The 288358-nt window shown below is 45.5% G+C and overlaps 2 protein-coding genes, 4 long non-coding RNA genes and 1 pseudogene across 11 annotated transcripts; 2 read left to right on the top strand and 5 right to left on the bottom strand.

The window, feature by feature from the left end:
• Positions 1–39081: 39081 nt before the first annotated feature.
• LOC116537155 lies at positions 39082–40363 on the top strand (annotated as a pseudogene).
• A 36900-nt stretch (positions 40364–77263) lies between these two features.
• LOC116537199 lies at positions 77264–94708 on the bottom strand. The gene is made up of 3 exons (XR_004263017.1): positions 94697–94708; positions 77711–77717; positions 77264–77500 (listed from the first exon to the last, which is right to left on the bottom strand). It is a non-coding gene; the product is annotated as an uncharacterized LOC116537199 (long non-coding RNA).
• On the bottom strand, positions 81141–85110 carry LOC116537198. Its single transcript, XR_004263016.1, has 2 exons — positions 83082–85110; positions 81141–81885 (listed from the first exon to the last, which is right to left on the bottom strand). It is a non-coding gene; the product is annotated as an uncharacterized LOC116537198 (long non-coding RNA).
• An 11914-nt stretch (positions 94709–106622) lies between the features above and the next one.
• Positions 106623–208073, bottom strand: SH2D4B (SH2 domain containing 4B). Of its 4 annotated transcripts, XR_004263014.1 has the most exons (9): positions 205582–208073; positions 175372–175534; positions 173487–173634; positions 158557–158704; positions 143276–143492; positions 137757–137881; positions 112845–113065; positions 108087–109150; positions 106623–108056 (listed from the first exon to the last, which is right to left on the bottom strand). XR_004263014.1 is itself a non-coding variant. In XM_032259254.1 (8 exons), exons 1-8 carry the CDS (start codon positions 205763–205765, stop codon positions 109058–109060), a joined length of 1299 nt encoding a protein of 432 aa, XP_032115145.1. In that variant the 5' UTR covers positions 205766–208073; the 3' UTR covers positions 106623–109057. The 4 variants fall into 4 exon arrangements, 3 of the variants coding, with proteins under 3 accessions (XP_032115145.1, XP_032115146.1, XP_032115147.1); XM_032259254.1 differs by having other exon boundaries at positions 106623–109150; XM_032259255.1 differs by having other exon boundaries at positions 106623–109150; positions 175372–175531.
• Positions 177648–188330, top strand: LOC116537197. Its single transcript, XR_004263015.1, has 2 exons — positions 177648–177788; positions 188269–188330. It is a non-coding gene; the product is annotated as an uncharacterized LOC116537197 (long non-coding RNA).
• A 10593-nt stretch (positions 208074–218666) lies between the features above and the next one.
• TSPAN14 (tetraspanin 14) lies at positions 218667–285526 on the bottom strand. Of its 3 annotated transcripts, XM_032259252.1 has the most exons (10): positions 285399–285498; positions 281095–281234; positions 251387–251484; positions 235814–235864; positions 233264–233410; positions 231505–231675; positions 228974–229099; positions 227030–227074; positions 224838–224957; positions 218667–223268 (listed from the first exon to the last, which is right to left on the bottom strand). In XM_032259252.1, the coding sequence occupies exons 3-10, from the start codon at positions 251465–251467 to the stop codon at positions 223197–223199; spliced, it is 813 nt and encodes a 270-aa protein (XP_032115143.1). In that variant the 5' UTR covers positions 251468–251484; positions 281095–281234; positions 285399–285498; the 3' UTR covers positions 218667–223196. The 3 variants fall into 3 exon arrangements, with proteins under 3 accessions (XP_032115143.1, XP_032115142.1, XP_032115144.1); XM_032259251.1 differs by lacking the exon at positions 281095–281234 and having other exon boundaries at positions 285399–285526; XM_032259253.1 differs by lacking the exon at positions 285399–285498 and having other exon boundaries at positions 281095–282488.
• LOC116537195 lies at positions 247296–251380 on the bottom strand. Its single transcript, XR_004263013.1, has 2 exons — positions 250463–251380; positions 247296–250155 (listed from the first exon to the last, which is right to left on the bottom strand). It is a non-coding gene; the product is annotated as an uncharacterized LOC116537195 (long non-coding RNA).
• Positions 285527–288358: the final 2832 nt, after the last annotated feature.

Raw genomic sequence — 288358 nt, 5'->3', positions numbered from 1 at the left:
TTGACAACACAGAGGTAAATGTGGGCAAATCCTGTCGGCTCTCCTCTTCACTGTGTCTTGAACCTGACCCAAGTCACCAACTCTGCCCTTCCTCTCTTTGTGTCCCCTCCCCACCCAGTACTCATACTCAGCACCAATATTCAGGGCTTCCCTCTGGCAGTGGACAAACCTCCTTTAAATCTCTTTCTGCCTCAAATCTCCCCCCTCCCAGGCAATCCGTCTACATTTTCCTCCCAAAGTATAGGTTGCATCATATCAAAGTATAGGGTGCCCTCTTCAAAAACATCTGCGGTGTTGACAAGCTAATCAGTATTTAATACTCTGCACTGGCTTCTCTAACCCTCAGTTTCATTCACATCTCTGAGCTAATCTGCCAAGCAAAGGCAGGGACAGGAAGAAGCAAGTGTTCCACAAACTTCCAGGGGCTCACAGTGTGACAGCATGGGGGGTTGAGAAACACATGCGGCCCAGCCATTAGCAGAAAGCCTCAGCCCTGTCCCAGCCATTACCTGAAACTGTTACATGAAAAGGAGCCATTATGTCCTGAAACAATGCAGCAACTCAGCAAATCCTGCCTCATAGAGGTTAGAATTTGTCATTCTGCATCCTTTACTCATTGGGCTTGCACAAAACAAAAAAAAAACACCAAAATTAATGCCAGTGACAACCAGCATTTATGGGGTGCCTTCTCTGAACCAAGTGTCTTGCTAAATGCTTACCTGTATTATCCCATTTAATCTTCCTACCATAACCATGAGGTAGGCACTATTCTTATTCTCATTTAACAGATGAAGAAATTGAGGCTTAACATGGATCTGCATCTTGTCCTATGTATTTTCTCTTGTGTAAATCTGCTGCTGTTACTCATTTCTCCTAATGTTTTTAAGGAGCAGCAGATTTACAAAAGAGAAAGCACATACCCATAAGTGGTAAGGCTGGGACATGAATCCAGGTCCCTGTGCCCCCAGAGCTTCTCAACTACTGCACATGCTGACAAGCATCCTAAGGGCTTTAAACAGCCGTCGTTCCGACTTATGGTCTTCAAGCCATTTTTCATAACACATGGACTGCGTTCCTTTTTGTCATCCTAGGCATTTTCCTCCAAATGTAGGCTAGTAAATCGAGAACAAAATAAAACCAGCACTCTAAGGAAGATCTGGACAGGTCAGAGTGGAGTGAGGCTGACGCTTTTCTCATGCATTTAACCTCAACATCATGTTCTTATTAGGCTTTTCTTTTTTGTTTACTTAAAAGACCGGCCCACCACCCCCTCTCAATTCACCAAGGTAAATTTCAAATAGATTGAAGAGTTAAGTATTTTCTCAAAAAAAATCAATGAAAAACAAGAAAACAGAATGACATATTTTTCAAAGCCCTGAAAGATTATTTTCTAAACCTAGCAGTAATACAGTTCTTGTGTTTTCTGTGTTACAAAGGACAATATTGAAGGATTTGACTATAAAAAATGTAAAACCTCTGAACATAAAAAGTGATTAACAGGCCGGGCGCGGTGGCTCAAGCCTGTAATCCCAGCACTTTGGGAGGCCGAGGTGGGTGGATCACGAGGTCAAGAGATCGAGACCATCCTGGTCAACACGGTGAAACCCCGTCTCTACTAAAACTACAAAAAATTAGCTGGGCATGGTGGCGCGTGCCTGTGGTCCCAGCTACTCAGGAGGCTGAGGCAGGAGAATTGCCTGAACCCAGGAGGCGGAGGTTGCGGTGAGCCGAGATCGCGCCATTGCACTCCAGCCTGGGTAAAAAAAGCGAAACTCCGCCCCAAAAAAAAAAAAAAAAAAAGAAAGAAAAAAAAAAAAAAAAAATTCAAAAATTAGCCGGGTGTGGTGGTGGGCACCTGTAATCCCAGCTACCCGGGAGGCTGGGGGAGGAGAATTGCTTGAACTCAGGAGGTGGAGGTTGCAGTGAGCTGAGATCATGCCACTGTACTCCAGCCAGGGTGACAGAGCAAGACTCTAACTCAAAAAAATCAATAAAATACATTGTACTGAAATAAATTTAAAATATGCATATGCAAATTTGTGGTACATAGCTACAGCAATGCCAAGGGGAAAATTTTTAGCATTAAATACATACAGTTTTTAAAAAGAAAATCTCAAATTAACCATCCAAGTTCCCATCCCAAGAACCTATAAAAAGAAGAGCAAAACAAATTGCAACCAAGCAGAAAAAAATAAAATAATAACAGAAATCAATGACATGGAAAACAAAGAAAGTAGAGAAAAGGTGTAAAACAAAAGTGGGTTTTATAGTTTTCAGCATAGAAGTCTCATACGTGTTTTGATGGATTTATACTGAAGGATCAGATATGCACGAGACTGGGTCTCTGCCAGCAAGACCGTGAGTAAGCAAATAATCACAATACCATGCATGAGATGGATGAGACCAAAATAGGTGATGTGACTTAAAGTAATGGTGACAATCTAACTTCCTCTCCAACTCAAGATGAATGCTAGGACCAAACACACCAAGAAGTTAGAAGAATCTGTACCAGTTCTCAAAATTAGGAAAGGGCTCTGCCCACATGTCATACACCTTGAGATTTTCTGCTGAATATGTTGACCACCAGAGCAGTGTAAATGAACTCACAGGGGACAGCATCTAAGCACATTTGTGGAGGTGCAAAGACTCAGGAGCACCATGGGCCAAGAGATCAACTTCACTAGTGCAGTACATGGGGGTGCACCAGGGAGACACAGGAGGGGCAGGGCTGTGTGTGTGTGTCTGGATGGGGACCTCACATCTGAGGAGAACACAAGCAATGACAGACACACTGCTTTTGAGGTCACTTTGTCAATCAGGGGTTCAACACTGCGAATGGAAGTTATTTTTTGTTCCTTTTCTGGGTGTTTGTTCTACCCACATTTTAGTGGTAAGTTTGATGAATGTTTAGTAAACATTTTAGAAGTCTTTTTCTTAGTAAACAAATGAAAATGACACAAAAGCAGTAAACATTATTCAAATCTAAACAAAAACTTATTGCAACCAATGCTTTAAGAAAAGAAGTCGAGACATTCTGAAAATAAGCTTCTATTTTTGAAGCGCAAGATGGGGGAGAGAGTGAGAAATGCAGGCCCCCCTTGCCCTTCCCCTCCCTGCAGTCCCCTCCAGACCTCCTGCTACCTAGAAGGAAGAATAGAGGAGGCCTCTCCTCCTTACTGGGCAGTGCAGGTGGCCACTGAGGGCAGAAGCTACAGGCTACATGACCAGCGCCCAGTGATACACTTGTTCAACATCTCATACCACCCTAGACCCTCACTGTAGGAGATTTAGGCACAGAGTCCTTGTTGAGCCACCCAGAGCCACCACTTTGTCCTGGCACAGTTGACATTATCAGGTTTGCCAAATATATGAAAGCTTTCTATGTCTGTCATGAGTATATGAGCATACTGCCTGCCTTGAATGCAGTTCATATCCATTTTACAGCTTTACCACGTAGTCTATCCTTTGAAGAAGTGACATAGTGTCATCTCCATCCTATAAATATATATACTGAGACTATGATGAAAAACAGTTGATCCCATATTTTGGCCTCTATTAAGCCACTATTTAGATTTTCACTGTCAAAGCATAATTAGTCAGTTGATTATAAAACCAATGTAGGCACTAGTACATTGGGGTTTATTTAAGGAAAAGTCGAGGCAATGGCATATGTGTATGCACATTATTTCATTTCTTCTGAAGTTCAGGATATTTGCAAAATGAAAAGTGTCAACTTTGATATCCTTATGACAGTCATAATGCATTATCTCTTCCAAATAAGTAGCTCTATTTCAAAAGAAACTGAACATACTGTGATTCCTTCAAGGAATGGTGTAGCAAGGCATGACAAGTTACTGTAACACTGTGACATTCAGACTTCGGTGATACATTTTACAAAACCAGAAGAGGGAAGGCCAGCGTCTTCCTTCAGTCTTTTTCCTCCTACTCCTGTCAAAATATCACAAAACTCAATAGGACAAGGAAGAGAAAACTGGCCCATATCAACCTTTACCTGTCTTTTAAAAATCTTTACTTTTTCTACCTGAAAAAGGAATGTAATTTAAAACTTTCCTTCATCTGAATTAACCTGTAACCTGGTAGTCACAGAAATTATAACTATGCCTAAATCATACAGCCAAGAGACCCCTTCATAATCCCTACACTCTGTTGCCTCCAAAAAACTTAGGGGAAAAAACTAGGAAGTTAACTCAGACTGAAGAATTCATTAACTTTCTTTCTAATTCTTATAGCTTTAAATCCCTAGGACAATGAAGTTAGAGTGTTTAATTTTTTTTTTTTTTTTTTTGAGACGGAGTTTCGCTCTTGTTACCCAGGCTGGAGTGCAATGGCGCAATCTCGGCTCACCGCAACCTCCGCGTCCTGGGTTCAGGCAATTCTCCTGCCTCAGCCTCCTGAGTATCTGGGATTACAGGCATGTGCCACCATGCCCAGCTGATTTTTTGTTTTTTTAGTAGAGATGGGGTTTCACCATGTTGACCAGGATGGTCTCGATCTCTTGACCTCGTGATCCACCCACCTCGGCCTCCCAAAGTACTGGGATTACAGGCATGAGCCACCGCGCCCGGCCTGTGTTTAATATTTTTAATAAGTCTTAAAGAATCAATGTGATAAATGAAGATTGGAGCTGGGATCCCTGGATTTGATTTCCAGGTCAGTTATTGAAAAGCTAAGCTTAGGAATCATCTTTAACCCTGAGAAGCCACCCTGCCTGCCCCCCAAAAGCGTAACAACATGGAAAACGAGCAGATACTTGTGTTCATTTTTTGCAGGAAGTAAATATGGGCTTTATTTTAGATATTTATGATTTTATAGCAATGCCTCTTCCATGTGGAGTAGTTATATAAACCAATGAAGAAAAAATTAAGGGAAGGCAAAGTAGCAAGAAAACATAACACAGCAGAAGCAAGATGTGTGAGCTGTTGTCATCAGCATGGAAAGAAAGACTTTCAGATGAACAAAGACACACACACATACTCACAATTATGCACCTGTTGTTAGATAAATTCCTTCCAAAATATGAAGCATAAATATTTTGATTTTAATCATGACCCTTTTTCTAGCCCTGCACCCTAGCAGTTAATTGCTATCAAAAACCCAGACAACAGGACAAACAGGAAGTTCCATAAAACTGGGACTGCTTCCCTTAGATGAGCCTCTGGCCCCCGGGACTTTCTGACTACACTGCTCCAGTCCAACATCTGACCCTCTTCTATGAACATTCCAGAACTTCTCTACCCTCATCCAACCGGAACCATTGTGTTGGTTAATTGTATGTGCCAACTTGGCTAGACTATATTATCTACATATCTGGTCAAACACATCTGGACATTGCTGTGAAGATATTCTTTAGATGAGATTAACATTTGCAACAGGCTTTCAGTAAAGCAGATTGCATTATGTAATGTGGGTGGGTCTCATCCAACCAGTTGAAGGTCTTAGAGAAAAGACTGAGTCCCTAGAGAGAGGGAGAATCTTTCCAGAAGATTGCCTTCAGACTGAGCTTTTCCCTGGGTCTCCAGCCTGCCAATTGTGCCTATCCTGCAGATTTTGGACTTGCCACTCTCCAAAATCATGTCAGCCAATTCCATACCCACATCTGAACATCCACAACACCGCCATGATCCTGGTTTTCTGTCTTTCTCTCTAGATTTTCCAGAGAGAATGAAGGTGCTTTCTCAGGTGCTTTGAGATTTTATCCTTCTCAGTTCGGCTTCCAAGAAATCCTTTTCAATGCTGTAATCCTTTCCTCTTCAGAGCCTATTCTCTCCTCAAAAGACTTCAGGCAGATGCACGCTTTCAATCACCTCCCACATGCTGCTGGCCCCAGCCCACATTTCTCTGAGGTCCAACAGCTCCACCTAGACACTGTCACCTTCTGACAGCTCCACCTAGACACTCAAAAGTTGTGACTTTATTTTGCCAGATAAGAAGTCTAGTTTTCTATGGGAAAATGGAGCTAGCCTTGCTAAGAGATAGCTGGGTGATATTTCATTGCATGTTTTTGCACAAAGTTTACTTCCTATTTATAGTTGCAATCTGAAGGTCAGTAATATCATTCCCCAATTTGGACAATGACTCCTTAGCCATTTCTGTGGCTTCCAGCTCACAAAGAACCCCAGCTGAGTCAAGTACAACCTCAGAGTGACCACGAAGTCCAGCCATGCCATGGACCCCCACCAGCATATGTTAACCTTAGATATTATTAGGATGGAAAACTGCCTCCAACTGATAGCAACACATCCTATACTTTCCTCTAGCCCCTCTGCTTGGTATTAGAAAGTTTCAACTAGAAGTCCTATCCATTATCAGGCAGGCTTTATTTTTGTATGCAGCATCTCACAAGTTAGTCCACTCATTGTGGTCTTGGCTATACTTTATCATTCAAAAATTCATCAACATTCTGGTGACTGGACAGCATATTTTGATGGTTGACTGTATTCTATGTCATTTGAAGGGATTCAGGGAGAATGCTTTCATGGGATTCATATGCCATCCTGAACTAGAAGGTTAAGCTTGACTACTAAAGATTCTCCTCACTCTGACATTCTCTTAGGCAATAGTTCTTTAAAATTTTCCAACCTCAGTTTTCTTTTAAGAGTTCCCATTTTGTTTTGGCCAGGCATGATGGTGTATCCCTGTAATCCCAGCATTTTGGGAGACCAAGGCAGGTAGATCACTTGAACTGAGGAGTTTGAGACCAGTCTGGGCCACATGGCAAAACTGTGTCTCTGAAAATCGCACACCTGTAGTCCCCGCTACCTGGGAGGCTGAGGCAGGAGGATTGTTTGAGCCAGGAGGTCAAGGCTGCAGCGAGCCAAGATTGTGCCATCGCACTCCAGCCTGGGCAATAGAGTGAGACTCTGTCTGAAAAAGAAAAAGAAAAAAGAAAAGAATTCCCATTTTGCTTAACTCAGGTACATGTCTATAATCTGGAGCATTGGTACCTTCCAAAATACTAGCCACAAATCATGTCTAGCAAATGTCATTATGAAGGAAAAAAAAAGGAAACCAATGGTCTTTTGCTCTAAAATCTTTCTCTATTAGACAAAGTCCAATGGCCCTCACTTGGTGTTTTGCCTGCTACAATCCACCAGCCTAGGGCTGGAATATCTGCTGCTTTCATCTGCTTCCTGCCTTCTGCTCTTAACTTTCCAAAGCATCTCCATGTTTTAAGGAACAAATGCTGTATCAGATGGGAGCTCTTTAGTATATGAAGAGATATGAGATTATCTTGTCTGGGTAGATGAGGAATCCTGATTGTGAGAGATAGGAGCAGTGATAAATGTTGAGCTTCACATAAAAAGCCCCAGTAACTGATCAATTGCACAGTCATAAATAGCAAGCCTTTATCTTCATGCTTTGAGACAATCTTGTTTTCATAGGTAGCCCATGAAGATGATCAAAATTTCCCAAGAGTGATGTTAGTTTTCAGTTTCCACATGTAATATGAAAACAATTTTTACCCTTAACTATAGCTTTCAAGTTCCTTTTTTCTCTAAGGAAATATCTAGGCATATTATGAAAATTAATCACTGCACTATATTGACCAAAAATAACCTTTTCTGGAGATAGTCACAAGGGTCTTCTCATTCTTTCTATAGTCTTACTTTTAGATTAAAAACAGTAGCTTTGTGGTAAGTTTTGAAATCAGAAGTGTGAATCTGTCAACTTCTTTAGTCTATAGTATGCTGTATGCTTGGGATATTGCAGACCCAAAGAAAGTCTAACTCATCAAACTTCCTCATTAGGATTTCAAGTGAATTGTGTCTATGAAGACTGATTTTAGGCTCCTTAGCTTCTTCAGAGGGTGAGGTGGGCTGTTTATCTTATTTGTTTTTAACCTCTCACCTTCACAAAGACAAAAAGATTCTATTTAAAGCCTTGCTGTTCAAAGTATAATTTGCAGAACAACAGCATCAGCATCGCCTGGGAGTTTGTTACAAATGCTACTCTCAGGCCCACTCCAGACCTGCTGAATCAGAATTTCTCTTTGAATCAGAACCTCACGTGGTTCGCGCTCACGTTAAAGTTAGAGAAACACTGATTTAAAACACTGAATATCATCTGGGTTTCTATATTCTGTATCTGTAAAATGGGGGTAAAATCAATCATGTCTGTTATAGCATATTATGAAATTCAGCTAATACAGGGAATATGGAAGTGATATCCAGATGAAAAGAATTAAAATCAGTTAGTAGATTCAGCACTTGCAGAGTTATAGCGCAGATGAAGTGAAATGTGCACAGCACAGTGCTTGGCAAAATGTAAGATGCAATCACAGAATTAATCATTCATTATCAAATAAATGTTTATTAAGTTTTTATTAGGTGCTGGCCACTGATCCCACCCCTGCTCTCACAGATATGAGAGGTGACAATAAACAGGAGGTCCACAGCAAGAGGAATTCTTCAGGGTGGGTAGAGGCCAGATTCTGCGGTGCAAACCTTTTCCCACACTCTAATCTTACCAAGAGATTAGAAAGCTGTTTTTAGAGCCTAGTGTTTTTGAGCACAGCCGGAGTCAGAGATTTCTCTTCTCCCTTCTGCGTTGGTAAATCCCTTTTACATTGAACTCTGCTATGGTGATTCAGAAACAACCAAGTATCAACAATGCACACTAGCACATGATGCTGGGGAAATAAAATATCTATTATTCCTTGACACTTGCTCTACTCTTAGAATGCATGATGCAAGTAAAATCCATGGTGCATAGACACAGTCTCAGCTAAAGAATACTTTCAAAGAAGCAAGCGTATCAGGCTTGCAAGCAATGCAACAGTAAGAAACCGAGTAGACCCCATGGTTGGAAATAACTTTCAAAAGAAAAAAACAGCTCAATTATTGTGAAAGGGCTTTCTTGGATAGAGCCCTCTTCATTGAATCATAGTTTTCAAAAAGCTGAAGAAACCCAAGACAAGGCCCAGTCCAAGGGACATCAGCACAAAGGCAGGGAGAACAGTGAAAAAAGCAGGGGAAAGAGCATTGCCAATCATCACAGTTGAAGGCAGTAAAGAGGAACCCGTGGTCAGTTCAGACCAGTCAGTCCACACACTGGCACTTGGACTTGCTGATCTGTTTCAATCCCTTCATTTATAGACAAGGAAGCAAGCTCCAAGAGATTACACTTTTAGGTTTTCCAGATCACTGTGGAATTTAAAAATATCCTAACTCCACTGGAAAAACTTACCATCTACTTTGGAAATAATTCATGCTGATAAAAATACATGTCAGGTAGTAACTGTAGCCAGGGAAAGCTAAAGCACTGTGATCAGGGTGGCCAGGAGAATATCAAGAGCTGGTTTCTGCTGAAATTGACAAGCTGATCCTAAAATTCATATGGACCCAGAAGAACCAAAACAATCTTGAAAAAGAAGAATAAGGTTGGAGGAGTCACTCTTCCCAATTTAAAATCCTACTACAAAGGTATAGTAATCAAGGGTATGTGTTGCTGGCATAAGGATAGACATATGGATCCATAGAATAAAATTGGGAGTCTAGATATAAACCCTCACATTTCAGGGTAATCGATTTTTTACAAGGATACCAAGACATTTCAATGGGGAAAGAAAGTTCTTGAAAAATGATTCTGGGACAATTGAATATCCACATGCAAAAGAATAAAACTAGATACCTAACTCATACCAATTAACTCAAAATGGATCATAAACATAAAAGCTAAAACCATAAAACTCTTAGAAGAAAAATAGGAATAGATCTTTGTAATCTTGAGTTAGGAAAAGCTTTCTTACATAGTATACCAAAAGTATAAACAAAAAAAGAAAAAAGAAATTAGACATCAAAATTAAAATATATTTAATAGTGATCTCCAAACTCCAGATTAACTGCATTCAAATATTTTGGGAAAAAAAAAGGAGACTATATAAAAATATAGAATCCTAAGCCACACCCTCAGACAGTATGAAAAGCTATACTTTTACAAATCTCAGATTATACTGATGCTAACATACAACTGCAGGTGGAAATTCATATTCTAGAAATGTAAACAAAGCATGAAATAGAATGAGAAGAAAATATAGATGAATATCATGTCAGCAGGAGGGAACATTTTCAATATGTAAAAGCAAAGAAATAAGCTATTTATTCATTCATTCATTCATATATATTTGAGACAGTGGCTTGCTCTGTCATCCAGGCTGGAGTGCAGTGGCATAGTCACGGTACAGTGCAGCCTCGACTCCTGGGCTCAAAGGATCCTTCCACTATAGTCCCCTACAACTGTACCTGGGACCACAGGAAAGCACCACTATACCCAGCTAATTTTTTTCTTTGTTTGTAGAGACAGGGTCTTGAAATGTTGCTCAGACTGTTTTGAACTCCTGGGCTAAGCAATCCTCCTGACTCAGCCTCCCAAAGTGCTGGGATAATAGGCATGAGTCACCATGTCCAGCCCATTGATTTATTAAGCATATACTTATTGGGACTGTCAAGCCCATGCACTTTTTGGCTACATGAAATATTTAAACATCTGTGTATCAAATAGATGTTTACATTACAAACAAACTAGGAAAAACTATTTGTAATGTCTATAGGAAATTAGACATTAAACATGAAGATAATGTCTTTCATAAGTTTTTTTAAACACACTTATAATCTACTAAGAAAGCCAAGTAATGAAAGTAGGAAATTGACATAGTTCGCAAAAGAAAATGAATTCCCAAAATTAAAATGCAAATATGCGGAAAAGGGTTTGGCTTCTCTAATAATTGTAGAAATGGAGACTATATGGATAAAATACAAAATACATGTGTGCCTATGAAGATGTGAAATATAAAAGCAAATGGAATGAATACCAGGGTTGTCATGGGTGCAGTTAAAGGAGAGCTTTCTTATACAGTCTTAGCAGTTGAAATTGCCACATATGTGACTCTCACTCTTCTTGTATGTCAACTTTTATCCAGTTATGTTGTGGTAGCAAACAACCCCAAAGTCTCAGTGTCTTACAACAATAAAGTTTTATTTCTCATTCATGGCGTGTGTTGGCTATGGGCTGGGACAATGCTCCACATGTCCTCTTACCTCCGGGTTCCAGATTGCTAATAGGAATATGACACTATCTGGAATAGAGGAAAACACAGCATTGGAAACAGCAATGATTCTCAAAGCTTCTGCTGGGAAAAACTTCATGTCACTTCTATTCATGTTCCATAGACCATTGCAAGTCATAGGTTCAAAGAATAGGATAGAAGGGCCCAAGAATGGGTCTCTAAAAGAATGCAGCAAGCAGAGGGTAGCAAATCATTTGAAAAAATTATATAATCTTCCATAATCTGCCTTCCTGATCATAGATATTCACTTACTTCCCTTTGAATTAAAAATACACTCTCTCACACCCCAAGGAAAAATATTTCCCAAAGGCCTAGCTAATTATGGTTTCGGACCCAAAGCCCAAGATATTTGATAGTTTCTGAAGCTGGTCCACATGGCTCCTCTTGATATACAGATCTTGATATAGAGATCCATGCAGCTGAAGAAAAGTTATCTACACACACATAGGCACATCCCCCTACACACACACGTGAATACACACCCAGCATACAATGATGCAAGAGGGACAGTGTGATCAAAACAGGCACTTGCATGTGGAACGGGAAAGACTAGGAAGTCACATTTGAAACTGATACATAAAGTTCTGAAATTCTACTGGACAGATTTTTTGTTTAAAAAGCCCTTTAACCTGAAGTTGCAAATCCATTATTCTTCACAGCTGTCCCCTCTTGAAAATACTCCCTTCTTGTCTTTCTCTAAAAATGGCATTGGAGAATATGCCCACATTACAGCCTGGGTAGCTATTTCTTACAGAAGATTGGAGGGACCTAGGGCCATTTTAAGTACTCAGAAGTCTCAGTTTCTTTAGTACATGCTGGTGTCTCTTTTGGCTCTAAGACTCTCTCAAAAATGTAGGTTTTTATCATTTGATCCAATCAACAATTCATGTAAGTGGCACCCACAATTCTTGGGAACATACCAGTGCACTAAATTTTATATTATATGAGTTAGAAATGAAAATCAATTCAATAAGTGCCCACATGAGAAGGAAGGAGAGATCAAAAATTGACACCCTATCGTCAAAACTGAAAGAGCTAGAGGAGCAAGATCAAAAAAACTCAAAGTCTAGCAGAAGACAAGAAATAGCTAAGATCAGAGCAGAACTGAAGGAGATAGAGACACAAAAAAACCCTTCAAAAAAATCAATAAATCCAGGAGCTGGTTTTTTGAAAAGATCAACAAAATAGACAGACCACTAGCCAGATTAATAAAAAAGAAAAGAGAGAATAACCAAATTGATGCAATAAAAAACGATAAAGGGGATATCACCACAGATTCCACAGAAATTCAAACCATCATCAGAGATGATTACAAACAACTCTATGCACACAAACTAATAAATCTGGAAGAAATGGATAAATTCCTGGACACTTGCCTCCTGCCAAGCCTAAACCAGGAAGAAGCCGAAACCCTGAACAGACCCATAACAAGGTCTGAAGTTGAGGCAGCAATTAAGAGCTTACCACCCAAAAAAACTCCAGGTCCAGATGGGTTCACAGCTGAATTCTACCAGACATAAAAAGAGGAGCTGGTACCATTTCTTCTGAAACTATTCCAAACAATACAATAAGAGAGAATTCTTCCCAAATCATTTTATGACACCAACATCATCCTGATTCCAAAACCGGGCAGAGACTCAACAAGAAAAGAAAACTTCAGGCCAATATCCATGATGAACATAGATGCAAAAATCTTCAATAAAATACTGACAAGCCGATTGCAACAGCACATCAAAAAGCTTATCCACAAAGATCAAGTAGGCTTCATCCCGGGGATGCAAGGCTGGTTCAACATACGCAAGTCTATAAACGTAATTGACCACATAAACAGAACCAAAGACAAAAACCACATGATTATCTCAATTGATGCAGAGAAGGCCTTTGACAAAATTCAACAGCCCTTTATGCTAAAAACTCTCAATAAGCTAGGTATCGATGGAATGTATCTCAAAATAATAAAAGCTATTTATGACAAACCAACAGCCAATATCATACTGAATGGGCAAAAACTGGAAGCATTCCCCTTGAAATGTGGCACCAGACAAGGATGCCCACTCTCACCACTGCTATTCAATATAGTATTAGAAGTTCTAGCCAGAGCAATCAGGCAAGAAAAAGAAATAAAGGGCATTCAAATAGGAAAGGAGGAAGTCAAATTGTCTCTATTTGCAGACGACATGATTGTATATCTAGAAGACCCCATCGTCTCAGCCCCAAACCTCCTGAAACTGATAAGCAAGTTCAGCAAAGTCTCAGGATACAAAATCAATGTGCAAAAATCACATGCATTCCTATACACCAATAACAGACTTAAAGAGAGCCAAATCAAGAACAAACTTCCATTCACAATTGCCACAAAGAGAATAAAATACCTAGGAATACAACTAACAAGGAATGTAAAGGACCCCTTGAAGGAGAACTACAAGCCACTGCTCAACGAAATAAGAGAGGACACAAACAGATGGAGAAACATTCCATGTTCATGGTTAGGAAGAATCAATATCGTGAAAATGGCCATACTGCCCAAAGTAATCTACAGATTCAATGCTATCCCCATCAAGCTACCAATGACCTTCTTCACAGAACTGGAAAAAACCACCTTAAACTTCATATGGAACCAAAAGAGAGCCCTCATAGCCAAGTCAATTCTAAGCAAAAAGAACAAAGCGGGGGGCATCACACTACCAGACTTCAAACAATACTACAAGGCTACAGTAATCAAAACAGCATGGTACTGGTACCAAAACAGAGATATAGACCAATGGAACAGAACAGAGGTCTCGGAGGCAACACAACATATCTACAACCATCTGATTTTTGACAAACCAGACAAAAACAAGCAATGGGGAAAGGATTCCCTGTTCAATAAATGGTGTTGGGAAAGCTGGCTAGCCATGTGCAGAAAGCAGAAACTGGACCCCTTCCTGACACCTTACACTAAAATTAACTCCAGATGGATTAAAGACTTAAACATAAGACCTAACACCATAAAAACCCTAGAAGAAAATCTAGGCAAAACCATTCAGGACGTAGGTGTAGGCAAGGACTTCATGACCAAAACACCAAAAGCATTGACAACAAAAGCCAAAATAGACAAATGGGACTTAATCAAACTCCACAGCTTCTGCACAGCAAAAGAAACAATCATTAGAGTGAATCGGCAACCAACAGATTGGGAAAAAATTTTTGCAGCTTACCCATCTGACAAAGGGCTGATATCCAGAATTTACAAAGAACTAAAACAGATTTACAAGAAAAAAACAAACAAGCCCATTCAAAAGTGGGCAAAGGATATGAACAGACACTTTACAAAAGAAGACATACGTGAGGCCAACAAACATATGAAAAAATGCTCATCATCACTGGTCATCAGAGAAATGCAAATCAAAACTACATTGAGATACCATCTCACGCCAGTTAGAATGGCGATCATTAAAAAATCTGGAGACAACAGATGCTGGAGAGGATGTGGAGAAATAGGAACACTTTTACACTGTTGGTGGGAGTGTAAATTAGTTCAACCATTGTGGAAGACAGTGTGGCGATTCCTCAAGGACCTAGAAATAGAAATTCCATTTGACCCCGCAATCCCATTACTGGGTATATATCCAAAGGATTACAAATCGTTCTACTATAAGGACACGTGCACACGAATGTTCATTGCAGCACTGTTTACAATAGCAAAGACCTGGAACCAACCCAAATGCCCATCGACGATAGACTGGATAGGGAAAATGTGGCACATATACACCATGGAATATTATGCAGCCATCAAAAACGATGAGTTTGGGTCCTTTGCAGGGACATGGATGAACCTGGAAACCATCATTCTCAGCAAACTGCCAGAAGAGCAGAAGATCAAACACCGCATGTTCTCACTCATAGGCGGGTGTTGAACAATGAGAACACATGGACACAGGGAGGGGAGCACTACACACTGGGGTCAGTTGGGGGGAAATAGGGGAGGGACGGTGGGTGGTGGGAAGCTGGGGAGGGATAGCAGGGGGAGAAATGCCAGATGTAGGTGATGGGGAGGAAGGCAGCAGATCACACTGCCAGGTGTGTTCCTATGCAACAATTTTGCATGTTCTTCACATGTACCCCAAAACTTAAAATGCAATAAAATAAATGGGAGAAAAGAAAAAAAAAAAAAGAAAATCAATTGTAACTTCCAACCATGTAAACCCTGAAATTTCTAGATTCTCTATTCCCTTTCAGTTCTGCTTGAGTATTGGCCAATTATTTTCTGAGCTAACCTCAGTCTTTTAGAACATTTCCGATAACAATCAAGTCAGGGTACGACATGCTAATTTCAGGGTAGGACATGCTACCGTGACAAACCCCAAAGTCTCAGTGACTTACAACAAGAGTTTACTTCTCGCTCATATACACGCTGGCTGCAGATCAGCTGCGCCTGTGCTCCCTGTGTGTTCTTCATTCTGGGACCCAGGCTAAAGGAGCAGCTGCCCCTATCTGACACGTGCTGTTCTTATAGCAGATGGAGAAGAGTGATAGCAGAAGTGGCATGGCTTTTAAAGCTTTTGCTAAGAAAGGCCACACATCATTTATGCTTATGTTGCATTGGCCAAAGCAAATTACATGGCTGAGACTAATTCCAATGAGAGAACCTGTAAGATTTTCCCTTGAGAAAAGCACTGAGGAGCTCCTGTAGGGATGGGGCATGGGTGTAAGGAGGCAATCAATATTTAAAATAGGTAGTATCGGCCCGGCGTGGTGGCTCATGCCTGTAATCCCAGCACTTTGGGAGGCCAAAGTAGATGGATCACTTGAGGTCAGGAGTTCAACACCAGCCTGGCCAACATGGTGAAACTCTGTCTCTACTAAAAAATACAAAAATTAGCCAGGCATGGTGGCAGGTGCCTGTAATCTTAGCTACTCAGGAGGCTGAGGCAGGAGAAATGGTTGAACCTGGGAGGCAGAGGATGCAGTGAGCTAAGATCACACCACTGGACTCCAGCCTGAGCCACAGAGCAAGACTCTGTCTCTAAAATAAAATAAGTAGTACAGTGTTCCACACATCCATCACAAAACGGTGTGAGTATAAGCAAAAAGTTCCAGGAACATGGAAGTTAATAAATAACTTATTTCCCTTTTTATTTCTCTTTGTCTCTCTTTTCCTTCACAATTCTGAGAGTTTCGCATTCTATGATTTTGCTGATAGTATCTGCAACCAGTGAATGAGAATAATGGAATGAAAAAGAGTATAATCATCAGAGTGTTTCTTAATTTCCAATGTGGAGGACATGTAGGAAATCATCCTGATCACAACCTAATTTTCCTATCATTATCTTGTAGAATCATAGACTAACCTTCTCTTCTGTATCCTTTCAACAAATTCAATAAATATATGTCGTGTGTCTGTTTTAAAATCACCACAAAACTTTAGGAAAACAGATGTCATTAGGGTTTCTTTGCTTACTATTGCTAACAATCAAATACACTGTCCTCACCTAAAAGACCTTACCCTAAAATGATCTGTGCCAGCAAAGAATTAATTTCAAGACAAATATCCCAGTCATCCTTTGCTTTATTTCCTGAATTGCTTTATTTGAATCACTGACTATATATAAGCCACCATCATGCCATGACCAAAATAACTGGATTTCTGGGACTGATCTTCTCTGTAAACACATTGGTAGAGCTACCAATAAAAATAGAAAAGAAACTGCTGAAGTGAAACATTTTCCCAAGGCAACATTATTCACCTACTTATTCAAAATTTTTCTCTATTACTGAGTTTGGACAGTGTCTTTATGGAGTGAGAAGACACCGATCCATTTTCTCCCTCTTTCTTCTACCACGTTATGCAGCCAGAGGATGTAACCATGGGTAACCAAATTGGCAGACTTTATTTTATTTACTCTCTCCCTTTCCCAAAAAGCTATTTTTTAAAAAAAATAAGCCTTCTGTATTCGTCTGTTATCACACTGCTATGAAGAAATACCTGAAACTGGGTAATTTATGAAGAAAAAAGGTTTAATTGACTCACAGTTCCACATGGCTGGGGAGGCCTCAGGAAATTCACAATCATGGCAAGAGGGAAAGCAAACATGTCCTTCTTTACATGTCAGCAGGAGGGAAAAGTGTTGCGCAAAGGGGAAAAAGCCCCTTATAAAACCATTAGATCTCATGAGAACTCAATATCATGAGAATAGCATGGGGATAACCGCCCCCATGATTCAATTACCTCCCACTGGGTCCCTCCCGCAACACATGGGGATTATGGGAACTACAATTCAAGATGAGATTTGGCTGGGGACACAGCCAAACCATGTCAGCTTCCCTTCATAAAGAGTCACTTCCCTCACTCGAAATTGCAAACAAAAACTAACACAGAATTCAGTTGTGATAACTGTTTATCTAAACACCTGCCACCAAGGACCTTCCAACAAAGAACAGCAGAGGACAAAGGGTAAAGATGTTGAGGCCAACTGGGAATTCTAGAAAAGAATCTGCTAAAAGAGCTAGATGTTTATACATTGACCTGGAGCTCCACACAAAGCAAGAGCACTGAGAGCTTGGCCACGATGCCCTTCACCCACGTGTCTCTGAGCCAAAGGTGTGCCAGGGCCAGCTTGTACCAGCTTAAGAAAACCAGTGTCAAATTTTTGATAGCTTGAAATTGGCCATGCTGGGAGTGTTTATACCATGGAAATTGTAAATGCTACAAACAAAAGCTTTAGTTTCCAGAGGGCTGGTTGCTAATGTTTACCAGCCCCTCACTACGCCAGGCTATGATTGCTGCTCTCCAGCTGAAGCCCCATTGAAATGACAGCATCACATTCCCCTCTCCCTGGATACTTTGCTTCCAGATTCTGTTCAGAAAGCAACAGAGAACATTAAGACAATATGACCTTCATTACCCTGTCACTGAGCATTAACCACAAAGTCTATCCAGGTGTGCTCTGCATAGAAAACAGGGCTCAAATTCATCCTCTGCTGATGTACAGAGCCATGTCATCACCTGAGGTCAGGAACTGTTGGTTTTTATTCACTGTTGTTCCTGCTGTTCACACTGAGCAAGAGTCTTGAAGGACAGTGAGTAAAGTAGGGGCATGAAAAAGAGGACTGAAGCTTTGCCTGTGGCATTGCAAATCATGCAAGATCAGGGGAGATGGTCAAACCTCACTCTATAGGCTGTTTCCTTTCTCATTGGAGTGACACCACAGTAAGAGAAAAGGCTCCCATGTGGGAAGAAGACCAGGTCTGATTCCACCTCTGACACCGACTCACAGTGTGACCCGCAAACGTGTTCAACTGTCCTCCCAGGCCCTGTGATTCTAGTGATTTTCATAGAACCTACCACTTGTGGAAGTGCTAGGGGATAATCCAAAAACAAATAGAACCACATCTAAAAAACAAAAATGAAGAAAGGGAGAGAGGGAGAAAATGTAAAGAAAGAGAAACAGGTTTTAAAAAGGAAACAGAAAAAAGGAAATTGGAAGCTGAGGCTAAAATGGTTTTTCATCCATAGGAATTGAAAAAAAGTTCATTTTCCCCAAGTTCCCCTAAACTCAATAATTGGCTTTAAAATAAGTAAATGTCAGCCAGGCACGGCAGCTCATGCCTGTAATCCCAGCACTTTGGGAGGCTGAGGTGGGCAGATCACCCGAGGTCAGGAGTTAGAGACTAGCCTGGCCAACATGGTGAAACCCCATCTCTACTAAAAATACAAAAAATTAACTGGGCATGATGGCAGGTGCCTGTAGTACCAGCTACTCAGGCGGCTGAGGTAGGAGAATCACTTGAACCCGGGGAGATGGAGGTTGTAGTGAGCCAAGATTGCGCCACTGCACTCCAGCCTGGGAAATAAGAGCGAAACTCCATCTCTAAATAAATAAAATAAGTTAATGTCAAAACTATGAACTTAATACCTATATACAAATAAGATATCATTTTGTATTTTTTTTAATATATCGAGGACTTATACACAAAATTTTATTCAGGGAAAAAAGTTCTAGTGCTGAAAAATAAGTTTGAAAGCTACTCAGAGAAAGAGAAAAATGGAGGGTTACTAATCAATGGCATAACGTTTCAGTTCAACAAAATAAATAGGCTCTAGAGATCTACTGTACAAGATGGTGCTTATAATCAGCAATAATGTACTGAGAACTTAAAAATTTTTTCAAGTAGCCAGACATGGTGGCATGTATCTGTAGTCCCAGCTATGTGGGGAAGCTTACAGCAGGAGGATTGCTTGAGCCCAGGAGATCAAGGCCGCCCCGGACAACACAGCAAGATACCATCTCCAAAAAAAAATTAAGAGAGCAGATCTCATGTTATTACTGTTATTACCACAATTAAAGAAATAAAACTATTCAACAAAATGGATATTGAGCAAATATTTTATTGTGAGCTCATTACACGGCTAGATGTGTTTACAGATAAAAAGAGAATGCAAATGTTTTCCTCAAGAAACTCAAAGCTAGACTTCTAATCCAAGGTTTATGCTTTAAACTATGCCTAACACTCTCAACAGAGCAATTCTATTTAAATATTTTTATTGTCATTTCTAAAGTTAAGACAATACCACTTTTTGACAAAGGAAATTCCTCTGTAGTGGACCAAAAACAGAAAACCAACCCAATTAGATGCTAAGAAGACACTGAGCCCCTAACCTTGTTGATTCCAGGTCAAAGCTAGAAGTGGCTGAGTGTTCCACTACAGGGGTAATGGAGATCCCACCCACCTGCCTCCAGCAGTGATTGAGGGAAGGAACCATCTGTCACACAAAACAAATCATGGACTGGTGCCCTCAGATAAAAGAAGGCTGAAAATACTGCAACCATGCCTGGGTCTGCAACTTGAAGCACCAACAACAGCACTTCTGGGAGGGAGAAGAGAATGCTGTTTATGAAGGAGCAACTCCTGTGTGTGCAATAACTCTGATATCAACAAGGGGTGGGAGTCCTGCACCTGTGGTTCCATTTGGCCATAAAGCTGCTGGGCAGGGAGACGTAAATGTAGAGAGTGGGAAAACAAAAACCCTACTCAGTATGAGCCCAGAGGAAACTCAGACTCCAAAGGGTGGCCAAGAAAATTAACAATAAGGGGATGAGTTCACTACCAATACAATGCAAAACAATCTCACGAAGGCTATAAAGTAAGCGTATTTTAAGATCTTGGAAGAGTTCGTGCAAGAATGACATTTGCTTTTATATTTTTGGAATTTTTTTGGAGATGGAGTCTTGCTTTGTCACACAGGCTGGAGTACAGTGGTACAATCTAAGCTCACTGCAACCTCCACCTCCTCAGTTCATGCAATTCTCCTGCCTCAGCCTCCTAAGTAGCTGGAATCACAGGCATGCGCCACTACGCCCAGCTAATTTTTGTATTTTATTAGACACTGGGTTTCACCATATTGGCCAGGCTGGTTTCGAACTCCTGACCTCAAGTGATCCACCCACCTCAACCTCTCAAAGTGCTTACAGATATGAGCCACCACACCTGGCAACATTCATCTTTTAAAAGAACAACAAAAAAAATATATGAAACATAACAGGTCACTACCAACAAGGGACCAGCAAAAGTACCCAAGCAAAGGTCCCTTCATTTCTGACTCAAAGTCCCCATGGAAAACTCATCATCTCCCCAGCCCAGCAAATGGATGAAGCTGAGATTCTTCTAAGCCTGCTGGGTCTTCCAGCTCTCATTCTGTGCAGTGCTTGACCCCGTGCAGAATCACTTCATGGCATTCAAAAGATAACCTACCAAAACCATGGCCAAGTTTCACCTATTTTTTTCATGGATCATGAAATTTGAAAATCTCGCCCTTCTCCTTATAACACAGATATTCCAAATATGAAGGAAATGAACATCACCAGTTTCTACTCAGGATGGTCCCTGTCGTAGGTCTGGTTCTCCTGAAGCCAACTCTGAGCTAGGGATCGTAAACGAGTGATGTGTTAAGGAAGTAATCCTAGGAGAACAGTAAGGAGCAGAGAGCAGCACAGAAAAAAAGAAACCGCAAGGCAAGGATGCAATTTCAGGCAAAGTCAGTCAGTGTGATCTCATATAAACTGAACCTAAGAGATTTTCCTATGCTGAGGCAAGGGAGCTGGGCTTTCATACTTCTCCACCAGTCAGTCACTGGCATAAACTCCTAGGCACTTCCCTCTCTGTGCCTACTGTGAAAGCAGCTACCATAGCCGACAGGTAATCCTTCAAAGGATCACAAGCCTTGGCCATAGGAAGTAAAAGCACTCAGAGGCTGAGGAGGTGATGCAGGGCAAGATCTTGGCTTCATTGGGAAAGAATTCAAGAGTGAGCCAGCAATGGAAGAATGTAACTTTATCGAGTTTCCGGCAGTGTTACAGCTCTGTGACTGCTCCTGCAGAGCAGGGTCAGCTCGTAGGCAGCGTGCAGAGAGTAGCAGTGTATGGGTGGTTGGTGGTTGCATTTATGCTCATTTTAATAATATATAAATAAAGGGGTAGCTTATTCAGAAGTCGCTAGAAAATGGGTGGCAACTTCCCGGCCTTGCCATGACATTTGGAAACTGTTGTGGTATGGGTGGGAGTGTTTTACACTGATGGACAGCAAGGGCAACCAGAGGGGGCCTTCAGCATCACTTGACGGGTTTTGGGCTGTGGTATGGTTTGGCTCTGTGTCCCCATTCTAATCTCAAGTTGCACTCCCCATGTGTTGAGGGACGAACCTGGTGGAAGGTGACTGGTTCATGGAGGCAGTTTCTTCATTCTGTTCTTGTGGTAGTGAGGGAGTTCACAGGAGATCTGATGATTTAAAAAGTGGTAGTTTCCTCTGTGGCCTTTCTTTCTCTCCTGCCGCCTTGTGAAGAAGGTGCCTGCTTCCCCCTTGCCTTTCACCATGATTGTAATTTTCCTGAGGCCTCCCCAGCCATCCAGAACTTTGAGTTAATTAAATCTCCTTTTTTTATAAATGACCCAGTCTCAAGTAGTATCTTCATAGCACTGTGAAAACGGACTAATTCAAGCTGTCTTCACTCTGGTCTGGAGAACGAGTCCTGCCGACCTCCCACCTCAGAGAGATCAGAGAAAGAGTAATGGGCATCTCAGAGCTCAAACACTGCCTTCTACAGATACCTTTTCCTGCTGCGAGTAACTAGGGAGGTTTGTGATGATTATAGATTTCCAGAAGGTAAACAGGGCCAAGAAATAGAAGGAAAATACAATTCAGGATATATGTTTCATTCATGTGTGCAGCGTGTAAAGATTAGGCTGTGGCCAGAAAGGCCTGAATATAAATAGGAACTTCAGATAGGAACAAGGTGCTTAAGTCTAGCTGAACTACAGAACTTAAATTTGGCTCAAATTACTTCTGAAACTATGACCTTCACAAACAATCTCATATATTTGAATTATTTTTAAATAATGCAATATCAGCTTTGTAGGCAATTCATAGTTTTAACAGTCATGAAGATACATAATTCTTTATTAATTTTGTAGACATGTTTCCAATAACATTTTTATAATTAAGAAAACCTGACAAAAGAACTTCAGCAGATGTGTTTCATTTGCTTGGCAAATTATAATTTTTAGTTAAGTGACAGATAAACCAGGAATTTACACAAATTAATTTAACTTCTAGTAAGATTGTTACCTATAGATAAAATTAGTGCCACAGCAGTTGAAAATGGAATCACTTAGAATAAGTAGACTTATGAAGTGATGATTTGATAGTTCCGACCTGGGCAATTCAAGCACACTTTTTAATATAAAAAAGAATCCTGATGGGGAGGAAGGCAGCAAATCACACTGCCACGTGTGTACCTATGCAACAATCTTGCATGTTCTTCACATGTACCCCAAAGCCTAAAATGCAATAAAATAAATAAATGGGAAAAAAAAAAGAGAGAATCCAAAATTAGCCCATGTTATCAAAATGTGGAGTTGCCTTGGTGGCCTTGTGCAACTACTTGTATTACCTCTTCCAAAGTGTTGGCATAATTAATATAATCTTATATTCTAGTGCCCATACCCTGCCTATGGCTGATGGAAGGTCTGTGATAACATGGAGTGGGTGTTTCCAAGTCAGGCTGTAAATAGCACACAGGAACTATGATGAAGGTGATTGGTCAAGGTTTTCATTTGAGGCTTTTTGCAATCCAATTAAAAAAATAAAGCTCTTCCATTAAGACGAAGGTGAAGACAAAGACAAAGAAGAAGAAGAAGAAAGAAGAAAGAAGAAAGAAGAAGAAGAAGGAGGAGGAGGAGGAGGAGGAGGAGGAGGAGGAGAAGAAGAGAAAAGAGGAGGAAGAGGAGGAGGAGGAGGAAATGAATATTTTAAAAGTCCATTGAAATTCTGGATAATAAAAAGTTGGTCATTGATATTGGTTTTTAAATGATGGAGACAGATTAAACTCCGGATTGCCCAGAGTTCAATTGCACTAGTAAATTAAACTGGGCACTGGTGGATTAGAAGTTCTCTGAAGACTTTACTCAGAGAGAATAAAATTTAAAAGTCTGAAGAAGTAAGAGATATGGAGACTAGATCCAGAGGTTCTAACATATGTTTGCACCCCCGAAGATTAAAGTAGAGGGAATCAAGGAGAATCAATACACAAAGAAAAGAAATAATGGCCAAGAATTTTCTAGCATTAAAAAAGACAGGAGGTTTTTTTTGGTTGGTTGGTTTGCCTGAGTGGAAAGCCAAGCAAGAGGGATAGAAATAAATCCTCGACTAGATAAGCTGTGGCAATGATGATGCAAAAATCAAGAATACAAAGCATAAAAGCTATAAGGAAAGATAACAAAACTGCTCTCAAATTCTAATAAGCTCCAACAGATGCCAGGAGACAATGGGTCAAAATCTTCCCATGTTAAGGGGACATAACTGTCACCTGGAATTCCTATTTACAAAATTCTCTAACCAGTTATGGCAAAATGAGTATATTTTCAGACTTACAAAATTTACCACTCACATGCCCTCACTGAAAATTACTAAATATATTTCAACAACAAAAAGATGTGAACATAAGGAAGTTTGTAGCACAAAAAGCAACACTGACCAAAGAAAGAGCCCAAATATTGACTGTAAACATAATAATAAAACTAAGGTTTTCATACTAAAAATAAAGACCCAAAGTATTAGATAATAGAAACAAAAAAGGCAGAATTGAAGAACAGTGTGTAATAAAGTGTGCTGAAGTCTTTTTCTGGTTTTTTTGTGTGTGTGTGATAGCAAGAGGAGATAGTAAATTACATAAATATATAAGAAATATACAGTATATGTTAAAATTTTAAGAATAGCTATTGCAAGAAACATAGCCAATATTAACTAACCAAAGAGAAGAGAGACTAAATGGGATTTTCTAATTTTTTTCAGTTCAGATAAAGGAGAAAAGCAGATAAAAATAAATACAAAAAAGCATGGTAAGCGAAGAAACAAAATTAGATATAAAAATGAGTAAACAGTAATCATACAAAGTATACATTTATTAAATTTGCCAAGAAAAAAGACATATGATTTGGTTTTCAAATATACATTTAAACACACACACATATACACTGCTTATTAGAAGTATACATGCTATATTATAACACAAAAGCCCCAAACTTAGTAGAAAAGATTATCTGAAAACATAAACACTAGGCAAAATATGCCAATACCATTTGAGAAACACAGATCAGGCTCTGTAAACTTTCAAAAGAGAGCAAGCAAATAGACACAGAAGGTGAGAACCCATGAAACATGGAAGGAGATCAGGGAAGCCTTCATGGAAGAGGGGACAGTTGAGTTGATTCTGGAGGAATGGGTAGGATTGTGCCACTAGCAATAGACAAAAGCACCCAATGCTGAGAAACCTGGAAAACATGGGATTTATAAAATTAGAGAGGGTTTGAATATGGCCATACTGCTCAAAGTAATTTACAGATTCAATGCTATCCCCATCAAGCTACCAATGACTTTCTTCACAGAACTAGAAAAAACCACCTTAAACTTCATATGGAACCAAAAGAGAGCCTGCATAGCCAAGTCAATTCTAAGCAAAAAGAACAAAGCTGGAGGCTTCACACTACCTGACTTCAAACTATACTACAAGGCTATAGTAATCAAAGCAGCATGGTACTGGTACCAAAACAGACATATAGACCAATGGAATAGAACAGAGGCCTTGGAGGCAACACCACACATCCACAACCATCTGATCTTTGACAAATCTGACAAAAACAAGCAATGGGGAAAGGATTCCCTGTTTAATAAATGGTGTTGGGAAAACTGGCTAGCAGTGTGCAGAAAGCAGAAACTGGGCCCTTCCTGACACCTTACACTAAAATTAACTCCAGATGGATTAAAAACTTAAACATGAGACCTAACACCATAAAAACCATAGAAGAAAATCTAGGCAAAACCATTCAGGACATAGGCATAGGCAAGAACTTCATGACTAAAACACCAAAGCATTGGCAACAAAAGCCAAAATAGACAAATGGGACTTAAGCAAACTCCACAGCTTCTGCACAGCAAAAGAAACAGTCATGAGAGTGAATCGGCAACCAACAGAATGGGAGAAAATTTTTGCAATCTACCCATCTGACAAAGGGCTAATATCCTGAATCTACAAAGAACTAAAATAGATTTACAAGAAGAAAACAAACAAGCCCAATCAAAAGTGGGCAAAGGATATGAACAGATGCTTTACAAAAGAAGACATAAATGAGGCCAACAAATATATGAAAAAATGCTTATCATCACTGGTCATTAGAGAAATGCAAATCAAAACTACATTGAGATACCATCTCATGCCAGTTAGAATGATGATCATTAAAAAATCTGGAAACAACAGATGCTGGAAAGGATGTGGAGAAATAGGAACACTTTTACACTGTTGGTGGGAGTGTAAATTAGTTCAACCATTGTGGAAGACAGCGTGTCGATTCCTAAAGGTCCTAGAAATAGAAATTCCATTTGACCCAGTAATCCCATTACTGGGTATATATCCAAAGGATTGTAAATCATTCTATTAAGGACACATGCACACAAATGTTCATTGCAGCACTGTTTACAATGGCAAAGACTTGGAACCAACCCAAATGCCCATCAATGATAGACTGGACAGGGAAAATGTGGCACATATACACCATGGAATACTATGCAGCCATAAAAAACGATGAGTTTGTGTCCTTTGTAGGGACATGGATGAACCTGGAAACCATCATTCTCAGCAAACTGACACAAGAACAGAAAATCAAACACCACATGTTCTCACTCATAGGCGGGTGTTGGACAGTGAGAACACATGGACACAGAGGGGAGCATCACACACTGGGGTCTGTCAGGGGGAAATAGGGGAGGGACAGTAGGGATTGGGGAGTTGGGGAGAGATAGCATGGGGAGAAATGCCAGATATAGGTGATGGGGAGGAAGGCAGCAAATCACACTGCCATGTGTGTACCTATGCAACAATCTTGCATGTTCTTCACATGTACCCTAAAAAAAAAAATAAATTAAAAAAAAAAAAAAAAAAACAGCCATTTGTCATGTAGAGTTTCCTATACTCTGGATTTTGCTGATTGCATCCTTTTGTATCATTAACATGTTCCTTTGTCCCCTGCATTTCCTGAGAATTGGTGTTTATTTTAATCAGAACACACACATAAATGTCACATTATCTCTTTTTTGTGATATTATCACCATTTATAAGCACTTTCTCACTCTACCTGGAGAGTATCTTTAGAGCCTAAAAACAGTCTAATTCTATCATTCTTGGCTTATCAGCTGGAATTCTTCTACATAGAGAAGCTACCCCTACTCAACTCATTATTCAAAGAAAGAAATTGTATAAGGAAGCAGAATAGACCAGGCGCAATGGCTCCTGCCTGTAATCCCAGCACTTTGGGAGGCCGGCAGATCATTTCAAGTCAGGAGTTCAAGACCAGCCTGGCAAACAGGGAAAAACTCTGCCTCTACTAAAAATACAAAAATTAGCCAGGCATGGTGATGCACACTTATAATCCCAGCTACTTGGGAGGCTGAGGCAGGAGAATCGCTGGAACCCATGTGACAGAAGTTGCAGTGAGCCAGGTTCACACCACTGCACTCTGGACTGGGTGACAGAGCAAGACTCTAAAAACAAAACAACAACAAAAAAAGCAAAGCAGAATATGTAATATGTTCAACTTATTTTCTAATATTTCCTAGATTTTAAAATAATATGCTTCTCTAGCATCCTCCAAAAATAATTGATGAGGTTTTTTTATTATGTGTTATCATTATGAACACTTGCATTGAAACCTATTCAAAGTGTTTTAATTCGTTGCATTTATCATTCTGGAAGACCAATATGTCCCATCTTTGGCCTCTGGGAGGTTCTTTAGGCGGTCTCCTAAGTCCTTTAACCCATCTGTGGTAGTGTATAATCGCTTCTTTGCTATCTAGTATGACAAGTCATTTTAAGCTCTTCTTGAACATATACTTCCCCATAGAATCAAGCCAATGCTAGAAGACTTGGTTCATCTTAGTGGCAAATGGCATTAGAGAGCACAACCTTCATACCAGGGATGCTCACAGCTGCTAGGCTGGCCACTATCTCTCAGCCCCTTAATCCACTGCGAGGAAGATTGTTAAGGTAAAATATAGTTCACACTGACAATTCAAATTCAGTTATGGAGTTGTTTTTTTTTTAACCTCATCCATCTTACATCTCTTCCTCCTTTCAGCCATGCCGGAAACCTCAGCTCTCAATGTCAACAACATAATCACTCATTTGATTCATTTCCATGATACACACACAGTCTCAGAATATCAATGTCAACACTGCTCCACCAACAGGCATTCTGAAGAGAACTGAAGATATTTGGCAGTTCTTCTTCTCCTTTGGGAATAATCCACTGGAGATGTCAAAACACTCTTCTAGTGTCACTTGGAATATTTCCCTTCTGCATGGTTATGCCAACAATTTAGATACACAGGTTGATTTGTTTCATTTTTCTGAAAGTCTCTCTTGAGTTTAATTTTCTTACCATCTCATCTGTTGAATTTGCATCTAAATCCTTTTTCTCCTTGGCTTTGCCTACCTTTTTTTTTTATTTTATTTATTTATTTATTTATTTTTTGAGACAGTCTTGCTCTGTCACCCAGGCTGGGGTGCAGTCATGCAATCTCAGCTCATTGCAACCTCTGCCTCCCAGGTTCAAGCAATACTCCTGCCTCAGCCTCCCAAATAGATGGGATTACAGGTGCCTGCCACCACGCCTGGTTTTTTTGTTTGTTTGTTTGTTTGTTTGTTTAGTAGAGACGGGGTTTCACCATGTTGGCCAGGCTGGTTTCAAACTCCTGACCTCAAGTGATCCACCTGTCTTGGCCTCCCAAAGTGCTAAGATTACAGACATGAGCCACTGCATCCAGCTTCTTTGCCTACTCTTGACTCATGAAGGTCATGGTTTTTTAAAACACACATGCTAGGCAAATGCTCTTATGTGTTCCAATTAGAAATAATTTTTGTTTCAGGATTCTTTGGAAGGCCTCATTCTGTCTCTTGATTATTTTGTTTTTCTGCTATTTCATCCTTAAACGTGGCTCTTTCTAGCTAAGCCTGGTATTTGTTAATAGGGTGGATGGCTTACCTTACCAAAGCACTTATGAGATTAATCATTACAATTGATAATAATATATCCATTGAGGCCTAATTAGGTACTAAGAACCAAATACCCTGAATTGAGAACTATGTTAATCTCCCTAACAGGCTTAAAACATAGATGTTGCAATCTCTATTTTAAAAATGAAAACTCCAAGATGCAGAATATCTTACCCAAGAGAACACAGCCAGAAAGTGTCATAGCCAGGAAGAACCCCTTCTCAGAGTTAAAGCTAGAAGGAAGACTGACGTTCACCTCTGACTCCAAATTCCAGCATCTAATACAAGTTTATTTCTTACTGCTCTGATGAACTAAAATGACCTGACATCATTAAGGGTTGTGGGTGTCCGAGTTATCAGAAGCAAATCTGTACGGGTCTGCAGCAACCTCGGTTCTTGCCTCCTCGGAAGAAATAATTCAGCTTAGGGGCATAAGGCAGAAGAGGAGACTGAAGCAAGTTTTAGAGCAAGAAGTTTATTAAAAAGCTTTCTAGCAAGAATGAAGAGAAAGTACACTTGGAAGAGAGCCAAGTGGATGTCTTGGAGCACTAGTACCCTGTTTGACCTTGGACCTCAGGTTTTACATGCTGGCATATGCCCAGCTTCTTTCATCCCTTTTCCCTTGATTCTTCCCTTGAAGTGAGCTGCCCGCATACGTGGTGGCCTAGGAGGTGAGCATGTGCAGTGTGTTTATAGGAGCTGTATGTTTGCTTACCGGAGGCATTCTTCCCTTTTCCAGTGGAATGTACCTGGAAGGTCATACTCCACCATTTTGTCTCTTAATGCGCATGCTTGAGTCCATCCACGCAACTCCTGAGATCTTTTCAGCAAGCTGCTGATCACCAGTTTCAGGTGTTTCTTATCTACTGGGAAACTGACTTTCCCTGGCACTGGATGCAACCTATCTGTGAGGTCTTTTAGGCTGGCTGACTGGTGCCATGGACACCATGGTAACCTCTGTGACCTGCATGACACTCCAGATGAGTTCCTGGAACTAGAAAGTCTGAAGTAACTGAAAGACCATGAAAAGGGAAGAATGATCAACCCCTGTGGTGCCTAATTAACTTGAGACATTCTTCTGTTGTTCCTTATTCCCAGCTTAATTGATAAGGCAGTTGGATTTTGTAATCGACCTTGGTGAACCTCGTGACTGCAGACCCTACAACCCGCTTCCCAGCTTGCCAAAACCGACCTAAACTGTAACTTCTGTAACTTTTCCCTGCCTACCCCAAACCTATAAAACCAACTCCTATGCCACCACTGTCCGCTCACTCTCATTTCATGCTCAGCCCACTCTCACCCAGGTGAATAAAGAGCCATGTTGCTGACATTCAAAGCCTGTTTGGGGGTCTCTTCATTCAGAGCACACATTTTAACACCATTATTTTAGAGAGGAAGTGTGACAACTGCCTGACCATCACCTGATGGTTGCCTGACTTTCCTGGTGGGGTGTGGGGTCCGTCTCCTGCCCTGTTCATGTCTGACTAGCTACCCGCTATAACAACATTAAGGCAAAGGATGTAATGTCTAGTGAAGATGAGGATAAGTTAAAGATTCTCCCTTGACCAAATGCAATTTATAAAGGCCTTTAAACGACTATATTCCTTGTTCCCAGGGTTCAGCTTTTTCCATCATTTTCAAGAACAGTCCCTAAGATGCAGTCCACAATAGCCAGTCCTTCCCTGTGGTTGTATATAGGAGTCATGGACTCTAAATGAAACGGAAGTACCTGTTTCCTGGTTGGGACAGACTCTGTCTCTGATCTACGGGAAGATAGTGGGGAGAGGGGTAGTTGTTCTTCCTACCTATTCCCTAGCAACTGGCACCACTCCTTTCAGAGAGGACAGTGGACAGAAAAGAAGCTAAAAATTCTGGGGTAGTTTTGGTGTAGATTGATACTAGATTACCAAACAATGTTCTAAATCACCTGCATTGATAAGAAAAAGAGAGGTCTTTTAGCATAAACTTCTGTTGAATTTTGTCAAAGGCCTTCTCTGCATCTATTGAGATAATCATGTGGTTTTTGTCTTTGGTTCTGTTTATGTGGTGAATTGTTTATAGACTTGTGTATGTTGAACCAGCCTTGCATCCCCAGGATGAAGCCTGCTTGATCGTGACAGATAAGTTTTTGATGTGCTGTTGCAATCAGTTTGCCAGTATTTTACGTGAAAACCATTCTCAGCAAACTGACACAAGAACAGAAAATCAAACACCACGTGTTCTCACTCATAGGTGGGTGTTGAACAATGAGAACAAATGGACACAGGGAGGGGAGCATCACACACGGAGGTCTGTGGGGGGGGAACGAGAGGAGGGACATCAGGGGGGTGGGGAGTTGGGGAGGGATAACATGGAGAGAAATGCCAGATATAGGTGATGGGGAGGAAGACAGCAAACCACATTGCCATGTATGTACCTATGCAACAATCTTGCATATTCTTCACATGTACCCCAAAACCTAAAATGTAATTTTATATATATATAATATATATATAAAATATATATATTATATATATATGTGTGTGTGTATGTGTGTGTGTATATGTAGGTATGTGTATGTATGTGTGTGTGTGTGTATATATATATATATATATATATGAAAGAAAGGTCATGGCCAGGCCTGGTGGCTCACACCTATAGTCCCAGCACTTGGGGAGGCTAAAGTGGGTAGATCACCTGAGGTCAAGAGTTCGAGACCAGCCTGGCCACATAGTGAAAGCCCCTCTCCACTGAAAATATAAATATTAGCCAGGCATGGTGGCAGGCGCCTGTAATCCCAGCCACTCAGGTGGCTGAGGCAAGAGAATCACTTGAACCTGGGAGATGGAGGTTGCATTGAGCTGCCATTGCACTCCAGCCTGGGTCACAAGAGTGAAATTCCATCTCAAAAAAAAAACAAAAAAACAAAACCAGAAACAAAAAAGGAGAGGAGAGGTCATGAGAAAAGGAGTCAATCTTTCATCAGAACTATATTTAGAAAATTTCTCCCAAATATTGTTGTTTTCAGAAACAGGAATATAGTCAATTACATTTTTTTTTGGCGGGGGGGATTTCCTAACTACTGTTTTGGTGTAATTTCATTAATATTCACACAGCAATTGGGAGAAAACTCTTTCAAGTGCTGATTGCCTGAGGCCATCTTAAAGTGGAAGTCCTCTATACGTTAAATAAATTAATCTTTGCAACAAACCAATAAAGCAAAGGTCAATATCCCAAATTGTCAAGTAAGGAAACTTTGACTTAGAAAATTGGCCAAGGTCACATGGTAGAAGCTCTTTCTACTACTCCACCCTACCAAGAAGCAACCTTTTGTCTAGGAGGAAAGATCTCCATTAGGAATATATATATTTCCACACTCCAGAGAATATATTGATTCCTGATATTCAGAAGATGTCCCCGATATTAGGAGGTACATTGGATGCCTGTGGGAAGAGCCCTAAGTACTCAAAGAATGCAAATCCTCATTGCCTTCTATGGACAGCCCGAGGCCCAAGGTCCCCGTAGGCTGGTGATCATGTTAGGGCTCCAGCCAAGGACTCCTGACTCCTCTACCTCTTGTCCCCCTAGGGTTCACATTACCGCTCACCTGACTCATATTCTTAATTCCTCAGCAGAAACTTCTCATAGCTTTAACTTCTTTTTAATCAGGTCAAATAAAAATGTTTTTCATTAACTGCCTTGGTTTTTATCCTCACACCCAGCTGCTTTTTGCAATCTTGCAGGACCCATCTGTTGGGTTTTCAGCAGGCTGCTTCTGCATTCATTGCTTCTTCCCCATCATTTTACTGAGCAACCCCCAGACACCCAGAACGTTATCCTGGGTGCTGCGGCAACAAAACACATAAGGAGCTATGGTCCAGAAGTGGAGGCAACACCTCAGCAGAGCACTCAGCAGAGTCTGATAAGGATGACAGCTGTGATGTGTGAAAATACAGGAGGGGATAAGGACCATGCTGCAAGGAATCAAAAAAGGCTCCACAGAGGAGGTGGCTTTGAGCCTTAAAGGACAAACTGACCAAATGAAGAAGAGATTATTTTGTAAAAGGTGAAGAGCAAGAGAAAGCTTTCCAATGTTAACAAAAGAGAGGAAGAAATAAAATTCAATACCTGTGTAATGAATTTTAAAATTTGGAGTAAAACTTTCTCTTGGAGTCTGCAAACACCCTCTACCAGGCCTGAATAACTACATGTATACATTTAGTGCTAATTCCCAAAATCTGATCAGCACCAAATTAAGAGTCATCAGAGAAGGGAGCTTTAAAGATGTTGCGAGTGACAGAACCCACTTCATCATCAAGGCATTTTGTGGGAGGGAAATTTGGCAGAGCGATCAAGAGGTGGAGAGAGATGAAAAGTGAGTCCAGGACAAGCCAATTTCTGCTCAGGCCCCCGGAGGAGGCACGGGTGGTAAGAAGGTAGCCCAGGTGTCCTCCTGTGGAAGCCATTTCTCGAGTGTCTTCCACAGACTAGTTCAGCGGCCTGGAGCCCGGCATCAAGCCCAACTCCCTGAATCCCAGATGAATTGCCACCCGTTCGCTGCCTCGTCCAGACCAAGGCAATAATGACATGCCTGTTGGATTGGCCTCCCCATGGAAGACTGAGAACCCTGAGCTCAAGCTATTGAGAAGAAAGTGTGTCATCTCCGTTAAGTTCCTAATGCCACCCAAACAACGCATACATTGCATTTTTAAAAGTGAAACACATGCTTGTATTACCTCAAGGTTTCTGTAGCTCAGAGTCCAGCATACTATTGGCTAGATTCTTTCCTCAGGGTCTCACAAGGTCAAAATCAAGTCTTTGGCCAACTTAGGACCTTATCTAGAGGCTCTGAGGGATAATTCCCTTCCAGCCTTATTCAAGTTGTTGGCAGAATTCAGTTACTTGCGGTTGTGGGACTAAGGTTCCCATTTCCTCAACACCTAGTCCCTTCAGTCAAGCCAAGATGTTGTGTTGAGTGCTTCCTGAACATTGAATCTCTACCTCTTCTTCCTCTGCTTTTAAGGGCTTACATGATTATATGTCTACCTAGATGATCCACAATAATCTTCCCATCTTAAAGTTTCTAATTAGCCATCTTAACTCCACTTGGAAAGTCCCTTTTACCCTGTAAGGTAACCTATCTGTGGGTGTTGTATCTCATTGAATTTCCTGTCTCAGGAATTTGGTGGAATCCTCTTAGGGACAATGAGTCTTCCTACTTTGCCATCCTTCTCCCCTTGAGTGTCCATCACCTCACTACCTAATCTTATAAAAAGTCAGTGCCAAGAAACTTCTGAATAAGATATGCCTTGACATTCAAAGAACATTCACCTTCGTTGTAGAGTTCAAAACAAAACATAATGCATAATCACACCAATCATCCCAACCTACATATCTATGACCCTTTAGAGTTATGCTAATCTACAAGTATTCCCTAAATGCCATCTGCTATTCCCCTGCCCTGCTTTATGTTTTTCTAGAACCCCAGAAAAGCTAGACTCTCCAATCTTGTCCAGCTACCTCCTCCATAATGTGCTCCTGGCTCTGACCACTTGAAATGAATGTGGCTCTCCTGCAAGTTCTCCTGGCAGTGTGTTTGCCCAGTGTAAGCACTTCTTACACTCACTCTGGGCCATGGCATATTGTTGGCATGTCTGTCTCCCCCACAGTTGGTGTACAGAAAGTCTTCATGGCTCACCCACTCTCTGAACCTGGCAATTAATTATGCTACTGAAGCTAGCATGGTATGGAGACATAAATGTTTTGCAAATCACCCTCAAATATCTGAACCTTCTCAAGTCATAGCAGGAAGAATAGACTTCAGATCAGATCAAGACCTTCCTCAGTGTCTGCACTTTTCTCAATAGTATTAATGTAGGTGGAAAAAAATGTATAAGCAGAAGCAGGATCTACATGGTCCTTGGAAAAGGAAATGCCAAAGCCATAAGTCGGAGACTCGGAATTGAGCTACTTCTGTACTGGATTTCCATGGTGAATATTACTCAAGAATCCCTATGCCCTTGCCTGAGCCCTGGGCTGAAGTTCTCTGATGAAGAATTCAGCCTCTCGGGTGCTTTGTTGAAGAAAAAGTCATTGTGCCATTGTAAATAAACACATCAATAATCTAAGTTACACATCACTCTTTTGTGAGATTTGCTCAGGTAAATCAGTCCTTGAGAGCCTAAAAAAATAATAATAAAAATAAAAAAAACCTAGCTTCCCTGACCTGGCAAAGTCAAACTTGAAGGCCTATACAACAAAGTACTGGATCTGAGAAGAGGTCCTGTTGCATGGCTGACCCACCCACCTACCTGACAGCAACGGGTCTTCTTCCCTATATCCAAAATGCATATGGATGCTCATAACAGAAAATGGGACCTGCACATCTCCCAAACACCAAGAGGCTGCCTGGGAAGGGTTCTGTTAGCTGGGGCTTCAGGAGGCCTAAGATGACTCCCAAATGTATCTGCCTTCCTCTCAGGAGATGGAATCTGAGCTGAATCCCTTGCTAGGCCTGTGATTACTTTGACCAGTAGAATATGGAGAAGCACCATCCTGAGACTTGCAAGCCCAGGCACTGAGAAAGCCTGGCCACTTCTAATTCTTCCTCTTGGAGCCCCAGGCTGACTATGTGAAAAGTCTAAGGTAGAGAAAGAGGCCAATATGTAGAAGCCCCAGACGTCCAGATGCCACATGGATCAGCACAAGTATCCAGCGCCATCTTCAAGTGCAAAGGAACCAGCCTGCTGAGCCCCAGTCAACCCAAGAGTCGTGGTTGTTGTTTAAAACACTAAGTTTTGGGGGTGGTTCTTAAGGCAGACATAGTTCATCAAAAGACCATCCAAGACCATCCCCCCTGACCTTCTATGAAGGAGACTAACAAGTATTTACTGAGTTGGGTGAGTTCAAAGCCTTACTCTCGAGTTCTCATTGGATTCTACCAACAGTCTCCTGTATGCGGCCTGTTATAAAGGTGATATGGTTTGGCTCTGTGTCCCTACCCAAATCTCATCTTGAATTGCAATAATCTCCATGTGTCGCGGAAGGCTGATAGTTTTATAAAGGGGAGTGCCCCTGCACATACTCTCTTGCCTGCTGCCACGTAAGACATGACCCTCCTCCTTTCCCTTCTGACATGACTGTGAAGTTTCCCCAGGCATTGTGGAACTGTGAATTCATTAAGCCTCTTTTTCTTTATAAATTACCCAGTCTCATGTTTGTCTTTATTAACAGTATGAGAACTGACTAGTACAAAAGGTAAGAATCAAATTGGTATTGGTTAAACAACTTGCCCATATTGCACAGCCAGCTAGAAGGAAATAGAACTAAACATACCTCAAACACAGATGCCTGCGGTGTTTCTCCAGTGGCCTGGCCCAGCCTTGATGCTTCTCTCACGCTCACTGTCTGGTCTGGCACAAAATCCTTTTATGAATATTCAGTATTGTACACTAAAAGAGTTTCTGGGAACAGACACCAAAAAATATCATAAATACGAAGACAGCTTCTCCTAAGTCTGTAGACTACATAGCTTCTAACACAGCACTGAGCACACAGTGGGAATCTAATAAACACCTGCTGTTTTAAACACAGATCCATCGATTACCATAAAAATAGAGCAAATTGAAAATTTTCAGAAATGTGACTTGCACCAAGATTTGTCTCTTGTGAATTTGCTCTGGCCACTCTTTCTACAAAGGCCTGGTGTGGAAAGAACTATTTCCACGTATTTCATAGATTAATTTCATTGAGCCTCTGATGGATGAAGTGAGTTGTTGCAAAAATTTATTCAGCTTCCAAAATCTCCTGGAAGAGGAGCCTCCAGATCACAGGCCCGGATCACCCTTCCCATACTAGTTTTGCCCTGAAGCAAATAGCCTGAGGCTGGGGCTGCATATCCCTAGCTATTTAATTAAATTGACAGTCAGTTATTTTTTCTTAATCAATGCTGTGGTTATGTCATTTTCAAAAGCCTGCCATCCCTATTCCAGCTTGGCAGGGTAAGAAAAAGCACAGCACAGCCAATTCATATAAAAGGACTTCTGTGACATATGTCCCCAAGTGGGACAGGAGATAAAAGTTCCAATCTCCTTCTACCATGAACTTCATCTGGGGTCTGGAGTAAATCAAGACTAAAGTGTACATATTTATTAAGCACTTGCTGTGAGTGAAACACTCTGCTTGCTAAGTATTAGAGAAAATGGCAATAAAAACATCTAGTATATATTATGCTTATCAGACTGGAAAACACTTTCTCATATAAACTCATGCAATCTTCATAACTTTTCTGGGAAACAGATACACTGATAACTGTTTTGTGGAAATGGAGACTGCAGAAGGCTATGTGACATCCCCACGGTTACTGATCCAGTATTTCATGAGGCCAAGACTTTAGGAGAATGTTGTCATTCCAAGTTCATTATTCTTTCCAGGATGTGATAAACTGGCAGATGAACAATGCGTAATAGAATCAAGATAGTGTGAATGAACAGCATGTCGTCTGGGGGTCTTGGTTAGGCTTCCGGGATATGAGCAGGATTTGGAATGCTTAGCCCCCTGAGTGAGTCTCAGAGTAGTGGGGCACTGGGCTTCCTCGTAGACACAGAAACCTCCCTCCTCTCTGCAAAGCAGGCTAGAATGTCCTTGAGGCTTTCACCTCCCCTGGGCACTGCATCCTTACAGTAACAAAGGGATGCTGTGGTTATCCAGGAAGACCTGGAGCAGGAAAGCTACACAGGTCATCTGAATCTGCCCAGACTGCTGCCACTCCAGCAGCTGCCTCCCAAGCAATGTGGCTACATGCTGTGCTTTTCTTTGTAAAAGAGCCTCAGGGTCTCAGTGATGCAGCCATGCCAAAGACATGTTCTTCATTTCCCTGTGGACCTCTCCCCCACAGCATACTGCCTCTTACTATGTCCAGACAATCGTGTCTAACTGGAAGAGCAATAGCTGTAGGGTCAGGGAACCTGGATTCAATTCCTGAGTGGGCTTTTTAAAACACGGCCATAAATTCTTTGACACTCATCCTACTGAAAGATGGGATCTATGTGTCCCCTCTCTTTGAAATGGAACCAACTTGTGACTGCCTTAACCAACAGAGTAAGGAGGAAGGTGGTACTCGGTGGCTTGCTAGGTCAGGAGATGCCTTGCAGCTCCTGCCTTGGTCCTCGGGATGCTTGGTCTCTGATGGTCCCACCATGTAGGGATAAGCCCATGTCTGTATATACAGGCCACATGTAGGTACTCTGGGCAACAGTCCAAGCTGAACCCTACCTTCCAAACATTCCACTTCAGGGATCAGCCCCCACTCAGATCACCTACAGTCATGGGAGTCCTCACTGGCACAGACACAAGCCATCCTTGCTGTGCCTTCCCCAGACTCCTAACCCACAGAATTTGTAAGCATAATAAAACAGTGGTGTTTTTTATGAAACTAAGTTTAGAAATGGTTTGTCATACAGCAAAGAAAACTGGAACATCTTGCTTCCAGGTACCAATTGTGTTTTAAATTCAAGAGCCCCTTCTTTTTTAGCAAAAAAAAAAAAAAAAAAAAAAAAAAATCCTGCTTCACATGATGCTGTCAAGACGAAATGACACAGAGAATGTAGATCACTAGGCACAGTGCATGGCACAGGGCCAGCCCCTATGAGCGTGAGTTTCCCAGCAAGCTGAGAAAGGGATCTCAATTTGTCCTGAAAAGTATGGCACATTTTCCATCTTGTCAGGCAACCTCCCTCACAGTCTCCTGGGGCTCAGACTGCATGGGTTAGCCCTTCCTCGCCCACTTCCTCTCAGCTGATTGCCTGGTGGGATGAGAGACAGCCACGGCAGAGAGGGGTATTTTCATGTCTGACATCCACTGACCTCTGGACAGACTGATCTTGCCAACGGTGGGAGGCAGCTCCATGCAGCAGCCTTGGCCAAAGCCCACCGGGCTCCCACAGTGATTAAGGACAGAGTGGATGCCCACATTCATTAACATCACCAAGTAGGGAGGCTCTGGCACCTCCTCAGCCAGCATTTCTATCTACATTGAATTCTGCATGAGTCTCATGATCAAAGTTCAAGTGTGACAGGTACATGTGTACACTGAGAGGCTCGGAGCTAAGGAAATAATTGTCTGTGTGGGTCTCTTTCTTTCTGAGGACCAGCACAAGGATGGTCCTTTCAAGACGAGAGGAGATTCCAGGGATCCTAGGAGATGATAATTAACTTCGTGCCCCCACAGTTCTGGGCCTGTGAGAGGACAAGAGGGAAAGGACAGCCCCCTCTCCCTGCGTGACCAGATGGAACCCTGCCTCATACTCTTTAAGAAGCCCCGCTTGTAACTCATCAATGTACTAAACATGCTCCCCACACACGTCTCTTACTCTTACAAAAATGTGAATGTTTGCTTCCAGACTAAAAACTAAATCAGACTTAAAACTAAATCAGAGAAACTATTTCAATGAGAAAAAAAACAAATTAAGGCAAGATTAGGTAATACAATACAGCCATCTCATAAATACACATCTATAGAATGTCATAAGTCTCTGTGTGCAATTATTCCCATTTTAGAATCTGAGAAGACAGGGATCCCTGAAAGACAGAGGGTCACATATCAAAATCATCAAAATTCAGAGCAGAAGAGATCGTAAGAGCAAGTATGGTCCATTTCCAACTGTTCTTACTGCAGACGAGGAAATAGACTCCGGCCTGCAAGAGATAACAAAGCCTCCAAATATACGGAAATAATGTTTTTAGACAAGCTTCTTCCCATTGTCATATTCCTGGCCACGTGTGGCTTTGAAATGACTCTGGAAGTTTTGGCCAAACATTCACACATCTAGAGCTTTGTGGAGAGCTCTATTCAATGGTATATTTTCTTAAGTTGCTGCTGAGTTATGAGCATTGGACAATCTTCACCCAGACAGGTGAGATCCTTCCTTTATGGATCTGATGCTCTAATCAACAAAAACAACAAAGGTACTTTCAGAGAATCAGTGCTCTGATGAGCATATAAAGGGTGATGTTATAGAGGGTATCAGGGCAAGGTAAGGTTAGGGATGCTGAAAGGTAACAGTCAAGAAAGGTTTGTTTGATTTATGAGCTCTCGTGAGACTTGGGCCTCTTCTTAGGCTGGTGTTGGGAAGGAAAAGGCCATGTTCAATTCAAGCACCAAGATCGTGAAGCCCAATGGCGAGAAGCCAGACAAGTTCAAATCCAGCATCTCCGGGGTCTCTGGAGCTGAAGATGAACTTGGATCTCAAGGCTCAGCTCCGGGAGCTGAATATAACAGCAGCCAAGGAACCTGAAGTTGATGGCGGTCAGGAAGCTATTATAATCATTGTTCCCATTCCTCAACTGCAATCTTTCCAGAAAACCCAAGTCCAGATAGTATGTGAATTGGAGAAAACGTTTGGTGGGAAGGATGCTGTCTTTATTGCTCAGAGAATTCTGTTTATGCCAACTTGAAAAAATGACACAAAAAATAAGCAAAAGCATCCCAGGAGCAGCACCCTAACAGCCAGGCATCATGCAATCCTTGAGGGCTTGGTCTTCCCAAGTGAATTGGGGGCAAAAGAATCTGTGTGAAACCAGCTGGCATTCAGCTCAGGAAGATTCATTTGGACAAAGTACAGCAGAACCATGTGGAACACTAGGTTGAAACTTTTTCTGGTGTCTATGAGAAGCTCATGGGCAAGGGTATTAATTTTGAATTTCCAGAGCTTCCATTATAAACAAAAATGACTAAAGTATATTCACATTTAGAAAAAGAAAGGTTTATCTGAAGAAAGGATATTTGAGAAAATCTGCAAAATGAGACAGAGCTAAACATATGAAGAACACTCCACGCAGAAGAATCTGCCAGTGCTGAAGGCCTGAGGCAGGGAAGAGCCAGTGCTCATGAACAGGGGGAGGTGGTTTGAGATGAGGATGCGGGTAAGCTAGGCCAGATCTTGCAAATCCTCGTAGGCCACAATAAGATGCTTGGACCTCAATCCCAGTGCAGTGGGAAGCTGAAATCTAAGTGATGTAGTCTTATTCACAGAATGCCAGCTACAGAATGGAAAATGTACAGAAAGACACAAGGCCAGGTAGGTGCAGAGAAATCAGTTCAGACGGCCAACGCAGTAGTCCCAGAAACAGATGGAGCTTGGACCGGAGTAGTATCCATGGAAACGAAGAGGCAGCCGTGCTCTGCTGGATACTGACCACCATCAGCACCCACTGAGGAAAGACAAAGCCTGTCTACCCCATCTCCAGCAGGAAGGGAGCAAAGCCTGTCCCTTCCAGGGTCTCCAACAGGTATCATTCAGGTCAGTGTGCAGGAGGCCCACTCCCCACTGAGGCAGCCCATCTAGGGACAACCATGCGGCTTTCCCATTTAGCCAAAAGCAAATGCCAGCAAGTATTGACATTCTACTCATCTACCTTACTGATGTGCAACCCAATCAAGAGAGGCCAAGTAGTAGTAACCAATATACGACTGCCTTCAGCCAAGGAGCAGATGTAGTCATTCACTGACATTTCATGGAGCAGTGGTGCTTGGACTATCATGGCAGCCTGGGTTCTGCTCAGACAGGTCTGTTTTCAGTCCCATCTCAATCAGACAGCTGCCCTTGCGGAGACAGAATCTCCCCCATCACCCTGTGCAGTAAAGAAGGCACCACCTCCAGAATCTAGCAGCAGAATTGGCTGGTAGGTGGACACAGAGAGCATGAGTGTTCAGAGGCAGACCAAGGAGCAAGGCAGTGGTTATGAGGCTGGCTCATGACTGAGTGTGTGAGCAGAAAGGACCTCCCTCCAAAGCCGGAATGTGGGCAAGAACACAAACTCTGGGTGAAATGACACACACAGTCAGAGCATCTTCTGTAAATCATAGACCTACAGGCAGCAAAGGTCCAGCCAGGTATCAAAACCACAGGCCAAGAGCCACATGGATGTCACACTGCAACTTGGATAACCTGAAAAGAAGTCCTGCTGGACCCGAAGGAACACCTCTCCGTCAGCCACACCTATCTGATGGTTTCCCCCCTGCCTGCGTGAGCAGGAATTAGAGGCTGGCTTCAGGTCTCCTCCAGCCTTCCTTATTGATTGCCATAAAAATGTAAAGGAAATAGCAGCTGCTTTTCCTCTCAAGGTATGCAGAGTCCAAACACCAGCAGATAAAATAAATAATGTTGCCCTCTGGGGTGAAGCCACCACAAACACTATCATAGGCCATGTGGGAACAAACCAGGAGATTTTAATCAGAGAATATGCAAGCCTCCAAACTCTCCCCAAGGTGCTCTGGGTGTAGACTCAAGGAGAAGCAGCAGGGATTGTAGTTTCCTGAGCAGAAACCTAGTGGTTTGTGTTGTTCCCACTTTGGAGAAGTCCTACAAGCAGCAGGGGATGAAAACTCAGTGCATTCATGATAAAAGGCAGAAGTAGTGAGCACCCAGGCTAGTCCAGGGGAGGCTGTCCTGACCCACACTCACACCCTCCCTGGCGGAGTCACATCCCACTGGAGGTGGTGGTGAGAGCCTATGGCTCACTTAGTCAGATGCCACGTCCCACCTTGGGGTAATTCAAGACTTCCCAAGAAATGATGAAGGCAGTTTATTCACACAGGGTTCAAGTGTACCACCTAAAAGAACAGAAACATGCGTCATAAACAGTGGCGAAAAGAAACCTGTAAGCCTGCAGTGATTTAGAGACCCGCTGTCAGCATCTGCTAAGAAGGAGAATCAGTCTTCTATGAGAAGCTCCGTTGGTCCCTGGCATCTGTCAAGGGTCTGGGAATCACATCGGGAGAATCCTCGGTACCCAGGGCTCTGTTGTCCATCTCAGGTGTAATTTTGAGCAATGATTTTGCAGGGAGGAAATATGACAACGTTCCCAGAGCTCTGTTGTGGCTAATTTATCACGCAGCATGACCTACTGACGGCTTCAGCCATGTGAAATATATGACAAAACATAGCCAAAGCAGAAGTTTTTTAATGTAACATTAATCACGTGGAAAATTTCTGAAAAGAGCTAAAAGAAATGACTAGCACAGACAAGTCTTTTGAAGCTGATGGGTTAAAGGAGTGAGTAGAATGTCACTGCACTAAGATCTGTGGAAATTCAGAGCAAAGAAACTTTTCATCTGTAATGTGGAATGAGACACCTGTCATTCCAAAGCCACCTCCCAGCGCCAAGGACTTACAATACCCTCTCCTGTTTATTCCCTCTGGCCTCTCTCTCTCCAGGACCATAAGCTCTTTGAAGAAAGCTTCCTGTTTTATTCATTCTTTTCAGCTCCTAGAGAAAGGGCTTGATAAACACTTGCTAACTTGAAGCAGATTCTGGTAATAAAACTGCCCTAATTTCATCCACAGGAACTTCCAGGCCTCTTCTTGATAGCCCTTGATGGCTCCAGGAGGAGCTGCAACCTCTTTGAAGGTGTGAAGAGAGACCAGCTAAGAAACCCTGAACCTATCGTAGAGTCCGGAGTTGCTGGAGGAGCCCAGCTCTGAGCAAGGTGCCACACAGAGGGCAGCGGCATAGAGCAAGCCGACTAAGCACATAGCAAGTCGACTCTGATCCTGGTCAGGGACCTACCACTCACCACCCACACAGCTCAGCTATGTTGTTTCACGACATGACACCTCAACGTCTCTATCTCTCAAATGGGTAGATAAAAAGCTCATTCCTTCCAGAAAAACGTCGGCCAAAGACAGCAACATACAGGGTTCCAAGCACTACACAGAAGATAAAACATACGTTTTGCTCCTGGCCCTACCTTTTGGCAAGACAGTTGGTCTCGGGTACCCTATTTTCTCCTGAGAAAAGAGAGGGTCTTTTCCTCTTCCATTCCTCTATACATCTATAGATATGGAAAACATACCTATGTTTTAGGTGATATCTTGTGTATTTTCTAAGTTGTTTTTCACATATTATAGAACCCCTTCCCATTTAACACCTTAAAAAATAACTGGGTTTGCAAAATTTTCTGATGAAATGTGTATAATTAAATGCACTTGTGAACACTGTGATTATGGCACTGAGGTAAGATGACTTTCCCATAATTTCAATAACAGTTGGAAATAAGTACTTCCTACAACATTGAAATGTACAGTTTTATATCTCAAAATGCCAGTACTGTAACAGACTGAAACAGTCGTTGCCCCTTGGAGTTTACTACATATGTTCATTATTATTATTCTGATTATCATGCCATGATTATAATGTATTCCATTTAGCACTGTAGATTGTATTTGCTGAGCAGTTCTAGATAATTTTTTACTTATCCACTCAGTGGATAGCACCTAAGCAAAAAGTTAAGGACAAAATGTAAGCTTTTCATCTAAATAGACTTAATTTTCAATACTCAAAGCTAAGCCTTATTCTGCCTGAACAGAGCTGGCATGCTTTAATTCCTTTTGTCACAAGCTCCCTGGATAATAACTCCTTAATTGCTTCTTAGATGGAAATATTAATCATGGGGCGGCCTTTAATAAGACCAAAATTATGGTGTTTCTTATCTTCAAAGGTTAATGGGGGAAAAAAATGATTCTTCTCTTCCTTTCTTCTCTGTCCTGATACACAGATTGTGTGGCACTAATCAGTTTTCCCGTTTAAATTCTATTTAAGCTAATGTGTCATTTATCCTGAGAGATTCTGAGTTCCTTGAGGAAGGAAATTGTGTCTGATTTACCTGTGAATTTGCCACAGAATCTAGATCTAATAACTGGGACAACCCAATTGCATACAAACACGACTGATTGATGTAAACTTGGGAGACCACCTTGACAATTGTGTCACTGCACCTGCTTGATTGTGTGACGGTTGCTCAGTTGCTTGGCTATTCAATAGACTGGTTTGGAGGAGAGGGTGGGGCTTAAAAGTTAATTATTCTCTAATAGTAATTAAACCTCAATCTTGTGATTCATTCTGTGCTCAGCACTGAAGATTCAGAATAAAAGACATATTTCCTGCCCTCTCCCACAGAATGCTGGGAGAAGCTACATTATAAAAAAGATAAATTAACAAAACAAACTACAAAGCACTGTAACTGAAGTAGAAACAGTATGTTTGACCTACAGATCCTGCCCAATGTGGCCCTCTTAGTTTGACAAGTGTGTGGAGAGTTTACATCCTCTGTGCCAGTCTATGGTGTAAGAAACTGTTTTTTTTTATTATTATTATTTTGAGACAGTCTTGCCCCATCACCCAGGCTAGAATGCAATGACATGATCTCAGCTCACTGCAACCTCCACCTCCTGAGTTCAAACGATTCTCCTGCCTCAGCCTCCTGAATAGCTGGGATTACAGGTGCCTTCCACCAAGCCCAGCTAATTTTTTGTATTTTTAGTAGAGATAGGGTTTCACCATGTTGGCCAGGCTGGTCTTGAACTCCTGATCTCGTGATCTGCCCGCGTCAGCCTCCCAAAGTGCTGGGATTACAGGCATGAGCCACCCTGCCTGGCCAAGAAACCCTTTTATAGCACTTCAATCTGTAGATGCTTAAGACCTCTGGTGGAAGAAAGTGTTCTCAGAGGAGTAGAGAGAATCAATTTGCATAAATGAGGGGTCAACTGGTCTCCCACCCTTGGAGAGTGAGGCAGGTACCATACACACAGAGCTTTCAGACAGAACTACTTCTAGGGTTCTGGTGGTAAACATGGCAAGTAGAAGTTTAATTTGCTCTTAAGTTTGTTGAAGAGATAAGACGGCAGGATTTTTGCAGTATATGTTGCAGGGACTTCACTGAAACACAAGTAGCAGCTTGGGATAAGCTGATTTAGAGAACTGTCTAAATGAGATGATCAATGTGGGTTGCAGGGCAGGGAATAGGCCCTATATTACAAAAGCATAAGATCAAGATGCAAGAGTAAGCAGCTAAAAAGAAAACAAAAACCAGCTAAGAGACAGTGTGCATGTGTGGGTGGGTGGGTGTATGGGTGTTCAAATTTAAGATTCAACAAATATAGAAAGGAAAGAAATTGCCAAAATTGTATGTTGGTTATGAATTTGGAAAAAATAATAACTTTGAGTTTCCCCTTAAATCATATTCTAAATAAATTTCTAAATGTATTACAGAGCTACAAATTAAGATATTAAATTCCAATTATAGAAAATAAGACTGTAAAATTGAATATCAAGTATGTAAATTTAGAAGTAATAGAGAAATCACAAAGAATAGATCATCAGATTTAATTACATACAATTAAAGTTTTTGCATAGCTAAAGAAACCAAAATAAAAAAGGCAAATGAGAAAAGAAATGCTTCTGTAAATATACCTTCAGAGAAAAAGAGGAGGTAATGATTTTATTCTGTGAGGAGCAAAGGAGCATCAATTTTAAAAGAAAAACAAAGAGCAGATGAATAAGTAAAATATTCTCAAGAAATGAAAGATTATCATTATTATTCTAATTATTAAATAACATTTAACAATGATTACTGCCTGGAATTATGCTAAATATTGCATATACATCACTCTGAGTCTTTCTTGTAAAAACTGCCTAACAATGGATTCAATTTCCAACAAATGATCAAAATTAAAAATCAGATATGAAAAGCTGTGATAAAAGATTAGTAGTGATTAATCTATTTAAATATGGAACTAGAACTAAATAATTGTGGAATTTAAACTAGAATGTGCAGCCGGGCACTGTGGCTCACACCTGTAATCCTAGATGGGAAGATGAGTCAGGTGATCACTTGAGGTCAGGAGTTCGAGACCAGCCTAACCAACGTGGCAAAACCCCGTCTCAAATAAAATACAAAAATCAGCTGGACATATTGGCACAAGCCTGTAATCCCAGCACTTTGGGAGGCCAAATCAGGTGGAACACTTGAGACCAGGAGTTTGAGACCAGTCTGGCCAATATGGTGAAACCCAGTCTCTACTACAAATACAAAAATTAGCTGGGCATGTTAGCACAAGCTTGTAATCCCAGCACTTTGGGAGGCCAAGGCGGGCACATCACTTGAGGCCAGGAGTTTGAGACCAGACTGGCCAAAATGGTGAAACCCGATCTCTACTAAAAATACGGAAATTAGCTGGGCGTGGTGACACACGCCTGTAAATTCCAGCTACTCAGGAGGCTGAAGCAGAAGAATCATTTGAACCTGGGAGGTGGAGGTTGCAGTGAGTCAATGGCATGCCACTACACTCCAGCCTGGACAACAGAGCGAGACTCCGTCTCAAAAACAAAAAAGTAGCAATTTAAGGAAAGAGCTCCATTTCTCTCTATTTCTAAGAGTCACAGATAGGATATTCTCGCAGGCAGCAAGCTGTGAGGGCAGTTCCTTTCTGAGGAAAAGTCTTAAAACAAAGGATACATAGGGTATGGGGAAGTGTTATGTAAAACTGGAATTTTAAATTACCAAAGTGACTAAAATAAATCCAGTTGTTGGAGAAGAAAAGTGGAGCTCAAGGGGAGTAGTAGGAAAATAAAGCATTAGAGGGAAAGAAAATTAAATTTCTTTTAGAATATGTGACAGAAAAAGTAGTAGAGAACATAAAGGCATATCAGAACTTCCCAATTAAAACAGGCGAACAGGAAAATAAAAATAAATTTTATCAAGCCAGCAGATTTAAAGACCGGGAAAAAGAGGAAAGAGTAAAACAAAATAAATGGCAAACTTTAAATAAAATGAAATGAAATGGATAAAATCAAGGCTATCCCAAGTCATCCAGAATTTCTAGATTAATAGGTGGACGCTTAGACGGCATTAAATAACAGCACTATATTCTTCGTTGTTCACAAGAAATACCCCTAGTGCAGAGTGACAAGCATTAAAAATGGGGAGACAGAATGCCAGCAAATGAAAATAAGCAAGCAAATGGCAAGTAAACAATAGCGATAATCTCAATGTCAGCAAATCTCAACTTACGGTCCAAAGCATTTAGCAGGATAGATGGTATGCTGATACAAGATTCAATCCATGGTGACATGATAACAGCCATTTGTACTTTGTACCAAATAACATAGCAACCAAATCAAAACCTCCTGTAAATACAATGCAATTTGAACAAGTTGCAATTTGAATTTAAAATAACAAGATACTTCTTTAAAACTTTCATAGCTCAAGTTAACTAAAAGAATGAGGATTTGAATAAGGATATAAACATTTACTGCTTAAATGATTAATTGACTCTCTTCATATAGCCAAGAACCTTTACAACACTGATCATATATTCAGCCAAAAAAGTCTTTGTCAAATTCCAAAATTCAGATTTACAAGCAACAGTCTGATCATGATTCAATTATATTACAAATCAACAATTAAAGTATCATCATAAAAAACAGAATTCTTAAAAATTAAGAAAACTCTTGGGCTACATTTAAAAAGCAATCAAAATCAAAATTATAAATTATTTAGCAAATGATGCATGAAAGGACAGAACTCAATCTAACTGATGTGGGAATGCAGTATGTGGTAAACAGTATTGGCTGGTGGTGAACCAGGCTGCCTAGAGCTGTGTGATTCTGAGAAAGTGACTTAACCTCTCTGTGCCTCGGTGTTCTCAGCTACAAAATGGTGATAACAACACTTCTCCACAGGGTTGTGGAGAAGATTAAATGAGAATCCACAGGAAACATGAAGAAGTCAAACATGTAACTGTTCTTGAATGATTTGTGTTTGTTTCATTCCTCCCTTCTCCATTCTGCTTATCCCATTTCCCTTTCTCATTTTAAAAATTCTCTACAATGTGTTTCTATCACTTTTGTAATAAAAAATACATTAAAATGTCCAATGGAGCTATTTCATTGCTAATCCCATTATTAATAAAACTCAAATCCCAAAGGGAAAAGACTTCAACTGAATAAGAAATATAATCATTCCTTAGGTCAGCATAATCTGATATTCATCATCTTTTCTGCTGGTGGCAGGATGTCAGAGCTGGGGGAGCGTGCAAATCAACGCAGAGCTGTTGAATCTCTTGCCATTTCAAGTAAGAAAAAAGTGTCCTCACCAAGGACAGCTTCTGAGAAGGTGGCCTCCTGGGTGGGTCCTACCATAATTTCTGTGACTAGAGCTGCTATCTTCTTTGCCACAGGGTGAACTGTAGCAGGGTGGAAAGCAAACACAGCCTGCGAGACTTCCAAAACCCTGATCTCCAAAGAAGGAAGAGAAGATATTGGTGTAGACTTTTCCCCAAACCTCATTTGACCCCTCCCAGGCTAGAAACAGTCTGCAGAGGGTGGCCAGTGAGAGGAAAACTCATGTTCTAGGAGTCCCAATACAGAAAACACCCAGGCAGCATGCCCAGCACCTGAAAAGATGCCCAAACAGAACTGGCTGTGAGACTCACTGAGGCAGGGGCCAGAGGGGGCGGTCCCCAAGGGACACCTCGGTCAGGACTCTGGAGGCCATGCCAGATGAAAAGGTCAGGGGCCAGCAGAACCTGACTCTGAGGACAGACAGTACAAGGGCCAGATGGACACTCACTAGCAGACATTGGTCCTGTGGAAGCCCTGAGGTCTCCACACAATCCTAGGTGGCTGGAAAGCCCAGGAAACAGTGACAATGCTCTATTGCCCAACAGAACAAAAGCTCAAAGTGAAATATGATTTGGAAAATAAGTCTCTTCTTGTGCACCTGAGTCTGCTGAGTGAAGCTTAGACTTGCCACTGTGCTCTTCCCCACGCTCTAGGCAAACTCTGCCAAGTCCTATGTCGGGACTACCCATGGGGTGATACGGTGGCCCTGACATGAAACCTCCCCTGGAGTCTGTAACCAGGCCTTTCTCACCAGGGATCATGGCTAGGTGGGGATTCCTCTCTGCTCACAGATCTTTCCAGGAAACAGACCTTAGAGACTGAAGTTCAGCTTTGGGGCTCTGTGCTGTGCTCTCCTGTGAAGACCACTGCCGACATCCTTCCATTCATCTCCCACTTTACAGATGAGCAGATTGAGAAATGAGAGAAAACACGAGATCCTTAAGACCACGCATCAGTTAGAACGGAACTGTAGCTGCCCAGCGGAGATAATGAATGGAGAGGCTTCTCTCTTCTCAGGCACAGACAGGCGGCTCCTCCTCACAACCCAGGGCCACAGCCTCCCTCACCCTCCCCAGAGCCGCACATACCGCCCATGCCACTGCCTGGGCTGTAGCATGGGACACTGCCACAAAGACATGACCACAGGCCCTTCACATGGTCAGAGTTTTACTTCGGGTCCCCTAAGAGTAACCTGCTAGTTGAACAGCCACAGCTCATGAGATACAATCACAGATAAACTTTATCTTTGTCTCCAAACCCCTGTATTTTTTCATGTAATTGTAACACCGTATAAGTAGATGGGACGCATCTCGGACTCCACATCTTCCAAGCTCCTCCTAGGGCCCGCATGTGTGCATGCAGCATGCATGAATGAGCATTTGTTCCAACTGCTTCCATTGCTATATAACGGTTACATTTTTAATAGCATCTACAACTTGTTATACAAAGAATATTGTGTCATCTCTAACACAATGATAGAGGTTGTAGCTAGCAGAGAATAGTAGCAAGTTTTGAATCCACACTAAATCTAAACTATACTATGTAAAATAGTTATTGCTTTCCCGTAGCTTAAATTGCCTGATACCCTTTAAACTTGCCCAGTGGGATTAAGTTTTCATCGGTCCCTAAGATAAACCTCAGGATGTACCTGGTCATTTTTGGTTATTATAAAGTCATTTAAAATCATACAGCTCAGTCTTAAGAAACTAGAAGGTCTGGCTCTATATAACAATCAACACTACAATCTTAATTTGAAAATAAAACTTCACCTCTTCCTCTTCTAGGGTTTCCTGCTGGTACAAAGCTTCTCTCTTCTCACTCTCCTATTTTCTATCATCTGTCATCTTCTTTTTTTTTTTTGAATACAGATTTCCCAGCCTATACAAATGTAAAGAGAATAGTATAATAAACTCATCACTCACCTTCGACGAATTATCACCTCACCAACGTATGGCCTATCTTGCTTCAACTATTCCCCACCCAACATTATGTGGCTATTTCTTTATATATATCTGTAAATCTACATGTGTGTATATCATGTACACATTATTTAGCTGTAACATTTACACACTATAAGGGAGGACATTGGCATTTCGCTTTGAGTTGTTTCACTTAAGATAATGGCTCCCAGTTATATCCATGTTGCTGCAGAAAACATGATTTCATTCTTTTCGTGGCGTGTAGTATTACTTGGTGTATATGTACCACATTTGCCTTATCTAGTCATCCACTGATGGACACTTAGGTTGATCCCATATCTTTGCTATGAATAGCGCTGTTGTGAATAGAGCTTTGCTATTGTGAATAAACATATGAGTGCAGGTGTCTCTGTGATATAATTATTTATTTTCCTTTGGGTAAATACCTAGCAGTGAGATTTACGGATCAAATGGTCGTTCTGTTTCCAGTTCTTCGCGAAATCTCCGTGCTGTTTTCCAAAGAGGCTGTACTAATTTACAATTCCACCAACCATGTGTAAGTATTCCCTTTCCTCCTCATCCTCACTACCATCTAGTTTTTTTTACTTTGTAATAATGGCTACCATTTCTGATCCCTCCAGTATTGCACCAGGAAGAGTTAAGAGAGCAGTGAAACTTCTCTTATAACAGTGTTGTCAGCACGGTCCCCAAAGATGGTCAGACAGAGGCTGTGTTCACAAGCCCCGGTGCTCTAGTGGGGAGACTTCGAGAGCTACAGGCAAATGTGGCTTCAGGCTTCACATCAGACCATCACCTCTGCCACACGAGAAGATCCCCAAAAGTAAATTGGAAAGAGGTTAAGTCACCTTGGGGAAGCTCGTCTTTCTGAGCTTCAGCTGTCTCATATTGAAAGTTCAAATGACTACATAAGCTTTTTCTGGGTGCGGGTGGAGTTGAGGATTCAGTGAGCTGATACGCAAAAGAAAACATTTTGTAAAATGCAGAGTGTGAGGCCAGGCATGGTGGATCACACCTGTAATCCCAGCACTTTGGGAGGCTGAGGCAGGTGGATCACCAGAGGTCAGGAGTTAGAGACCAGCCAGGTCAACATGGCAAAACCCCTTCTCTACTAAAAATACAAAAATTAGCTGAGCGTGGTGGCAGACACCTGTAATCCCAGCTACTCAGGAGGCTGAGGCAGAAGAATCATTTGAACCTGGGAGGTGGAGGTTGCAGTGAGCTGAGATCCTGCCACTTCACTCCAGCCTGGGTGAAAGAGTAGGATTCTGTTTAAAAAGAGAAAAAAATGCAGAGTGTGATACAATGAGAGGGATTTGATAGTTGAATAAATTATAGATTCATACTATATAGTTATTATCATTTATATCTTAATGGTCATGCTAGTTATATCATTCTTCTAATATTATATATAAACCTCATCATAAACTATATCTAATCTCCCAGTAAATCCTGCCAGCAATGACTTCAGAATATTTCAAAGATTCCTCCACCTCTCTTGACTCCAGCTGCCCGCAGGTTCCAAGCCTCCATCCACGGCCTCCTCATGCCCTGCTATCTCCTCTGCTCAAGGTCAGCCTTTTTGCAAAAGGTTTTGTTTTTTTTTTTAATTGTCCTAAAATAGATGACCCTTTTTCACATTTTGTAGAGATTTTAGTGAGGTATAATTGGCAAATAAAAATTATATCCATTTAGATATACAACGATATTTTGATACACATCTGCATTGTGAAATGATTACCATAATCAAACTAATTAACTTGTCCAACACCTCATATAATTATACTGTGTGTGTGCACGTGTTTGCATGCGTGTGTGTGTTTGCACGCATGTGTGTGTGCACGCATGTGTGTGTGTATGAGAACACTTAAGATCTACACTCTTGGTAAATTTCAGGTATACAATACAGTACTGAGAACTACAGTCTCCATGCAGTACATAAAATATCCAGAATTTATTCATCTTGCAAAACAAAGTTCATACCTTTGACCAATATCTCCATTTTTCCACCTCCCAGCCACCATTCTTCTCCCTGACTCTGTAAGTTTGACTATTTCAAATTCTACATATAAATGAGACTATGCAGTGTTTGTCTTTCTGTGTCTGGCTTATCTCACTTAACATAATGCCCTCCAGGTTCATCCATGTTGTCACAAGCCGCAGTACTTTCTTCTTTTCAAAGGTTAATTCAGGATTTTAGTGCAGTAGCACTGGGATGAACCAGGAGCTCACGCAATGTGTCAGAAATAACTCCATCAAAGCTGGAACATTTTTTCTCTGCCTAGATGCAAAAGAAAACATTTTGTAAAATGCAGAGTGTGAGGCCAGGCACAGTGGCTTACACCTATAATCCCAGCACTTTGGGAGGCCGAGGCAGGTGGATCACCTGAGATCAAGAGTTACAGACCAGCCTGGTCAACATGGTGAAATCCCATCTCTACTAAAAATACAAAAATTAACTGAGCGTGGTGGCAGACACTTGTAATCCCAGCTACCCAGGAGGCTGAGGCAGGAGAATCACTTGAACCCAGGAAGTGGAGGTTGCAGTGAACTGAGATTCTACCATTTCACTCCAGCCTGAGTGAAAGAGCAAGACTTTGGTCTTCATCTTTTTTTTCCCCCAAACATCCTAAATGAACTGGTTCCAGTGTAAAGAATACTATTCTCTTTATATCTGTATATGCTAGGGAATTTGCATATTCAAAAATGAAAAGAAATGAAAGAAACAGCAGCTAACAATGTTAAAAGGCTACCTTGAAGGAGCCCCCTTCTGGTCCACAAGAACTCCACCACGGCAGAAATTCTGCGCCTCGCTGCTAACTCAATATTCCTCGATGTCTCTTTATGGAAGTTAAAGTGGTCAGAAGCTGAGCGTGTGTGGATAGCGCTATTGATTTTTCCTTCCTTGGAGGGACCAGGCTGTCAAATTACAAGGCTACAAAACAGGCTAACTGGCCTGGCAGGGGTGCCCCCACCAACTCCACATGGCTCTTTCCCTGCCTGTCTCCCACCACAGTGGCTCAAAAGACCCTCATTTCTCTGTCCTCTGTTATGGACCTTCCACACTCGGGAAGCCACAGCACCTGCACCAACCAGCCCAGGGATCAGTTTCCGCTGTTCTTAGTTTTAGGCCTGATGCTACTCCTGAAGAGAAAATAAAAGCAAATAAAATGTAGACCATTGCAACTGATCTTCAGTCATTTCCGAATGTTGCTACATCAACCAACAGGGGCTTGACAGCCAGCATCTTTGCTCCCCATACCTCCTCCAGCTCACTTCTGCGAATGAACAGGACCATTCCAATGGCATCTGCACCGTCTTCCACACGGGATTCTGTCCAAAGCCTTTGAGAATGGAGCTACCCAGGGCCCAGCACCAGGCAGGCAGCTCTGTGCACGTGGCCTGTTAACTGATGCACCAGCGCCCCCGCCTCCCCAACCAACCTTGGTCCTAAGATTGACAGATAAAGGAAGGCTGAGCAAGGAACTGATCACTATCATGCACATGAACACAAAGAGAGAAGGAAAGTGACCTACAAAATGTTTTGAAAGAAAGTTTTACAACTTGAATTTTTCCTGCTTCCGTGTGAAGCGTTGGGAGACTCCTCAGTAGCCTCTGCAGTGTTAGGAGAAATCTGATTTTGGTGGCCCTGCCCGCTTCCCCTCCAGGATCCTCAGGGACCTGGTGTACTCTCACCTCTCACTCCCTCCCAGCAGGGACCTGGATTCCTGTTCAGTCCAATGCTGTCATGTTCCTTCCCTCTTAAGGATTCCAAAATGAACTGGTTAGAATATGCATGCTGAGTTATGAGTGACAAACACAACGTATGGGCTCATGGGACGGAAGACTGAAGTTCTGTTGATGTCAGCTCTGGGTCCTGAGATGGCTGCACTGGGACCCTAGCCCATCACGCAGCCTCAAGTCTAGTGACAATACCAATAATGAGAACAGACCACGTAAGAGCCAGCACATGCAGGTACTAGCCAGAGGTCTCACGGAGGCACAGGCAAAACCCATGTTTATGTAGATGCAAGATGATTAAATATCAAAACCCTCGACAGGTACTGGTGTGCATGCTTGATGGTGCCACAAAGGGAATAACTTTACAGAAAATGACTTCTAGGTAATAGGTAGCAAGTTCAGAGCTGTTCTATTTCCACCTGAAGCAAGGCCATCTACAAAACCCTTCACACGCCAGCAGCTCAGAGAGAGAAAGGCATTTGTAACAGGCAGCTGCTGTGGCCATTAACTGCTGAGTGTGTACAGACAAAAAGCCTCCTCTGCGGCCTGAATCTCTGCTGCAAAGAATAACCAGAGAGAGCTGGGCCTGCAGAAACGCAGTTCATGACAGAACACAGGCACAGGGACCCAGCGCCAGCCGGTACTGCCCCCGAGCAAGTTCTACATAGCACTCTCGCTTTCCCCAGATCCCTCTGGTCTCGGGGAAATCCTTCCTGCATGTTTGCCCCAGTTGCTCATCTTGTCTGCCCCAAATCCTTTCTCTTCTTTGAGGCTAAGGCCTTGAGAAATAAATCCATAAAGGCCTGCTGGCTATTTCCACGGTCAGTTCTTCCTCATCCCTGAAGATCAGAATCCAAGCATCAGCTTAGATGGAGGAAGGGGAGAAAAAAGGAAGTAGTTTGTCCATATCAAAGCATTACACCCGTGAAGACTCTACCTGCATCAGGAGGCCTGGCTCCTCCCTAGTTCTGCCACCGATCATTTTTGTGGCCTGGGTGAACCCCTTCCCTCTCTGATCCCTGTGTTCACCTGTTTGTACCCCACAGAGGCAGAGTTCACAGTTCCCTCCCAAATACATGTGTATCCTTAAGGCCAGGAACGGTCTAGTTTGGAAGATGATGCAAAATTAATGTGTGCTTAATGAAAAAAGTTACTGCTTTTTGAATAGTTCTAATTATAACTGTTCCAAATGTATTCCACACATTGCTCAGTTAATCCTTATAGCACCTTGTGAGAAAGACACTATTTTGGTTTTTGGTTTAGAAAACAGGAAGCAGGAATTTGAGACACAGAGAAGGCAAGTCACTTGCCCAAGGTCACACAGCTTGGAGTGGTGGAATTATGACCCAAATTCAGGCAGTCTAGCGCAGGGCTCCTCACTCTTCACTGCCGGGTGCCGGAGACACACTCTAACACAGTGGGAATGCAGTAATATGCAGATGTCATTCAATGCCAGCCTCCCCAGCTGCCCACCTCTTGGCTCCCTGGGGCCAATGCAAATCAGGCAACCACATGATGGAGAAGAGGACTAGGGCTGGGGCCCAGCCAGGCCCACGGACACAGACATGCTGGTTGTGAAATTGACAAAATATTTCCAAGCTGGCTGACAAAAAGTCACTGCCCCAATCCACCTACCTCCTGGCCTGGCCACCAAACCCCTCCCTACTCCACACTCAGGATCCAGCCATTAATGGGGTGACCCCTGGCCTTAGACGGGGCCTCCAAGAGGCACCTACCAATGTGGCAGCTGCAGCCCAGAAAGGTTGCTATAGTGTGCTCTGTCAGCACTGCCCCAGCCCAGGGTTCTTCCCAAAGTCCTTCAGGTGTTCGCAGGTGAACAAGGGGACTGAAGCCCTCAGTGTCCAGCTGAGGCTCTTTCCTGCCCTCTCTGTGTAGGGACTGACTCCTGGCCACCTCTGGCCTTCGGTACCTGGTTTTCTGCCCAGGCTGGTGGTTGGCTGTGCTCCTGGGTGGCACGGTTCCCACTCATCCTTCCTTGGAGCTGGACTCTACTATTTCCCATATATGGGTACCCCAGTCTGCCACTGGCTCCCCAGCTGGAGGCCACAGCTCCCTTTCTTCTCCCACTCACATCAGCCCTTCCAAATTGCCTGGAGTTTCAGGACTGGTGCCTTAGAGAGCAGATCTCTCTCTGCAAAGAGGACAGGTATCCCTGTGGCCCTTGATTGGTGCCTCACACCCACCAGTGTAGGCTGCCCCACTCCTCACTCCCTGCTAGAAGCTGTTTTCCCCCACTTAAATCCCATTTGGCATTATTGGAAAACATGTCCAGCATTAGTGTGATGTGCTGTATGCTCAGCTGATGGTAATAACAACCACTTAGGTCTAATAACTGCGTGTTAGACGCTGTCCCTAGGTGCTTTATATTTATTAAGTTAATCCTCACGCTAAACCCATGAGATAAGAATTGTTACCATCTCCATCTTACTGAAGAGGACTCTGAAGCAGAGAGAGGCTACGGAACTCACCATATCACACAAGTCATAGAAGTGTCTGGAGTCAGATCCAGTCCCTGTACCTGCAACCGCCACACTACGGCTGACGTACTACAGTACAAAGGGATGAGTTCCAGGGCAGGAAAGACCTTAGACATACCATTTCAAGTCCAAACAGGGATATTTAGGAAAATGTTAATAATTAGTTTATCCCGAGACTTTTACATCTCAGAGGCAGCTTTGGAACAAATGAAACTGACCAGCTGGGAAACAGGCCCAGGTTTCCAGGGAGAATCTTCCTTTCTTGGCTACTGGGAGACCCTTCGCCCTGTTCCAGGAGAATTCCAGGCTGCCTGGAAGCAGAGCATTTCAGCTGGCCCCAGCCTTGCCCACTGGCCACCCCTGCCTGCCAGCAAGCCAACAGCCACACAGAAGCTTTATTCTCTCCAGCAGATGTGCGTGTAGAAGCCAGTTTCTAGATGAGAACAAACGCCCTCTTAATCCTCCGGAGAGAAGATGCCGTGAGGGACAGGAGCCCTAGCAGTGCAGGCAGAGTCCCCTACTGGGGACTTGCAATTTGGGAGGAAGCCTCGCACAGACGGGTTTTCCAGCCCGAGCCTGCTCTCCTCGGATATTCGGCTGCGCGGCGCCACCTGCTGGACAGACCAAAAGTCTCCTCTTCGGCGGCGGCATCAGAGACCCTGGGCTTCCCTGAGGCCACCTTCCCTGGTGCCCCTCCAGCTTCTCCAACCCTAACTCTGGCCAACCGGAAGGGGTAGATCTTCATCTTTCACAGAAAGCTTGTGCCGTGGGCACTGGTCTCCGCATCTGGACATTTCACATGATCAATCAGTTGCAGGATTGTTCATTTATTTATCTGTCTTGTCTTTTTCTGATTCTCAGGGCTCTGACTTCTCCCAGGTCACCCTCATGTCACTCCTTGGTTAGGGATGCCAATCCTTTAAACTATTTGAGCCTCAGTTTCCCCATTTATCAGGATGGCACAGGGATATTATGAACTAGAGAAAACTCCATCCTAGGTTATTGCATACCTGCCTAGATGGAGCCAGGTGCTGGGCTCACCGCCCGGTGGCCCCTGAGGTCTGCAGATGTTCTCAAGCTCTCGGATATTACTAGAACATGCCATTTCCTCTGGGCAGGGAGTACAGAAGCACTGAGCTCTTTTGAGCTGAGGGCTCTCGGCAGTTCCTGAACCCTCCTACCCATGGGATTTAAAGAGTGCAAGACGAAAATCAAAGCCCCAGAAAAACAAATTCCTACATAACATTAACTCTCTGAGGAGTAAAATCAATAATAATCACAAATTTAACACATTTCATATTTCTTCGTGGATGTTATACCTGAAATGCCTAGGTCTATTCTATTTCACTTAAATGTTTTTTTTCCTTTTTGCTCCTTGTTCCAAGCCCATTCTTATCTGTTATAAGCTGAATTCCTGTTTCATGTTTTAATACATGGATATGTGGAGATAAGGCATTTAAAGAGCTGATTAAATTAAAAGGAGGCCATTAGGATGCGCCCTAATCCAATCTGACTAGTGTCTTAAAAGAGGAGGAAATGTGAGCACACAGAGGACACCAGGGGTGTGTGCGCAGAGGGAAGACCATGTGAGGACGCGGGGCGACAGCAGCCTTCTGCAGGGCAAGAGAGGCCTCAGGAGAAACCAACCCTCCTGACATCTTGATCACAGACTTCCAGCCTCCAGAACCATGAGGAAATACATTTCTGTTGTTTAAGCTACCCCAGTCTGTGGCATTTTGTTATGGCAGCCCTGGCAAACTAATCTATCATCTTATTACAGTAAAGTCAATTGCTGCTCAATGAAACAGGACTTCAGCCCACATGGAGGTCAGACAGGAGGCATGATTTTATAATTAATAAAATCTTGGGCCTGGATGTGGACTCACACTCGCAGAGGGAGGAGCCTGGCAGGAATCCACACATCTGGCTTCTCACCACAGTTCCAGGCACAGTGCTGGTTGCTGGACCAAGTGGAATCGAATCGTCTACATTGTACAGTCTGACGGGACCTGTCTGGGGCCACTGCAAGGTCCTTGCTAGAGAGTCACCAATTCCCCCTTGCAGAGAAAATGACTCGTAAACTACAGTGCAGGGGTCAGGAAAGGGCAGGGTCATGTCTCTGTAGGGCTCTAAAGAGAGGCTGAAGTTTATGACCGTGTGAGATGTTTACAACAGAAACATTTGTTTCTGAAACTGCTCTGGGGTTGCTGAAGTGAGTTTCCTCTAAAGCTAGAAAGTGCCCATCCATCTACTTGATGCAACTTCTCTGGAGACAAAGAGAGCAGAGACTTCACAGCTGCAGTGGATTCCTGGCTGGGGAGGGAGGGCTGATCAAACAAGCCACAACTGGGATGAGTGCTGCAGGTGTCCCTCTATAGGTGAAGTGGTCGTATCTCTGAACCAAACTGCTGTTAATTTTTTTTAAGAAGATAAAAAAAGGGAGGAAGGAAGGAAGGGAGGGAGGGAGGGATTCTGAAATGTGAACTTATTTATATAGTTTACCAAAGATTTATAAAATCAATCATATTTACAGTTTTAATACATTTTGTATTGAAAATAGTATCATTTCATTAAAACGTACCAAAATCATTCAAAATCATATTTCATTTAAATCAAGAGTGCCAGGTCTGAGTATATTACTCCATCCTCACGCTGCTATGAAGAAATACCTGAGACTGGGTAATTTATAAAGGAAAGAGATTTAATTGACTCACAGTTCCGCATTGCTGCAGAGGCCTCAGAAAACTTACAATCATGGCGGAAGGCAAAGGAGAAGCAGACACCTTCCTCAGAGGGCAAGCAGGACAGAAGAGGGCAAGCAGGGAAAACGCCAGATGCTTATAAAACCATCAGATCTCGTGAGACTCTCGTGAGATGAGAACAGCATGGGAGAGACCACCCCCGTGATTCAATTACCTCCACCTGGTCCCACCCTTGACACTTGATGAGATTCTGGGTGGGGACACAGCCAAACCATATCACTCAGCTTGAGCCTAAGCTGCATCCAGCTCTTTTCTGAAAAGACAGTGAACAGAGGAACAGGGATTCCTGCTGGGCAGAGAGGGAATCGGGCAGAACAAGATTAACCCAGGACCAGAGACAGTGCCCAGGGACCCAAGAGGTGCGATCACGAAGACACTGAGGAATCTGCCCTCAGGCCAGCCCCAGGAACCTGCCAATTCCTAAAGGGAACAAAATTAAATCAGGTAGTAGCAGCTTTTCCCTTAAAAACGCAAAGACCCAGGCATGGGCAGTACCTATGTTTGTTCTGAAGAGGCAGGTTCGACTCAAACTATAAATGGATTTGTTTTCTGTGTACTTCCTCTCCCTTCCCACGGGTGCCCTGGGCCACCCCAAGCTGAAACAAGACTCCAAGAGACAGATACTGACCTAGGTAAAACGTGACTGCAATGTGTTTTTACCAGGGCAGGTGCTTTTATTTTGCTCCCCAAATTAAGACTATGGCTACAGGGAGGGAAGGGAGTGGTAGATTGATGACAGGGACAGAAGAGGAAAGTGAGAAAGGAGAAGAGTCCTTGCAGCGGGGAGTGGAAGAAAGAGCAGGAAGCAAAAGGATCAGGGCGCCCGGTGAAAGGCGGGCGAAAGGGCCCAAGCCCAAGATGTGTCGGAGGGTAACCCTCACCAACCCACCCGGCAGCCAACAGCCTCAGACTAACGTAAACTCCTGTGAACAAACAGTGGGTACTTGGACACCACTGGTGAGGACGGGAGCACAGAGAGAAAGCTTCATCCCTGACCAACCAACGTGGAATGTCCCTACGATCCAGGGCAATGGTGGGCCCAGTCCCAGTGTCAGTGTCACGTAGCCCTGGGAGCCAGCAGCAGAGGCGGGCATCCATCCCATCGTGCTGCAGTGCACTGCAGTGCCGGCCAACATCAGGAGGCCCTCAGAGCACGAAGCAGGGTACCTGGCAGAGATCTACAGCCCCTGGTAGGAGAGGCTATTACGGTGAGAGCTGGAAGGGGCAGAGAAGCAGGAGGCGCTCTGGCAGAGGCAGCCACACAGCAGAAAATGGCCAGAAGCAGAGTTGCTTGTGAGCACGTGGGAGAGACACCCTGGAACTCCCAGGAGTGCCTGGACTAAGGAGAGAGGTCCAGGCCTGTGTAAGTCACGCAGACTGCTCCTGGCAATGTAACCTCGTTTGTGCCTCCAACCAGACTGGTGGGGACCAAACACCCTGGGAATAGAACTGGTCTAAGACATACTTGCAAACGCAGCTCCCCATTTGAAAAAACCCATCTGCCAAGGTTATGACAGATCTGATGGCAGGGAAACACGGTAACACGTACATCAGAAACTATGCAAATGAAAAAGCCATGTGCAGTTTTTAGTTCCAAGAAAATGAAAAGATGTACAAGAAAGAAAATGCAATTACAGCACTAACTTGACCTGCAGTGAACAAGGTTTTGAATTAAATTGAGAGGACCTGGGTGGATCAGGAGGCTGAAATGAGATGCGGGCAGGAAATAGGTGAGCTGGGTCCACATGGACCTGATGAAAAGTCAGCAGACAATTGCCAAAAACTGGTAAGTTAAGAGGCAGTAGTCAAAAGTTGTAATTCAGGAAAACAAAAAATGAATAGTAGACGAAATAGCTACAGAATTGAGAGAGGCTGTGTCCAGGGAGAAGCACTGAGTAAGATGGGAAGGGGGGCAGCAGGGAGCTGTGAGGCCTTCAGCTCTTGGGGTGATCTTGGACTTGTTGGGTCTCAGTTTCCCCATTTGTATCATGATGGTGCCGTCAAAGTGACCACTAGTGGCTCACCAGCTCTGCTGTTGTGGGGCCCTGAGCAGGTGGTGATGTGGATGTATGCACAGTGGGTACTGTGTGTGGGAATAAATACATTTTTCATGATCACAGCATTTGCTTGTCACAGAGCCTGGCCAGACCAGCCCCAGCACACATCTCAGAATGGCCTTCACACTCGGACACGCACATGGTTTCCCAAAGCAGCCTGGGCCCTTCCTCAACTCGGCTGAAGAAAACTGTCCTGTCTCCAAGGCCAGCCTCAACCCATCTGCTCTGAGGTTGAGGGCGGGGGGCCGCCTCTGAAAGGGCATCTTGTTCCTGCTGGAGTCAGGGGGCCGCACTTGGCACGGGTTGCTCTTTATTGCAGGTGCAGACAATCATCCCAGCACCCTGAGGCCTCCCCCACCCCATCCTCCCTATCCCTTCCCTGCAAACATGCCATGTTAGTCTCTGTCTGGTGAATAAGACATGGATATACAAAAATGAAGAATGAATGAATGAATGCATACTCTGGTTAACTGTGCATTGAATGTCTTTCCTGTACACCAGAATTGAAGAACTTAAGGCAATGAAGAGATACAAAGCAAGCAGAAACCAACGTGCACATTCCACTCAGAGAGAACAAAAAGGTCATAGTAAGAGCGGCCTTGAGTTCCCTGTAAAGGCTTCTTCTCAAAGTAAATCTGTTGTGAGGAAATGAGGAATGTGTTCCCAAAGAAAGCAGCTTGAGCTACTTCGGGAAATCTTCCAGGGCCAGGTACCCAGCAAGGCCACAAGTCACCATGTGGCCAAATGGTCCTCTCCATTGTGCACTTGTACGGCAAGTCAGATGGGAAATGCTCCTGGAGATGCCAGTCATCTTAACACTGAAGCTCTAAGCAGGGAAGAGAAATACCAGTGTCTAGCACCTGCTCTACATCACCAACTTTTTATACATTATCTTATTTAACCCTGGCAATGACCTCGTAAAGTAGGAATTATTGCCCTGATTACAAATGAGGAAACTGAACCTCTGAAACTAGTCTATCTTCCCCTGGTTTCCATTTCTTGTGAATTTCAAAGCTGAGAACAACGCCACGGCCAGATCATGGCAAGACACTCTCCTTCCTTATCCACTGACTTGCAAAAGACTTATTTCACACAGTTCCAGGTTGCTGGCCCTCATGTCCCACTGGGGAGAGACACTCAGTGTCAGAGACCAAGAGGGAAGGAATGTACCTTGCCTGTTTTCTCTCTGCCTAACTCCAGGAAAGTCTCAACACATTTTCCAGGCTGGGGAGTGAATGGACGGTCACAATAATTTGTTGTTCAAGGAGGGTTGAGAGTAGAACCTGAAAAGGGAACCTAGACAACTATATTCCTTTTAGAAACAGGGTGCTCCATATACACCATGGAATATATGCAGCCATCAAAAACGATGAGTTCGTGTCCTTTGCAGGGACATGGATGAACCTGGAAACCATCATTCTCAGCAAACTGACACAAGAACAGAAAGTCAAACACTGCATGTTCTCACTCATAGGCGGGTGTTGAACAATGAGAACACATGGACACAGGGAGGGGAGCATCACACACTGGGGTCTGTAAGGAGGAAATAGGGGAGGGACAGCAGGAGGTGGAAGTTGGGGAGGGATAACATGGGGAGAAATGCCAGATATAGGTGATGGGGAGGAAGGCAGCACATCACACTGCCATCTGTGTACCTATGCAACAATCTTGCATGTTCTTCACATGCACCCCAAAACCTAAAATGCAATTAAAAAAAAAAAAGAAAGAAACAGAGTGCTCATCACATTGTGGTAATTCTGTCTTCCCTACCAAATGGTTCTGTCTCTTTTTTCCATTTCCATGTATTTTAAATGCATTTAAACCAAGTGATAATTTAACAATTTCTGTGGGCTTCCCGGTATCTGTTTGGGGTGATTTTTTTTATTTTGTTTTTGTTTGACAGTGTTGAATCATCAAAATATTGCAAAGCATTTTTCTGGCTCACTAATTGATAGACTCCTGCCTAATTGCCTGCTGTTTCATTTCTTCTTTGTTAAAATGACACAAGGTTTTCAGTTCTGCTGCTTCCAAAAAATAAATAGTGCTGCTTCACTAACCTTCCATCTGTGCCTCCACCAGGGTGACAGCACGTGCCACAAACCCCACAGATCACTAGCCCTGGGCAGAGGCTTGGGGTGGAGGCTAGGAAGGATGGCAGGTAGAGAACAATGTCCTTCCAAGAGAGCTCCCTGCATTCCAGAAGCTCCTTCCCCAGGGCCTCTCCCTAAAGTTACCCCATGGATCTACTGCCAGCCTCAGCAAGTCACAGGTGCCTATGCTGAATTGCCAAAGCATGTCTGAAGCTGGTGGAAATTAGGAGCCCCTACATTTAACCATGAGACTTTACAAGTGCCCAATTTACCCAGCCAGAAACTACAGCCTTATACCTACTGGCCTCACCCATGCCACAGAACTGGGCTGCTGCAGTAATGGGGACAGGTGAGGGCCCTGCCCAGCGCTCAGCTTGTGGTCCTTTCCCAGCATCCTACATCTCTACCTACAGCTTCAACCATCTCTGGTCCCATGGGTTCACCTTGGATTTTAGGACTAGCATTGTCCTTCCAGGCTCACAGGGCGTGCTGTGCATCCTAGCCTTTGCCCCAGGCCAAGCTCATCTGGCCCCTAACCCTGGGCTTGTTCAGGAGGTCCAGGTTCACCCGGGTCCCAGGATAGGAAATCAAATCCCCTTTGGCAACATTAGAACTTCAAAAAGGAGGAAACCAGACTGGGTCAAAACATGATCTGCCTGACTCTCTCCCCTCCACCTTTCTCCCTCAGCTGCTGGGACTAAAGGCTCTACTTCCAATTTCAGGAATCTTCTCCTCTGACATTATGTTCCTTTGGGAGCCAACGGATGAAGGATTTCTTCAACTGCCTGGCCAGATAACCAGTCCCAAGCATCTGCCTAATGGTGAGGAAAGGGGATACCTGTTTGGTGTCTGGGATTCAGGCCATTCCACTCTGCCTCATCCCTCTCTCCCTAAACATTCCTTTCCCTACCTCTCCCCATTAGCAATGGGAATTAGGGGCATGAATACATTTTTCTGAGCACACCTCTGCCTTCCTCATAGACCCTTACCCAAACCAGAGGTTGGCCCAGAGCCAACATTACAGTCCTGGCCTCTTGTGTGATAGAGGAGGAAGCACTGAGGCCCAGTGAGAGGAAAGTAGAGACAAGGCCACAGTGTGAGCCAATGGCAGAGATGAGGCCAGAACCCAGGAGCCAGAGTTCTAACCCGAGATTGTCCTAATTCCAGACTTAGCGGTCTCCCAAAAGAAAACTCGGCACCCTGAAGTCCCTCTAAAGAGCTAGTTCTGTCTGTAGACACGGAGCACATTTGCTGGCAGACCTGGCTTGTCAGCAGCACCTGTGAAAAGGGTCAAAGGTTTTGACCGACTGAAAGGGCACTGTGATATGCCTGCTACAAAGTCTCCATTCACAAGTATGAAATCAAAGGATTCACTGACTACTGTCACACAGATCTATCACGTGCGCGCGTGCACACACACACACACACACACACACATACACACACTTAGTTTAACAAACTTTCAATGCCAAAGTAAGAGAGATGCTTCTCTTTCTTAGAAAACTAAGACTTTATGTGGAGGACTACATTTCCTTTAAGAGAAAAGCTTACAAATTAGAGCATTCCCAAAGAAAAGCAACCTAGAAGTCGAGCTAACTCAAAATAATGTGAGGCATTGTGTTTAAATATCCAGAAGTTTACAGAAGAGAAGACTAAACACAAACTTTTTTTTTTTTTTTGAGACAGCCTCACTCTGTTGCCCAGCCTGGAATGTAGTGGTGTGATCTGGGCTCACTGCAACATCTGCCTCCTGGGTTCAAGCAATTCTCATGCCTCAGCCTCCCAAGTAGCTGGGATTACAGGCACGCACCACCACACCTGGTTAATTTTTTATATTTTTAGTAGAGATGGGGTTTCACCATATTGGCCAGGCTGGTGAACTCCTGACCTTGTGATCCACCCACCTCGGCCTCCCAAAGTCCTGGGATTACAGGCATGAACCACTGCTCCTGGCCCAAGACTAAACACACATATCTGAACTCAGGTTGCTGAAAAATAATGTGAAAAAGACAATGGATTTATAGTGGGTCATTTTAGATTTATAATGGGTTCAATGGAAAGGCATAAAAGAATAGTGTTTTAACCACTGGAACTCTTTAAAATTGGAAGCAGTGAGTTCCCCTTCATTTCTAGAATCCAAACAGAGATGGAGACACCCAAGGACTTGGGATTCAGGCAAAAAACATGCGTTTGAACTAGATCAAGTTGATTCCGCAGTCAGACAAATTCTGAATTCCTTATGCTGAAGTTCAGAGTGAAGAGGGAAAAGGGAAGAAAGAGGAGGGGGTGTTGGGTGTCAGAACCAAACTACCCTCCAGGAGACAGGGTAACAGGAGGTGACAGTGTCCTCACCAGTCTACGTGCCTGTCACACTAGAATCATGATGTCTTGCAATCCTTCCGGTATTTGTCATGAGTCCTTCGTTGCACATTGTAGAAGATCACGTCTTTTCTGGCAAAATAAAGAATGTTTATTATAAGAACACAGGGTGTCTAGTGAAAAGTGGAAAACTGGTGGTACTTTCCCCTCTCTTGCATTTTTGCCTCTCCCTAAATATAAATGCATTCTTCTTTACCTGCAGACCACTTTACTGGATTCTTCAGTCTTAAATTCAAGATTTTAGAATTTATTCTGCTAGATAATTGGTTTTTCTAATATGCTTGAGGCTAGTTATCGCCTGGAGTGCTTGTCAAGGAAATCAGTCTCTATGCCCCCAACTAGATGCACTGGTTTGAAATTTCTGGGAAGGGTCCTGATATTCTAGAAATTCTTGTCATCAGGAGTGCTTTTAAAACTTTGCAGAGTCAACTGGGAATCACTGAAGGTTTTGGAGCAGGGTCCTAACATAAATAGAGTCACGCTTCTGGGAGATTAATTAGGTGGCTCTGCGGAAGCCAGATCGTCCGCTTCTAGGTGTAAGGAGCCTGTTAGAATAGCCCTAGTTGTCTCCCCATCCTATAGCAGGAATGTACACGTCTCCTTCTCCATGAGACTGTAACTGTGTTAGGAATTGAGATAACTCATCCTTTACCTTTGTTTCTTTCCAGCACGCCTTGGACACGTGTTATAACATATCAGCCTGGGCATCTAGAAAGTACTTCTCTAACTACAGCTTCACTCCTTCTATGGAAACTTTGATCCCTCTAAAGTTCCTTCCAGTCAATGCTTTTCCCACCTGAGCTTTGAGAACAAGCTCTCCCAGCTAAGACTTCTGCGATTTGCTTCCTTTCCTCCAAGAATTATCATGTTGATATCTACTAACTTTACCTATTCATAAAGTGGGAGCCATGACCCAATGCCCAGCAAGCTCCAGTTGCTGCTCATTAGACACCGAAGCCTAATGCCAAGGGCATTGCAGGTCAACTGCCGCCACCTCCAATCCCAAACCTGTATCAGTGCCTGGTCTTCTGTGTCCCACAGAGACACCCTCAACACATCCATGCATTCAGAAGAATTACTGAGGGTCTGGTTACTAAGAGTGTCAGATTTGCTGCTGCAGGAGACCATAAATATATACCTCAGTTAGACCCACTTACTTTAGGGCTCAGGCTTTTGTCAAAAGGGTCTAGTGGCCGGGCGTGGTGGCTCAAGCCTGTAATCCCAGCACTTTGGGAGGCCGAGGCGGGTGGATCACGAGGTCAAGAGATCAAGACCATCCTGGTCAACAAGGTGAAACCCCGTCTCTACTAAAAGTACCAAAAATTAGCTGGGCATGGTGGCGCGTGCCTGTAATCCCAGCTACTCAGGAGGCTGAGGCAGGAGAATTGCCTGAACCCAGGAGGCGGAGGTTGCGGTGAGCCGAGATGGCGCCATTGCACTCCAGCCTGGGTAACAAGAGCGAAACTCCGTCTCAAAAAAAAAAAAAAAAAAGGGTCTAGAGTGCAGGACAGTCCTCCTGGGAGTCCCACCTCACTTCTCCCACAATGGTGCTTTCACTTGAAGTCAGGGATATGCTCCATAATGTCGTCTCCCTTCTTGATGAGTTCATGTTCAGAGGGATCCCAATGTTCCCCACTGAATCAACTCCAGGGTCAAGTTCCACCTCCACGCGGTCCTGACTCCCACAGTGGACACAGCTAAAGCCTACACTAACAAATATCGTTGAATATTGAATGAATGTCTTCCCCACACAAGCCCTCTATAGACAAACACACCTTCCGTTCTCCTTTTTCCCCATTCATGAACATCCTTCTATCAGGATAACTAAGAGGGCTTTGTGTCTCTTAGAGGACTTTCAACAATGTTGTGAGCTGGGGGCCTTACAGCATCTGCAAGAGGTAATTAGAGAGTACAATTATATTAGCTCTCTTTCATAGACAAGGCAAGTGAGACTCAGAAGAGTTCAGAGCTTCTCAGAGCTGGGAGGATTGGACATGGCACTTGAGTCCAGGTCCTCTGCTCCCAGTCACTGTACTTTTTCTAAAATAGCCTCTCTTGGAAGGTGACATCACCTTGATTGAGCACCTACGATGTATTTTACATGCTTTGTCTCATCTAATCCTTGAGGCAGTCCCACGAGAAAGATGCTACCCCTCCTTTGTAAGCAAGGTGACCGAGATACTGGAAGGTCAAGTAACTTGCCAAAGTCACTCAGCAAATAAGTGACCAAGGCAGGATTCCAGTTCAGGTCTGTCTGACCCATGCTCTGCCCCTCACCATATCTCCCTGCCATGTAGAAAACATCCCATTCCGTGACTGTCTCATTAGAAAACTGGCCCTCAAGTTACTGGAGCTAAAGCAGTCCTCATAAATAAATTACCTTCCTAATTAAATAGTGAGCAGTAATAAGTAAATTACCTTCCTAATTAAATAGTGAGCAGTAAGCTGACTTCCGGCCAGTCGAACAGAGCACTATGTGTAGTTGTTCTGTGCTGTCCCTGTGTAATGTCACATAAATTCCCAGCAGAATTATTTTAATTTTTAGAAAAAAAAAAGTTTTCGCCAGGCATGGTGACTCACGCTTGTAACCCCAGCACTTTGGGAGGCCAAAGCAGGCCGATTGCTTAAGCACAGGAGTGTGAGACAAGCCTGGGCAATATGGTGAAACCTCGTCTCTACCAAAAAAAAAAAAAAAAAAATACAAAAATTAGCTGGGCATGGTGGCACACATCTGTGGTCCCAGCTATTCAGTGAGACTGAGGTGGGAGGATCACCTGAGCCGAGGAAGTTGAGGCTGCAGTCAGCAGAGATGGTGCCACTACACTCCAGCCTGGGCGACAGAGCAAGACTCTATCTCAAAAAATAAAATCAAATAATAATAATAATAAAGACATTTTTAAGTGGACAAATATATTAGCCCAAACACAAACATCTTGATTCTGCACGCCTGCCCCTCCACATCGTAAATGCACCTAACATCGCCAAAATTCCAGGAATTTGGCTGGAAATTGAAAGGGCTACTGATTAATCACATATGTAAAATATTAATTAAAACACAATGGCACCAACGACAAACTAGGACTTTAGCTAATTTTTCCAACAGGTAGTGAAACAAACTTTCTTGATTTTCCTTCCTGAAGTCTTACTTTCCTGCTAAAGTAGTGCTTTCTCATGGGAAATGTCCATTGAAAACTCATGCAATTTCTATATTTAGAAAGGATGACTTTCTTATAAAGAGTTATAGCTTGCAGGGTGGCCATCCCAACCAGCTGGGAAGTGTAGCCGACAGCAGAGCCCAGAAGCAGGTACTTCAAGGGAGGGAAGAGTGCAATAGGAATTTATGCCAGACCCGTTGGCCAAGCATACATATTTAACAGGTTATAGCAGGAGCTATGAATATTCACAAAGAGGGTCCTGATACATGTGTACTGAAAAGCATGCAGGTTATATGCAGCACATGATCACTTTGGGGTGGAGGCTTAACATTTAAATGTGTTACAATTAGGCCATGCACATCAAAAGGTGAAGAAGGGACACGAAGGCACTCAAGTGTGCAGTCTCTGTAAACTAGACAGAACCAATGGTCTCATATCAGGAGAAAGGTACTAAAATCAGTCTCTTCTGCAGTCAAAGCTGTAGCTACAGCTTGTGGAATGGGGGTCAGTTAGTATCTGTCAGTGGCTGAGCTACAATTATTTTAACATTGCTTATCTCAAGACTAGTACTTGTTCAGTTGCTAGAGAAAAAGAAAACCCTCGTGGCAGTCACAACATAGTTATTCTTTAAATGCAGGGGTGGGTGACTTAATCCTTGCCTGGCATGGCTCTAGGTCCTGTTTATAATTTGCTATCTTATTGCCACAATGAGTCTGTTGTGTCAGCCTTATGATCTCTATTTTGACATTCATGCTGTTGTTTTGGGAGGGGGTATAATGAGGCACTTCTGACCTCCTTTCCCATCATGGCTAGAAACTCAGTTTTTAAGATTTTCCTGGGAGCCCTCTGGCCAAGAGGGGAATCTGTTCAGTTGGTTGCGGGGCCTTTGGGGTTTTGGTCCGGGGTTGGACACAGGCTGTGCTCCCAGCATCTCTCAGTTCTCTCCTGCGTGAGCTGTGGCCATGGCCTCTTCCTTCTATCTGTCCCTATATGCTTTCCCTAACACAGGGATTCCTCGGATTCTGTCCACTGAGACTCATTTACTCTTGCTGTGCGAATTTCCTAGGATCTGAGCAGACAGGATGTGCAATGCACCACATATGTCTTCTTAAAATCTCTGCCATATCTTCTATGCTGCTCTGCTCTGGGTTTTCTTCTGAGACTTAAAATACTTCTCCTGAATCACCTAATGTTTGAAACTGAGCTGCTGTGACGCCCCCACAACAGTGGCAGGTAATAGGTGGCTTCATGAAGCACCCTATAAAAAATCAAGACAAGATCTGAGTAGTGAGGAAAAGGGTCTGAAAAGGCAGCATCCTCTTAACATGTCCAAAACGGAACTTGTTGCCTTCCCTCCCTGTCTCCTTCCTCCCAGATTCTGTGTCCTGGTTGATGGCTTCATCTTTCATCAAGTCACCTACTCCAGAAAGTGGGAGGCAGCCCTGAAATCCCATATCCAATCAGTAGCCAAGTGCTGTCAATTCTGTCTCTTTAAGGTCTCAAACATGCACTCTTCCCTGTATCCCTGGATGGCATCACCTGACTCCAGCCCTTGTCATCTGTCACGTGAATGACTGTAGCAGCGTCTAGCTGGTTTGCCTGTCTGTGGTTTCCCCCTGCACAATCCAATTCTCATTCAACACTGCTGCCTTGGTAGTCGTTAGATAATTTAGACTCTCATCCCTGAAAACTCCTTACCTACTATCTGTGTCCGTCACTTTCAGTCAATCCTCCCTAGAACTGCACACACACTGTGGGCATCGTGCTGCCTGTACCAGACAATACAGAGCCACGCCTGGGTACCCAAGCAGGCCCTAGTGTTTCACACCTGTATTCCTCAGTGTCTGCTGTCCTCCTATCTCAATGTCCCCTCCCAGGCTTACCTAGGACATTTTCAGTCACCTACCTAGAAAATCTCTACTCCTCTTCAAACTCTTCATCAGATACAGTCTGATGCTTACACGAACACCTCCATTCTCCCTATAGCACTCAGCCTTCCTCTGTATGTTTTATAGCCTTCAGCAAACTTATTTACTTAACATATGATGTCTCACAGAACTACTTGAGAGCAAAGGCCTTGCTTTCCTCAACACATAGCCAGAGGGTGGGTCACACCAAATGAGCTGAACTAAATTCAACCAAACTATTGAAACCAACCATTGAAAGTAATGGCAAAAACACAATTACTTTTGTAGCAACCTAATAATTCACTGCTGAACACTTCTGAAATTCATTCTTTTCCCCCATTAAAAATGTTGAGCATGTATTTTTTTTATCTTCCTTGAAAATGATATTTAATGGCAATAGATCATGAGCTACAATAACTCACTCTTACCCTTGGCGTTAGCAAATGAGACATGGTACCCTGAGGCTCACAGGAAAACAAAAGAAAAGCTATAGAAAAGAGGAAAAATCATGGTATAAGTCACTCAGTGCCAAAACAGGAGCATTTTATGGGAAATATTTTGGAATATTATTCTGTAGGGTTAGGATACGATTCCTCAACATGGAGAGTATATAAGGAAGGGAATGGCAAAAAAGAAAAACAATGCCTCAAGTTGCTATTATATGACAGGCATCTTGCTATAAACATTTAATCTCAAAACAATCATGCTATTAACCATTTATAAATAAAGAAATTAAGGCAAAAGATAGAAAATATTCCTAGTTTTGTGCTTGTAACTGACAAAAGTAGAATTCAACCTCAAATCTGACTAGTCCAAAGACTAGCTTCTCAGACCAAAGTTAAATCAAAATAAAAACATAAAAAGTCATAGTATAAAATGATGACCAGTAAGAAATGAACACCCAAAAATCCTAACTACATTGGTTAGGATTAAGTTCAGCTGCAACTAACATGATACAAAATAACAGTGGCTTAAATCAGATGGATGTTTATGTTTCTCTTGTTTCGATGCTGGAATAGCATCTGCAGAATCATCTGTCACCATTTGTAGGGGACAGCCCTCCTGCTCATGATACAACATGAATTTCCAGCTGTCACATTCATGGAAAGGAGGGAAGGAAGAAAGGGCAAAGCATCTGTAATATATTATATAACAATGCCACTTAATCCTGTTGGCTGGATCTAATCATGTGGCCTCACCCAACTGCAAGGGAAGATGGGAAATGTAGTCTTTATTTTATGCAGCCATGTGTACTTTGGTGAAAATCAAAGTTTTTATGAAATGGAAATGAATGTTAGGGTAAACAACTCTCTCTGCCACAAATGTTTAATATTAATAAAATGTCAATTTTATTTAATGTTATTATGTGATAAACCACTGTTTCTACAAAAGGAAATGTATACATTTATATATTGATGGTGTGCTCATTCAGAAGGCCTGGCAAGTAAGAAAGTATGCAAGTAAAGACTATTAAATTCCTCATGCACTGCAGTCATATGAGGAGGGGGGTAAACAAGTTTCACCCTTAATTCTAATAATATAAAGAGCGCATTGTCCACAGTATACATCATATTTAACAGGGAAAGGCTGGAGGCATTCACACTGCACTCAGGTACAATACAAGGATGTCCACTATCATTAACACACACCCTGGAGATGAGAGCCAATTCAATCAGACAAGAGAAAGAAATCACAAGAAGAGCAAAATAGAATATATGGCTTTTGTGTCAGCACAATAAAACTCAACCTACCCAATGAAAAACAGTACAAGAAAAAACGCCACAACAAATGGAAAATATGACATAAGATGGCAGAAATAAATAAACTCTAATCTAATGGTAATAATTTTAAAAATCCCAATGGGTTGTCAATCTAAAACAATCAAAAGGCTCAGGATCTGGTTAAAAGATTTTATTCAAGCAAAAATGTGAGGGCGGCTTTCTGGGGACACACCTACACCAAAGAATGCCGATCAGTGCTCCCAGTGGGGAAAAATGAAGATCATTTACACAGGCAAAAACAAAGGCATTGAGAAGAATTAAAACACTTTCCATACAAAAGCTAACATACAGATAGAAGATTTCGTTAGCTACTACTGATTACTCTCAGAATGTAAGTGTTGCTTACATTCTGTTATAAAGAGGTAACAATCACAACCTTCTCTATCCCCAATGTCCTGTAGTCTAGGTTTGAATAAAGAAGAGAAAATCTCATTAATGGATAACATTTTGACAAGAGGCCAGAAAGCAATGGTCATGCACCAGAGAAGAAAAATAGCCATATTACATGACTTAGTTTTCAAGGCTTAACTTTTCCCTTTTGTGTAATAAATTTGGAAGGTCTTGACTCCCACACTAGATTAAAGAAAACAATATTCACCAATACAGTAGTTGTCTTAGACAAATTTGCAACCAAAGAATAGATAACCTTAAAAAAAAGAAAAAAAGACTGTGAAAAGATACCCCAGGCAAATGTGGAGCAAAAGAAAGTTGAGGGAACAATCTTAATATCTGACAAAACTAAATTCAAAACACAGAGAAATGTTATCTATTGATCAAAAGAAATAGCAGATTAAGAAAATATAGCCATGAATATTTATATACCTTCCAACATAATTTCAAAATATGTAAAGAAACAACAGACTATAGAAAGAAACATATAAATCAACAATTATATGAAGAATGTAATACTCCCCCTCAGAAATGGATAAAGCAGGAGAAAAGTAAGTGAAAATATAGAATATCTGAATAATGGAATAACTGAATACAGAGAATTCTATACCCAGTAAATTTAGAATATGCATTTTTAATTAAATGTTATAGATACACCAAAAATGACCATATATTTGCCCACAAAGGAATTGTCAATAATTATAAGGACTTATTATCACAGAGAGTATGTTCTCTGTTCATAATACGACATTAGAAATTACCAACAATGGGTCAGATGCAGTGGCTCATGCCTGTAATCCCAGCACTTTGGGAGGCCAAGGCAGGCAGATCACTTGAGGTCAGGAGTTCGAGACCAGCAAGGCCAACATGGTGAAACTCCATCTCTACTAAAAATACAAAAAAATTAGCCAGGCGTGGTGGTGCGTCCTTGTAGTCCCAGCTACATGGGAGCCTGAGGCACAAAAATCACTTGAACCTCAGTGGCAGAGGTTGCTGTGAGCCAGGATTATGCCATTGCACTCCAGCCTGAGTGACAGAGTGAGATTCCATCTCAATTTTTAAAAAAAAAAGAAAAGAAAAGAAATAACCAACAAAATGTTAGATGTAAAAATCCTATGACCAGGAAACAGGATTACATATTACAAATAACTTTTGGGCTAAGAAAACCAAAAATGAAATTAACAAGTACTTAAAATGCAGTAACAAACACTCCATTTCTAAATCCATGAGAACAGTTAAAGCAGAACTTTTCAGGTATTCAGAAATTTATCAAGCAAAAAAAAAAAAGACACTGAAAACATTTCATGTAAGAAGTTGCAAAAGGCATAACAGAAAAAAATAAAAGAGTAAAGAAGAAATGATATACATACAGGCAAAAACAAATGAAACCAATAACTAAAAAAAATAGACATTTCATAAAACCAAAAGCTAATTTTTTGAGGACATTAACAACATAGAACTCTGACAAGACTAATCAAGAAAAAAAGAGAAGATTAAAATAAAGAGTAAAATAGGAAATATCTACAGACACAAAATGGATTAAATGACCACAAATAAAACAGCTACATATGTTACAGCCCAACAGGTCCTTCTGCCTGCTGTCCAGGAAATCCAATGCACTAAGAACAGCAGGTTTTGCAGCAAAGATAGAGTATGCTTATCACAGGACTAGCCAAGTGGAAGGATGAGAGACAAATCTCAAATCTACCTCCCTAAGAATTCTGAAGTTGTCAAAGCTATCTTCTTGAGAATTGAAGCTGTCTTCTTGCACTGAATCAGTTCCTGGATGGGAGTCACAAGACCCCTTAGGGGGTTACTAGTCCAAGTAGCACCAGCTGATCCATCAAAATGCAAGGTCTGAAAGATACCTCAAATACCAGTTTTAGGTTTTATAATACTGAAGTTACCTATAGGAGCAATTGAGGAGGTTACAAATCCTGAACCATAATTCTAAACTTGTGGCCAATTTGTTAGTTTTACAAAGGTGGTTTCAGTCCCTTACTATTTTTATTTTTTTGAGACAGAGTCTCACTCTGTTGCACCCAGGCTAAAGTGCAGTAATGTGATCTCAGCTCACTACAACCTCTGCTTCCCAGGTTCAAGCAATTCTACCACCTCTGTCTCCTAAGTAGCTGGGATTACAGGCACCCACCAGTAGGCCCAGCAAATTTTTTTGTATTTTTAGTAGAGATGGGGTTTCACCATATTAGCCATGGTATTCTTGAACTCCCAACCTTAGGTCATCTGCCTGCCTTGGCCTCCCAAAGTGCTGGGATTATAGGCATGAGCCTCCACACCCAGCCTATTTTTATACCATACTGTAGTCTATAAAGTATTCAATAGCATTATATCTAAAAAAGTCAATCAATGTGCATACTGTGAAGGAAAAACAAAATCTTCGGATCCCAAACTCACCATGCCAAAGGGCAAAGTTCAGCTTGGGAGCCGAGTCATGCAAAAACCACCTTCCTTTTGTTGCATTAAAAAAAAAGCCCATCTATCTCCGCAAGTGGCCTCCCTCACAAACTGCTCACAAGGAGATTCTTTTGTGGACCCCAAAATCTGGACCCTAAAACAGAATTCTGTCAAATCTTGAGCCCTGACAATGTAAATTAACAGCTTATCTTCACAAATATAGAAAAAGACAGACTAGAAATCATCCCTCCCCCCATCCTGAGACAAATGCCTATCTGACTTCTCCCTCTACTCTACATTTACTTTATCGTATATAAAAACTCAGTAGATATACTGAGTTTGAGACAAATGTAAAATTGACTGGTCCTCCACCCCTCCTTTCACATGTAACGTGGATTCAGTGAGCGCTAATCAAAGCCGCACAAAAACGTGGCCACTTATCTCACTACCTAACCTCTCCGGTTTTTTCTTCCCCCCTTTCCTTCCTGCCACTCTTTCCCCTTTAGATATTGAAGTCCTCAACACCTTCTTAAGGAAAAGCACAGGCCACAGATCCTATCGTCACTTGTGTCTCTTTTTCCCAGGCACGCCTTCAAACTTCACTAAATAAACCTCTAATTTGAGTGATATCTGTCTCCGACACCTTTTTGGTTTATAATACCTTAATTTAAAAATACTTTATTGATAAAAAATGCTAATGAGCCTTCAGCAAGTCATAATCTTTTGGTTGGTAGAGGGTCTTAACTCCATGCTGACGGCTGCTGACTCGTTAGTGAGGTGGCCGCAGAGAGCTGGGGTTACTGCGGCAATTTCTTAAAATAAAAGAGCAATTTTTTAAAATAAAACAGCAAAGTTTGCAACATCAAGTGATTCTTCCCTTCATTAAAAGTTTCTCTACAGCATGTGATGCTGTCTAGCTGCAATTTTTTTAACTTTTATTTTAAGAGGTACATGTGCAGGTTTGTTAGATAAGTAAACTTGCGTCATGGTGGTTTGTTGTACAAATTATTTTGCCACACAGGTTTGTTTTTGTTTTGTTTTGTTTTGTTTTTGTCAGATGGAGTTTCGCTTTTGTTGCCCGGGCTGGAGTGCAAAGGAGCGATCTCGGCCCACTGCAACCTCCACCTCCCAGGTTCAAGTGATTCTCCTGCCTCAGCCTCCCAAGTAGCTGAGATTACAGGCATGCACCACCACATCTGGCTAATTTTGTATTTTTAGTAGAGATGGGGTTTCTCCATGTGGGTCAGGTTGGTCTTGAACTCCCAACTTCAGGTGATCTGCCCACCTTGGTCTCCCAAAGTGCTGGGATTACAGGCATGAGCCACTGTGCCTGGCTTTGTCACACAGGTATTAAGACTAGTACCTATTAGTTCGTTTTCCTGATCCTCTCCATCCCCCCACTCTCCACCCTTTGAGAAGCCCCAGTGTATGTTGTTCCCCTCTACGTGCCAATGTGTTTAACAGCATTTTACCCAGAGTAGAACTGCTTTCAAAATTGGAGTGAGTTCTCTCAAACCCTGCTGCCGCTTTATCAACCACGTTATGTTATATTCTAAATCTTTTGTTATCATTTCAACAATATTCACAGCACCTTCAACAGGAGGAGATTCCGTCTCAGGAAACCACTTTCTTTGCCCATCCAAAACAAGCAGCTCCTCAACTGTTCAAGTTTTGCAACAGTTCAGTCACATCTCCAGACTCCACTTTAATTCTAGTTCTCATGCTGTTTCCACCACAACTGCAGTGACTTCCTCCACTGAAGGCTTGAACCCCTCCAAGTCACCTGTGACAGCTGGAAGTAATTTCTTCCAAACGATATTTTAACCTCCTCCCACAAATCACAAATATTCTAGAGTGGTGAATTCTTTCTAGATGTTTTTCAGTGTACTTTGCCCAAATCCATCAGAAGAATCCCCATCTGTGGCAATGATGATAGCCTTATGAAATGCATTTCTTAAATAATAAGACTTGAAAGTCAAAATTTCAACTTGACCCATGGGCTGCAGAATGCGTGTTATGCTAGCAGGCATCAACACCAACATTCACCTCCTTGTATATCCCCATCAGAGCTCCTGGGTGACTACTTGCATTGTCAGTAAGCTGTCATATTTTGAAATGAATCTTTTCTTTTTGAGCAGCAGGTCTCCATAGTGGGCTTGAAGTACTTGGTAAACCACACTATATAAACGGATGTGCCGTCATCCAGGCTTTGTTGCACCATCAATACAGCACACACAGAGTAGATCTAGCATAATTCTTAAGGCCCCTAGGATTTTCAGAATGATAAATGAGCATGGGCTTCAACTTAAGGTCACAGCTGCACTGGGCCCTAACAAGAACCAGCCTGTCCTTTGAAGCTCTGAAGCCAGGCATTTACTTGTTTCTAGTTATAAAAGTCCTCTATGGCATCTTCTTCCAACAGAAGGCTGTTTCATGGACATTGGAATCTGTTTAGGGTAGCTGCTTTCATCAACGATCTCAGCTAGACCTTCTGGATAACTTGAGGCAGTTTCTACATCAGCACTTGCTTCACCTTGTGTTTTATGTTATGGAGATGGCTTCTTTCCTTAAACCTCATGAATCAACTTCTGCTCACTTTGAATCTTTTTTCTGCAGCTTCTTCACCTCTCTCAGCCTTTATAGAATTGAAGAGGGTCGGAGCCTTGTTCTGGATTAGGCTTTGCCTTAAGAGAATGTTGTGGCTGGTATGATCTTCTATTCAGATCATAAAACTTTCTCCGTATCACCAATCAGCCTATTCCACTTTCTTATTATTTGTGTGTTTACAGGAGTAGCACTTCTAATTCCCGTCAAGAACTTTTCCTTTGCATTCACAACTTGGCTGTTTGGAGCAAGAGGCCTGGCTTTCATCCTGTCTTGGCTTTCGACATGCCCTCCTTACTAAGCTTAATCAATTTTAGCTTTGATTTAAAGTGAGAGATGTCCAACTCCTCATTTCACTTGAACACTTAAAGGCCATTGTGGGATTATTAATTGGCCTCTCAGAGAAATGGGAGGTCTAAAGAGAGGGAGAGAGATGGGGGAATGGCTGATGAGTGAAAGTCAGAACACATAACATTTATGGAGTAAGTTCACCATCTTACATGGGCATGGCTTATGGCATCCCAAAACAATTACAATCATGACATTAAAGATCACCAGGCACAGGTCACCATAACAGGTATAATAATAATGAAAAGGTCTGAAATATTGCGAGAATTACCAAAGGTGACACAGAGACACAAAGTGAGCACGTGCTGCTGACAAATGGCACCAAGACACTTGTTTGGCACAGGGTTGCCGCAAACCTTCGATTTGTAAAAAACCCAATATTTGCAGAGCACAATAAAGTGAAATGCAACAAACCAAGGTATGCCTATACATATTTCCAACCAGATCACAGTACCACAGTGGAAATGGAGATTTTCTGTTCTATCTTGGCAATTTTTCTGTAAATCTAAAAACCACTCCTTAATAAAAAGGTATTGGCATGTAGAATGAACAAGGGTAGAGATCTAACATGCAACGTGACAACTAGAGTTAATAATGTGTTCAGGATTTTGACTTAAAGAATAGATTTTAGGTGCTGTTGCCATACACCAAACAAAAGGTGGGGTAATTACGTGAGATGATGAATACAATGATTTGTTTGACTATAGCAACCATTTTACTGTGTGGAAACAATATGTTGTACACCTAAAACATATATATAATAAAAAATAAAGTTATTACATTTTTTAAATCTAGTAAGGAAAAAGAACGTCTTCAGTGGTTCCTGTACTTTTAAATCCAAGTCCTTTGTCAAGAAGCGCAGTCTTTGTGAGCTGGTCCTACCAACCACTGTAGACTCATCTACTTGACAGCACCCTTCGTGTTCTACACACCAGCCACTTCTCCAAATACATCCTGCTCTTCCCTGCTTCTGCCATTCTCTGTGCCTGGAATGCCCCTTCTCTCCACCCAGTACCTGCACCCATGGATTCACACCAATGGGTAAAAACCTTTGGCCTCCCTCAGGGTTGTCTTGGGGTAGCCAGAAGCTTCATGCCCAGAGAGCCCTGTAGTTCAGAATGTTCTCCTTGAGTTGATATTCTTTCTCCTAACTTCTGAGGCCCTGGAATGGAAAAGGCAAGGCTAATGCCCCTTCACATTTCTCTAGATGGCTGAAGCCCAGCCTCACCAAGTTGGTAACCTTTCTGCTGTGCTGCAGATATGCACTGTGTTCCCACCAGAGTTCTCCTCTCCTGCACAGTACTAGCTGCTCACACAGGGACACTCAAGTGCTCCAGGGACCTGTGGCTCTGGCAATCATGAAATGGGGAGATGGCAGCGAAGGATTAGAAGAAATGTTTAGAGAAGATCATTCCTAAGGGGGGACAAGACCAGGGACGAGGGCAGCAAGAATGGAGAGACGTGGGAAGCCTGCTTCATATCTGTCTTGGTCCATTTGCACTACTATAAAGGCATACTTGAGGCTGGGTAATTTATAAAGAAAAGAGATTTATTTGGTTCATGGTTCTGCAAGCTGTATAAGAAGCATGGTGCTGGCACCTGCTTCAGGAAACTTCTACATGGTGGAAGGGAAAGGGTGAGAACCACTTGGAGAGAGGCGGAAAAAGAGAGAAAGAAGTGCCACACTCTTTTTAATCAGATCTCATGAGAACTAACAGAGAACTCATTCATTATCCCTAGGATGGCATCAAGCCATTTATGGGGGATCCACTCCCATGATCCAAACACCTCTTGCCAGGTCCACCCCAACACTGTGGATCAAATCTCAATATGAGATTTGGAGATGACAAATATCCAAACTATATCAGTACCGCTCACCCAGGCTATAGAACAGAATGGCTGGTGGGAACACTGAAAAGGGCTCAGCAAAAGAAGAAATGAGAATTCTGCAAAATGGCTTGGGCCTGGGGATGGCCCCTGGTTTTGATCTGCAATGCATTCTCTGTGGTGCCCCGAAAGGGACTTTGGCATGCCTTGGGGACATGTAGTCACAGCTGGAGGAACCCTTGCTGCTCCACTCCCTAAGCCTGAAGACTAAGAAGGTACAGCAGCCCAGGGTGGACCCCAACGTTGACCCAGTACGGGTCCCTCTACCAGCCAAAGTATCTAGATACAGTTAGTCATGGTTTACTTCAGATCTAAATGACCTTCCTGGATTGGAGGCTGTTCTCCGTCCTTATAACCACAGATCATTTTCAGATGTCGCCCCCAATCCTTAGACCTTATCAAGCACTGGACAATAATCGCTCCATGGGTCCTTATCTAAGCTCACCTCTTACGGGTCAATTTCCTGGGTCACAGTCCAAACTGACTCAGAGATTGCCACACCTTACAAGGGAGGGCTAGAATCCACAGGATAGATGACTTCTGAGAACATTTCCAGCTCCAAAAAATGCTCTGAATTTCTCCACCAAATCTGCACAGTCAGCCTCTTAAATCCTGTTATCCTTCCTTCTCTGAATTCCTTATTTTCAATTCCTCTGCAGTTCTGCTGGAATCGAATGAAACCCTCTTTCTTTGTGCCCAGGCCCCATGAGAAGAAAATATCTATGCTGGAAAGTGCAGGGTGGGCCATGGAGTAAATGCCAGGCAGCCACACATAGAAGCTACTTTGCAAGTAACAGATTACATTTCCATCCACATCCCCCTCACTCACGTTCTGGCATAAAGCAGAGAGGGGATTAAAAATGAGGAGGCTTCCATAAAGTCAGGCAAAATTAATTAGCTGCAATATCCCTGCTGGGCTGCCAGGTAAATTTCATAGTGCAATCACTGTGAGCTCCTGCATTAATGCAGCAATAAGGCCTTAAATGTCTTCAATATCCCATTTTCCTCCATGCATGGGCAAGCTTAAGAATTAGGTACTAGCCCAGCTGCCATGCTTGGCTTCAAATCTAGAGATAATCAAATTTTGTACAGCACTTCCTATAGAAAAACACAATAGTTGTTGTCTCTACATTTTTTTCTCCTCCAATACTTAGCTCTTCAACACTGGAAAGAGGTTGGACTCCTCTCCCCGGGCCCACAGTCAAGGTGCTGTAGGCAGATGTAGGTCATTGGAAAGGCAGCAGAAAGCAAATGGGAGTCCCTGTTCTGCCTTAATTGACTGCAATTTTGGGCATTTTGCTTAGCCTCCCTGGATCTTAGTCTCCTCACCTATAAAACAGTAACAACAGCACCCACCTTGTCTGTTTCCAGGTATCCAGGTATAAGATCATATAAGATTATGGAGGATGCACTTTGCAAACTCTGCAGTGATTTAGTGACAAAGTGTCATTAGCAGGAAAAAAAAAAAACCCAGCATGCAGAAATTAGTGCCTGCTCCCACCACCACATGCACCCACATCCCAGGGTGAGCCCTGCCTGAGTGTTGGGTCGGTATCAATACCGGCAGCTATGGACGTGGTTGGGTATCCAGCCCCTATTGCCCACGGCTGATATTCAAGGAAGAACCACATTATTCCTCAGCTAAGCTTTCTGAGGTTGAGTCTTCACCAAAGCTTCAATACTTACTCATTTACTGCTAACAGCTTATGGTGAGAAACACAGCAATCCTCTAACCCGTAAGGTTCACAAGGCAGCTTGCACATTCGCCTGGACAACTTTGAGAAGTGTAACGCCATGGTCAAGTCAGGGTTATGATATACAGGGGTTGAGTAGCCAAGCTTTGGAGCCAGGCTGACTGAAGTTTGAATCCTGACTCTGCAACTTTGCCTTTCTGAAGTTTCCCCAGCTAAATGGGAGTCGTAATCCTTGCCTCATTGGGTTGTTGGAACGTGTATAACACAGTACCTGGCACACATTTAGTGCCCAGTACAGTCCTATATAGCACCAGCCACATGACGTGCACTGAATTGCAGCTTATTGATTGGCTGATTTTCATCTAAGAAAACTGAAGGTATGGGAAATAAACCTTGGGGAAAAGGTGTGAAAAAATTCAGTGGATTGTGGTATTTGAATTACACTTAATGGCCCAGAAAGCAGAAAAAAAGAGAAAGCTCAGAAAAAGAGCTTGGCTCCCAGCAGCAGCCTGTCACACACAAGGAGCAGCAGGGTGAACTGGAAAGAAGATACCATCTACGCCTCCCTGAACACTTCTGCTGATGAGGAATCCTACTACCTTCGTGTGGCTCAGAGAGCCATAGGCATCAGAAAGCCTTCCATGTGCCAAATGAAATCATCTCAGTAGCTCCAGCATGGCCCTGGGGCTGCCTTCTGCTGCCGCAGAGGGCAATTCTACCTCTGCTTCCAAAAGGTAGCCCTACAGAAAGCACCTTTTGTCTCCTCTGAGGGCCTCTCATTTCCTCCTCAGTCCCCAGTGCCCCAGAGAGGCAGTGTTGCCTAGTCCTTACCCAAAGGGATTTGGAGTCAGATGGACATGCAGTAAATCTCATCTGGCCTCGGTCCAGTTACTTTACCCTCTTAAGACTTAATGCCTCTTCTGTAATATGGAGAATTTAGTAGAAAAGTTACCTCATAAAGTCTTGTGCATAATGTGAACGCCAGTCCTAACTCACATCAAGCACTCACTAAATGCTAGTAATTTTTATAAGATGCAGAATTTAAAGTAGATAGCTGTTGAAGTTTTGTGCACAATGCGAGCATGGGTCTTAATGCATATTAAGTGCTCCATTAAACACTAGTAATATTTCTTCCTTTCAAACTCTCTGGTACTTATGATTCTGACACCTTTAACCATTCTCGTATTGTACCTTAATGATTTACCTCTATATATATCAAAGACATGAAGGGGGCTAGTTTCCTCCTAACTCGCTGGCTGCTACCACTCAGTGTGCTTTGCTGACTCAGGCTGTCTGTGCTTCCTCTAAATGGTACAATGTCCAGGCTTTGTCTTCAAGCCTCCTCTACCCACCCCTGGATTTCAATAATACCCTCATGTCTAAGACTCCCAACCATTTTAGTTCTAGCTCAGACATTTCCATAAAACTCCAGACTCATACACCCAACAGTCTACTTGACATCTCAATGTGGATGTTGTGTAGTAAATAATTTAACCTTACCCTACCAGAGGTCTGGTCTTTGCTGTTGGTTTCTGGGAGGTCATCTATAAGTATTTGGAATGTCATGCCTGACAGAAGCAGGACTCCCCCAGGAAGGTTCACATCCTCAGAATAAGATGCCCCTTGCTGGTTCACCAGGTCCTTTCTGGTTCTAGCTGCAACAGTGTCTGTGTTGAGGAAAGAGCTACGTCAGCTGAACAGCAACTCGTAGGCAGGCTGGTTACTGAACACACTTCAGCCTTCATCTCGTGCACTTACTGCAATGGAGCGGGGGCAGAGCACTGACTCCCCTCCAGGAGATGGGTTTACCATTCATGGCAAAGTCTAAAAACAGGATTGGGTGGGTTCAGTTCCTGCCCAGGCAAAGGTCAGAGGTGAGAGCTGATCGGGGTAGTGGAACAGACTGCTGACTCAGGAGCTCTTACTAAACAAATAGAGAGCAAAATTAAGGCCAGGGCCTGCCTTCCTCTTCACTTCTCTGTCCTCAAGGCCTGACCCACATCAAGATCCGAAAGCTTCCATAAGGTGAGCCAAGAGCCTGCAGCCACTCAAGACAGGGTCCTGCAGACAGGCCTGGATCCAATGTCCCCGGAAGATGGGACACCGCATACTTCAGGGCCATGGCCTGCTTTCCACTCACTCACTAGGAAGAGACAGATGAGGGAAGCCAGCAGGCTCTGCCTGCCAATTAAGAGCAGCTGGAATGAAACCAGGTCAGGACAGGAATTGACAAGAGCCACCTCGAATCCTCCCATCACCCCCCCTCCACCTGCTCAGAAATATCTCAGCCCTGAGGGATTCCCTTCCATACAGGTAGCAGAGAGAAGGCCTATACAATGATGGAATAAAAGGTGACTCAAAAGACATTCCCTTTAGGAATAAAGGGAGCTGGAAAAGAATGAAAGAAAGCGATCTTTTTATTGCAGCGTTTTTTTCTTCTCTTACAAATCATTGTATCTGAAAGGTCACCCTGTGAGGTTGACGCCTTTCCTAAGAATGTGCCTTCTTTCTATTCCCAATCATGGGGTCTGTGTGTCACAAGACAGAAAGGCCAATGTGGTGGCTTCTTACAAAATCTTAAATGGTGACCACGTGACTAGCTAAAAGGAAACTTTCCTAGGCTCTATTTAAACATTGAATTGATGTGTTGCTCTGCTTTCAGGAGTCCCTCGCCAATTCTGCCTGAAAAGAACTCCCATATGGTTTGGCTCTGTGTCCCCACCCCAATCTCACGCTCAGTTGTAATCTCCAGTGCTGCGGGACGGAGCCGGTAGGAGGTGATTGGAGGGTGGGGGTGCTTTCTCAGGGTTTAGCGTCGTCCCCCTAGTGCTGTCTCATGACAGAGTTCTCACAAGATCTGGCTTTTTAAAGGTGTTTAGCACCTTCTCTCTCCCTGTTTCTTCTGTCTCTCTCTCTCCTGCTCCACCATGGTAAGACAGGCTTCTTCCCCTTTGCCTTCTGCCATGATTATAAGTTTCCTGAGGCCTCTCAGCTGTGCAGAACTGTGAGTCAATTAAATCTCTTTTCTTTATAAATTACTCAGTCTCAGGTGGTTCTTTACAGCAGTGTGAGAACGGACTAATACAAATCCTGAGTGAGAGGCTGGTTTTCCAGAGCATCTCAGGAGGCGGTGATTCTGGTTCATCTAATCTGTATGCCATCCTGTATCTACCCAACCATCTATCCATTCATTCTTCCATCCACTTACCCACCCCACCTCCCATTCATTCATCTATCTACCCTTCCACCCACCCAAGTATTCATCTGTTCTTATGACAAAGATTGGCTTGGTGCCAGGCTCTGTCCTGTAAAGTAGGAATATAGCAGAAAACTCACAGACATAATCCCTAGCATTACGGAACTGGCACTCAAAGTGGGCACAGAGAAGTAAGCTAGTGTAGCAGAATGATTTGTTAGAAATGTACTATAACCTGGGTGTAAAACAGCTGTGTTTTATTCCTCCTCAAATACAGCCAGGACTTTTGGTCCCAAAGGCATGGACTTCCCTTACCTGCTAGGTGAGTTTGTGAGTAAGCTCTTGTTTTCAAAAACCCAGGTGAGTGACCATGCTGGTCACTAAGAGCCACTCTTTAGACACAGTTTTCAGCCTGCGCAGGGTTTTAAAGACACTGGATCTCAGCAGGTGGAAGACCTGGCATCTTGTGCTGATGTTAACCACTCGCTTTCTGCAGACAGCTGGGTTCAGGAAACTTCTCTATGCCTAATGACGAGGAATTGGGCTGGCAGCAGCTCACAACCTTGGCTGCAGATTAGAATCACCTGGAACTTCAAGTCTCTATCCCCAGCCTGCACCCAGACCAATTAAATCAGGTAACCTGGAAGTAAGAGCCAGTCAGCAGTTCTTAAAGTACCCAGGTGAATCCAATGGGAACAGCTGGTCAGAGATGAGGAGTTTGCAGCTTTGAATGCTGGAGATTGAAGAAAGTGTTGTGTCAGTCCCTTCAAATCAGCTGCAGGAGGGGAAGTGTTTGGGTTTCTGCTTCTAGTTGTAACCAGAAACCCTCTCAGGCCCAACACTCCAAGGATAGCTAGGTCTCAGATGGGAATGGCAGTCTGGCACACAGAAGAACCAAACTTTTTTAGCCCGAGCTGCAGGCAGGGGAAAGGGCTACTGCCGGAGGCATGAGGGCAGCCTTCTCGAGGAGGCCATGCCGTTAACAGGCAGAGCAAGGAAAGGAAACAGGCAGCCAACGTGGGTCCTGGGAGCCTCACGGCTCTTGTTTAGGGAGATCCCAGAAGCAACCAGACCTGGCTTCCTCATAAGCTGAATCTCAGGGCTGGATTGTGTATCATTTAGAAAGAATAAAAAATGTGTTACTTTTCTTGCCTTAAGCATCATGGAAGTACTTCATACATTTTCCCCACTCAGTGGTCACACAGGGGCGGTGCTGTGAGGAGGAGACGCCAAGCTGGCTAGTACTTCTCTGTACCGACCACTGCCCCTCTGCCACCTATACCTGCCCTGCTCAGCTCCCAGCCACACCCCTACCCACCCCACCCCACCCCACCCCACAGGACACAGCCTCTGGGCAAGGGCTGGCAATGATACAGAGACCTCCATCAGGACCCCCAGGGGCAGGGACACTCTCACCCTCCATGGGAAGTGATAGGTTGGGACCTTGGGCTCCAGGCAGCCCAGTCCTCTCAGGGCCATAAGAGCTCTTCCTTGCACTACGACTCCCAGGGGTAGTGCTGCTTCCTCAATCCCTCCGACCTTCTTGCTCCCTACCCATCCATCCCAGACCAAGGAATGTGAATGCTTCTGAAGTACCTGTCCAGCCCCTCTTTCTTCTGCAGACAGGCCTCTCTCCCATCCCTCTAACTTCACCTCACAGCAACTCTACACCCCAGTTTTCTCCTGAAGCATATGGCTTTAAGAACCTTCCCTTGCTTTCTGTTGGGACTATGGACTGTATTATGCAGAAATAAAATACTGTGAGGTTGTTCTCCCTGTTGGCACAGCCAACAAGGACCAGCCAGCAGCTTTGTAAATGGCTCCCTTAAATCCCAGCTCTGTAGTGGGGCAAAGACTCCCACAGCCCAGAGCTTCTCAGCCTCAGCTACAATGATTATCACCTCAACAGGTTTGAAAATATGAGATGCCTGGAACCCCACTTCCCGGAGATTGTTTTAATTAGCCTTCAGTCTGGAGGAGGTGCGGAGAGCTCACCGTCAGGCTTAAGTTTTAAGCCCTCCCAAATGATGCTAACGTGTGGCTAGGGTTAACAGCCACTGCAGTGGAGCACACCGGGTCTAATTTGCCAAAAGTCCTGCCTCGTTCTTCAAGGCAGCTTATCTGAAGAGTCACAGTCAGGGATGGGACAAGATGAAATAAAGCCTTGTCACTCATTACCCTCCAGGGGGTCTGCAGGCTGCTGCCTGGTGCTCCCACTGCCTCCAAATTCCCCTCCAGGTGGCACCGGCACTTCTGGGGCCACCCTCTCTCTATGAAAAGACATATTCTGGGATAACTTGTGTTTGCCTGGTGAACTTGGTGGACTTCCCAATCAGGGAACTTTTTCTGAGCACACAGGCTGTGAGGGGTGAAGCAGACACATCAGACCCAGCTCTGGCCCTGCCTCAAAGAGTCCCTTGTCCAGCTGTAGAGATGAGCACATGACCCAGGGCCGACCTGTGCACAATGGCCTGGGAATACAGTGCGCGTTCAGGGAAGGGAATGGACAGGGTACTTGGCAGTGGAGACGGCAAGATCAAAGTCCTGCCTGGCTTTGGGGAAGATGGAAGAGGAAGGAGTGAGGGAGGGCTTCCTGAGAAGAGGCAATAGATTATGGAAAGCCCCAGGGTAAGAAAGTGTGTAACTGCGGGTGTTGAACAATGAGAGCACATGGACACAGGGAGGGGAGCATCACACACTGAGGTCTGTGGAGGTGAACCAGGGGAGGGAGAGCAGGGGGTGGGGTGTTGGGGAGGGATAACATGGGGAGAAATGCCAGATACAGGTGATGGGGAGGAAGACAGCAAACCACATTGCCATGTATGTACCTATGCAACAATCCTGCATGTTCTTCACATGCACCCCAAAACCTAAAACGCAACAAAATATATATAAAAAAAGATGCATCATAAAAAATAAATTTCCTTAAAAAAAAGTGTTTAAGTGTGTAAGTGTATGAGGAAGAGAAGACGGGAAAGATGGAAAGAGAAAAAGGTGGTCCCCTTCCCACCCACCCTACTGCCACCCCCTTGACTAAGGTCCCTGTCACCTAATCCCTGGAGTTTTGCATCTGCTGCCTCCTTCTTTTCTAACCCCTACAGCTAAAAAGGGGGAGTAGAGGGTGATACCCATGCACTGGAGCATAATCCAAGCTATCACCTATCACATGATCACATTCAACCATGCAACAATTCCTCAGTATTGTGTAATTTCTAGACCATGCACACATCTCCCTACGTGGTTCACAGGTGGTCTTTTTATAGTTGGTTTGTTCAAATCAGGATCTGTCCACACATTGCACTCAGTGATCTGTCTCTTAAGTTTCTTTTCATCTAAAAGTTACTTCCCCATCTCACCTCCTTTTTTCCACACCATTTCTTTTACGAAGACGTGGAGTCACTTGTCCTATAAAATTGCTCAATTAAATTAAAATGGGGGCCAGGCCTGACGAATTCCTGCACAGACAAAGCCAGTTAGGCCTTCTAAGTGAGTCTAACCTGGCGTGATTTGCAAATACAAGCAAAATTTAACTTGAGCTATTTCTTGTAAATGCCTACATTAAAGAAAAACAGAACTGAAGCTCAATGAATCAGAAGCAGCCTAAAAAGTTAATAATTGTATAATGAGGGGCTTTCCAACGGGATAGGCAAAATAAGACAGCTATCTAACCCGACAAATATTTTCTTGGCTTTACCTCCAAGTGCCTGTGAAAGCCTCTCCCTCTGTGGAGCTCCAGAACCACTTCTGGTTTGAAGCTGCCTAATTCACGAATCATTGTTTGTTCAAATAAACTCTGAACATTTTATTGTGCCTCAGTTTATCTTTTTAACAGACTTTTCCTCATTCTGATTATGGCTCACTACATCCTATTATGAGGTTTAATTTTTAAAAAATAAATAAAAACTGAGATAATTGGCCAGGCATGTTGGCTCATGCCTGTAATCCCAGTATTTAGGGAGGCCAAAGCGGGCAGATTGCTTGAGCCCAAGAGTTTGAGACCAGCCTGGGCCGTCTCTACCAAAATTAATATAAAAATTAGCAGGGCATGCTGGCACGTACTCGTAGTCCAAGCTACTCAGTGGGGCTGAGGTGGGAGGATCACCTGAGCTCGGTAAGTCGAGGCTGTAGTGAGCCGAGATCACACCAATGCACTCCAGCCTGAACGACAGTGAGACCCTGTCTCAAAAAAAAAACCACTGGAGACGTACCTGAGAAATATCCTCCAGAGAAACAGAATAAACAAAACATTAAACTTCGTTTTCTTGTGCTGATCCTCAACTTGTGGTTTGAAGGGAGAGGATGCAGCTAGGTCTATTCCAAGCAGACTCTGGGAATTACAGACTTTCAGATTGTGACAGGAAAAGTAGTGAATGGGAACAAAGAGAGGAGGAAAATGACACTGAGGTTTGAACCAGCTCAGGAGAGGTGAAGAAAACTTACGTGTGAAAGAGGATTTTCCAGTCACTCATCCCTCTGCAGCCTTTCCCAGGGAAAGAAAAGCCTGGCACAGCCGCAGCCAGTGGCCTGCACTGCCCCCTGCAGGCAGAAATCGTTCAGCAGGGATGATGCTCTGGTTCCCCGCACGGCTTTGGAGGAAGCAAGCCTGTCATGGGAAAGGTTTCCAGGACTCCTCCCCAGGCGACTCACCTGACACCCTCACCTGCAGGTACAGGACCACCAGTACTGTCACCCTAGGAACATGTCCCACTGCACCTGGAACCAGAAGTAATTGGGAATGGAGGGGAAAGAAGGCTTAGAATATGCAGAGCCAGAAGTTAAATCTGTGAAAAAGTCTCCAAGTCATCAAATATATACAATTAATTCCACAATCTGGCATTCTCACTGGCATTTAGTCAAAATGGAAGTTCTCTACTCTCAAGAATATACTCAAGAACACAGAGTATTCAGTTGTAAATGCACCATTTTTTTCTGTGTTGATGGGAATTTGGTGGAATACACTTTTTCAGATTTCCCATTTGAAAAGCAGTCCTGTAGAATACTACAGTGAGTAGTCAGTATCTGAAGTTGTGTGGCTTCAGAATCCCATACAACGATCAATAATAAAACAAAAGTTTATCAACTCTTAAATAAAAGGCTAGCTTATCTTTATAATTTTTTGTATGAAAAATATTATAAAATTGCAATTATTTGGAGAGGTGACCACAGCATATGAAGCAAAAAAAAAAAAAAAAAAAAAAAACCTGTAGGAAGAGGTAAATCCTTATAGAGATGTGTTGGGAAGTTATTTCGTGAAAAATAGTATGTCATAGTTCAGGGTTTGGGAGGTTTGTGGTATTTGGCACTTGCTCAATTTGTGTTTTGTGTCTTCATATTTTAAATAAATATGCACTTTTACACACAAAAAAAAGAAAACAAGTAGAAAAAAATTGAAGTTATAAAATAGACGAATTAAGGAATGATAATTAGCTTTGCACAGTTTGATTTAACAAGAAAAAATTCTTTTAAGTAGATAGTGCTCTCCTAGGGCATTTTAATTACGACTTCATAGACACTGCTTGAAAAGGACCTTCGAGGTGATCTTATGCACTTTATTTCTCAGACAGCCCAGGGAACCAGGGCCAAGAAAAAGAAGCAAGTCCAGAAGTCCCGCTGTGAGTCAGTGACAAAACTAAAGTTAGAAGCCAGGCCCCTGCCTCCCGACCACAAGCGCCTGCCTCCCAGGGCTGGTTTGCAGCCCGCCGAGAGGAACGGGGGCTGTTCCTAGGCACTAGATCCATCACTTACTCTCAAACACACACATTGACAAAAGCTCCTCTCCACCTCTGCGCCACAGCTCTGCAAAGCCGGGTGCTCCAGACGCCGCAAACCGAGAGCCAGGCTTTTCCTTCACAGCGTTGTTCTTAATCCGTCCACCGCACCCTCCTAACAGGCAGGGTCTGAACTTCCCAGCTTTCAAGGCTGCCGCGGCACATGCCGCGGGTGCCCCTGCTGGCCAAATGGAATATCACGTTATCACAGACCTGGCCGTTCCTCCTTTTTCAAAAACATATGGATAGATGATAGATGAGATGATAGATGATAGATAGATATAGATATAGATAGATGATAGATGATTGATTGATTGATTGATAGATAATAGATGATAGATAGATTGATTGATTTTGGGCCAGTCCCCAGCGGTTGAAGGATTCTCAGGTAAGATAAGGGACCAAAATAAGTGACAACTCTCCACATTAGAGGACAAAGGAAATGTTCTATGACAGTCGTTGTGTTCATGCTCAATCGAGACTATGGCAATCAAAATTCCATCCACAAGATCCTGAAAGGACAAAGCTGAGGTCGTGCAACCCAGAACTGTGCCTTGAAATTTAACGTGCATAGACATCACCTGGGAATCTGATAAAAACGCAGATTCTGGTGAACTAGGCCTAGGGTAAAGCCTAAGATCCTGCATTTCTCATAAGCCCCCAGGTGATGCTGCTGGTCCAAGCATGAGATTTATAGTAGCAAGATTCTAGATGGAAGGGCATGGACTTTGTAGTCAGATGAAATTGTGTGAGCCTCAATTTTTCCACTTACAAGCTGTGTGGTCCCAAGCAAGGGACTTAAATATACTGAACCTTGAATTTCACATATGTAAAATGGGCATGACCCACCTCCCTCACTGTACTTTTGTGTGGACTGTATAGATAGCATATAAAGCTGCCTTGTGTGGATGTAGTAGACATTCAGTAAGCGGTGACTGTCACCATCAAGGGGATTTTTCCCAATAGGTTCACAGCTACACCAACTCACCGCCCGTGGATACCGGATATGGATACTGATTTACACAAGCATGTAAATCACAGCATCTCAAACTTATGGGTGTCATAGTTTCGTTTATTAATCCCTGGCGGCCAAGATTAGACCCACCTATATCTGCAAACCCAGAGGCTTACGGTCAGTTTAGAGCTGAACCCTTAGCAGTGGTCTCAGTCAGCCCTGATGAATGCACATCTTCTCTCACATCCAACCTGGAAAGACACAGAAGAAATAAGATTGATGTCTTGTCACCACACTGGAGGTGAGCTGTATTTCACATGTGTGCTGGGCAGACAATGAAATGTGACCGGCAGATAAATAGTCTAAGAGAACATAGGGAAAGACTCTATGCTGTGGAGCTGGAGGGCATGGGTTCATGTACTAGCATCAATATTCTGTAACTGAGCAATATCAACAAGCTTAGTAAGCTATTTGAGCCTCAGTTTTCTCATCTGTAAAACGAGATGATGATGATGATGATGATGATATATCCAGATTAGACACAGAATGTGAAGTGATTTGAAAATGATCATCCCCCTTGCCTTGGCGCCTCTTGTGTGAGAGAGCTTGGAATTTCAGATAAATGGAGACCCTTTCTCCACTATTAGCTCTGTATCCATGGACCCAGGAAGTTAGAGGCAGAAGATGTTACAGAAATGTCCATTTGTAAATAAAGCAGAGTGCAATGTATTAGACAGTCAAAGAGTTTAGGTCCCTAAGTGTTGAAGGCCTATGTCCACATCTGAATGACATTTTGAAGCAAAGAGTGACTGAAACAACCTAGGTCCCATCTCCATAGCAGAGTGCACGTGACCCTTCTGCATTGGCTGCCAGCCCTCTCCATCCCTGATGAAGATGTGCATTCATCAGGGCTGACTGAAACCACTGCTAAGGATTTAGCTCTAAACTGACCATAAGCCTCTGGGTTTACAGATATAAGTGGATCTAACCTTGGCAGCCAGGGACTAATAAATGAAACTATGACATCCGTAAGTTTCAGATGCTGTGATTTACACCTCTGTGTAAATCAGTATCCATATCCAGTATCCACGGATACTGACAATAGTACATGAACCCAGACCCTCCAGCTCACCCCAACTCCATCCCCATAAATGCCAAACTCCTGCAGCTCCCCAGGAGGGTGCCCTTTTCACACCTGTGCCTGTTCACATGCCACTCACTTTCCCCTCCCTCCATCCTCCCCAAACTTGTGACTCAAGGACTAGGGAGGGCTCTTTGTTGCAACAGAAAGAGGATGTCAGAGAGCTCACAGAATTACTGGAAAGGCTACCGAAAGCAGCTAGATAGGTGGACAGGATGAAGAAAACACAATCAGAACCACAAGCAAGACTATAGCGCACAACTATCCAGGGATGAGCCCTCTGCCACCACCTCCAAGCACCTGAAGCCATCAGTGCATGCGCGGACAATGCCACGGCTCTGCAGGCTGAGCCTGCCCCTGCACTGCCACCATCAGCAACACTCCACGAGCATCACAGTAGAACCAAACCTTCCCTGGCACACCTTCCTCTGCATGTCACACACACACACACACACGTCCTTGAACTGTGCTCCCAGAACCCCTTAAACTTAGTCATATGGTTTTGTACTTTTCTAAGTTTCTATGACTGTCTCAGGACAAGCTTCCCCAAAGCCAACCTTGAGAGGAGGAGTCATGTTATGCACATCTGATTTATGAAGGATGTTCTCCCAGGGAAGATGGTAAGAAACCCAGGGGGCGGGGAAGTGCGTAGGACCAGTAGAGGAGAAAGCCAAGCCAGGGAGTGATCTCAGGCAAAACTGAAGCAGAGGGTGGCTTCGGGCTGACCCCTAGGGGAACTCAAGAGGGTAAGCTACGTCTCAGCATTGTGCCAACCCAAAGCACGTGGCTGTGCTTCCAGACCCCATACCTGAATGGCCTGCCCTCATGGCAGCCAGGCCTGGAGAAGGAGGGTAGAAACGTAAACTCTGAGACATCTCCTTGCAAAGTGACTCCAGTTGCCCTAGAACAGTTCTCTGAGGAGGAGCAGCCACTGTGGGTTATTGAAAGTGCCATGTCAACAGCAGCGATGGCAAAACAGGCTCCTGTGGATGGGGCAGAGCCATGGGGCTCTCTGCTCCCATGAGCTCACTAGACCCCACCAGCGCAGCCTGTGTGTCTAATTCAGCTGAATGTTCCCAGCACCCGGCACTGGGCAGGAGCTTAACAGGCCACCAGAAAGTGTCCCAAAAGTGAATAAAAGCTGTCTAGGTAGGGCATGTGGTTTTCAGGGTGTAAAATGAAGTAACAGGAACAACGACAGACCGAAACAGCGGGAAAGCAGGCAAGGGTGAGTGCATTCCAATCTGGATTTACATTCTCTTCGTTATTGACAAGTCGTGGCCAGCATGTCTGAGGTCAGAAGCTCCCTGTGATTAGCAAGGATCTGGTGGAGTCTCCTGTCCCTCCCTGCTCAATGAACTCTGATCTCCAGAGCAGTGAACACACTTTTGGATTTCTCAGACACAGCAGCGCTACAACTTCCCATCCCTCTGGGAAGAAGATTGAAGCTGGAACTAATGCGAGTGGCTTTCAGAAGTCACAGAAAATACCCAAAGGACACGGGCGAGGGGCTGCAGTGGCTCACTTCTCCGTGCCTGCCAGCAAGTGGAAGGCAGGGCTAGACCAACTCATAAGCTGCTGACAGACGTGCCTTCAGGGACAGAGCCAGAGGAATTCATCCAGGCAGCCTCTGGAGGAAGGGCTAATTTTAGTCCCGTGCCTTGGAATTGACCAAACCCAGATAACGTGCAGAGCCTACAGGCTATTTCCTGCTCCCATTGTAGAGTGGAGAAGCAGCAGAGTGGAGTGATTTGGCAAAGACCTGTTTGTGGATGCTAAAATGTTCTGAGACCTTTCAGTCTGGGTCATAGGGGATGGCCCCAGGAGTGCGGCAGACCACCAAGAGAGGGGACCACCAAGCGAGGCCCTCCTGTAAGTCACCATGACCAGTCATGCCCTCTGTGGTTTCGTGCTTACCACCAGCACTGGCCTCTGGAGTTGAGGGCTGCTCTAGTGGTGAATTGTAAGTGTCAACTCAGCTGGGCCCTGGTACTGAGAAATGTGGTAAAAATTGATTCTGGATGTTTCTGTGCAGGTGTTTCTGGATGAGAATACCATTTAAATAGATGGACTGTGAGTAAAACAGATCACCCTGCACTCAGTTGAAGGCCTGGATAGAACAAGAGACTAACTTTCCTGGAGCAAAGGAGAATTCTGCAGCGAGGCCTTCGGAGCTGACTGCAACATCAGCATCCCCCTACGTCTCCAGCCTGACGCCCCCCCTTCCCCCCTGGGTTAGCTTCCAGAGGCACGTGAGTCAAGTCCATAAGTAAACCTCTTGTATATGTGTATGTGTACGTGCATATGTGTGCATGTGTATACACACCCCCCCATTGGTTCTGGTTTTCTGGAGAACCCAAATACACTACCATCAACAAAATCTTTAGCCCCTGCTGCTGGAGACCACAAGACTGGGCCTTAAGAAGCAGCCAGCAATGTCAGAGAGGCAGATGCAGGTTGGCGGGTCAGTTTAGAGCACGTGATAGAGCATCCAGCAGGAGGTGTTAGAGGTTTCCAATGTGGCTTGCCTGGCAGAGGACCACACCAAGGACTCTTGGGGAGGCCCCAGCAAGTGAAGACCTGACAGACAGACCAGGTACAGCACATTTCCAGAGCCTATGGCCAGGATGAGACTGACGTCTGAGAGCCAGAGGATACACACCTGGCGGATGGTGTCAGGAGAGGCAGGCACAGAAGTAGTCTAGGTGACGTCTAGCTGGAGTCTAGTCTTGAAGGAGCCTGGTAGGAACCTGTCCAGTAGCAACCTCCTGCTGATGCCACTAGCAGGTCCTCCCATCCTGGCACTGTGGGTAACCAGCAAGGTGTCCTACTCACTTTGGGTGCAAGCTGTCTCTCAGAGGAAGGCTCAATGCCAGCAGGGCCATGGCCAGGGGACGAGGCCTTCTATCCCTCAGCTTTCTCTTTCCCAGGGCTCTCATTACTTTCAATGCATTAACACATGACGGTTTCACGTAGTACAGCGATGGCTGCAAAGGACACTCAGAGAAACTGAGAGCTCAAATCCCAGAGGCTCGTGGAGTGCAGGCCTGGTGAGGGGGCAGCGCCATGCTCTGAATGTTTCAGGTTTTTGACCGGCAATCAAGCTAAGGGGCAAAGATGCTTCCCAAAGGGTCCTGGTCCTCCAGAAGAGAGATAGCCCACAGTCACTGTGGGAGAGGGGACAGTGCTACAAGGACATAGAGAGGGTGAGAGGTGACAGCAGGCAGGACTCCAAGAGGGGCCTGGGAGGAGGGAATGAGAAATGTGGAAGCCCAGTGCACTGCTGGGGCAGCCCTGCAGGCCAAGGACTAAATCAGGGACTTGAGGGACTCAGAACAATTCCCCAGGACCCTGAGCAGTCAGCAAGGGCGAGACAGCGCTGGGTGGTGACTGGAGGAGGAGGGGCCTTGTTTGGTGCTCCACTGGGCCTGTTCTGGCACCCATATACACACACACACACACACACACACAAACACACACATGGAGACACTCACACAGACACACACACAGAGACACTCAGACACACACACAGACACATACAGAAAGACACACACAAAGATACACACAGAGTTACAGACACACACAGAGAACACAGATACACACACAGACACAGACAAATATACAGAGGGACACACACACACAGAGATGTATACAGGCACAGATACACAAACACATAGAGACACAGACATACAGGCACAGACACACAGACATACACACAGATACACGCATAAACATACAGACACACAACACATACAGATACATACACACAGGCAGATACACAAACATACACAAACATACACAGATACACATACAAATACACACAGATACACACAGAGAACACACACTAACACACAGATATACACAAAGAACACACACAGAAAGACACACACAGGCAGAGATACACAGACATACACGCAGATACACACACAGACACACAGAGAAACACAGAGACAAATACACAGACACGCAGATACACAAACACACACAGATACAAAAACATACAGAGATACACATGCAGACACACAGATATACAGACACAGGTACATACACAGACACACACAGATAAACAGACACACAGACAGGCACACAGATACACACAGACATATACACATACACGGCCACAGATATGCACACATACAGACACACAGTACACAGATATATACACACAGGTAGACACGCACACAGACACAGATAAACACAGAGACAGACACACGCAGAGACACACAGACATAGAGACAGAGACACACACAAACACAAACACAGACGCACACATACTTTCTAATTTTTGCCCTAGACCTCCCTCATTCAGAAATCTAGACATGAAGCACACATCAGGAATGTTTTCACAAGGAAACTGGAGAAACTGTAGATCAAATTCTTACCTTTCTGAAATTTTTCTCAAATTTTTTTAACCATAGAAAATTTCTAACATATACACAAGTAGAAGGAATAGTGTCATGAACCCTCAAGTACCCATCACCCAGCTTCACAATTACCAATGCACAGTTGGGCTTTACATTCAAAGGCTGTAGTCCAAGCGTAAGTGACCTGTTTAGAAGACCACAAGTTAGATGAAACCAGTTCACCCTTGCCCACTGCAACCCCTGGGCTTGATAGAGACCCTCCAAGTTGGCAAATGAAAAAGAACTGGAGAAGAGAACAAGATAGTCATATCCTGCTGGGCAGCACCAAAAGGAACCTGCACCCGGAGCCCTGCAGGCTGAGCCCTGGGAAGGGCATGCACACCCAGCTTGGCTGGGGTCTGAGGGTAGACAGCAAGCCTTCCCACATCTCCCACAACAACGCAGAGGAAGAAAATCCACGTGGAGGTATCCAAGGTACCTGTTCTCCCAAGGTATTTCCCATACATCTGGATGGAGGCAGTCCAGAAAGAAGACAAGCCCTTTCCTGGATGTCTTTGAAAGAGAGCAAAGCTGGAGTGTTTTGAAGCTGGGATGAGACTATGGGCTGCTACTGTGTGAATCCTATGGCTGAGAGCTATGGAGGGAAACCTCAGCCAGGGTCCAACAGGGAAGCAGGACAGAACCCAAGAATCAGTGGATGTTGAGAAGGCTAGAACATCTCCTGTAAGGCAACACCTAGCCAGCCCCATCACATGCCAGGATAAGTCATGAATCCCCCAATGCAGTAAATCCACCTTATGAAGAAGACAGGGTAACGAATTGGCTGAGGTTAACCTGAAATAACCAAATTTTATTCTCAGCAAAATGGGAAATTGATATAAATCGTGTTCAAAAATCAAAGTTGCATTTCTTGCACAGCTTCCATAGTTATGATGATTAAATGCCATAATCCTCACAAAGATATCATCCGATTCTCACTATCCAGTGCCCCACAGAGGAGGGCACTTAACCTTGGAAACACAGACACCCTATTTCTTTAAAATACACCAGTGCAGAGGCCCACCCCACATCAATGGTATCAGCATCTCTTCAGTCGGAACATTGTTGTTTGTTTGTTTGGATTATTCTAATGTGAGAACAACTGGAAACTGCTTTAGATCTTCCTGTTCACGCCTGGCATGTAATCCTGCAATGTACCGGCAGGACAGACATAAGCCCACCACTGAAGATCTTTTACCTCTTTGTGAGATTGTTTTCTATCCTTCTGTTCTTGCAGAGTTTCAAATGCAGCCATATCAGACTCAGCCTGAAACCCCAACTACAGTTAAACTTCACCTCTCCCTTCTAATTTGCCAGAAATCACCTTAGTAGTTTCATCTCATGCTCCAACTAGCCAGTGAGGAAATGACAGTAATCATTTTGAATGGCTATCCCCTACTTCTGCAGAAACCGTAAAACAACTACATGGAGAAACTGGACAGAGCTTTCTGGTAAGTGGAACTGAAAGTCTACATGTTCTATCAGCAGCAGAGCCCCAACTTCCAGCCTGAAAGGACTCATGCAGGGATCCTGGACTACAGGTTCAGTTAAAGAACTGCAAGGGAGCCCAAGACAAGAGAGCTCAGAGTGTGCTGACTACAGTTGTGTCCTTCTCTGAGGAATCCCAGAAGTCTGTTGTTTACTTGGTCTTTGGAGACACCAAAAAGGAAAGAATCTACAGTACTCACTCCATAGGGAGAGTGGAGGAAGCTGGAAGAAGTGGAATTGACCTTTAATTACAGACTATTCAAATGATCACAAGAAATGTACCAAGAATGAGTTTATTGCTAAAAATGAAACCAAGTGGGACACAAAGAAATGGATCTAAGGCAACATATCAAAGGGTGTCATAAAGGAGGAGGTACCGTGCCATCCCATGGTTCAGTGACTACTGCCATGTCTGTCTCTCCGGGTATGGAGGGAAAGGTAAGAGTCACCTCATGGTGAGGTCACATAGACTCCACAGCAAAGTTTCAGTGCTGGAGGTTGCTGTGAGTTATGGCTTCTGCCTTCAAAGCAAGAGAAAGAGGCACATTAACTGATGTTCTGAGGGGACCTGGAAAGGTGACTGTGGTAGATGAAACAGGAGAATAGGCAGAAACACAACCTCTGAGAATCTGAGAGGGCTCAAGATTGGCAAGACAAGTTGGGATGCTGTGATATTATGATTTAATAAGAAATATATATTTGGTCTCTGCCCCAGGTTCCTGAGACAGTGCTCCTAAACCTTTGTAGACAGCAATGCTAGGAGAATCTTTTTTCTAATATTTGATCTTTGATAAGGGTTCCTGACACAGAGCTTTGAAGACCTTTGTTAATTGCCTGGATGATAGGAATACCTTTTGTTCTAACTCTCGGTGGGTTCCTGGATCCAGCCTAAGCAGGGGGGTTGGTTGCCAGTTGAACCCACCATGGATTAGAGGGTTGGAAATTTCAGTCCCACCCTCAACCTCTGGGGAGGGAGAGGGGTTAAATATTGAGTTCATCATCAATGGCCAATGATGTAATCAATCATGCCTATGTAATGAAGCCTACATAGGACAAGGTTCAAAGAGCTCCTGGAGTGATGAACACACAGAGATACCTAAAGGGCGGGGCCCCAGAGAGGGTAGGGAATCTCCACGCCCCTTCCCACACATCTTACTCTCTGCATCTCTTCCATCTGGCTGTTCCTCAAGTACTTTATGATAAACTAGTAAGAGTAAGGAAGTGTTTCCCTAAGTTCCATGAGCTCAGCCCAAGGAGAGTGTCATGGAAACCCTGATTTATAGCCGGTTGGTCTGAAGTACAGGCAACCACCTGGGGGCTTGTGACCGGCATGAGGCAGTCTTCTGGGCCTGAGCCCTTGACCTGCAGGGTCTGACTGTAATTCCAGGTGGTGTCAGAATTGAATCAAACTATAGGATATCCAGCTGGTGTCTGCTGGAGAATTGGTTGTTGGTGGGGAAAAATATCCCACACATTTTGGTGATCAGGGGTCAAGTGTTCAGTGCTATGTGTTGTATTGTGAATAGGAACAACTGGGGTTTTTTCTATCTCTTACAGAATCACCATAGGACTAAGTTCCCCTCCACCCCGCCACCCGCCACCAACAAGTTGTATTGTTTGTCCTTCTCTGCTGACCAGGATAGATTACCCAAGAGTTCTAACCTTAGAGCCTTAGGCTGCTTCAGCCAATGGGAGCCCAGCAGAGATTAGAAGGAGGGAAGAGGGTGAGGTTTGGATACTTATTGATTGCCCCGGCCACCTCCCTGCAAGGTTGCCTCAGTCTGGCTTTGGCCCTGGACACAGTCCCGCCCTGCCCTTCCAAAACAGCCAACTCTGTGTGTGTTTCTCTTCTGATCCTGAGCTGTTCCCTCCTTTGTTGTATCCCAGGCAGGTAAAGGCTGGGGTGCTAAGCCCTGGGTCACTAGGTTTCCCACTATGACTCTCCTGCACCCGTACCTTTCTAGATGAACCCTCCTTAAGTGACCCTTTTTCAAGGCTCCCCTCTCTGTCCTTTAAGAGCTGTAACTAGTACAGACACCAGCACCTCCTGGATCTTCTTTTCCCAGCCATCCTCAGGGGTCTCTGGAAAACGACAAATTACTGTTCAATAGAACCGAAGAATGATACCACTGGAAGAAAAGAAAGAGTGACAAGAAAAGAAGCTTGCAAGGTCCATGAAATGTGTCTCTAACTTCTCCTCTTCAAGTCACCATTGTACTTTTGAGTACAATTGGTTAAAAATTAATGTTCACGGGCTTTTTAAATTGTTTGGAGTAATGGTATCTCCCTTAGACCAATAATGGAATTGCTTAATTGAGAACATAAATCTCCATTGTGAATAGTAACATTTTCTCTTTAACAGCTATGTGAGTTCCAACCGCTAGCCTGGGCTTCATTGTTTCTATGTATGTGTCAGGTAAATGCTTTTAACACACAGCATTCCTCCCTTGGTAGGTACTAAATAATAAAGGTTAAGTTGTTCTGAAAATGATTTTACATTTCCGTTTCAGCTATAAGTTAGTATCTGCTTATAAAATTAAGAATTATTCTAACACACAACATCATCAATTAGTTTTCCAACAGCCCATTTGCTCAGGGATTCCATGCCTCTTGAACAAATTGCTCAGCTGTTCACAGAAAATGGTATTTTGTTAGGCAGGCTCAGGGAGGTGTCTGGTTTGTTCCTAAAATGGTGTGCTAGAGTCACACTCTGCGCTATTAGCTCACAGATTTTTTTAAAAATAAATTGAGTTATATATTAGAATACTAATTTTTTAAATTGTGGTATAATATGTTGGTTGTTCTGATTATTTTCTTTGCCGTAAGTTTTTCCAGCATTTCATAAATTAGAAGCTAGAAATAAAGGAAGAGGCATAATTATCCCAAAGAACTTTCTGTGGCTCTGTTCAACAACCAGCTACCAGTTAAAACATGAAGCTGGGTCAGGCTCAGTGGCTCACACCTGTAATCCTAGCACTTTAAGACGCCGAGGCAAACACACTGCTTGAGCTCCTTCAGGAGTTCAAGCCCAGCCTGGGAAACATGGTGAAACCTGTCTCTACAAAAAATACAAAAATTAGCTGGTCGTGGTGGTGCACACCTGTAGTCCAAACTACTCAGGAGGCTGAGGTGGGAGGGTCACTTAGGCCCAGAAGGTCGAGGCTGCAGTGAGCTGAGATCATGCCACTGCACTGAGCCTGGGTGACAGAACTAGACCCTGTCTCAAAAACATAAAAAATATATATATACGTACTTTTTTTAAATAAAAAATTTTAAAAAGAAAAAATGAAATACGAGGCTGAAAAGCACACATGGGCCCATCATAAGGGGTTGGGTTCCCCCGCCTTATCAAATTGCCCAGCAGCTGCCCAAGAAAAAAAGAATTGTTAATGACAGAATGAAAAGAAATAATTGCAACCAATCTGAAAAAGCCAAATATAAAAACCCATGAAGATGTAGGAAGCGAGAAATCAACCAGAGGCTTGTGAACATAAGGACATAAAAGGTAGTTAACAACAAACAATATTGATTAAAAGAGTCGGGGAAAGACAAATGAAGAACCAACCAAGTTATAGAAGGTCTAGGCTAAATTTTTGGCCAATAACCAAGTTATTAGTACAAATTGCTGTTGTCCCATAGGGCGCAGAAGTGTCCAAAACGCTTGGCTCATGGCTGAGAATCTGGACAGAATGTCTCCCTTATGAAGAATTTGGTTGTGCAAATGTTTAAATCCTGCCTTAAGGGAGGGGTAGAGTATAGTGTATAAAAATCCCATTTCAGCCCGGGCATGGTGGCTCACACCTGTAATACCAACACTTTAGGAGGCCAAGGCGGGTAGATAACTTCAGGTCAGGAGTTTGAGATCAGCCTGGCCACCATGATGAAACCCCATCTTTACTAAAAATACAAAAAATTAGCTGGGTGTGGTGTCATGTGCCTGTAATCCCAGCTACTCAGGAGGCTGAAGCAGAATTGCTTAAACCCAGGAGGGGGAGGTTGCAGTGAACCAAGGTCATCACACCACTGCACTCCAGAGCCCGGGCAGCAGAGCAACCCTCCATCTCAAAAGAGAAAGAAAAAGCCCATTTCAGGCCTACATTCATACACACATATAAACGCACACAGACACACACTTTCATGACTCCAGATCTTTGCTGACGCCAATTGTTCATTCTTCCTGGAAACCTCATCTCTTCTTCCTCTGCCATTTAAGTTCAGATTTATATTGATGACCCCCAAGAATCACTATTCCTTCTATATTCTGTTGCTTCCTTCTACCTGGGGGTGGGGAAACAGGAGGAGATGAATAATCTCTGCTAGCCTCATTCTACAGAGGATGAGGGCTCCCTCAGCCTCTTCCTCCTCAGCTTCTCTCTTGGGGGTCCCGATGACTGAGGGACCTCTGACACTCGATGCCTCCAGGGGAAGAAAGTTCGCTTCAGAAGAGCAGCTGGCACAGCCAATTTTGGGTCTGGCTCTGCCTCTACTACTTCATGCCCCTTCACACGGTCTCCTGGTATGAGCTCATAAACCCAGCAAGGCCGTGAGCTCATCTTGAGATCAAGATATTAATAGAAGACTCCACTCATGGGAGGGCTTTCACAGCTGCTACTCAGCATGGTCAGCCAAGAGAAGACATGGAGCCTTACTGAGTGTCTATTATGGACAGCATGCTTCACAGATAATGTCTTCTTAAAGCCTATCAGCTTAAGCCTACCAACAATACACACGCAGCCAAAGTTAGGGTTATTAGCTTGTTGGAGCAAGAGAGCAGGTATGGAGAGAAATCATGGAACACGAAAAGGTAAAAGTTAGGAAAGCATATTTACTAAGACTGGGGAGCTGGAGTTAAATGTTCTTGGCAGAGATTGGTCAGACTCTGGAAACTAGGGAGTTGCCGAAACAGTCAGTGATTTTATCTACAGAATGCAAAAGTCACAAGACGTACACCTATGTTCATAGCCACATTATTCTTAATAGCCAAAAGGTAGAACCAATCCAAGTGTCCATTGACAAATGGATAAATAAAATGTGATGTATACATACTATGGAATATTATTCAGCCTTAAAAAGGAAATTCTCACACATGCTACGCATGGATGAACCTTGAAGACAGTATACTAAGTGAAATAAACCAGACACAAGAAGACAAACTTTGTATGATTCCACTTACGTGAGGTACCTAGAGTAGTCAAACTCATAGAGACAGGAAGTAGAATGGTGGTTGCTGGGGACTTGGAGGAGGGGAGAATGGGGAGTTATGTTTAACGGGTACAGAGTTTCATTTCTGCAAGATGGAGAGGGTTCTGTGGATGGATGATGGTGGCGGTTGCATAACAATGTGAATGGACTCAGTGCCACCAAACCGTATGCTTAAAAATGGTTAAAATGGTAAATTTTATGTTATGTATACTTTACTACATTTTTTTTAAAGTCACGTGGAATGACTGTGAGATCAGTTTGTCTGATGTCCTGTCTAAAAAACACGGGTCTGCATGTGCTGCTGAGAAGAGTTTGAGTTTAAACACCTTCTCCTGCATGCTGAGGCTTGGCTCAGTTTAACTGTTCTGCCAAGTCACAGAGCCGATTTGCAAGACGTGATTTCTGTTTTAATTCTCAGTTCCCCCATCTCAGACTAGCTGTCAGCAGAGCCATTTTTTACTTTCTCAATCTCATTTTTTTGCTCGTTTGTTTATTCCTCTTAACAACTGAAGGTAGTACTAGATTCGAGATTCTAACACAAACCTGCCAGAATTCTCAGCAGGGACTTCTCTATCATAGGGGTCCCCAAAAGGTTAAAGCAGGTCCTTAAAATATGCAGTCTGTCTGTTCCTAATACATCACAGATGTAATTTCATATTGACTATTCCAGGAACCCTAAAATACTCAGATAAATATGGCATTGCCTGATTTCCAGGACCTCACAGACTGAAGGGCAAAACATATAAATACACAGCTATGTGTAGGAAACATAATAAATCTAGAAGGTAAATGATCATATGCCCACGTTAAATATCTACATAATTGTGATGCTACTCACCTACATCTGGTTAGAAGCCTTTCACAAGGAAGAGATCTCCTTTTCCTAGAGATGAGATTCAAAATTAAAATGGAACACTACTAAAAATTTAATACATTCACTTAGATTTCTCTGAAGTATAAACGATGGTGCTAAAAGAGTAGATTTAGATAAAGCAGAGAAAGAAAGCAAACTAATTTCTAACAGATGTATCATAATTTAAAGCAGGAATCGGCAAACTTTTTCTGTAAAGGCCCAGAGAGTAAATATTTAAGGCCTTACAGGCCATATGCAGCCAAAGACAATATGTAAACAAATGAGTATGGCTGAATTCCAATAAAACTTTATTTAGGAAGCTGAAATTTGAATTTAATTTAATTTTCACAGGTCATAAAATATTATTCTTCTTCTTAATTTTTTCCAAACATTTAAAAATGTCAAAAACCATTTTTATCTCTCAGGCTGTAGAAACACGAGCAGCAGGCCAAATTTGGCCTGCGGCTATAATTTGCCAAGCCCTGCTTTCAAGGCTGGCTTCTCCAAGTGTAACCCATAGTCTGGCAGCATCAGCAACACCCAGGAGCTTGTCAGAAATACAGAACCTCATGCCCAACACCAGATCTGCGGAAGAAGAACTTACATTTTTAACAACCATCATGTGTTTGTTTACGCAGCTTAAGGTCTACTCAGACTCTGATATGAGACTGTGGTCAATCCCTGTGATTCCCAAGGAAATGACCTTGGGACTATTCTGAACCTCTGTGCCTCAGTTTCCCCATGTACAAGATAAAGATGATAGCAGTCTCCCTTAAGCATGGCTGTGAGAGTTCTCTCTCTCTCTCTCTCTCTCTCTCTCACACACACACACACACACACACACACATGGCTTAAAACAATATCTGTCATTACTATTACAAAATGTTATTTTCACAACCATTCTCTGAAATAGGCAATGTTTACCTAATTTGACAGAAGAAACTGTAGTCCAAAGAATACAGAAATCCATCTAGGATTGCAATTTAGTCCTGAGGATAATGATCAAATGGACAAAAGGGGGACAAACACCCCAGGCTTCCAGATCTTCAAGCCCATGTTCCTCTCCCAGGGGAACACTCTCCACAGCCTCTCAGCTCACACCCCTCAGATGGTCCCTAAAATTAAAATTACTTCTGCCACACAAAGATCTCCCCAGATCTGTACCCCAAGTTACCCTTTCATTCCTTGAAATTTATTTTCCATTAAGTTGCATGGTGTTTTGTGTTTTTCTTTTTTTTTTTTTTTTTTTTACAACTTCTCTTTCTAGTTATAGATTGTAAACTTTTCCTTTACTGAGTCTTGGAGCTGACCGACTGTTTTTTATTATATTTGTAGGGCTCAGGGAAAAAAAAGAAAAGGCAATTCCTTTATTTGAGAATCCTGACATTTATTAGCATAATAAAACTCTCAAGATGAAACTGCAGTTTTCTAGACAGTAATTTCATTTGCAGGACAACTTACAAGGGATTTATTTTAAAGCCAGGTAAAAAGGTAAAACCTAAAATATATGAGACATGCACAAAGTGCAGGCCCCAAATAAAATGAAAGAAATGTGTTAGGGATGGAAAACTCAGCTGTTGTCTCTCACATGTGAATTAGGGGTGACAAGAACAACAGTACAGGGATTCCGGGTCTCAACCCATCTTGGTCTGCTTTCAAAGCTGCTGGTAGTTCTTGGAACAGAAGTTTCTTCCAACACCTTGAAAATCATCACATCGTTTCCCTGACACATCACGGCTAAGTACTAAGTTGTTGTTTTTATTGTGGTTGTTGTTAGAAATACCTTTTTCATTTGGACAGAGCTTTCATGTTTATTATTTAACTGACCTGCAAAAAAACCTAGTGATGGCCATACGGAAAATTCCCTTTTCAGTCATACTGAGGTTTACTGGAGTTAAATGACTTGAACAAAGTCACATAGTTGGTAAATCAGAGAGCCAAAACTAAAACATGGTTCCTCTGAGTCCATAAAATAAGGCAATTTTAGTGATAATCAATTATGGTTTTAAGGCATGTTAGAGTTCAAAAAGCAGGTTCCTTCCATCATTTCACTTTACGCATTTAGTGAGACAGGCAGACTGGAAGAAGCCATGGAGCTGAGTTGCAAAACTGGTATTATTGAACACTTATGATAGGTTCTTATCCTGGATTCCCCAAAAGGCAGAGCCTGTGGCAAAAACTTATAAGCTGCTACTTCATTCAGAAGTGCAATCCCAAAGCAGCAGAAGAGGCAAGGCAGAAAAGGAGGAACAAACAGGGGCAGGGCAGTGTCATTCTGATCCGGCCACCACTTGGTTTCAACATGACTGGTTGCTCCATTTTACAGGACTGTCTTCTAAAAGAACATACAAATAGATATCTCTCAGAATGGTTCCTCCAGGAAGAAGGAAGAAGCAGCGATCTACCAGCCTGTGATTCCCATTCATCCAAGATTCATCACATGGGGCATTCATTTCCTGTCTCTTCTCTTTTATTCGTCTGCAGCAACAGGAGATGAAACATGTAGCAAGGTACCATTGGCTTATGCTCATGTGATGCTGACCAACACAGGGAGGAAGAGCAGAGCTCATGTACAACTGGTTACAGTGGTGGTGGCTGGTGGGAGACAAGTGACCAAGGATGTAAGGAACAGGTGAGGCAAGAGAGGAAGTGGGGCACAGGAGATGTTTGATACAGCCATCAAGTAAAGTAAATCGTTCCCTAACATCCCTAGAGTCCATTCATCCTTTTCCTCTCACCAAACACAATGCTGCATTATAATACTAGTAAGTTCCAGGATGAGGATCTGAACCCAAGTCTTCTTGACTGTAAAGACTGTAATCTTCATCACATACTATCTCTGTGTATATAGCCATAACTGTGGGACATAAGTATGCACCAACAGACACCAACACCCATTGAGGAGTTACTGGGTAAGTCTTCTTGTTAATGTAAGAAACATACTGAGACTAAGTTGACAAGAGAATTAAAAGGACAATGAGGACAGAGCTAATAATTGGAGTAACCTGCATAGATAGGGCAGCATTCCAGAGAGCATAGGCCTTATCAGATGTCTAAAAACCATTCTTGCATTTGTAACTCACCCCAGGTCTTGATGATGTCTGCAGGATTACATAAAACCACTGCAAAACCGGAAACAAGATATGATTCAAAGATACAGGAAAGCAGCAAAAGAAGAGGTTAAATAAGGAAGGAAGAACAGTGTCAACCAGCTGCCCTGCAAACTGGGGCCCACCTTAGACAATAATTCCAATGATAACATCAATAAGAGTAATAATGGAGATTATGAACGATGCAGCATTTATGTCCCCCATAGAAATCCTGTACAATCTTCTATTATCACCATGATTTTATAGAGTGACAAGTAGGAACTAATTTAAAATAAACCACTGCTTATTTGTTGGAAAACTTTTAGAAGTGCATTCATTCAACAAACATTTACTGAATGTCTACCATATGTTAAATTCAGGGTTCGGCACTGGAATTATTTTGGATTATTAAAACATGGTCCATGCACTCTAAGAGCTCAGTTTACAGAAGCCATGACAAACAAGCTTTTGTTTCTTGCTAAGCTCTTTATCAAAGAGTTGCATGAGCTATTAGCAATTTCTGTCCCGATCACTGGGAATAAGACCAGCAGCCCTATGCCACAAATGTCATATCCCTTAAGACATATTAATCTACTTTTTCCTCTGGATAGTTGTGGATCTTCCAGGAGGCCATAGGATTTGAGTTGAGAAGTTCTTAAGCTGAGTTCAGAAACAGGATGCCCAAAGAATCCAACTGATAAGGAAAAAAAAATTATTCAAACAACAGATGGTAGTCTGGTGGGCTGTCCCTCTGTCCACAGGGTTCTTGAAGCAACTCTCCTCCCGAAACAGTGATAATTTCCTCCTAAAAGAGAAAAAAAGGAAAATCCACTTTTAATCAAGATAGGGAAATAAACACCTATGAGAGACAGACTGGTTCAAGACAGAGAAACTAAGAATATGCATCTGTCTCCCCTCATTCAGATTTCTAGAAAGGACAGAAAAAAAAATCTGCCTTTAAAAAGAAATAAATTCACAAAAAGTACTGGAAAACAAAAGGAATGCCATCAACAAAGTGAAACATATTGAAGAATCCTTGAAAAACAAAAGACATGCAGGAGGGGCTTGTCAGAGGAGTCAGTGTGGGACACCAGTTACAGCAAGCTGAGGAAGGGTTGAGGAACTCCAGTAGGTGTTCACCTCCAGCAGGTCAGGGAATGAGGAGATGCACACAGTTCCTTGGAAGCCCCAAGAGACCCAAAAAGTTCAGACAGTCCCTATGCCCAAAAGATGAGCCACTCAGAGTCACCTCCAACCCCTACAGCATGAAGACACTGGATTTGGGAAACAAAACTGTATCCACTCATGATAGACAGAAAATTTAAAGTTGGAAGGCCACTCCATAGCCTAAAATTTATAGGCATTTAAGGAAAAATATAACCATAAAAGAAAAATACTGAACTCAACAACAGAAATGATTTCCAGGAAAATATCAAGTCTATAAAGCAAACAGAAGAGGCTTTAAGAGATGTGCATTAATCTCTCCTCAGCGGAATAAGAAATAAGTCATCTATGAAATGAGAATGGGCATTATTTAAAAAAGAAAAAAAGAACCAATCAAAGAACCTGGAAACCAAAAGCATGACCATTTAAATTAAAAGGAAAAAATTTAAGTAGAAGAACTGAAGAGCAGAATGCTCATAACTAAAGAGCAATTCAGCAGCTGAAAGAAACGTCACATCAATAAGAAAGAGACTGCCTAATAGAAAAATGGACAAAGGATATAAAAGGACGACTCACAGAAGAAATCCAAGTGGCCATGAAATGTGTGAAAAGATCCTCAGCATCAGTGGTAATCAGACAAATGCAAACCAAACCACAGTAGATTCAATGTCTGACCATCTGATGAAGAAAAATGAAATGATTGATAGGCCCCAGTGTTGGCAGCAGTGTGGGGAAACAGCCTCATATAGTTTTGGCAGGAGACTGAATTGGCGCCACATTTTTGGAGGGCAATCTGGCAGATCTTTTCTAATTAAAATGTGCATACTTTTCTCTCCAGCAATTCCAGTTCCAACACCATCCTACTGCACATGTATCCATAGTGACACACACAGGGAAGTCTCTGCCGCACTATTCAACATCATGAAAAATCGGAAGCCAGACAAGTGGCCCTCAAAAGGAGAATGGGTAATTATACTGTAATATGCATCCATACCATGCAATACCACATGGCATTTACAAGGTTTGGTATACGAATTGACATAGGAAGAGCTCATAGCTACATTTTAATGACAGCCAGCATGTCCTGAAATTACAAGTATCAGGTATATTGTTTCAACACTTTACACAGTAATGTTTCATTAAAACCTTACAGTGACCCGAAGAGTTGAGTGCTACTGTTAAATATTAAACCCACTTTACTAACACGGAAACTAAGGCACAAAAGTTGAGCAATCGTCCCAAGTCAAACACAGTAAGTTAGGGTTTAAAACTCAGCAGCCTCATTCTAGGGACCATGCTTTTTAAAATTGCATTCAATGATTTAGTAAGCATGTTAAAAACTCAAGTCACTCATTTATACGTAAAGAACTATGCAACTTGGGCTGGGTGTGGTGGTGCACACCTGTGGCCCCAGCTACTAGGGAAGCTGAGATGGGAGGGTCACTTGAGCCCAGGATCTTGAGGTTACGGTAAGCTATGATCGCACCACTGCACTCCAGCCTAGGCAACAGAGTAAGACCTTGTCTCAACAAAAACTATGCAACTAATATGAAAAACAACAAAACCATATATTTCCTTATGTACATAAGTTTTTATATTACTAATCAGGAGATACTTAGGTAGATACATGATAAATTGATAAAGTGGAGGATGGAAATGGAGATTTGACAAAATCAAACTGTATTTGATTTTTCTTAGAATGTAATCATGAATTGTATAATTAAAATTTTAATTTATAGAAGTTGGCCACCAGATCTCCACATGGGCATAAATGATCTCTCTCCTTAGTGTTAGAAATGAAATTGTCTCAAATGTTTCAATTTGGAAGAGAACAAAGACCTTCAGAGATCTCTGGTCCAGCCTTTCTCCAGAACCTGTCCTGAGGGAGGGGCATTTATCCTTTGCCTGAAACACTTTCAGGGACAAGGAGCTCATCACTGCTAAAACAGCTGCTATTATAGAGGAAAAGCAAATAATGTGGCTTAGTGGGAAAAGTACATTATCTAGAGGCAAACAGCCTGAGGCTTACCTCCTGGTCCTAACTAGAAAACTTAGCCCTGGTTTCTAATCAGTGGAATGGGGCTAAGATGCCTCCCTCACAGATCTATTGGGAAGATTAAATAAGAGCATGGATATAGAACAGTAGGTTCAGTGCCTGACAGAGAACATGCCAATATCCTCACATTCCCTCCCTTTCTCTTTCCTCTGTTAGAAGGCTCTTCCCAACACGTGGCAATTGACCTTGATCCTCGTTAGTCCAGTTTCCAGGCAGTACACCACACTCAGTGCCGGGGTATCTGTGAATGGGTGATTCTCCATGTGTATTACTCGTAAGCTCAAGGGCTGTCCCCGAAGTTCTAGGGACCTCCATGAAGAGACTGAGAGAAAGCAATACAAACCTACGAGTCCCTATTATAGCAAAAGCCCAGTGAGGCCGTCAGGTCATTCTGTGAAACTAACTACACATGCAAAGCTTTTGGTTAGATGCTGGACGCCTGAGCTACTACCACTCTGCCTCTTGAAATCCTTTGTCCTGCCCTTTTGGGTCACTTAGTTCTACCTCTGGCTTGATGCCAATTGCCACACGAACATAAACGTTGCTTCTTACTATATACACTATTTGGAAGACAACATCTTTCCCAATATAGGGTCCCTGGTAGGAGGACAAATAACAAAAAGAATGCCGAGAAACAAGATCTTCCATAAGCATTTCACAGCCAAAGAGCACTGCTGTGTACTTGGCTTCATTTAATGCTCACAGGGTCCGAGCTAAGTATTATTTACCTCCATTTGCCTGGCTTGGATGCTGATGCTTGGTGAGACTAAGGTGCTGGCTCAAGGTTACATACATACCAAGTGGTAAAGCTGGAGTTCAAATAAGAGACATGGTAACTCCGCCACTAGAAAAGCTTCTCTAATCACAGGGTTGCCTGCTGCACTTCCACTAACTATCAGAAGCTGCCAGGGGCCTCAGAGGTCCTCATGAAAGATGTTCTTGGGAATGAGTTGGAGATGAGACCCAGGCTTGGGGAAAGGGATGATCATCCAGTTCTGTGTTAACAGGAGGGAGCACTCAGGTACCCAAGGTGAGAAGAGCCTTGAGGACCAGGATGAGAGGTACCCACGTGCCCCAGATAGTGAAGCAGAGAACAGAACAGTGGGCCCCAGGGCCCAGTGTGGACAACTTCTGGTCCCTTCTGCCCTGATGCTCTACATCTCCGAGACCCTCCAGCCGCACTGCCCAGAGCCAGCAGGTTGCTTCCCTTGCTCTAGCTCTCTCTTCAGCTCAAGTTTCCACCAGTTTTACCCCCTGATTAGAATCCTATGAGGGATACCTTATGGAAATCAACGAGATCCGTGAGCGTTGCATGGCGATTGGGGTCCACTCCCAGGAAGCTGTAAAAATCCCCAGAGGCATCCACAAGAAAGTGCTTGAACCCTTTCTGCAGGCGGTAGGAGAGGGTGTAACCCCAGATTTTCTCACTGACCCGGACCAGGAATGCTCCCTCAGTCATGTTCTCCAGAAGATCTTCCGCATCTTCTCGGCTAATGATTCCTGATTTTAAAAATTAAAAATAAAAAAGCAAGTTCTGCAACAGCCTCCCCACAATCCTCCACTCTTCCTTGCCCCTTACCCTGTGGCTCAGTGCACATGCCATCCACATGGCATCCAGGATGCCAGGAAGGAAAAAGCCCCAGGGGCTGGCCAAGCATATGCCTCCTGCCACAGAGACGGCATCTTGGCCCAGCGCCACCACCATGAGCGTGGGAGCAGAGTTTCTACTGGGACCTGGGTTGAGCATGCTTTCCTCCACATTGAGCCTCGCTGATTTGGATTAATTGGCTAAGCAAGCAATTAGTAATGAGCTGTGATTATAGCATCTATTGATTACAAATACAAGTCAACAGGCTTGTGAAAAGCCTTAAGAGGCCTGCTTGAAAGACTACTCCAGAATGGCTGCTGATGATTGCCTCACTTACCTCTCTGGGGTGATAAATGAGCACCTAAAGTGAGGGTTTTCCCTTAAAAACTAAAAAGACTTCTTCCAAATTCCTGTGGACACCAGGCAAAAAGTTCCTTAATAGGGACATAGAATTCAGCTTCAGCTCAAAGATCAAAACTTTTTCAGGACTTGCAGTCCTGTACAATACGGTTTCATCACAATTTGGAAGTCAGGTCTGGCCCTGGAGTTTTTGATATGCTCGTAGCAATCCCCTGAAATGCTCTCAGGGAACTGCTCTCATCTGGGTGATACAGGAAAGGTGATGTGTTTGGTAAAGCAGGTTCCAGAGGCAGGGAGGTGGGAAGAGGAGGGGAAGCCAGAAGACCTGGATTACCCCCACCTCCGACCTCTGCCGACCTGACTACAGAATTTTCAGCCAAGCCCTCAATGTCTCCAATGTCCTTTGACACTTAGACGATCATAACCCAAATACTTTAAAGGTTTTCAAGTTGAATAAAGGATTCAAACTCATTTCATACACAGAGAAGAGCTGTGGAGATGCTGGATCCTGTTATCATCTGTTATTTTGGAGGAGAGGTGAATTGCAACACATTGTCCCTTTGCTCACCCACAGACTTACCCTTTCCACACTATCTGTGATGGGCAGAGGGACAGAGGGGCCGGGCTGCCCATCTCCACGACCCTGAGAGGCTCTGCACACCTGTGACTTCTCCCCAGTCCCCGATGCCACTCCCGAGTGAGTTGCAGTCAGCCTCCTCTCCCATCACTCTCCTGCCTCACAGGGCACACTCGAGACTTCCCTTGTGCCCAAGGCAGAGGACACAAAGGCAACCACACTGCCAAATGCTCCACATTTTAAAGACAGTTGGCACAATCAGGGGCCACCTATTTCCTCCTTGCCCAGGACTTAACAGCAAGAGGCATCCAAGCCAGCTACCCCTCCCCAGTCAAACTCTAGAAGCAGAAAAGGAGGAAAAGTAAGACAAGGAAGGAAGTGAGGAGCCCTTTCGCCACAGGGCACCTGAAAAATAACACTGCCCCATGCAAGAGGGAGGATGCACCCAGGTGCTGCCCCACAGAAAGCCTTGGGGGCTTCATGCAGAAAAGCAGGGACAGCCAAAAGGGGACCAAAAGAGAAAGTCCAGGATACCTCAAAACTCAGCACTGTCCCTCACCTGCCTCCCTTCCCCAACACCAGAACACATGGGCCGTAAAGGAGGCTGCAGCACGGAGATAAGTAAGGGGAACCAGAGACAGGGCCATGGCCTGGGAGGAAGAAGGACCAGATGATGTTACCCTCATCCCCACTCCAAGTACCACGAGCTGAAGCACAGGCAGGTCTAGGGTTGGAGAGGAGGGGAGTGTTACTAGGGTGGGAGACTAACAGTCAAATCAAATAAGATTCAATTTTTTTTCTTAGACAAGTATCTTTATTATAACATTTATTACTTTTTCATTGATAAATAAAAATTGTATATATTTATGGTATACATGACATTTTGATATATGTATGCATTGTGGGATGGCTAAATCAATCCACTTAAGATTAACATATGCATTGTCTCACATACTTATTTTTTAGTGGTGAGAACACTTAAAGTCTACCCTCTTGACTGGGTACAGTAGCTCACGCCTGTAAGCCCAGCACTTTGGGAAACCGAGGTGGGAGGATCACTTGAGCCCAGTAGTTCAAGACCAGCCTAGGCAACACAGCAAGGCCCCCATCTCAGCAAAAAAAAAAAAAAAAAATTAAAAAATAACTTGGGCATGATGATATACACCTACTTGGGAGGCTGAGGCAGGAGGACCATTTGCACCCAGGAGTCGAGGCTGCAGTGATCTGTGATCATACCACTGCACTCCAGCCTGGGTGACAGAGCAAGATCCTTTCTCAAACAATCAAACAAAAACTCTCTTGGCAACTTGCAAGTATACAATATATCGTTAATTATAGTTACCATGCTGTGCACTAGATCTCTTGAACTTATTCCTCCTGTCTAAACAAAATTTTATGTCCTTTGACCAACATCTCCCCAGTGCCTGCCTCTCCCAGCCCCTGGTAACCACCATTCCACTTTCTGCTTCTGTTAGTTCAATGTTTTTAGATTCCACATATAAGTGAGCTCATGAGGTATTTGTCTTCCTGTACCTGACTTATTTCACTTAGCATAATGTCCTCTATGTTCATCCACGTTGTCACAAATGACAGGATTTCATTCTTTTAAAGGCCAAATAGTATTCCATTGCGTACATATACCACATTTCTCTATTGATTCAACTGTTTAAATAGACACTTAGATTGGGCCTGGGTGTGAGGCTTCATGCCTATAATACCAGCATGCCAGGACGCTGAGGTGGGAGGATCACTTGAGCCCAGGAGTTCAAGACCAGCCTGGGCAACATAGCAAGACCCTGTCTCTACGAAAATTTAAAATATTAGCTGGACATGGTGGCACATGCCTGTGGTCCCAGCTACTCAGGAGGCTGAGGTGGGAGAATCACCTGAGCCCAGGAATTCAAGGCTGCAGTGAGCTATGATCATGCCACTACACTCTAGCCTGGACAACAGAGCAAGGCCCTATTTCAAAAATAAATAAATAAATATATAAACAAACACACACTTAGGTTGATTCCCTATCTTTGCTATTGTGAATAATGCTACAATCAACATGGAAGTATAGATATCTCTTTGACATACTGATTTCGTACCCTTTGGATAAATACCCAGTAATAGGGTTGCTGGGATTATGGGGTACTTCTATTTTAAAGTACTTTATGCTTTAAGAGAATGTGCAAGGGGTCTCTTTCCTGCAGCACTTGCTAACACATTTTGGGGGCTTGACTTTTTAATGTGCCAAAATGACCAGTAACACCAAAGTGACGATACGTCATGTGTCTCACCCACTTGAAACCCTTGAGCAGCTTCCCCTGACTTCCAACAGAGCCCAGGCTCAGGCACAGCAGGCAGCAGCCACCATGCCCTGTACCGACCGACCCCTCTAGGCTCATCACACTGTTCAGTACCGGCTGTTCCCCCACAAGCTGACCTTGGACTGAAGCCACATCCCAGCCCCCTTCACTCCTGCTGACCCTGACTCCTCCTTGAAAGCCCATTCTCTTCTCTCTCCAGAATCATGGGCTATGGGCAGCCTACACATTCTACCTTTGTGCAAATTAGGAAAGGATGACCTTCTGAGTAGCTGAATTAGAAAAATATGCCCCTCTGGGCCAAAACCACAAAGCCTACAGCTTGACTGGGGAAGGTGATGGCTGCACATCAATCCTCAAACACTCCCTCCTGCATGGGGCAGTGCTTATTTTTCAGGCACTCTGTAGTGAAAGGACTAGTTCTCTCCAACTAGCCCCACCCCTCAGGTCCCCTGTTCAGTGTGCAACCTGCTCAGCTGATCAGGAAACCCTTTATCTCCCAGGAGACTGTGTTGGATATTCCACATTTGGGTTTTCATGACTTCCTGCCAAAACCCTACAGTAGATTAGTAAATAGGCTATGAGCCGGTCAAGGCCGGCACCTGTGGCTGCCATGACAGTGAGCTGCCCAGGGCTCCCTCCAAGACAGAAACCTGTTGCTGGGAGCAGCAGCATCTTGCCCTTCGGGTCCTCCATAGGGTCATACTGTCCCCAGGCTGCTTCCAGCCAAGGGCAGGGCATAGGGGTGCTAGAGCCACCACTCCTACCCAAGGCAGGACTCTTCTGGCAGGCAGTCTTTGCTCTGGGGCCCTCGATCAGTCTGACCAAGATTTTCTCTCTGAAACCCATTTTGGTGTCCTCATCTATTAAGTGGTATAGATATTAATAGATTCATCTTAAACCTGTTTGAGAATTAAGTTAATGCATGAATATGTTTAGCAAAGTGCTCAAAAAACCACAATAAATATCTAATATGATATAACTAGCTGCATTGGATGCACTACAGATTCTACACACGTGTTAGTGTTGCAGGCTGCCTGCTGCTGGTAGCTACAATGGTGATAGGACTGTCAGGCTGTGTGCCCCCCACAACCACAGATAAACACACATTCAAGTCTCTCAAACATGAGCTATTGAAGGTGACTTCCTCCTAAGAGGCCCCAGCCTGCACCATAAACTTAGCTGGGCCATTTCTAGGAGACTGTGCAGGTCTCTGTGAATTCTGCCCCTTCTTTGATATTGCTGATATAGTTTGGATGTATGTCCTCTCTAAATCTCATGTTGAATTGTAATCCCCAGTATTGGAGGTGGGGCCTCGTCGGGGGTGATTGGATCATGGGGGTGGATTTCTCATGAATGGTTTAGCACCATCCCCTTGGTGCTGTCCTCAAGATAGTGAGTGAGATCTGGTTGTTTAAAAGTGTGTAGCATCAGGTCGGGCATGGTGGCTCAAGCCTATAATCCCAGCACTTTGGGAGGCTGAGGCGGGTGGATCACGAGGTCAAGAGATCGAGACCATCCTGCTCAACATGGTGAAACCCTGTCTCTGGTAAAAATACAAAAATTAGCCAGGCGTAGTGGCGCGTGCCTGTAGTCCCAGCTACTCGGGAGGCTGAGGCAGGAGAATCGCTTGAACCCAGGAGGCAGAGGTTGCGGTGAGCAGAGATGGCGCCATCGCACTCCAGCCTGGGTAACAAGGGTGAAATTCTGTCTCAAAAAAAAAAAAGTGTGTAGCATTTTCCCCTCACTCTCTCTCTTGCTCCCTCTCTCGCCATGTGATATGCCTTCCACCATGGATTGGAAGCTTCCCAAGGCCTCACTGGAAGCCAAGCAGATGCTAGAACCAACTTTCTGTACAGCCTATAGAACTGTGAGCCAGTTAAACCTCTTTTCTATATATTAATAAATTACCCAGTCTTGGGTATTTCTTCATAGCAATACGAGAATGGCCTAATACACTTGCCTAGAAACCAAAATTGCAATTTGGCACAAAACCAAAGGTAATATAACCTCATCATTCAGGATAGCAAACAGCACTCCATAGAAAACCGAACCCCTCAAGAGCATTAGTGTAGGATACTTGCAAGGAGAAGCTGTTTTCCTTCCCCATTCACTTTGGCCTCTGTATTAGTCCGTTTTCATGGTCCTGATAAACACATACCTAAGACTGGGTAATTTACAAAAGTTTATTGAACTTACAGTTCCACATGGCTGGGGAGGCCTCACAATCATGACAGAAGGCGAGGAGGAGCAAATCACATCTTACGTGGATGGCAGCAGCCAAAGAGAGGAGCTTGTGTAGGAAACCTCCCCCTTATAATGCCATCAGATTTCATGAGGCTTATTTGCTATCACAGGAATAGCATGGGAAAGACCTGCTTCCATTATTCAATTACCTCCCACTGGGCCCCTCCCACAACTCGTGGGAATTCAAGAGGAGATTTGGGTGGGGACACAGCCAAACCATATCACCCTGTCATCTCTCTCTCCCCCTGGCCTGCCTCTCAGTCAACTGCAGGGTGTCTGGGAAATAAGCATGAATCATCACTCATCTCTGCTGCTTCTGAGCACTCTACAACCTCCTGGCTGAGGAAACAGGGGAAGGCCCCACCTCACCCCTTCCAGCTGGGGAGTGGGCACCCTGTCAGTCCTTGAAACTTTCTCACTCTGCTAATGACTGGGCCCTGGCTAAGGGATACAGCCTGGCCAGCCAACACTCCAGGGTGACAGTTTTAGAACGAATATTGGAGAATGCAGCTGAAGATTGACTCTGAGCCAGTTCTCATATCCAGAAAATGGTAAACACTGTTTTTCCTATAGTTTCCAGGAACATTTGCTCTCCCCGCTTCTTTCCTTCCTCCCTTTAATGTATGAAGCCTAGAAGCCGGGACCCAAGCTGGGCACCTGGGAGTCAGCAGTAAATGAGACATAGTCCCTGCCTTCCAGAAGCTCTGACTCTGGACAGAAATGAAGAGTGATGGTAATTTTTTTATATAAAAAATAAAAGGCTAACTGTGAGCAATGGTCATAAAGGCCACATAAGCTGTGGGCTCAGGCACTGCGGCTGTGCCTAGAGGAGGGACCCCACCCAGCTCTGGAGCCCAGGGGCAGAAGTGATAGACTGAGCTCAGAAAGGGACAAGAGGGGTCATTAGCATGTCTATTTGTGGCTGGAGGGTGGGCTAAGGTGGGAGATGGTTGCGGCAAGACGTGTACAATAGGCAGCAGTCAAGCTCCAAAGGGCTCTCCATAACATCAGAAGATTAATTCTGAGGGCAGTGGGCAGCCACTGATATTTCTTACACAGAAGAAAGATACAAGAATGTTCAAGTGTGGAAAATGGATTGAAGGATTATGGTTTGAAGCCAAGGATTTCAGCTCAGTGAGGGCTTCCTCACTTAACAATTGCTTCATAGCTACATTTCACAGTATACCATTGATATCTGGCTCCCTGACCCCTATCTTCCCAGAAATGGCTTCCATTTTTAGGCACAGAGCTAAGGACACACTGAGGCTCCCCGTAAGATGCTTATGTCACCATCTTATTACACAGCCCTGGGCACTATCTGGGGCCTCTGTGACCCTTCTCCTTTGATCTTCCTACGAACCCAGTCATCACCAGTTCACATGAGGACACTGAATGTCAGGAAGAGAAGGGATTCACCCAAAGTCACAGAGCTTAATAGTCACAGAGAATCTACCTATTAAGTGGTGGAGTCAAATCTGAACTCGGATTCCAAGTCCAGTGCTATCTCTGTTCTATACCATGTTATCTCATGCAAAGTATGGTAAGTGCTATGAAATAAACAAGAAGGAAGAGGTTGAGAAATCATGGAAGGCTCTGTGGAGGCACTGAACGGGAAGGTGAGGCAGCCCTTGAAGGCCAGATAGAATCTGTGTAAGCAGTGAGGAGTGGTAATGAGGTGTAAGGGAGAAGAAGGGACAAGATGAGTGAAAAGGCAGAGTGAAGACTAGGAGTGACACATCCATGGGGCATTTATATAAGTCTAACATGAGAGAAGGTTAATCTAAATCTCAGGAGGTTAAGACACACGGCAGGCAGATGGAATGGAAAGTCTAACATATATAGAATCTGAGTCCCACAGGAGAGGAGAGGGAGCAATATTTTAAGAGTGAATAATTAATGATTATCACAGACACATAATATAAAACCATGCAAAGATATTTAATTCTTCTTTTGTCAATCAGAGAGAAAATGCAAATTACTACAAAGAATAAACCATTAGCCTTACAGCAGACTTCTCAGTTGCAACAATAAAAGCCACAAAAAAATGGAATAAAAGTTTCAGTATGATGAGAGAAAAATAACTGTGTGGAAAAAACTGTCTTTCAAAGAAAAGGACAAAATTTTAAAACTTCAGAAAATAATTTGAGCTGGTTGATGTCTAAAGGAAATTCTAAAGGATGTACTTCAGGAAAGAAAAAAAAAATTCATCCTGGATAGAAAATCTGAGATACTAGAAGAAATGATTAGCGCAGATACTATAGGCCAGTCTAAAAAAGTTGACCTACGAGACAATAATAATAATGGATAATTTGAGGTTTTGAAAAAGATGGAACTATAATACTAGACAGTATCTTACAGAAGGGAGGAGGAGTTTCAAAATTCTATTTAGGGAGAGGGTAAAGATATATGGAGCCGGCCCTCCATTTCTGTTCTGTCTACATCTGTAGATTCAACCAACTGCAAATCAAAGACATTCAAAAACAGGCTGGGCGTGGTGGCTCACGCCTGTAATCCCAACACTTTGGGAGGCTGAGGTGGGCAGATCATTTGAGGTCAGGAGTTTGAGTCCAGCCTGGACAACATGGTGAAACCCTGTCTCTACAAAAAAAAGATACTAAAATTAGCTAGGCTTGGTGGTGTAGGCCTGTAGTCCCCACTACTCGGGAGGCTGAGGCAGGGGAATCGCTTGAACCCGGGAGGTAGAGGTTGCAATGAGCCCAGATTGTACCACTGCACTCCAGCCTGGATGACAGAGTGAGACACTGTCTCAAAAAAAAAAAAAAAAACTTCAAAACTAAAAATGAATAAAAAAACAATAAAACAATTTTGAAAATACAAACACAAATAATACATTACAAAACTATGTTCATAGCATTTACATCATATTAGGTATTAGAAGTCATCTAGAAATAATTTATAGTATACAGGAGAATCGACATATATTATATGCAAATGTTATGCCATTTTACATAAAGGACTTACGCATCGGCATATCTTGGTATCCGCAGGGGTTCCTGGAATCAGTTCCCCAAAGAAACCAAGGGACAGCCACATTAACTTCAGAATCTGCTAAGTGTACACAGTAAATCGTCTAAATTAACCACTAGATGATAGACGTTGAAAGTGGTAAAATCTCCAGATAATAGAGGTGGAAAAATGGAATGAGAAAAAAAATGTTTTCAGTGAAGCATGAGAAAAGCAAATAACTGAAAAATAAATACACTGTGATTCCATTTATATTAGATTGAAAAGCTCACGATGTTAAACATTTGGAGATTAATATATAGCAATAAATGAAGCAAAGAAATGATGCACAAAATATTCAGGATAGGGGTCATATCTGTTAGAAAAGAGAAGGTTACAATGAAGAGAAGCACACAGGTGAGGTTTTTAGGATTTGGTGCTATTCCCACTAAGCTTTCTTTATGCCCTTCACATACATATATACATATATGGTAAATATTCAATATTTAATATTAAAAATATTTTAATATCTTTGGTCTGCAGCTTCTCACTCATTACTGCTATGGCATTCATTCAAAATTGGTCAACGTGCTTTGGGGGCAGGGCAGATTACCACCTAGAACAACAACAGGGTTATTAATAAGTTTGAAATTTCCATGCTGGCTATCTTGTGACCCTGAAGTATGTCTCTCACCTTGGCTGATGCCCAGGTCCCACTTCAAGGGAGTTTTCTTCATTCATTTGGGTTACACCAAGCAGTGGTATAGTTTAAAATCTTCTCACTTGATTCTAATACATAGCCAGGGTTGAGACTCTGAGCTAGAAAGTCCATAGTCTAATAAGCCAGGAAGAGTAGAGATATAAAAAGTGACTCTCACATTCTAGAAACTCCCTCTATATTCAGAGCAATACTTGGAGATCTGAACATAGTGTTTTACAGAGCTATTCTAGAGGGGATATGGGATAGGTCCTAGGAAAGTCCCTGCCAGAGAGGAAAGAGAAGGAAAGAGCTTTTTCTAGGCAGGAGTTTGAGAAACACCTGGTTAACATGGGAAAAGCCCATCTCCACTAAAAATACAAAAAGTAGGTGTCATGGCACACACCCGTAATCCCAGCTACTCGGGGGGCTGAGGCAGGAGAAACGCTTGAATCCGGGAGACAGAGGTTGCAGTGAGCTGAGATCATGCCACTGCACTCCAATCTGGGTGACAGAGCAAGACTCCATCTCAAAAAATTAAAATAAAATAAAATAAATCATCCAGTCTCAGAGATTTTGCTATAACAGTAGAGAAAACCTCAAATACAAATGGTGGTGGGAATAAACCACTAACACAAGACCTTCATGATACCGGTGTCTACACAGGAGAAAGAAGAAATAAACAACAAGGGTGGCTAATGGATCCAAGAGCTGTCAACAGGAGTTCACCGGAAAGCAGGAGACCAACTGAAAACAGCAGCTAAAAATAGGGAGCGTTCTGCCCTCCCCAACCCTGGGTGAGTGCGAGGGGCCTATTTGTGAGAGCCTCCAGGGCCACCTTCCACCACTGGGAGTGAAATCAAAATTGAGCAAAATAGGGGCAAATAGAGGAAAGAAAAAGTATAGACCCATGGGGAAGGGGCAGAACCTAGAGACTCCAGAAAGCAAGCTGCCCTGTTTGTGAACACCACACAAAAACAACAGAAGCAGCAGCTCCATGGAGTTAGAAATACTTCCCTGGCTTTTGTTTCACTGGAAAAATTCAGGAAAATTAATTTCACGTAAAAGCCACAGAAAAGCATCAAGGTCAAATCACATACAACATCATCATGTGAAAAAGAAAGTAAGGAGCAGAACAACTTCCCTATGGATGATATATACACAGTGTATATATAAGTGCCCTTTCAATGAATACACGTGAAGCCCATCAGAATGGCTGCTTATTGGAGAGGAAGGAGAACAAAGATGAAGGAGAATAAGTAAATTAATAAGGAACAGCCTATGTCTCCTGATGATAATAAGCCATAAGGTGGGGCAGGGGAGGGATGGCTGATGAACTCAACTCTCAACATTTAGGACTTCTTAAAAGGTAGAAATAATTAAAAACGGCCAGGCGCAGTGGCTTATGCCTATAATCCCAGCACTTTGGAAGGTCAAGGCAGGTGGATCACAAGGTCAGGAGATCAAGACCATCCTGGCCAACATGGTGAAACCCCATCTCTACTAAAAATGCAAAAATTAGCTGGGCATGGTGGCAGACGCCTGTAATCCCAGCTATTCGGGAGGCTGAGGCAGGAGAATTGCTTGAACCCAGGAGGCGGAGATTGCAGTGAGCTGAGATTGCGCCACTGCACTCCAGCCTAGAGAGAGACTCTGTCTAAAAAAAAAAAAAGAAATAATTAAAAACAGTCTAGCTTCCCAAGGGGCCACCAAGAAAAGAGGCAAGATGACCGCAGAACCTAGGCTTTAGGGTGAATGGTCTCAGCCAACAGCTAGCTGATGGGAGTTACTCAACAGCTGGTTTGCTAGAAGAATGTGCAGCAGATGAAACTTCCCCCCACAATCTTCTCATCCGCCCCTGTACTTACATTTACATGAATTGTGAGGTGCTTTAAATATCATTCATATTTCCTTATCTCACTGAGCACCGTATCATTAGTGCTGTGCTCCCCTGTTCTATTGTTTCTAACTGCTGCATAGCAAAGAGACCCCAGAAGGAGTCAAGGTAGGGCCAGGTCATGTTTGGGAAATGATCAGTGCAGAGGAGGGGACTCTCGAACTCCCACTGTCTCGGAGATCAGACCATCTTTCCACCAGCTGTGGACCATCAGCAGATGTGCTAAAATAAAACAGGACAAGGCCCAGAGATCAGCCACTGGCCAGGGCCTTTCTTTGGCATCCTCCCAAGGCTGTGAGCTTCCCCTGTACCCAGACAACATTTGATGAAGGGAAATGACATTGGAGAGACTCATCAAGCAAGGTGAAGCAGGACTCTGAGCTTAAAATGATTGAATATTTGCTAGAAACTCACAGTTAAAGGGAGACTCTTAGACCAGAGATAGGATTATCTTTAATCAGAAATTTTAAGTTATTTATTTTTAGTCATCAACAGGAAACGTAGGCCCAAAGTAAGATGAGATCACTTACAAAAAACAAGTAAATAAGAAGCTCCATCTGTTGCACTTCCTCCTAGCAAAAATTGAAGTCTGAAGGAGATATAGATACAAATATAGACACAGTTTCTCAACGCTGCTGATATTTTGCCTGTCCCAGGGGCTGCCTTGTGCACTGCAGGATGTTTAGCAGCATCTCTGGCCTCTACCCACTAGATGCCAAAAGCCCCTCCCAGTTATGCTAATTAAATGTGTCTCAAATATTGTCAAATGTCCCCTGGGGGCATAGTCACCCTGTTAAGAACCACTTACATGGGCACAGACCAGAAATCTCCTAAAAATGTTAGTAACTGAATAAAAAGAAAAGTTGTAGAACAAGAAAACTGTAGTGTATGATATAATTTGTCCAAGAAAAATGGCTTCCACAACAGTTTATTTAAAAATCATCAAAATTTTACGAACATAAGCTCTATGAGAATAAGAATTTTGTGGGTTTTTCCCCTACTATATTTTCATGCCTCGAACAGTGTCTGAAATTTAGGCCCTCAATAAAGAGTGTTGAATAAATCACCAATTAATTAAAATTACAATCCTATAACTAGCATTTATGGAATCCTGGCATTATGTTAACCACTGTGCTGAGAGTCTGATAAGCACTAGCTCATTCAATCCTCATAACAATCCTCTGAGGTAGGACTTTCATTCTCCCCATTTTTATAGAGTGGAAAATCAGGCTAAGAGAGATTGAGTTACATGCCAAGGTCTCACAGCTAATTGGCAGAGCTGGGATAGGGGTGCAGCATTCTTTTAAGTCCGTCATACTCACAAGGCTTGCACTCTTATTAGACTGTAAGCAACCTGTCCTCCCCAGGTACAACCCACATCTAGATTCCACCTTCCGAGCCATTATATTGATCTGTTCTCGCACTGCTATAAAGAATTACCTGAGCATGGGTAACTTATGAAGAAAAGAAGTTTCATTGACTCGCAATTCCACAAGCTGTACAGGAAGCATGGCCATTTCCCATGACCTTCATGGCAGGGAAGCCTCAGGAAACTTACAATCATGGCAGAAAGGTGAAGAGGAAGCAAGTACATCTTCACATGGTGGCAGGAGAGAGAGAATGAAAGGGAAGGTGCCACATGCTTTTAAACAGCCAGATCTTGTAAGAACTCACCTGTTATCATGAGAACAGCAAGGGAGAACCGTCCCCATGATCCAATCACCTTCCACCAGTTGCCTCTCCCAACATTGGGAATTACAATTCAACATGAGATTTGGGTGGGAGCACAGAGCCAAACCATATCAGCCTTCCATGCAGGATGTCCTGGAGAACGTGTGGGCAAGCTGTGGATTTGTATAACCAGCTCCTGCCACAAAGCCTACTGAAGTTTCTCAGCAGAATGCTGTTTTAAATGAGCCAAGATAGCATTTCCAGGCCCTGACCGATTTGAAGACTGACCACAGTCCAAGAAGCAATGCCCAAAGAGGCCTGATGTCGGGGGTAAGGAGTGGCTGCAAACATCTGCAAAACAGAAGTGTGCCCAGACTCCAGACAGGGTCTTTTCAGTGTGGGTATACACATCCCCAAGGACTAGGAGATTAAGTATGTTACCCTGTTGAAAGCTGGTGCTAAAGCCAAACAAAGCAGTTTCCAATCATGTCTCTGCCACTATGGCCTAATCTTGAACAAGTCAATCTCTCTTAAGTGGTCAAACACAATCACATTAGTATCACCACAGTTATTGGCCATATTAAGTGAAACAATCCCAGGAGGATAATGGATGATACAACCACAGTGACTGCTGCAGCCAGGTCTTGGCCTAAGTCACCAAGTCCAACAGTGAGTGGCAGAAGTGAACAGTTACAATCAAGAAACTGAGGCAGAACCCCAGCATTTAGATTGGGGGCCTTGATGGAGACTTGAGGAGATGCATTTGAGCCCATCTGCAGGTGCCCAGAGCTCCTCTGGGTCCAAGCACCTGTGACTGCCATACTGACCACAGCACTCCCTGTTGGGCCTCTTGAGAACATGACGCAGCTGTGACATGGGGACAGAGCTCCTTCCGAGTAGCTACTCTCTCTCCCATGGTTACAGGCTGCAGTGAGTAAAGATGAGAAGACAGAGAATGCAGAAGAGCAAAGGAACACCGGCCTGGCAAACAAGTCCAGGCTTGCTTTCCCCCTTCCTGCACCAGCACTGACTACCACAGGTAGGCAACTGCAGCACCCAACTCCTCTGTTACAATACCCTGAGCACAAATCCCGGTGCGTCCTTCCTGACACCTCCCCGGATTCCATACAGATGTTCTCAGACACTGCCAACAACTTCACATTCACTATTACAGTATTTACTCTATAGGTGCTAATCAGCAGCAGCCCCGGGAAAGGAAAGTAAGCATAATTTCAGAAGACACTCTGCAATAACAGAGCCATCAGTCTACATGTTAGCAAATCCTCAAAGCAGACCCGGAATTCCGTTCCCAGCCCCTCCACCTTCTTTCTGTTCCCTGAAATTATTAGCTCGGAATTGAACCTGAGTAACCAAATGAGCTCTTTTTATTTCTCTGTTAGGACTTCACCCTCAAAAGAAAGAAACACAGGTAGGCCAGCCATGACATTTCATTTTTTATGGATCTCAATTTATCTGGCGTGCATATTTCTCAAAGCTTTCACTGCAGCTACGCCTCACTGGCTGACAACGCCTCCATTACCACTTAGCTATTTCTCATTCATTTTTGTGACTTTCCTTTCTTACTGCCATACTTTCCAGACGATACCATTAAGGAGGCTGGAATTATTAAGCTCTTCATTCTCAACAGTATCTCAAAGCATCCTAAAGCCACAGAGATTGTGATGAATGAGCTCAAATGCCTTCATTTTTTTTTTATAACGCCAAATGAAATTTAACCATGGCTAACTGCTGAGGCAAGGGTTTCACTGTATGAGCTTCTTGGTCCCAGATATATTTATGCACAAGAGGCAGTATCCATGCCTAGGAATGTCTGCTCCAAGCTGACCTGCAGGTTCTAATCACCAATGCTGCTGTTCATGAGAGAGTGGTACCACCCAGTAAAATGACTTCTGAAACTGGCCACAGCAGGATCCTGTATAACACTGACCTCCGCTGGATGTATAAATTTATGGCATGATTGTTTAATGTCAGTCTCACTGACTAGACTGGAGAGCTTCACTAGAGCAGAAGCCAGGTTATTTTTCCCTCGGTGGTGGACAGAGATTGGTCTTGCCTGCCCAGTATCACTGAGTGACTGTCTTCTGGCAAGGGAACTGTGACCTTTCTGGAAGCCATGCACTCTCAGTCTATGCAGTCTCCATGGGGTATTCTCTACCTACCTACTCTAGGCATGATCATAAGACCCAGGGCTCGCTAATCAAGGCAAGTCACCTGCCTGACCACAGTGACTGGTTCAGGAGTGAACATAAGGCTAGCCCAGACCCAACAAGGCAGACTACTGGGACTAATACTGGGGCTGTTGAGATAAAAGCAGGCCCTTTCTTCTACTGGATTTGAGCCTGGGAGAAGGCAGGCATGCAACCTCAGGCTGATGGATGCATTGCTTGGTAATGAAAACAACATAGAAAGCAACAGAGCTGAGAGATAGAGAGGCTGGTTGCTGAAAAGCTTAAGCTCCCTGGATCAAGCAAAGCCTGAAGCTGGATCTACATGTGGGTTTTTCAGTCTTTGGGGCTAAAAAATTCCCTTTAGGTTCCATCAGTTTGAATTTTTATTGTCGTTGTTTCTTAGAAGTGAATGTAAGTTCCAGGAGGGTAGGGAAAGCATCAGCCTTGTTTATCACTGCACACCTTGTACTTAGCACTCAACACAAGCTTGGCAGTAATAATAAACAAGTTAGCTATTTAAATGCCTACTCCAGAGGAGTGTGAGGAGGCAAGTGAAAAACCCAAAAAGAAGAAAAAAAGCAAAAGCCCCAGGAAGTTCCTCAGGAGAATGGAATGGAAGACCCGTCTACCTCCTTCTCCAAACCCAAGAAAAATCTTTTTCCAAGGAGGAGTTGATGAGTAGTGATCCTGAAGAGACCACTGGCAGCCCCAGTCTTCCCAAGAGGAAGAAATCATCACCCAAGGAGGAAACAGTTAATGACCCCAAAGAGGCAGGCAACAGAAGTGTCTCCAAGAAAAAGAGGAAATTCTCCAAAGAGGAGCCGGTCAGCAGTGGACCTGATGAGGCCACTAGCAGCAAGAGCAGCTCCAAGAAGAAGAAAAAGTTCTATAAGGAAGCCCAGGAAGATTAGAATGCAAATGGACATTCTCTGGGAGGCAGAGCGTACCATAGCCCAAGGTGACATTTCCCACCCCGTGTCCTGTTCCCCAATAAAAATGAACTCAAAAGTTAAAATAAATAAATAAATAAAAACAAATGCCTTTACTCAGAGAATCTGCCTCCTCTTGCTCCTGTCTAGGTAACTCAACAACCTGAAACACACAATTCCCTGTTTTACCCTAATTATTGCATAAGGATTTTGTAGACTGTAAGGCGACTCAGACGGCATCCTTCAGGAATTCTATAGGAGTGCTTCAGGAGGAGCAGACACTTCCCTAGTCAGCAGTAAGGAAAGGCAGTATTGGTCCCACAGCCCAGAGATGGCTGGACACCTCCTAAAGAAAACGGCCACCTCACATATACACCATGGAATATTATGCAGCCATCAAAAATGATGAGTTTGTGTCCTTTGTAGGGACATGGATGAATCTGGAAACCATCATTCTCAGCAAACTGACACAAGAGCAGAAGATCAAACACCGCATGTTCTCACTCATAGGCGGGTGTTGAACAACAAGAACACATGGACACAGGGAGGGGAGCATCACACACTGGGGTCTGTTGCGGGGAAATAGGGGAGGGTCAGTGGGGGATGGGGAATTGGGGAGAGATAGCATGGGGAGAAATGCCAGATATAGGTGAAGGGGAGGAAGGCAGCAAATCACACTGCCACATGTGTACCTATGCAACAATCTTGCATGTTCTTCACATGTACCCCAAAAGCTAAAATGCAATAAAATAATTTTTTTAAAAAAGTATCAAAACTAACATATTATCAGTAAAACTGGATTTGGATGGCATAACTTATGCACAGTATCCTCTAAAACATGGTTGTTCCCCACGTACATCAGCTGAGTGAACTATAAGTATCAAAGAAAACTACATGAAAAATGTATGTTTATCTAAAAGTTATATGATGTTTCATGTGATTAAATTCTAAGAAAATGTTAAAAAAAAAAAAAAGGGAGGTTAGACATTGTAAGTATTCTGTGTGGGTGACGTATAAGCCAATAAACACTATGTAGGTTTTTTATGTAAAAAAAAAAAAAAAAAAAAGAAGAAGAAAAGACAAGAAAACGGCCACCTGTCCATCCTCAAGGAGAAAGCCTAGACTAAAAAAGAACTGATTTCCCAGAGCACTGCGTGCCCTAGAACAGCTCCTGAACCTTCCCCTCAGCAGTGAGAGGGCAGCAAGACTGCACTGCCTCACAGGTGAAAGCATGGATTCTGAAGCCAGATCACCTGGGTTTGAATCCTACCTCCCCCACTTAATAAAAACATAACCATGGGCAACTGACTTCACCTTTCTGTGCCTCAGCTTCCTCATTTGTGAAATGGGGCTAATGCTACTTGCAAGCGCATGGTGATGTTACATAGGATTAAATGAATATATGAGAAGTGTTTAGAAGAGTGCCCAGCATACTGTAAGCATCGTGTACATAATGGCCACTATTATTACCCAGTCGTGGGAAGTAAGTGAAATACTGAATGTTCAAGGTTTACTTGATACAATGCCAGTGCAAAGTAAGCATTTTCAAATTACTAGTTAAAACACAAAATGCCAGTGTGATCCCACAGGTGAGGCCAACCACCACATCCCACAGATACCAGCCAATATACACCTGACGACAGGTAAAAAGTCAGGTGTCTTCTGCCTAGGGATGCCACTGATCCAAAAGGTGCCTTCGTGCATCTCCAGACAGACACAGCCCCATACAGGATGCAGGGCTTGGGAGCAGAGTGGACACCAAACTATAGACAGCTGATAGGAAAGGGTTAAAATCTCAGAAACACCATTATAACCTACTCTTTCCTAAAGCAAAAACAGTTTCATTCTTCTATGCAGTCTCTTTTTGAGACTAGATAACCAGTGTACCCTTGAAAAAAAAAAAAAGAAAGAAAAATATTCCTTTATTTTTTAGTTGGAACCGCTAAAGCAAGAACTTAAGAGGAAAGTGGGCCAAGTGACCTACTTTTTTCTCCTTTAGAAAGTTTTGCATTTGGGATCAGAGTTGGTAGAAAATTTCCATTCCAAATTCTGCCCAAGAGAGGAAAATTAGCAATCTCGCTTGCCATGATGGATAGTGACATGCTAACCAACCTTCCAAATGGCCCCTGTGTTACACCTAATGACTTTTAAAAAATATTTCAAGATGGGTATCATACTCATAATAGAAGAAAATTCAGACTTGCACTTTTTTTTGGAAGGCTAAATCAGTGTCACCTTTCTTTGGTGCACGGGTCTTTTTCTTTATTTCTGAGTGACAATGACATAACTTAGTATGCCATGAAGAGATGAACCACCTTGCACGTGCCTCGGTTCCCGATGTGCATCACCAAAGGCCACGTTTGTCTATTCCATATAACAAACCAAAGCATTTATTGCATGACAGCCATGCTCTAAACACTTCAAAAAATGCTGATACGTTTAATCCTCACAACACCACTATGCAGTGGGTGGTATTATTGTCTCCACTCCTTGTTTCTTCAGCAATTCCTTGCTAAACGTGGATTTTAGTGCCTGGGTCTACACTGCCAAGATTCCCAGAACCCCATTCTGACTGCCACCTCTCAGCAGATTCCAAATCTTCACAGTGTTTCCTGTCTTCCCACTATCCTAGAAGCCAAGAACGGAAGTTTGGACTGACACACTCTCTCCCTCTCAGCCCCAGAAACTCTCGTTCCTGGGAGTAATCCCAAACACCAAACAGGGCATTCCCAGATTCTCCCTCAAGCTGGGTCAGGAAACCGGTGCCATCTCTGCTTGCCAAGGTCGGGAATGAGGAGAGGTGAGATGTCAAATAAAGAACCCAGGCTGAGCCTAAATGAATTTCACTGAATACACAGTAAGGGATCTTAAATCCAGAGAGGGCACTTTTCTGTCCCAGTTTCCATCCCTGGATGGCAGTATATGCAAAGAGACAGCCAGAATGGCATAGGTAAAACTAAAACCCAGAAACCCAGTTTCTCATCCCAGCTTCCACGCTGACTGCTGGACAAATGTGGGTTAGTTTCTCAAGCTCACTGGTCCTCAGTGGGGTCACCTATAAAGGGCTAACGTGACCAGCTCATGCAGCATTTGGCAGTACCATGGGATGCAGGACTGCATGGCAGCATCATGCCTGAGGATGGCAAAGGTCAGCAGCAGCCAACCTGTCCAACCCCTTCCTGCTTCGTGCAGCAGCCAACCTATCCAACCCCTTCCTGCTTCATGCAGCTCAGAGAGGTGACCACCCTCCCAGTGTATCCAGTCAGAGGGGCGAAGCCCCAGCTCCATTCCCACTCAGCTGCTGCCTCCCAGGGCAAGTCCTTTCCACCTCTCTGGGGGCTGCCTCAATGCAGGACAGCCATTGGGTTTCCCCTCATCCACAGGGCTCCAGGGAGGGTTATCCAGGAGAGGATCACCATTGCTTACACCTCAGTTTCTGCACCATGAACACAACATCAACAAAGAAATGAGCAAGGTAAAGCCCGACAGTCACAGGGTGGAGAATATCCTCAGTCCTCAGTCCACAGATGCCCAGGTACCCACCCAGTGGCCAGCCCCAGGCCCTGGCCAACCTTTCTAACCTTCATGACAACCTGAGCAAACTTGAGTGGCTTGGCAGGGGCAGGGACAGCAGCCTTGGAGTAATGTCAGCAGCACTTGCCCTCAGAACCACACTGCATGGCAGAGGTCAGGAGCAGAGAGTGTAAAGGCCCTCCACTCCCCACTCTGGGGAATTCACTCACCATCAAGACTGCCCAAAAGCAAGCTGCAGTCATCAAAAATACTTTCTTCTACTAAAGTGAAATGTGTCTCTTCAGAACTCCCATCCATCCCCAGTGATAAGGTTTGGATATTTGTCCCACCCAAATCTCGTGTTGAAATGTGAGCCCCAGTGTTGGAGGTAGGGCCTGGTGGGAGGTGTTTGGGTCATGGGGGCAGATTCCTCATGGCTTGGAGCTGTCCTTACCAGAGTGAGTGAGTTCTCATGAGATCTGGTTGTTTAAAAGTGTGTGGCACCTGCCACTCCACAGCTTGCTCCACTCTCACCACGTGGCGTGCCTGCTCCAGCTTCGCCTTCAGCCACAGGTAAAAGCTCCCTGAGGCCTTCCCCAGAAGCCTCAGGTGCTACTTCTTGTGCAGCCTGCAGAACTGTGAGTCCATTAAACCACTTTTCTTTATAAATTACCCAGCCTCAGGTATTTGTTTATAACATCACAAAAACAGCCTCACACACCTGCAGCCCATCTCTGATCTCTTTAGCAATCCCCTTTCTCAAGACAGAGCTCTAGAGACTAAGGAGGTGGTTCTGTTCCTCTACCCATTCCTCCCACGACTTCTCCTTTCCAAGACAAACATTCCCCAGGTAATCATTAAAATGACTTCTGTGATTTATATTTCCTTCTCTTTCCTCAAACACAGCAATGTTTTGTTTGTGTGCTGTCATCCAAACAGCAATGTGGAGGAGGCTGAAGACGTGGGGCCCATTGTAGATCCTAGCAGCTCTATGACCTTCAGCGTTCTTCTCCAGGTGTTTTCTGAGGTCGCAGTGGAAGCAGGTGGGAAGAAGTGCCCATCCTACTTTGGAGCTCTCACATCTCACAGGAAAGCTGCCCCTCACTGCTGGGCTCCCTGCACTGCCTAAGTGCCTCCTCCCAGGCGAGGCCCCCCTTTGTGCTTGCTGGTAAAGAGGCATGTCAATAACACCCCACAGAGGACAGCCAGCCCCACCCAAGCCCAGGTGAGGCCACGCCTGAGATCCATTCCCAGCACCTGAGCAGGGTCACATGGAGGTAATTTACCAATGCCAAAGATGTCACCCACCAGGTAGTTCCATTCTGTGCCAAACCCTAAGGCCAAGCAGCAAGGCAGTCAATGGGTTGTCCCCCAGACAATAAATCATGGCCCACATTGTGACTATTTTTGTAGAAGTAAAGCTCAGGAAGAGAAATGGGTTCTGACTGAGCCAATATTCAGACAGAGAACATTCTTAATAATTTTAGATACATGTCCAATTTTGAAAATAGATTTTTTTCCCAAAGCCAAGCTTATATGTACTAGCATTTCTCATGAGCAATTTGGTATAACTACAAATCTCTCTCACAATTCCTGGAACATAACAGTGAACAAAGGAGAAACAAGGAATTACTATCAATCTTTGTAACCCAGGAGACTACCTAGAACCCCCCTATGGTCCCGGAGAGAAGCCTGTTCCCACACTCCTCCCACTCTGTACTCTGAGCCTATTTCCCCAAACCCTATTTGCCAAAGGAGGCAGAGCCTCTGGTGGTTGACCCCAGATCCCAGGAAACATCAGCGAACACACTGGCATGGCTTTTTATGGTGGACCAAGCACTCCTATTGGGTCAATCTTTGTAAGTGTCCCATGAAACACCAGTTTCACAGATGGGAAATTTAAAGGACACACCCAAGGTCACAGAGCTGCTAAGTTCTAGAACGGACCCCGTATCTTCAGATTCTTTGTCTACCTGCTGCTTGGATCCACATGTGTTTGAGGAAAGGGAGGGAAACCATCATAGTAGTCACGTTTAACCTGCGTCTGAAACCTAACTGCTTTAACTAAGACTCTTTTACCCAAGAAAGAAAAGATTTATACTGGGATTGTGACACATTACATTATTGACTCAAATTCTTCGTCCCTCCCTGTTGCCATGCCCTTTGACCTAGGACTTCGCAGTTCCTCGTAAGAAAAAGACAGAATGTATTTTCCTGTTCCTCAGCTCTGTGAGGTAAAGGCAAAATGACAAAGTGCTGACCCTAAGACAAGGCTCAGGAGCCTGGCATGCTTCCAGTTGCTCTCTGATGTCTGTCCTATCCCCATGAGAAGAGCACCCCTGGGCTGGCCTGCTGGCCCCAGGAACAGCCTAAGAGATCCAAGGTGCAGAGATGCCCCAACTGAAACACCCAACCAAACCCAGCGAGAGCAGAGCCCTCTGCCAACCTGCAGCAAAAACTCCTTAACAATTAGACTGGTACAGGCCGCCTGCCCCTGTAGGAATTGGTACAGAGGAAGTCCTAACCCCTCCATCAGCGAATTCCTATATTGAAAGAGCAGCTGGAATACACTGTTCCAGACTTTGGGATTTTAGGAATGAGTAAAGTTGAGAGAAAAAAAAAAAAAAAAAAAAAAGCAGGGGCAGGGGAGGTCCTAGGCTACTAATTTTTTGCTTTTCCAAGCAAAGGCAATACATAAAAATAACCATGACTTACTATCACCATCAATTCATAAAAGATAGGACATTTTAACACTAAAACTGAGGACAGGATATAATCTTAGAATATGAAACAGTCCTTTCTAAGCAAAGACACTTGGCCACTCTCCATATGTGAGCCTTTTTCCTTCCTTCTGTCACAGATCAATGAAAATTCTGTCACAAAATAGCTCCGGCCTGTGTAACAGCAACTTTTCTGCACGCTTTATGGTGGAACTGTCAGAAGAACATGAAATTAGCTACATAAATTGTGAGACTTAAATCTTGGTTCTGTTTGCTCTGCGACAATATAAAAGTTACCTTTTTAAAAAAAAAAAAAAAGTCAAAGAAGAAAACAAAGCTAAAGATAAATTTGAGCACCTGGGTCGCACCCTCTCCACTGGCTACCAAAGGCAGAGCACCCAGCACAGCTGCCAACCCTCACCTCTGTGCCACTCCCGAGTAGCACTCGGCAGTTCCCTAAGTCGCCAGTGCTGTACTTTCGTGAATAACGTCTGAATAAAAAGCACAGTGGTGACTTAAGTGAAAGCTCTACTGGAGCTACTGGGACACATAACTGGGACAAAAGGGGGAGGCAGAGAATCCCCAGCACCAGCTCCAGGGACACACGGCTCAGACAGCCGAGTGCTGTCTTCTCTCTGAGCCCTAGAGAGCCAGTCCAACCTTCTGCCAGATGTGTGGTGACCTGGGAGAAGAAAGAGGTCTCAAAGTGGATGGCGGTTCTAACAGACTAGATTATCCTTTGAAACTACGCTCTGTGCAGTGGATGCCACACTGGATCTGGCTAACAAAATGTGAGCCACAACTTCAGGTGTCAATTCCCTGCAAAAGCTTTAGGAGCCAATGTGTGGTTCTCGAAGTCTCTCATCTCTCTCTGTCATGAGACCATGAGCATTTTCTTTTCAAGACTGAGTTTTGCTCTTGTTGCTCAGGCTGGAGTACAATGTCATGATCTCAGCTCACTGCAACCTCTGCCTCCGGGTTCAAGCAATTCTCCTTTCTCAGCCTCCCCAAGTAGCTGTGATTACAGGGGCCCATCACCACGCCTGGCTAATTTTTTAAATATTTTAGTAGGGTTTCACCATGCTGGCCAGGCTGGTTTTGAACTCCTGACCTCAAGTGACCCACCTGCTTCGGCCTCCAAAAGTGCTAGGATTACAGGCGTGAGCCATGGCACCAGATCGACCATTGGTGTTTTCAATAGAGGCAGCTCCTGCAGTCTGAGGCCCAGACTAAAGCCTGTAACCAATTCCCAAAGGGCACATAACGTGGGTAAGAAATAAATCTTGATTAGTGGGGATCACTGAGACTTCAGAAGCATTTGTGACCTACAAATGGACCTACAAATATCCAAGCTGACCTACACGATAGGGATGCTATTCATTGGGTTGGAGAGCTCAACAGCAGTGACAATGGAGGAAGACGGCGAGCTCGTCTTGGAGGTATTTCTGTATTTGGTCCCTGGGTGACAGGCAGGGGTGACTGTTGAATAGAGAGATGCCTAAGACACAGGGCCCTGACCCCACTGAGCACATGATCAGCTGGGAAGGCTCTGGATTTTCAATGCAGAGAAGCAAGGGCTGTTCTTTGGAAGTGGAAAGCCTGGGATCTAATCCCAACCTGGACATTTCCTTCCCACCTTCATTCATTCCTCCCAGGGATACTTACTGAGCCAGGCACGGGAGAAACAAACAAGGTCCTTAACCTCACGGGCTCACATTCAGGTGGAAGAAGAGACTAATTCAGGAGGAGAGATTTACTAATAAGTAAATCTAATCAATACCAGCTGGGTGCACTCTCTTCAGGAAATGAGCAGGTGAGCTGAGGGACACTGGGGAAGGCGACTGTAGGTAAGAAGCCCAGGAAAGGCCTTTCTAAGGAGGGGAGGTTTGAGATGGAAAATGAGAATGTGTCAACCATGCTGACAGCCACAGAAAGACAGAACACACGAGCAGAGCCATGGCAAGCACAGAGGGCCTGAGATGGGAAAGAGGATGGCTCGTTTGAGGAACAGGGAAAAGGCCAGAGCTTTGGAAACCAGGTGGGCAAAGAAGGGCTTTCAAGGAGCCACACTGCCCTAATAGTCTATGTTTGGGTGACGCTGACCTCTTCATTCAGCCATCTGTCATCTAATCAACAAGTCTATACCCAGAGCCCACAGTGTGCCAGGCTGTGGCCAGGATCCAGGGATGTGGGTCCTGTCCACCAGGTGCTCCTGCAACTCCCAGAGCTCACTGTCTTCTGACCACAGAGAAGATGCCTCTGAGGAGCCCTTGGTGGCTACAGACGCTGTGAGGTGACAGCAGTGAGCGAGAGCCATGTTCATCCCTTCCCAGAAGAGTGGGGGGTTCCCATTCAGCATCCCTGGGGCCTGCAGCCTCCTGGACTCTTGCTGGGAGATACTAGGGGCAGAATGGAGATTGCATAAAGTCCTCTTCCCCCTAACAGTCCCTCAGCACCCCTCCCCAACCCCAGAGAGAGGCAAAGCTGTGGAAATCATCTGGCACAGGGCCCAGAAAAGCGGTCCTACCGTGGAACCAGGGGGCGATGAATTTGGTGTTCCTCTCGAAGCCAGCTCGGCGAGGCAGCTGCTCCTCCTTAAACCAGCGGACGATGACGTCTCTGGAGACCGGGCGCAGCGGGCGCTCCCAAGTCCTGCTGAAGAGAAAGAAAGGGAGGCCAGAGAGTCAGGGAGGAAGAAAGGATGGAGGGAGAGGAAGGGGAGGGGAAGGAAGGAAAGAGGAAAGGGAGAGGAAGGTAACGGAAGAAGGAGGAAGGGGGGTGAAAGAAGGTGCAGGGGAGGGCCATGAGACTATGAGTAAGCACAGTGCCCACATCCATGCCTACAAAGAGGATTAGAGCAGCCCAGGTACTTGAAGGCACTTTGCAGATTATAGTGTACCAGCTGTCACTATTTATTTAAAAGAAAACTGTGATCAATTGCATCAAAAAAGCCACACAGGTGGGAATGAAGAGGCTAGGAGCAGGTGTCTGAGGGAAGGAAAAGGCACATGTTCCCTGGAGCATGGCCAGGGTATAAATACCAGCATGGATGAAGGAGGCTCCTGACGGGACAAGAGCTCGTGTGCTAGGAACTGAGTGTGTCCCATCCCCTTCTCTCCCTCAGAAAAATTCGGAATCTTGTCCCCTCCTTACCTCTCCCTCCCTGCTCTCTGAGGGGATGCCAGCCTTTGCCACAACTCCTGCACTTTTGGGAGGGAGAATCAGGACAATGAACAGAGAGAGAAACCAGAGAACCTCAATTTGCTCTGGAAATGGCTGTTTCCCTGCCCAGAAAATAAAAAGTATGACAGAGGAAACGGAGGCAGAAGGAAACAAAGCCACACATTGGTAACTACAGATGGAATGGGTGAGGGACTACAGGCACGAAGGGCAGAAGGAGGAGGGGCACAGAAGAGTTTACAGGAGGGAGTAGATACGTTTTAAAGTTTCCTCACAGGTGAGCCAAGATGGTCATTACTTTCATGTCTGAACTGCAATTCCAGGATGTGTATGTAGACTGGGCCACATGAGACCCTGCTGCACTTGGGGTACACTGAAAGCACATAAGAGCTGGCAGCACTTTACACATGACAGACATCCACAACTATGTGGTGAAGTACGATGTGGTGACGCCACGTGCATGAATTCAGGGCACAAAAATACAGCATCTGGGCTGGGTGCGGTGGCTCATGCCTGTAACCCCAGCACTTTGGGAGGCCGAGGCAGGTGGATCACTTGAGGTCAGGAGTTCGAGACCAGCCTGGCCAACACGATGAAACCTGTCTCTACTAAAAATACAAAATTATCCAGGCATGGTGGCAGGCACCTGTAATCCCAGCTACTCAAGAGGCTGAGGCAGGAAAATTGCTTGAACCCAAGAGGCAGAGGTTGCAGTGAGCTGAGATCGCGCCACTGCACTCCAGCCTGGGCGACAGCATGAGACTCTGTCTCAAAACAGAGTGAACAAGGCCACAGCCCACCTTCAACAACCACAGCCTCTTTGCCATTTCCAACAGACAGGAGCCTGGTAAATTCCTATTTTGTCATTGCTATCCACCTAATAGTACTGGCATTTAGAATTCATGGTTATCCTTGTTTTTTATAAAATCAATGCCAGCTGTCCCCTCATGTGGTCTCTGTATTTGCCCTGTGCTCACACTTTGACACTGTGCTCAGCACACCTCCTTACAAGCCCAGAAGAAATCCACGGGGCATTTCTTTACTTGCCCTAAACGGAACACACTCGCACATGCACACGCATGCACATACACAGTAGCGAACGCTGTATATTTGAGAAAAGATGTCAGAAAAAGGACAGGGGGTGAGGTTACATTGCATGGCTGACAGCCGTCATCTGCGGAGCTGGCCTCCACACCCTGTCTTCCCACTCGCTGCCTCTCTGGACCTTCCTTTAACCCCTACAGCCCAACAGCCGGCCGCCTGTCTTCCCAATCACTCTTCCTTCTCAGTAACCTCAGATGTCTTTGCTCTTCATCAAGCGACGCAGGGCAGCCCACTTCACCCAGCCTCTTCCTCCACATTTGCATTCTCCAAAAAATAGCTGTGCTCAGAGGGAAAAACTCCTCTAGTTTCTAGGACTCGCTTTCCTTAGAAGGCAATAGGAAGTTATATATAACAGCAAAAAATAAATTCACTCACTCTCGTCCCTCTGTTTCTAAGCAGTTGATGTGAATTTGTTTCTAAGCAGAGAATTTCTAAGCAGGGAATCTGACTCCCCCAGAATATAAATGCTACATTTATATGCCTTAAAATGTTGATCATTCTATATAAATTAGATAGTTTGCCCTTCTTTTTTCTTTTTCAGCTAATCGATGGCATTTTCTCTTGTTATTAAACCTTCAAAGAAGTCACTTTTAATTCCAGAAAGCATTGCAATGAATCAATTTAACCAAAATTCACTAAACAATTACATTGCTTCTGACTTTTTGCCATTATTAATAACACTATGATAATCATCTTTGCACTTTTTCAATTTAAAGCTAATTTCCTTAGCATAGATTCTAGCAGGGAAATTACTAGCCAAAGTCATACCAGCAGTAAAGAGTAGGGCCTGGGTAAAAAGACATGTGAGCAGCTTGTGTACTGGTCCACAAGAGCTGATTGTTACATTTTCAGGAATTTTATAAGCCATTTGTTAAACACAACCATCATTAAAACTTAAATGTCATAGGCTGGGCACAGTGGCTCACGCCTGTAATCCCAGTACCTAGGGAGGCCGAGGTGGACAGATCACCTGAGGTCAGGAGTTCAAGACCAGCCTGGTCAACATGATGAAACTTCGTCTCTACTAAAACTACAAAAATTAGCTGGATGGGGTGGTTACATGCCTATAATCCCAGCTACTTGGGAGGCTGAGGCAGGAGAATCGCTTGAACCTGGGAGGTGGAGGCCGAAGTGAGCCAGGATCGCACAACCACTGCACTACAGCCTGTGCCACAAAGCAAGACTCAGTCTCAAAAAAATAAAAAGTTAAATCTAATAATTGTACAATTAAATAAATGTTATTAAAACAAGGATAATAAATACTCATAACTCAGAAAAAAAGAAAGAGCATAAATACTAAATCTGATTCCAAGAGGCCACTGGCCCAAAGCCTCACTCCCAAATCTGAACCTTTCCTCCCATAAGTGACACACATCCCTCAGCACAGACAGTTGAGGTGTCCTGGCAGGCGCCACATAGGTTAGAGCAGTGAGGCCATGGGGACCCGTCCCATGGGGCAGCCACAGGAGAGAGGCTGATGAGGGGGCCTCTCACTGCCCCGGCCTGCTGATCTCTGTGCACAGCTGCTTGGGGCTCACTCCAGAGTGAGACCACTGGTCCCCTATTGGCTGCACACAGACAGCCCGAAGCCAGGCTGCACCATGGTCCATGTGGCTCTGTCAAATGGGCCTGAGGGATAAATTCTAGGTTTCTTTTAAAAAGCATAAATGGTGAGAAGGCTTTTCTATGCCCCCAAATTTAGAAAATATAAAAGAGGCTGGGTGCGGTGGCTCACACCTATAATCCCAGCACTTTGGGAGGCTGAGGCGGGCGGATTACCTAAGGTCAGGAGTTCAAGACCAGCCTGACCAATATGGTGAACCCCTGTCTCTACTAAAAATACAATTAGCCGAGCATGGTGGCATGTGCCCATAATCCCAGCTAATCGGGAGCTGGGGCAGGAGAATCACTTGAATCCGGGAGGTGGAGGTTGCAGTCAGCCAAGATAGTGCCACTGCACTCCACTCTGGGAGACAGAGTGAGACTTCAGCTGGAAGGAAGAGGGAGGGGAAGGAGGAAAGGAAAGAAAGAGTGAGTATAAAAGAAAATTTGACTTTATAATAAGAATTTCTGCATGACAAAAAATTTCATCATGAAAATCAAAAAATAAGTGCCAAATGGAGAAAGAATGCTTATCACAGACAAAAGAATCCTTTTCCCTAATATTTAAGGAGTTCTTAGAAATCAATAAGGAAAAGATAAAACAATAAAAAGAATTTACAGCACATTGTGCAGTAGAATACTATGCACCTATAAAAAAAAACCCTAACTATATAATATAAGAATTGATATGAAAAGCCTTCTAAAAACTAGTTAAATGAGGGAAAGCAGTCAAAGTGCAGAACCCCATACATGATATGCAAACTTTTATACAAAAAAAAAAAAAAGAGGAGGAATAAGGCCTTTCATGTTGGTAATTGCAAAAACAAAGTGGGCAGATACATAAAAACTAAGAATCAGTAGTTACCACTGGAAGAAGAGGGAACAGAGTAGATGAGAGAGTCAGTCAGCCGTTTCTCAGTATACCTTTTTAAACCTTCTGGTTTGAGAATCTTATACTTGACAAGAAAGGAACGGGTGGGAAGGAGGGAGGGAAGAAATGAAAACATCATCAACCATCTCTAGACTGCAGGCAAAGGGAGAAGAAAGTTATGAGTAACCCCAAACCCCAACTGAAGCAAAATTCAGACACCCCTTCATTATCTGGGGGTGACCAGACTCTTCCGCAGATTACTTGAGGAGCCGGCAGGTGTTCACCACTCAGCCTCTGCCCTTCTGGGGACAGTGGTTGTTCAGCAGTGGTAGGGGGAGGGGGGCACCCAAGAGGAGAGAGGCCAAACCTTGCAGCTGGTCTAAGGTGGGGACCCACAGGTAGAAGGAAGAGAGGTACCCTGCCACATCCTAACCCTTGGTCCTGGCACTTTTGGTCACCTAAGTGCCCTTGCCAAACTAACCATCAGGGAACACAAATGTGTGTGAGAACCCTCCTGCATCCATCCGTGCTAAACTGCAAACCTACCACTCCAATTGGAGATAAACCGGCGCTGCCTGGGGTTCCGAGAGGCAGCAAGCCGAGATGTCCAGGCTGCCGCCATGCTGCACCCACATGAGGTCTCATTACAAGTTCTTAACCTGGGGCCCTTAGTCTTAAATTGTATGCAAACATTCTAGGTCTTTATATATGCACATTTCAGGGGAAAGATGGTACACAGCTTTCTTCGGATTCTCAAAGGAATCCTTGGCCGGGCGCGGTGGCTCACGCCTGTAATCCCAGCACTTTGGAAGGCCAAGGCGGGCAGATCGCGAGGTTAAGAGATTGAGACCATCCTGGCCAACATGGTGAAACCCTGTCTCTACTAAAAAATACAAAAATTAGCTGGGCGTGGTGGTGCGCGCCTGTAGTCCCGGCTACTAGGGAGGCTGATCTCCTTGAACCCACGAGGCGGAGACTGCAGTGAGCCGAGATTGTGCCACTGTACTCCAGCCCGGTGCCTGGTGACACGGCAAAACTCTGTCTCAAAATAAAAAAGGAATCCTCGACCTTAAAAAGGTCAAGGCCGCCGGAAGTCCAAAGTTACAAATCTCCAACCTCCACACCGCTCCTCCCTCTCCTATCCCAGACTGGGGCTGAGGTCCAGAGGGGAAATGCTGGCCCCAAATTGCACAACAAATCTGGGGCAGAACCTGGACTGAGACCCCGGTGTCCCATGCCCTAACCCAAGGCCCTTGCCCCAACCACGCCAATGCGGAGCCCCGACCCACCTGACCGGCAGGGCGAGGGGTGCCGGCGGACCCGGGCCCGGGAGGTGATGGTAGAGTCTTGCTTCCTGCTCGTGGCTCTGGCCGAGCTCCTGGAACATGGAGCTGAGGCCGGCGACCGTGCCCTTCTGGATAGCACGGAGCGAGTGGCGTCGGTACTCGTCCCGGGCGCGCTGGGCTTCGCGGCTCCTCTCCTCATCAGCTGCCTTGGACCTGCGCACTGGAAAGAGGGAGAGCGTTAGCCCAGATCCGCAGCCCAGGCGGTGCACTGCGCCAGCTGAGACAGAATGTATGCGGTTGGTGAAAAAATAATTGCCGTGTAATGGCAAAAATCGCGATTACTTTTGCACCAATCTAATAGTTCAGGAACCGCAGGATTCACCTGGCTGCAAGGAAGTTCATAACACAGAACAAGAGGGCAGGCCCTGCCCAGCCGTAGCAGCAGCCCTAAGGCAAGCCTGTCCCTACAGAGGTAAAGACAAGTCTGTCCCTGCAGAGGTGAAGATACCTTGACAGTTTAGGACTGTCTGATTGTTCCTGTGACAACATTCCACAATGACCAAACCGCCCTGGGATAGAAATTTCCATCTCCCTATGTATTTCTTCCTGGGAGTGCTCTCAAATCCTCTGCCTACTCATCTCCCCTGTCAAGGTGGCCAGCACCTCCAGACACCACCACCGTCACCCACATTGATGGTGCCAAGGCTTGGTGCCTTCCCTGTATTATCTCACTAGGAGACTTCCCCAACCACATCACCGTTTCTGCTTTATGGGTGAGGAAAGCAGCCTCTGGGAGGTTAAGTAACTGGCCCAAAGTAAATTGTTAATAAGGGCAGAGCCCAGATGGGAACCTGGTGTGCCTGGCTCTAAATCCCACACAGCTCTTTCCACCCCATGGCTCCACCATTCAAGCTACCTTCGATTTAAAACACTGTGTATCTGACACCAAAGCTCTTTCCTATTAAAAAACAAGCATTTAAAGACCATCTGTCCCAACCTCCTCATGTTATTCATGTGGAAACTGAGGCCCACGGAAGGATAGAAACTTGCCCAACTGGGTGAGTGGACCAGGCCAGGACCCATCCTTCCTGCTACCACAGATGAGGTGTTGGAAACACTAGTGTCCCAGTTCTGGAGCCCTTTTTTGGTTTCCCATGACCTTGGGAGCTGGTAGGTGAGTGTATGGGGGGAAGGGTAACAGGATCTTTTGAAACTCCAACAGGTTACAAGACTCCAAGGCATCCCTATCTCTAGCATATGAATATATATGTATATGTGTACACTTTTTTGAGATAAGGTCTCACTCTGTCACCCAGGCTGGAGTGCAGTGGTGCAATCACAGCTCCCTGCAACCTCGACCTCCCAGGCTCAAGCAATCCTCCCACCTCAGCCTCCTGAGCAGCTGGGACTACAAGTGTGCACCACCATGCCCACATAATTGTTTTAATTTTTGTAGAGACAGGGTTTCACTGTGTTGCCCAGCCTGGTCTTGAACTCTTGTGCTAAAGTGATCCTCCCACCTCAGGCTCCCCAAAATACTGGGGTTATAAGTATGAACCACCATGCATGACCTCTTCCATCTTTTTGTGCTCCTCAAGGAAGGGGCCTGTCTCAGCCAAGTGGCCATGAAAAGACATCTGTGTGTCGCTGTTTCTCAAAGGGAGGCCTGAGACTGGGAAAATGCAAGAAAGGGAACAAAACCCATTAGAGGCAAATTCTGGAATGAAAACCAATTATTTCCTAGTCTCATTGCATCTTGGCTGGCCCCTATCTGCCTCTAAAATCCAATTATTTTGCAATATGAAACTCTTGCTGGCCTTGTTCTTCTAATTGTACCAGGCTAATGACTGCCCCAACCCCAATGGGTCACCTTCTCTTCTTGGAGTAAAATCTTAGTCTGTGTCTACTCCAATGACACTCAACACATGCACAGCAGGCACCTACCAAGAACTGTGCTCTCTGTTAGTATTTGCAGGATAAAGGTCAGTTGCCCTGTTCTGAAAGAAAACATTTCTACTTCACAAGTTGTCAAAGAACCCTTTCTGAGAACAGAACATCTCCCAGATCTGAGGAAGGCAATATGAAGTCTGTCCCTCAGAAGGTATTTATGGAAGTGCCCCATGGGTGTCCCATGCAGAATATCGGCTAGGCTGTGAACTCCACGAGGGCAGGTGGGGAGCTTGCTTTGGTCTATTCATTGCTGTATTCTAGTGCCAAGAATGCGGTCTACAGGTGATACACATTTTTGTATGACTGATTGAACTCAATTAAGTATTTGGCGCTGCCCTAGGCCCTGAGCTGAAAACAAAGATAATAGTGAAACAAATCCTTCTTTCAAGGCACTCAGAGGTAAGCTGGGAAAATAAGACAAACAAGTACCTCTAGCATAATGAAGAAAGTAGTGAGCACCATTTTAAAGAGACGAGTAAAGTACTGTCAGAGTTTAGGAGCAACAGCCTCACATTCTGCCAGGGAGCCAGCAGCCATCACAGGAGAGAATTTGACTGGATTTTGGAAGATCAATAAGTGTTTTCCAGAGACAAACGGAAGAAGCCATTCCAGAGAGAATACTGAGGTTTCGGTGGTTTGTCACTCCTTATGTCACAAGACTTCAAGACACCCCTCTCTCTGGCCTCCTATCTTTGTGCTCCTTAAGGAAGGGTTTGTGTCTGCCAAGTGGTCCTGCAAGGACATCTGTATGTTGCAGCTTCTAAAACTCAAAGGGGAGTTCTGTAAGTTCCAGACCCTAAGAACATCATGATACCTGCCTTGCATTGTGACAAAAGGCTCCAACAAAGTCAGGATGTCCCGGGATGGGCTTTGCAGTCATTAGACCGCAAATTAAAAATTAGAAGCTTATGCCCCACAAGGACCAGTGACTTTGGGAAGATTATAGCCCCCTGAGAGACAGTGACATTCAGTGACAGACAGACAGGCAGGTTGCAGAAGGAAACTGTATGCAGACTAGGAAGCCTCATTTTTGGAATCCAAACAGGTGGGGTCCCGAACCATTTGTCACACAAAGACTAAACCCATTTTCCTAAAGCCCAGCTCTAATCTTACCACTCTCTTCCTCAAAAGCCTTCAGGGGCTCTCACTACATACAAAATAAAATACAAACACCTTGGCCTGCCAGGTAAGGCCCTGAGAAATGCCTTGCCTGCTTTCCTTACCTTCTCAGCTCAGTGGGCTCCTTCCCCAGCACACACACACACACACACACACACACACACACACACACACACACTCTGCACTGTGGCTCCACCACACTCCCACTAAGCTACAAACCTGCCTCTGTGCAGCTGTGTTCACCAATGCAGACCAACCCCGGTCAGCTCAGAAATCTCAGGCTCACCCTACTCCCCCTGCCCAGACAGAAAAGGCTCAATGTTCTACAGAATTCAGATGATCTGGTTACATCCTGCAGAGAAACTCAATGCTTCAAAGCAACATCAATTCGTAGTAATCCCTTGGGTGAATAGAACAATGTCCCTGAAAAGTAATGAATAATCCTACAATATGGGGAAAGACATCAGCAAAGATTTGAATTGTATGTGAATGTGGATGTGTTTAAATTCTGCTCTGTGTGATCTTGGGCAACTTGAATTACCTTATCTACACCTTCTTTCCTTGTCTATAAAGTGGGGACCTCTCTGGGCCGCTTTGAGACATAAATAGGACACTACACAGCTGGCTTGGAAAGCCCTCGCATGGGCTAGGTTTATCAAGTATTAGCTATTATTATTGTGTTTGCTGTGAGATAAAGAGGCTGGAATGGCATCTTTAGAAGGATCCATCCCTGGGTGGAGGTGGGAAGTGATGCAGGAGTGGAGGGGATGTGTGGAGTCAGGGGCTCCCGTCAGAGAATGGGAAAAACAAGAGTGAGTAGGAAAAGCCTCAGACCCCTGGGGAGAGAAAACAGGCAGCTGAGAAGCTGAAGGGATCACATAGGCCTATTGTGACTCAGCCTGCAGGAGTTATGGTCCCCAGGTGGAAGGAAGGGTTTGGCACTCAAGATGAGGTAAGCAAAGTTCACCCACAGCTAAACTTGGGTCAAAGGAAAGAGCTCTTTCAACCCCTGTCTGAGGCTTCTGAGGTCTGCAGCCAACCACCCTGTGGTCCTGAATCCTGCGGGCAAGGCCGGATGGCTGCCGACAGTGACCCCCTGTGGCCTCCAGAAGCCACTGCAGGAGTTCCTTAAGACCAGAGCACTTCACACACCCAAGTGAAAGTTGGAATGACTCAGCTTCCAGGAGACATAAAGCCCCCAGGGATTCCTGAGCCATTCAGGAGGAGAGAGAATCCTGAGCAGGGCACAGATCGGCCACAGGGGACTCAGGCTGGCATTATTCCGGGTACAATACCAAATATATGTGGCATCTCGAGTGTAAGGAGCGCTTCAAGCCAGTTATGTCCAAAGAGAAACTGCACGATGTTCCATTCCCATTAAGAAATAGAAAAAGCCCTTCTGTCTAATTCAGCTGTCCTCCCAGCCCAGAATTCGGCTGTGCCCACTCCACTCCCAGGCCAGACTCTACCCCCTGGCCCTACCTGTCTCAAGCCTATAGTATTTTAGTATCACTGACCCTGACTCTAAGGCACACTCCTTTTTCTAAGAGGAAAGGAAATGGAACGCATATCACTGGAGCCCGACCTGGGCCTAAGCCCACATTTCCCACTCTGCTCTGTCAACAACCTGGCAACCAGTGTGCAGATTGTTGGTTAAAGGCTGCAACCAGAATGACACAGGTCAAGGAGCCAGAGGCGAACACAAGTCCCTCTGATGACTCCAAACTCCTGCTTATATTTCTAACCAAATAACACTAGCAATGATAAATGCCCAATTTTTACAAATAATATCATTTGTCAAATCAGGCTAGCTCATCTCTAAATCTCGAGGCAACTAGATGTAATCTAACTCCACACTCCTACAAGTTCACAGCTGAAAAACTATGAAATGAATTTCTGTGCCTGATGTATTCAGAGCGTCTCAGAAGCCAGAACTCTGCTGAATAACTGAATTCTCTGTTGAACTGAATAAGTAACGGTATTCAAGTGATACTAAATGGGATAATTTCCCTTTTTTCTAACTTGGAGAATTTAATTTGGGTGTTTTATCAAAAACCGCTGCTCCCCCATAGATTAATGGCCCACTATATCTTTCATATTAAATTAATTGAGTGCAGAATGGTTTTGTTGGATTTGAATGACAGACTCTGGAGTTTAACTCATCATTCTTTAAGAAAGGTGAAGATAAGGAACCAAAGGCACAGGGCCTGAATTATCACATCTTTTCTGTTTTTCAGAGGCTTTCTCATTTTCAGTTGCCACACAGTACATTAATGAGCAATCAGGCAGCTCCTGGACCAGACGATTTCCATTCTCCATCCCTAATGAGACACTAGCCCGGCTCTTAACTTTCCAGCCCATCGTGTAGCTAAAAAAGAAGAGCACTTCATGAACACAGACCTTTACAATTTAGAAAGCACTATTACTTTCTTCGCTCATTTCACCCTCCCAACAGGCCTCAGCTCAATATGATTAACGCCGTTTGACAAATGAGGAAACTGAGCAACTGAACAAGAACTTGCTCAAGGTTATGCTAGTAATGGTTATGCTAGCCTCATTTTTCATCACTGGAACCCCAGGCTGCCACCACACTGCCCTGACCTATGCACTCAACGCCATTCTCTCTGCTGTGACACCATGTCCCACTTTCTTCACCCACCCATTTTCCCTGAACCAAATGCCATTTCCTCTGCAGGGCCTTGCCAAGTGCTCTCTCTTCTCAAAGGGATTCACTCTCTCCCCATGGATTTTATTTTATGGATTGACTGATTGATTTTTGAGGTGGAGTCTTGCTCTGTTGCCCAGGTTGGAGTGCAATGGCACAATCCCGGCTCACTGCAACCTCCACCTCCTGGGTTCAAGCGATTCTTCTGCTTCAGCCTCCCAAATAGCTGGGGTTACAGGTGTACACTGCCACACCTGGCTAATTTATGTATTTTCAGTAGAGATGGAGTTTCACCATGTTGGCCAGGCTGTTCTTGAACTCCTGAACTCAGGTGATCTGCCCACCTCGGCCTCCCAAAGTCCTGGCATGACAGGCATGAGCCGCTGTGCCCGCTGTTTATTTTATACAAACTTATGTTTGTATAAAGTAAAATAAAAACCTCCCCATTTATTTTATTCAAACCTATGTTGGAACCCCTACTTATTGAACTGTAACTTGTGCATGTAAACCTCTTCTTCCAGGCTGTGAGATTTTGGAGGGGAGGAAATATGTCTAACACAATGGTTGGCATACAGTAGGTATGGCATACAGTAAAACTCAATTGATATACAGTTGTCCCTTGGCATCCTCAGGGGATTGGTTTAAGGAAACCCCTCTTCCATTCCCCATCTCTCATGAATACCAAAATCTATGAATGCTCAAGCCCCTTATATAAAATGGTGTAGTGTTTGCACATAAGCCTATTCACACCCTCCCATATACTTTAAATCATCTCTAGATTACTTATATTTAATACAATATGAATGCTATGTAAATAGTTGCTATACTGTGTTTTTGTTTTTATTATCATTTTATTTTTATTGTTTTTTCCAAATATTTTCTATTAGAGGTTGAGCGAATCTGCAGATGCAGAACCCAAAGTTACAGAAGACCAAGCGTATACTTTGCTCCTCAGTCTTACTGGGTGCAGATGATAAGTATCTCCCCCAAGCAGCAGGAGGAAACATTGCAGGGAAACGTTCTGTGAGTAAGCTCAAGGTTGAGCTGCCACCAGCACTGAGCTTCAGTAAAGATAGAGCCTCCGTCTGCCTTTATTCTGTTATTTCAAACAAATTTGTTATGGAATATAATGTCTGCTTCCTGTTCCTGCAACCTCAGCCACTTCTCAGCAGTCCTGGGAACGCCCGGCAGTGTGTTTACGAGACTCACAGGATGGAATCCATGAGGAACTTCCTGTGCATGGACTCCTGAAGGCCTGTGAGGCCGAGGACCAAAGACATCCCTCCTACAGGCTGCTTTTGGAGATACCTAACCTGCAGGTCAGAACACTAGGCCAAGAGAAAGGAAAAAGAAAACCCTTCATTTGAGTCTAATGCCCCAACCTCGCTACTGAGTCTGAGCCTCAGTTTCCTTATCAGTTAAATAGAAATGCCAATGCTCTGCTGTGAGGCTATTCTTAGTTTATGAGTAATGAATGTCCTAAGGCTTTATGAACTCTCAGGGTTTGGGAAATTCAGATGAATTTAGTGATGGCGCAGTTTTTAGCAAGATTTGGCAGTTCTTAAAACAACTCCAACCCATGCGTGAATGGGCATGAAACAGTTAAAGAGCAGCTGCGTAGTGGTTATCGATGAGCATGGGGAACATTCTCTCCTGACCATATGCCACTGAGGCATCACCTGAGCCTCCCCTGGATAAATAATGAGCTTTGACCACAATGTTGCATTTGTATAATTTTAACTCTGAAAGGACGAAGTAACTGGTAACAGTGACACCCAGGTCCCAACAGAGAAAAGGAGGCATAGTCCTGAATACAGACAGACCCCACCCACATTTCCCTCCTCAGCCCAAGGGCACACCAATATCCAAGTAACTGGGATGGAGACTTAAAAGCAAATCCCACTGTAATTTCAACTGCATACACATGCATTCCACAATGTGATTCCATTCTTTTTCCAAATAGAGGTAACCAATCATTGTCTACCTCCCATAAACCAGTGACAGGCTCCTACAAACCAATGACAGGACTACTCCCCAAACATGCTATTAAGGAGGAGTTGGAAGAGCTAGGTGGACTCACCACTCTGGTGCTCCAAGAGGAGAGGACAGAGGAGCCTGTCCCGTTTACACTGCTGGGGTGGGCCTGAGATCCGGCTGTATCTGGATAGCACAATCTCAGGCTTTCATTGATTCAGAACCTCTGAGTGCAGAGGTCACTCAGGTAGGAAGGGAATTTTCCTTAAGAGAATAAAAATCTCAAGCTAAAGGCAGCCACTAGGGCAGGGCAATAGTGTTGAAAATATACTACACACAGCCCAAAGGGTTTCACAGAGGGGTCCCTAAAGCCGCAGAATGCAGGGAGGATTCAGGGGCCAGGGACCATGCCCCCATCACTCTCCACCCAAGCCAGCTGCTCACACCTTCCTTATCCAGTGGGCTTCAGCATAAACATATGTGAAAACAACAGCCATAAGGGAACTTAGCAAAGACTGCCCAGTTTTCAAGCTCTTTTGTAAGTATAACATTAAGTCCCTAGGAGAGAGAAACAGAAGACCTGATTGAGAGACAAGGTTTGCACTGCACTGTGCTGGCATTGGTACTCTGAGACGTCTGCATTCAGGATAACCCTTGCTCTGGGCCTAGGCACACAGCCTTCTGTCTGCCAGGGCCCAAGAGACTTAGGAAAATCTGATTGAGGACATCAATGCTGAGAAGCAGAAGGAGCACTGATGTCTTAAAAATTGCAACTGCCACATGGGGCAAAAAATGTACAAAATAAAAATTAAATTTAAAATTTTTAATTTTTAAATTAGTTTGTTTATTTCTTTTTCAGCATTTGATTACATGCTAGGTCACTTGGAACAAAAAAAGAGTCAACTCAAAATTAAATACTTCCCACCTATCCACCTTCCCAACTGCCCAGTTAAGGCTCCAAATTTGTCCCAGAAGTTCTGGGTGTTTTAGGACTGACACCAAATTAATTATATGTCAGTTTTAAAAGATATCAGTGGAAAAGATGAATTAAGGACCTCTGAAAATCCTCTCCTCCATAAAACAATGAGAACACTGGAAAACCCTTGTTAGAGATGTTGGTTCTCTAACAATCTGAGAACCAACTTTCTCAGATTGTTAGAAATTCACCAAAGGCTTATAGGAATTCAGGGAGCATTTATTCAAGAGAAAAAGGCTCGTAACAAATGAAGAGATTAAATTCATAATCAAAAAAATTTCAAACAAAGAAACCTGAGGACTAGATGTCTTCACTAGCGAATTCTACTAAATATTTCAAGAATAATTAATCCCTCTTTACAAATTCATCATGAGAAATAAAAGAGGAATGAACACTTCCCAACTTGTGCTTTGAAGCTAGTATTATTACCCTGATACCACAACCAGACGAAAACATCAAAAGAAAATAAAACTGCAGACCAATATCCCTTATGAATACAGATGCAAAACTTCCTCAACAAAATAGCAGCAAATGGAATCTAGCAACATATAAACAGGATTATATGCTATAAAGAAGTGGGATTTATCCCAGGAATGTGAAACTAGTTCAGTATATGAAACTCAACAATGGAATGCACCATGTTAATAGAATAAAGAACAAAAAACACATGATCATCTCAACAGATGCAGAACAAGCATTTGATAAAATCTAACACCCTTTCATCATGAAAACACCCAACAATCTAATAAAGCATGGAACTTCCTCAACCCAAGGTTATGTATGACAACCCACAGCTAACATCATATTAAATGGTGGCTAATGTCTGTAATCCCAGTACTTTGGAAGGTTGAGGTGGACAGACTTCTTGAGCTCAGGAGTTTGAGACCAGCATGGGCAACACGGCAAAACCCCATCACTAAAAAAAAATACAAAAATTAGCCAGATGTGGTGGTATGCATCTGTAGTCCCACCTGCTCAGGAGGCTGAGGTAGGAGGATCACTTGAGCCCATGCAGTTGAGGCTGCAGTGAGCTGAGATAATGCCACTGCACTCCAGCCTGAGTGACAAAGTAAGACCTTGTCTCAAAAAAAGCAAAACAAAACAAAATGGTGAAAGACTGAAAATTTACCTCTAAGATCAGAAACAAGATAGGGATGCCTTTTGCCACTTCTGTTCACGATAGCATTGGAAGTTCTAGCCAGAGCAATTAGGTAAGAAGATAAAATAAAAGGCATCCAGGGCCGGGCAAGGTGGCTCAGGCCTGTAATCCCAGCAGTTTGGGAGGCTGAGGCAGGCGGATCACAAGGTCAAGAGATCAAGATCATCCTGGCCAACATGGTGAAACCCCGTCTCTACCAAAAATACAAAAATTAGCTGGGCATGGTGGTGCGCACCTGTAGTCCCAGCTACTTGGGGGGCTGAGGCAGGAGTATCGCTTGAATCCAAGAGGCAGAAGTTGCAGTGAGCAGAGATTGTGCCACTGCACTCCAGCCTGGCGGAGCGAGACTCTGTCTCAAAAAAAAAAAGGGCATCCAGACTGGAAAGGAAGAAGTAAAATTATCTCTATCTGTACATGAAATTATCTTGTATGTAGAAAATCATAAGGAATACACAAAAAGATGCATTCCAGCTAATAAACAAGTTTAGTAAGGTTACAGGAGAGAAAATAAATACACAAAAGTCAATTGCATTTCTATGCACTAGCAATAAACACTCCAAAAATGAATTTAAGAAAACAAATGAATTTACAACAGCATCAGAAAGAGTATACAATTAGGAATAAACAGTAAAACAAGGGCAAGCCTTCTACACTGAAAACCATAAAATATTATTGAAAGAGATTTTTAAAGACTTAGATAAATACACATTCTGTGATTATGAATTGGAAGACTAAATATTGTTAAGATCACAATACTCTCCAAATTGATCTACAGATTTAATATAATCACTATCAAAATTCCAGCTACCTTTATTGTAGCAATTGACAAACTGATTCTAAAATGTATATGGAAATACAAAGGACTCAGAAAAACCAAATAATCCCGAAAAAGAAGAACAAACATGGAGGTCTTATACATACAACAAAGCTACAGCAATCAAGACTATGTGGTACTGGCATAAGAAACAGAAATATATTGGCCAGGCGAGGTGGCTCACGCCTATAATCCCAGCACTTTGGAAGGCTGAGGTGGGCAGATCATGAAGTCAAGAGATCGAGACTGACCATCCTGGCCAACATGGTGAAACTCTATCTCTACTAAAAATACAAAAATAAAAAAATTAGGGGGCATGGTGGCACACGCCTGTAGTCCCAGCTACTCAGGAGGCTGAGGCAGGAGAATTGCATAAACCCAGGAGACGAAGGTTGCAGTGAGCCGAGATCATGACTGTACTCTAGCCTGGGCAGCAGAGTGAGACTTCATCTCAAAAAAAAAAAAAGAAACAAACAAACATATATATCAATGGAACAGGGTTCAGAGTACAGAAACAGGCCATGAGTGGTGGCTGACACCTGTAATCCCAACACTTAGGGAAGCCAAGGCAGGCAGATCGCTTGAGCTCAGAAGTTTGAGTCCAGCCTGGGCAACATGGCGAGACTCTGTCTCTAATAAAATACAAAAAAATAACCAGGCATAGTGGTGCACATCTAGCTACTCAGGAGGCTGAAGTGGGAGGATAGACATTTGAGCCCATGGGGCAAATGTTGCAGTGAGCTGACATCATACCACTGTACTCCAGCTGGGTGACAGAGTGAGACCCCGCCTCAAAAACAAAAAGAGAGAGAGAGAGAAAGAGACAGAGTACAGACACATTTTTGGTGAACTGATTTTCAACAAGAGCTCCAATACCATCCAATGGAGAAAGAACAGTCTTTTCAACAAATGGTCCTTGAACAATTTGTATGGCCATATGAAGAAGAAGTAGGAACCCTACCTCATGCAAAAATTAAATCAAAATGGACCAAAGACCTAAATGTAAGAGCTAAAACTATAAATCTCTTAGAAAAAAGATAAGTATAAGTCAGTGTGACCTTCTTTGGATTAGGCAATGGCTTCTTAGATATGACACAAATCATAAACAACCAAAAAATAGATAAATTGAACTTCATCAAAATTAAAATTTTTGTGCTTCAAAGGACTATCAAGAAAGTGATCAGGACTATCAAGAAAGATAACCCGAAGAATGGGTGAAAACATTTGCAAACCATATTTCTGTTACGAGATTAATATCCACAGTATATAAAGAACTCTTGCCACTCAACAACAATAAAAATTCAAAAATGGGTAAAGAATTTAAATAGACATTTCTCCAAAGATGATATATAAACAGTCATAAAGCACATTTTTTAAATGCTCAACATCATTAGTCATTAGGGAAATGCAAATCAAAACCATGATGAGATGTTACTTTGCACACACTAGAAAGGTTATAATAAAAAAAAAAACACACACACACAAATTACAAGGGTTGGCAAGAATGTCAAAAAATTAAATCCCTCGTACATTGCTGGTAGGGGTATAAAATGGTGCAGTCACTTTGGAAAACGGTCTGGCAGTTAAGAGGTGACTGGATCATGAGGGCTCTGCCTTCAAGAATGGATTAATCCTTTCACGTATTAATGTATTAATGGGTTCATGGGTTATCATGGAAGTCGGTTAGCTATCAGATCTGTATAAAAGGAGTGCAGATCTGTATAAAAGCCGGTTTGGGCCAGGCATGGTGGCTCATGCCTGTGATCCCAGCACTTTGGGAGGCCAAGGCAGGTAGATCACCTGAGGTCAGGAGTTCAAGACCACCAACATGATGAAACCCTGTCTCTACTAAAATTACAGAAATTAACTAGGTGTTGTGGCACACACCTGTAATCTAGGGAGGCTGAGGCAGAAGAATCACTTGAGCCCAGGAGGAGGAGGTTGCAGTGAGCCAAGATCATGCCACTGTACTCCAGCCTGGCGACAGAGCAAGACTCCCAAAGAAAAAAAAGCTGGTTTGGTTCTCAGTGCCCCTTCCAACTCCATGTGATGCCCTGCACTGCCTCAGAACTCTGAAGAGTCCCCACCAGCAAGGAGGCCCTTACCAGATGCAGCCCCTCAACCTCGGACTTCCCAGCCTCCAGAACCATAAGAAATAAATTTCTTTTCTTTATAAGTCACTCAGCCTCAGATATTCAGTTACAGACATATAAGATGGACTATGATACTATATGACCCAGAAATTCCACTCCTAGGCATATAGGTAATACTCAAGAAAACTTGAAATACACATTCACATAAAAACTTGTATGCAAATGTTCATAGCAACATTATTCAAAATAACCAAAAAGTGAAAACAGCCCAAATGTTCATCAACTGTTAATGGACGAACGACAATGTGGTATATGCATACGTTAGAATATTATTCAGCCATAAAATGGAAGGAAGGAATGACAGCTGCTACATGAATGGACCTTGAAAACGTTGTGCTAAGTGAAGTCAGACACCAAAAGCTGCATAATGTATGATGCTATTTATATGAAATGTCCAACATAGGCAAATCTAGAGACAGAAATTGATGAGTAATTTCCAGGGATATGGTGAGGGGAGGTGTATCTGCTAATCAATACATTGTTTCTTTTGGAAGTGACAGAAATATTCTGGAATTAGATGGTGATGATCGCACAACTTTTTGAATATACTAAAAACCATTAAATTTTATGGTATGTAAATTGTATCTCAATTTTCAAGTCTATTTAATGAATCTGGCATAAGATTAAGACATGCTGGCTGGGTGCGGTGACTCACATCTGTAATCCCAGCACTTTGGGAGGCTAAGGCAGACAGATCACAAGGTCAAGAGATGGAAACCATCTTGGCCAACATGGCGAAACCCCATCTCTACTAAAAATACAAAAATTAGCTGGGTGCGGTGGCACGCGCCTGTAGTCTCAGCTAGTCAGGAAGCTGAGGCAGGAGAATCACTTGAACTCAGGAGGCAGAGACTGCAGTGAGCTGAGAACACACCACTGCACTCCAGCCAGGCAACAGAGTGAGACTCCATCTCAAAAAAAAAAAAAAGACATGCTGAGGAGCAGAAGGCTGGCCAGTAGAAGACACCTCACATCTCTGCTCTCCCCATGTGACCCCAGTTGCAATCATCACTCAAGTGTACCATCACAACAGCCTCCTCCTTGCTCTCTTCCCAAAACCCTGCCAGAATCCCGTCACTCGCCTTTGGAAGTTTCCCATTGTCCTCATGTATTATTCATGCCTCTTCATTTTTTTCTATCTTCTGATTTTTTGACATCTGAGGCCTTCCTGATTCTGGAGAGATTGCCCCTTTCAGGGACAGCCAATTCCTAGGGAGAGTAAAGGGCTTGCCTGCAAGAGTACCTTCATATGCAAACCCATCAATCCAAAGCCCATCCCCACAATTACCTCCCTTGTTGGGTTTTCACACTCTGAGCCACTGTCTCCCTGCCTTAATCACCCCACAGCCAGATGATGCAAAACTAGAGACAGCCCCTACACCCAAGAGCTCACCGAAGTTATTCACACTGGCCAATCCTAAGCTGCCTAGCCTGCCTCTCCTTACCTTTCCCAAGGAAATCACAATAAACACTCTTGCCCGTGTTTTACCCCAATCCCTCTGCCTCCTGACCCACCCTGGGGCTTCCTCATGTGGTTCTGCATGGCCTGCCACGCCTCCTGTCTCTAGGGACCTGTGAGTAAAAACATCTTCCTTCACAAGCATCATTTCTGGGCCTGTATATCTTACCATACCCAAATAAAACAAATCCCAGCATAGAGGGGAGCACTGCCCTCCAAACTTAGTTCCACCTTCCCTTCCCCACCTAGCTTCTCACCAACCTGACACTCCCCAAACTCTCACCACCACACTTCCCAGGCATGCTGTGTTCCTACAGTGCCCTCCCCAGCCTCTTTGACTTGCTTATTCCTGTGTCACCAGCAAGCCTCACTTCATGACACCTCTTCTGGAGCCCCACCAGGACAGCCACGTTGTATACATTTTCCCTCCAAGCCCTTAGTCTGTGTGTGTGTCTATCTGCTGCTCCTGTTGATGAGTTTCTACAAATAAGGACCATGATTCCTCATCCCTGGATCCCCAAGGCTTAGCACAGAGCCAGGAAATTATTGGCAACTCAGTAAACACAGAATTTACAAGACAAGGTCTCACTTTTACCCATGCTGCAGTGCTGTGACATGATCAGGGCTCACTGCAGACTGGACCTCCTGGGCTCAAGCAATCCTCCCAACTCAGCCTCCTGAGCAGCTGGGACTACAGGTGCATGCCACCACCATGCCCAGCTAATTAAAAATACTCTTTATTTTTTTTTGCATAGACAGGTCTCACTATATTGTCCAGGCTAGGATTTTATTTTTTTAATACAAGAAATATCCCCAACAGGCAGGTAATCTCTTCAAGAGTGAAACCTAACTTACCCTCTAAATTCTTAGCAGGACTGAGCACACAGCCAGGCCTGGGTAAAGGCTGATGGGGTGAGTGAGTGAACGGAAATGATAACTAAGCAAATCAGCAGTGGGAGGAGGTGGGTGGGAAGGCAGGACTAGGTCTCCTGCCCAAGGCACATGCTCTACTCACGCTGTTCTTCCCACTCTCGCTCCTCTTTCTCACTGGCTTGGCAATGCAGCTGGGCCTGCTTCAGGGTCCAGAAGAGCTCCTTCGCCCTCTGCTCTTCCTGGAGGCGAATCTGCTCTTCTCCTCTCTTCCTCTCCTCTTCCTCTTTCCTCTAAAATATCACCGGGACAGAACAACACAAGACGACAACCACACTTTATCGAGAGGAGAAAGAAATACCTCTGGGGCCAAGAGTGCCTCAGCGGCCTCTCCAGCCTCAGTCCCTACAGGTGTGAAACTGAAATTACCCAGGAGTCCCATAGCCAGCTGTTTTTGGATAAACACAGAAATTGACCCTTCTGGTCTTAAAGCTTGAAACTTAGATTTGTTTGATCTGAATTCCTTCCTCAGGAAAGGATCCCTCAGGCCTCTCAAAAAGTATGGATTCACCAAAACTCACCAGATCACCACAACCAGACAATGAGATGCCTGACCCCAGCGAGATGATTGCTTCTTAGCTCCTCTCTAGTTCTTGTTTTTTTAAACATTGTTACATTTCTTTCCTGCTATATGCAACCCTAGTTTTAGTCAGTTAGGGAGATGGAGATGGATTTGAGACTGAGCGCCCCCCTCCTCTGCAGCACCTGATTAAAGCCTTCTTCCTCAGCAATACCTGTCATCTAGGTGATTGGCTTTCTGTGCAGCAAGCAGCAGGACCTGTATAGAACCCCTGGTGTTTTCATATTAAAGTGGTGGTGATTGTACCATCTAAATGACAAGGTGCTGGTAAGGAGAAAATGGGTTGAAATATGTGGAATGCCACAGACTACTACACACCCATAAAACAGAAATGTCCTTTGCAGTAACATAGATGCATCTGGAGGCCATTATTTTAAGTGAGTTAACACAGAAACAAAAAACCAAATACGTGTTTTCACTTACAAGTGGAAGTTAAACACTGGGTACTCATGGACATAAAGATGGGAATGACAGACACTGGGGACTACTGCAAGTGGGAGACAGGAAGAAGGGCAATGACTGAAAAAGTGCCTATTGGGTAATGTGCTTACTACCTGGGTGATGGGTTCAATCGTAACCCAAACTTCAGCATCACACAATATACCCTTGCAACAAACCTGCACATGCACCCCTGGAATCTAATATAAAAGTCTAAAAAGAAAAAAAAACAGCTACTCAGGAGGCATGACAATGGCTTGAACCCAGGAGGCAGAGATTGCAGTATTGTGCCACTACACTCCAGCCTGGGTGTCTCAAAAAAAACAAACAAAAAAGAAATACATGGAACAATGTGTAAACTCCACACCTTACTGCAGAGGTAAGAGGATTCTGTGCCATCCTGGCCGGGCACTAGGGTGCCGGGTTCACATCTGTAATCCCAGCACTTTGGGAGGCCAAGGTGAGCAGATCACCTGAGGTCAGGAGTTTGAGACCAGCCTGGCCAACATGGTGAAACCCCATCTCTACTAAAAAAAATACAAAAATTAGCCGGGCGTGGTGGTGTGCACCTGTAATCCCAGCTACTCAGGAGGCTGAGGCAGAAGAATCGCTTGAACTCAAGAGGTGGAGGTTGCAGTGAGCCAAGATCGCCACTGCACTCCAGCCTGGGCGACAGAGCAAGACTCCATCTCAAAAAATAAAAAGAAAAAGAGGACTCTGTGCCATCCTCAGGTGTACTTTCATTTTGGAGGAAGAGGGAAGGAAGACACAGGGAAGGGTGCCTGGTGTCTTCCTGAAAGCCAGAAGCAGGGTATGATTATATCTTAATCTTAAGTCTGGATAAAGTAACTTAAAAAGAGAGTAGATTTGGGGGCCCTAAATCTCCCATTTCTGTCCCACTCCTAAGTGCTAAAAAGGCTGTGTCTGTGTGGATTTTCTTCTACCTTTGTTTACATCAAAGTAACATACATGTGTTAATCATGCATTATGGGCCACAGGCTCCCAATGAAAACTAGCAGTCTCTAAATCACTTCACCAGAACCCAATCCAACCAACCTTAGACCAGTGCCTGGAGGCCACCATTTTCAACTATGTTAGCTGTTCCTTTGTTTGGCTATGTTCATATGTCTGATTAATGCTGCTAATCCTTGATGTATCAATTTATCAATCTAGATGTTAAATCTTGCCTTTCTTTTTTGGCACATGCCTATCTAGCACTTATATTTTCCCACAGGTGAACACCCATACTCCATACTTTTTCTCTCCTCAGCCTCACAATAAATTTGCGTCATAATTTGTGGTTAAATCAATAATCTGTATCAAAATAGTTTGCCACAAAGCCAAATAAGGCGCTATTTTCATCAATTCCAAAAAGCACATTTTTTTAACTTTGTAAGATCTCTGAAATTTGGATGTGTTTTACAACTTACAGCTTGCCTTTTTAACAAGCAACACTTTTTTCCTCTTAAAATAATGATATGTTTTGCTATTAATAGTAACTTAAATTCAGTAAAATATGATAGTATGACAGCCTTTTCTTTCTAATCATTTTTTCTGCTTTTCCCTAAGTTAATACATCGCAAAGCTGAATATTGAATTTTCCCCATTTTCTCCCAGATGGAGTAAATCATTCTCTGTGTTTAACCATGTGCTTTTTCTTACAACAGACAATACAAAAGTTACCTTTTCCCAAGGGACGCGCCACCCCAGTGCCATCCTTCCTTCTCCAATCTGCACTCGTTACTACCTCAGCCTCACCCCCACCCACCAACAACAGACCTCTCAGCCTCCCTTGACTTGGAGCCCCGCTTTCTTTCTTGACCCCTCCCTCGTTTTACAGCAACATATAATACTTCCCAGGTAAGAATGCATAGAGACTCTTTCTGAGCCTCGTATGCAAATGTCTATATGTCACATTTACATGTAACAGCCAATTTAGCTGAGCACAGAATTTGATTAAAAATCATTTTCCTTTAGCTGGGCATGGTGGTGCGTGCCTGTAATCCCAGCTACTCAGGAGGCTGAGGCAGGAGAAATGCCTGAACCCAGGAGGCGGAGGTTGCGGTGAGCCGAGATCGCGCCATTGCACTCCAGCCTGGGTAACAAGAGCGAAACTCAGTCTCAAAAAAAAATAAAAAAAAATAAGCTTTACGAAAAAAATAATCGTTTTCCTGCAGAATTTTTAAGACTTCGTCTTCTAGCATCCAGAACTACCAGTCTGATTCTCATTCTTCTGCACAAGGCATTTATTTTTCTCTCTGGAAGCCCCTGGGGTCTCTTTAACACTATGTGCCTTGCTGTGGATTTTCTTGCATTGATTGTGTGGGGCGCTTGGGGGTACTTTCAGTCTGGACTCTCTTATCTTTCCAGTCTAATACATCTTTGCTTAGGATTTCTTTGCTAATTTCTTCTCTTCTCATTTCTTTTTTTTTCCTGTTTGTCAAATAATGGCCTTCTCGATTTGATCTTGTAACTGCCTTATCGTTTTTCTCTCTTGCTTTCCGTTGTCTTTTTTTTTTTTTTTTTTTTCTTTTTTGAGACAGCCTCTCACTGTCACCCAGGCTGCAGTACAGTGGTACCTCCCAGGTTCAAGCAATTCTCCTGCCTCAGCCTCCTGAGTAGCTGGAATTACAGGCGCATGCCACCAATCCTGGATAATTTTTGTATTTTTAGTGGAGATGGGGTTTCATCACATTGGCCAGGCTGGTTTCAAACTCCTGACCTCAAGTGATCCACCTACCTCAGCCTCCAGAAGTGTTGGGATTACAGGCGTAAACCACCATGCCCAGCTCTGCTGTCTTTTTTTTCTATTTCCTAGTTGATTTCATCAACTTTATCTTCCAAACCTTCTACTGAGTTTTTTATTTCACCTATCAAATGTGTAATTTCCAAGCTCTCGCTCTTATTCTTTGGTTGTTCTTTTCTCTTCATTGCATCTTGCACTTGTTTTATGAATATAATAACTCATTCTTCTGAGTATTTTAGACCTTTTTCTTCCCACCTATTCTGATTTAGGTCTGTTTCCTCTGTGCGTGTGTGTGTGTTTTTTTTTTTAAGTTTGTTTGATTTGATGCCTGTCATGCATGTGAAATATTTTCCTCGGCTGTCTGATGCTCCCTGACTATTCATATTTAAGAGAGAAGTAGGCCGGGCGTGGTGGCTCAAGCCTGTAATCCCAGCACTTTGGGAGGCCGAGGCGGGTGGATCACGAGGTCAAGAGATCAAGACCATCCTGGTCAACATGGTGAAACCCCGTCTCTACTAAAACTACAAAAATTAATTAGCTGGGCATGGTGGCGCGTGCCTGTAGTCCCAGCTACTCAGGAGGCTGAGGCAGGAGAATTGCCTGAACCCAGGAGGTGGAGGTTGCGGTGAGCCGAGGTCACGCCATTGCACTCCAGCCTGGGTAACATGAGTGAAACTCCATCTCAAAAAAAAAAAAAAAAAAAAAGAGAGAGAAGTAAGTATCTCAAGAGGAAACTCAGAGAGCATGCTCTTAGCTTCATTGAGAGGAGGGCTTTTCTCTAGGGAAATCATAGGAGGAACCAGCCATATTGCAGGACCCTCAAATCTAGAGGCCCTTTCTCTGAGATTATTCAGTGCCTTCTCCTCTGTCCTTCCTGAGTGGTGTCATGCCCAGCATTCCAGGAGTTGGAGAGGAGGAGGCTGCTGGCAGGACTGCCCGCACAAGCAGGGCCCCTAGCCTGAACCGACTGCTTCACGGAACCCATGCTCTAAAGCACCTTCTTTGTGAATTTCCTCCTCATGCCCCTTCTGAGGACCGGCCAGAAATAGTCCCCCCAGGAATGGTAAGGGCAGGTGGTGTTGTCCAGGTAAGGTGCCCCAGGCCCAGAATAGGTTCTGAATGAGCCCGACTCCCTGTTTCTTTCCTTCAGAGTGCTCTCTGACCATCTCCCTCATCAAGGGGTTGAGCAGATGTCCCAAGGAACTCCAGGATTCATATTTATGGAATCATCGTGGGGCCCAGTGCAGGGGTCCTGGTTCCACAAGGATAGCCTAGCAAGCAGATGAATCCTGCTGACCAGCACAGGATTTTTAGCACAGGGTCACATGAGATTGGGTCACCAGAATAGTGCAAAAAGGCTGATTTTACGTGACTCAAATTTTTAATATAAACAAAGACCACACAACAAAATATCTGTCAGCTCTGTATATTCTAGGGGCAACCCTGGCTCCAGGTCCCATTATTCAGAGTTCAGAGCTTTCCTTAATCCCCTAGTTTCCCACCTTCTCCTCTCCTGCTCCCTTCACTCTGCCTGACACCCCAACACCCCAACCTTTCCCTTCCAACTTTCCCTCTTCTGGCCAGAGGGAGGGAGGTGGTAGCCTGAAAAAAAAGATAAAAAAGTATTTGGTAAACAATTAGAAGAAGCCACTTACCTTCTTTAGCCCTTAATTCCCAACCCTTAGAGAGCAGGTCATAAGGAAGTTAGAATTTTGTCTACTTTTAGCATTAAAAATTTAATCATTAAATTGGAGAAAAGTTCTCCATCTATGCCAGGTCAGAAGGAACAAAAGTCTTATCATTTTTAAAATGAGGGAGTAAAAATGTACAGTTATCTCCTTTTATCCACTGGTTGATCTATTGAAATAGTACCAAAGGACCCACCCCTGGCCCACTGGGGTCTCCCAGGCAAGAGCAGGTCTCAGGGAAAATACACTCAAGGCCTGTCAGAGCCAGAAGAACATCAACTGCATGTTGCTACTTCCTTGTGTGGATAAGGAGTGTATCCATTTGCTCAGGCCACCATAATGAAGCACCACAGATTGAGGGGCCTTAAACGACAGAACTCTGTTTCCTTAATTCTGGAGGCTGCAATCCAAAGTCAAGGTGTGGCAGGGTGAGCTTCATGCTAAGCCTCTCTCCTTGGCTGGCTGCCTTTTCACAGTGTCACTCACAGCCTTCCCTCTGAGTGTATGCCTGTCTGTGTCCAAATCTCCCTTTTTATAAGGACAGCAGTCATATTACAATAAGGTCTAACCCACTCGATCTCGTTTTAACTTAATTACCTGTGTAAAGACCTTATCTCCAAATATAGTCACATTCTGAGGTCCCAGGGATTAGGACTTCAACATATGGATTTTAGGGGGGACATAATTCGGCCCATAACAAAGAGATTGGAGCCTAGGAATGACTGGCATACAGTGGATAAGTGTATGTCTGGCATATGGTGAATCCGTGGCCCTTAACCACCTCAGATTACAATGCAGTGTTCCTACTTCAACTGGCTATTACTAACAGGAAGCAGCAAGTTAAATGATAGGGCCACATTCAATCAATTCTCCTTCACCTAGAGAATAGGACACCACCCAGGGAACCAGAGGCCTACAGCAACCACCAATCTCAAAGGAAGATGACTGGCCCTTTACTGTGATAAAGGCAAGCTCTTTACAAGGATGGGGACGACAAAAGAAAACATTTTGCAACTACAAATAAACAGCATTAAATGTGGTTTTGCTAAAATAACTCGATCCTCAAGGCTATAACTGCCTAAAAATTCTCATTGTTGTCGCAACTATCAGAATTCTCTGACCAATCTGATCCCACTGGAAAAAACAAACCAACAAAAACATTTTTTGAGGTTTAGCAGCCAAAAGGCCAGATATGCAAACACTCCCCTTCTACCTAGGAATTAATCACCTTGTTCTGCCTGTCCAAGGGCCTCTAAGCTGTCCAGCTTATTCAATCTCCCTTCTCCTGATAACGCATCAGTAACAGGAGCCCACAGAGGCCAGGGTCTGCCTCAGTCCAGTGGAAAATGTCATCAAGACAAACGCCTTTTCTAGAAGATGAAATTTTTTTTTTAATCCAAAGACCCCCACGCAACTGAACAGGCCTTTTCTTGGCCAAGGGGACCCCCAAGAAACTTTAAAAACTGAGTTCCAAGCCATGATAGGAGCAGAGGTCAGACTTGCCTGAGTAACCACCATTAGGCTTTCTTCCCTAAGGATAAACAGAAACCAGCCCTTCTGAAAGACTGATTTCAACCAACAGCCTGATGCCGTCCCTCCCTTTTTGTGGTTTTGACACAACAATCAACTAACATTCCTTCCTAATAAGAGACCACCAACCACAGAGTGGTTCCAGCCAGTCTACAGAGGATGCACCTTGAGGGCCTTCATGTCCTCTGCTTTGCCTTTTGATGTGTAGGGCCAAACTGTAATAAGCAGACTCTTAACCTGGTCAGCATAAACTCCTTTCTCATTCTTCCCTGCCTCAAAATGCCTGCTTCCAGCTTCTGACCAGAGGCTACACTTCCCAGCTTGTCAGAATAGCCACCTGCAGGCTGCAACCTTTATGAGAAATAAAGCTCCCCTTTCCAAATTTATGAACTTCATCATTTTCAGGTGACAAAGTCATCCTCATTTTTGTTGTTAGTCTGGCCCCAGTAACACCACAGGGAGATGAAGCACTCCAAAAAGGCAAACCCAAGCCTATGCTGTTCATTCCTACATTGCCAGCTCACACACAGGGCATAGCAGGTATCAGGGATTCCATAAAAGCTGATCAGAGATATGCAATGTCAACCATGTCTGTTCCTTAAGAGTAAAACTGGGAAGACGTGGGGGTGAGAGAAGGGAGGGAGATTGCAAGTAGAGAAGGAAGGTCACAGGACCCAGGGTGGAAGGAGAGCACAGGATGTTTATTGAGCCATGTTCTGTGGTGTTGAGCAGGAGAAATGTCCAGAAGCAATTTTAGAAGTTAAGAAAGCATGAGGGAAATAAACACAAATTTTATCTGGCCTCATTATCTTCTTTTTTCTAAAGGAACACTTTTATATGCATGTAAATTATATTCCAATGGCACCAGCCACAGCAGAATGGTTTTTAAAAACCTGTTTCCAGCTGTCTGCATCTTCAGAGATCCCTCCGCAACCCCATACAAAGATTCTGGGATTTTTTTTCCATTTTCAGAAAGCAGTTGTCATTACTACCTTTTCCCATGACCTGAAGAATTAGCAGAACCTGCCTACATCCTCAACACACGCTGCCAAAAGTAAGCCCAGCCCATCTCTCTCCATCAGCAGGCTTCTCATCCAAGCTCTCTCCTCTCCTCCAGCCTCCACCCATCTTCCTTCTCTGCCAGGTAAAAATCCTCAGTGCAGCCAATTAAGCACTTTCTCCTCCCTGCAAGCCTGTACACCCTCCACAGCTCCCCACAGTGGGAAGGTGCTGCCATCTTGCCATCTTGCCATCTCCCCATCTCCGGCCTTGGAGCTGGATGCCTTTGCTCTTTGCTTTCCCTCATCCCTGTTGATTTCACCACCACCATTTTGCTACATCCATCCCTTTCTCTCCTTCCTCATTGTCACAGACTCTGTCCAGACCCTCATCATTGACCTTGACCATTGCAAAAATCTCCTAACTAGTCTCCTTGCCTGAAAACTCATCACTTGAATCACACCATTGCCATCAGTTGTGCTCCTAAAACTTGATCTGACCACACCCTTCTTTGTATAAGATCCCGTTTTGCCCATAGAGGAAAGTCCACCCCCTTAATATGGCATTTAAGAGCTTCACACCCTACCTTTCCAGGCTTATGCCTGGCTCCATTCATCACGAACTCTTTATCTCTCCCTCCAGCAAACCATTCCTCATTCTTCATCTCGCCTTTCCGTCTCCTGTGTTTACTCATGCTGAGACCTCTAAAGTTACTCTTTTGTCCTCCATTTTAGTCCCCAGGGTGTGGTTGGGACTAAGGGTTGCTCATGGAGTTGTCTCTCTCTCCCCTGGCACCCTGTAAGCTTTTGAGAGCCTGTAGTTTATTTCTCCTCTCCTCCCCCACAGCAACCAACCTCCCCCTAGGTTTTCAGGAATAAAAGAAAGTATTAAATGAAGGTTGTTGGTACATTCCTACAAGCAAGATTCAGAATGTTAGAACCTCACTGTTGAAAGACACAATAAAAATTATCTCACTTTGGGAAGCTGAGGTGAGTGGACTGCTTGAGCTCAGGAGTTCCAGATGAGCCTGGGCAACATGGCAAAACCCATCTCTACAAAAACATAGAGAACTTAGCCAAGCATGGTGGTGCATACCTATAGTCCCAGCTACTTGGGAGGCTGAGGTGGGAGGATGGCTTGAGTCTGAGAGATGGGGAGGTTGTAGTGAGCTGAGATTGTGCCACTGTACTCTAGCCTGGGTGACACAGCCAGACCCTGTCTCGAAAAAAAGAAAAGAAAAAAAATTATCTAAGCCAATCCCTAACCCAATGCATAAATCCCTTGGTGAAGCTGTTTTAGATTGTCTACTGCTGAGTAACAAATTACCAGAAAATCCAGCGGTCTAAAACATCTACCATTTTATTTGTGCATGATTCTGCAGGTTAGTAATTCAGGAAGGGCTTGGCTAAGTGGCTCTTCTGCACCATGTGGTATCATTTGAGGTCAGTTACTTGGTTGGGGTCATTCAGTGGGATGGGCTGGCACAACCAAGGCTTCACTCATGTGTCTGGTGCATCAGTGCCCCTCCATGTAGCCTCCTCTTCTCTGCATGGCTAGCTTGAGTTTCCTTACGGTATGTGGTCTAGGGTAGCAGGGATTCTTATGGGACAGCTTCCAAAAGTGAACATTGCAAGAGAGGGAAAAGTAGAAGCTGTAGCTCTCTTATAGTCTTCCCTCAAAAGTTATATCAGGCCAGGTGTGGTGGCTCACACCTGTAATCTCAACTCTTTGGAAGGCCCAGGCAGGTGAATCGCTTGAGGTTAGGAGTTCAAGACCAGACTGGCCAACATGGTGAAACCCCATCTCTACTAAAAATACAAAAATTAGCTGGGTGTGGTGGCATGGACCTGTAATCCCAGCTACCTAGGAGGCTGAAACAGCAGAATCACTTGAACCCAGGAGGCAGAGGTTGCAGTGAGCCAAGATCACGCCACTGCACTCCAGTCTGTGCAACAGAGTGAGACTCCATCTCAGATTAAAAAAAAAAAAAGTTATATCAGTCATTACTACTGCATTCTATATATCACAGCTAGTCACAACGCTGGCGCAGCCCAAAGGAGAGGGGGAATAGATCACACCTCTCAAAGGGAGGAGGGGCAAACAATTTGCTGCAAATCACATTCAACCTGTCACAGAAACCTTTCAGATCATGTTTCAGCCTAGGCTTAACTATTTCCTGTGATGAAGGATTCACACAGCAAAAAGGCAGTGCACTTGCACTTACAGGCAGAGCAAACAGAAAAGACCTCAGCTCATGAACCTGGACCATTCAATTCCACAGTCCTTGTTCTACTGTTGCTGACAGATACTGCCCTAATGAGCCTCTCCTAGGCATTTCTGAGACTCTTCAAAATGAAGACATACCAAATCAAAATTACTATTTCCAATAAAGTTTAAACATTTACATTTTGCAAATTAATTTTTGAATGAAAACAAACACATAATAATCATAACCTGCCATGGCAATAACATCCTTGATAATTTTCTATCAAGGACATCCAACAATTTCTCACCCACTCTGTCACTGAGGTTCTCAAGGAGACCATTGACCAGAAAATCTCCACTGGCACCTTAATCCCTTCATGATCTCCTTGTGAGCTCAGCCCAAGCACTCCAGCTCTACAGAGCCACTCTTCCAGTATCTGGGGCTCAGCCCCTATCTGGGAAAGAGGAAGGCCAGAATATTAGAACAGGTGCTCTCTTGGTTAGAAAGAGATAAAAACAATTGGTTTTCTCCCCCAGCAGACTTAAATAATCATATGCAAAGTCCAGCAACATGCACTAAGTATCTCTCCACTGTGGGTTGGATTTGAAATACTATTATGGAATTAGTGTTCATTTCAATAGATATCACAGTGACTTTTGTGGCTGTGAAGGGAAATACCTTTCTTCATAAAAGATGCATGCTGAATTTCTTAGGTTTTGATCAGGAAGCTGCAAACCAAGGCTTCCAGGAGTGCAATGGCTCAATCTCCACTCGCTGCAACCTCCAACTCTTGGGTTCAAGTCATTCTCCTGCCTCAGCCTCCTGAGTAGCTGGGATTACAGGCATGTACCACCACACCCAGCTAATTTTTGTATTTTTTAAGTAGAGATGGCATTTCCCCATTTTGGCCATGCTGGTGTCAAACTCCTGACCTCAGGTGATCCACCTGCCTTGCCCTCCCAAATGGCTGAGATTACAGGCATGAGCCACCACCCCAGACCTATTTTTTAAAACTTTAATGTCTTGCTGGAACACAGCCATATCCATTTGTTGCCTTTTTTTTTTTTTTTTTTTTTTTTTTTTTTTTTGAGGCAGTCTTGCTCTGTTGCCCAGGCTGGAGTGCAGTAGCATGATCTTGGCTCACTGCAACCTCCGCCTCCTGGATTCAAGCCATTCTCCTGCCTCAGCCTCCTAAGTAGCTGGGATTACAGGTGTGCACAAGCACGCCCAGCTAATTTTTCTATTTTTAGTAGTGACGGGGTTTCACCATGTTGGCCAGGCTGGTCTTGAACTCCTGACCTCACGTGATCCACCCGCCTCAGCCTCCCAAAGTGCTGGGCTCACAGGGATGAGCCACGATGCCCAGCCCACATCCATTTGTTTCTATATTGTCGGTAGCTGCTATTGTGCTTCAATAGCAGAGTTGAGTAGTTGTGTGACAGAGACAGTTGGCTCCCAAAGCCTAAAGTATTTACTATCTGGCCCTTTACAGAAAATAGTTTGCCAACCCCTGGGTTACAGTATAGTCATCCATGACTTCCTTTAAAATTGTTTAGTAAAACAATAGCAACAACGAAGTGTATACAAGTGTGAGTGAGCATATAAATATTATCCATTTAAATTCTCCAGTGGTTAACATTTTACCACATTTGCCAGAGAGAGAAGACAAATGTGGTAAAATATTAATAACCGGTGAATTTAGATGGAGAATATACGAATATTCATTTTATTTTTTCAACTTTTCTTCATGTTTGAAATTTTAAAAAAATAAAATGTGTGGAGGGTAAATACTGCTTCATTTAAAATCTCAGGAGAGGCCAGGCGCAGTGGCTCATGCCTGTAATCCCAGCACTTTGGGAGGCCAAGGCAGATGGATTACCTGAGATCAGGAGTTCAAGACTAGCCCGACCAACATGGTGAAATCCCATCTCTACTAAAGATACAAAACTTAGCTGGGCGTGGTGGCAGGCGCCTGTAATCCCAGCTACTTGGGAGGCTGAGGCAGGAGAATCACTTGAACCTAGGAGGTAGAGGTTGCAGTGAGCCAAGATTGTGACACTGCACTCCAGTCTGGGCGACAAGAGAGAAATTCTGTCTCAAATAAATAAATAAATAAATAAAACTTAGGAGAATCTGCTAAAAAAATTTACAACTCATGGGAAAATTAAGTAACGAGATCAATAACAAGCCAAAAACTAACTAGCAAATGCAATAGGTTTAAAAATAATGGGTACAATCTTATTTGCAATAGCAACACAAATATTAAACCTAAGGTTTAACTGAAAAAAAAGATGTGTGGCCAGGCGTGGTGGCTCACACCTGTAATCCCAGCACTTTGGGAGGCCAAGGCCGGTGGTTGGCTTGAGCTCAGGAGTTCAAGACTAGCTGGGCAACATGGTGAAATCCTGTCTCCACAAAAAATACAAAAATTAGCTGGGTGTGGTGACGCATGCCTGCAGTCCCAGCTGCTTGGGAGGCTGAGGTGGGAGGATCATTTGAGCCCAGGAGACGGGAGTTGCAGTGAGCCAAGGTTGTGCCACTGTACTCCGGCCTAGGCAACAGAACAAGATCCTGTCTCAAAGAAAAAGAAAAAAGAAAATGTGGAGCATTTAAAGAAAACAAATTTTACCACGGTCCAAAAAATTAGAAGCATATAGGCATATAAATAATAGTTTTTGAGAAAGTTTGGGATTAGGTGGTCAGCACCTTTAAAGATGCTTTAAAAAATTAGTAAAGACAAAAAAAAGCTTTGAACAACATACCAGATTTCTGAACAAGAAGACTCAATGATTCGACATTGTAAAAATGTCCATTTTTCACAAAGACAGCTATAAACTGATACAATTCTAATGAAAATCACTGAGGTCTTTGTTGTTAAGAGAGAGGAGATAATGACAGAATAATTCAAGTTTCCCTGGCAGAAAAAAAAAATGGGTGAGATTAGCCAAGGACGTTTTGGAAATGAAGAGTAATGATAGGGTTCTTACCTTAACAGACGTTAAAATTTATTTTAAAGCTACAATAATTAAACAATTAAGTCTGGCTCAGGAATAATAAATCAGAAAAGAAAAATCCACAAAAAGCCCACAAGTAAGTAAAAAGTAAGAATCCAATCAAGGCAGCAAGTCAAATGAGAAGGGAAAAGACAGATTACATAATAAATAATATGGGGACTACTGGCTTACCATTTGGAAGAAAATAAAGTAAGAGCCCTATATTACACCATCCTCCAAAGTGAGGGAAAACTAGTTGAAGAGAAATAAAATCAGGAAAGACTGTAAACAATGCAGATTCTTTTTTTAAATATCAACTCTTATATATTTTTAAAAATGCAGATTCTTATAAACTTGTGATATTACAGATCCTTCTAAGCATGAAGCAAATAAAAAAAAGGACTGATAGATTTTGCCAATTGAAAGTTTAATCCTATGTACATCTGAAAATACTGAAACCAAAATTAAGAAAAATCAACAACACTGATAAAAATATTTACAACATACATGATTTGAAAAGGCCAGTGTCCTCACTATCTAATTAGTATGGGGCAAAACAAAGTTTTAAAATTTTTTTGTTTTTTTTTTTGTTTGTTTTTTATACAGAGTCTCACTCCGTCACCAAGCGCCAGGCTGGAGTGCAGTGAAGCGACCTCGGCTCACTGCAACCTCCACCTCCCTGGTTCAAGCAATTCTCCTGCCTCAGCCTCCCAAGTAGCTGGGACTACAGGCGCGTGCCACCAGGCCCAGCTAACTTTTTTGTATTTTTAGTAGAGACGGGGTTTCACCGTGTTGGCCAGGATGGTCTCAATCTCTTGACCTCGTGATCTGCCCGCCTCAGCCTTCCAAAGTGCTGGGATTACAGGCGTGAGCCACCGCGCCTGGCCTAAAAATTTTTTAATGGGAAATGCCATGAGTATACTGACAACTGCAAGACTCTGCACATACGTAACAACTCTGCCAAGCTCTGGCCGTGGCTTCTAGCAGCATAAGGTCACGTCCCTAGGATGACTCTAGACTTCCATTAAAAAGCCCAATGTAGGCCTGGTGTGGTGGCTCATGCCTGTAATCCCAGCACTTTGGAAGGCCGAGATGGGCGAATCACCAGGTCAAGAGATCGAGACTATCCTGGCCAACATGGTAAAGCCTCGTCTCTACTAAAAATACAAAAAAAAAAAAAAAAAAATTAGCTGGGCGTGGTAGTCCCAGATACTTGGAAGGGTGAGGCAGAAGAATCGCTTGAACCTGAGAGGCAGAGGTTGCAGTAAGCTAAGATCGTGCCATTGCACTCCAGCCTGGCAACAGAGCGAGACCCTGTCTCAAAAAACAAACAAACAAACAAACAAACAAAAACTCAGTATTACCAGAAAAACCTATTTGCTCTAACCAGCACCTGTCAACAGACCAATAACTCTTTATCCTACACCAGAAAATGTGAATATGTCATCTCTTTGAATCCTCATAAAAATTTCCAGTAAAGTGTTATTATTACCTGAATATTACAAACAAGGAATATTCTAGGCCTCATTTCTGTACTAGTGGATTGGGATGCAAAAGACCCGGGTTCTGATCCTGACTCTATCCCCAACCTCTACTACATGTGACCTTGGCCAAGTTTCTTCTGTCTGACCCTGTTTCCTCATCTGTAAAATCAGAAGTGGATTGGCCCAAATAGTGTGTCAAGGTCCTTCCTGCTCAGACATGGCCGATTTCTGTTCTCATAAAGCACCCAGTACTAATCAATGGCCAAGGATTGATCCAAACCAGAGGCCAACCCCAGGGGCCTCAAGGGCCAGGCAGGTAGCTGCACACAAGGGCCCTATGCGCCGGCCCACCTTGAATTCCTCATGGATGCGTTCCTCCAGGACTTTGGCAGCCTTGCGGTCTTCCATCTCCACTTTCCATTTCTCCGCCAGGATCCGGGCTTTCTCATTGGCCAGAGCATCCCGGAACTTCTTGGTGATCTCTGCCTCCTTCTGTCTCCTACCAAGAGAGCACGACAAGTATAAGCTTGTGTGAAAAACTGAAGGACCACATAGCAACAGAACTTGAAATAAAAACAATGAGCATTTTTTCCTTGTCCTATCAGAATTCAGTGTTGGCAAAGACAGAAAGAAACAGGCATTCTCATGCATGGGAGTGTAAATTTGTATAATTCTTCTGGAAGCCAGGAAAATGAGGCTAGGAAATCCTATTTCCTAGATTTTGTACACTCACTCAAGTGTACAAGGATGCATGTAGGTCAGGCATGGTGGTGCATGCCTATAATCCCAGCATTTTGGGAGGCAGTAGCAGGAGGATTGCTTGAGGCCAGGAGTTCAAGACCAGCCTAGGCAACATAGTGAGACATCATCGCTACTAAAATTTTTTTTTTAAATAGCCATGTCTGGTGGCATGCATCTGTAGTCCCAGATACTCAGGAGGCTGAGGCGGGAGGATCACTTGAGCCCAGGAGATCAAGGCTGCAGAGAGCCTTGATCATGACACTGCACTTTAGCCTGGGAAACAGAGTGAGGCCCTGTCTCAAAACAAAACAAAACAAAGCAAAGATGAGTAAATAATAAATTCGTAAGTAAATAAAACAAAAATGCATGTAAAAGATGCTTGTCAGAGGATTTTTTATAATATAAAAAAAAGATAACCCAAATGTCCATCAATAAGACGAATAAGTTTGGGTTTCCCATATCATATAATAAATACCTGTACCATATAGTAATCTTAAGTAGCATTTTGGATCTATATTAGTCAATTTGTCAAGGTGTGAATAAAACAATTTACAAAGCGTGTATTAAGTAAGCATTCACTACGGTTATCTTAGGTGGTGGGTATGAGTTGTTCTTTATTTTATTTTCAGTGTTGTTTACACAATTTGAGAATTTCTCAATTAAAATGCCATCATTAAGGCCAGCATGGTGGCTCACGTCTGTAATCCCAACACTTTGGGAGGCCGAGGCGGGTGGATCACCTGAGGTCACGAGTTTGAGACCAGCCTGGCCAACATGATGAAACACCATCTCTACTAAAAACACAAAAATTAGCCATGCATGGTAGTGGCAGCCCTGCAATCCCAGCTACTCGGGAGGCTGAGGCAGGAGAATTGCTTGAACACAGGAGGTCGAGGTTGCAGTGAGCTGAGATCGCACTACTACACTCCAGCCTGGGCAACAAGATCAAAACTCCATCTTCAAAAAAAAAATGTTGAAGTCAATTTCACATGGATTTTCAAATTGACTGACAAAATCTTAAAGTTGTTTATGAAAGGGGTCTGACTCCAAACCTCACTGGGGTTCAATTGCTCCTCCTGTGTGAGAAAGATGGGTAATACAAAGAGGAACAAGTAGATAACAAACATGAATGTAAACTGCGGTGCCATTCCCATGAGAACTCAGTGAGAGAACAAACAAAAGCTTGTGGCATGTGTTGTCTCAGCTAATCCAAACTCTGTCCATATGGGAAGCATGGTGTTACGCCCACACCACAGATATGTTAACTGAGGCCCTGGATCAGCCAACTACTAATTGGTGGAGCCAGGATTTAAGCCCATGAGGTTTTCTGATACAAGACTCTGATGCTTTGGTCACCTGATCTTAGCAGAGCTCAAAACAGCCAGGTAGCCTGACTGGGCCTCCTTTCTCCCACCCACACTGTACTGTCCTTAGCTTGGCCCCACTCCAGGCCTCCATGCCCAGACCCCACCCAACACCCCATAGCACCCCTCACCAGAGCTCCTCAGCCTCCTTCTGTGCCTGCAGCCGTGCCCTCTCTGCAATCAGCTCCTCAGAGATCTCTTCATAGGGCTTGTCACCAGGGCCTTCTCCCATGATCCAGACCCAGACCTCGCCATCTGCCCCTAGGAGCCACTGGATGTGCTTGTTACCCGCTGCTTCACAATAGAAGGAGAAACAAAGAAGGAAGAAGAAACAGGTTTGATTTCCAATCAGTAAGGAATGACCTAAGCTGCCCAGTGGTATACAACCATCACATCACTCTACAGAAACTTGTCATCTACAAAAAGAATTCCAGAGAGATCCTGGCCTGGGTGCAGGTTCACAACCATCTCCCACTCCTTATTTCTCTAGGGAGAAACACAACAGCCACACCAGCCTGCAGGGGCAGGTGTCCAAGGCCAAGCTCTCCTTCAAACTCCAGCAGAGAGAATGCAACGGTGAAAAGGAAGCCGACCATGACTAGCTCCGATTTACTCCTAAATCGCCCCACCGCCCCCATGGTGATATTTTTTAGGTTAACTGCTTTTGCTTACCTCTGCATACAGGCCAAGCTAACAATGGGAGGAATTTGGTTTATAGTTTAACTTTAAAACAAGGCTAATAGGCCCCCCCAAAACTAACCCCCCAGGAGACAAAAAGGGTGTACACACAATAACAATGTTATGTTAAAAATGTATAAAAGCATTGTGACCTGACCAAGGACAAAGAAGTTTACCTTCACTGCTGCCCAGATGCCCATAGTCATTAGTCACCCTTTAACCTCAACCCCTCCCTCATCCTCCTTCCCTTAACATAAAAGAAACCCAAAATTCATATTAGCTTAGGAGTTTCTTTAGAACACTAGTTGCCATCTTCTCAGTTTGCTGGGTCTTGGAAATGAAGTCGCTTTCCTTGCCCCAACACCTTTCTCTCAACTTATTGGCTGTTGTGTGGTAAGCAGTACAAGCTTTGGACTTGGCTATAAGAACATCAAGGGCCACTGCAGCACTCTCTGAAGGAAAAGACTTGTATCACTCCTGGGCCAAAGCAGTTAGGAGATGGTGGCCCTTCTCTGCACTCTCTCCCTCATGTCCACTGGCTAGAAACAAGGAATCAAGTGGTGGAGTAAGATGAAGTAGCCTGGGGCCCTGAGTCTCCCTGGCCCACATCAGACTGTAACATTAGCAAGAAATAAACTTGTGCTATATTCAGCCACTGAGATTTCTCAGTTTGCCTATTACAACAGATTCCACTGATTACATGACTAAAATGAAAATGTATCCCAAAAGCGGAGTGCTGCTGAAACAGAAGTATAAACTCTGTGTCACTGCTTTAGCAGTTGGGTGGTGAGTTATGTTGAACAGGCTGGAGATCCATATTATGCAGCCACTAAATATTTGGTTAAAAAGCTAGACACTGTAACTTCAAAGGCAGACCCCATGCTTTCTGAACTCTTCATTCTAAGGGAGGAGGTTGAAAAACAGAACATTAGGAATAAGTGTTGGTTGCTAGGGACTGTGTTTGGCAAGGTGTTAAAAGAAAGAAATGAATTCAAGAAAGAACTGAGTGCTTTGCAAGCTGAAATGAAAGGGAAGAGAGCAAATACAGAAATTTGGGATGTTACAGGATTGGAAAAAGCATCTCATCATATACTACATTGCAAGAGATAGAATTTTTAAAGGTTTTGCATGACAGAGTGTAGGAAAACTTCTAAGCTTAATAAAGTGACAAAGGGCACATAGCACCTGCAGGTCAGGCTCTGTGAAGTTCTTGTGGTGGCCATGAGGATGTGCTCTGTCCACCTTCAACAACAGGGAGCAACACTGACCGAGCCCCGCGGTTCCTGTACCCTTGTTTGCTTAAGGACCTGCTTCCCAGAGGCTGCTGTTAGCCTTTTATTGAGGATACCAGGCTCATTCCCAGGAGACACCCACCTTCTTGCCAAAGGATTGTTCCCTGGACTGCACAGCTGCCTAGAACACCTCCGCCCACTGTCCCTTGCCCTCTCCTTCACTCAAGGTCAGCTTGCAATGACTCTCTCAGCCTCCTCCAGCTCTCTACCTTTCTTCGCTCCTAGGCATTTCTCTTAACAAAACCCTTGCATGATTAATCCCATCCTGTCTCTGCTCCTTAGAGAAACCAGACTAACCCTGGCACATTAAGAGTGTGATTTCTCTCTGGGTGCGGTGGTGCATGCCTGTAGTCCCAGCTACCCAGGAGGCTGAGGTGGGAGGATCCCTTGAGCCCAGAAGTACTGGACTGTAGTGCACTATGCCGATCAGGTGTCCGCACTAAGTTCGGCAACAATATGATGACCTCCTGGGAGCGGGGGACCATCGGGTTGTCTAAAGAGGAGTGAACCGGCCCAGGTCGGAAACGGAGAAGGTCAAAACTTCCGTGCTGATCAGTAGCGGGATCGCGCCTGTGAATGTCCACTGTGCTCCAGCCTGAGCAACATAGCGAGACCCCGTCTCTAAAAAAAAATTTTTAATTGTTTAAAAAGAGTGTGATCTCTCACACTTACTTTTACAAAATGCATCAAGGAAGATGCCCTTCAGGTGAAACGGAGAGGCACAGGGGTGAAGGGGCAAAGGAAGAATGTCAAAATGAGAAATATGTCTAGAAAAGAATTTTAGATGTTGTTGGCCGGGCACAGCGGCACACGCCTGTAATCACAGCACTTTGGGAGGCCAAGGCAGATGGATCACCTGAGGTTAGGAGTTTGACACCAGCCTGACCAACATGGTGAAACCCTGTCCCTACTAAAAAATACAAAAATTAGCTGGGCACAGTGGTAGGCACCTGTAATCCCAGCTACTCAGGAGGCTGTGGCAGGAGAATCACTTGAACCCAGGAGGTGGAGGTTGCAGTGAGCCGAGATCATCCCATTGCACTCCAGTCTGGGTAACAGAGCAAGACTCCGTGTCAAAATATAAAAAAAGCAAAAGAAAAAAAAGAATTTTAGATATTGTTACTGGGACACAAAAGCAAACTGAAGCCACTTAAGTTTTTGAGCCTGGATTTAAAAGTCTTTGGTTGTTCATGACTTAAACGGCCCTTGAGCATCCAAGTCTGATGACCAGGAGACAGGTTTCAAAGGCTACACTGGTCTACAGGGTGAGAGTCTCAACGTTCACTTCAGAGGAGGCCAATGGGAATCGAAGACAAAAAGCCTCATCCAGGCTGGAGTCAGTGTCCACTCAAGGAATTCTCTTCACTGCAAGGCAGGGAAACTTCATGGAGCCTGACCTGTAGGACTTCAGAAATGCTATAGATTGGAGACTGTGGCTCTCATGTTCTCCACTTTTCCAGGTGGCATTTCCTTAGTGGGTATTCTGACCCTGCTCCAGCACTGTATATAGTGCCTTAGGGGTGACAGATGTTTAAATGCTATGTCTTCTCAGCACATTCAGACCTGATAGAGATGAGTGCAGAACCCCGGAGACAGTGGACTTTGAGCTGGATGCAGTGACTGGCTGGGACCTGAAGGTGTCCTCGTAAGAGGTAGTGAGTGTATTTTAGATGGAGGAAAAGAATGAAATGTGTGGATGGCCAGAATGACAATTTAGGACAGTAACAATGCAATGTTCACCACCCCATGTCTCTTCCTGAGCCCACAGATGACTGCATTCCTCAGCTTCTCTTCAGTTCTGTGGGGCCATGTGACTGAATTCTAAACCACGGAATGTCAGGGAAGGGATTTGTGCCACTTTTAGGCTAAGGCCATTAGCAGCTGGTGTGCCTTTTCCCATTTTCACTCTTGTCCACCCAGCTGGAAATAAATGGTGGAATTTCAAGAAAAACAGCATCCTGATCCATCAGCCAATATTTGAAAGCAAGCCACACGGAAGAACTACCCAACCCACATCAAACTGTGAAATAGTTAAGTAATAAACCTTCATCATATTGATCTACTGAAATTTCAGGTTTTTCTATATGTGCAAGGCAGCAGTAATTCTCCAAATGTATATAGGAGGGCATTGTTATTTTTAAGTATGTTACAAGCAATATAGTAGTAAAGAAACAACAATTTAATGATTTAATTGTGACTGATAGAAACAAAGAGGCAACCATTCCTTAGAATTATAAAACTTTCAAATTAATAGTGGGTAGAAATAAATGATAAGAGGATTACCCATCCTGCTAAGCAAGGAGAAAAGACAAAGCAACACAAAAAATGGGTAGCTATTACAGCAGGCACTACCAACTAACTACCCACCCTCCATGCCTGCCTCACCACAGAACCCCAAGTTGTTCAGGGTGCAGCAGAGATCTCCGTCTTTTAGGAAAGGAGAATTTCTACCGCCACGCCAAAGGAAAAAAAGCAATTGATCTGGCAGGGCATGGTGGCTCATGCCTGTAATCCCAGCACTTTGGGAGGCCAAGGTGGGCAGATCACCTGAGGTCAGGAGTTCAAGACCAGCTTGGCCAACATGGTGAAAACCCGTCTCTACTAAAACTACAAAAATGAGCCGGGCATGGTGATGCACACCTGTAATCCCAGCTACTCGGGAGGCTGAGGTGGGAGAACCACTTCAACCTAGGAGGCAGAGATTGCAGTGAGCCAAGATCATGCCACTGCACTCCAGCCTGGGCAATAAGTAAGACTCCGTCTCAAAAAAGAAAAAAAAAAATTGGTCTAATCCCATCAGGTAATATTATTCTCATTGGCAAGTGATTCATCTATAAGTGATCAGATGTCCCCATTTCTGACAAAGAAGATATAAGCAGATGTTCCAGTGAAGGGTTCTTCTCCAAACAAATGGATCAGTGTTTTCAGGAGAAACACCTTCATGCTTCACTCTTTTACCCCACTTTCTACTTCCTGCTAGGAATGAAGCAGTGACATCTGGAGCAGCTGGAAAACTTTTGCAACCGTGAGGATAAAAACCACATGCTAAGGATGGGGAAGCGAAAGAAAGAAGGGAAGGGGTCCTTGGCGATCTTGTTGAGCAGCTAAACTAACATTACCCAATGCAGCACATCTCCAGATTTCTTGTCATCTGAGAAAAACAAGGAACCTTAAGAAATAAAGTCCTTTAGTTGGGTGTGGTGGTGCATGCCTCTAGTCTCAGCTACTAGGGAGGCTGAGGCAGGAAGATCCCTTGAGCCCAGGAGTTGGAGACTGCAGTGAGCTATGATTGCACCGCTGCACTCACTCCAGCCTAGGTGAGAAAGCAAGAACATGTCTCTTTTTAAAAAAGAATAAAAAAAGGAAAAGAAATAAAGTTCTTTATAGAGATAGAGGGTAGAATGATGGTTACCAGAAGCTGGGAAGGGTAGTAGGGCTGGGGGTAGGGAGTAGTAGGAATGGTTAATGGGTACAAAAATATAGTTAGATAGTGTAAAAGTGAATGAAATATGGCCTGAGAAGGACTCCATTGTTCTCTATTTGAGTCCTCTCAAATAGAGAGGACAAACCTTAACCAAACTCAATAGGTAGACAAGATTGAAACCCTACCTTAGGATGACGATCCTGTAACAATACCATACTTCAACCACTCATAGACTGCTGAGTGTTTAAACTATGTTCAAATAAGGCAAACGTCAACCTATGACCAATTCAGCTGTTTCTGTACCTTACTTCCAATTTCCCTTTTTTTGTCTATAAATTTGTTCTGACCACAAGGTATCCCTGAAGTCTCTCTGTATCTGCAGTGATTCTGAGGGCTGCCCGATTGGCAAATCATTCAGTGCTCAATTAACTTCCTTTAATTCAGCTGAAGTTTTCCTTTCAACAACAGAATGAACGTGTGGCTTAGGCCACAAAATTAATGGCATATTACTGAAATGGGGAACATGGAAGAAAGAGGCTGGAGATATCAATATTCTGTTTTGGCCAAATTAAGTTTGAGATGCTTTTATTCAACTCAACAGGCAGTTGAATAAAATAGAATTCAGGGGAAAGGATGAGGCTAAGAAATAGGTGTTTTGAGTCGTCAGTGTATAGATGATATTTAAAGCCAAGGAAATGGATGGGATCAGCTAGAGAGTGAGAACTGGCAAAAAATGGAAGACATCCAAGGACATTGTCCCAGGAGAGACACCCTAATACTTCAAGAAGAGGAGGACCCAAAGCAGACCTGGAGAGAGAGGGTTGTGAGGCAGAAGAGGAACCTGTGAGTGTAGTATCCCAAGGCAAGTGGAGAAAGAATTTCAGGAAGCAAGGAGAAAGGAACCTTGCAATTGCTGCTACTGGGTAGATGAGATGAGGGCTGAGAATTGGACGCTGGATTCAGTAACATGGAGATCACTGGTGATCTTGACATAAGTGGTTTCCTGTGTCTGTGAAAAGGAAGACTTGGAAACTTGAAAACATTTAGAGGAAGATATAAAAGTGTATCATTATAACTTTGGAGAAGGGAAGAATTTGTTCTACAAGATGTAAAAAGAATAAACTGCAAGACACAATGTTGATAAGTTTGAGTACAGATTAAAGTTTAAAATTTCTACACACAAAAAGCACATCATAAAGACAATTAAAAATCAAAACTTCAAATGAGAGAAAACATTTGAATACCTGTAACCATCAAATGATCACAACTATTAATAAAAGTAGTAATAATAGCTAACATCTATAGAGGGCTTATCTACTAATTACAGTTCAACATATTTTATATGAACCAACATACAGAAATCCAGAACAATTTTTCTCAACTGGAATTCCGTAAGAGAAATAAGCCCCATGAAACATAATTTGAATGACTTTTCTCACTTTTCCTAAGGATGACATATAGGTAGTACCAACCTACACGCCTTGTGGGAGAGTTCACTCAGCACATGCAATGCATTCTTTAGGACAAAAGTTACCAAATCACTGGTTCTCAGAGCCCCTTGCATTCTTCAAAAATACTGGGTATTTCAAAGAACATCTGTTATTGTAGGTTATATCTACCAATATTTCCCCTAGTTAAAACTGAGAACTTTTAAAATACTTATTTATTTAAAATAATGCTAAATCATCATATATTAACATATACTGTATAATATTTAATGAAAAAGAATGATGTATTCTAAAACAAATATGTAATTGAAAAACACGGTGAAAACACCATGGCATTGATCTGGGCAATTATTTTTTGGATATAAACCCAAAAGCACATGCAACAACAGCAAAAATAAACAAATGGGATAATGGCAAACTACAAAGCTTCTGCAAGCCAAGGAAACAATTAACAGAGCAAAGAGATAATCTACAGAATGGAAGAAAATATCTTCAAACCATATATCTGGTAAGGAGTTAATATCCAAAATATATAAGGACTCAAACAACTCAACAGAAGAAAACAAATAACCCAATTAAAAAATGGGCAAAGGAGCAGAATAGATATTTCTCAAAGGAAGGCATACAAATAGCCAACAGGTATATGCAAAAATGTTCTGCACCACAGGTCACACAGGTCATCAGAGAAATGCAAATTAAAACCACACTGAGATGTCGCCTCACACCTGTAAGAATGACTATTGTCAAAAAGATGAAAGATAACAAATGTGAAAGAGGATGTTGAAAAAATGGAGGCTTTTACACTGTTGGTGGGAATATAAATTAATGCAGCTATTGTGAAAAACAGTATGAAGGTTCCTGAAAAAAATTACAGGTAGTACCCTATGATCCAGTGATCCCACTGCTGGATAAATATCCAGAGGTAATGAAATTAGTATGCTGAAGAATTATCTGAACTCCCACGTTCACTGCAGTGTTATGCACAACAGCCAAAATATGGAATCAGCCTAAGTGATTATAAACTGATATGATGGACAGGTAAAATATGGTACGTATTCAGTAAGTCCTCACATAATGTCACTGATAGTTTCTTGGAAACTGTAACTTTAAGCAAAATCACATACAGCCAGTTTTCAAATAATGTCATTTCGTTCAATGTCATTTTGTTAAAACATTTATGAGAAAAAGATTGGTTTTGTTATTTGTCATTTCACTTAAAGTCACAGTTTCCAAGAACCTATCAGTGACATTAAGTGAGGACTTACCTGTACACAGTGGAGTATTTATTATTCAGCCTTAAAGAGAAGGTAATTCGGCTGGGTGAGGTGGCTCACGCCTGTAATCCCAGCACTTTGGGAGACTGAGGTGGGAGAATCACAAGGTCAAGAGAGCAAGACCATCCTGGCCAACATGGTGAAACTCTGTCTCTACTAAAATACAAAAATTAGCTGGGCGTGGTGGTGCATGCCTGTAGTCCCAGCTACTTGGGAGGCTGAGTCAGGAGAAATGCTTGAATCCGGGAGGCGGAGGTTGCAGTGAGCTGGGATTGTGCCACTCCACTCCAGCCTGGCACCTGGCAAAAGGGCAAGACTCTGTCTCAAAAAAAAAAAAAAAAAAAAAAGAGAGAGAGAGAGAGAGAAGGTAGTTCTCTCATTTGTGACAACATGGAGGACATTATGTTAAGCGAAATGAGGCAGGCACAGAAAGACAAATACCACATTATCTCACTTATATGTGGAATTTTTTAAAGTTGTTACTAGGGTACGGGGGCTGTGGGCAGGGAGGGGGATTAGAAGATTTCTGAATTAAATATATATATATATATATAATTGGAAGAGTGGCCTTGCTTTACATTTTTGCAAATCTGTTCAATGCCCAGCTTAATAGAAAGCAGCTGGATTACTCATATCTGCTCCTGTAATTTTGTTTGAGGTATATTTTGAAAAATTGGACTTCACCCAGTTATATAGCTAGAAAAAAGAAAACAGAATCACTTTTTCAGATAATCTCTGATACTACATCAAAACTCAAACAAGTAGTAGTTTCTTAAATGTTAGTTGCAATGTGGTATCTGAAACCATATCAATGAATTTACTGTACTTTGTTGTATTAAAAGTCATTAGCTATGTTAATTTCTCAGTTTTGACCAGGGAACCTTAGTGACATAAAGTATTACCATAAAAGGAATCTAGGTACTGTATATAGGTATGCTCTGAGCTACTTTGCAATTAACTTTAGACTTCTGCAAGTCTAAAGTTAATTCAAAATAAAAAGTTTAAAATTTAAAAAGCAAAATAAGTTGAAAATCCATTGGTTTGTTTTTCACTTTGAATGAATCTTTTACCTATGCATAATTTTGCAACATTACTCATTGGTCCTTTGGAGAATATTGGTTCATTGAATCAAACAGATCCTCCAAACACTGACTTATTTTATTTTGCAATATCTGAATAGTCATATTTGTAAATATCACCAAGAATCTTATAAGAAAAGTCATTATGTAGTTGTAAACTAATAAGCCCATTGTGGCAGACACAAATTTTCAGAAAATTTTAATTTTTCCTTTAAAGCTGAATTTTTATCATTGGCATGAATTCTATCAGTTGCTTTTCTTTAAGTGACAGATTCATTTTATTTTCAAATACCCAAGTCTGAAAAAAACATATATAGCTTGTCTGTCAGTGTTCCTTCAAGTAAAAATGGCGTCCCATGAATAAAGAGGCTAGTTCAGCAAGTAACTTGAACAATCACACATGCTTTTCTCAAGACACTCATCATACATCAGTTTGCAAAAGAAACACTTGATGCATACTTCCCATTTTGACACACAATATGAAGTTTACTGTTTCACCAATGAGTGAAACCATTATTGATTTTATTGTGAGTGTGTGATGGTGAAAAATACAATGACTACTACCAATAAGGTTCACCCACTATTAATTTTGCATTATTAGTATAAATGCAAAAAAAAAAAAAGTAAATAACCTCTTAGTGTTGTTGTGAAAATAGTGTTGACCTTGTAGGCCTCCAAGAAAAGCCTCACAGAACCCAGGAATTCATGAACCACACTTTGAGAATCACTGCCAGCATAACAGAGCTTAATTTTCTTACAAGATTCTAATAAAATAAAAAAACAAGCAAAAGAAAAAAAAAAAAAAAAAAAAACCCTGACCAGGCACAGTGGTTCAGGCCTATCTATAATTCCAGCACTTTGAGAGGCTAAGGCAAGAGAATTGCCCAAAGCCAGGAGTTTAAGACCAGCCTGGGTCACAAAGCAAGACCCCCTGGCTAAAGTAAAAAAAAGTAGCCAGGTATGGTGGTATGCACCTAAAGTCCCAACTACTAGGAAGGCTGAGGCTAGAGGACTGCTTGAGCCCAGGAATTCAAGGTTGTAGTGAGCTATAACCATGCCATTATACCCCAGCCTGGGTGATGAAACAAGACTCTATCTCCAAAAGACAAGAAAAACCTTATCTAAGAATATATAAATAATTCCTATACATGAATTGAAAAATAATGAATAGCCTTATTTAAAAAAAAATGGGGGGGATGCAACAGATATCGTGGCAAATGCTGTTAGTTACCTACCTGTTAACCCTCCCTCCACTGCCTCCTGGCTACTGGTACTCTGAGTTTAATCAAGACAGCAATATGCTTGCTTAAAATTCTCATTTTCTCAGTCTCCCAGAAAAGGGTGGTCAAGTCACAAGGTTCTGACCAATGAACGTAAATAGAAGGTTACCGGGGAGTTGCGGGAAACATTTTGCTGCCCTGATATCGACACCACCCGGGCTTTCTTTCTCCTCTTCTTTATACCGAAGAGCAGATGTGATGTCAGGAAGCACAATAGCCACTGTAGACCCAAACGCTAGGCCACCGTCTGAGGATCACTAAAGAAGAGCCAGAGGTGTCAGCCCGGCACTGTGGCCCATGCCTGTAATCAAAGCAGTTTGGGAGGCGGAGGTGGGTGGATCATCTGAGGTCAGGAGTTTGAGAACAGCCTGGCCAACCTAGTGAAATCCCGTCTCTTCTAAAAATACAAAAAATTAGCTGGGCGTGGTGACAGGCACCTGTAATCCCAGCTACTTGGGGAGGCTGAGGCAGGAGAATCTCTTGAACCCGGGAGGCGGAGGTTGCAGTGAGCCAAGATTGTACCACTGCACTTCAGCCTGGCAACAAGAGCGAAACTCCCTCTCAAAAAAAAAAAAAAAATACAGATCCACAAAATTAAATTCAGGTTATCACAGTATAATCATATAATGCCACTTACATAACGATTAAGCAACATATTGCTAATGAGCACAAAATGTATATTCCAGTAAGAAACAGATATAAGCATGATAAACATTGAATTTGCAATAAGGGTTGCATAAGAGATGGGGAGTGAGATTGTAGAAAGGCACCAAAGTAGGTCTCGACTGAATCTGAATTGTTTAAGTAAAAACAAATAAGGCACTAATGTTAACATTCGATAAATATACCATGGGCCCATGGGTATTTATAATATTATTTTCTATTGTACCTGTTCATTCGAATGTTTTATACTGAGAAATGTTAAAAGCATTATAAAATATATAAAAACTAATTTTCAATCTAATATATTAGAAAAAGAATGATAAAATAAGATAAAAGAGAGTAGGAAGAAAGAACAAATGAAGACAAAAGCTAAGATTAGTAAAATACAAAGCATGTATATTATAAATAAAACTAAATATTTGTTCTTTGGAAAATATAATAAAATAGAAACTGCCTGGCATACCCAATTAAGTAAAAATTAAATAAAACAAAAATATATACCATTAGGAATGAAAAGACAATATAAAACAAGAATCGATTATAAAGAATATGTGCTACTCTATCTTAATAACTTTGAAAATATATCGATATAAGCATAAATCTTCATGAACTCAGGTTAGACTTTCATGACTTAAGAAACAAGGGTTTCTTAAATATGACAGCAAAAGTATAGGCAAGGAATGGTTGCACACATCTGTGAACATACTAAAAACTAGTAAATTACATACTTTAAATGCATGACTTAAGGTTGGGTGCAGCAGCTCACACCTGTAATCCTAGCACTTTGGGAAGCTGAGGTGGACAGACTGCTTGAGCCCAAGAGTTCAAGACAAGCCTTGACCACATGGCAAATCCCTGTCTCTACCCCCACCCCAAAAAATAGCTGGTTGTGTAGTGGTATGCACCTGTAGTCCCAACTACTGGAGAGGCTGAGGTGGGAGGATCACTTGAGCCCAGAAGATGGAGGTTGCAGTAAGCCAAGATTGAGCCACTGCACTCCAGCCTGGGTGACAAAGTGAGACTCTGTCTCAATAAGTAAATAAATAAATAAATAAATGATGATTATACGGCATAATAATTACCTCTCAATAAAGCTGATTTTAAAAAAAAGTTTTTTCTGGTGATTAATAGGGTAAGTAGGAAAAATTAAAATCTATAGAAAATCTGAACAGTGTTATCAACTAACTTAATTGGTATTTATGGAACACTTCACATGACAGCTGAATACTTTCTCTTTCAAGTACCTACAGAACACTCACCAAGATAGATAGGATTCTCAGTTATTGAAAAAAAATCAACAAGCATAAAATATTTGAAATCATGTGTGCTATGTTCTCTGACCATAGTGGAATGTATCTAGAAATCAATGACAAAAAAATACTTGAAAAAATCCTTTCAAATATTCAGAAACTAAACAACACAATTCTAAGTAGCCCTTGGATTGAAAAAAAATCACAAGGTGAATTAGAAAATATTTTAATTGAAGAAATGTTTTTAAATAACTTGTAAAAATGCATGTAATGTAGTTAAAGCAGGGCACTGAAAGACATTTATAGCATCAAATGCCTATATTCAAAAAGAAATGTTTCAAATCAATGGTCTAGGCTTCCACACTAAGAAACTTGAAAATAAGAACAAATTAAATCCAAAAGTAAAAGTGAAAAAGAGCCTGTAATCCCAGCACTTTGGGAGGCCAAGGAAGGCAGATCACGAGGTCAGGAGTTCAAGACCAGACTGGCCAACATGGTGAAACCCCATCTCTACTAAAAAATACAAAAATTAGCTGGGCATGGTGGCTCATGCCTGTGATCTCAGCTACTCGGGAGGTTGAGGTAGGAGAATTGCTTGAACCAGGACCTGGGAAGTGAAGGTTGCAGTGAGCCGAGATAGCACCACTGCACTCCAGCCTGGGCTACAGAGCGAGGCTCCATTTCAAAAAAAAAAAAAAAAAAGCCAAAAAGAAATAATAAAGATAATAATAGAAATTGATAAAGCAGAAACAGAAAAACAAAAAGAAACCACAATAAAACAAACAAAAATTAGTTTTTGAAGCCATTAGTGAAATTGATAAATTTCTCAGCAAACCAATCAACATAGCAAGAGAAAAGACACAACTTGCCTATATCAGGCATAAAAGAGAGGTCATTACTATAAAGACAAGGGAATTTTATGAGCAACTTTATGTCAATAAGTTGATTAATTCGATTAAATAAACAAATTATTTGAAAGATGCAAAATATGCCGCAGTTCACTAAAGAAGAAATATACCCCGCGAATAGCTCTATGTCCACTAAAGAACTTGAATTTATATATTAAAATCTGCCCACAATGAAAGCCTGGCCCCAGGAGACACTACTGGTAAATTCTATCAAACATTTAAGGAAGAAATCAAATGTATACAAACACTTCTAGAAAACAGAAGAGAGGAGAATATATTCCAACACATTTTTTTGAGGCTGCCACTACCCTGATATTAAACTAAAGGCATTTCAAGAAAAGTACAGAACAATATTCCTCACACTGATTTTTTAAAATCTTAATAAAGTATTAGCAAATTAAATTCAAAAATATATAAAAAGGATAATGTATCATGACCATATATAATTTTATCACAAGAATTCAAGGTGGTTCAACATTCAAAAATCAATCAAAATAATCATATCAGCAGACTACAAAAGAAAAAATTATAATCACCTCAATAGTTGCAGTAAAACATTTGACAAATCCAACATCCATTCTAGTAAGGATTCTTAGCAAACTAGAAATAAAGGGTAGTTCCTCACTCTGATAAATGCATCTATGAAAACCTACAGTTAACATCACACTTAATAACCAAAGATTGAATACTTCCCTCTAAGATTGGGAACAAGGCAAGGTTGTTTGCTCTCACCATATCTATTTACATTAGACTGAAGACATTAAACAGTACAATAAGGCAAGAAAATGAATTAAAAGTTGTGAATATTGAAAAGAAAACTTAATTTGTTTCCATTTGCATATGATGTAATCATTTACCTATAAAATCTCAAATAATCTACCAAAAAATATTCAAATTAATCAGTGATTTTTAGCAAGGTCACAAGCTATAAGGTTAATACACAAAAATCCATTATATTTCTGTATTTTAGCAACAAACAATTAATAATTAAAAGTTAAATGTTAAAGTGTCATTTACAATAGCATCAGAAAACATGGAACACTAAGAGATATTTACAAAATGTGTAATCTACAAAACATTGCTAAAAGAAATTGATGACCTAAATAAATTGAGCAATACACCTTCTTCCTGGATTGAAAAACTCAATAGTGTTAACATGCCAACTCATCCTAAGTTGATCTATAGATTCCCAGCAAGCTTCTTATAGAAATTGACAAGCTAATAATAAAACTTATGGGTAAAAGCAAAGGACCTAGAATAGCCAAAACAATGTTGCAAAGAACAAAGTTGAATGACTCATGCAATTTGTTTTAAGATTTACTACCAAGTTAGCATTTGAAGATTTATCATAAATCAACAGCCAATGTGGTATTTTTGTAAGATTGGACATACATAATCAATGAAACAGTATGGAGAGTCCAGAAATAGTGCCACACATACATGGTCAATTGGTTTTCAACAATGTCAAGGCAATGTAATGGAGAAAGGATGTTTTTTCAACAAATAGTACTAGAAAAATTAGACATTCATGTGCAAAGAAAAAAAAGAACTTTACTCTTACTTTGCACCACATATATGTCCACATTGTAGCTGTCAAGGAGTGAGAAAGGTCATATATGTATATGTACTCAGATTTCCCTGCAAATAGGCACTTTCTACGTAACAATGCTGGAAAGCCCAAGCCATAAATGCTTATCTGATTTTCCTTCCTAACCCAGATGCAAGGTCACTGCATCCAGAAATAACCCAGGGAGATTTTCCTTCTCTTACCTTCTTCCTCTGCACAAATATGGCACCAACATGCCTGTTCTTAAACCCATTTTTTCTTCCGTAGCTTTCACATGGGTGTGTTTAACACAGCAGAAGTAGTGTGACCAATAGTCCCAGTTTGCCTAGAACTGAGGGCCTTCCCCAGATGCAGGACCTTCAGTTTTAAAATTACAAACGCTTCAGACCGACTAGGACAAAAATGTTTCCCCCTCAGCAGAAATATAAGCAATTTACCCACTACATTCAACTGAGAAGCAGCAGCAACCCCTCCTTCTCCATGACCCCCGCTTCTTTACTCACAGGTATATACCAGAGCTGGGCCAATCAGACTCCCACTGAATGGAATTTAAACTGAGAGGCAGAAAGCCTCTCAGTTTAAAGACAATAATGGATCTTGGAGATGGAGGCCCACATGGATTCAGACCCTTGATAGAATTAGGGGGTTGTGTTGGCAGACAAACAGCATTGGAACCTGGTATGCAGAAGCAAGTACACAGAGAGAAACATGAACGAGGGGGAGAGAAACAACGCTGGCTGCAGACAGTTTTCTGGCTCTAGACCTTACTTGCTATTCTTGTTTTCTTGGAAATTACTTGGAAGAATCCTCCTAAAGGATGTCCTTACTGAAGAGCCTGTCCACCAGCTAGATTGTAGGAGTCCGATGAGCAAAACCGTGGCATCTCTCATAGCAGGAGCACACTGCACACAGTAGGTGCTTGCTACATGTGAGTGGAATTGATTACATGCTGTGATGGTGAATTTTATGTCAACATGAGTAAGCTATAGTGCCCAGTTGTTTCGGTTTTATTATAAAGTTATTTTATGGCTATGATTAGCATTTACAATCAGTTGACTTTAAATAAAGCAGATTATCTTCCACAATGTGGGTGGGCCTCACCCAATCAGTTAAAAGCCTTAAGCACCCAAAAAAAAAATGGAGATTTCCCCAAGACGATGAAATTCTGTCTCCAGACTGTAACACAGAAATCCTGCTTGAGTTTCCAGTCTGCTGGGTTGTCCTACAATTTCAGACTTGAATCACATGAGCCACAATCACATGAGCCAGTTCCTTAAAACGAACTAAAATAATTATGTAAGCATACACACGTACATCCCAATTGGTTCCGTTTCTCTGGAGAACCTGAACTGACATATCTGCTAATGCTAGCTGGTTATAAAGTGATTGAATCAGAACTTCAGAACAGTAAGAAACCAGGAGACACTATGGACCACAAGATACAGTGCAGATGTCCCCCTCCGTGCCCACAGCACCAGCTCCTAAGGGCAGTACCCATGCTGAGGATATGGCCCCTCTCAGAGAATCCTGCTAGGAAGTAGCTGCCCCAACAGCTATACATTCTCTTAACACAGATGCCTTTTGTTCTAAGCTGTAAACTGTAATCTTCTGGAACTTCGGTCTTCTGGAAAAGTTCTAGAACTCCACCAGGCACAGGAGGAATGTGCTCTGCTAATGTTTATCAAGTACTGACAACATACCCAGCTTCACTGGGACCATCATTTCGTCTTCCTCACAAATCTGGAATGCATAATTTATTATCGTCATCTCCAGTTTATGCAAGAGGAAACTGAGGCTCAAGGAGTCATGAGTATCTTACCAAAGTCAAATTAATAAGTGAGAAACAGCCACAGTTAGAAAGTGGGCAGCGAAAATTGAACCCAGACACTCTTACCATCACACATGCCTCTGTCATAGAGAAGGCAAAAGCCTAGCACTGTGTGGGCACAGGGGCTGCTGCCAATAGTGCCAGGCTGTCTGATGTTGCATTCAGCACTGCTCTTGGGGTGTATGAGCAACACAGACATGGGGCTGGTCACACTAAGCCACCAGCATCACTCCTTCCAACCTTGTAACTGTGAAATGCTGCCCTCCTATCCCAGCTCAAGGCCACACTTTCTATGAAGCCTGGATCCTCTCTTGCTAAAACAAAGACAAACCCAAGGAGAGCTCCCACGAGAGCCATGATGCCCCAAATCTGGTAGGACTTGGTGTAACTATCACTGGGAAATCCACAACGCCCCACCTCCAACCCCTACTCCCTGTCTGTAATTCCTTCAATATAGAGACACAGCAGAATCAATGCGCCAGTGAGGACGCAGACCCTGCTTTCAGTCCTGTTCCTTAAAAGCTCTGGGATCCAAATCACTTAATCTGTAAAATAAGGGAGCTGCACATGTCCTAGGGACAGGGACAGGACATTGTAAATCTTTAGCATCTTATAGTTTGAGGGTGAGAACCCCACCATGGTGCCTAGAAAAAAAAAAGCACACCATTGAAATAATAGGATAGAAATAAGCGATGCCGGCTGGGCATGGTGGCTCACACCTGTAATCCCAGCACTTTGGGAGGCCGAGGCGGATGGACCACCTGAGGTCAGGAGTTCAAGGCCAGCCTGGCCAACTGGTCTTGAACTTCACCTCAGGCGATCCACCTGCCTCAGCCTCCCAAAGTGCTGAGCTTACAGGTGCCCACTACCATGCCTGGCTAATTTTTCGTATTTTTAATAGGATGGTGAAACCCCGTCCTATTAAAAATACAAAAAATTAGCCAGGCATGGTAGTGGGCACCTGTAAGCTCAGCTACTCAGGAGGCTGAGACAGGAGAATCGCTTGAATTCAGGAGGTGGAGGTTGCAGTGAGCCAAGATTGTGCCATTGCACTCCAGCAACAAGAGTGAAACTTCATATCAAAAAAAAAAAAAAAAAGGGAAAGGAAAGGAAAGGAAGGGAGGGGAGGCGAGGGGAGGGAAGGAAAGCAAGCAAGCCTAGGATTATGTAATTCTAACAGGACATGGGATAAACACACATGAAAGTGAACCCAAAGAATTTAGACCTCAACATCTAAGGCAAAATCTGTTTCCAAATGGGAAAACCGTAGGAAGCTTTGCTGATTCTTAGGTGAGAAAACCCTGGAAAGCAGTAATGCTAGCCACTCTGAGAGATAGCAGAGGGACAGGTAGACGTCTACAACCTGCTACTTCCACCCATCTCCTCTGAGTTGCAGTGAGAGCTGGGATCGAGTTACAGGGAGTGCCCAGATAAGCCGCTGGTGGCCTTTGTCTGGAGCTTCCCCTGCTGTCCTCCAGGCTGGAGGTGGAAGCAGGGAGGTACAGAGATGGGGAAGCAGAGACGGGCCAGCATCAGCATCCTGCAATGAGGGGAGAGAAAAGAATCCCAGGGGAGAGAAAGGAAGCATGGCAGCTCAGGTCAGCATCCCCCAGCTGGAGCCTTGCAACAGCCCAGGAGAGGCACCTCCCTCCATGCAGTCAGTCCTATTCCAGCAGTCCCTGGTCTTTTGGCAGCAGCCAGGAGAAGGGAAGGAAAGGGAAACTGCACTGAAACTCAGGCTCCCTGCTGGTCCACTGAACACTGACCAGCTGGGTGACCCTGGGCATGAACCTTTGTTCTCTAACAATGGCCTAAAAGTCTGAATGTTTGTGTACTCCTGTAATTCATACGTGGAAACCCTAGTCCCAATGTAATGGTATTAGGAGGTATGCCCTTTGGAAGGTAATTAGGGCAAGAGGTAATTAGGTCAACAGAATGGAACCTTCATAAATGGGATTAGTGCCTTTATAAGAAGAGACCATCCCTTACTCTTTCTTTCCACCATGTAAGGATACAGGAGAAGTCAGCCCTCGGCATCCAGGAAGAGGGGTCTCACCAGACCCCTGATCCTGCTGCTGGCTCCCTGACCTCAGACATCCAGAGTCCAGGGATGTGAGAAATGTTTGTTGTTTGAACTACTCAGTGTGTGATAACTTCTTATAGCAGCCTGGACTAAGACACCACCACCCCACGTCCATGTGCCCAAGCTCTTTGGGAACCCGCAGAAACACCGGAAAGGGACAGGCACTCAGTCCCTCTGTGTGTCTCACCCCTCGCAGTGTGGGAGAGAATCTCCTTGCCTGGGTCCTCATTAACATGGCTACTCTTAGACTCTTCTAACTCTTGCTAACCTGATTGCTTTAGTTTGCGTGGAGGTGGTTTATCAGTGAAGTTGAATGCCTTTTTGCATCTTCATTGTGATTTGAATTTCTCTCCTGTGAATTGCTTGTTCATTTTTTTCTCCATTTTCTATTGGTTGTTTGTCGTTTGCTAATTGATTTGGGGCACTTATGTTTTCTAGATACTAATCCTTTGCCTGTTATAAATGTTGCAAATATTTTTCTCGTATTTAAATGCAGCTTCATTCATTTTTTAAGTTTGGCATCTTTTATTAAGATTTTTAAAAGTCAAGTCATGTTTCTTTTTCTTTTTCTTTTTTTTTCCTTGTTGAATTTTATTCTAAGAAAGACTTCACTCTCCCCCAATAGACTCACATATTTTCTTTTGTTACTTTGGTAATTTTAAGTTTTTCCTTTTTTGTGTGTCAATCTTTAACCACCTGCAATATATCTTTTTCATCATGGCAGAAGCAGTGCAGAGGAAGCTTCCCTATGTTGTGGCAGTGAAGAAGGAGACCCCGGAATCTGAGATCAACTTTCCCTTTGACTATCACACTGCATTTCAATCGAAGAAAAGGCTGACCAACTGGCGCCTCCTGTTTCACCTTCCTGTAGGTGACAGGCTTGGTCTTGGGGAAACTCTCCAGAAGACACTGTTTTTACTTAAAACAAGATCAAACCCGAAACCTTTTCACATGTGAGTCCTAAAACTGTAAACCAGAACCCTTTCATATGTGATTCCTGAAACTGTAAACTGTAACCCTTTCATACGTGAGTCCTAAGACTGTAAACCCAAGATTCTTCCACGTGTAATATCTAAAGTATAAGCCTATATAAAGGCAGAACCTTCCTTGGTTACATGAGCTGAGCTTTGGACCAATTATCCCTCAGGCTCCCCGGCCAAACAAACTTCTTCCTTCTCCATTCGGTGTTCCAGAGCTCTGTTTCCCAAAGCAGCTCCTGCTACAGTGGCAGGAAGAACAGGCCTGAGATCAGGTTATAATTACAACTCCTACTTGTTTTTAGAGCAGGTTGCTAAACCTCCCTGAGATTGCACTTGCTCAACTAAAATGGATGTAATACCTTATTTCATTGATTCAAAGACATCTATTTTAACATTTCTGAAATCAGGATGTATCTCACAACCACTGGTATATCATAATTTAATTTACAGCTTTCTTAGCAGAACATAAAATAATGGTGTGTCTTTCAATCGAGCACTCTTAGATTTTCTGAAATGCATAGGAGTGCATCTGCCAGGTCACTGAGGGGTCAGATAAGCGGAGGCCCAGACAGAGCCTAGCACAGGCCTGATAGGCCCACCATCTGGGGGAGTTCTCCTTCACGTCAAAGAATGCAGCTGCCTTTACGTCTTGCTCTGTCACCCGACCCATCTTCCTTAGATTCCAGGGACCCCTTTACCCCTCCTCCCCACCAAAAGCCCTTAGCTGACTAAGACTGCAAGTTCTTTTTATGTGAACACAGATTACTCAAAGCTGACAGCTAAGGGTTCCATATATTAATCTTTCTCCATAGCCACAAAAAACACCCTCAGCCCTGGGGATGCCCATGCCTGCCAGGTACCAAGTGCCACCGCCACTGGTGACTATAGGTGACCCCCCCCCCCGGCGCCTGCTCACAGTAGCCTCTGCTCTGGCTCCTGTCATTGCCCACCTAGTAAGCACTGGTGCTAAAGATGGGGAGCGGTGAGCCCTGGTGGCCTTTGCAGATGGAGCTGCATAAGAACCTCATGGCTAGGCCTGGGGAAGGCAGGAAGGAAGCAAGAGCAACATGGCAGGCTGCAAAGAAACCAGAAGCCCTTGGCAGCTGCTGTGCCTGCCGGGTGGACTTCAGCCACTTTGCACAGTGGCTCACTCAATCCCCACAACTGCCACTGGAGGGAGGTGGCTTCAGTAAAGCCCATGCCCATTACAGATGAAGGATCTGAACTCCAGGGGGGGATGCTGAGACTACACCTCTGAGGAGTTCACTCATCTGTGCAGCTGTCTCGCCTTTTTGGCTGCCATATGAAGGTAGAACAGGAGGCTAGGGGCCAGAAAGCCCCATCAATGTCAAGGCCACAAACCTGGGTGGAGCACCTAGTACACAGCAGGGCCATACCAGGTCTCACTGCCTAGGCAGATGGAACAGAAAGGTCTGGCCCCCAGCTCCTCTCTCCATGCCCCAAACACCAGCAGAACACATGTCAAACACACACACACACACACACACACACACACACACACACACACACACCCCAAGTCCCCATCACAGCTCTCGGAGATCCCTAGCCTTTGTTCCACTGCCTGGCTCAGGGGGGAGCCCTACGCTTAGCCACACAATCACAATCAGAGAATCCTAGGCCACAGGCTGGATGGCGAGTTACCAGCAGATCACAGCAATTCCCCGTGGGCTCTTCCCACACTCACCATGATGCTTCATCTTTACATCATCCATCTGAAAAGCTTATCAGCATCCTAAGAATCAAGAGTGACCTTGACTATAAAAACTGAATTTCCCCCAATATATCGTAAAAAGTAAATTTGTAAACTACACAAGAGTTGATGATCTATCTGAGACACACAGGAAAGCCCTCACTCCCTAAGTCACCCCCATTGCTGAGACTCCAGAAAAAACTGATGTTGGCTAGGCAATGATGTGGCTGGTCCCATAGACCAGGGCTAGCCATGGAGCACTCAGGAAGAGGCCCAGACTAATTCCAAGGGGATCTGCCAGCAGAACCAGGAAAGGAAGGAAACAAGCATGGCCTGGCTCTTAAGTGCTGCATGGTAGCGGAAGCTGTCCGCCTTGTTGAAGAAGCATTTTGAATTCTCCCAAAACACTGTTGGGAAAGAGGTGTTATTTTCATTGCACCAGTGACTTTCCAAGGCCACCCCAGTGGAATTAGGATGAAAACTGAGTTGGCCTGGATCCATCCACCATGCTATAGGCATTTTGAAAATAGCATCAAGCCAGCCCAAGGGAGGAAAAATGAGACCAGGCACGGTGGCTCACACCTGTAATCCCAGTGCTTTGGGAGGCTAAGGCAGGCAGATTACCTGAGGTCAGGAGTTCAAGACCAGCCTGGGCAACATGGCAAAACCCTGCCTCTACTAAAAATACAAAAATTAGCTGGGTGTGGTGGCATGCACCTGAATCCCAGCTACTCGGGAGGCTGAGGCAGGAGAATCGCTTGAACTCGGGAGGCGGAGGTTTCAGTGACCTGATATCACACCAGTGCATTCCAGCCTGGGTAACAGAGCAAGACTCTGTCTAAAAAAACTGGAAAAGAATCTAGGACACTATTTCCCACCTTAGAATCCTCAGAAAATGAGCTAAGGGAGCATCCCTTGGCTGGGAAGTCTGGAAGAGGGGCAGGATCTGCTTGGCCTCCAAACACCCCCCAGAGCTACCTACCTATAGGTGGCAGGTGATAGGGCATCTCTCTAGGGTCAGGTGGACAGCCCTGTGTCACCCTAAATCCACTTCTAATGATTTTCTTCTTGCTTGATTTTGGGGCTCCCCTCCAGAAGCTGGCAATATCTCCTTCATCACCTGCTGCCTTAACTAGTCCCTCAGACCCACACTCACCCCCAACTTCCCAATTCTCATGGCACAAGAGACTTCTTACTTCTTGTCTTCCTGGAAAAATTAGTGTAGACACTTCATTTTCTGTCCTTACACACACAGGATCAAGTATTTCCTCCAGAGAATTGTTCCTTGAATATTTGCATGGTGACAAGAAAGGCTTTCTTAACAAAAGAAATGGGGCACTAATGGTAAATAAACATCACTAAGAAATACCAGGGAGGAGATTCTGTCAGTCACCTCCCTAACCCCTCCCTCCCCCTCCCAGCACTGTTCTAGAATCACTGTCCCCAGTGTCCAGGAAACGGGTCATGAACAACAGCTACAAAGAGCTACGTTGCAGATAACCAGGGTATCCGCTCCCTCAACTTCCCAGTGTTCCTGTGCAGCATTGCTCCCTAGATGATCCAACCAAAAAGCTGTTGGAACTAACAACAACAACAACAAAAACTGAAGGAGGCTGAGGAAAATCAGCATGCCAAAATCTAGTGTCCCGAGAACATATTATGACAGCAAGAATAAGGATGGGGCGCAAGGCAGCTTTAAGCAAGAATTTCCCTTGGTGCTTAGTTTCTTCAGTGTAATGTGCTGAGAATCCCAGCAGGGAAGGGTGTGCTGCTTGACTGGACAAATCACTTGTACAGTGGGGCAAAGGGAAATAAAGCATTTATCACTGCCCCTCAGAGGGAAAACATGTAGGGAGCAATGAAACCAGCACAAAGTGGAGTTAACATCCAAATAACTATTGTTATTGCGATTTGATTATAAAACCTCTACCATAAGCAAAAAACTAAATCTCGAGAGATGAAATACATAATGTAAACAAAATCAGCTGAAATCTGATGTTACCATCCTTGATTGCACCAACAAAATCACAGGGAAGAATATAAAAACAGCCTATGCTTCTCATCTTCAGTAGATTATGTTTCATTCCTGATAAAGAGAATGGGCTAGAATATATTTACAAAAATAAGTTTTAAAATACTGTATGCAAGTTAATATACATTTTCCAAAAGAGCCTCCTAAAACAAAATGGCATCAAAAGGCTGGGGGTGGGGGAGGGGGGGAAGATACAGGCAAATATACCCCAAGTAAATGCAAAGAAAAAAAGCAGCATTGGTCAGGCTAAAACTCAAGTTCAAATCCTAAAACAAGAAATGGAAATTGAATGAGAGGCCAGGCGTGGAATCTCACACCTATAATCCCAGCACTTTAGGAGGCTGGTAGATTGCTTGAGCCCAGAAGCTTGAGAGCAGCCTCAGCAACCTACTGAGACCCTACCTCTACAAAAAACACAAAAATTAGCTGTGCATGGTGGCAGACACCTGTAATCCCAGCTACTTTGGAGGCTGAGGTGGGAGGATCACTTGAACCTGGGAGGCGGAGGTTGCAGTGAGCTGAGATTGTGCCACTGCACTCCAGCCTAGAAGACAGAGCAAGACCTTATTTCAAAAAAAAAAAAAAAAAAAAGAAAGAAAGAAAAGAAAAAAGAAAGAGAGAAAAAAGGAAAAGAAAATGGAATGAGTTATGAGTAAGAGTGACAGGTGACAGATGTGTCATTAGTTACACATATATTATTATATATCAGCCTCTACAGCAAATCCCAAAGCACACATATATTCTGATTTTTACACTTTTAGAAAAGATTTTCAATGTGTAGTGGGGCGGAGGGGGTCACATTGTGCAGCACACAGCCTTTCACTCAAAAAAGCAGTCCTTTAGCATCTGTCTCCCCAGTCAAACCCTCTGTCACAGCAGGCATGTAAGCACCTTAGCCGCTACTCACCCATGTACACCCCAACTCTGCCCCAGGCCTTGTTCTCGATGCTGGGATAGAAACTTGAACAATACAAGCAACATCCATGGTCTAGTGGTACTTTCAGGCTAATGAAGGAGATGGACCATAGAAAGGAAACAGATACGTGGAGCAAAGAGGAGAGGAAGAAGAAGAAAGGGGAGAAGAGGAGGAGAAAAGAAAGGAGGAGAGGAAGAAGAAGAAAGGGAAGAGGAGAGGGAGGAGAAATAGAAGGAGAAGAAGAAAGAGGCAAATTCACAGAGACGGAAAGCAGATCTGTGGCTGCCAGTGTCTGAGCGGAGGAGGGGATGGGGGTGAGCATTCATGGCTTCGGGTTTGTTTTTAAAGTGAGAAAAATGTTCTGGAACTAGACAGTGGTGATAGTAGGACAACATTTTGAATGTACTAAATGTCGCCGAATTACACACTTTAAAATGGCTAAAATGGTAAATTTCATGTTATGTGTATTTTACCATCATTTTTAAAGACACTTGCAGACATGGTAAGCGCTAGGAAGAAAAGTAGGCAGCTGTTGAAAGAGAGAGACTGGGATGGGGCTCGCTGCAAGTGGGTGGCCAGTGAAGAACTCAGCATTCCACTGAGAGATGTATGATGACATGGAAGAGCCTCATGAGGATCTGGGGAAACAGCATTCCATGCAAAGGGACGCACAGGTTGGAAATTAGGTTGAAGGGGTGGGCAGGTGCCAGCAAAGGCCTGTGAGTGCCATGAAAGCCACTGAAGCAGGGGAATGCATGAGCTAATTCATGTGTCCAAAAGTCTGCAGCTCCTGTGGGAAAAAACTGTAGGCATGAGCTTGAGGCAGGGTGGGCAGGGGCTGCACTGAGATCAGGGCCACCATGGGAATATCTGCAGGCAGGTGCAGGGCTCCGTGCAGGGTTCCAGCCAGGGCTGGTGTGCAAGGTCGAGACTTCCATGCCTGGAAATAGGACATGTTGAGGTCGGGAGGACCCAGGCCCAGCAGGCAAGGTTGCTGTGGTGACTGGATGGGCGCCAGGAAACAGGAAAGCCAGATGCCTAGTGAGAAGGATGGTGTCATACAGCTTCCATGAGGGCAGTAAAAGTGACTTGATGCTGAGAAATAGAGTGCTAAAGAGGGTGACCCCCTCAGGCCCCAGGTCAGAGCTGCATCTGGGAGCACATCTTGAGCCCAGCTATGGAGAATGGAGGCAGTGGAGGCTGGAACCCCACTAGGCTCAGAGCACTCCACTGGCTGGAATGAGGGCAGGCCAGTGAGCAGGCACAGGAGAGCTGGCTGCCTGGTAGGAAACCCAAAGGAAAGAAGCAGCTTCCTGAGTGGTCAGGCTGGATTCACAAACAGGAGAGTGGGAAGAGCGGGAGAGAAAGACGTCTGGCTCTCAGGCAAAAGCATCCAGACAGATGAAGACATGGTCACAGAGGAACCAATTTAACAGTGGCAGAAACTGTCAATCAAGATAAAACTGACAGGGCCAGGCACAGTGGCTCATGCCTGTAATCCCAGCACTTTGGGAGGCTGAGGTGGACAGATCACCTGAGGTCAAGAGTTCAAAACCAGCCTGGCCAACATGATGAAACTATGTCTCTATTAAATACAAAAATTAGCTGGGCATGGTGTGGATGTCTGTAATCTCAGCTACTTGGGAGACTGAGACAGGAGTATCGCTTGAACCCAGGAGGCAGTGGTAGCAATGAGCTGAGATCACACCACTGCACTCCAATCTGGGCAACAGAGTGAGACTCCATCTCAAATAAAATAAAATAAAATAAAAATAGAACTGAAGAACTAACAGGTCCAGACAGGGAAGTTTCCTGGGTCAGCAGTGTGGGCATATGTCCTGAGTCCTGTGTCCCTGTGTCCCACACCCAGCTCTGGCCCTGAGAACCTGGGATAACTGAGTAAGCACAGAGGAGCCCACAGGTTTGTGAAGTTTGTAATTCCTAACACAGGGTGTGCATTCCTGTGGTGGCCAAGGAGAGTGAAGAGGGGATGAGATTGCCCAGGCCGTGGCCATGCTACAGGGATTTGACGTAAGTCTTGCTGGGACATAGCGTGATAACACGCCTTCTCTGAGTCTCCATATACTCAATATACTGGACAACAAACTTTGTCAGAAAGGTGATAGAACAGTAAACATGATGTTAGATGAGAAAACTACCAAGCGGAGGGCTCCACACCATCCACAACGGCATAGAACATCAGAAGGTTCTTGCCAAAGCATAAAGTGAAAACAAAAAAAGAAATGCCCAGGGCCGGGCTCGGCGGCTCACGCCTGTAATCCCAGCACTTCGGGAGGCCGAGGAGGGCGGATCACCTGAGGTCAGGAGATCGAGACAATCCTAGCCAACATGGTGAAACCCCATCTCTACTAAAAATACAAAAATTAGCTGGGTGTGGTGGTGCACGCCTATAGTCCCAGCTACTCAGAAGGCTGAGGCAGGAGAATTGCTTGAACCCAGGAGGCAGAGGTTGCAGTGAGCCAAGATGGCACCATTGCACTCCAGCCTGGCAACAGAACGAGACTCAGACTCAAAAAAAAAAAAAAAAGAAAAGAAATGAAATGCCACATGCTCAGAGGAGTGATGTGTCCAGCGTGCCCCCACCTCCTCTCCTTCCTACCTTTCACAGTCTACCTCTAAGCTTTCACCCCAGCTTACTTCTGTGGGTTCCAAATGTGGGTCCCAGAGTCAAGAAAACCTCCGAGGTTCTGTAAGCGAGAATGATCCACATCACCAGTGCTTACTTGCACTCTCTCCAGGCACACCTTGTCCTGCCTGCCTGTCTATAGGGCCACAGAGAGTGTAACTTGAGTCCAAGGGATGGCAAAGCCAGGCTTGCCAGGAGCGAGGAATGTTCCCAGGAAAGAAGGGAGAGGGGAGGCTTTAGAGCACAGGCAGGACTGGGGACGAGGGCCCGGAGGAGACCCAGTGTCACTCTAGGCTGACCAGGACTGAGTCAAGTCGTGCTCAGGGATCCCAAGGGGACAGACAGCACACAGTTCAGCAGAGGCACAGCAGGTGCTTCCTTCAGAACAAATGCGTGGGGAGGGGACCAGGAAAGAGGATGCCTGTCAGTGAGACAGGAATAGCACTAGGTGGTCACAGGAGCATGGAAAACCCCAAACAATAGCTAAAACAAGAACAAGGCAAAGAAACAACAACATAACAGAAAACTCAAAGGAAGAGAGCAAAAACAGCCAAAATCCCATTCAGGGTGTCTTGTCCATGGCTCTTCTTGGCAAACCCAAAGAAGAAAGAAAGGGGACAGTAACCCAGGGGGCTCCCTGAAATCTCCTCTTCTTCCAGAATGCCTAATAATTATTCCATCCCCTAATTAAAGAAACACCCATAAAATTAGAAACCCAGACTCTGCGGGGAATGACACGTTCCGATGAGCACGCCCGCACTTCTCTCTCAAGTGTGTACTTTCACGTCTCACTAACAGTTCCTTGCCTTTCGTATCATCCTGATCCATTTCCGAGTTCTTTCTCAAGACAGTGTCAAGAGCCTGGACGCCAGCTGGGGCTGGGGTCTCACCAGCATCTGGAGGACCTCCTGAGTCCTCTGGCAACATCAAGGGAAGGAAAAGAAGATCCCTCCGTGGGGGGATCCCTACACACTCCCCGCCCTGGGACACGGCACGGCTGCTTTGCACAAAGCCTCACCCTTGGCACTCAAGTCGGCTGTGCTCCCTATGATCCGTCTACCCACTGTCTCCAGGACAAGCACTGTCCCAATCACCAAAGCTGGCACATAGTAATGCTGGAAAGTGAACGGATTAGTGAATGAGGGAAGAAATGAATGTGTGCACAGATCACTTGTTTAATTGGAGTCCCGAGTTTGGAAGTGAATGAATGGAAAAAAAAAAAAAAATTCAGTCACCAGACCCCAGATCCAAGTCATGGGATGTAGCAGCTGGGTGACCTTGGATGTAGCATGTCACTTCTCTGAGCCTCACCTTCCTTATCTGAAGGTGGCCCTGCCACCCTGCAGAGATATGGGAGCAGCAAGGGCTGGGTAGGCACCCAGTCGACATAAAGCTCATGGGCTGTTGCCTTCCTTCATCACGACCCCAGGACATGAAGCAGATCCTGTACCTCCTGGACCCTCCAGCTGAAAGCTCTGCAGGCTTCTGGGCAGGGCTGGCCCCCAGGCTCCCCAGTAGCCTGCCCAGAGAGTTCCAAAACCCAGGACCAAAGCAAAGAGCCGAGATCCAAGCAAGATCCTGACCTGGGATACACACATTCCTGGGTGCGCTTCCCCGCTTTTCCATTCTTTATAAATCAGAAAATTACTTATTAGAGAAAGGGTCTTCTGCACCAGAAGCTGAATGAGTTTAATGTATAATTTATACATGATAATGTAGATGTCAATGTGTGACAAATCTCTGTATAAATATTTTTCCAGTTAAATTTTTAGGCATCTGTCTCCCTCCCAGAAGAATTATCACGCAGGCAATGCGAGTTCCCAGGGCTCAGGCCGGGTGGGGCTGGCAAGACGGCTTGCCACTTCACCAGTTAGTGATGCAGCTGCCAGTGCAGCCCAGCCCAGAGGGCCCCAACCTTGGCACCAGCCACCTACAGCCACATCACAGCTCTGCCCCAACCTCCCCGAAGAGTCCTGCTGTGTCTTGTTCAAAACAAGGATTTAACACTGTGTGCCAGCACTGTGCTGGGCCCAGGAGAGGAAGGCAGAGTGGAGTAAGGCCTCATGTGCCCATGCCTTTGAGTCCATCGGAGAGCCAGGAAAGCAGATGAGGAATGATAATGACAGGGTGGCAAGTGCCAGGGCAGGGGCGGGTCCTATATGCCAGGCAGCCACAAAGGAGCAAGCACTGCCCTATGCAAGGGCATCCCTGAACATTCCAGGGCAGGGGGCCAGTCTGATGGAATCTGTCAGGTAGATGAAGTTGGAAGGACATTTCCAACAGCAAGAGCCACTCATGTGAAGACCAGAGGCAAGAGCAAGCATGTCCAGGTGGTGCAAGTGTGGCCTGTGGCACCTGGTGGGGACTGGCCAGCAGTGAGCCTGGCATGGAGAAGGGCCACATCACCAAGGGGCCTGTGTGCTCAGCTCTGAAACAGGGCTTTGTCCTGGATTGAAAACTTCAAAGGGCAAAGGCACATAAGCCTTGCAAACTGCAAAGTGCATGCAGCATTCACAGAAACTACCATCCCCAGCAGGATTGAGTTCTGTGCCAACCCAAGCCTCAGCAGCCAGCCAGCTTCTGGCCCAGGGGTCCAGAACGAACTCCTTCACCCACAGGTATACCAGTCCACAGGACTGACTGGCACATGACTTTTCATACAAAACACCTGAAATGTAGGCTCTCAACTACAGTTGCTACAACCACTTGGGGCTGGTCATTCATTGTATGGGACATTCCCTGATGCCCTCTCTCCGGATGCCCAGTGGAACTCCAGGCATAACCCACAGCATCCTCCTGCTGGAGGATCTGGAGGAAGAGGCGCAATCCACAGAAAGGGGCCCTAGCAGAGAACTGCTGTGCCACGCATGCCAGGGAGAGAGGAACTGCATGTCAATACCACACCCTGGCCCAGACCCAATGGCAAGGGTCACACATATGCCCTTGTTCACCCTGCCATTGCCACCCACGTCAGAGCGCAATCCGAAGTCTCTGGTGTCTTCCCAGAACTCGGGCTTTCCACAACAAGACAAAGCAAGTCCCAACTCCCCCACCCCAATAGGGCCCCTGGACACCTCTGCAGCAGCCTCGAAGCCCAAAGTCCTGGTCAAAAGACAAAAGCCCAGGCTCATGGGACCTGATGCCCACCGGACAAGGGTCTCAAGCCCCCAGCCCTCATCACCCCAGTGCCCATCTTGAAGAAGAGCACAGCCTGGCCCTGCTGATTTTTCTACCTCCTGGGGGACTGGCGGGCTGCCCCTCCATGACTCCCAGCCACGTACCTCGCTTGGTCTTTGGAGGCCTGAGACCCTCGTCCTGGGCCAGGGCCTCCCAAGTCTCCCGCTCCCTCCAGCGCCTCAGCTGCTCCTCCCGCATCTTGTAGAAGAGGATGTGCTTCTGCACATCACTGAGCTCGGTGAGGAGCTCGGGGTCGATGTACATGTCGTGCAGGATCTGCTGCAGCATGATACCGCCTGGGATGCACGCACCGGAAGGGCAGCCAGCCAAAGAAGCAAGGCCAGGCAGAACGACTGAAGGGCGGCTCTCCACTCGTCAATCCAGGACCACTCTTGGTGCCCCTTCTCTATGCAGCATCTTCAGTTGGCCTCAGCTCGCAGCCAGCGACAGACCCATCTCCTCTACCCAGGACAGCTAAAGAGGCCAGACAACAGGAACCAAAGGGGCAGCTGGGACTCTGCAAGGTAGAGCAGCCACCAGGAGCAATCTAGTCCTTTTGCTGGGTCACTAAGCGCAGCATCACAGCAGAGCTCATGTCTTGGCCTCACCTGGGGTTCTGGGACAATGAGGAGAGCCCAAGCCTCCAGCTCAGCCAGGCAATACCCAGTCCTAGCCCTGCCTGGGCCAGTAGGTGTCGAGTGATCTGTTAGTGGAAGGTAACAATGACACCAGCTGTATCGATGACACTGCCCCAACCAGCTGGGAACCGATCTCTCCTCTGCAGATAAGAGGAGGAGAAGGAGGCAGCTTTGCCTGCTAAATTCCATGTCTTTTCAGCCAATTTCAAACAGAGACCAGAGGAGCCTGCCAGGAGCTGCTGAGCCCCTCAGCCCCCTCAGCCCCAGTCTCTCTGCCGGCTCCTTCATTGCCAATTTTCTTCTTTTCTCTCTTCTTTTCCAGAACATTTGGCATTCTGAGGTGATGTGTTTAAAACTTCGCCTTGGGAGAAGAAAGATTTTTCCTCCTATCTGTATTATGGCCAAGAAAGAAAACAAAATGGAATCAGTAGAGACAACTAGAGGGGATTTTATCGTGGAATTGCAGGACAGAAAGGAAGCAGACATCCTTTCCATTTGGCCTATAATGAGATCCTACAGCCATGCATGTCCTGACAGATAAACCCTCCAGGGGCCAATTGTAATGGTTGTTGTTAATCTTGTTGTTTGTTGCAGATGTCTGGAGTTGACCAAAAAGAAAGAAGATGAACCTGGCTCTTCTCTGTGCCCTGATCAGAAGCACGCTGGAAGGGCAGGATGTTGCCTTCTGCCAGGAGGAAACCCACCTGCTCATATTTAGGGCAAAAGCTCACCCTAAATATGTGCTCAGAGCTAATCACAGATGCTTTTTATTGGGACAAGGATATTGAAGCTCAGAGAAAGTAAATGGCTCACCTATGGCTACCTAATGGACAAGTCACCCTATTAGGACTACCTCATTTTGAAATTTGGCATTCACTAGCAACTATGAATCTGTTCATGGTTTGAAAACATAACCCGACTGGGGAAAACAAATGAACCAAGAGAATTTGGCACTGTGGCTTGGTTGGATTGGTGACCTTCCTGTCTCCTTCCCTGCCCATGAAGGTGGAAGGTGGGTCAGGTACCCAAGAGTGATGGAAGTGGGGTGGAGAGTCGGGCTCTTGGCCCTCGGCAAGGTTAACACGACAGGAAGACGGACTAAGCAGGTTCAGGTGAGCTGTAAGCCCACAGGGTTGAAGCTCCTGCTTAGCTGGGCAGTGTCCAGGACACAGCAGGGTAGTCAGGTGACGCGCCCAGATCCAGCTGTCTGGTCCCAGTGTGACCCAGACCTTCCTGGAGCCTGCACAGGACTCTCCTGTCCCCTGCAGAGATGTGGTCCTGGACTCCCATCTGCCCGCCACTCTTCTCCCACCTCAGGCCTTGCACCAACTCCCCTGCGGGAGTCCTGGCTCCCCTCACTTTCTGAGACCTGGGGTCCTCCCCAGTCTCCATTCAGCTATTCTCTTTCTCGCCCTCACCGTGGCTGGTGGGGGACGCCCGAATCCAGAGAGGAGATAAGGGGAGGAAGGTCCCCGGCGTGTCTGGGTTCCTGTGGCAGCTTCTTTCTGTCTTTCCCGGGCCACCGGATGCCTACGACCACAAGAGGGCATGGGGCAGAGACAATGCTGTAGAAAGCAGCAGGAATGGGCCGGCTGGTGGCAGGCGCGAATGGCGATGGCGCCACCCTGGCGGATCCTGGGGAGGGTGGGAGGCGGCCGGACCACAATGACGCCCGCTAGCGCCCACTTTGTGCGACCGAGGGGATCGCGCTGGAGGCGGGGTGCTCCCTGGCACGGCACTCCCAGGTAAGTGGGGCGGGAGGCCAAGACACACCGAATCGCGGGGACGTGGGCGTGACCCAGCCGCGGATGGCAGCCTGGGAGCGAGCAGGCTCCGGTTTCTGGAAAGGCGCGTTTCGGCGCCCTCGCGCCAGTCAATTCTCTTGGGCGGCGGCGGCGCTCGGCCCGCTTGGGGCGCCCCCTGGCGGCCGCACGGGGAGGCACTCGTCTTGGCAACCCGGGTGAGCGGGGTCCCTGTGGACCCCAGGAGCAGGTGTCCACCGAAGAGCAGAGTCCGCGGCTGGAAACCAGGCAGGAGAGCCACGGAGTATTCACACAGGTTTTCTGCCGCCTTTCAACTGGTTTTTATTTTGCTTTCATTTTTCACCGGCCCATGTGCCATGTTTAATGCTGCACGCTAACGCAGTTTCTTTCGGGCCCGGGAGGCACACGCACGCAACGCTGTTGTGCAAGTGACTGGAAATCACCTGAATGTCCCTCCGTGGGAGTGGGTTGCCCAGCGTGGAGCTCTACATCTGTCACAGTGAGGTCGACTGTCTGTTTGTCGAGGGAAGGGGCCACCGCTGATACATGAAAAGACACCGTGCGGAATACTATGCACAGGGTAATCCATTTTTCAAAATTCTGTATGTTCAATTACTTCTGTGGAGACAAAGGGAAAAATAGGGAAGATCACACATCTAATTGTTTAGCATTGCTTCTTAGCTTCTTGGAATGGGGGGAAATAAGACTGGACAACTCTGTTGTTTTTCACAATGAGTAGGATATACTTACATAATTCAGATGACTGAACTATAATGCATTTCAAAAGTTTGAAAATGTGATCTAAAAGAACGAACTTCTGGGGGCTCAGCATCTATGGAGCAGGGACTCACCCCAGAGAGGGAAATGCAGGCAAACCAGGCCTCCCTATGCCAGGAAGACTGGGAAGTGGCCATGAAGAAACCATCCAAGTCCCCTGGGGTTCCGAAGCTGAGGAGGGCTTTCAGGGATCTCTTAGAAGCAGCTCTGGCACTAGTGTGGAGAGGGCACTGGGAGAGCAGGAGGCAGGGGGAACAGCCAGTGGACTCTCGCCGAAGTCCAGGAGAAGGTGATAGGGACTGAGCCAGCCTTGCCAGCGGGAGCCAAGGAGGGCAGAAATGGGGGTCCCGGAGACTCCTATCAGGCACTTTGTTTCCACATAAGATCCTTTCAAAGCTGAAGTCCATATGACCAGTGATGGCCAGACAGCCCCATCATCTCAGCATGCCTGAGCCTGGCACGGCCACCACGTAAGGAAGGGCGACAGCAGGTGAGTCTGGAGTAGTTTCTGCCTTGTCTCCACTGTAAAATCATGGGTGTCAAAATCAATAGCATCTCCTATATGAGTGCAACAACTACTTAGAAAATACCATGTGAAAAAAAATCCTTTCGTAATAGGAATAAGACATATGAAACACTTGGAATGAATGTAACAGTGTGGGGGCCTGTATTGAAGAAAGTAAAAATCTTTGCTGAGAGCATACCTAGAATTTAATTAAGTTTAACAGAATTAAGTTCACATAGGAACACACCACATTGACACTCAGAAAGACCCCGTATTATAAAATGTACCACCCATCTGTGCGTTAGCCAGTCTCCAAGATGGCTCCAACGATGCTCTCCTCCTGGAACCCACACCCTTGCAAAGTCACTCTCGCATGTATTAGAGTTGGTCTGAGTGACCAATCGAATGTGCCAGAAATGACACGTGCTAACAGATAATTACTGGTTGCACATTCTCTCTGACAACTCACTCTGGGGGAAATTACATTGAGAGAGCCACATGGAGAACTGAAGCCTGCCACCACCAACAGCCATGGAGTGAGGTTGGAAGGGGTCCTCCAGCCCTGGCCAGCAGTTTCACTGCAGCCTCGTGAGAGACTCGGAGCCACAGTCACCCAGCTAAGCTGCTCCTAGATTCCTGACCCTCAGAAGGGTATGAGATATGTATGTGCTGCTTTGAGGTGTTAAACTTTGGGGTAATGTATTATGCAGCAAAATGTAACTCAATATGTATTATGAGTAATATATAATACTCAAAATGTAACTCAATAGGTATTACGAGTAATACATAATACCCAAAATGTAACTCGATAAGTATTAGGCAGCAAGATGTGACTCAAGTTCATGTATACATTGAATATCATTTCAAGCCAAAACTGAAAGGAAATCGGGAAGTAGAGAGAGACTTGATAAAATGATTCCCAAGTTAACCAAAAGAATGAACAGAAACAGCCTTGATCATATTAAGGAATGGTCAATTCTATATTGTGCCACTATTCAAATTTATCAAATTAAACATTTCAGTTCTGATACAAGAAAAGGTAGGTTGAACCAAAAAAGAGCTATCCTAGATCATTATTATATGATCAAAATGGCAGTTCAAAGTAGTGCAAACAGGATGAGAGCTCAGGCGATGAAGCTGGGGCAATCTGCTAGATCCTCACCTGTGATCCTACCAACACACCCTTCAGCAGTCATGTCCTCTGGGGGTTCTGCGCGTATATTAGAATAATTACTGCAACATCCATCATCACACTGAAAAGTTCAGAATAACTGATGTGTTCAATAAAAGGGGTTTAGATGGTAAACAAGAGCACATCCGTAGGATAAAATGTAATACAGCCACTAGAATTGATGGTGAACAGTGTGTTGGCATACAGGGTGCTTGTGATGTGTTCAATGGTAAGGGGGAAGGCAGGTTTAAAATATTATGTGTCGTATGGTCCCGGTTTTACAAATGTGCATCAGGAAAAAGAATCATTTCACTCCCACTGCTTTCTAAGGAGAGTAAATAAGTTCTATTAAAAGGAAGAGTGCCTGATCTGGGCAGCATGCTAGGTTTGGAGATGAAGCTGTGCGGGTTGAGCTGAGCTCCTCCGCATAACACAGACCAGGAAATTGGGGTTTCTGAGCTGCAGAGACAACAGAGGAAGAAGAGGAGGAGGTGCCATACAACCCAAGGTTGTGGCCCCAAATCTCATCAAAACTCATGCTGTGAGTTTTTTTTTTAAATTATTTTTCTTAATGTGAATTGTATCTAATTCTGCCAGAATAAAGGCAGGGCTCAACAGAGGTCCCTAAAGGACACAGGAGTTGGGGACACACGGGCTGCCAGGAGCATGAGTCCCTGGAAACTGGCAGAAATCATGAGGAGGGCTTGAGATTTTCCTTACCATGGGATTGGTGGCATATCAGTGTCTCTAACAAGGACACTCACACTGACATTGTAAACAACTGTACACACACACACACACACACACACACACACACACACACACTCTTTATGATTACAACAGCAGAGCCCAGGCTGGTAGCCAACCCGACCTGTGTCACACAACTGTACCCAACTTGCCAGCCCAGAGCTTCCAGGGAAGTTCTCCCTCCCAGGACTCCCTTTCTTCCTCTGTGCCAGGGTAACCACTGGGGGTAACCAGCAGGGTGCGCCACAGGGCTTTGGTCCACATTAGACAGACAAGGTATGCATGAGCCAGCCAGGTGCACAGCAGATGACAGTGTAAGTTCTGACCCACTAACTTGGTGAGTCAAAGTAATGCTACCTGAGGGGAGTGGGCTATGGTGGCTGATTCTGTCTGCCTAGTGAGCTTCTCCATACTCCAGGTTTAAAAGAAAAATCTTGGCCAGGTGTGGTGGCTCACACTTATAATCCCAGCACTTTGGGAGGCTGAGGCAGGTGGGAGGTCGGGCTTCGAGAACAGCCTGGCCAACATAGTGAAACTGTCTCTACTAAAAGTACAAAAAATTGCCAGATGTGGTGGCGTGCACCTGTGGTCCCAGCTACTCGGGAGGCTGAGTCAGCAGAATGGCTTGAACCCTGAGGTGGAGGTTGCAGTGAGCCGAGATGGGGCCACTGCACTCCAGCCTGGGGGACAGAGTGAGAATCTGTCTAAATAAAATAAAAGAAAATAAAAAGTCTTGAGTGTTGGACAGGCCTGTGACTCAGGTCTCGGGAATGATATACAAGAGAGAAATACACTGATTTTCTATGATAGTTGTTAACTCGAGGCTGCTGGCACACGTTTCCCTTCAGGGGAAAGGTCTGAGAGCCTCTGGCGTGCAGAGAGAAGCAGAGAGGCCGACAGGGAGGAAGCAGGCTGGCGGTGGTGAGCCTCCTTCCAGCCCTGGTTCCTCTCAGTCTGTGACCGTCCCACATACTTTCCATCTATGAGAGCCTGTAAACCCCCTTTTGCTTAAGCTTGTTTTAAAGTTTTAAACAATCGCCACCAGTGTGTCCTGACCACCGCAGTGGCTTGAGTGTTTCTCTGCTTCTCTTGCCTAGGACGCTTCGGAGATTGGCAGGACAGGAGACTAAGGAAGTGAGGGCCCTTCCTGAGGTCTGCTTCCCACAGGAAGTCCTCCCAGGGCCCTGAATCCACCCTCCACCTCCTTGTTGGACGTCAGCTCCATTAGAGAGATGCAGGGCTCCAGCCCCACTTGCTCTGCACCCCTGTGGGAAGCTACTGACAGTGAAGGAAAGGTCAGTGACTCCTGCTAATTAGAAAACACTTTGCCCCATCCAATTTCCCCTGGAACAAGGTCGCTTAGCACTCGTGCAACAGACTAAGTCTCAGCCCAGGACTGACTCTTTTTAACTCAGAGTGCAGGAGGGAACCTGAGAGGCACACCCCAGATGGCAAATTGGCTCACTCTGGACAACCTCCCACGAGGCACCCCCGGGTCCCCTGGTACCTACTAAAGACCACAGAGCCTGCCAGCCCTGACTCCTGCCTCACTCACTGCAGATGAGTCTATCCACACCACAGGTCCTGCCCACTGAGTTTGAGACCACTCACACCCGGAGCAAGGAGAAGCAGGGTCCTTGCCCTGCAAGTGGCTGGGAACTTGAGTAAGCCAGACTCCCCCAGCCAGGTGATCCTGGTGCCCCCAATCCCTGTTCCCTCCCCAGTGTAAACCTTTCCTCCATGCCTTCTTGTGGCAGCAAGCACTGTGTCAGGGGCTTTCTTTTGTATCTTATTCAATTCTTAGAACAGTATTGTGAGAAAGGTCATTTTATTATCTCAAGTTCATATTTGAGGAAAGTGAAGCACAAGTTGACACAGATGCTAATGATGGATCCAGGACTTAAACCCAGGTCTCAGGGAACCCTGGCTAGCCCCTCCCTTCCCACCCCATCCCTCCTCCCCTCCACACCTCCCCACCTCCCAGGCTCTAATTGTCAGCTGGACAGTCCTTCCAGGGTCACACCTACAGACCCAAGAGCTGCTGCTCAGCCTACCCCTCCCCAGTGACCAAATCTGGAAGGCACTGAAGGAATTTGTGTGCTGTCCGTCCCTCAATCGGGACACAGAGCCCACACCTCTGCTCAGTGTGACAAGGAGCCCACCATCTCCAGGCTGCTCTGTGGAACAGAAAGAAAGTTGAGCAGAGGCTGTGAACCAGGCAAATCCACCCACAGCAGACTGGGTCCTAAATTCCCTATAAATAGAGATTTAGAAAGCCAGGAAATCCAGTGCCAAGGTTCACTTCCCTAAACCATGGGACCTGGGGCACAGACCACTGCTGTCTTCCAGTATTTGGCCTCTCCTGTTTCTCCTACACACACAGCTAGAGCTTTGTGCCATTTCAGGTGGCTTGTAAGTTCTGGCCGGCAGAATGTGAGCACAAGCAGGGTACTCCCCATCTAGTCCTAGTGCCCCAGATCCTCTCTCCCAGATCCTTACCTCTTCCCCAACCATCAGCTGACTAGAGATGCTTCCAACTGCTACAGGAGGGTAGAGCCACAACATGAAAGGAGGCTGGGTCCATGAAAGACTGTTGGAGCAGAGAATTCCCCACCCTAGCTCCCAGCAACTACCAGAGACAATGTCTTAGTCTGGCAATTTCTTGGTCTGAGTCTGTTTCCTCTGATGTCAAATGGGAAGAAGGGTGTTCGTTCACTCCCCCACCCCCATCAGCCTGGCAGTTTTGTGCCCATGGTAGGTTTTCTATGAGGACTATGACACAAGCAAAATATCAACATTTTTCAAAAGCACCCAAGTATAGGTGGTGTTTGTTATAGTGGTTAGTCTATTCTGGCTCTATCCTTCCGTAATCACCCGAGGGCTGGTTAAAACATTTTGTTAGGCCCCATCCCAGAGTTTCTGGTCCCATATGCCTGAGGGAAGGCACAAATAATTTGCATTTTATTTGATTGATTGAGACGGAGTTTCGCTCTTGTTGCCCAGGCTGGAGTGCAGTGGTGCAATCTCGGCTTCCTGCAACCTCTGACTCCTGGATTCAAGCGATTCTCCTACCTCAGCCTCCTGAGTAGCTTACAGGCACCCACCAGCATGCCTGGCTCATTTTTTGTATTTTCAGTAGAGACCGAGTTTCACCATGATGGCCAGGGTGGTTGTGAACTCCTGACCTCAGGCGACCCACCAGCCTTGGTCTCCCAAAGTGCTGTTATTACAGGTGTGAGCCACCGAGCCTGGCCTGAATGTGCATTTTTAACAAGTGCTGGGGGTGACACTGCAGCTGCTGCTGGCCTGGGAAACCACTGCCCTAGCACATAGCTGCAGTGTGGGAGTTACTATCCCATTTTACTGAGGAAATGGTACCCAGTCCCTGGCCATCATGGGCACTGTGCTGCCTTCCTGCTGTGTCTCACCAGTGCCTGCCCACGTAGTTGCTCACTGACTGTGGCCAAGTGAGTGTCATCAGAGGGAGGAAGAAGAGTTCCCAGAGTGGAAACCCTGGGCTGTAAGCCCGGCTCTGCCATCTCCCATCTGTCAAGCAGCAGGCAAGCTTAGCCTGAGTCTGTTTCCTCTGATGTAAAATGGGGAAAAGGGTGTTTATTCACTCCTCCAACCCTGTCAGCCTAGTAGCTCTGTGCCCACAGTAGGTTTTCTATGAGGACCTCTGTCTGATGCCCTTGAGTGGCAGATACTTGGGACTGAAGGAGGACTTCCGGTTCTAGATGCTCCAGTCCTACACCCTGACAGCCACAGTGAGTACCCACCTGTCTCACCGCCTCCAAGGCAGCTGACAGCTTTCCTGGTACAAGCTTGCAGCGGGGAAAGGGGAGTGGTATGGGAAAAAAAAGACTAAGGCTACAATCACAAATTTTAAATGCACACCTTTGCCAGTTATGAAAATTGTGTGGCAAAGAGAAAGGAGTGGAGAGTTTACCAGCCAAGGGCCGCAGGACCCCAACACCCAAGTTTCTTAGAACATTCATTGCAGGTTCCCTTTTATACTAGCAAAGTCCTCCCACCCCATCCCCCCACCAACCACAGCTTCCAGGAATCACTGAGATTCACAGATAAGGGAAGTAAACACAATTTAGAACACAGTTATGTTGAAAAGAGATTCGAATGCACATGTTACAAACAAGCAAGTCCCAGGAATCATTCAGGAGAAAAAGGCAGAATGACACTGAAATCCATCATGATGGTTATCCCAGGGAGTAAAGCCTTCAAGATCTCCTTGTCAGATGAGACTTTTAGAATAGGTGACCTGACATTCTGTTGACTGAGAAGAGCTGATGTCATCCTCAGAGCCCAGGTGATACACACATTCCTGGATTTGGCCACAGGGTGGATGGTGGTGCCCTCAGCTGAGATGGGAAGAGGGGGCAGGGCAGTTCTGGGTGTGGGTGGAATTTGGGGTGGAATTGGGGGTTGAAGAGAAGCAAGGTTCAGCAGTTTTGGATGCAGCAACTAAGGTGTCCGCGGGAGTGGATGGGGAGGCAGCTCTAACAAGGGTTTGAGGTCACTCAGGCTCTCTGGGTGGCAGACATGGCCTCAGTGATCCATTTACTACTGAGAGGACAGTGAGTGGCCCTGGGCTGCCTTCCACAGTGGCTGGCTTTTACCTAGGGCACCTGGCGGATGCTCTATCCCTCAGGTTTCACTTTTCGCCATGAGATATTGGCTCCTTTAAATTTCTGCCTGGGTCCTATTTTAAAAGTGGCTCTGCTGGATGGACAAGAGGTGGAAGGCAATTTGGAAAGAGCAAAAGAGATTCTAGTTGTCTTCAGTATAAAACTATGCATTGGGGCTGGGTGTGGTGGCTCACTCCTGTAATCCCAACACTTTGGGAGGCCAAGGCAGGCAGATCACCTGAGGTCAGGAGTTTGAGACCATACTGGCCAACACGGTGAAACCCTTTATCTACTAAAAATACAATAATTAGCCAGGCGTGGTGGTATGCACCTGTAATCCCAGCTACTCAGGAGGCTGAGGCACGAGAATCACTGGAACCCAGGAGGCAGAGGTTGCAGTGAGGCAGAGATTGCACCACTGCACTCCAGCCTGGGCGATAAGAGTGAAACTCCATCTCAAAAGAAAAAATAAAAAGAAAACTATGCATTGCTTAGGGCGCACCCCTCCATTTATCTGATTCTAGACTTTCATTGCCTTTGAGCTATTTTTACAACTGTCTAAGTTGTAGAGTTAATGCAAAATAATTCTTTTCTATGGATATGCATATAATGTATATGAATGAGATTCAATTGACCTTTCTCCTCCAAAAAAAAAAAAACCAAAACAAAACAAAACAAAAGAAACCCAGCCAGTTTCAACATTCCTTTACTCCATATAGATTTATGGTTCATTGTGATTTCTCTTTTGAACTGGCTGTTAATCTCAGCGACACTCTCAATTGAGTTAAATAAAATCTTAGACATGTGTATATGTAATATTTATGAGTCATGTCTTTTTTTAAAAAAATTATATTTAACAGCAGGCATGGGAAGGACCAATACAACTCAGAGATGGAAAGGCTTGCTGTGGTCCATGCAGCACAAAGCCCATCCCCAGCCATATCATCCCAAGGGTGTAGCCTGGGCTTGCATACCTCCAAGGACAGGGTGCTCAGTCCCTGCTAGAGGCCACTTCACTTCTTCCTGTATTAGATCACAGCTATGACTTCAAAAACAAGAATGAGTACAAATCTAAATCTAGAAGAAAACACTATGGTCCTCCCAGACAGCTGAGTGCTTGGGCCTAAATCAGCATCTACATGCACGACCTGCAACCCTGGGTTCTGTGCAAAGGCGGTGTGGCTGAAATGGCTGCAGGTGGAGTGAGGAGAGAGGAAAACACAAGCTCGTGGTGACACTCCACTGCCTCAGAACAAAACCCTGGCTTTTCCTGACCTTCCAAGCAGGGTGACCGTGTATATTTTCAAATATCAGGTTTTTCTCAGGGCACCAGGGCAAGCCAAGCAAGACCCACACACGCTAGTCTCACACAGGTCCTGTAGCACCGGCCCCAGGTTCCCAGCCCTGCCGAGCTGTCCTCACAGAGATGGACACCCTTCCTCATGGGAGGCACAGAGGAGCACCCGGTCCCACTCTGAGACCTCAGGCAAGTCCCGGCACATCCCAGGGACTCTGTTCTCCTTACACGTGGGACCAGATGGGGTCCACCAACTGTCCAAACATGATATCCTGCCATCTTCAGAGCACATTAGCCCCAGCACTATGCTCACAATAATCCCTTCTCCCCACAGACCATCCCTCCTGGCCCCCAGGCCTCTGTGGCCTACCCTGGCCCCTTGACAGGTGATGGCCACTCTGCTCCTTCTGGGAGCTCCCTGGAAATTTTGGTTGTGTTGGTTTCTGGTAGGATCTAAACTCCAAGCAAGAAGCAACACCCTGCTTTGCCTCCCCACCTCTATGGCACAAAAGTAAACAGACCTTGAACTCCAAATGCCTGCTGAGGCTTGCCGCAGACCTCGAAGCCTTGTTCCTAATGGGACAGGGAAGTGGACCATTTCATTTCAGTGTGGTTCAAAGCTTGAGCTGACATGTGACCCAGGCAGCTCTCTTGCAGGGACTGGCAGCCACAGATAAACTCCCCCAGTCATTAAGATTATGTTAGCAATAATTCAGGAGACGCATATTAATCTGGATCTTTGTTAGATGCTTTACCCATCTCAACTCATTTAATCCTTGAAACCTCACGGGGGTAGGAAGTTTTATCACCCCACACCCACACACACCAGCAACGGTCAGGCAGCACAGGCACACCCTAGCCCTGAGCACCTACTCATTCAAATGTGGGCCCACCTCCCTGGAGAACTCCTCTAAAAACACCATAAGAAGTAATTCCAATAACAAAACACTGTACAGTTGTTGTTTCTATAAGCCCTTGTAAGAGCAAAACCCTGCACACAACTGTTACACCCATCCACAGAAGCGCGATGGGAATAGTTGGCAGCATCCCCAATGTTCGTCCCGCTCCTGGAGGATGCTGCATTTCACAGCTGCATGATTTCAGTGGGATGATGAACCATGAAGAGGAGGGTGTCCGGGGGTCCCTTCCCTTGCTGGCTTCACCAGCACATCACCCCCAACAAGGGGAGGCTCGGGGTTTGCCGGGATAGACTCCTTCCCTCCACCATAGGTGAAGGGGATGCTGTGGAAGGCAGAGCAGAGAGAAAAGGAAACAAGATCCTGTTGGCGTCAGAGTCATTTGGATCAACCCAACCCTGAAACTCACCCCACCTTTGGACTTTCCAGTTTCAGGAGCCAAAACCTCCCCTCATTGTTTAGACCAGTTTGAATTGGGTTTTCTATTACCTGTGACTGTAAACGTACTCCTCTGGTACAAAGGCGAGGCCCATCTGCTCTTGGCACGCTCCTACAACTCATGGTGTGACCGTGAAAATGCACTGTGGATCAGTATATTAAGTAACATCTATAAAATACTATGTAAAATGATTCCATGTGTGTGATGACCTGAGTATATGCATGGGCATTTTCAGGAAGGATTCCTAGTAGTAGTTACCTCTGGGGAACAGAAGACATACTTTCACTTTTCATTTTACATTCTATGTTTAGATTTTTATTTAAGTATACTTTTTTAAAAGACTAGTTTAAAAGTTGTTTGAGGTGACAAAATTATGGTCCAAGGTGATAATTTATTCTGGTAGTTTTTTTTAATTTTATTTTTTAAGTTGGAGTGTCCTCTGTCACCCAGGCTGGAGTGCAGTGGCTTGATCTTGGCTCACTGCAACCTCCGCCTCCCAGGTTCAAGTGATTCTCCTGCCTCAGCCTCCCAAGCAGCTGGGACAACAAGCATGCATTATCATGCCCAGCTAATTTTTGTATTTTTAGTAGAGCTGGGGTATCACCATGTTGGCTGGGCTGGTCTTGAATTCCTGGCCTCAAGTGATCCGCCTGCCTTGGCCTCCGAAGTGCTGGGATTACAGGTGTGAGCCACTTGCGCCCGGCCAGTTCTGACAGTTACTACCATGCATTGGAAGCCCCTGATGGAATATAAGATGCAGCACACAAAAAGAAAGCTGAGTGAAGAAAAAATTGTTTCAGACCCTTGTAAGGAATACTCATGTCCTCCTTCCCAAAACTGGGCTCACTGAAGTTGGCAATTTCATCAAAACAGTATCCACTTATGTACCCTTAACTTCTTCTTCCAAGGTTACACAGTAGTCCCAAGTTCTACAATGCCCACTTCACGTTTTCCTGAGGCACCCTGGAGACGCCAAAAACATTTGAGAATGAACGTGCCTTTAATGCAGCCTTGAACATGAATGGCCAAGCCTTGCCAACTTGATAAGGAGCTAAAAAGGCTCTAAAGGTGTATGGCTCCCCAGATTTCTGGAAGGCATCTAGATGAATGAGGACACGGCTGCAGATGGTCACCTGCCCTGGAAGGCCGGGCAGCATCCTCCCGGGCACGACAGACACAAGCACAGGGAGGTGTCCCTACCAAGATCCATCATGGGGGACAGGTTCCCATAGCCCCAAACACACAACCTAAAAACCCTGTGATTTTGTGGACAGACACCCCGTTGACCATAGAGCTGGAAATGCCCACCCATGAAGGTCATTCAGCACTCTACCACCCACCCTCACCCAGCACAGCTGAAAGCTTTGAACCAGTGGGCGACAGGCTGATGCACCTGATACCTGGGCAGAGACCTTCCCATGACAGCAGGATGCCTTAGGTGCCAAGACCACTGCTACTTCTCTCCTTTCTCTGCAGTCTATATTCCTCTGAGACTGCTGGCTGAGAAACCATCAGGTGGGCTCCCTGTTGAGACTGAGACCCTCTCTGCTGCTGGGACCAACATTGCAGCCATCTACACTCACATGCGTGCCTGTCACCTCCCCAGTGGCCTCTGGGTATCTCCTGGAGAAATTCTATGTTCCAGGAAGGTTCTGTATCCATCAGTTTTCATTGATATTCATGGAGAAACTGAGTGCCAGGTTTCTTGTGGACCGTGCAGATGGGTTTTTCTGCCCAGCCCACAGCCCTGTCCTGTGGGAAGTGGGATTCCCTGGAGGCCAGTAAGGACAGCTGCAGTGGAGTCCTGAGCAGACAGATGAGAGAGGTCAGAGAACTGGCAAGCCAGGGCCTCTGAAGCAGAGGACTTTCAGGAGGTGCGGTGTCCGGTGCTACAGAGGCCAAAGGAAGGTCTGGGTTGACAGCTGGGATAGGCAGCTTTCAGCTACATGCAGTGTGGTGGGTGGTGGAAAGGAGGGGTACAAGCAACCCAGATAAGAAGCTGCCTGGGAAAGAAAGGGAGGCAGCCACAGGGCCACAGCCAAGTTTTTAGGATGGGGAAAGGCAGGCTAGTGACAGGGATAGGGGACGGGAAAAATAACATGGCAAGATCCTGAAAGGGGGTGGACCGGGATCGGGGAGGGGGTACAGGAAGGACCCCAAGACTTTAAAGTGAGTATGTGCATGGTGGGGTGAGGACAGGGTGCAGATGCCACAGCAGACCTCCAACCAGGGAAGGTGGGGATTCAGGGCAGGCCAGTGCTGGGTGGGGAGTGCACAGGAGGCCTGCCCTGTGCCTCTGTGCAGACAGCCCATCCTGGGTGGAGACTGCCACATGCCCGGCTCTCATCCTTGCTTTCCTTCCATTCCTCATCCAATTATTCAGAGTCACATGACATGGCCGAAAATGGCAAAAGACAAACCCAACTCTGCAGAAGTCACACTTAGACTTCATCCTGAACTGGGTCTACAGAAATAGAAGGATCAGGCCTGCAGGAGCCTTCCAGGAGGTTTTAGCGCCAACACACTAGCAGGCAGGGTCTGCGGCCACCCACTTCCCCATGGGAGGCTGGGCCAGAGGCACGTAGTGAAGCGGGCACCGTCACCAACCCCCTTCACAGACAGGCCAGCATGCCCAGGACACACACAGCTCATGCAGTGGCAGTGCACAGACTTCAACTCTGCATCGCAATTTGACTCGGCATCCCCAAGCTCTTTTGCTTGGATCAATAAATAGTATCACCCAGGGTGGACAGAAATAGCCTAAAATAATGTTTCTTCTAGACCTATGGAGTTGAAGTTTCTCCAGCACACACAGCTGGGGATAGACCACAAGCCAAGTGTGCTGGCTGCAGCCTGCACACAAGGGATAATGAAAGTGCCGCCGTACAGAATCTTAAAAAAAAAATCACTCAATAAAATGTATGCCAGGTTGTGCTATCGACGAACCGCCTTTACTATCCACCCTTCGGTAAAGTCTACATACCCTCTCCCTTGGTTCCTCTGGCAGCTGCGTTCACCACTGAGATGCATAGCAGCATCTTGATAGTGACCCCAAACAAAAACGACCAAAACAACAGCATTAATATAAAGATATATTCCATAAAAGAGTTTGGCAGTCAAAGAGAAGCATCACACTTCCTAAAAACACAAGCATTCTTCTTCTCCTAGTCTACAGAAAATTGTAAAAAAAAAAAAAAAAAAGAAAAGAAAGAAAAGAGAAAGGAAAAAAAGATGACGACATCATCATCAACAGCCACTGGTATACACCACACTAGAATGTACACTCCAGCAAGTAACTGAAGGTTGCACTCAATCCCTGAACGATGAGACAAGTGGTATGAGCTATGGCAAAGCATTAGAAAGCAGCCCAGCTGGACAAATGTCCCAGCTATCCCCAGGGGTATTACTCAGTATTTAAGAAGACTTCATTTCCAAGAGCAAGCCCCAGAACAGCCCTGACAGGAAGGGTGGACCACTCACCACTGATATCCTATGGTGGGGGGTGGGGGGCGGTCACCACTTAAGTCAGAAACAAAACGCCAGAGCTTCTGAGCAGCTGCAGCCTGGGGTCATGGCTTGACCCTGGGCCTGGCTGCAGAACGGCTGTCCAGAGAGAGACAAATGGCAGGCTGGCCAGTCCTGGGTACACAGCCGAAAGAGAAGTCCTGGCCAACAGTTTCGGGCTGGCCACCTTGGGCTAAGGCTCCCCAGGCTTGCAGTGGGGAGGGTCAGGATTCAAGTTCTGGCTGACAATTTCAGTAGCACCAAGGACAGAAGACAGTGAGGCCACGCTGGGGAGTGGGCGAGTGGGCGAGTGCTTGTGTGTGGGATCCATGGAGGGAGGCTGTAGTATATGGAAGGGAAGGAGAGGCTGTTACGGGCTGGTTCTTAAGACATTCAAGGGGACTCAAAGGGTCGGCTCCAGCCGTGGACACCATGTAAGGCTGCTCAAAGAAGAATGCTGGAGGAGAGGAAGAGGAAGTGAAATGGTGTGAGAACATTCTTACCCCTATAAATAAACTATTTACACACTTTAAGAAAAGGAGAGCCGGCTCTCAGTGAAGAACCATGTCCACCGCCCCACCATCGCCACCAGGGCTTAATGCTGTCAAGACCAGAGGCAGTTCTGGCACCAGGAGAACAGCTGGCAGACATGGCGGGGCAGTGGACAAGGCACTCCCGTGGCACCAGTCCACGCACTGGCTCAGGCTTACTTCACTTGAACATGGCTGAGGATCCTGCAAACAACCCCTGATGTGTGCATGCCCCCGCAGACCACAATGGCACTCAGAGGCCCAGCGGGGCCCCGTCTGCCTCCCCAGTTACAGGCAGGTCCCCGTGCTGCTTGGCTTGATGGAAAGAAATGCCCTGTCCACGTCTTCAGGTCCCTCTACCCACGGCCCACCCACAGATGTGGATGACCCAAAGCAGATGTCTGGACGCCAGTGGAGAGGGGGCCAGGGTGTCCTGCAGACGTCCTGCAGAGCTGCAGGGGGACTGAGTCAAGCCCTCCTGGCAGCCTTCTCTGTCCTTCTGAGTCACAGGAGCCTTCTCTGTCCTTCAGAGTCACCACTCCCACATAAAGACACATTCTGTCTCTGGGAAGACCCCAGCAGGGATGCAATCACAAGTTTGGGCAGGTAACAAGGGGACCCCTTGGTCTTCAGCACCAGCAAGGAGAAACAGAGAGGTCATATCACGCTGATGCTGAAGATGGAGTGCTGGCTCCAGGGGTGTCGGCTCCTCTCCCTCTGGACGTAGGGCTGACGGCAAAGAAAGGCTCTGGCCTCCCAGCGTGGCTCAGCTCGGCTCCCTCAACTCTTCAGAAGTGATGGCCGGCCTTCACCGCCTCGATGTCTGATATCAGGGTCCTCGCCAAGAAGATGCCAAATATCTGAAACCAACACCAGCAGAGTCAGCAGCCATCACTGGGGCCCAAAGGCAGAGGGCAGGGAGTGGAGGGTGTGGTTGGGGGTTCCCACTGCACACCACTCCTCACCCCTCCACTGCAAATGAGGGTGAAGAGACGGTACCACAAGCAAGTGGCACAGCACAGCCGCCCCTCCCGCCAAATGGGGGTCCTGAGGTCTAGTTTGTTACATCCTCAGAGCCTAGAAGAGGCGAAACACAGGCACCACAAGCAAAACAGACACTCTGCCCTACCTCCAACATGATTAAGTGCGTCACACACCATGGGGCAGGACACGCCTGTCCCTGGGTTAAACCAAAAATAACAGGGTCACCCTGACTGGTTCTGATTCCCAAAATAATACATCTTGAATGTTTCCTGTAAACATCTATTCCATAATAAAACCAAGGCCATCCCCAATGTTGGCTGTGCTAATGTCTGAAGATCCATCCCAACCTTGGTGAGCAGGGAGTGAGAGGAGATGTTCTTTTAACCTGAACAGACGAACATGAACTTGGTGACCTCTGGAAATGGCTTTTTTCCCCTTTAAATTTTTGTGTGGTTCTAATTTAGCTAGTCAATCCTTCTGAAGTCTGATTCTTCCCTTGCCCGTTTTGTAAATAACTTGTTTCTTTCCTTTTCCAGTTGCTTTTTCCTAACTCTTAGTCTTCCTTGAAGAAGACCAAGAAGGTATGTGTGGGTGGCTGGTGGCCCTGGGTGGGTCTACCTCGGTCACCCTCTTCAAGGCAAGGACAGAGTCAAACATTTTCTAAATGGTGTATTTTCCATACAAGAACTGCATCAGTGGACCCAAAAGCTGCAGCTTCTTAATACAAGCCTTGAACAGCACTGGAAAGACTCCTGGTTTCCCTGATCACTGAATTCTCGACTTTCTCTGCCAGTTCTCCTGGCCGTCACCAACCAGCCCAGTCACCCTAGGCCTCACTGCCTGCTTGGCCACCAACATTCGCCCATGTGTGAAACCTGGTTCAAATCAACAAGCACAGCCTGCGAGGGCAAAGGATGCCATAAACGGCAGCAGGCCTCAGAGGATGTCTCATGGACAGGGAAGATGCCTGACAGCCCCAGCCCAACAGCCAGAGACAGGAGGAGAGGTCCTGGGGTGAGTGCAAACATATGAACCTCAGGCCACCCTCAGGCCCCAGCTGACCAAGAGTTTTGCCTCCCTGTCTGCAGTGCTTGATGGCCTACCCCGAGCACACTCCTCACCCACCTCCACACAGGCAGTGAACCTTCTGCGGCCCATCAGGCCCTCAGGAGAGAGCAACCAACAGAACCTGTGCAGGGCCACAAGCCTCTCCCAGCCTTCCCCTGCCCAGTGGGGTCCCCTGTAGGTAGCATTTATGAAACCCACCATTCTCCTCCCCAATATGCTCACACACATACACTCTCTCAGCCTTGGACATCCAACGGAATCCCTTTTTTCCTTCTGCAAGGTTCCTTAATACCACACCCACGCACTCTATGCTAAGGGCCCAATCTTCTCAAATGAAAAAATGCTGCCTGCCAATCCTACAGGCTCCTGGGACACACCTGCAGCAGCGAGATGGCAATGAAGATGCCGGCCACAATGTAAATGTTCCTCGGGAGCCAGCTCTCCAGCGCCTGGATGCAGCCCTTCGTGAAGATGGACTCGTCCCACTTGCTCTTCAGCTGCAGGGAAACACCACAGGGGCCTGAGCCTTTGGCAAGCATGATATTCCCACCCCGGTCCCCTAGAAAGCCCTGGCAGGGAGCAGGACAAAGCAGGGTGGGAACGAGGGATCTGGAAGGCAGGCACGGAGGACTCTCCAGGAGACACTATCCAGCTCATCTCAGCCTCTGCCCTTGCTGGACACCTTGTGATCATACCGCCTGTCTGACCAAAGGCTCCCTGGCTGTTTCCCTTCAGGTGTCCAGAGATTTAAAGACCAACTTTCTCAAGATACCTGTCCCCAACATCCACATCTGGAGAAAGAGAGGGGGCTTGAAGGCTCAGAGGAGGATGTGTCTTTAAAGGGAAACCTGGAAAAGGGGGTCCAGAGTTTCCTGAGAAGGGAGGGAAGGAAGGTGGCTTCTTGAAGCAGACATCCCACTGGTAAGCTCAGCTCCAGGCAACAGAGCCAACAGGTAACAGTCACCAGCTGACCGGCCCCTCCAGTGCTGAACCTGGTGGGGCGTCAGTAACCGCCCCAGCACACACCCAGCCCTGCCCACCCCCCACAGAGCGATTGGCACCAGCCCCCTGACCTATGAGCCTCCTCCATGGCAACACGATGGTGCATTAATTCACTTTAGAGGTGTTAGGGGCTAAATCGTGTCAGCTAAAAATTCATATGCTGAAGTCCTAACCCCCAGGACGTCAGAACATAATTGTATTTGGAGGCAGGCTTTTACAGAGATAATTAAGCTAAAATGAAGCCATCAGGGTGGCCCCTAATCCATTATGACAAGCATCCTGCTAAGAAGAAGAGATCAGGACACAGACATGCACAGAGGGGAGCCACATGAGGACACAGACAGCCACCTGCAGCCAGGAGAGAGGCCTGGGACAGACCCTTCCATCACAGCCCTCTGAAGACACCCACCCCACCAGCACCTTGATCTTAGATTTCTAGCCTCCAAACTGTGAGAAAATAAATGTCTGCTGTGACCTAAATTTCCATCTGTGGTATGTTGTGACAGCGGCCTTAGCAAATTAATATAAGTGGCAAAAAAAATTCATAATTAGGGACACTGATGTTGACACAGGTTCTTATCTTAGTCCACTGAGCCAACTATAACAAAATACTATAGATTAGGTGGCTTATAAACAACAGAAATTTCTTTCTCACAGTCCTGGAGGCTGGGAAGTTCAAGATCAGAGCACTGGCAAATTTGGTATCTGATGAGGGCGCACTTTCTGGTTCACGGACGGCAGCCTCTCACTGTGTCTTCACACAGTGGAGCGACAAACTCTCTGAGCCTCTTTCATAAGGGCACTCATCCCACTCATAAGGACTCTGTCCTCCTGACCTAATCCCCTCCCAAAGGCCTTATCTCTCAATACCATCACACTGGGGTCTAAGTTCCAACATGTAAATTTTGGGGAGATGCAAACATTCAGTTTATAGCAGCTTCTCCCTGTGAAATGCAGGTCCCTAAAGGAGGACAGCTCCCCAAGCTGTAGGGACACATCCCTCATCCACGGTGAACAGGAGGCGTCTCTGCAGATTCCTCGAGACTCCTCCCTTTTAGAATAGCAGTCATTCATATCACCAAAGACCACCAGAACAAGGACTGGAGTGGGGTAAGGTCTTGCTTCCCTTTGCATCCAAGAGCACACTCCCTACAGCCTAAAGGAAGTTCCAGAGGACAGGGCCTCCATGGAGGCCAGAGCAAGGCACATACACTCCTGCAGCTGTCCCCTTAACAAGAGACACCTTCTGGGACTCAAGGAGCCTTCTAAAAATGCAGTCTTTTTCCCTCAAAACTTCTATCCCACCTCTTTAAATGCAGCAACTCCCAGGTGTTGAGACTGCAGCTCACAAGGCTTAGAATCACTATTACTGCTCCCAGGAGTCCTGCTGCCAACCCAGGAAGCAGTGTGTGTGTGTCACTGTGCCCGTGCTCAGCTTAGGTGGCATCAGGAGCTTCACTGCCCCTAGTTCTCCCACTGCAATTTGCACTTGCACTACATCAGGATGTTGAACCATAGGGAATAAAACCTAAAGAACTCTTAAAGTTGTAGACACTGGAGTGCTCACCTGAATCCTAACATCATATCCACACTGTGTGTTCACAACTTTTTGCTGCAAGAAAAGCAGAAAAATTAGTTACTTTTGTTGTCTTAAGAAGCTGGTGGTAAGAGGCTCTGGAAAAGTCACAACCAAACACTAGCAACCAATTGTGCAAATTCCATTACAGATATGTCCTTCAGTCACACTACCAACTAATCCTTCAGGCCAGGACAGCGTGGCAAACTTTCTCTGTGAAGGGCTAGAGAGTGACTATTTCAGACACAGACTCAACTCTGCTTTTGTTGCATGACAGCAAGCACTGACAATATAAAAACAAACAGGAATGGCTATATTTCAAAAAAACTTTATGGACACTGATATTTGAATTTCATATAATATTCATGTACCACAAGTAATCCTTCTTTTGATTTATTTCCAACCATTTAAAAACACCTGAAAGCATTCTTAGCTCACAGGTCATAGAAAAACAGCAGGCCACATTTGGCCTGGCGGGGTGGCACAGTTTGCTAGGAGGTAATGCCTATATTTGGAGGTAAAAACTATACATGCTAAAAGTAACACTTATGAAACTGGTACATTTCACAGTCACAGTGGAGACCTCAGAAGATCTGTGCAACTTCAGCAAATCTGAGCCTCTGCTGGGCTGCAGAACTTGCCTATAGGTGATGCTCTGCCTTCTAAGAGCCCGTAACCCAGTACCTGGCTTTACGTAACTGTACCGAGAGCTGGTAACAGGCCCAGTTCTGCTCAGGCTCAGTTCGGGCAAAATTCAGAGCTCCTTCACAGGTCACCCAAAGAGCCTAGCTTCTGGAACCCAAGAACGCTGGCCTTGGATTAGGAATGAAAATACTTAAAAAAAAAAAAAAAAAAAAAAGGACAGGACAGGCGCAGTGGCCCATAGCTGTAATCCCAGCACTTTGGGAGGCTAAGATGGGCAGATCGCTTTGTGCCCAGGAGTGCAAGATCAGCCTGGGCAACACGGTGAAACCCCATCTACAAAAAATACAAAAGTTAGCCAGGTGTGGTGGCTCAGGCCTGTGGTCCCAGGTACTAGGGAGGCTGAAGCTGGAGAATTGCTTGAGCCTGGGGAAGCAGTGGTTGCACAATGAGCTGAGATCGCACTGCTGTACTCTAGCCTAAGCAACAGAGTGAGACCCTGTCTCCAAAAAAAAAAAACAGAAATAACTAGCCGGGTGTGGTGGTGTGCATCTGTAATCCCAGCTACTCAGGAGGCTGAGGCCAGAGAATTGCTTGAGCCCAGGGAAGCAGTGGTTGTACAGAGAGCTGAGATCACGCCACTGCACTCCAGCCTGAGCGACAGAGTGAGACCCTGTCTCAACAACAACAACAACAAAAACCCCAGAAAAAAACAAAAAACAGAAAATAATTAGCTGGGTGTGGTGGCATGCATCTGTAATCCCAGCTACCCTGGAGGCTGAGGCAGGAGAATCATTTGAACCTGGGAGGCGGAGGTTGCAGTAAGGTGAGATCGCTTCACTGCACTCCAGCCTGAGCGACAGAGTGAGACCCTGTCTCAAAAAAAAAAAAAAACAGAAAAGAATTCTCCGCTACTGTTGCCCAGTTAATGATGTGTGCCCACAGCCACTGTGTGCTGTTGAGTTCTAGGCATTTGCTCCAGAAAAGGAACAGTGAAGACGGCTAAGCAGGCCTTATTTCCCTCATAGCTCTTGGCCAGCTACCCCGAGTGAGAGCCCTCCAGGTAGGAATAATACTGTTTTTCTTCTGCCTCACCCAGAACACTAAGGCCAGGGTGGGTCATGCAAGCAATGTTCCTAGAATGTACAAGTATTGGATTTCTGAGCTGCGGCAGCCTTGAGGAGGGCGTGGAGAGAGTACACCTACTCCTCCGACCTGCTTGAGAGAACATCCCAGAGCACAAGAGTCAGGAAAGCTGTGGGCTTCAAGAAGGGCCAGCGCAAGTCAACTCACCGCAGGATCCGGGACGCAGCAGGAGAAGGGGACCCCACACTTCTCTCGGCTGTAGCTGGCGCCACTGCAGTTGAAGTAGACGTTAAGGTCCCAGTCTTCAGGGCCATACGCACCACAGCACTGGTTCTGCAACCACAGAAGCCAGAACTGTCAAAGGCTCCAAGACAGGCCCACGGCTGCCCAGCACAGGGCAGCATTCTTGGTGAGGTCAGGCTAAGTCTGCTGGCATCTACCATGCAGAGAAATCACGGCCCGCCCAGCTACCTCCCATGTGTAGAGACGCTAGGCTGGCAACCCAGGAAGCCCTTTGAGAAGAAAACAGCTGGGTGCGGTAGCTCAGGTCTGTAATCTCAGAGACTCAGGAGGCTGAGGTGGCGGGATGATTTGATCCCAGAAGCTGGAAACAAGTCTGGGCAACACAACAAGATGCCCCCTCACCCCCAATCAGAAAGAAGGGAAAGAAAACAAAACAAAAGAAAAAGAGAGAAAAAAGGAGAGAGAGAAAGTGAGAGAGAGAGAGAGAAAGAAAAAGAAGGGAGGGAGGGAGGAAGGAAAAGGAAGAAAAAGAAAAAGGAAGGAAGGAAGGCAGGGAGAGAGGGAGGGGAGGAGAGTGGGGTGAAGAAGAGAACCTGCCCTTTTGATATGTTAAAGAAAATAATAAAAACGAATAAATAAAAACGAAATGGCAGTGAAGGTATCTCCGGGACCACAGTGCCTCTTCAATCTAACCCAACACGGGTGGCTCAGTGGAGCTCCCTGGCCCCACTGCTGGGCACAACAAACCCAGCCCTCGCCCTCCTGAGCAGGGAGCTTGCCCTTCTTCCCAGTCTCCTCAAAGGAGAGGAGAGTGGCCTCCTCTCCTTGCAGGCCCCCTCGGCACCTTGGCGTGGTCCTCTTCTCACCACAGAGAACACCTCCCAGTGTGCAGTGTTCTTCCTCCCTGAGAAACTCACAAGCGAATTCCCCTTTTCACCTTTTTACAAAAAACAGCTGGCTGGGCATGGTGGCTCATGCCTGTAATCCCAGCACTTTGGGAGGCTGAGGCAGGCCAATCACAAGGTCAGGAGTTCAAGACCACCCTAACCAACATGACGAAACGCCGTCTCTACTAAAAATACAAAAAACTAGCCGGGCATGGTGGCACATGCCTGTGATCCCAGCTACTCAGGAAGCTGGGGCAGGAGAATCCTTGAACTTGGAAGGCGGAGGTTGCAGTGAGCCGAGATCGCACCACTGCACTCCAGCCTGGGTGACGGAGCAAGACTTGGTCGCAAAAAAAGAAAAGAAAATTGACAACAGTGATTTCTGTTTTTTTATTTTGTTTACCTCTCAGGTAAATCATCTCCCCCCACATCTCTACTGTTCCACTTATTTTAGTGATTACCTGAAATTTCACCCCAAGGAAGCTCTGTAATTTACTGAATCCCTCCTCTGGGAAGTTTCATTTTTAAAAGAAAAAGAAGTCAATGGAGAAAACTACTGTTTTTAAGACAGTGCAGGTCTGAACCACAACCTAAGCAGGCTGAGACCAGCAAGCCAAGGCTATGTGAAATGAAGAGAACGATGACACTGAACAGAAAAGAAAGGAGAGGCATCCAAACAGGGCTGGGATTTGGTGCCTTTCACAGACTAACACACATTAGTAATAACAATACAGGCAGAATCTTTAGTCCCATAAATGAGTTTTGCTGGATCCCATAATACATGAAATAAAGGTGAACAAATTTTGGTTAATAATGAGAGTGAATCATAGATTTTTAATGTTTTCTAAGTTATCTTCTTCTCAAAACCAAAGTGTTCCATATGAAAAGTTTTTAAAGAAGTTGGGCTTTCTGGCAGCACAAAGATCAAACAAGAGCCTTGCACTGCACAGGATGACGTGGCCAGGGAGGGGGTTCCTCCCTGGGGCGCTGGGACAGCTATGGTCCAAGCCTCCAGGTGCAGCCACACATGAGAGGCATAAGGGGGATGGGGACCAGATGGAGTAAAAGCCACAGCCTGGGACTGCTTAGATAAACCCCTGGGGACATATTCCAGGGAGGTCACATTCCGCTAGATCTGACAAAGCTTCCTCCAGGCAGCCCTGCCTTCTCAAACAGGAAGGGGAAAAGGTCCCAGGGAGGAAGAGGGCAGGAATAGCCTCAGACAGTGAGTCATAAGCCTGGGGGAACGAGCTGTGCCTCACGGTATGCAGCGGACTGTAGCCCATGTGGCTACTGGGCAGGACTGAAAAGATCTAGGTCCCAAAGAGGAGGGCCCGACATGTTGGGGTGGGTGACCTTGGGTACAGCTGGACTTGCCTGCCCAAACACAATGGGAAAGGGTTGGCCCACAGGGCAACCGCAAGCCGGCAAAGTGGAACAAACCCGATGCGGGGTGGCCTTTTCCATGGCCTCTCCGCTGTCCGCCAAACTACAGGCAGAAAACCCACAGGAGAGAAGGCCTGGTGCCCCTGTTAGCCTCAGCTCTGGGCACACAGCAAGCCACAGGGAGGCGTATGCTCTACCGGGGGCCCGCTGGGAGGTGCTTACCGCTTTCTGAAGGGAGTCGATGAGGTTCTGCAGGTCGATGTCGTCCCGGTAGGACTTGATGTTGCTCTCGAAGAACTCCCGGAACCGGTCCCTCACCCAGTCCTGGAACAGGAAGGCCAGAACGGCCACAGCCAGCTCCAGGAAGAAGATGAGCACGATGGTGCCACAGAACTGCAGGGGATGGGGACGGGAGCAGCAGTCACCACCCCACCAACCTTGCCCGCCGCCCCCCCCCACCCCCCGCAACAACTCCACCTGACCCAGAACCACTGCAGCAGGGCATGGGCTCTGCACCTGAGAGTCTCACATCGGGGCCCTGAGAATCCCACATGGTTAGCTGGGTGACTCTAGGCAACTTCGCTTCATCTGTAAAGAGGGGCTATTTGTCCCTGCCCACGTCACTACACTGCTGGTAACAGTCAAATGACTGAAAAAATGTGAGAAAGCTCCGAGCCAATGTGTCAATCATTTCCAATGAAGCAGCCCTCCTTCCTGGACAAGGAGGAAACCCTATTACAGGAATGAATGGCTGTCCACCTGGATCCCCCAGGGTGGAATCCTGGGGTGTCGGCTCCTTTAGTACAGACACTGTGCCCCAGACGCTATGTGACGACTCCTTCCCCTCACACAACCATCGAGTACCCAGGTATCTGTCACCTCACTTCAGGGATGAGAAAACTATGACTAGGTACATAGCTTGCCTGAGGTCACATAGTTCATGCAGGCCATGTGAGTTCCCTGGCAGGGCTCTTTACAATTCTGGAAGTGCCAGTGTTATCTGTACCAACTCTGCATGACAGTATATGATCGTCAGCTGCATAAAGACCCCTCCAGAAGCTCGGCTGCCCCGGGCCAGTAGCAGTGGTGGCATTCTACAAGGGCCCAGTGCTGCCACAGGTCCACATCCCATCAGGGCAGACTCCTAGCCTGCGGTCTGTGCTCTCACAGCCATTATCATTGGCCATACAAGACACTAAGCAGCTTTGCCATAACCGGCAAATTTGGAGTAATCTTTCAAAGCAAGAAAAAGGAAACACACATGCACACATACACACACACATGCACACAAGGCCTGCCAAAATGTAATCTCTGCTCACAGAACAGCAACATGCTAAACATCAAAGAAAAAAAAAAAAAAAACCCATAGCTTTGCTTTAAAATTCAGTCCAGGAAAGAGAACGCTTGATCTAATCAAGTCAACAAACAATACACTGCAAAATATGATACTAATGTGTTTTCCCCACCAGGTGTTATTTAACTGGATACAATTAAAAATGAATTTATATCTAAATATAAAACTAAACTCTTAGTAATCTGCAGTTTTGCCAGGAAATTTGGGATTCTGCCTTGTGCATCCAACAGACTCACACATCCTTAGAGGAGGGAAATGGTTTCTCAAGGTTATTTGCAACATCTTTTGATCTTAGTCAGGAAGGGCAAAGGAGAGCAGCAGACTAACAATTCTTTCAGAACTTCTGAAGAAAGATAAAAGGCACAGGAGCAGGGAGTAGAACTGGCCTACAGGCAGCTGACTCCTCCCACCAAGGGCTAAAACCCAGAGGGTACCTAATTCTCCTGGGGTGAGGAACCAGCTTCTGTAGACAGCAGGGTGCAAAGGGCTGCCTCCTGCTCCCAGGCAGGGGCCTGGGGGAGGCTTCTAAGAGTTGCCCCCTGCTCTGGCCAGGTAACATATAACCCTGCCCAGCAGAACCTGTACCCCCCTCCATCCTATCCCACTCTTGTCTCTGTGGCCACTCACAAAGTTGAGCAGGCAGATATTCTCCCGCAGAGCCCCCACGCAGCCGGCAAACCCCAGGGTGAACATCACCACGCCCACCATCAGGACCAGCACCACGGGGTCGATTCCATGCATCCGGGTCACTTTGGTGAGGTCGGACAGCACACCCTGAAAGAGACAGAGAAAGCAGGGCAGCATCAGCAGGGAAAGGGAATCAAGGATGCCACCCGGGGGGGTGCAGGTGGAACGGAAAACAGGGACTTGCCTTCCCAGGCTCAGTCCTCTTGTTAACAGCCAGGCCAGAGTCTGGCCCCATCCATGCCCTCAGGGACCCCTCTGACCAGCAGATTCTTGTCCACCTCAGGTCCCAGAGGGTATTCCTGGCCTCCACCTAGGCTGTGAGTTCCTCCCAGGCAGCCACCAGCCTTCTTCCATAGCCTGCAGGGTGCCTGTTCCAGGCCTGGAGGGAAACAGAGCCCTGTGGCCTGTGGTCAAACTGGTCACCCAGGTGGCTAACCTTGTTAGTCCCCCAATTTGGCACCTAATTAATGAGGAATGCTACTCTCCTGAGATGAAAACAGCTTCAATATGAACACTCTTGGGGAAAACACAGCAGGGGGCAGGCCAAAGCAGCACTGCCCATAAGTTTCTACATTGATGGAGGTGTTTTAGACTATGCCCCCACTGTCCGGCCATAGGGATCGTGGAGCACTTGAAATGTGGCTAGTGAGACAGAAGGGCTGAATTTTGTTTTATATTCAATTTCAATTTAAACACAAACCATCACACAATGGGGAGAACAGTTCTGTAGGGTTTATAAAATGCCAAGGGGGAAGCTGAGCCCTGGAGACTGAGCCATACAGCGTGTTTGCAATTCTGTTTCTTAGATTATGGTTGAACTCTCCTTCTCTTTGTTCCCGCTAGGTATGGGACTAGGAGAGACCACAGCCCCCCTTCCAGTCACTGATCTCTGCTATAGTTTAACTGCTTCCTTCATTGTTCTTTACTGACTCAGATCAGGTATCACCTAAGACCAGGGACAATTACATCTACAGTGTGGAATGCTAAACATACCTTTCCTGAAAGCTGCCTCAACTAATCAGAACATTGTGACTATGTATTAAGATGTACATAGGTGTCCGGGGGTGGTGGGTCATGTCTGTAATCCCAGTACTTTGGGAGGCTGAGGCGGGCAGATCACTTGAGGCCAGGAGTTCAAGACCTGCCTGGCCAACATGGCAAAACCCCATCTCTACTAAAAGATACAAAAATTAGCCGGGTGCTGTGGTACATGCCTGTAATCCCAACTATTCAGGAAGGGGAGGCATGAGAATCTCTTGAACCCGGAAGGCGGAGGTTGTAGTGAGCCAAGATCAAGCCACTGCACTCCAGCCTGGGCAACTGAGGCTCTGTCTGGCTTTGTGCAGATAAACGATCCCAAGCTTCTACACTTCGAACAGGAAGGCTGACTTCCATTCTTTGGAATTTGTGCTTCTTGGGTAGGCCTGTCCTCAACATGTGTGATTGAATAAAGTCTCTCTAAGCTAGGTTCTGGCCTTTTTAACTATTTTAGATGGACAGATTCAAAGGAATAGTAGCCAGCTCCACACTTAGGGCCACACCCAGTCAGGTGGCTGCAGTCCCAGGGGCAGCCACACGGTGGCGCTGTGAGACAGATTGAACCTGCTTCTGGGTCACTGGGGCAAAAGGACATCACACTCCAGCTCTTGCCCTTCAGGGGTTCACAGGCCAATTTGAAGGTGCCCAAACTTGAAGGTGGGCCTTATCCACACCTAAGATCATGGCAGGAAAGCCTGTAGATCTAGGTTCTCCTGCCTCTTCCTACCGGAAGCAAAGGGAAGTTCCACTGAAGGAAGAAGGCCCGGGCCCAAGACACCAGAAGAAGCTTTAGTCCTGGCTCTTTCTGGCCAGGCCTGCTCTACCTTACTGCTTCCCTCCCTTCTTCCCTCCCTAGCTCTTTACAGCCCTTACCGCCTCCCCAGCACTTGTGCCACAGGGCAAGAAGTGGCAGCACAGCCCCACCCTGCCCACTCCAGTTTCATCCCCTTCCTGGAGCTGCAACTGCCCCATGTGCCTCCAGACAGTAGGAGCTGTGTCTCCCCTCCTCCCCTCTCTTCCTGAGGCTGGGCAAGGAGGCACAGAGATGCTTAAAGAATAACCCCTGCCCCACAGGGTACCCTGGGGGCACGTAACCCAGCCCTGCTCCCTGCTCTCTCTCAACCAAGAGGATAAGAGCCTCAACAATAAGCATGCCTGTGTTCAGGGACCTGGGTCGCCCCATGCCTGCCCCGGGCACAGCTGCAGGCAAGAGCTGAGCTCTCTCCATCCACAGAGATCAAAACCGAAACAGCCCAGCTCCTGCCTCCAGCAGCCGACCTTATCGTGGGGACAGAGTAGGCAGGTGCTGTATCTGTAAACATTAACAACTACACACCTTGACACTGCACGAGAAATGCTTGTCAGGGAACAGACTGGAGGATGGGAAAATGAAGTCCAATTAATCTGGTTTTGGCTGCCTGAAGCTCAGCGTCCTGTGACAGTTATACCTACCTTTTCGCTCCATGCCCACAGCCCAACTCCAAGGAAGACAACTCCAGCCAACTAAGCGGGGGCAGAGGAGAGAGAGAGAGAGGGGAAGTTAGGCCAGAAACCAGCACTGTGACCATGCTTCATAGAGTGAAGTCCACACTGTCAGGCAGGGCACGCTCCTAGCTCACATCCCACATGGCCCCTTGGGCCCTGCAGATGACAGGGGCCGGCAATGCCAGAATAAATGGGCATTGAGGTTCTTCAGATAACTTGAACCCACCTTCCTGAATGTCTGGACAAACTCCTTCAACCTCAGATGACCCCGTGACCCAGGGAGGGGAACAGGAAAAGATCTCAGAGCAGACTCCACCCTGGAGAGACTATGGGTCACAGACATCAGGCTGTGCCCTGTTTCTTCCCCTTTCTGCAACCCTGACTCATATCAGTGCACTATCTGGTGTATAAGAAGACATCACCCCTTGTGAGGGCTGCGCCAGGTCCCCTCAGAGGTTCCTAAAGCAAGAAGAGGCTGCACAGGGCCGGGTACCACCACAGGGTGAAGACAGGGGGAAGCAGAGACCAGCACCACCTCTGCCACACATACCAGCTCTCCAGTCCTGGAGGTAGACACCAGGCACAGATAAGCAGCTACCCAGCGGCCCAGGCCATCCACTGGCCAGGGCTAAGCCTCCTCCCCGAGGCATCTGTACTGAGCAGGGGGTGCCCCTGTGCTCAGGATAGGCTGGGTTTTTAGCTAGAGAATGAAAACAGGCCTGCTCTAAGCAATGCGCTCACCCCAGAAGAGAAGCACCCCCAACCCCAACCTCCCAACTGCAGGAACCCACACCCCATGTGTACCACAACAGAAAGGGGCCCATCCAAATACATCACACAGGTTCCTGAAGCAGGGAGGACTTTTCCATATAGAACAAAACACATTGTGGGCTCTGCTAATAAAGCTGCCTCCTATTTTTCTGTCAAGATTTTATACCACACTGGCATTTCACTGCACTTATCAGCATCTCACGATAAATAACAGGACCACACTTCTCTATGACTATCAGCTTTCCAGTGTGTTCTCAAGCCTTGAGCCACTTCTGCCTATTTTACTCAATAACTAGCCCCAGGACCAGAATGGAAAGAAAAGGCTCAAGGAAAGCCCCAGGAAGTCTCACCCAACCTGAAGGTGATCTGTGATCCAACCTCTTCTGGGTCACAGATCACTTTCAGAAAATGCACACATACCCGGTATTTTGTATGAAATTTCAGAGAGTTCATAGCTTCCCACTGCTGGCTCCCACAATGGTCTGTGAACAGTAAGTGAAGAAGCCTCACCAAGAACCAATCACTCCATTTACAAAAGCAGAACACTGGGGCCCAGGGAGGGCCAAGACCAAAATGCCAGGCAGTGGGGAGAAGGGCTGAATCCCAAGTCTCAGTTCATTCATTCATTCCTCACTCATTCATTCAACAAATATTCATGGAGTACATCCCGAGAGTCAGATACCGTGTCTCAAGTACTGGATAAAGCACCATGCGGGGCAGAGCTCCCTGGGCTCATTCCTGACCTTTTCTACCACACCACACCCGTTTCCCAATTCTCAGTCTGCCCCTTAAACTGACCAGCTGGGAAGGGTTCTCTTGATGGAATGCATGACTGCTTCCTTTCTCTCTCCAGGTGTCTTACACTGACATGCTGAGCTCCAGCCCCACCCACCTTATTCAAGGTTCCCAGTGACCTGCCTCCTTCTTGCCAAGGCTGGAGGCCAAGACTTTTTTCTCATGGTATCTGGCTGGTCACTGGTCACAGCTGATCATTCTTCCTTCCTCCAACTACTCCACTGACACACTCTGCTTTGGGGACCCCAAGCATATGCCCCTGGCGGCCTTCCTCCCTGCTCCTCCTCCTCCTCCTTCAGACCCCTCTAGATGCTGGTGGGCTTCACTCACAGTCCTAGCTCCTTCACCCTGCCCTGAGCCCTCTAGATGATCTTGTAATTCACAGGGTTTAAATGCCATCTATACACTGCCGACTGGCACACCGAGACCTCCAGTCGTGGCTGTGCCCAGGTCAAATACCCTAGCGTCTACTTCACTTGTCCTCCTAAGACAGCTAATGATATTTCACTCTCACCATGCCCCGCTCTGCAGCCTTGGTCTCCCAACCCCAACCCAGCTCCCCACAACTGTTCTCCGACTCATTCAGTGGCACCACCGTCCACCCAGCCAGTGTAAGAGAGAAAACCCAGACCCCAGGCTTGGTGTCTTCTTCCTCTTTTGCCCCACACTCCCCCAGAGGACCCTCTGCTGGTTCTGCCTCCAAATACACAGTGCATTCGACCAGCTTTCCTCCAGAGTCTCTGCTCCCACCTGCCCCGGCTCCACTCAATTGTCTGGATCCCACAGAAGGCTCCTCATGGGTCCCCAAGCAACAAGACTGATCCTTCAAAAATACAGAACCAGGAACTTCCCTCCATGAAACTCTGCAGTGACTTCCCATGCAGACCTGGAATGAAATGCACACCCTCTGCTATGGCCCCCAAGGCCTCTGCAGCCAGGCTTGATGCACATCTCCCATGGCATCTCCTTCCCTCTCCCTGCTCCAGCGCCACTCCCTGGGCCACCCTGGCATTGCTGCTGTTTCTTGAAGTCGTCAAACTCACCCCTGTCTCGGAGTCTGGACACTGTTCCCCCAGCCTGGAATGCTCTTTCTCCATATGCATTCCTGGCTCCTCCCTCACTACATTCAAGGCCTGCTTTTACCATTCTGCATGGAACTGCTCCCCATCCCCCACGTGTGACCTCCTCTTGATTTTCTTTGAAGCACTGATCCCAGATCCCCAGCTAAGCCATCCTGAGGGCAGAGACATTATCTGTTTTGTTCAGAGTGGCAGCCCAATAACTTGGAGGACTTGGCCCCATAGTAGGCACAGGGCCCAATACCAGGACAGTGCTTGCCTGAGTCCTTCTGGCTACTACCCTCAGGCACATTTCTGGGTGTAATTCGATCCAAAGGCATTCAGAGCAAAAGTGGGCCAAGAAACGCCCAGCCCGGCCCAGGTCCATGGTCAAGCTCTACATAGGGGCATTTCCCTCCGGAGCAGAATAAGCCTAGAGGCCGATGCCCCATCCAGTGTTCCCAACAGACATTCCAGCCCCTGCCTAACTGCTTCTCTTAACTGTTCACTCATCCCCTGGTGCCACATGTGACAGGAGAGAAGAGTCCACCTTAAAAACACTCAACAAAACCACTGCTGGAACTCTCCTCTCTCCCCCCACTGCACCTCACAGCTCACCCCTTCTCTCACCTTGACTTCTATCATTTCCCACATTGATACCAGCCTCAGGTTGAGCACAGTGGCTCACAGCAATTTGGGTGGCTGAGGCAGGAGGACTGCTTGAGCCCAGGAGTTCAAGACCAGCGTAGGCAACACAGCAAGACCCCATCTTATTTAAAAAAATGTTTTTTTAAAAAATTAGCTGGGTATGGTGTCCCATGTCTGTACTAACAGCTATCAGGAGGCCGAGGTGGGAGGACTGCTTGAACTCGGGAGGTCGAGGCTGCAGTAAGCTGAAATTGTGCCACTGCACTCCAGCCTGAATGGTGACAGAGTGAGACCAGGTCTCCCCCACCCCAAAAAAACCAGCCTCAGCTCCATTTATATTAATAGGTTCCTGTGAATTCATGCTGAGGTGCTGCTTTAATTGTTCTCCTAGATGACTAAATAGATACAATGGGAAGAGGTGACTGGTTTCACAAAGGGAATTTTGCTCTGCACAAGTTCTCAAAAAAGACCCTCGATCTCAAGAGCAGTTCATATCTCTACCCTCGGGGACCTGCTCCTGCTCACCTCTGTTCCAATCGCCCCTTCCCCAAACACAGGGCCACTTACCACTCTGCATATGGCCCACAGACCACACCCTCCCCAGCTTGCTGTTCTTCCCAAGGCCCCCCACCCCAGGAAAGCCCTGGCTGACTCTTTGGGCTGGGGAAGCCAGCTCCCCACCACTATGTGCAGTTCTCCTTCTCTCAGCTCTAAGAATAAGGGCTTGGCTGGGCGTGGTGGCTCATGCCTGTAATCCCAGCACTTTGGAAGGTCAAGGTGGGCAGGATCACCTGAGGTCAGGAGTCCAAGCCCAGCCTGACCAACATGGAGAAACCTCATCTCTACTAAAAATACAAAATCAGTTGGGCGTGGTGGCACATGCCTGTAATGCCAGCTACTCGGGAAGCTGAAGCAGGAGAATTGCTTGAGCCCAGGAGGCGGAGGTTGCGGTGAGCCGCTGCACTCCAGTCTGGACAACAAGAGTGAAACTCCATCTCAAAAAAAAAAGAATAAGGGCTTGTGTTGTTTTCCATTCTATTTTAAAGGAAGAACTAAAGTTAACTCACACCGGAAAGACAAGAACTTGGGGGTCACATGTCTGATCATGCGTTCAATGAACAGTGGCCCAGGGCAGGAGCTCTGAGCACCAACAATCCTGGTTTCAGAGACCAGGAGGCAGAGGGAGGACCAGATAGAGTAAGTAACCTACCTGGGCGCTCACATAACAGTGCCATGAATGAGCCGGGTCACCAGCCCACTTCACCCCAACAGAACCCTTCCCTGGAACTCTGCAGCAGATGGTCCATGAGGCCAGGCCGGGTAAGCCCTGGCTGCCAATCTTCTGGGAGTGAGGGTTCAGCTGAGTGCCCTCCAGCCTCAAGTGACCTTCTTTGTCTCCCTCCTATGACCCTACTGAAGAACGGGGCCCAGCTCCAGCCAAACTCAAGAGGAGGCCAGCGTTCTGTCTGTCTAGACCAGTGAGCATCTAGACTGCTGTGGTCACCGCAAATGATGGCCCTTTCCTGGGAGCTATGCACTGCATTAAACATTTAATGCACCGAAGACTATTCCTCCGTGTCCCATAACACTGGCCCAATTACCCTCATTTTTCAGATGGGAAAGCTCAAATGTAGAGCAATTTGGTCCTTTGCCCAAGGTCACATGGCTAGCTAGTGGCAGACTTAAGAACCAAACCCGGATGCCTCTGACCCTGGCAACACATTATCTCACCACCCACAGAGCAGCTGCTCAGGCCAGGAAGAATGAGCAGCAGCCCAAACCTTCCACACAGGGGCACTCACACAAGGGCCCGGGGATGTAGGAGTTCCACAGGAGGGTTTTGGGGTTGTGCGGCTCTAAAGCCAAATGACCCACACTGTCATGTGGTGAGACCACTCTGTGTCCCAATCGGGGTAGGTGGACAAAGCAGCAGGGCCTCTTTGTGGGTCATTGGGAAGATTCAATATTGACCTTTTACCTTAGGCAAATGTCCCTGTGAAAGAAGGCAGAAGGTCCTCTTGGGGCACTCTGGGCTGCTCCAGCCAGAGTCCAGACACAAGAAATCCACTTACCACATGAGCATCCATGTGGCACTTTACCCAAGCACGATCAAGTCACAAAGGAAGAGCAGACACCCGGCCAGGCCCTGCTGAACTGGAAGAGAAAGATGCAGCTCCAAGCAGGTCAAAGGCAGCCTCTCACCCATGATTTAATGGCCTTGGCTCCTTGCAAGATTTCATTTAAGCATGTATAAAAGCACTTGGCAACTCCTGCAGGCCCCAGAGGCCTTTCCTCAGCAAGATCAAGGGGAACCACGAGCAGCAGGCGATGCTCTCAGGCTCTGCCCTGCTGGCCTCTGAGTCTTGCACAATCCACATGCTGACTCAGGCTGACATTCACGGAGCCTCTTCCCCTGAACAAAGCCAGCCCTGGGTCCAGTCTCTGCTTTGCAGCTGCCTAGTGACAGGGCCTTATGCAAGTATAAGACCTTCTCTGAGCCTGTGTTCTCTACAAAACAGGGATGGTCTTTCCTAGGTCACAGGAAGGTTGTAAAGACTGAAAGAAGATTCTATGTGACGTGCTTACTCCAGGCACAGAGCCAGTCTCAAGGTGGCCATGCCCTCCTGCAGGGTAGGCAGAGCAGAGACATGGGGGGTGTTCAAAGATATGCCACAAGCATCTGCTGTTCTGAAGACACTGAGTCTCCTTTTGACATTGGTTTTCTGTATCCCACCCCCAATTACTTCCAGCGCCAGCCTCTGTCCTAAGACAAAGTCCTCCTTTCCAGAAGCACCTGTTTTACTGGGCTTCTGGAGACAACAGTGAAGCAGAGCTTAGGGAAACAGGGCCTTCTGGAGGCTTTTCAAGTGAGGTAGGAAAGGATGATGGAAAGAAAACAGCAGGAAGTGGAGGAAGCCAGGACTGAGACTCAGCTCTAACCCTAACTCACAGAGTCAGGGTGAGGAAGCCCTCCCCCTCCCAGCCTCGGTCTGCCAACCTGCAAAATAAGCGGCAGGAGACCAATGACCTCCAAGGACCCATGTACCTCCCACTGGCTAAGCTTTGCCATCATAAATTACACCCGACAGAAACCCTATGGTCCTGGCACTCTCCAGAATAGGAAATCCTGAATCCAGGCCTGGCACATTCAGGGAACAACAGAGATACTTGTGGCCACTTGAAATGCTGATGATTCAATTGAACTTGAGGTCAAAAAGCACCAGAGGGTACGGACCCCAGACCCAACCTGGCCCTTAGAGCCCAGTGGGCCAAGGCAGGAGCTGCAGTTACCTGTCCTACATTGAAAGTCTGAACCAAGCCACTTGTCAGTGGGAGTTTGGGAAGTCTGGGAGCCGGAAGGGATGCTGGGGCTCAGCTTCCTTATGACAGCGGGAAGCAAGAGTCCAAAGCAGGAGGTGCCTTGCACGGGGTCACACAGCTATCACACCCCAGCTTTTCCTTCTGCCGGAAGGGTGGTTCTGAGAAAAAGCAACACATGTGCCCTCCCAGCAGAGGCAGTGAACCCATGTGAGGGCCCCAGTGTGAGGAAGGACTGTGCAAAGGGCTCTACAAGCGGCTTCCACAGCTGTCTCTGTGTTGCCAGATAACAAGGAGCTGAGCCCCACTGAGCCCTGCCCAGGAACCTGTGTCACGGCCCTGGAAAGGAAGGAAGGCAGAGGGAGCAGAGCCGCTCAAGAGAGGTGACAGGCAGCACCCCTGGGAGAGAGGGAACCCCCACCCTAACCTTGGCACAGTTCAGTGATAAACAGTGAGTAGAAAACCAAGATACTAAAGCAGTGGTCAGCAGTTCTATGAAAAGCCAAACAGTAAATATTGTCAGCTTTGTGTGCTGGACGATCCCTGCAGCAATTACTCAACTCTGCTGTTATAATGGGAAAGCAGCCATAGATAATACGTAAATGAATGGGTGTGGCTGTGTTCCAATAAAATTGTATGTGCAAAAAACAGGCGAAAGGCCAGGTTTCGACTGCAAGTCATGGCCTGCCAAGCTCAGCACTAAACTATCACACTAAAACCATCTGGACCTGGAGACGAAAGACAGGATTTCCTCTTGCTCAGCCACACGAACCCTGGGATACCCCTATACTCAGGTCTCCAACGCTGGTATGTTTTTATTTCACTGTAACAGGTCTTAACAGCCTAAAACTGTAAATAACACAAATGTTATTTCCCCACAATAGACTATTACAAAACAAGAATAAATGATCTACAACTATATACAACTGTATGAATGAATCTCTAATGAAAGATGTCAGACACAAAAGACTTCATACTGTTAGGGAGGAATACTTCGTGGAAAAACTGTAACATTCAATCAAAAGTTACTAAATAGTCAAGAAAAGGAAAAAAGTGAGCTACAAGAGAAAAAAATTCAGTAAATAAAAAACACAAGTATGACAGAGAAGAATTCGCAATGACTTTAAAACAGGTATTGCAAATATGTTCAGGGATTTAAAGGAAAATATAAATATGATGAGGAAAGAAATCAGAGACATAAAAAAGACCCAAATGTAACTACTAGAAATAGAAACTACAATATTAGAAATAAAGACTTCACTAGATGGGTTTAACAGCCAATGAGACACTACAGAAGAAAAAACTCAGTCAAGTGAAGACAAAGCCACAGAAACTAAAGGAGAGAGGGAAAACACTCAACAAAATCAAAAACTAAACTGAGCCTCTGTGACCTAGGTAAACAATGTCCTAGGAAAATGGGAGCGGGAAGGGGAGAAAAAGGGTGTACATTTGTAAACATAATGGCTAAAATATTCCAAATCTGATGAAAACTATAAACCCACAAATCTCGAAGGCCCAATGAACCCCAAACAGAATATATGCAAATAAAACAATACCAGCATGTATAAAATTGCTAAAATCTAGAGTAAAAGGAGAAACTTTTGAAGTTAACTTGGGGGTGGAAGGTGGCATAGTTCATAAAGTATACATATGCAAAATATTTTTACAAAATCAAATGAAAACTTATCAAAATGTCTGGGATGCAGAAAATGTACAGCTTCAACTATTTATATTAGGAAAAAAAGGATCTAAAAATCAGTGATCTAATCTTCTACTTTAAGTAGCTAGGAAAAAGCAAAACAATCCCAAAGTAGAAAGGAAGAAATAATAAAAATAAGAGCAGCAATCAAGGTGACTGTGAGTGTACTTAATGCTAATTAACTATCCACTTAAAATGGTTTCAATGACAAATTTTCTGTTCTGTATGTTGTACAATTAAAAAATAATTTCAAAAGATTTTTAAAAAGTAATTAAAAAGAGAAAATAGAGAAAGCATCACCTAACTAAAAAAACATCAGGTACAAAAGAGTTTAATTTATAGCAAATAGGAGGCAGAATAATCATTACCCAGGGAAGAGGTGGGGTAGGGTGGGCATGACTGTAGGGGCAAAAGAAAAGTTTCTGGGGTGATGGGAATGTTTTATATCTCCATTGTGATGATGGTGGTTATGTGTCATGTACAGCTGTCATTAAACTGTACAGTTAAAATGAATAAATGTTACTCTATCAGATATCAATAGAGGTGATCTTTATAAAAAGGATTTCCATTAAAGAAAAAAAGTACAAATAAGAAAAATCACTCCTGCAGACTATGCCATGCTGATTATTTACCAGCCAAGGAGGCAGAGTTATACAAGCACACCAAGCTACGTAGACTTGAAAGTACCTGCAAGCATTTAACAGTCCTACGTGCCAAGCAATAATCTCAGAGCACCCTGAATATGCCTTCCTCAGTAATCCCAAACTGGCAGTCCCAGACTCACACTTGCATAAGTGGGGGAGATCAGGGGCTGGGGCCCTGCAGGAATCAGCACCACAGGCTACTCCTTAAGTTCTAGTGGAGTTTCTGATTAAGCAATCCTTGCCCTCTGCCTTGGCAAGTCTAAATGTAGAAACACACAAATACACACACACACACACACACACACACACACACACACACCCTCTGTGCCAAAAGACAGTCAATTTTCTGTGAACTGGGGCAATTACTCTGGAGAATGTAATTTTGACTATATGTCAGGCAGTCAAAACAATGTACACACCTTGTGACCCATTTAATCTCACTCCTGGGAATCTATCTCAGCGAATAATTTCCCTCCCTTCCCTAAAGGGAAGAATGTGTATTACACAAACTAATCACTGCATCCTTATCTAGGATAGCAAAAAAATTGGAAACAACCTAAATGTCCAATATGGGAATTTCTAAAAATACAACTGGAAAGATAATGTTGCAACCTGGAATGTTCTATACTAGTAGATACTGATGTGAAAATCTGAAGACTGCAAGGATACTGCTCACAGGATATAAAACTGTGTGCTTGCAGACAGGACACTGGGCCGTGGAAGAGGGAATGCAGTAAACCTGGGATGCCTTGTTTAGCCTTTATGAATTTCCATGTAATTACAAAAGTTTATTCAATATTACTTAAAGAGAAAAAGGGACATCTTCCCAACAGTGAAAACAAAAATACACCACACACGTTATTAAAACACTAGACTTTTCCCTTCTGACTTCATTACCGAGATGGAAGTGAAGAAATCATTTGCCTGAAGATCCAGGGATCAGGGCTCGGGGCCTGATATCACAGACACAGAGTTCAAGTCAAATAAGGGCAATTCTCCAACAGTCAGAAAAGCCCACGAACAGCAGACTATCCTGGGAGGTGGTAAGTCCTCTACAAGGAGGAGCATAATAAAGGTCAGATGAAGAGAATAAGACCCCACCTGCAAAGATGTCATACACAGGGGCAGGGGAAGAGAGCTGATCTCTCCCCCTTGGTTGGGCTTGTCTTTCCTCTCTTGAGCAGGGAGGCCACATGCCCAGTTTTACACAGGACAGGCCTGGGGTGCACCTGTTGTTCTGGCAAAATTCTCAATAAACTCTCTCTCACTCTCAAAAGTTTCCTGATTTGAAGCTAGATTACATGTTCACCCTACTCACAGGAGGCATCTGTGACCTTGAAGGAAGGAGCCTCAAGCCACGCTGGTCACACAGCACAAATGTCCATGGCTCTCATCTCACTCAGAAACAGGCTGCACAGTGGCAAATTCACATATTATACAAGGGTAGGGTCAGATGTACTCAAGTCACTGAGAAAGCCAATGGCAGAGTGTCATTAAATTTTTTTTTTTTTTTAACTAAAGGACAAGCAGAGGACTCTCCTGTGTAACACAGGCCTACAGTCTACTTAGAAGGGGTCTCAGTTCTTCACTTTTAATCCATCTCTGAAGCAGATCCAGGCAAGGACTTTACCCAACCTTTGCATGCAGATTAAAGCCAATGCTTGTGTGGGAAAGCAACCCTGGAGTTGCAGACTTCATCTGAAACATCCCTCTGGAGGATTCACTCGGCAAACCCAGAAAAGCTCAAATGTTTTGTGAAACCAGTGAGGGGTATAAATGAACAAAGACAAAGGGCCAGATGCCACTCCTCCATTGTACGCCTCTCCCAGCTTCCTTCCCTCTGCACGTCAAAGTGAGATCTTCTGTACCCATTAACCAACAACTCCCCAATCTGCCCTTCACCAGCCCCTAGCAACCAGCATTCTACTTCTGTCCCTATGATTCTGACTACTCTGAGTATCTCATATAAGTAGAATCATCAAGTATTGTCTTTTTGTGTCTAGCTTATCTCACTCAGCACAGTTTACTCATGGTGTAGCATGTGACAGAATGGCCTTCCTTTCTAAGCTCTTTTACATCTCTGTATCACATTTTGTTTACCACTCAATCACTGATGGACACTTGGGTTGTTTCTACCTTTTGGCAATTGTAAATAATGCTGCTATAAATGTGCACATGGGTGTACAAACATCTCTTCGACATCCTGCTTTCTTTTTTTTTTTTTTTTTTGAGACGGAGTTTCACTCTTGTTACCCAGGCTGGAGTGCAATGGTGCGATCTCGGCTCACTGCAACCTCCGCCCCCTGGGTTCAGGCAATTCTCCTGCCTCAACCTCCTCAGTAGCTGGGATTACAGGCACGCGCCACCATGCCCAGCTAATGTTTTTTTTGTAGTTTTAGTAGAGACGGGGTTTCACCATGTTGACCAGGATGGTCTCGATCTCCTGACCTCGTGATCCACCCGCCTCGGCCTCCCAAAGTGCTGGGATTGCAGGCTTGAGCCACCGCGCCCGGCCAACATCCTGCTTTCAGCTCTGTTGGTTATATCCAAAAGTGGAATTGTTGGATCATATGGTAATTTTATTTTTAACTTTTTGTGGAACTACCATACTGTTTACCACAGCAATTGCACCATTTCACGTTTTCACTAAGAGCGCACAAAGGTTTCAATTTATCCACATCCTCGTCAACATCTGCTATTTTCCATTTTAAAAAATAATAGCCATCCCAATGGGTGTGAAGTGGTATCTCATTGTGGTTTTGATGTGCATTTAAATTTTGCACTAGCAACAGGTCTAGCACAACCAAAGAATGATTTTTTTTTTTAAGTAAAAAATGCTAGCGCTCTCAAAAAGCTACATTGCATGGAAGCATATTTTCCCTAACATCCTTGTGGTAAGAACTTCATCAAGCCCATTCCATTCTCATTCTGTAAACCAAGAGGTCCAGAACAGACATGCAAACATCAGTGGCATCTACATTTCTCATCCCAAGCAGGTTTTAACAATCCCTGGGAAAACTGAAGTCAGAAAGATAGCTTAAAAAATGTTAGTGAACAAAGGGTATTTATCTATAAAGAATGCTATTGTGAACATAATTCTAAGTGCGGGCAAACTACTAAATCAAACCTCGTATTGTCCCAACACCTAGAACTGGTCACAGAAGCAACAAGTTGCCTTCCACCCAAACCTGCCTGCTGAGTCCAGTGTCCACCATCAGCAAGTGCAATCCTTCTGCACCACTGCTCCCTGTTAATTCATCAAACAAAATACATCTACCTGGGCTTTGCTTCAAAATAATCCAAAGTGTGGGGTGAGGGGAATACAAATCAAATAAGCTAGATGGTGGGAACATGGGGTTCATTTAATTATCCTACTTTTATATTTTCTCCATTTTTAAAAAAAGAAAACTTATCTGAAGAGGTAAGGGCTTGGGCATTCCACTTTATACATTTTCAGCAACCTGAGGCAGACACTAGGCAGCTGAGAGTGCTCTTTCACAAGGAAAACACCGAGGCTTATCCAATCTAGGTCACTCAGCTCAGGGAGGCCCTGGGGGTCAGAGCCAGCCTGGTACCCCCCTGCCACACCGTGAGCTTCCCAGAGGGCTGTGCAACCCAGTCTCAGGCCCTACCCTACGCTGGCATCTCCAGTGCAGATGAAGACTGCACATCACTACCAGGAACCTAGTGGGGAGGGACCAGCACCTTCTCCCTAAGTAAGGTGCTTCACCTTCCACTCTCATTTCCCAACCAACCTCTCTCATGCTTGGTCTTCCTGACTGTTCCTGTTTGTTCCTTCCTGTTCTGCCAAATGCACACTAACTGAAAAACGATTAGCTTTCAACACACACATTGCCAAATCTGCAAAACCCCCAAAATGCTGCAGCAACTTCAACCACCAAGCACACTTGCTACCAAGCTGGATTCATGCACTCCACTACTGGAAAACGGTGCTGCAAATGTGTTACTGCACAAGTTAACAGAGCTACCTGATGTCCAAAACTCTCTCCTGAGACCCTCTGAAGAAACAAAGGTATCAGGGCCCTCAGCCATAGCATTACTGGCAGAGTGTTGTTGCTCTAGCTGCAGAAATCAAGATGAGAGTCAGAGGTCAAGGCACAAAGCCAAGCAGCACACCCAGAGAGGGGAGCGTCTGGGTATCCAAGTGCCCAAGTGTCAGACTGCCTGCCTAGCCCAGCAACCCTCCACCATACACTTGGCTGGGTGTGCTGGATGGTGGAGGGGAACACCAGGTAAGGCCAGAGAGCTCACCAGACATGGACCAATGCTGCTCTGAGAAGCCATACATCATGAGGATAGAGCACAGACCCCCACATTGAGAGAGACCCAGAGGCACCACAGCAAACACCCAGCAATGCCCTATTTCAGGGACAAAGATGTGGTTGTTGGTGCAAAGTTATCTGAGCACAGGAAAAGGCGTGGGCTAAAGGACCAAGCCATTGAATCCCACCTTATTTATCTAGGACAGAAAATCCCCAAACACACTCAGATAAATCACCAGGATATGAGGCTGTAAAATCAAGCTTGCAAGGCAGAGAAGGCTTAGTAAAGTCTGCCTTGTTTTCAAGAGTTCCAGTCCCACTAGAAAATGCCAAATCTGCAGTAGAAGCAAAATGTGACGTCATGGTCACTCATTCTGTCCTTCTTTCTCCGCCCAGCCCCACACAGATACTCATAAACTATGTTTCATGGTTTTAAAAGCCTCCATGCATGATCATGTCCCCAGGCCCTCCTGCATAGAATCAATGTCTGCCTCTCCCTGGGCCAATCCCACTGGCAATAAACATGCTATATCTCCCTTAACCCACTGACTATCTCCAGCCAGTGTCCAGATTTTCTTCTCTTCTTTAAGGTAAGCATTCTTGGAAGAACTGTCAAGAGTCACCCTCTTCACCTCCTTACTTCCCATTGGCTCCTCAGCCAACTCCAGCTGGGTTTCCATCCACCCACCCCGATCCCCTACCCAGGGCACACAGTGGTCTCCTCAAGGTCATCGACAACCTCCACTCTGTCTAAGCCATTACCAATGTCTTGTCCTCATCCTTCTTCGCCTCCCTGCACCATGGCTGACTGCCTTTCCACTTGAAAGGCTTCTATAACACACAATCTCCTGGTCTTCCTTTTATCTCAGGCCACTCACTCTCAGCCAACTTGGGAGTGGGCTTTCTTCCTTGACCAAAACTCTAGCATCCTAGGGCTCAATATTCACACCTCTCCTCTTCTCAGTCAACAGATCCATCTTCCATGCTCTCATCTGGTCCAGGCTCCCTCTGATGGTGGCTGGCCAAGACTTCCATCTCCAGGACAGTCAATGACAAAGGAAATGGTATCTCCCTGAGGCTGGCTATGAGATAACTTTTTTTTTTTTTTTTGAGATGGAGTTTCGCTCTTGTTACCCAGGCTGGAGTGCAATGGTGTGATCTCGGCTCACCGCAACCTCCGTCTCCTGGGTTCAGGCAATTCTCCTGCCTCAGCCTCCTGAGTAGCTGGGATTACAGGCACGTGCCACCATGCCCAGCTAATTTTTTGTACTTTTAGTAGAGACGGGGTTTCACCATGTTGACCAGGATGGTCTCGATCTCTTGACCTCGTGATCCACCCGCCTCGGCCTCCCAAAATGCTGGGATTACAGGCTTGAGCCACCGCACCCGGCCGAGATAACTTAAATGTACCCTTCTACCCCAAATCCTATCTCAGAACCACCTGGTACCACGATCCATCCTCTCACTCTGCAGTCACTCCAAAATCAGATCACACCGCCCAACTTACAAGCCTTCTAATAATGATTTAAAGCATTAGAACTATTATTAAAACATTCCAACTATTTATTGAGACATGTATGACTCTCTGTGGCCTGGCTCCTGCATACCTCCATCCCCACCTGTGTCCCTTCTCCCACTTACTCAGTTCCAGCCACATGGCCTTCTGTTTGTCCTTTGTACATACAAAGCTCATTCCTGCCTCCGGCCCTTTGCAGCTGCCATTCTCTCTGTCTGGAGCGTTCTTCCCCAGACCCCTGCTTGGCCACCTCTTCATTAGTACTCAGTTTTCAGCCCACAAGTCACCTCCACAGAATGCCTTTCCCTGGGCACCCTAGCCAAGGAGCTTTTCCCTCACTGCTCTGTTGCTCAGGAGGCTGACATGGCTCTTGGTTACACATAAGCACTACAAGGGTAGGATTTTATTGGCCTTGTCTGGTATCACCTCCCAGAACCTAAAAAAGGACCTGGCCCACAGTCAGATACACACAAAGTACCTTGCTGCTGCTATCTCATTGGGGCACTTCCAGGCTCGGAACAGGCAGCGGCAGGTGGTGGAAACAGACAGGCATCTGGGCCAGGGCCCCAAGGCTTCCTGAAACCCCAAGGCTGGGTTGGCCTTACTGTGGCTTTCAATCACCTCGGCCTTTGGCCTTCCCCCATCCCCATGGTTGCCACTGGTTCTGTGAGGGTAGGGCTTACTGACCCTGACCACCACCTTATCCCAGAGCCTCACATAGTGTCTGGCAAATCTAGAGTGTGTGAAAAACCATAATTTACTAAATGAAGGACTAAACAAGGGAATGTGACTGCTCCCATACACTTACCCAGAAGATGATGTTGTAGCTGAAAAGGAGGTACTTGTACCAGCAGCTGACCTTGGCGTTAGAGTATCTATAATAGTGCATCTTCTGAGAAGCAGAATCTGCGGAGAAATGTGTGACTGGTGAGACGGCAGGCTCGGCGTTAAAATCTCTCTCCCAAACCTGCTCATATGCAGATTTCGGAAAGCTCCCAATCATTTCTGTCGTGTCCCTTTACCGGTCCAAGCAGAGGCCTACTACCGAGGCCAGGTATAGGTAATACAAAACTCAGGTTAAATTGGCTCTCCATAAAACAAATGATAAGGAAGATTTGTGAAGGAAGGAAGAAAGATGCTTTTTAAGTATCTTCTAAGTACCAGGAATTCTGCTTGGAGCCTTCCCAAACATTGATCTCATCACCTCTCAATTGGGAATTGATTTTTTTCCACTTCATGGTTGAGGAAACAGTTCAGAAAGGTCACATGACTTGCCCAAGGACAACAGAGCAATGACAGCCCAGGACTGGAACCATGGACAGGGGACTCCAAAGCCCATGTTCTTTCCACCCACCAGAGCCAACAGAAGAAACAGGGGCTTGACCACAAAGAGTCACGTTTGGGAGATGAACATGCAGGCAAGTCTGAACATGATCCAGCTGTGCCCAGTGAAGAAACGTCAAGATGAGGGCCCCATACTCATTCATGCAACATTTCCTGAGAACCTCTGAAGCTCAGCTTTCAAAGGGGTGAGGAAGGCCACGGCAGCCAGCAGCCAGCAGCCATCCCCCGCTCCCTCCCTCACCTGCCATCCGCCTTCCCACCTCAACCCGCCACGGCCACAGCTTTGTCCTCCAGGGCTGTAATGAAGCTTGTACTACACCACCGAGGTGGGAACACCCTGTGAACTGCAGAGTGAAGAGTGGGGCTGCTGTTTTTTCTCTGTGTCTAACCTCCAAAGCAACCTGAGAGGTCCTACCCCAGGAGGGTGCTATTTCTGAGGGACTTTCTGAGGGCCTGGCCTACCTTTACTGCTTTCCTTTTAGAACCCCAGTGGCAATCCAGGAGGACCCCTAAGTCCTCCATGGTCCCCTGCCCCCAGTGCAGTGGCTGAACAGTGGGGAAGAAGGGAGTGCCTCAAGTGGACAGGTAGGGACAGGATCAGAGGTCTATGGGGCAGAGGTCCCATGCCAGCCCCCTGCTCACCTCCCACTTCCCAGGTGAGGAAAGTAACACAGCCCAAGGCAAAAGCAGACAAGGCCACCCTGGGACTGAGGAGGTGACCCACCCACATCCGCCAGTGAGAAACCAGCTTCCACGGAGAGGCTACTTGCAAAACCCCTTCCTGTGAGGCTGCCATGGCAGGCTGGTTGCTGGTCTGCAATGTTCTGAGAATGAAGTGCCAAGAAGGGACATGAAACCACACTCCTCTGGAAACAGATCCCATGACCGCTCTACCTCTCCCACAGTGTAGAATTGACAGGCACAGCCTGGACACCACCACTCACCCACCGGCCCCTCCTTCGCAGGAGGGCTGGGAGAGCCTGGCCTGCCTGACCTCAGAAACCAGCAGGGGAGAACGACAGGCAGACAGCTACCCAGCTGCCCCATCCCCACCTCCCCACTTACCACCACCCCACCATCAGAAGAGCATATCCATAAAACTCGCCTCTAAGAATGAGTGTGAACACAACTACCTATTGCCCAAGGACTCTACAGGACACAAGAACATACAGGAGGCCTGAACACTGACTGGGCCACACAGAGTGGCTGCAGGAAGAGAAGGAGCTCTCAGGTAGAGACACAGGCGCCTTCCTTCAGCAACATGACCTCAGCCCATGCAAGTCCCTACTCTCTCGGGGTCTCAGCATCCTCACCTAAAGCAGGGCTCTTAGTGACTTGCCCCTAACGTCACTGGCATGAAGAGCCTGGCTGGCAGCATCAGAACCACTTATTCTAAATACAGATCCCAGCTCCCAACACAAGGTTCTGATAAGGAGGTCCGTGTTGGAGCCCTGAATCTGCATTTCTGACAAGTTCCCCTGGTGATACTGACATGCCGCCAGACCCATGCCCAGCAGATCAGGTTTCGGCTTCGGCACCGAGGGCTGCAGCACTCCCCTTGGGGATCCTACAAAGGTAGATGGGCCTGTGAGCTGTGGTGCAGCACACAAACTTGGAAAGAGTGGCTCCTTGCAGGCAACTAACTTAATGGTAGCTTTAGCTAACATTTACCAGCTTATGTTTCACAGATTAGGGTCCAAAAGCACGGGTTGGTTGTTAATTTTTTGTGTAGGTAGAGTCTCACTATGCCTAAGAGTCTCACTACGTTGCCCAAAGTAGTCTCAAACTCCTGGCCTCAAGCAATCTTCCTGCCAGCAGGGCCTCCCAAATTGTTGACATTACTTGCATGAGCCATCATACCCAGACAATGGTTTGGCTTTTTAAATTTTTTTTTTCCTCTCTCTCTCTCTCTCTTTAGGGGAGGGTTGGGCTACCCAACCATAAATCCATGACTCGATTAATGCATATAGGATGAAAAAAAAATTTTAACCTAAAACTCAACTACATTTATCACCGAGAACTGTCAGTTCAGCTGGAAATGCCCTATGAGGCAGAAACATGTTCTAAGTGGTAGAAACTCTGTTCCTTTTTATGGAAAAGGCAATCTGCCCCCTCTCTTCCTCGTGGTTCCCAGAGGAGCCTGGAAAGTAGAAGGCTGTACCCTCCAGGGAGCTGGGCCTCAGGGACTGGGGAGGGCTAGTCAGGCATGGAATCAAATGCCTTGGGATCCTTTCACCTCATTTAATCCAACCCTGTAAAGAACTCTCCAGAAGCAGTAAGAAAAGTCAAACATCCCCCTTCCTCCTCGATGAAAGCTCCACAAAGAAACCAGCTCATTAGCAAACATGTCTGTCTGCCTTCCACAGTGTTGGTAGCTCACCTCTGCTCCCCTGCTCAGGGCCTTTGCAAAATGACTGTCCTGTGGTGACACAGGGACTCTCAACGTGAAGGTCCCTGGTTTCCTGCAGCTCACACCCATTAAGTGTGCAGAACATGGAAAGGCTACAGGGAACACTTCATAGGAATGCAGGTGGCAGAGAGGCCAGCGCTCCGGAGCAAGGATTCTCCATGGGGCACCTGGCTTCCCTCACCATCTGCTGCTTCACCTTCTTCCACCCAAGACGCATGACCAACTAGGAAACAATTCTGCCTTCAGATGCTGGGGTCCACCCCCATGCCCACCAGAGACTCTCACAGCCACGACCTAAACCCCAAGCCCTCAGTCCCTCCCTGGTAACGTCAACACACGAAACTACACTAGCCAAGTCCACACTGCAGAATTAACTAGGAAGAAACCCCCACTCATCCAAGAAGAGGTATGCTCTACTCAGATGACGTATCCTGATGCACCTGCCACTTACAACCCAGAGCACAAGCACTACCAGTCTTACATCACATTTGGCCATTTTTGTACAACTCAGGATAACCCCATGAGGTCTAGGGGTGGGGCTGTCCCAGTGACACTTTTCCCCCATCCTCAAACCACAGAAGAGGAAACTATTGCAAGAAACTGTTGCAGGAAACATTTCAGTTTTCCTTCGTCCCCACTTCCCCACCCTTGCCCACCCACCTAACCTCGGGACAGGGAGGGAAGGCACCTCTCACTCTGTCCCTCTCTGCTCTACTGGCCAGCGGGTGGAGAAGCTGGTCTTGACCCTCCACGGGGCTGGCAGATCCTGGTCTCCACAGAGTTTAAGCTGAGAGAGGTAAATGGGAGACTCGTTTGGACCCCAGCCTAAGCCACATCCTCTCACACAGTGTACAGTGGCCTTCTATCTGTGGAGGGGTAATGATGGAGCTGCACAACAGGTGTGGCTTGGAGGCTGCAGAACCCCAAAGGAGGGAAAAAGGACTAAGCGTTCCTGAGCCACCAACAGAGCTATTATCACATTTATACAAAAATGACGGAAGGCTGATAAAGGCAGTGGCGCTAAAACTAGAACCCAGGTCTGACCCAAAATGATTCCCAAAGTGACCATGGTCCCTAGCATCTCACCTCATTTGCTAAACTACATCATACCAGAGGAAGGCAGAAGTTAGCCTTCTATGAGCAGATCCATCCACAATGAACATCCAACATCAATTATCTTAAACACACACACAAACACGCACACACGCCCGCAAGACGACTAAGAATCTTCCTAAGAGTAGGGATGGGTAAGCTCTTCACAAATGTTAAGTACCATGCCAGCAGAGAAGAATCTCCAAAAGCTATATTGCGTGCAAAGAAAAAAAATTGAGACCTCAAACTGTCTCAACTCTAAGAACATGACACAAAATAAAGCATCAGTGTGGCAGGTAAAAGGCACGTTTATCAAAATATCAACTTCTCAGAATGGGGCAAAGGGAGCATTGTTTAACAGTGGTGAGGCCGGGCGCGGTGGCTCAAGCCTGTAATCCCAGCACTTTGGGAGGCCGAGGCGGGTGGATCACGAGGTCAAGAGATCGAGACCATCCTGGTCAACATGGTGAAACCCCGTCTCTATTAAAAATACAAAAAATTAGCTGGGCATGGTGGTGCGTGCCTGTAATCCCAGCTACTCAGGAAGCTGAGGCAGGAGAATTGCCTGAACCCAGGAGGCGGAGGTTGCGGTGAGCCGAGATCGCGCCATTGCACTCCAGCCTGGGTAACATGCGTGAAACTCCCTCTCAAAAAAAAAAAAAAAAAAAAAACAGTGGTGAGACGACTGGTTAGCAACCTGAGGGGAGTTAAATAAGCAAATAGCAATTAGACATTTAAACGGCATACGCACATGCACGCACACACCCACACGCAGAGAACAGGGTATTTTAAGTTCATTTTACCCTCCTTCAACTTTTGAGGCAACAGGAAAAAACAATTCAAAGCACAAGACTACCAAGCCTGAACAGATAACAAATCTAAAAAATCCCCATGATTAAAAGCAACATTAAAATAAAAAAGGAAACATAAATGTTATCTCCAGCTGCAACAATTATGACAGAGTACATATCTGCAACCTATAGAGATCCGTACTTCAAAGAGACTCCCATTGCAGACAAATGAACAAAAGATATGAATATTATACACAAATGGAAGAATAACATAACAAATGGAAAAATAAACCTGGGCAACATGGCCAAACACCATCTCTACAAAAAATACAAAAATTAGCCAGGTGTGGGAGACTGAGGTGGGAGGATCGCTTGAGCCCAGGAGGTAGAGGCTGCCAGGAACAGTGATCATGCCTCTGCACTCCAGTCTGGGTGACAGAGCAAGACATGGTATTTAAAAAAAAAAAAAGAAAGAAAGAAAGAAAGAAAAATATTCAATGTCACTGGAAATAAAACTTAAAGACAATCCAGATATACTATTTTATACTTTCTCTCTTTTTTTTGAGACAAGAGTCCCGCTCTGTCACTCAAGCTGGAGTGCAATGGCACAATCTCAGCTCACTGCAACCTCCTCCTCCCGGGTTCAAGTGATTCTCCAGCCTCAGTCTCTGGATAGCTGGAACCACAGGCACATGCCACCAGGTCCGGCTAATTTTTGTATTTTTTGTAGAAACGGGGTTTCATCATGCTGCCCAAGCTGGTCTTGAACTACTGAGCTCAAAGCGATCTGCCCACCTTGGTGTTAGATATAGTGAACCCCAAGTTTCTCTTCAAAGAATTAGTATGTCAGAATGTTCAGGTCTCTTATTCTTTCTCTATTTTAAAGTTTAACTTCCTTGTAGTTTCTAACCTTTTCTACCAGTTCTAATCAATAGTTCACATCTGCTCCCCCAGTCACCTGCCTCATCCTGACTCTTCCCAGTCACCCACTCCAGTCACCTTCTTTGACCTAGGTCACCCCTGGCTATCTGCTCTGACCCGCCCGTAACCGTCCTTCCCACCAAACCACCCACCCTGCCACTCCAGGTCGGAACCTGCTCTCTTTGAAATAGCCAATTGGGATTAGTCTAGCTTGTGCAGTCCAACCCTAGCCAACAGGGAAACGACACAGCAGTAGGGGCAACCCCTGTCAGGTAAAAGTACCCCTTTTCCTCCCTTGTCCAAATGTACACTCGCCATTGTTCCATCTGTGAGCCACACCCTTCTATAGAAGTAAACTGCCTTGCTGAGGAAGTTTATATTCGAGTGCTCCTTCTTTTGTGGCATCGAAAATTCTACTTATAACATCGGCCTTCCAAAGTACTAAGATTACAGGCGTGAGCTACTGTGCCTGACCTATTTTACACTTTTTTTTTTTTTTTTTTTGAGACTGAGTTTCACTTTGTCACCCAGGCTGGAGTGCAGTGGCTCGATCTCAGCTCACTGAAACTTCTGCCTCCTGGGTTCAAGTGATCCTCCTGCCTCAGCCTACTGAGTAGCTAAGATTACAGGCGACAGGCAACCACCACCACATACAGCTAATTTTTATATTTTTAGTAGAGACGGGGGTTTCACCATGTTGGCCAGGCTGCTCTCAAACACCTGACCTTGGATGATTCACCCACCTCGGCCTCCCAAAGTGCTGGGTTACAGGTGTGAGCCACCACACCTGGCCTATTTTAAACTTTTTAATTCAATAAAACTGCCACTACTATTGTGACAAACACATTTATTCCTTGCTGGCAGTAGATGAAACAGTTACTACCCTTTGGTAGCAATACGGTTACATTTACCACCTTAACCAATAAACTGGTGACTAAGAATTTGCCTCCAGAAAAGGAATATGCATTAAGTGAAACATGAACCTGATGGTTTGCAATTATGGGACAATTTTTAAGCATGTGCTTAAAGGCCAAAGGTCAAAGTAAGAGCAAAAGGTCAAAGAGGGGTGGTGGTGGACTTAAAAGTGATTTTCCAAAAAGGTTTCCAGTGTCACACTTACCAATACCACCTTTGTATTATAAATGAAAACAGGCCCATTGCTGGTTGGGGGTGACCCTGCAGGGGAAGAGAATGCTGGCTACAGTGTGATAAGGCTGGCAGTCACCATAAACAGGACTCCTCGGTTTCAGTGTTGTACTCATCTGTAACACTCCTCCTTCCTGCCCTTTTTTAAATTAAAAAAGTAGCACGTTCTCAACTGTAAAATACCTTAACAATTCAGAAGTGTGAAAAGTGAACCGGCTGGCTGGGCATGATGGCTCACGCCTGCAATCCCAGCACTTTGGGAGACCGAGACAGGTGGATCACCTGAGGGTGAAGTTCGAGACCAGCCTGACCAACATGGTGAAACCCCATCTCTACTAAAAATACAAAATTAGCTGGGCGTGGTGGCTCACACCTGCAATCCCAGCTACTCGGGAGGCTAAGGCAGGAGAATCTCTTGAACCAGGGAGGCAGAGCTTGCAGTGAGCCCAGATCGTGCCATTGCACTCCAGCCTGGGCAATAAGAGCAACACTCTGTCTCAAAAAAAAAAAAAAAATGTGAATTGGCAACAAGAAGCCAGTAAACAAGAGTTTTCAAATCTTATCAGTACCCACAGTAATAAATACATTTAACAAAAGTCAAGCCAGTACACACACACACACTTGCATGTACAATTAAAATGAGTTTTGTGGAAGCTGGCACAGTGGCTCAAGCCTATAACCCCAGCACTCTGGGAGGCCAAGGAAGGTGGATCACTTGAGGTTAGGAGTTTGAGACCAGCCTGGCCATCATGGCGAAACCCCATCTCTACTAAAAATTAAAAAATTAGCCGGGCATGGTGGTGCACGCCTGTAATCCCAGCTACTCAGGAGGCTGAGGCAGGAGAATCACTAGAGCCAGGGAGGCGGAGGTTGCTGTGAGCAGAGACCATGTCACTGCACTCCAGCCTGGGTCACAGTGAGACGATGTCTCAAAAAAATAAAAGTGAGTGTGTGAAACATTTCCCCTAATCACATGCCGTGCATTGTAGGGTTGCTTTTTTCTTTTCATTTTTCAGAATCATAACTGCACATAATCTAAGAATCAACTACTGTAAAAACCATGTTGAGAAAACAGCAGGCCCCAGCCCTTAGGTCAGGTTTTCCTTTTCTAGGCGACACTTCCAGCTTCTGGCTGACTCTTGATGTTTACACCCAAATATCTCTTAGAAATATCTGCATATAGCCAGGCATGGCTCATACCTGCAATCCCAGCACTTTGGGAGGCCAAGGCAGGTGGATCACGAGGTCAAGAGATCGAGACCATCCTGGTCAACATGGTGAAACCCCATTTCTACTAAAAATACAACAAATTAGCTGGGCATGGTGGCGCGTGCCTGTAATCCCAGCTACTCAGGAGGCTAAGGCAGGAGAATTGCCTGAATCCAGGAGGCGGAGGTTGCGGTGAGCCGAGATCGCACCATTGCACTCCAGCCTGGGTAACAAGAGCGAAACTCCGTCTCAAAAAAAAAAAAAAGAAATGTCTGCATATAATATAGTTCTATTACTATTCCCCAGCTTTATCAGTTTTACTCATTATGCATCCATTTTCTACACTGGAAGAGGATTTAACCCTTTACTCTCTACAAGTCCCTCTCCCTGCAAGCCGCCCCTCTCCATGCAAGCCACCCCTCAACGCTTATCCTTTCCCATCTCTCCACTAATTAAACTGCAGCGCCAGCTGAAGTAATTTTCATAGTTGACCTTATTAGGACCATGTGTGCCATCAGGGTGAGCAACATAACACATGATTTCATTTCTTTTCCTGTACAACTTTTTGTTTTCTCTGGAGTTAATAATTTTTTTTTGTTTGCTTAATTTTCTATGAGTTTATCAACGTTTAACCCAAAATTTGATACTGTTGTCTAAACCTACTCTGAGTTTCTTCACATTATATGTTTCACTTCTATTTCTTCTTCAAGAAGAAATCCCTCCCGTGGCCTTTAGAGCTCTCTCCATCTGGACCCGTGTACAGAACTCCCTTTACATCTTTTGGGATACAACCTAAAGAAGATTTGGTGTTTGTTCACTTTCGTGGAGAAATCCTTCATGTGAAAGGCAAGTTTTTCACATCCAGTATGTCTGAAACATCTTTATTCTACCTTCACTCTTTTTTCTTTTTTTGAGACAGAGTCTCACTCCTTCACCCAGGCTAGAGTGCACTGGTGTGACCTTAGTCACTGCAACCTCTACTTTCTGGGTTCCAGCAATTCTCTTGCCTTAGTCTCTGGAGTTGCTGGGATACAGGCATGCACCACCACATCCAGCTAATTTTTATATTCTTAATGGAGACAGGGTTTCACCATGTTGGCCAGACTGGTCTCAAACTCCTGGTCTCAAGCCTTGGCCTCCCAAAGTGCTGGGATTACAGGATACCTTCACTCTTGAATTAGTTTGGCTGTGTGTAGAGTTCTAGGCTGGGGATCAATTTCATTGAGCATGATAAAGGCACGCTCCCCTACGTCCTATATTCGGATGTATTGAGAAGCCCAAAACCACTCAGATTTCTGATCTGTATTTGACCTGTTTTTTTCTCTGTGTAACTTGTAGCATCATCCCTTTCTCCCAAGCATATTGACATTTCAGGATACTAGTCTGGATCTGGTTTCATCCACTTGGCTCAACATTCCATAGGCCCCTCCACAGAGAAGCTAATAACCTATTTCAGGAAATATTTTCCTCAATGATTTTTCCACTTGCATTCTTCTCTGTTCTCCCTTTCTGTTAGCTCCCATCAATTGATGTAGGAACCCTGGTTGATGCTTTAATTTTCTTACCTTCTGCTTTATTTATTATTCATCTCTTCATCTTTTTGGTCTATTTTCTAAAAAGATTCCCTGAGCTTTATTTTCTAATAGTTCTACTGAATTTTTTGCTCTGCCCTTATTTTTTTTAATTTTAAAATAACTTCATTTTCTAGCTGTTCCTTTTTATTGTATCCTATTCTTATTTCATGGATACAAGAATTTTTTTCAAAATCTTTTCTCCAAATAGACTTCCTTTCAAATTGCTTTTTTCATTTGTTTTGCTTTCCTTCATGTTAGTCACTTTCTTTAGCCATCTAGTAATCCCTGGCAGTCTTCATATGACTAAGAGTGAATGACTCAGGAACTAGCTGGAAGCTCTGAGTCCTTGGGCAGCTGAGTTTCTGTCTAGGATGACCTGGTTGGGCCGTTTGTTGGGAAATCTCTGTTGTCAGCATCATTTGTAAGTTTTTCCCATCTTAGGCTGGTTAGACTCCAGAATGAGGCTCCTTTTCATCTGTAAGAATCTGGCTGTCAATGTTCTAGAAGCCAAAGGGGGTTAGAAGACTAGAGAATGGAGGTGGTCTCAATATGAACTCCCAGGAATAACTGGAGGCTACTAGGCCCTTGGTTTTTCCTTTTGCAGAATAAATCTGCAACATGCAGCTACAGTCGGAGAGGCCATCATCCAGCATCATGTAGGAAGGAAAGGAATGGAAGGATATAACTGCATCCTCTGCTTTGAGACTATTCTTGTACTCAGCAACCTCTGATGCCCACGATCCCCTCCCACCACAAAAATATCTCATGCCATCCATTCCTACATTTTAAACTGAATCATTCATCTACTCTTTGCTTAACATTTTTCTTGCCGTTGTTTTCTTTCTCATTCTCCCTGTCCTCATGCACTGATTTCTTTTTTAAAACTCCGTTTATCTTATGTGGGGTTTTAAGCGAAAGCAAAATTAGATGTATCTACTCAAACCACTATTTTTTGCCCAGAAGACCTTTAGAAAGATTTCAAAGTATTTCCAATTGTCACCTTTTTATTTAGCAAAGTGAAAAAATCAGGAAGTAGTGGCTGGGCACAGTGGCTCCTGCCTGTAATCCCAGCACTTTGGAAGGCCAAGGTGGGTGATCACTTGAGGTCAGGAGTTCGAAACCAGCCTGGCCAACATGAGGAAACCAGTCTCTACTAAAAATACAGAAAATTAGCTGGGTGTGGTGGTGCATGCCTGTAATCCCAGCTACTCAGCATGCTGAGGCAGGAGAATTGCTTGAACCCGGGAGGTGGAGGTTGTAGTAAGCTGAGATTGCACCATTGCACTCCAGCCTGGGCAACAAGAATGAAACTCTGTCTCAAAAAAAAAAAAAAAAAAAAAAAAAACCAGAGCCAGACGCCTGTAATCCCAGCACTTTGGGAGGCCGAGGTGGGTGGATCATGAGGTCAGGAGATCGAGACCATCCTGGCCAATATGGTAAAACCCCATCTCTACTAAAAATACAAAAAATTAACCTGGTGTGGTGGCATGTACCTGTAGTCCCAGCTACTCAGAAGACTGAGACAGGAGAATCGCTTGAACCTGGGAGGTGGAGGCTGCAGTGAGCCAAGATTGGGCCACTGCATTCCAGCAGCCTGGGTGACAGAGCAAGACTCCATCTCCAAAAAAAAAAAAAAAAATCAGGAAGTATAATCTATTATTTCATAAAACATAAACGAAAGGACAAAAGAGACCTGGCACATGCAATTAAGGTTACTAACCAACTGATCTTAACATGGGGGGGGTCATCTGAGCGATCCAATATAATTACATGAGCCCTTAAAAGCAGAGCTTCCTCCCAGCTGAGGGCAAAAGGGGAAGGCAGAGAAGCAGCAGAAGAATTTGATGCACTGTTGCTGGATCTGAGTAGAGGGACCACATGCAAGGACCAGTGAGGGGCTCTACGTGCTAAGAGGAGCCCTGGCTGACAAGTCAGCAAGGACTCAGCTCTACAGTGGCAAGAAACTGCACTTTGCCGAAAACCTGAATGAGCCTGGAAGTGGAGTCTTCCTAGGGCCTCCAGAGAGGAGCACAGCCCCGCCAACAATTTGATTTGGGCTTTGTGAGACCCTAAGGAGGGAGTAAGTTGAGCTATGCTGGGCTTGGACCTCCAACCTACAGAAATTGTGAGACTTAATACAGTCAGCCTTCTGTACCCACAGTTCTGTATCCATGGACTCAGCCAACTGGTAATGAAAAATATTTGAAAAAATATGAAAACAACAACAAAAAAGATACAAGTAAAAAAATACAGTAAAGCAACTATTTTCACAGAATTTTTTTCTTTTTTTTTTTTTTTCTTTTTGAGACAAGGTCTTGCTCTATTGCATAGGCTCGAAGGCAGCAGTGCTAACTTGGCTCACTGCAGCCTTGATGTCCCAGGCTCAAGCAATCCTACCTCAGCCTTTAAGTAGCTGGGACTACAGGAGTATGTTACCACACCCAGATGATTTTTAAATTTTTTGTAGAGACAGGATCTCATGTGTTGCCCAGACTGGACTTGAACTCCTGGGCTCAAGCGATCCACCTGTCTCAGCCTCTCAACATGCTTGTATATTATAAGCATCAGCCCCCTGCACCCAGCCAGCCTTTACATTGTATTAGGTGTTTTTTTTTTTAAGTAATATGGAGATGGTTTAAAGTTTAGGAAAGGATGTGTGAAGGTTATATGCAAATACTACACCATTTTATATCAGGGACTTGAGCATCTGTGGATCTTGGCATCCTGGAGTGGGTATGTCCTGGGACCAAACCTCCTTGGACAACGGAGGAATGACTGTATAAAAAGGATGGGCAGGCCAGGTGTGGTGGCAGACACCTGTAATCCCAGCACTTTGGGAGGCCAAAGTGGGTGGGTCACGAGGTCAGGAGTTCAAGACCAGCCTGCCCAAGATGATGAAACCCTGTCTCTTGCTAAAAATACAAAAATTAACAGGGCATGGTGGTGGGCACCTGTAATCCCAGCTACTTGGAAGGCTGAGGCAGAGAACTGCTTGAACTCAGGAGGCGGAAGTTGCAGTGAGCCTAGATCGTGCCACTGCACTCCAGCCTGGGCGAAAGAGCAAGACTCTGTCTCCACAACAACAACAACAAAAGGATAGGGAAAGGTGGAAAAAAAAGAACATCAACTCAGAACAAAGTGGGCCTTTAAATTAAAACCTTTTCTTCTCTTTTTTAAAGGCAGGGTCATGAACTCCCAAGTTCAAGTGGTTCTCCTGCCTCAGCTTCCAGTAGCTGGGACCACAGGTGTGTACCCCCACATCCAGTTAATTTTTGAATTTTTTGTAGAAACAGGGTCTCACTATGTTGCCCAGGCTAGTCTCAAACGCCTGGCTCAAGAGATCCTCCCTCCACAGCCTCCCAAAGTGCTGGGATTATAGGCATGAGGCACTACACTCAGCCTAAAACTTTCAGGTTTACAGAAAAGCTCAATTATCTCTCCTATTACCAGATAAGCTCTATCAAAACATCACTGCCAACACTGGTACTCCCTAAGACTCGGCTGTTTGTGAGCCCTAGATCCAGATTAAACTCTGGCCAGTGCTTGGCAGCCCCACACCCAAAAAGTCAGGCCCCTGGCTCCTCTCACAGGGACCTTCGGGGAGGGGGGGACATGGCTACCTGCACCCCTCCAACAGTTTTTTAGCATCCCCTGATTCTACCTCCAGTCTACCTCCAGTTCTTTGGCATCTCCTGATTCTGCCTTTCCTTCTTTGGACAATGCCTAATTCAGGAGCTTGCTGAAAATGGAGAATCTCAGTTCCCTTCAATCTGCATTTTACTAAGATCCTGAATAAGATGAAAATTTGAGAAGCTCTGAGACAACAGACTCATTTTTAATATACAAATAAGGGGTCATGAGGGAGGAAACGGGGAGAGAAGCCCCAAGGGAAGGAAGCCAGAGGACAGTGGAGAAACTGTACTGAGTATTGGGAAGGCCCGGCCCAAACCATGCAGCCTGACACTGCACAGATACCACAAACTCCCCAGGCTTCATGCAAGTGAAGTAACGCCCCTCCTATGGGATAATAACACGCCTCACAACCCTTCAGCACTACTCTGCTGGCGGCTCCAGATCTGCATCTTTCCACACAAGCAGCAGGCACAAATACCAGACAGAGCATGGACCAAGCGGTCCCACCCAGAATCCCTCAGCCTCCACCGACCCAGACACTCAGGAGCTTTCCTAAACAACTCCCACTCCAATACCTCCCCTCCCTTCCTGAGGGTCACAGGTCAATTTCTTATGACATCACTAGGAAGGTTTGAAGGTCTCTTACCCGCCTGTCTACCTCCAACCCCACCCGTCCTCTGGCTCCTCTTTTTCCCAAGGACCCAACTGACAATGACAATACCCACCACCCATATCCTGAGCTACACCTCATGCCCCCAAATTATCCTTGCTGTCTCCTTCCCTCTCATTCTCCAAAGCCAATGAATCATTCAATACCACCTGGCCTTTGAGGCTCCCAGAACTGGCCTCTAACCTGATCACAGGCCCATCCCAGGGAAAAGAAACCACATCCCCCAAGAAAGGTGAAGCTCCTGCTGCATCTCCAATAGTACCTGGGGCCTGGACATTCCTACCATCTGAGGTGCTGGGGAACATTCATAGGACAAAAGAACAAGCAGGCCGAGGGAGAGAAGCCTAGGAGGGGGCAGGTGAATAGGAAAGAATGAGCCCCAGTAGGAGAGAGGATCACTAAGGCACGCCAGGGCAGGCTGCTCCACTGCCCACAGGAATCTCACCCTCTGAGGGTGGGAGGAGGGGCTTGGCTCTCACTGACTCACCCCTGAGAGCCAGAACTGTCTACGTACTTCCCTGACTTATTCCCTTATTACCCCAAACGCCACACCCAGGGGCCACCAGAAACAGTACAAAATCAGACTCCGTGGCATGTGAACCTGTGGATTATATCAAAAAAGAAAAAAAATTGTAATTAAAAAAACACCAAAACAACCACTGTGGAAGCAACCACTCACTGGGGTGAAGAAATTTGACTCTTTATTGTGGGAAGTCACAACAAAACTGCACAACATCGGGAGGCTGGGTCCCCTCCTCTATCACAGAGTGACAAACACTGCCCTGGCACAGTGTGGGGAAGGTGGGACCCTAGCTTCCAAGCCCATTAGGCCCCTGACCACCAGCCCTGGATGGCCTCCACATGGAGGCGCAAGAGAGGCTGGTCCCCAGCTCTGAGCTCCACCAGGCTTTCAATGGGCCTGAGGTTCTCAGTGCCTGATATCCTGTAAAAACCCTGATCTTAGCAACTGTAGCACTGTGAATTTCCACTACCAAAACCCCACAACCCAAAACCTGCTGGGTTTCAGGACACTGAGAGGCCTCCTCGTTAACCTGGTGAGGGAAGGCCTCTGTCTCCCTCAGTGCTGTCATCAAGAAAGCAGCAGAGTGGGTGGAGGTGGGTCAGGGGAGGCCTCAGCGGGAGAAGTGCTGGGCCTGGAATGGAGGTCACCTAGTCCAGTGACTTCCAAACTTACTATTTTTGTTATTTTTTAAGCTGCAGGAGGCTTTGTTCAAAGAAATTCTGACCTAGAAACCCAGCATGGAGGCAGGCAAAGCAGAACACTTTTATCTTCAGGTGGCTGGGGGAAAGGGAGGCTTCACAAGGTGCACACTAAAAATCATGGGTCCAGTGCGGCTGATGCCACACTCCACAGGACAGCAGAATGGCTCAAGGAGCTGCCTCCAGAATCATATGGCAACGAGTTCAACAGGATTGTGACAGACCTGGAAATGCATGTTTTGAAGAACTGTCATTCATAGCAATTTGAAAAAGCCCCCACTGGCTAAATCTGGAACAATCTGAGCATCAAAATAAACAATAATAGTAATGGATTTTAACTCATTGAATAACATGAGCCTATTCTAATACACATACAGAGAGATTAAATTAACAGGAGAGAAGGAAAAGTTCTGTGTAGCACAATGATATATAGCTACAGCAGTTCCGTACAGCTAGTGATAAACGTAGAAGGAAACATGAAATCATCTCATTCAGCACCCATGACAGAAAAAACCAACTGTACACAAGAATCTTCAATGGGTCCTAAAACCAGTTGAAGGGTTTGATGTGAAATAGCATACTGTATTTGCATAGTCTCAAAGTATCTCCCCACAGGACACTTACAAAGAACAAAATAGTAACTTAGAGGGGAGAAACCCAGCAGACATCACCACAAGCAAATGATCATTGTTAATATCACTGGTAATGACTCAGCCCCACATCATTTGCCTCCCAAGGGGATGCACCTAGGACTCACCCTTTCTGCAGTATTCCTGACAAAATTGCAGAATTTGAATCTAAGCATGAGGAAACAACAAACAAACTTAAGGGAGATTCTACAAAATAACTAGCTTCAAGTAACTCAAAGTCAAACACAGAGTTTGTGGTCCTACTTATGAGGGAAAAAAAAAAAAAAAAAAAAAAAAAAAAGGCCGGCACAGTGGCTCACACCTGTAATCCCAGCACTTTGGGAGGCCGAGGTGGGCGGATCACAAGGTCAGGAGATCGAGACCATCCTAGCCAACATGGTGAAACCCTATCTCTACTAAAAATACAAAAAAATTAGCGGGGCATAGTGACACACTCCTGTAGTCCCAGGTACTTGGGAGTCTAAATCAGAAGAACTGCTTGAACCCCAGAGGCAGAGATTGCAGTGAGCCAAGATCGCGCCACTGTGCTACAGCCTGGGCAACAGCGTGAGACTCAGTCTCAAAAAGAAAAAAAAAAAAAAAAAAAAAAGCAAACAAAACATTCAGGCCTTGGGCCCCATCGGAGATTTTCACTTTTATATTTTTGAGACAGGGCATCACTCTGTGACCCAGGCTGGAGTGCAGTGGCCAGTGGCACCGTCACAGCTCACTACGGCCTTGACCTCCTGGGCTCAAGTGATCTTCCTGCCTCAGTGCACACCTTCAGTCCCAGCTACATGGGGAGATGGGGTCTCCTTATGTTGCCCATGCTGGTCTCAAACTCCTGCTTAAGCCCTCCTACTGTCTCGACCTCCCAGAGTGCTGGGATCACAGGCATGAACCACCACACCCAGCACCCATTAGAGATTTTCAGAATGATTCATCGGGCACCTCATTCAACTGCACCAGCAGCCTCAAGGCAACACCTGCTTACCCAGGTGAGGCAGAGCCTGGTCACCCACATCTGCCACCCACCCCACCCCCACTGGGCAAAAGGAGGCCTAACACCTTCTTGGCTCCCAAGTTGATGTCCCAACCTACTTCCTTCTGCCAATGAAGGTGAAGCTGCCCGCTCATGGGAGGATACTAGGCCAAGGCAGGCATGGCACACGTGCCCCATACCCTGATCATGGCAGGCCTCTTTCTGAAAATCTAAGTCTATATGAAATGTCTATACACAGAATGCTTTACATGCCCCTGGTAAGAGCACATCTCTTCTTTCTCAGCCAGCTGCAAACAAATGTGGAGAGTCTGGCCCCAGTCTACACTAGTATCCCCAATGTAAACAAGAACCCAGAGGGTCCAAGGTGCGGTGCCTCCAGACTTCAGGATTGGACTGGGCCCTATATCCTCCCTAGATCAGTAAAGTTGAAGCAACCTGCCTAGCAATCCATCAGTGCACAGGATCGCCTGCCAAGCCCATGGGGTGAAAAGGATTTTACTGTGTGACACAAGCACCTTAAGACTTGTTTCTACATGTTCAGGGCACTGCTGCATGCAAGACACCTAGAATGAGTCCATGGAGACCAATTCCAACTCAGAGTGGGACCTGTGCCTGACTCAGGAGACTCAGAACACGACTCTTCATTAAATGCAGTCAAGTAGGTGCTGGAAGGCAGAGAGGAGGAGGTGCTGATGGTGGTGACAAGCTAGTCAGGATATGCTCCCTAGAGCAGCTGGTTTACATGTGTACTAGATGAGGACAGCACATCTAGAAGCTCCACAGTTTGGGATCGACAGCTGTGCCTGAAGATAGGGAGGGACACACTGCAACCCAACCTGGCAGCAGGCAACTGTCTCGCCCCAAGACTGGCCTCCAATGCAGATTATCATCAGAGCCTTCAATGTATCCCCAGCTCCAGACTGGGCCCCACAGATGATACCAAGACCAAACCAGCATGGCCATCCTTGCAGGGCTGACATTGTCGGTGTGAGAGCCACTCCTGAACACCACAGATGTTCCAAGTGATGAGTGGCCCGTTCCTGGGGAGAAATAAACTTTGCTCCAATAACTGGGACTTTAAAGGCAGGCTGTTGTGGGAGCTGCTCCAGTAGGCTGCAGGGATTTGAGCTGCATGCCTAATGTAGATTTCAAGTGTTCTCTTTGTACAGGTCACAAAGAAACTACATAAGACAGTTTAGAATTATATTTACTCCTCTTTCTCTATTTTTCCGTGCCTGAAAAGCATGGAAAATAATGATAAAGATAATGGCTGTAAGATGCTTAAAAATTTTTGTAAGGCCGGGCGTGGTGGCTCATGCCTGTAATCCCACCACTTTGGGAGGCCAAGGCGGGTAGATCACAAAGTCAGGTGTTCGAGACCAGCCTGACCAACATGGTGAAACCTGTCTCTACTAAAAATACAAAAATTAGCTGGGCGTGGTGGCGGATGCCTATAATCCCAGCTACTCATGAGGCTGAGGCAGGAGAATTGCTTGAACCCGGGAGGCAGAGGTTGGAGTGATCCAAGATGGTGCCACTGCACTCCAGCCTAGGCCACAGAGCAAGACTCCGTCGCAAAAAGGAAAAATTAAAAAATTCTAGGGAAAAAAAAATTACAAATGTTTTAAATTACATAATACACAGCATTTACATTGTATTAGTTCTTCTAAGTAATCTAGAGATGATTTAAAGTATATGGGAGGAGGTACATAGGTTATATGCAAATACTACTAAGTGTGGAGGCTAAAACCAATCTCCCTTGGAGACAGGACACCAAGGGAAAACTGTACTGTGTTGCAAGACAAAAAAAACCCACCTCAAAGGATGGCATTCTGGAAACCTTCTGAGTCTAGGGTGGGACACTTTCCAGCCCACAAAAGGCCTGGCTCCCCTAGCCTGGGGGAAAAGATTTACAGAGCTAAAACAAAACAAACAAAAATGCTTCCCGAAGAAGCCATGAAAAATGAAGCCAGTGGGGAAAAATAAAACTAAGTGTGCACTGAGAATGTCAAAAGAGAGGAGGAAGTGGGGGCAGACGTTTTTAAACTGTAAATCAACGGTGAGAAACTGCTGGAAAAGGTTGAGAGGAAATCAAGAGTCAGGAGAAAGCTAGCAGATCATCCCCCTAAAACAGAGCCAGAAAGGCAGGGGGCCCCTCAGATAGCTGAGCAGGGGAGTCAGGATCTCATCCCCAGGGACACAAGCTCTTCGCCACAAAGCCCCTGCCTTTGCCAAAATGCAGGGGTTACACAGGCAGTACAGTGAAATCAGGAGAGCTACCTCGAACTGTTTTCTGCTGCAAAACTGCCACAAAATACAAATTTACAGTCCCTCTTCTGGACTACTTATTTATCTTCAACATACACCAAAGTATCTTTATAGAAAATGCTTTGTGTTTCTTCCAAAAGCAAACAACATTTACGACCTGATTCTGATCCTGTTCTCCTGCTGGAATGGGGCGGGGCAAGTGGCACCAGATGGCCAGGGAGGCTTAGCGCTGCCCTTTCACCCAGGAGGGCTCCAGTTACCCCCACAACCCCCGTGCCCCAAAGATGACCTCGCCAGCAGGGCTCTGGGCCAAGGGGGCTTTCTCAACCAGCTCCACTTCCAAGACACCCCCGGCACCGAGGAATAACTGCTGTACACTGCACACCCACAGGGGAGGGACTGCAGAGCCGGGGCTGCCAGAACCTGCTTAAAGTCGGCAACTTTCAGGAAACAAGGGGGTAAAGACTGCAAAAAACCCACGAAACAGACTAACAAACCAAAGGCGCAAGCATGACCGTTCGGCTGGCTGAACTAAACATAAACATTTCTTACTAAACATAAGAAGCTGGCTGCTTCTCAACCTTGATAGTGCGTTCAGGCCGGCTGCGGTGGCTTGGGCCTGTAATCCCAGCCCAGCACTTTGGTGCATCACTTGAACCCAGGAGATCAAGGCTGTAGCGAGCCTTAGTTGCAACACTAAGTGCAGAGTAAGACCCTATCTCACAAAAAAATTTAAAAAAAAATTTTTTTAAAGCATTCAAATCACCTGGGTTACCTTGTTAATATAATGCAAATTCTGATTCAGCTGATCTGGGTGGAGGCCCCCAAGAATCTACATTTGCGCAAGCTCCCAGGTGAGGCCCATGCTGCCAATCAGCAGGTCTGTGGACGGCACTTAGAGCAGTAAGGATGTAACACTGACACACAGAGGGAAAACAACCATTAAAGCAAGTCACGGGAAGAAAGCCACCTATCTTTATTGTGTTTGATTTACAAGGAAGGATGCAATCAGCTTCCCCAGAGGAATGCTTTAATTTGGGGATTTGTTTGGGATTTGGTGCATCTCACTGGATCTTCACAGGTTATTTTTACTCCCATTTCTCAGCTGTAAAAGCTATTCTAACCAAATGATAGAAGCCTACCTCTTCCAAGACCACCAGCCTACTGTGTTGTGCCCGGCGGAAACACAGCCTGGAGCAGTGACACAGACTGGCCTCAAAGACAATGGGAGGAAGTCAGACAGGCAGCAGGCACTGGGGGGGCGGGGGCCTGGCAGGCAGTGCTGGTGAGGGCTGGCGGGCCCAGGGGATGGAGGCTGGGCCAGAAAAGGCAGATAAAGGGCCAGAAACCCAGCCTGAAAGGGCACCAGGAAAAGAACATTTTGTCTTCTAGAACCTGTTAACAAAATAGGGGCAAAATTTAAACCCAGTCCCTACCCCCAAGGAAGAGGAATGCGGATAGTGTTTTTGTTTTACTTTTAAGAGTTTGGCCTCACTTTGGCAAGAGGTAAAATTAAAAGCTTTGCTTCCCTCTCCCTGGATTCCACTTCACAAGAGAGGGGCTACACTAACAAACAAAAATAATGTGCCATTTCCAAGAAAAGCCAAGGTGAGGTCCAAGGCAAGACTACTCCTCAGTGAGCTCCAGGGTCCACACTCAGCGCCAGAGAACTGGGAGTGTGTGTGTCTGAGCTCAGGGTGGGTCGGTTTCCATTTGAGAACTACAGGCATCTTTTGAGATGATCATCAACGCCCCCTCAAGAACCTGAGGAAGAAATACCCAGGAAAAGAGGGTCCCCTTTGTTAATTCCATCTGATGACATTTTCTTCCGAAGGAGCCTGAGTTGGCAAGAGAGATTCCAGGTAGTGACCAACCATTTTGGAGTTAGATTCATAGAACTACAAGGGTTACAGCTAAAACGTTCCCAAAGTTCCTCTAGGCAACACTTTCGTTTTCCAGTCAGAATCTACACCCCAGGAAGTGACCCGCCAAGGTGACCAAGTAACTCAGCAGCACAGCCGGAATTCAAACCCCTGCCTCTACATCCATGTTTTTCCCAGAATACCAAGCTGCCTCGACTGACTTTCCCAGTCTTGTTTGGGTCCACCAACCTGTAAACTAAAAATAAAATTCTAAGCCCCGCAACCAACTAAACAGACCTTCTTGGCCAAGAGGACCCCAGAGAAACCTGAAAAACTGAGCTCTTGGCCACAATGAGAAGGCAGGTTGGACAGGCCTCATTACATACCTCCTCCCTTTTAGGACTTAGACACAACATCTGATCACTGTTCATATTAAAATAGATCATAAGACTAAGAAACAAGACTCTTTGTGACGATAAGATACCGAAATATGAACAGGACCAAAGGCCATGCCAGACAAGGGTTAAGTCACTCACCCCACAGCTCACTCTAACCCAGTGTATTGGTTAACGGACTTCCTTACCTTACCAGTCATTTCTGCTGACTCTAAATTTTTGGACAAAGCTTTACTCCTTTAACCAAATATAAATTAAAGAATTTCTGAACCCACCTATGACCTGTAAGCCCACTTCATGATATCCCCTTTCTGGGCTTAACCAATGCATATCTTCCATGTACTGACTTATGCCTTTGCCTGCCACTTTTACCCCCTTAAAATGTATAAAACAAAACTGTAATCCAATGGCCTCGGGCATCCTTTCCCTGGACCTCCTGAGACTGTGCCTTCCTCTGGCCACAGACACTCACTGTTTGTTCCAAAGGGCTTGGAATAAACCTCTTTAAAATATTTTAGAGACTATGGTTAACATGCCCCAAAAGTGGCATCCTTGTTTCAACACCTTTCACAGTGAACACCAGCTCTTTTTACGGAGTCTGGTAGGTGCTACAACATTGGCTAAAATGAGGGGTGGGTGCTGTGGCTCACACCTATAATCCTAGCACTTGGGGAGTCCGAGGCAGACAGACATCTTGAACCCAGAAGATGAGTTCGAGGCCAGCCAAGGCAACATAGCAAGACCTCATCTCTACGAAAAATGTTTAAAAATTAGTCACATGGTGGTGCATGTCTTGGTCTCAGCTACTGGGAAAGCTGAGGCAGGAAGATCACTTGAGCCTGGAAGTGCAGGCTACAATAAACCATATTCATGCCACTGCACTCCAGCCTGGGCAACAGTGCAAGATTCCATTTCAAAAAATAAAATAAAATGAGGACACTCCAAGGTGCAACCTTATCTGGGGCTGAGGCTTGCTTCCTGATTTGTAAGACTTGGCTGATAAGAGAATCAAATAAGACAGCCAGCATGGGTTTTGAAATGGTAAGATAAAATGCTAAACACATGAAACTAGTGGGAGTTATGAGTTCTATACAAACAACTCTATTTCAAAGGCAGGTGCCTTACAGATTCTGGCTGTGGTTTAGAAAGCAGACAGTATGGGTTGGGGCGGGCACACCTCAGATAGAAAAGTCAGACAGTGGGTGAGAGTGGCCTTCACCCCCACCTGCAATGCCACTCATAGCTGAAATTGGACCCCCAGAGAGAATGCTCATTTTGCCCACCAAAAAGTGGTGGGGGAAAGAGTCACACGTGAAGGAGCAGGGGACAGTTCCCCTCAGTTAGAGAAAAGTCCTCACAGCCATAGAGACCAAAATTAAAAATGTTCTCAACCAATCCTGTCTGTTTTCAACAAGGACCAGGAGATTAAGAGCGAGCATCCTTCGTGCCGAAGAATGGCTTTTTCTGCCAAAGACCCTGAGGCTAACTCTCTGTCTTTAGTGTGCACCCTCGGTGGCCCAAAACAGGTGAGACCTCTCTGTTCCCACTGTAGGAGTCACTATCTTTCTGATCCAGTAAGAGGGGAGACTCTGTGCTTCTCTCAGCATGGCTGGGAGATGGGGGTTCAGCCAGAGGAATTAGGTGACCAGCCAGGGGGCCGCCATGCCTTTGGCTCAGTGGGCAGATTCATGTCACAAGGGCTTCCACCCTGCCGGCACTGTGTGCTGGCTGCCTGCTGCCCGCTGCCAGCCAGAGATTCAAGAGCCCAGAGATGGCAGAACAAAGGAAAATGGCTGTGGCTCCGGCAGCGGGGGTGGCTGCAGGCTGGGCTGCCAGCACACAGGCTTTTTAGCAGCTGAGTGCTTGCGTGAACAGGGGACACTGGGCTGAGCACTGAGGCACAAAGAAAGTGGGGGGCTTGGGAGACTAATAGCAACCCAGGCACGCGCCTGGCCCCCACCCAAGGAAGGGCACAGCTGGGCCGGGAGGACTCAGCACAACTCACTCCCCAAAGCAGCGGGCTGGTGGCTGACAAGCCCAGCACTGGCTGGCCACTCCTGCTCCTTGCCCAGCTGCTCAGAACTCTTACTCGCAGGTGTTTCAGGCAAGCACAGGGACTTGAGAGAGGCAAAGGGGGATCTTGACAGAGACGCCTAAAAGGCAAAAACTAGAATCTGAGAGCACATGATGGGCCTTGGAGTGGCTCAAGGAGGTCTGCAAATGGACCTCCATTAAGCATAATGGGCTCCTGCTACCAGCAACAACAGCTGCACTGGCCACTCCCTCTCCCCTTCTCCTCCTTCCCTAGTCTCCTTCTGTCTCCCAAAAAAATCTACAATGGGAAGCAGCAGGAAACCAGAGCAGAGCCTGTGAATAGCTCCACTGTCAAGCCCCAGGTCCCGCCTCCTCAGCCCCACAGGTCAGCCCTCACTGCCACCAGGCCACAATGGAAACCTCTGTGCTACCAAGGGCCCAGGCCCAGACAATGAGCTGCACATGGGAAGCTCTGGCCTTCTCACAGGGACTGCGTGTAACTGCAATGGTAAGAAGTTCTGAGTACAAGGGTGGGAGAGCCATGGCAGGGACACAGGCCTTAAACCCACCGGGTCAGATTCTATTTAGGAGGCCTATCTGCCAGCCAGCACTAAAATCTCCCTGCATCCCACCCTGCCCTGGCATGGGGCAGTGAGAGTCACACAGAGAAATAACCAGAGAACTCCCAACATGGAGTGGGTACCTCCAACATGCCCTCACAATCGTCCCTTCTTCCCCACCCATCCCAGGAAGAACCATACCCCATTTCTGTTCTGAAAGGAAGCACCTGCCCAAAACACAAAACCCATGTATTATTTTCACCAGGTACCTTTTAAAGAGGCTTTTACAATGACAGGGTGGCAGTCAGGCCCAAGGCAGCCTGAATAGGGAGGTCTGCAGAGCAGCAAAAGGCCAAGGGAGGCCAGAATAGGAGGACGATCCTCACACTAACCCCTGACACTGTGGGAAAATCTGCTCCTCGAAAAGCTTGTTGTAACCAAGGCCCCCCCTTCACACCCCACACAGGCCCTGCAAAGTCCTGAGGCCGCTGGAACCCACTATGAGAAGCCGACTCCCCCCCCTACACCCTGGCTCGCTCTGGCTGACTCCTCACACTTTTGGGTGCACAGGCCGCATGACCCAGAGGGCCAGCCAAGGGCTGTAAATATGGAGATCATGAAGACAGTCTGGCCTGAACTGAACCAAAGACGGACTTGGGTGGGAACCAACATGCTGGCACCCCCTCTTGCTCTCCCAGTAGTCCCTCCAGCTCTTGTCTCTGTAGAAGGCCAAGACCCCTCCAGAAGAAAACCTCATAAACTTTCATTCCCCGCTTTGGAATCAAAGCCGCATGTTTCTTTTCCTTTTACATACCTAACACGGTAACTCCACATCTAGTCATTTCCACTACAGAAGTACAACATGCATAAGACACTCCTGCTACTTAGCCTATAGAAACAAAATACTGAAAGCAACCTCAAAATCCATCAATAGGGGGCTGCTAAAGTGAGTCATCATTCACTGTACAGCAGAATCATGCGCTGCTGTTAAAAAGAATGGACTAAACTGTGTGTGCTGAAATGAAACAATCCTGGGATAAATTTTTACAGTAAAAATCAGGAAGTGCAACGCATGTAATTAGTATACCACTGGGGTAATAAACAAGAGAGGAATACAGACACACTTGACTAGGCACTGAACATCTGGTGACAGGGGCCTCAGGGGAGCAGAACTGAAGGGGTCAGGGACAGAAACGAGTTTTCACTGTGTATCTTTGTTATGTGTTTTTCATCACGTACACATTTTTGTAAATAAAAATGTTAAACCTAATTTAATATTTAAAACACCTAAAGTTTGTGGCTGGACACACAATTTTACCTGCAGCTCTCTGCAGGCAGCTTCTGGTGTCTCACTAGAATGAGGCAGAGTAACAGGAAGGAGAAAGGAATCAAGGAGAAGGAGGGGATCAGGCAGTGGCAGCCTCAGGGATAAAGACACACCAACTCATGGGGCTCCCTGCTTACAACTCCACCCCAAGTCCCAAAATAGGAAGTTTTCCTAAGAAGTGCAAGAGCAGACTCTGACAAAGGCAGAAAAGAAAGCTGAAGTTATTCCACTCCAAGGACCATCTGCTGCCAAGGTCATGAAGCATGATAAAACTGTAAGACCCCAAGGTTCAGGCAATGTAAGTGATGCAGGAGAGGGGGCTGATGCCCAGGCATCTCAGGCCTCCACAGGGACCCTCCTCTGAGCCCTCCCCACTCAGTCATCAGTGGAGCTCGAGGTTCTCGTGCTATGAACACATCCCAGTTTCAGCAGCTAAAGAAAGCTGTTTCAACAGATTTCTAGGCCTGGCCCAATTCCAAGGACAGTCTAAAAACAGTTTCTCCAAAATCCCAGCTCAAAACCCCATTCCCTAACCACTCAACTCCATGTACCTTCCAGGAAATGGAAGCTGCAAAATGGAGTCGTGAGATGCATTTGTAGATTTATTCCTTACTAAAGGGATACCTGTATGTTGTTTAAAAGCTTCCTTTAACTGACGTGTCAATAAATACTCTGCACTCAGAAGCACTGATATACTTCCTCCAAGTGATTTTCCCCCTAAGGAACAATACAAAAACCATTCCAGCCTCTCCTGCTGCTGAGGGGAATGACACAATGGCCATTAGAACCAGGACGGGCCAGACCATCTGAGTGAGAGATGTGGATGGCAGGGAGTGGTTCACGAACAGAACTCTATCTATGTAGAATAACTTCCCTGCCCTGCCCCACCCCACCCCACCCCACCACATCACATCACATACCATCCCACCTCATCCCACCCCCTAGACCACCAGAGCAGACAGAAATAAACAACTCCTAATGACCTCAAGCTCAAAGAATGTCCAGACCACAGGAAAAGAAGGTCAGAGAGGAGGAATGGGTATGTTTGGTTCTCCTTACAGAATAAGATGCTTTCTGAAGACTGTTAAATATGTTCAACAAGTAGCCCCTGAATTAAGAAGCACAAATGAAGTGCCCAGGAGTTTGATACCAGCTTAGGCAACATAGCAAGATCCAATCTCTACAGAAAAATTTTAAAGATTAGCTGGGTGTGGTGGTGCATGCATGCTTGTGGTCCCTGCTACTCAGAAGGCTGAGGTGAGCATCTCTTGAGCTCAGAAGGCGGAGGCTGCAGTGAGCTATGATTGGGCCACTGCACTCCAGCCTGGGCAACAAGTGAGACCCTGTCTCAAGAAAAATAAAAAGGCACAAATGAGATCTTAAACAGTGAGAAACACACTGGCACTTGAAGCCCTCATATTTCATTCTCTGTGGCTCAGTGTAAGCCCCTCAGCAGGTCTTGCTTGGAATCCCACAACCCTCTGTGAAACTAAGGCCAGCCCCTCTCCAATGTCTCTCTGCAGGAGTGAGCAGAGCCTACCCCAGGTAGGTACTGGTCCTCAACACACCAAATCTTGGCACCTGCCTTCACCACCTCATCAGTCATGCCCTGAAGAGGAGCTTCAGGGCTACCCTATGCCAGAGAAACCCTCAACTAAGCCTGCCCACCCCACCCCATCCCTGGGCACACGCCACTTGCTTCTCTTTGCTCACACACTTTTCTCAGCATCCGAGAGCCCTTGGGAATGAATCCCCCACCACTACCACCAACTCTAATTTTGGCATGCCCCCCGCAAAAACCTATCTGCATTTATACCATCACTTGTATTTCACAAGAAGCTGCTAGAGTAACAAAACACAATGACCGTGGCAAGCAGGATGGCTGCCAAGAGCAGGGTTCTGTCACCATCACTGTTCCCCTGCAAGGGTGGCAGCTGGACACTGAGCCGCTGGGAATGAGGGAAAGCCCTATCCACAGCTGATAGGTTTTCCTTACAACAGCAAGGGCCTGGTTCCTGAAAAGCTGGCTGCTGAGACAAGATCAGCCTCAAGAAAAGGAGGCAGACCAAACAGGGTCACCTGTGCAGGGGAGGCTGGAGCGAGCCAGCCCTCAAGAGAGGCAGAGTCTGATCAAGCAGAGAGGAAAGGCAGAGAGAAAAGGAGGCGCCTCACTCATGGACAAGGAGGAAAACATGGTAGACTGGATGCAGGGACCTAAAGGCTTCAGACAGAAGGAAGCTGGTAAAGCTCCCGTGGGCAAAATGCCCAGGAGCTCCAGCTAGAGGGCCCCAGGAGTGTGCAGTCCAGACAAGAGGAAGAGATCCCCCACAGCACCTCCCTCTGCCAAGCTCAGACAAATGGGACAGTCAGTCCCCAGGCTCAGGGAGGCGGGATAGAGAACCACAAAGTTGTCAGACTGGTTTGCCCAAGACAAATTGCAGCAGGAGGAACTCAGTTTCAGGGGCAAAAAAAAAAGAGTAGTCCTAAGTAAAGTGGCTGTGGTCAGACAGCCACCAGATTTGGCAATAGAAGGCTAGCGGGGGACAGCTGTCATAAGCGGCAAAACCGGTGGGCTGCAGGGAAAAGAGGACCCAGGTCCGTGCGGTTTCCTGGGTGCAGAGGGGAAATCCAGCAGGCCAAGAGCAAGGGAGCCAAGGTCCCTTTCAGCAGATGCTGAAAAGGACCAAGGTTTCTGGGAAAAAAAGAGTGTGACACAAGAAGGGGCACCTATAAAAAGAGAAAACTGTCCCTTATCTTGCACTGCCCTAAGCTCAGAACCACTCACACCTGTCTCCTGAGGGGCAGGCCAGTGCAAGAAGGATGGACAGGACACTGCCAGCGATGGGATACTGACAAAGATCCTGTCCCTCACCAAACTTTATTCCTCTGAGCCCTCTGCTCACCTGAGCCTGACCTACGGCACCTAGCTCCATTCTCACAGAGCCTAGTTTTAGCAAAAACCAAAATCCCCCACCCTCAACTTCTAATCACCCTGGATATCTGATCACACTTTTCTCATCCTCTACTCTCTCCCAGGTAAAATCTGATCACCCTGGCCTGCCTTCAACAAGAATTCAGGTAGGTAAGTTTAGTAAAAATTTCCCTACCCTCTTAGGAATTTTCAGGAGCCCCCACACTCTGCTCCTTGGCTATAAGTTTTCACTTATCTTTGTTATATTTGGAGTTGGGGCCACTCTCTCTCCCCTACTGCAAAATCCCATTGCGATAACACCTACACTTATTGGAACAGTTCTGAATACAGTCTACCTTACCAGTGAACAAGTGTCAGAATAATTTTTTCTTTAGCCAGCTCCCTAAGTCTTCCTGGACCCATTGCTTCTACTCCTCACTCAAGAGGGTGTAAACTACTTGGTCTGGGGCTGTAGCTGACCTGCTGACCAAGCCTCAGAAACAGATCCTGTCTGCCTGGGGCTTAGTCGGGGACAAAGGAGAGGACCCCAGCACAGCTGGTACACCCAGATTGGGGACAGGCAAACTCCTACTGCTGGGAGTCCCGCCGCATCCCCAGGATCACCACTCAGACCTTGAGGTACAGGCAAAAGAGATTTGGGAGAGACCTATTTCCTTCCACTGCTGTAGGGCTCCTCTCCTGGATATTAGGACTACAAATTCCTCTCAAGGCCATGCAGTATATAGGAACACAGGCCCCAACAGGTGGCCGGCATGGACAGTAAAAACTCAGAGAAGGTTCACTAGCCCCTTGTCCCAGCCCCCTCCCCAAGCTTTACTCATTCAGGACAGCCCAACTTCAGCTCTCCCAAATGCCAGGGAACACAGACTCTGAGGCAGCACCGGGAGCTCATCTCTTACTAGAATCCCAGAAGCCTCTTTAAAGACAACTACCCCGGCTCTCAGGCTCCCAGCTCAGGCCAGCATAGCTTAAGGAGGGAGGAGCCAGTCCCTTTAACTATCTAGCTGAAAGGCACAGGCTCTTGGCCTTCTCCCTGGCCTCTCAGCTAGGGAGGCAGAACAGACCTCAAGAGGTGAAGAGTTTCAACTCCAGCCTGCCCAGACCCACTTAAGCTCTGGTCTCCAGGCCTGGCCTGCTGCCTCCTAAAAGAAAACCACAGCCCCACCCAACCCTACCCAACCCCACCAAGCCCAAGAGTGCAGGAAGTGGGGTTTCCAGAATCAGCTGCTGGTGAGCACTTGCTGAGAGCCGCCAGAGATGGCAGCTGTCTCACACCGGTGTCAGGCCTAACTCAGGGGCTTTGGATCCTGCTTCTCAGTGTACTCATGCTTCACTGCAACCCCGTGAGACAGGAAAGGCAGACTTGACTCTTCTCACTTTACAGATGAGAAAATTAGACAACTTTTTTTTTTTTTTTTTGCAGGAGAAAAAAAAATCCAAGACTTGTGTAGGTCATTCAACTAGAAAGTAGATGCAACTTGAAAGCTTGCCTCACCAGCGTCCACTCTGCAAGCTGGACAGTGTTATTCATCTTCACATCTTCGCATTTCATTGGCAGAGGCACTAGATGCTGCCCCCCTGCCAGGGCCTGTGCTCGACCAACATGGCCACATGCTCTGTCTAAACTGAAAGCATCTGCAGTTAAGGGAGAAAATGAATGGGGAGATACTATGAATAACCTGCCTGATATTGCTACAAGGGAAGATAAGCAAACTGAAACGCTGGCATCCTCCTAGACCAAAGACTCTCAAAACTTCATTCTATGTAGCTCCCTGGGTACTCTGATGGCCCACCAAGAGTGGGACCACTGCTGGAGACACCACCACCTCTCACTCCACTGGCAAAGAAACAGAGGCCCTGGAAAAGGTGGAAATATGCCTAAGGAGAGTTAGTTAACCATGAGGCGAAAGAACCCGAGGCCTCATCACCTCCACCGGTGTCTGCTGGCCCCAAGGGAAGTCACCAGAGACCAAGCAAGTGACCAGGCACAAACGCAAGAGTCACAGTGCGGCTGGCTCTTTAAAATCCTGTTAAGGTGGGCTGAGGGGGAAAATGTAACTCACAGAGGGTTCCTACTCCTTTCTACAAGCCAGGGATCTAGCCCCACACTCAATCCCGTCCCCAGTGGGAGTCTACCTTCAGTCACCTCACCACCACTCCTTTCCACACCCCTACCAGGGGTATCGCTACCTGCTCTTGCTTCTAGGAAAGGTGGCTGTCCCTACAGGCCACATCCAGGTAGGGGATGGACCACGCAAGATGTCCAAGGACTGACAAGGCAGGACAGAAACAGGCAGCAGGAGCCTAATTCCCTCCCCATAGGCATTTTAAAGGCCACCAGGCCTCAGTGGCAGGAAACAGAGATCATCATGCTCTGTCCCTCTGTCCAAGCAACAGGGATGTTCCCACTAATCACTATGGGTCCCCCAGTGCGGACAACATAAAGCAATAAGTGATGGATATACAGCATGAACAAGATATACATCTGTTGCTTTAAGCCTCTGAGACCTGAGGATTGCTATTACCACAGTAAACCATGATATCTCCAGACAGACACAGGCAGTGACTCCCCAGTCTTCTCCATGTGGCAGTGCTGTCTTCCCATTCCCTGGCCTTAGGGAGACAGAAGCTACATCACCAGTCAATCAGCAGGGGTTCCAGGGTAACTGCCCAGGCTGTGCTGGACAGATGAGATGTGTTCAGAAGCAGGGATACAAGGGCACCTTCACTGAAAAGACTCATTAGTTCCACTGTGAGCCAGTCTTGTTTGGTATATGAATCCATTTTAATCACCTCTGAGAGGAAGGTACTGACCAAATTCGAAATGAGAAAACCTGCCCAGGCACGGTGGCTCATGCCTGTAATCCCAGTACTTTAGGAGGCCGAGGCGGGTGGATCACTTGAGGTCAGGAGATCGAGACCAGCCTGGCCAACATGGTGAAACCCTGTCTCTACTAAAAATACAAAAATTAGCCAGGCATGATAGCATGTGCCTGTAGTCCCAGCTACTTGGGAGGCTGAGGCAGGAGAATCACTTGAACCCAGAAGGCGGTGGTTGCAGTGAGCCAAGATCAAACCACTTCACTCCAGCCTGGGTAACAGAGTAAGAATCAGTATAAAAATAAAAGAAATGAGAAAATCCAGCTCATATTGAGACCTCAAGCAAGTTACTCTGTCTGTGACCTCTTGGGACCACAGTTTCCTCCTCTGTAAAAATGGAGCTGTTGACAGACATCACAGTTGTTTTCTTTCTTTTCTTTTTTTGAGACGGAGTCTTGCTCTTGTTGCCCAGGCTGGAGTACAATGGCACAATCTAGGCTCATGGCACCTTCCACCTTCCAGGTTCAAGCGATTCTCTTGCCTCAGCCTCCCAAGTAGCTGGGATTACAGGCATACGCCACCACCAGGCTTAAATTTTGTATTTTTAGTAGAGATAGGGTTTCACTCTGTTGATCAGGCTAGTCTCCAACTCCTGACCTCAGGAATCTACCCACCTCAGCTTCCCAAAGTGCTGGTGTTACAGGCATAAGCCATGGTGCCCAGCCATCACGGCTGTTTTCAAGGATTAAATGAGTTATTATAAATCAAGCTACTAGGGTGTAAGTCTCAATAAACTCACTATCACTATGAAACTTTCCACATAACTGCTATAATCTTGTCCTTCACAAGATTTTAAACCAGCAAAGGATTCCCAGGCCTGGCACAATGGCACTTTGTAGACACTGCCAAAAGGAATTCTGCCTCAGTTCAAGTTAAACAGGTCAAATCTCTGAGCACATGGTGGCCTAGAGTGAGGCCTCAGGAAATAGTTACAGAACCCAGGGCTTTCCTGCTCCCTGGCCTCCATGGGAGCTTCACTAACACCACAACCTTCAGGGCAAGGCCATCTCCTCCCACACACAAAGCATTAACTTCGTCCTGCCACTTCCCACATGGGAAGGGAGACACCCTCACCAGTCCTCAGAAACTAGCCCAGCTGGTGACGGGGAACACTTACCTGGGCAGCCAACCATTCTGCAGCCCACAGCCCCTCCATACCCTTTCTTCCTGGGACAACCACAAACCTACAGAAGCACCCACGGGCTCAGCTCCCCCGTCTCCCTGAATGATCCTGCTATGCTGAGATCAGGCTCAGATCAATAAACACTACTGAGCACCTACTCCACGTCCAGCCTGGGTTCTAAGACCACATGGAGTATACGGCTGGTGAGGGACTTTCCAGACTTGGAACAATGCCTGCAAACAATGCCTGGCATCCCACAGAATCTTAACCATGCTTTGTTAAGTAAATTGAGGATCACATTAGGTGCTCCAAGCTGTGGAGTTCAGAGATGCGGGGATGGATATATCCAGAAAGTCTCCAACTAAAGTTGGGGTGCAACACAATGAGAAGGAAAGGGAAAATACATCTGGTGGCCTGGGTTTCCACGGCCTGTCACTATAACGTTAAGGATCGGGCGGGGATCAGACTGCGCATGGTGGCTCACACCTGTAATCCCTTTGCTTTGGGAGGCTGAGGTTGGAGGATCACTTGAGCCCAGCAATTTGAGGCTATTGATGACACGGGTAGCTAAGGGTGGCCGGAGCACTCAGCAGGCACTAACTGCTTCTAGACTTCAAGGTCAAGGGGCGAGGGGAAGGCTACTTTTGAGGATCTGGCAGCCCACTCTCTCACTAGCCCAAGAGCAACGCCCTCTCAGAAGGGAGGAAGATCCCCTGGAGAGCAGACCACTGCCAAGAGCACACCTGCAGAGGATCCAATACAGTGCCCTGCACTGCCGCCCAAGACCGCCTGACTGCCCAGTTAGCAGCGCCGGGACAGCCAAGAAACGTGTGACACCGCCGCACTCACCACCGCTCCACGCCCAGAGCCAGGCCAGTACCCGGGCCCACGACTTCCCCCAACTTTCCCTGGCATGGACCGCTTCTCGCCGGAGACCAACTTTAAGTCCCCAACACAAGCGCTCCAGCCGTCCCAAGGCCAAAGTCCCTCCACACACCCTCACACAGGCACTTCCTACCCACCCGCACCCCACCCCTGTGCGCGGAGGAGAAGCAGCAGCAGCCGGGGACCAGCACACTCCGCACCCACAAACTCCCACTCTACCAGAACTCCGGCCAGGTCAGGGGGTCAGGCTTTGCTCCCAGGCACAACCCCACACGACTAACACGGAGAAGGTGGGTCGCCGCCTACTCAGTCTCCGGCCGCCCCAAACCCAAGCCGGGAAGAGTGGGACCCACCGCGGCGAGAGCGACTGAGCACAACCACGGCGGGGCAGGAGGAAGGGGCGGCCCGCCCCGGCCTACGCCCACCCCGACCCCGAACCTGAGCTCCGGGGGGCCGAGGGTGGGTGACAGAGCCGAAAGGAGCGCCCATCCCCGAGCTCGCTGCTGTGGACGAGGAGCAGGAGAGCCCCGAGAGGCAGCGGCAGTCCAGGCTCCCCGGCGCTCCCACCCCGCCCGGCCCGGGCGCGCACTCGCCGGAGCGCGCGGATGGGGCGAGGGCTGCCGAACCCGGAGCGCCAGCCCCGGGCCCGCCGCGGCTCTCGCCCGCACGGCGCCGAAGTTCGGCTCAGCTGGGTCCCCGCCGAGGCCTCCAACCTCAAGCGAGCGATCCTGGCAGACAAAGCCAGCGCCACCCGCGGGGCCGCCCCCGGGCAGGCAGGGAAGGAGGCTGAGGGACCAAGCGGGGACCTGGGGGAGCAGCCCTCGCCCCCGGAGGACGCCCAGGGGAGTCTGCCTCAGACAAAGAAGGAGGCAGGGCCCGACGCCCCAGCCCAGGCTCCGCGCTCTACTCACCCGCGCACGGCGGCTGCAGCAGCGGCGCGGCCCGGCTCGGCCGAGGAAGTTAGAGCAAGTTCGGCGGCGCGGGGCGGGAGGGCGCGACTCGGGCCGTCCGAGCGGCGGGGGCGGGGCGCGAAGGGGCGGGGCCGGGGGCGCGGCGCCTGCCGGTTGAGGAGGGAAGGGGCGCCGCTACCCTGCGCCGCCCGGTGCAGCCCCGCGCGCCTGGGCCCGCCCTGGCCCCGCCCCTCCCCCGCCGCTCGCCCCTCCCCCGCCGCTCGCCCCTCCCCCGCCGCTCGCCCCTCCCCCGCCGCTCGCCCCTCCCCCGCCGGCTCGCCCCGCCTCCCGGCCCGCGCGGCACCGGAGACCGCGAGGCCGGGTCGCCGGCCCGCCCCTTTGTCCCGCTCTGGGCGGCGCCGGAGGCTCGGGGCGGCCCGGGTCCGCGCCCTCCCAGTGGGGTCCGCGCCCTCCCAGTGGGGTGCGCGGCGCAGGCCTGGCCTGGCCTGGCCCAGGGCCGGGCACTTGTGGCCGCCGGGAGCGCTCTGAGCCTTTGCGCTGCGCAGACGCCGCTCTGGCCTTGTCGGAGCCGAACCTGGGAGAAGCACGAGCTGTGGGAGGCGGCGTCTCGAGGGATACACTGGGTGACCGTGGAGAGCCGGCGAAGGATTAGGAAAATGGCTGTGGTGGAGATAGAAAGCGTTCCTACCGGGCTTTGGAGGCTGGGGGCGGGGGTAGTCTTCAAAAGAAGGAAGGGGAAATGGTTTTTATTTCTTTGCAAACCGAAGAGTAAGGACATGCTCTTTCTAGCTTTGGTGCTAAAAATACCAAGCTTTCTTTGGATCGTGGCTGAGATTTGTTCCTCACCTTTACGCTAAAGAGGCGGCTGGGACGATTCTCGTGGGGTAGGGGTGTTTCCAGGGACAGCTAGGGGTGGCTCCCCTCTTTGAATGCTGGCTGAGATTTGTTCCTCACATTTACGCTAAAGAGATGGCTGGGGCCGGGCGCGGTGGCTCAAGCCTGTAATCCCAGCACTTTGGGAGGCCGAGGCGGGTGGATCACGAGGTCAAGAGATCGAGACCATCCTGGTCAACATGGTGAAACCCCGTCTCTACTAAAAATGCAAAAAATTAGCTGGGCATGGTGGCGCGTGCCTGTAATCCCAGCTACTCAGGAGGCTGAGGCAGGAGAATTGCCTGAACCTAGGAGGCGGAGGTTACGGTGAGCCGAGATCGCGCCATTGCACTCCAGCCTGGGTAACAAGAGTGAAACTCTGTCTCAAAAAAAATAAAAAAAAAAAAAAAAAGGAGATGGCTGGGACGATTCTTGTGGGTTAAGAGGCGTTTCCAGGGACAGCCAGGAGCGGCTCCCCAGCCTCAGCCTGCCTACCTGTAGAAATAAGCACGCCACACCTCTGTTTCTTAAACTTATTCGGTGGCTGAGGGCCGAGTGGTCTGCTCTATTGGGTAACACCAAACAGGGATCTACTAAAACTCGGCTAAGACTGGTTGCCACATGCTAGTACAAGCAACCAACAGGTTAATTCCAATGGTAGGAGGAGATCTTGAAATACTGTTCGGTCCATTCCCAGGTTTGTTTCTGGTTTTTTTTGTTTGTTTTTTGAGATAAGCTATCACTTTGTCGCCCAGGCTGGAGTCCAGTGGCATGACCCTGGCTCGCTGCAGCCTCTTCCTCCCGCCTCAGCTTCCCAAGTAGCTGGGACCACAGGTGCAGGCCACCATGTCTAACTAGAGACAAGATATTGCTATGTTGCCAGTGCCGGTCTCAAATTCCTGGGCTCAGGCAATCCTCCCACCGCTGCCCCCCAGATTGCTGAAATTACAGGCATGAGCCACTGTGCCTGGCCAATATTGTTTGTTTAATTAAGGGGGATGCAACCTGTCTGTGACACCCCAGGCAACTCAGGAAACTCCGTGGGAACCTGTCCATTCATTCAGCAGATAGTGACTGCTTGAGTGCCTGATGGATGCCAGGCCCTGTGTCTATGCTGTGACACTTCAGTGAACAGGACAGCTGAGGCTTTTTGCCCAATAAAGCTAATTTTTAGTGGAGAAGACAAATAATCACAAGTTGAAGTAAAGGCTGGGACAAAAACAAGGGGCTAGAATAGAGAATAAGAGCTACCTTAGATGAAGTAGTCAGGGAAAGGGTCTTTGAGGAGGTGATCCTGAAATTGAAGTCAAAAGAATGAGGAGTTAGCCTTGGGAAAATTCGGGCAGAGACATTCCTCCTTGAGAGCAGTAGGTGCCTTTTCAGGGTAAGCTCTGGATGGGTCAAAGAGGTGAAAGAAAATCAGTGTGGTTTAATTATCAAGCCTCGGAGAGGAGGCCCAGGATGGAGTGGGAAGGTGGGCGGGGGCCAGATCATGCAGGGCCTGTGGGCTGTGTCAAAGAATGGAGACTTTGTTGAGCCTTGGAAGGGTTTTATGCAGAAGACTAACATCTTCTGATTTAAGGCTGTGCGTGGGTGTCAGGCAAAAATAAAAGCAGGGAGCCAATTAGGCTTGCCACAATCCAGGCCAAAGATGATGGTGGTTTGAACCAAAGTGGTGGCCATGCTAAGATGAGTAGTTGAGAGATGCTATTTTGGACTTAACAGGACACATTGATAGGAAGGACATGGGGGCGGGAAATGGAGAAACCAAAGATAAGTTTCTGGCTGGAGTAAGTGGGTGGACAGTGCTTCATTTATTGGATCAGAAAGCAGCACATCTCGGGGAGTTACATCAGGAATTCTGTTCAAGCCACATGGAGCTTAAGCTGCCTGTTAGAGATCCAGTGGGGTTATTCCATCACTAGGAGCTCAAAGAGAGGCCTAGGCTGGAGAGGGGGCTTTGGGACACATCAACATAAAGATGTTCGAGGTCATGGGATCTGAGAAGGACACACAGGGTGAAAGGGTAGACGCAGAGCAGGAGAGAGTTCAGGAGGGACCCAGGGGAACCAAGGCAGATGAGAAGA

Source organism: Sapajus apella, unplaced genomic scaffold, assembly GCF_009761245.1.
Source record: "Sapajus apella isolate SASKATOON/1434 unplaced genomic scaffold, GSC_monkey_1.0 scaffold107, whole genome shotgun sequence".
Lineage (NCBI taxonomy): Eukaryota > Metazoa > Chordata > Mammalia > Primates > Cebidae > Sapajus > Sapajus apella.
This window is presented reverse-complemented; position numbering and strand designations above follow the sequence as displayed.

Coding starts and splice junctions, on each gene's coding strand:
- SH2D4B (XM_032259254.1), bottom strand. CDS start 205,765: ATGCTGCAGCAGATCCTGCACGACATGTACATCGACCCCGAGCTCCTC. Junction 175,535..205,581: donor GCCTCCAAAGACCAAGCGAG/GTACGTGGCTGG, acceptor TCTATTGTGAAG/CAGCGGGTAACAAGCACATC. Junction 137,882..143,275: donor CCCCTCGCCCTGCCGGTCAG/GTGGGTCGGGGC, acceptor TCTCTTCAGCAG/GACTTGGGAGCGCCCGCTGC.
- TSPAN14 (XM_032259251.1), bottom strand. CDS start 251,467: ATGCACTATTATAGATACTCTAACGCCAAGGTCAGCTGCTGGTACAAG. Junction 233,411..235,813: donor TGTGGGCATGGAGCGAAAAG/GTAGGTATAACT, acceptor TGTCTCTTTCAG/GGTGTGCTGTCCGACCTCAC. Junction 223,269..224,837: donor TTGCCATCTCGCTGCTGCAG/GTGTGTCCCAGG, acceptor TGTTGGTTTCAG/ATATTTGGCATCTTCTTGGC.